Source organism: Trachypithecus francoisi, unplaced genomic scaffold (assembly GCF_009764315.1).
Source record: "Trachypithecus francoisi isolate TF-2019V2 unplaced genomic scaffold, Tfra_2.0 Lachesis_group16, whole genome shotgun sequence".
Taxonomy (NCBI): Eukaryota; Metazoa; Chordata; class Mammalia; order Primates; family Cercopithecidae; genus Trachypithecus; species Trachypithecus francoisi.
The window spans coordinates 62,352,945-62,590,390 of record NW_022681461.1 but is presented as its reverse complement, the minus strand read 5'-3'; the positions used below and the strand labels follow the sequence as shown (position 1 = coordinate 62,590,390).

The 237,446-nt window shown below is 40.9% G+C and overlaps 2 protein-coding genes, 2 long non-coding RNA genes and 1 pseudogene across 6 annotated transcripts; 3 read left to right on the top strand and 2 right to left on the bottom strand.

The window, feature by feature from the left end:
• The first annotated feature begins 10,421 nt into the window (after positions 1-10,421).
• DDX58 (DExD/H-box helicase 58) lies at positions 10,422-85,725 on the top strand. 2 transcript variants are annotated; one of them, XM_033237540.1, is made up of 18 exons: positions 10,422-10,695; positions 39,516-39,650; positions 47,627-47,808; positions 49,051-49,198; positions 50,473-50,592; positions 52,771-52,878; positions 53,281-53,434; positions 53,941-54,199; positions 54,513-54,675; positions 56,829-56,933; positions 59,095-59,252; positions 60,236-60,371; positions 63,439-63,587; positions 67,355-67,445; positions 72,841-73,011; positions 74,495-74,646; positions 81,401-81,544; positions 84,018-85,725. In XM_033237540.1, exons 1-18 carry the CDS (start codon positions 10,590-10,592, stop codon positions 84,312-84,314), a joined length of 2,778 nt encoding a protein of 925 aa, XP_033093431.1. In that variant the 5' UTR covers positions 10,422-10,589; the 3' UTR covers positions 84,315-85,725. The 2 variants fall into 2 exon arrangements, with proteins under 2 accessions (XP_033093431.1, XP_033093432.1); XM_033237541.1 differs by lacking the exons at positions 10,422-10,695; positions 39,516-39,650 and adding an exon at positions 44,489-45,153 and having other exon boundaries at positions 84,018-84,314.
• Positions 59,517-81,406, bottom strand: LOC117098712. The gene is made up of 2 exons (XR_004443556.1): positions 78,736-81,406; positions 59,517-60,418 (listed from the first exon to the last, which is right to left on the bottom strand). It is a non-coding gene; the product is annotated as an uncharacterized LOC117098712 (long non-coding RNA).
• A 723-nt stretch (positions 85,726-86,448) lies between the features above and the next one.
• On the top strand, positions 86,449-110,238 carry LOC117098704. The gene is made up of 3 exons (XR_004443552.1): positions 86,449-87,171; positions 87,786-87,913; positions 109,771-110,238. It is a non-coding gene; the product is annotated as an uncharacterized LOC117098704 (long non-coding RNA).
• On the bottom strand, positions 90,555-159,945 carry ACO1 (aconitase 1). 2 transcript variants are annotated; one of them, XM_033237534.1, is made up of 21 exons: positions 159,811-159,945; positions 137,932-138,050; positions 136,096-136,264; positions 134,564-134,701; positions 124,974-125,043; positions 124,660-124,843; positions 123,981-124,120; positions 122,071-122,242; positions 119,393-119,493; positions 118,159-118,275; positions 116,856-117,015; positions 115,105-115,240; positions 113,345-113,429; positions 112,286-112,442; positions 110,974-111,098; positions 108,770-108,874; positions 107,915-108,057; positions 106,227-106,374; positions 102,058-102,180; positions 92,280-92,465; positions 90,555-91,364 (listed from the first exon to the last, which is right to left on the bottom strand). In XM_033237534.1, the coding sequence occupies exons 2-21, from the start codon at positions 138,026-138,028 to the stop codon at positions 91,251-91,253; spliced, it is 2,670 nt and encodes an 889-aa protein (XP_033093425.1). In that variant the 5' UTR covers positions 138,029-138,050; positions 159,811-159,945; the 3' UTR covers positions 90,555-91,250. The 2 variants fall into 2 exon arrangements, with proteins under 2 accessions (XP_033093425.1, XP_033093427.1); XM_033237536.1 differs by lacking the exons at positions 136,096-136,264; positions 137,932-138,050; positions 159,811-159,945 and adding an exon at positions 135,335-135,408.
• Positions 159,946-218,478: 58,533 nt separating this feature from the next.
• LOC117099369 lies at positions 218,479-219,390 on the top strand (annotated as a pseudogene).
• Positions 219,391-237,446: the final 18,056 nt, after the last annotated feature.

Genomic DNA, 237,446 nt, shown 5'->3' with positions numbered 1-237,446 from the left:
AGAGACGGGGTTTCACCATATTAGCCAGGATGGTCTCGATCTCCTGACCTCGTGATCCGCCCGTCTCGGCCTCCCAAAGTGCTGGGATTACAGGCTTGAGCCACCGCGCCCGGCCCTTTGCTTTTCTATCTGTAAAACTCATTTATTCATCAGGCATTGAGTACATAGAGTCCAAGAGTATTTTAAATGCTAGGGATATAAGGATGAATAGGATGGAACCAACAGGAATCTTAAAGAAGGTAGGAATGGAACAATCAGATTTGTTCTTAAGAAACAACTAGTAGTAATGTAGCATAAGGTTTGGAGTAGGAAAAGCCTCAGAAAAAGACTTTAAGAAGCTCTTGTCTTGACGCAGTGGTTCATGCCTGCAGTCCCAGCACTTTGGGAGGCTGAGGCAGGAGGATCGCTTGAACCCAGGAGTTTGAAGCTGCAGTAGCTTCAAGTAGTAGAGATATATTTCCTATCTCTAAAATATATCTCAATTAACTTCTTACACTCTCTGCCACAATGTCCTTATCTATGCCTCTCATCATCTTACTTGAGAGCCACTGCACTCCAGACAGGGTCTCACACACAAAAAAAGGAAAAAAAAAAAACAAAACTCTGAAAAGTAGCTCAAACCAGATATCAGAAGGGCCTGTACAAGAACAGGGATAATAAGGATCCAGAGAAGGGGCTAGATTGGAGATTTCTGAGGTACATCAGACAATATTTAGGTACAATTTAGATGGAGATGGGCTGTGAAGGAGAGGGAAAAGTCTGGGATGACCAGACCTTTTTTTTTCCAAATGAGAGTTAGATGCATGGTGATACCAGTATCTATGGTGAGAAATATAGGAATAGGAATAGTCTGGGGTGGAAAATGAGTTCAGTTTGAAACTAAGCAGCCTAGAGTTGTGCTATAGTAGCTGCTAGTCCCATGTTGATATCGAGTACTTAAAATGTGGCTGGTAAAACCTAGGAGTTGAACTTTAAATTTTATTTAGTTTTAAGTATTTAAATAGCCACTTGAGGCAAGTGGCTACCGCATTGGTCAGTGGAGGTATACAACATTCCCACCATCACAGATGAAATAAAAGATACTGATCAGGAGGAAAATTTCCAGTGGGAATCTGAAAATTGGAGTGTGAATCTTGGAGGCAAGATTGGGGCTAGAGAAACGATTTAGGAGTTGCTGTGAAACAGTAGTACTGAGGCTGTGGGAGCATGAGATACTCCAGAAAAAGGAGGTAGAGCAAGAGAAGCAGACATAAGTGAGAATACTAGGGAATATAACATGAAAAGTTGCCTGGCAACAGAAAAGAAGCTTTCAAAAGAGGCCAGTAAGTGTTTCCCATATACTTTATTTGCCTCTTCAATTTTATGTTGTGTCTCCTGTATCTAAAACAGTGCCCTCGTCACTATGGAACGTAAACAGATTTTTAGAGAGGTTAATCTTATTTTTAAGTTCTTGGGAGCACCTCACTCTTACCCTCATGTGATCATTATATTAGAAACCATTGCTTTGGTGGAGCAGGTTAGGCTGCCTCCAAGGAAATCTAATAGGATTTTTAGACAGAATATATGACCGGGAAGTAGACCATCTTTAGATTCTACTCTATCAGTCACTCTCCTTTGCTTTCCTTCATGTCCAGTTATGATTTTCCGGACAATGTTTTAATCAGTCTCTTTGCAGTAGCCTGCAACTCGCTTGCCCTTCTTTCTTTCATCGTTTACCTACTTTAGGAGTTGGGAAATGTTTCCTCTAGGGCCATGCACAGGCTGTGTCACATAATCTTTGTTTTTTTCTATACTTTTTTTCAAATTGAGGTGGAGCTTTGCTTTGTTGCCCAGCACGGTCTCAAACTCCTGGGTTCAAGCAGTCCTCCCACCTTGGCCTCCCAAAGTGCTGGGTTTACAGGTGTGAGCCACCGTGCCTGGCCTACAACACTTTTTAAATGTTAAAACAATTTTTAGCTTTTGGTCTGTACAAAAACAAGACATGTGCCAGATTTGGCATGCAAACTGTAGTTGGCTAACACTTCACCCAGCAAGATCTCAGTCTGGATGAACCCATTTCTTCAGTTGTGCCTACACGCATGCTGCTAAGTATCGTGAAGGAAATCAGTAACTGGTAACTGTGCAGATTGGTGTTTATCAGCTTCCTATGCTGTACAACATTAGAGGGCAAGTTTTTGTAGTATTCTTGCTCATTGTATTTCACATAATGGCTGTTTTACACCTTTTTCTCCTGAAGCCTCCTATTTCTACCACCCATATATTTTAGACATAGGATTGAGTGACTGGCTGGGCAGTTATGATCAGCACAGGCTGAAACACAAACCCTGCCTGTTTACCAAAACCAATATCTGCATCATAGTAGTTCTTAGAGATACTGCCTGCCAAGATTGTCTTGACTGGCATTCTTGTGTGTCTTCAGTCAACTTGTGGGTCGGCTGATCTAAGGCTTCAGCTGGGATTACTGGGCTCTTATGTGTTTTCTCATCTTCCAGCACATTGGCCTGAGCTTGTTTACATGGTGATCTGACCAACTCATCTAAAATAAGCAGCCCCATTACTCATTACTCCTTTACTCTACTTTATTTCTCCTCACTGCACTTATTACTATATAACATCTACTTTTCTGTCTGTCTCCCGCACTAGAATGTGGTAAGCTCTAAAGCCATATTCTCCACTTTAGTCATGGTACTACCATTCTCCCAGTTGCTCAAACCAGATACCTAGAATTTATCCTCAATTTTTTTCTTATTCCTTTCCTCTGCCAGCCACTCAATCCTATCTCTAAAATATATCTCAATTAACTACTTACACTCTCTGCCACAATGTCCTTATCTATGCCTCTCATCATCTTACTTGAGTCACATCCCAACTGATCTCATTCTGGAGAGGAGCCAGAGAGGTTTTTAAAAAATGTAATCAGATTATGTTATTTCTTGCTTGAAATCCTGCAGTATGGCCGGGCGTGGTGGCTAACACCCGTAATCCCAGCACTTTGAGAGGCTGAGATGGGCGGATCACGAGATCAGGAGATCAAGACCATGCTGGCTAACACGGTGAAACCCCGTCTCTACTAAAAATACAGAAACAAAATTAGCTGGGCGTGGTGGCGGGCGCCTGTAGTCCCAGCTACTCGGGAAGCTGAGGTGGGAGAATGGTGTGAACCTGGGAGGCAGAGCTTGTAGTGAGCCTAGATCCCACCACTGCACTCCAGCCTGGGCGACAGAGCGAGACTCCATCTCAAAAAAAAAAAAAAATTAAAAAACAAAAACAACAAGAACCCTGCAGTATGTTCTCATTGCACTTCATTCCTTGCATTAAAGATGCTGCTTACTGGTTCAGCTCCACTGCAATACCATTTACCTCTTGCTCACAGAGTTCCAGCTACAAGCATCTTGCATCTTTCACTTTTTTTTTTTTTTAACTCTTTTGTGCATTCTGTCTTCCTGTATGGAATACCCCTTTACTTGCCTTACCTGCCTTTTTTTTTTTTTTTTTTTTTTTTTTTTTGAGACAGAGTCTGGCTCTATTGCCCAGACTGGAGGGCGGTGGCATGATCTCGGTTCACTGCAACCCCTGCCTCCCAGGTTCAAGCAATTCTCCTGCCTCAGACTCCCGAGTAGCTGGGACTACAGGTGCGTGCCACCACACCCAATTTTTTGTATTTTTAGTAGAGATGGGGTTTCACCATGTTGGCTAGGCTGGTCTCGAACTCCTGACTGCAAATGATCCACCCACCTTGGCCTCCCAAAGTGCTGGGATTACAGGTGTGAGTCTCCGTGCCCAGCCTACCTGCTTTTTTTGAATAGCTAATTCCTTCTCAATCTTCAGGATTCAGCTGAAATGTGACTTCCTCAGAAAGGTATTCCCTTACCACTGTATTGAAATAGTTTCCTCCATGTCACTTCACATTTGGCAGTTACTGTTTGTGTTTTTACATCTTTATTGTATCTTCTTCCTCCTTCAATCAGACTCTAAGCTCTTGACAGAGATTCTTTTCCACTTATCTCCATATATTTAGTGTTTTTCACACTACCTGACATACAGTAGATATTCTATAAATGTGCTGAGTAAATTAATGCCCAGGTGAGGAGATGGTCTAAGACTGAGTTTTTTTTAATTTTTAATTTTTATTTTTAAGTTCTGGGTTACATGTTGCAGGATGTGCAGGTTTGGTACATAGGTAAATGTGTGCCATGGTGGTTTGCTGCACCTATCAGTGCATCACCTAGGTATTAAGCCCAGGACTGAGATCTTACCATTCTGTGACACTCCCGTTCTTTCCTGGCCTTAGTCAAATTTTACCTATGAATCTGTCAAATGATTCCATTTCTGGAACTTCAGTTCTTTCAGATATAATCTATATTATAATTGTTGATGTTTTCTAAATCCATTGTTATTCAGGTATACATTATTTCCCACTAGTAGCATAGAAGGAGTCATGTCTTTACCTTTTTAAAGGAATTTTGGATCTGATTTCTTTTTCTCAGCTAAAACCCAAATCCAGGTATTGGCAGAGTAGCTTGCATGAGATAATAATTATAAACATAGACAAAACATAAAGGTATAAAGAACTTGAAGGTACTGGAGGGCAGTCAAAAAGCAGAAACTGGAGGGAATTAGACCCTTGAAAGATGGAGATAACACTGTATGAGAACAGTTTCTTTGGTGTTTCATCTGAGGGTCATCCCCAGTTCATAGGGAGAATAGAATGCAAGCAGAGAGCCACAGTCATTGTTTCAGAAGATGGACCCTGGGGCTGCTGAGTGACTGCATTTTGAGGGAGATATTTCAGGAAGTAGACACAGAAAACAAGTCCTAAAGTTTTTATATAACTTTTACTCAAATCTTTACCTGACCCTGAAATGTACATGTGCGGGGAAGATCCCAAAGAGCCCATGTAAGCAATAGCTGGAAAGCTCAAAGGGCTCAATAGATACATTTCAGCCACCACCACAGGGAATATAGAACTTGGAGGTTGAATCCCACCAACTTAGATGGGCTGAGAAACATGTAGGACTTTTCACTGGAACCCATGCAGGGCCACAGCTTACTGTGGAAGACTATGACTTAGGACTAAGGACTTACCTTGCAATAAGGGCAAAACTTGAAACAGACCTACCACAGTGTGTAAATAATGCCTTTGTAAGTTTAAAGTGATTCACTGGTAATTCAGTGGAATGCTAGAACAAAAAGTAATACTCTTGAAAGTAAAATAATAGAATCCAGAGATTCTATAATACATCTATAGCATCCAGTGTAAAAAAAAAACAAAAAAACTAGACATATGAATGAACCCATAGTCAAGAGAAAAAGCAGTCACCAAAACAGGTTCTGAGATGGAATTAGCAGACAAGGACTTTAAAGACACTATTAGAAATATGTATATGAACTTAAAGGAAAAGATGGTTATAATGAATGAACAGATAGTGGTTCTCAGCTGAGACATGAGAAGTAGAAAAAAGAAACAATGGAAATCCTAGAACTACAAAAATAAAAATAAAAAAAATACCTGAAATGAAAAAGTTACTGGAAGCCTTAACAGATTGGAGAAGACAGAAGTGAAATGACATTAGATGGAAACGAGTGTTTACCAGAGGCAATGAATAGCACCAGAAATAGCAAACAGCATGGAAAAACAAAAACTATTTTTTTTTCCTATTTTACTTAAAAGACAAGCTATAACAAGGTTTATAACATTGTATTATTGTAGTATGTATTTTATAACATATATAAAAGTACAGTTTCAGACAATGATAGCAAAAAGGATGGGGTAGAATTATATGGTTGTGATGATCTTACATTTTACCTAATGTGGTACAATATTAGTTCTAAATAGATTGAGATAAGTTGAGGATACACATTGTAATCCCTACTGCAACCACTAAATACACACACACACACGTATAAAATAATATATAGAGTGTATACAAATATATATGTATATGTGTGTATGGTGAGAGACCTATAGCTAAAAGAATATAAAGAGTTATAGCTAAAAGAAGTTAAAGTTATATTTGATTAATGTACATCAAAGGAGTCCATTTTACTGGATGACACAGCAAAACCCTATCTCTTAAAAAAAAATTACTGAATTAAAAGTTTGTTCTTTGAAAATATGCAATTGGTAAATCCCTGGCAAGACTGAATTTTTTTTTTTTTTTTTTTTTTTTGAGATGGAGTCTCGCTCTGTCGCCATGCTGGAGTGCAGTGGCGCAATCTTGGCTCACTGCAACCTCCACCTCCCAGGTTCAAGTGATTCTTCTGCCTCCGACTTCTGAGTAGCTGGGACTATAGGCACACACCATGACACCCAGTTAATTTTTGTATTTTTAGTAGAGATGGGGTTTCACCGTGTTAGCCAGGACGGTTTCGATCTCTTGACTTCATGATCTGCCTGCCTTGGCCTCCCAAAGTGCTGGGATTACAGGTGTGAGCCACCACGCCTGGCCAAGACTGATTTTTTAAAAAGGCAAAAGATAATAAGGTCTATCATGTACACCATATGCCAATATATTGAACAATTTAAAGGAAATGATCAAATTCTTTGTGTTACAATATAAACTTTTCCACATTAAAATTTTAAGCTGGCCAGTCGTGGTGGCTCACACCTGTAATCCCATCACTTTGGGAGGCTGAGGGGGTTGGATCGCCTGAGCTCAGGAGTTCGAGACCACGCTGGCAACATGGTGAAACCCCATCTCTACTAAACATACAAAAAAATTAACTGGGTATGGTGGTGCTTGCCTCTAGTCCCAGCTACTTGGGGGCTGGGGCAGGAGAATCACTTGAGCCCTAGAGGTGAAGGCTGCAGTGAGCCGAGATAGTGCCACTATGCTCCAGCTTGGGCTACAGAGTGAGACTCTGTCTCAAAAAAAAAAAAAAAAAAAAAAATTTAAGGTATTCCAGCAGTGCTTCATAAATTGAGCAGTTATAAACCAGAAGTGGTTTGGGGCTCTGTTAGAAGGGTTTGCAGAGCAAAGAAATTGTTTCATTGGTTAAAGTTTGAGTGTTTGCCTTATTTGGACTATCCAAATCAGAAATTTATGACAATACAACCAGTGTCCCAGTTAGCCAACTGTGATTGGCTAAACTTAAGTTTCATTTTCCTCATGAGGGTATTAGAGCTACATAAGTCTAATGGCCTATCAATTATTTTAACACTTGAGAAGCACAATTTATCAAAACTGATTAAAGATTAAAAGAATAGCTTTGTATCTAATTGAGAAACTGAGTTCATTATAAAGAATCTTCAAACAAGAAAAATGTCAAGCCCAAATGGTTTTATTGGTGAATTCTGTTAAACATTTAAGGGAAAAATGATACCAACCTGAAACAAACTCTTGTTTTATGAGACTAGCATAACTCTGATATCAAAACCTGATAAAGGCATTACAAGAAAATAAAATTATTGACTAATATTCCTCATGAACACAGACACAAAAGTATTTACGAAAATACTCATTTGGTCATGATATAGCATCCTTTGTATCTAAAACCAAATGAGATTTATCCCAGGAATGGTAGGTTGGGTTAACATTCAAAAATTGATCAATGAAATTTGGTATGTTAACAGAATATATGATCACCTCAATAAATGCAGAAAAAAACATTTGAAAAATTCAACACCCATGCATTATAAAAACTCAGCAAACCAGGAATAAAAGAGAACTTCATCAATCTGATAAAAGGTATCTGAGAAAAATTTACAGCTACCATATTATTTACAGTTATTATTACTACATTGATTATTTCCCCACTGAAATTAGCAATAAAGTAATGGTGTCAACAGTCACCACTTTTATTTTACTTTCTATAGGAGACTCTAGGAGGTACCATAATAAAGAAAGGAAGCAAAAAGCATGAAGACTGGAAAGAAAGAAGTAAAACTGGCTAGGTTTGGTGGCTCATGTCTGTAATCCCAGCACTTTGAGAGGCTGAGATGGACGGATCGCTTGAGTTCAGGAGGTTGAGACCAGCCTGGGCATCAGGGCGAAACTCCATCTCTACAAAAAAATACAAAAAATAGCTGGATGTAGTGGTGTGCACCTGTGGTCCTAGCTACTCAGGAGGCCGCAGTGGGAGGATCCTTGAGCCTGGGAGGTGGAGGCTACAGCAGCCTGGCTGACAAAAGTGAGACCCTGTCTCAAAAAGAAAAAGTAAAACTATAATGAAAGGAAATAAAAGGCATAAAGATTGGAAAGAAAGGAAGAAGTTAAATTATGTATTCACAAATGACATCATTATTTACCTACAAAATTTAAAGGAATTTACAGAACAATTACTAAAACAAATAAGTGAAGTTAGCTATGCTGCCTGTTTTAAGGTCAAAAAACCAAAATCACTTGTATTTCTTTTTTTGTATGTGTGAGATAGAGTCTCACTCTCTTGCCCAGGCTAGAGTGCAGTGGTGTGATCTCAGCTCACCGCACCCTCCAATTCCTGGGTTCAAGCGATTCTCCTGCCTCAGCCTCCCGAGTAGCTGGGATTACAGGCACCTGCCACCATGCCCGGCTAATTTTTATACTTTTAGTAGAGACAAGGTTTCACCATGTTGGCCAGGCTGGTCTTGAACGCCTGACCTCAGGTGATCCACCCACCTCGGCCTCCCATAGTGCTGGGATTACAGGAGTGTGCCACCACGCCTGGCCAATCATTTGTATTTCTATACAGTAGCAACAGACAATTTGAAAATGAAATCTTAAAAACAATTCCATTGACAGTATCATCAAATAACACAAAATAGTTCAGAATAGCCAGGTGTGATGGTCCATGCCTGTAGTCCCAGCTACTCTGGATGGCTGAGGTAGGAGGATTGCTTGAGTCCAGGTGGATTCCTTGAGCCCACAAGTTCAAGGCTGTAGCACACTATAATTGTGCCTGTTTGAATAGCCACTGCACTCCAGCTTGGGCAACATAGTGAGACTCCATCTGTAAAATAAAATGAAACAAAACTAAAATACTGCTGAGAGAAATTATAGACCTTAGTAAACGAAAAGACATACCATGCTTATGGATTAGAAGACTCAATATTGTTAAGATGTCACTTCTCCCCAAGTTTATCTGTAGGTTCAATGCAATCTTGATCAAAATCCCAATAAGCTTTTTTTGCGGGGGATGAAGGGGTAATTGCCAAGTTGATTCTTATTTCATATGGAAATGCACAGGGATTCAAGGTTGCAGTGACCCCTGTTTGCATCACTGTACTCCAGCCTGGGAGAGAGTGAGACCTTGTCTCAAAGAAGAAATTAAAAAAAAAAAAAAAAGGAATGCAAAGAATCTCAAATAGCTAATATCTTCACATTGAAAAAACAAATTTGGAGAACTTAGTAGTACCTAAGTTTGATACTTAGTTGATATCTAAAGTAACCAAGAGACACTGGTATTGTCATAAATAGTAGGAAATAGAATATAACGAGAGTCAGAAATAGACACACCTACATTCAATGGACTTGGTTTTTTTACAAAGGTCCCAAGGCTATCCAATGGCGAAAGGAAAAGTTTTCAACAAATGGTGCTGAAACAATTGGAAATATGGAAAAAGTGAACCTGGACCCTCCCATCTCACACCACAACAAAATTATTTTGAGATAGTAATAGACCCAGAAGTAAAGGCTAAAAATATAAATAATCTAAAAGGAAACAATATTTTCATGACCTTGGGGTAGGCAAAGATTTATTAAAGAGGACACAAAAAACAACAGAAGAAAAACCTGAAAAATTGCATCAATATAAGTGTCTGCTCCTCAAAAGACACCTTTAAGAAAATGAAATGGTAAGCCACAGTCTGGAAGAAGAAACTTCGAATACATATATTTATCAATTTTGTATCCATAATAAATAACTCCTGTCAGTCCATAAAACAAAAAACTCCAAAGTCAGGGAAAAGATTCGAGCAGATGCTTCACGAAAGATATATGAATGACCCAGTGAGCACATGCAAATGTGCCCACCATTAATTATATGGGAAATTAAAATTAAAACCACAATAATATACCATTTCACACCGACCAAGATGGAAGTTAAAAAAAAAAAAAAAGAAAAGGCTGACCAATGTGTCTATCTACTGGAGCTCTCCTACTGCGGGTGGGAATGTAAACTAGATATAATCAATCATTTTGGAAAACAGGTGGCGGTGTCCCAATAAAGCTAAACATCCACTTACCCTAGCACCCAGCCGACGTGGGAGAACTGGGTACACCGGTGTACACTTTACAAAACTCATCGAATTGCACACTCAGATTGTGTGCATTTTACTGTATCTAAACGTTAGCGCTATAAAAGCAAAACAAAATTTAAGATCATAAAAATAAAAGCAGTTCCTAGGGGTCCTCTCCTTTTCCTGGCTTCCTCGGTGCGGAGGGAAACGAAACTAGCGAGAGGCAGCACAGCCTCCACGGCCCCCGCCCACCGCTAGTTGCACTTTCGATTTTCCTTTTAGTTATTAAGATTCCCATGCAGCTCCGCCTCTCGTCCGGTATCATTTCAGCGGAAAATCCCTGCTTTCCCCGCTGGCCACGCCCTCCTCCTATCCGGCTTTAAAGCTAGTGAAGCACAGCCGGGCGGGCACGTAGTTGGAAGCAGAGGCCAGCATGACCACGGAGCAGCGGCGCAGCCTGCTAGCCTTCCAGGATTATATCCGGAAGACCCTGGACCCTACCTATATCCTGAGCTACATGGCCCCCTGGTTTGGGGAGGGTGAGTGTCCCCAGCGGCGCCTTCTCGGCGGAATACATTTGAGGACTTGTTTTTCTCTTGCTTCGTTCCCTTCTTTTAATCAATACAGATAGCCTGCCAGACACCCCAGTTTGTGGTAAGATCTCCGCAGCATTTTAGGCTAGAGGTTGCCAGAGTTTGAGGAGCCCTCCGAGGTCTAGGTGGGGAAACTGAGTTCCAGCGAGGTGAAGCGACTTGCTTAAGGGTGCTCATCTATTTAGTTCAAAGCTGGGGAAGAAATTTTCTGTTTCATGTATTTTCTCTAATATTAAAGTCTACTGTGTGCTTGGCTGGATACTGACAGAGATTGAGAAATGAGATAAGGGCTTTTCCTTAGTATACATTTCCTTAGTATACAGCCCAAGGGATGGGACACAAAGGGCAGATAATTACGGTACTGAGCACAAAATGCGGTCTGAGCTTAAAGGAAGTTGATGCTTGCTTACTCTGCCGAGTCTTATTTGCACGTCCAAAGAACTGGAAGCTGGAGAGGAGCCGGACTTTTCCAGACTTTAAGCTTTAATACAGGTGTTTCCATCTAGCTTCGGAGACAGGTGATCCTGGGTAATGACCATTTTGTAAATTTGTATCGAATTACTTTCTGCTGGACATGAGCAGAGGTTTCTGGAAAAGAGGTGAAAGGAGGTGGTACTTATAAGATATCGATGAGGCCCAGCGCGGTGGCTCACGCTGTAATCCCAGTTGTAGAGCACCCGATGCTGTTGCTGTTCGGGGTGCCACTATGAAACCCGCACGGACCTAGGGGGACTGAACAAAGAGGGGCGAACGCGGGAATAAAAGATAAGAGACAAAAGAGTATATTTGGAAGAAGAGGTCAGGGGGCACCTTGCGTCTAGTGGACAAGGGCCCTGAGCTTTACACAGCCCTCCTTATTTATTAGGCAAAAGAGCGAGAAGGGGGGGTGGTTCACAAGGGGGAGTAGTTGACGGTTGGCAGCTTGATACACAGCAGGTTTGCAAGACTGCATTCTTCGAACAGTAGGTGCCAGATTTCTCAATAAATAATTTCAAGGAGCCCAGCGCCAGGGAGTGAGGGTCTCAGCAAACCTTTTGATGGCAAGGCAGTGTGAGTTTGCCCACCTGCTGCATTCATGATAAGCAGTTTGTTGTTTGATCATATAGCCTCCAGCGGAATGCTGAGTTGGTCACATCCCGAGGGCCTTCAGCTCCCTGCACCCAGCACTTTGGGAGGCCCAGGCAGGCGGATCACAAGGTCAGGAGTTCAAGACCAGCTTGGCCAATATGGTAAAACCCCGTCTCTACTGAAAAATACAAAATTAGCCAGGCGTAGTGGTGCAGGCCTGTAGTCCCAGCTACTCAGGAGGCTGAGGCAGGAAAATCGCTTGAACCAGGGGCGCGGAGGTTGCGGTGAGCCCAGATCATACCACTGCACTCCAGCCTGGACGACAGCGTGAGACTCTTGTCTAAAAAAAAAAAAAAAAAAAAGTCGATGAGAGGGGGCCTGGGAATCCTAAAAGTCTCCAAGTGCCAGTCTTTCCTGATGTTATTGCAGTTTTTGGAAATTGCATTAAGACCGGCAACTAACTTGAGTGCTAATTGCTCTACAAAACTAAAAGAAAGGTCGTGGCATGGCATTCTAGTGACCAGTGTAGCTTGGCACCTGAAGAAGTACTTGCATGAAACACTAACAACTGGTGTGAATTCCATTTTTTCATGCACTCATATATTGATTTGATACACCTTGATGGAATAAAATAAGCAACTCATGTGTCAGCATTATGTTAGCATTGGAGGTAATTTACTGAGCACCTGTTACCTAATAGGGCGTGTCATTGAAAGCTGAGGAAGCAATGATGAGCACAGTAGAAACCGTCCCTGCCCTAATAGTGATTAGTGTGCGTATGTGAATGCAGGTAACAAAATAGTAAATAATAAAGTGCAGCAGTGCTTTGATGGAAAAAAGCTGGGATGTCTACTAGAGTCCAAAGGGCACAGCCAAAGCTTCCCAGATATTTGGCATTTGAACTGAGGTATGAAGGAGAAAAAATTAGCTGGAAGGAGACAATAATAAATTGCAGTTAGAGGGCTCCTTATGTACAAAGGTCCAAGATGAAAGAGAAACCAGAGTGTTCCAGGTATCCAGAAAATATTAGTATGGTGGCATTGTGGATAGAGAGGCAGGAGTTGAGAGAGATGAGACTTGAGAGGCAAGCAGAAGTGGGATATGAACAGGTTTGGACTTTATCCACTGAAATGTGATAAGGAGAGGGGACCCAAATAGAATTTGCATTGTAGAAAAACGACTTTGACTTCAGTTTGAGGAATGACTTGGATAGGTACAAGACAGGGAGAAAGAGAAGGGCAGATGCAATGATGCCAGGACAGCAGAGTGGAAAAACTGGAAGCAGGGAGACCAGTTAGGAAAATAGGAATCCAGAGGAATGGGGAGAAATGGATGGATTCAAGACACATTTGGAAAGTATAATCAATAGGTCTCTTGGTGAGCTGTGGTGAGGAGGTAAGGGTGAGGACAGGGTGGAGAATGACTTCCAGGTCTATAGCTTTGGTCCTTGGGTGAATAAATGGTAGTTTCTGAGATAGCAAATGTGGGAAGAGGGACAGGTTTGCAGGAGGAGAAAAATTCGGATTTAGGTATGCTGGGTTTGTATGCCTTGGATACATCAATGAAGAGATGTTCATCAGACTGTTGGCTGCACAGGTGTGGAGTTCAGGAAAAGGGTCCACAGTTGGGGAGACATTAATGTAGAGATCCTTGCTGAAACAATGAGAGTGGGTGCGATTGTTACTGAAGCACCAGGGATTCAGCCTAGGTTCTGTTGCTGCCTGCACAGAAAGCCAATCACTGAGACGACAAGTATCGCCAAGGCTTTAATTGGACGCTGCAGCAGAGGAGGTAGGAGATGAGTCTCAAATCCATCTCCTTGACCCATTGAAATTAGGGTTATGGATAGAAGAAAAGAAATATAACTAGGTGTTGGAAAATGGACTCTGGAGGGGTTAGGAAGCAATCATGAGAAATGAGGGGCCTGGTGTCTCATTGTCCGGATGTGATGATCTGATGAGTTTCAGTTCTTTTATATCTTTTGAGAGGCCTGGGGGTCCCTTTCCTGGGGAAGGAACTCAGATAAAACAAATATAAGTTTCAGCTTTAAGATCAGAAGGGTCAATTTCTGTGTTTATTCGAAAGAATTGTATATGGGGCTATTGTGTTGGTTTCAGTCCCCCTCTATTTATCAATTCCTGAAACATGGGGAATCTGATCCTCAATCTTTCTGGCAGCTTCATGCTAAGGAATGGTGTGGGGTGCAGTTCCATACTATGGGTGACCACGTGGCCACCCAGGAATCAAAAGTTAATCTACTACTATAGTTTTCTTCTGAGACACAATCTATATCATTACTGTTCCCCACTTCCACCAAAGACATATCACAGCAGGATGAGCCTACCTGCAAAATAAGTCTCAGTTACATACACTTGGCTTATTTACCCACACAAAGTGCAGCAAAAATTATTGTCTATATGGGCTCTCCTAATTGGCTTTGCTGGAACCTCTCACAAGGCCATTTCAGTCAAAGCCCTGGGAAAATAACTTGTTCCTCCAACTGTGTCCCATTATAAAAGAAAACAGATTTTTATTAAATGTATGCAAGAAAACACATTGCCATGAATTAAGAATATTCACAAATAGTTTATAAATTCTGGAGAAATTTGGGAGAGAGAAAATGCCTCAAATTCTGTTTACAAGAGTATACTCTACTTAATATACTGGATTCTTAAAGGTTACGAAGAGCTTAAAAAAATTCTCCAGATTCTGAAAAACAAAAATTCTCCAGACTTTTTCAAACACAACCATAAAAAATTATTTCAGTCTCACATTAGTTCAGTCCATCAATCAACTCCTGCTGTGCTTCATATTGGGTTAGTAATCGTTATAAACATGTTGCTCTTTTAATTAAGAGGGACTCCAGAAGTTTTCTGTAGGACGTTTTCTAGGACTCTAAGAGTCCTAGAAGTTTTCTGTATTCCAGTGGCACAATCTCCAAAGTTATCAGAAATCTGCATTCAAGACTCCTTTTCATGAAGTCCCCTAAATAAACAATCTCTGGACTACATCTGATTATAAGTCACTTTTTGAGAAGAATCAATGCAAAACAACAATTGTGATGACAAAAGTCTTAGGAGAGCCATAAATACACAGTTGGCAAGGAAATTTTTTTTTTCTGTTGGCATACAACACTTTAACATAATAGTCATCATTACTGACACTATATATTAAGACATATCAGAATTTTAGGAATCTCATATAATCCTGCAACACATATTAATAGCACATCTATATAAATATAACCCAAAGCAAGTTAAATACCACCTCACATTTGATAATGCTTCCTGTATAATTCTAACATAGCAAAGAAGCCTAACATGTCTCTCTTGGACTTCAAGGAAGCTAATATACAAAAAAGTTAGTTTGAGGTAAAACAAAACAAAACACCTGAATTTAGAACTTGAAATTTTTGCTGTTGGGAAGTCTGTCAGTTACCAAAGATTTAAGACATTTGATATCACAAAATAGGATCACAGGTCACTATAAAATAGTTATTCATTTAGCCAAAAAGATAAAACAAACACATTTACCCTTTGATAGGTGACTCAGTTTCCCAAACAATACGGCCTAATAAAGATAGCATGAGGGTTAACTAAATGTCTCTCCTTCTCCTTTTTCTTCCCCCTACAGTTTACTCAAAAGGTAAACAAATATTTTATCTCATTAATAATATACAAACATCTTATTCAAAAGAGAACATCAAATTTTACCTTTGGTATATTTTTAATGTTAAAGCTAATTTTAATAAAACCTTGTAAACCTAATTTTAATCAGTTTGACTATAAGGTAGGATTTCTGTAAACTTTTTTTTTTTTTTTTTAGATGGAGTCTCCTGCTCTGTTGCCCAGGCTACAGTGGTGCAATTTTGGCTCACTGCAACCTCCACCTCCTGGGTTTAAGCAGTTCTCCTGCCTCAACCTCCCTAGTAGCTGGGATTACAGGCCATGCCACCACACCTGGCTAATTTTTGTATTTTTAGTAGAGACGGAGTTTCACCATGTTGGCCAGGCTGGTCTCCAACTCCTGACCTCAGCTGCTCCGCCTGCCTTGGCCTCCCAAAGAAGTGAGATTACAGGCGTGACCTACCACACCCAGCCTGAGCCACCACGCCCAGCCTGAACCACCACACCCAGCCATCTTTTTATAGATGTAGAGTATACATCTTTTAAAGAGTAGAGTAATGCTCCAAGAAAACCCTGTTATGACACAGGGGCCCAGACATTGGCCTTGCATCAGTGTGCTTTTGATGTCAATGTTTAATTCATAGAAAAACCCTGAGCTAATTTTATAACTCAAAATCAGCCCTTACAAGTTCACATGCTCACCTTTTCTGCAATAGTTCCTGGGCCTAGAGGGATTGAATGGTTTTAATTTCTAGCCCTATGTCTCATGAAAGCAGTTCATTTTGATTGTCACCTTCTGAGTCTGAAGACGAGGCTTCAATTGGTGTCAATGCTCAAGATTTAGCAGGTGTTGGTGTTTTTTGGACCCAGGAGTTAAAGGCCTTTGAATTATTAAATAATTGTTTCCTAAGAATTATTTAATAGGGTATTTTTACGATAGAAAACCCCATCATTCTCTCTAATATGTCACAAAATAAAACCCTGGGATTTGGTGTCCAGTAGTTACTGTCTGAAACGCTTAAACCCATTATACAATCCATTGTATTAAAGTGGTTAGGTTACTCCTTGCATTTATCTGCTAGCATTCTAGTGACAAAACTGACCTAGAGCCTCAAAAATGTGGTAGGTCCTGTGCCAAACTTACCAAAGTAAGATGGTTAACTTTTCTTTCCATCATTAAAAAAAAAAAAGGTAAATGCAAGTATGAGTTTTGGAAACTCAGTATGAGGATAAATCTTTCATTTAAAAAGTATACAACAAAACAAGGACAAAGTGACAATAAGCACACAGTAATTTCTTTCCAGCTATTTTAAGAGAGCCTCATCATACATTTCCAAGATTGGTTTCTAGAGGCAGTACTGACAACTGATTTAGGTGACTTACAGCACTAGAATCTTCAAACTGGCGCAACACTTGTATGTACATATTTTGTTTTCGAGTATACACGTGAAGGCCCATCAGTGATAAACAGCTTAGGATAAAAAAACACTAGAAAGTCTTATAATTTTTTTTAATGACTTAATCCAAGTAAATGTTATTTAATCTTAATAATGGTAAACACAACTAAATTAGTTTGAGAGAAAGCCCAATCAATATAATTTCCTTAAAGACAAAGCCAATTTTTTTCTGAATCTTAAAACTTTGTACCCATGTAGCAGTTTTGCCTCATTAAAGGAAAAGATCTGAAACCACTCAAATTGTTGATTGAATTGAATTACCTTGGAAATAAACACCATTTAAACATTTCTCTCATCTACTTTTCCAAATAACCAATAATAATGTACTATTTCTATTCAGAACTTATAAGAATAAACCTTTTATTATTTTTTGCCAGGAACTTTAAAGTTCTTATAGCTCTCTAGTTCATTAGAGGTAAGCAAAACCAAACAAATTTTAAAGGCTGATGTCCACTATCAATTTTTGGAGGTTTGAAAAAGGTAGCTTAGGAACTTTAGATAAGTAGAGCACATAATGAGTTACTGGAAATGCATAGGAAACAAAATGACTATTCATGGCACCAAGTAAGAGCCTTCCTTCCATTAGAAACTAAAAACCATCAATGGTTTTATTAATATATATATATAAAAGTAAAACCTAAAGAAGAACAAACAGCAAATAAATGCAAATTAAAAGAAAAAACAGACAGGAAACCAACCTGAAAATTTTCTACTCAGTTTACCTTGGAGGCTGTAGTGTTACCCAGAGTCAAAAAAACACATGATGAATATTTTGTTCCTGATGCACAATTTAATGTCTTTAAGTTCACCAATACCACTATATATATATATATTGTACAATTAAGAAATTCACTTTAGGCTGGGCATAGTGGCTCATGCCTGTAATCTCAGCACTTTGGGAGGCAGAGGTGGGTAGATCACTTGAGGCCAGGAGTTTGAGACCAGCCTGGCCAACATGGTAATACTCCATCTCTACTAAAAATACAAAAATTGGCCAGGCATGATGGCACACATCTATAATCCCAGCTACTCTGGAGGAGGCTGAGGCATGAAAATTGTGTGATCAGGAGGTGGAGCCAAGATCACACCACTGCACTCCGACCTGGATGACAGAGTGAGAGTCTGTGTCAAAAAAACAAAACAAAACAAAATCACTTTAGGTATGTGACCAGTAAGTGATTACACTTTAATAGATAGTATATATACTTTAATAGATAGTGTATCTATGCAGAAGAGCAAATACAGTGTGAAGCAATGCAAGCATGTAGGGAAATTTGGTTGTTGATATATCTGGCTTCTGTCTGGCTTCATGGTTAACTATGTTAAGAAAGAACTGCCAAACTGCCAGTGTGTTTCTTTACAATATTTCTTATTTTACTTTCATCAGGACAAAGAACTTTATGAGCAGTGTTAATTAGCCAAATTTCTCCAATATTCTATCTGGTTTTAAGAGAATATTATTTAAACCTTTTAAATTTTATATTTTCTCTGTAGATACAGATAGACACACAAAGAAATAGGAAATAAGGCCAGGCGCGGTGGCTCAAGCCTGTAATCCCAGCACTTTGGGAGGCCGAGACGGGCGGATCACGAGGTCAGGAGATCGAGACCATCATGGCTAACACGGTGAAACCCCGTCTCTACTAAAAAAATACAAAAAACTAGCCGGGCGAGGTGGCGGGCGCCTGTAGTCCCGGCTACTCGGGAGGCTGAGGCAGGAGAATGGCGTAAACTCGGGAGGCGGAGCTTGCAGTGAGCCGAGATCCGGTCACTGCACTCCAGCCTGGGCACAGAGCGAGACTCCGTCTCAAAAAAAAAAAAAAAAAAGAAATAGGAAATAAGCTATATATGACTTACACCATCTATGATACGCTGATATGCTTGGACTTTCTGATTTGTCCTGGATTTTCCTCCTCCTTCTTTCTTTCTTTTTTTTTTTTTCCCAGTCATTTAACTTTAGGACAAAAAATTTACCATTATAAGATGCTTTGTCATACAAAATTATTTTCTTTATAACCTTCCTTACCAAAAATACATCTTCATACTCATAACTTTCTCCACATCTCTCTCCTCTACTTCTTTTCTACATTGTTTCATAAGTAACTTTTCAATTCCATAATTTGAATTATTAATAGACTTTAGATGACTTCTGAGTTAGATAAAATTATTTTTTTGAATAAAAACACATTGTCTTTTGCACATTTCGTATATAGAATTACATATGAACTAGAATTCTTATCCTTAGTAACAACCTTAAATTTCAGTAAAAACCTAGGAAGCAAGAAATCTTGAGCTGCCTAGTAGATATTAGTATTTTATAGATGAGAACCATCCCACAATTTTTAGAAACATGTTCCCCACATCATAACCTTTTCTTGATTGGAACTGACTGAAACATCCAATGATTATATTTCTGATTATGCCAAAATTCATCTACAGCACTTGACCATTTACATTTTATTTACTTTTAGCAGTTTATCTAGATTATTTCTGTATCATTTCCTTGTTGACCATTTTATAACCTGTGAATGTCAGGTGTTCACCTAAATAAGGACCTTAAAAATAACTGCATGGGCATTGTTATTTATCAATAACTCAGATGATTCAGCTGTTTTCATTAAACTAACTATTAAATTAGTCATAAAGAATTCATACAAATATTCACTGGGTTTATAGCTTTATAACCTTCTGTCAAACTCTGATACCTCACATTATCTAGCTGAGACAAATATAAAACCAAGACAAAAATATATGCTGACAATTCTGAAGACATTTCTATTTTTATTTTATCAAAAATTTAAAAGACAGCTTGTTTAATAAAGATTTACTTAAGTCATGTGAACTTGAAAAACACTTTGGACTTAATTTATGAGCACTCTTTTATTTATAAGCCAATTTGGTAGGTATAGTGTATAACATAGTTAATGTACATCTAGATAAACACATCTAAACATGTATACACATACAAAGATCCAATAGCTTTTACCTTGGAACTCTAGCCATGAGATAGCAATACAAACTCACCAGTCTACAACCAAGTCCCCATATGGCTAAACTTTGTTTGCTCCAATTGGTAATCCAGTGAAGGCTGTGAACCACAATTTTGGGTAAAGCAGTTTCCATGGCAGTTCGATTTTTAGAAGCTAGATTCCAAAGAACCCTGGGGCCAAACAGCACTACAGAAGAACGTCATGTGGCAACTACTCACCAGGCCCAACCCTGCTTAAAACAGCGGCATAAAATACATGGGAAATTTGGCTAATACCCAGAATACATGGGACTCCACCTGGCTTTCCCATTCAACAGCCAACTCCAGATTCCAAAGAATATTGGGGCAAACAGTAGTGCAAAAGAATATTTGTTTATTGAATTCTAATTTCCTATTACTAAATTGACACACACACACACACACACACAATCACCAAAACACAATCCAAACTGCTGTAGCAATAGACAAGCCCTAACAGTGTCCAAACTGAAATAGTCGAGGTGCGTTTCTCTCTCAATTGGGCTTTATTAACCTGCAAACAGAAATTTCTTAGGAGTTTTCCAAATTGAAAGGAGCTGATCCTGCTGTCTGGTACCCAAAAAAGACACTAACTTTGCCAGACACAAACGCAGCAATTACAAACATGCTCCCTAGAGTATCATACTGAAAGAGTCAGGGTGCTTCCCTTTCTTAGTCAGCTGGGCTTGTTTAACCTGCAAATGGAAGCTCCTTTTAAAATTTCCCAAATTGAGAGGAGCACATCTTGCTGTCTGGGCCAACAAAGGACACTCACTTATCCAGATGCCAGTGTCACATTTCAAATGTTGTTCTTCCTAGCAATCAGGAACTCAGCTGGGGCTGGCAGCAGCGGGGCCAGAGAAACCAAAACTCACTTCCAGCCAAAATTGGGTGGGCAGTTGCTTAGGAGGGCTTCTGAGACTCCTGGACCACAGCAACCCAGCCACAAAAATCTGTTACTGAAGCACCAGGGGTTTGGCCTAGGTCCTCCTGCTAGCCACACAGAAAGCCAAACAAGGAGACAATGAGTATTGCCAGGGAAGAAGGCTTTAATTGGGAGCTGCAGCCAAGAATATGAGAGATTAGTCTCAGATCCACATCCCTGACCCACTAAAATTAGGGGTTTATGTAGCAGGGAAGAAATGTAATTGTGTAGGAAAACAGGCACTCAGGAAGCAATCATGATGAATGAGGGGCGTGGCCTCTCATTGTCTGGATGTGATAATCTGGTGAATTTCAGTTTGATACTTTTTGAGAGGCCTGGTGGTCTTTCTCCTGAGAAATGATCTCAGATAAAACTAGTATAAGCTTCAAGCTTAAAGACCAGAAGGGTCAATTTCCGTTTATCTGGAATAAATGTCTATGGGACTGTAGTCAGTTTCAAGATTGCTTTTTGGAGGGTGAGTAGAAAGAGCCTGGGATGGAATCCTGTGCAAGCCCTCATTTAAGAGATGAGCAGAGGAGGAAAAGAGACTGGGAAAGAGGGCCACATAATGTGGGCAAGGAGACATCACGAAAACCAAGGGAGAATGATGTGGTGGATAACATGGCTGAATGATGCTGAGAACCCAAGCTCTGTCAGAACTAAAAAGCTTGCCCTTTACTTTGGCATTATTGACTTCTGGGGCCACCCACAGGACTAGTTTCTGTGGAGTAGGGATGAAGGTACAGGTATAAGATGGTTGGGAAACTAACTGCAAGAGTAGACTGAGGAATAAATAGAGGGCAAGGAAGTGGAGAAGATAAATGTAGGCAGTTCTTTTGAAAATACGATTCACAAATTAAAAATTACAAGGGAGGTAGTGCTTAATAGTATCTTCACACAAATCTAGTCTATACAATTTGGTTACAATGTGGGTTCCAAGAAAGGAGAGAGAAGACAGAAGCAAATATAAATGGAAAAAATAGAAAAGTTCACGTGTCTAAGAAAGAAACAGCACTTTGTATGTGAGTTTAATGAGAAGGGAATACACTAGGATTTTCATATTTCTGAGATGAAGAAATAATCATGTAAGCATTCAGGAAAAACAAATAAGGTTTTTTGGTTTTTTTGTTTGTTTGTTTTTGTTTTGAGATGGAGTCCCGCTCTGTCACCCAGGCTGGAGTGCAGTGGTGTGATCTCGGCTCACTGCAGCATCCACCTCCCGGGTTCAAGTGAGATGGGATTTCACCATGTTTGTCAGACTGTTCTCGAACTCCTGGCCTTGTGATCCGCCTCGGCCTCTCAAAGTGCTGGGATTACAGGCGTGAGCCACCACACTTGGCCACAAATAAGATTACTCAGGTTTCCTCTAATGAAATCAACATCAAATTGGTCTCTGACTTCTCTGCAACTCTAATGTAACTAAAGAGTAACACTGTATACAGAATTTAAAAGGTAAAACAAAGTTGCCCCTATTTTATATTTAGCCAGGTATTTATATATGTAAGCAAGAAGAAAACATTATTATATATGTGGGGTCTCATATATATTTCTTACAGAAATTACTGGAAATGTGATTCCAAACAATGAGAACTGAAAAAAAATAGCTTAAAAAAAGGAATTCTTGTAAGGCAAGGATTGGTCGTGAATGTTGAAACTAGGCATGTAGAGTTGATTTTAAATAACTTTATAAATTTGTCCACAAAAGTAAGTGCAATAGTCAAGCATTTTAAAAAATTATACTTTAAGTTCTGGGACACATGTGCAGAACATGCAGTTTTGTTACATAGGTATAAATGTGCCATGGTGGTTTGCTGCACCCATCAACCCATCATCTCCATTAGGTATTTCTTCTAATGCTATCCCTCCCCTGTCACCTCACCCCCCGACAGGCCCCAGTGTGTGATGTTCCCCTCACTGTGTCTATGTGTTCTTACTGTTCAACTCCCACTTACGAGTAAGAACATACGGTGTTTGGTTTTCTGTTCCTGTGTTAGTTTGCTGAGAATGATGGTTTCCAGCTTCATCCATGTCCCTGCAAAGGACATGAACTCATTGTTTTTTATGGCTGCATAGTATCCGTGGTATATATGTGCCACATTTGCTTTATCCAGTTTATCACTGATGGGCATTTGGGTTGGTTCCAAGTCTTTGCTATTGTAAACAATGCCACAAGACACATACATTTGCATGTGTTTTTATAGGAGGATGATTTACAGTCTTTTGGTATATACCCAGTAATGGGATTGCTGGGTCAAAGGTTATTTCTGGTTCTAGATCCTTGAGGAATCATCACACTGTCTTCCACAATGGTTGAACTAATTTATACTCCCACCCACAGTGTAAAAACTTTCCTGTTTCTCCACATCCTCTCCAGCATCTGTTGTTTCCTAACTTTTTAATGATCGCCATTCTAACTGGCATGAGATGGTATCTCATTGTGGTTTTGATTTGCATTTCTCTAATGACCAGTGATGATGAGCATTTTTTCATGTGTTTTTTGGCAGTATAAATGTCTTCATTTGAGAAGTGTCTGTTCATATCCTTCACCCACTTTTTGATGGGGTTGTTTCTTTAAAATTTGTTTAAGTTCCTTATAGATTCTGGATATTAGCCCTTTGTCAGATGGATAGATTGCAAAAATTTTCTCCCATTCTATAGGTTTCCTGTTCACTCTGATGGTAGTTTCTTTAGCTGTGCAGAAACTTTTTAGTTTAATTAGATTCCATTTGTCAATTTTCACTTTTGTTGCCATTGCTTTTGGTGTTTTAGTCATGAAGTCTTTGCTCGTGCCTATGTCCTGAATGGTATTGCCTAGGTTTTCTTCTAGGGATTTTATGATTTTAGGTCTTACATTTAAGTGTTTAATCCATCTTGAGTTAATTTTTGTATAAGGTGTAAGGAAGTGGTCCAGTTTCAGTTTTCTGCATATGGCTAGTCAGTTTTCCCAACAACATTTATTAAATAGGGAATCCTTTCCCCATTGCTTGTTTTTGTCAGGGTTGTCAAAGACCATATGGTTGTAGATGTGTGGCATTATTTCTGATGCCTGTTCTGTTCCATTGGTCTATATATCTGATAATCTGTTTTGGTACCAGTACCATGCTCTTTTGATTACTGTAGCCTTGCAGTATAGTTTGAAGTCAGCTACCGTGATGCCTTCAGCTTTGTTCTTTTTTGCTTAGGATTGTCTTGGCTATGTGAGTTCTTTTTTGGTTCCATATGAAATTTAAAGTAGTTTTTTCCAATTTTGTGAAGAAAGTGGTAGCTTGATGTGGATACCATTGAATCTATAAATTACCTTGGGCAGTATGGCCATTTTCACAATATTGATTCTTCCTATTCATAAGCATGGAATGTTCTTCCATTTGTTTGTGTCCTCTTTTATTTTGTTGAGCAGTGGTTTGTAGTTCTTGAAGACGTCCTTTATGTCCCTTGTAAGTTGGATTCCTAGGTATTTTATTCTCTTTGTAGTAATTGTGAATGGGAGTTCACTCATGATTTGGCTTTGTGTTTGTTCTTGGTGCATAGGAATGCTTGTGATTTTTGCATATTGATTTTGCATCCTGAGACTTCGCTGAAGTTGCTTATCAGCTTAAGGAGATTTTGGGCTGAGACTATGGGATTTTCTAAATATACCATCATGTCATCTGCAAACAGAGACAATTTGACTTCCTCTTCTCCTAACTGAATACACTTTCTTTCTTTCTCTTGCCTAATTGCTCTGGCCAGAACTTCTAACAGTATGTTGAATAGGAGTGAGGAGAGAGGGCATCCTTGTCCTGTGCCAGTTTGCAAAGGAAATGCTTCCAAGTTTTGCCCATTCACTATGATATTGGCTGTGGGGTTGTCATAAATAGCTCTTTATTATTTTGAGGTATGTTCCATCAATACCTAGTTTATTGAGAGTTTTTAGCATGAAGGGCTGTTGAATTTTGTCAAAGGTATTTTCTGCATCTATTGAGATAATCATATGATTTTTGTCATTAGTTCTGTTTATGTGATGGATTACATTTATCGATTTGTGTATGTTGAACCAGCCTTGCATCCCAGGGATGAAGCAGACTTGATTATGGTGAATAAGCTTTTTGATGTCCTGCTGGATTCAGTTTTCCAGTATTTTATTGAGGATTTTTGCTTTCATGTTCATCAGGGATATTGGCTTGAGATTTTCTTTTTTTGTTCTGTCTCTTCCAGGTTTTGGTATCAGGATGATGCTGGCTTCATAAAATGAGTTAGGGAGGAGTCCCTCTTTTTCTATTGTTGGGAATAGTTTCAGAAGGAATGGTATAAGCTCCTCTTTTTACCTCTGGTAGAGTTCAGCTGTGAATCCATCTGGTCTTGGGCTTTTTTTTTTGGTTGGTAGGCTGTTACTGCCTCAATTTCAGAACTTGTTATTAGTCTATTCAGGGATTTGACTTCTTCCTGGTTTAGTCTTGGGAGGGTGTGTGTATCTAGGAATTTATCCATTTCTTCTAGATTTTCTAGTGTATTTGAGTAGATGTGTTTATAGTATTCTGTGATGGTAGTTTGTATTTCTGTGGGATCACTGGTGATATCCCCTTTATTATTTTCATTGTGTCTATTTGAGCCTTCTCTCTTTTCTTCTATATTAGACTGGCTTGTGGTCTATTTTGTTAATCTTTTCAAAACACCAGCTCCTGGATTCATTGATTTTTTTTTTTGAAGGGTTTTTTGTGTCTCTATCTCCTTCAGTTCTGCTCTGATCTTAGTTATTTCTTGTCTTTTGCTAGCTTTTGAGTTTGTTTGCTCTTGCTTCTCTAGTTCTTTTAATTGTGATGTTACAATGTCAATTTTAGATCTTTCCCACTTTCTCCTGTGGTCATTTAGTGCTATAAATTTCCATCTACACACTCCTTTTTTTTTTTTTCTATTTATTTATTTTATTATACTTTAAGTTCTAGGGTACATGTGCATGATGTTTATATCATGTATAACTCCCCAATGCAATCCCTCCCTCCTCCCCCCTCCCCATGATAGGCCCCAGTGTGTGATGTTCCCCTTCCCGAGTCCAAGTGATCTCATTGTTCAGTTCCCACCTATGAGTGAGAACATGCGGTGCTTGGTTTTCTCTTCTTGTGATAGTTTGCTAAGAATGATGGTTTCCAGCTGCATCCATGTCCCTACAAAGGACGCAAACTCATCCTTTTTGATGGCTGCATAGTATTCCATGGTGTATATGTGCCACATTTTCTTAATCCAGTCTGTCACAGATGGACATTTGGGTTGATTCCAAGTCTTTGCTATTGTGAATAGTGCCGCAATAAACATACGTGTGCATGTGTCTTTGTAGTAATTTATAATCCTTTGGGTATATACCCAGTAGTGGGATGGCTGGGTCATATGGTACATCTAGTTCTAGATCCTTGAGGAATCGCCATACTGTTTTCCATAATGGTTGAACTAGTTTACAATCCCACCAACAGTGTAAAAGTGTTCCTATTTCTCCACATCCTCTCCAACACCTGTTGTTTCCTGACTTCTTAATGATTGCCATTCTAACTGGTGTGAGATGGTATCTCATTGTGGTTTTGATTTGCATTTCTCTGATGGCCAGTGATGATGAGCATTTTTTCATGTGTCTGTTGGCTGTATGGATGTGTTCTTTTGAGAAATGTCTGTTCATATCCTTTCCCCACTTTTTGATGGGGTTGTTTGTTTTTTTCTTGTATATTTGTTTGAGTTCTTTGTAGATTCTGGATATTAGCCCTTTGTCAGATGAGTAGGTTGCAAAAATTTTCTCCCATTCTGTAGGTTGCCTGTTCACTCTGATGGTAGTTTCTTTAGCTGTGCAAAAGCTCTTTAATTTAATGAGATCCCATGTGTCAATTTTTGCTTTTGCTGCCGTTGCTTTTGGTGTGTTAGACATGAAGTCCTTGCCCATGCCTATGTCCTGAATGGTACTACCTAGATTTTCTTCTAGGGTTTTTATGGTATTAGGTCTAACATTTAAGTCTCTAATCCATCTTGAATTAATTTTCGTATAAGGGGTAAGGAAAGGATCCAGTTTCAGCTTTCTACTTATGGCTAGCCAATTTTCCCAGCACCATTTATTAAATAGGAATCCTTTCCCCATTTCTTGTTTCTCTCAGGTTTGTCAAAGATCAGATGGCTGTAGATGTGTGGTATTATTTCTGGGGACTCTGTTCTGTTCCATTGGTCTATATCTCTGTTGTGGTACCAGTACCATGCTGTTTTGGTTACTGTAGCCTTGTAGTATAGTTTGAAGTCAGGTAGCGTGATGCCTCCAGCTTTGTCCTTTTGACTTAGGATTGTCTTGGCAATGCGGGCTCTTTTTTGGTTCCATATGAACTTTAAAGCCGTTTTTTCCAATTCTGTGAAGAAAGTCATTGGTAGCTTGATGGGGATGGCATTGAATCTATAAATCACCTTGGGCAGTATGGCCATTTTCACGATATTGATTCTTCCTATCCATGAGCATGGTATGTTCTTCCATTTGTTTGTGTCCTCTTTGATTTCACTGAGCAGTGGTTTGTAGTTCTCCTTGAAGAGGTCCTTTACATCCCTTGTAAGCTGGATTCCTAGGTATTTTATTCTCTTTGAAGCAATTGTGAATGGAAGTTCATTCCTGATTTGGCTCTCTGCTTGTCTGTTACTGGTGTATAAGAATGCTTGTGATTTTTGCACATTAATTTTGTATCCTGAGACTTTGCTGAAGTTGCTTATCAGCTTAAGGAGATTTTGGGCTGAGACAATGGGGTTTTCTAAATATACAATCATGTCATCTGCAAACAGGGACAATTTGACTTCTTCTTTTCCTAACTGGATACCCTTGATTTCTTTCTCTTGCCTGATTGCCCTAGCCAGAACTTCCAACACTATGTTGAATAGGAGTGGTGAGAGAGGGCATCCCTGTCTTGTGCCAGTTTTCAAAGGGAATTTTTCCAGTTTTTGCCCATTCAGTATGATATTAGCTGTGGGTTTGTCATAAATAGCTCTTATGATTTTGAGGTACGTTCCATCAGTACCGAATTTATTGAGCGTTTTTAGCATAAAGGGCTGTTGAATTTTGTCAAAAGCCTTTTCTGCATCTATTGAGATAATCATGTGGTTCTTGTCTTTGGTTCTGTTTATATGCTGGATTACGTTTATTGATTTGCGAATGTTGAACCAGCCTTGCACACTCCTTTAACTGTGTCACAGAGATTCTGGTACGTTGTGTCTTTGTTCTCATTGGTTTCAAAGAACTTATTTATTTCTGCCTTATTTCGTTATTTACCCAGTAGTCATTCAGGAGCAGGTTGTTCAGTTTCCATGTAGTTGTGCAGATTTGAGTGAGTTTCTTAATCCTTAGTTCTAATTAGATTGCACTGTGTTCTGGCAGACTGTTATGATTTCCACTCTTTTGCGTTTGCTGTGGAGTGTTTTATTTCCTATTATGTGGTCAATTTTAGAATAAATATGATGTGGTGCTGAGAAGAACGTATGTTCTGTTGATCTGGGGTGGAGAGTTCTGTAGATGTCTATTGGGTCAGCTTTGTCCAGAGTTGAGTTCAAGTCCTGAATATTCTTGTTAATTTTCTGTTTTGTTGATCTATTATTGACAGTGGGGTGTTAAAGTCTCCCACTATTATTGTGTGGGGGTCTATGTCTCTTTGTTAGGTCTGTAAGAACTTGCTTTATGAATCTGGGTATTCCTGTATTGGGTGCATATATATTTAGGATAGTTAGCTCTTCTTGTTGCATTGATCCTTTACCATTATATAATGCCCTTCTTTGTCTTTTTTGATCTTTGTTGGTTTTTTTTTTTTTTTTTTTTTTTTTTTTTTTTTTTTTTGAGACGGAGTCTCGCTGTTTCGCCCAGGCTGGAGTGCAGTGGCGCGATCTCGGCTCACTGCAAGCTCCGCCTCCCAGGTTCCCGCCATTCTCCCGCCTCGGCCTCCGAGTAGCTGGGACTACAGGCGCCCGCCACCGCGCCCGGCTAGTTTTTTTTTTTTGTATTTTTAGTAGAGACGGGGTTTCACCGTGTTAGCCAGGATGGTCTCGATCTCCTGACCTCGTGATCCACCCGCCTCGGCCTCCCAAAGTGCTGGGATTACAGGCTTCAGCCACCGTGCCCGGCCGATCTTTGTTGGTTTAAAGTCTGTTTTTATCAGAGACTGGGATTGCAACCCCTGCTTTTTTTTTTTTTTTCTTTCCATTTGCTTGGTAAATCTTCCTCCATCCCTTTATTTTGAGCCTATGTGTATCTTTGCATGTGAGATGGGTCCCCTGAATACAGCACACCAGTAGATCTTGACTCCATCCAATTTGCCAGCCTGTGTCTTTTAATTGGGGCATTTAGCTCATTTACACTTAAGGTTAATATTGTTATGTATGAATTTGATCCTGTCATTATGATACTAACTGGTTATTTTGCCCATTAGTTGGTGCATTTTCTTCATAGCATTGATGGTCTTTATGATTGGTATGTTTTTGCAGTGGCTGGTACTGATTTTCCTTTCCATATTTAGTGCTTCCTTCAGCGGCTCTTGTAAGGCAGGCCTAGTGGAGACAAAATCTCTCAGCATTTGCTTGTCTCTAAAGGATTTTATTTCTTCACTTATGAATCTTAGTTTGGCTGGATATGAAATTTGGGTTGAAAAATCTTTTCTTTAAGAATGTTGAATACTGGCCCCCACTCTCTTCTGGCTTGTAGGGTTTCTGCAGAGAGATCTGTTAGTCTGATGGGCTTCCCTTTGTGAGTAACTCAACCTTTCTCTCTGGCTGCGCCTAACATTTTTTCTTCCATTTCAACCTTGGTGAATCTGACGATTATGTCTTGTGTCTTGTGGTTGCTCTTCTTGAGGAGTATCTTTGTGGTGTTCTCTGTATTTCCTGAATTTGAATGTTGGCATGTATTGCTAGGTTGGGGATGTTCTCCTAGATAACATCCTGATGAGGGTTTTCTAACTTGGTTTCATTCTCCCCGTGATTTTCAGGTACACCAATCAAACATAGATTTGGTCTTTTCACATAGTCCCGTATTTCTTGGAAGCTTTGTTCATTCCTTTTCATTCTTTTTTTCTCTAATTTTGTCTTCACGCTTTATTTCATTAAATTGATCTTTGATCTCCAATATCCTTTCTTCTGCTTGATTGATTCAGCTATTGATAGTTGTGTATGCTTCACAAAGTTCTTGTGCTGTTTTTCGGTTCCATCAGGTCATTTAGGTTCTTCTCTAAATTGGTTATTCTAGTTATCACTCCTCTAACCTTTTTTCAAGGTTTGTGGCTTCCTTGCATTGGGTTAGAACATGCTCCTTTAGCTCAGAGGAGTTATTATCCACCTTCTGAAGCCTACTTCTGTCAATTTGTCAAAGTCATTCTCTGTCCACTTTTGTTCCCTTGCTGGTGAGGAGTTGTGATCCTTCGGAGGAGAAGAGGGGTTCTGGTTTTTTGAATTTTCTGCCTTTTTGTGCTGGCTTTTCCTCATCTTCATGGATTTATCTACCTTTGGTCTTTGATTTTGGTGACCTTCAGATGGGTTATTTGTGTGGATGTCCTTTTTGTTGATATTGATGCTATTCCTTTCTGTTTGTTAGTTTTCCTTCTAATAGGCCCCTCAGCTGCAGGTCTGATGAAGTTTGCTGGATGTCCACTCCAGACCCTGTTTGCCTGGGTATCACAAGCAGTGGCTGCAGAACAGCAAAGATTTCGGCCTGTTTCTTCCTTTGGAAGCTTCATCCCAGAGGGGCACATGCCAGAAGCCAGCTGGAGCCTTCCTGTATGAGGTGTCTGTTGTCCCTGGTAGGAGGTGTCTCCCTGCCAAGAGGCATGGGTGTCAGGGACCCACTTGAGGAGGCAGTCTGTCCATTAGCAGAGCTCAAGCACTGTGCTGGGAGATCCCATGCTCTCTTCAGAGCCAGCAGGCAGCAACATTTAAGTCTGCCGAAGCTGTGCCCACAGCCACCCCTTTCCCCAGGTGCCCTGTCCCAGGAAGATGGGAGTTTTATCTATAAGCCCCTGACTGGGGCTGCTGCCTTTTTTTCAGAGATGCCCTGCCCAGAGTGAAGAATCTAGTGAGGCAGTCTGGGTACAGTGGCTTTGCCAAGCTGCAGTAGGCTCCACCCAGTTCGAACTTCTAGGTGGCTTTGTTTACACTATGAGGAGAATACAGCCTACTGAAGCCTCAGTAATTGTGGATGCCCCTCCCGCAACCAAGCTTGAGTGTCCCAGGTTGACTTCAGACTGCTGTGCTGGCAGCGAGAATTTCAAGCCAGTGGGTTTTAGCTTGCTGGGCTCTGCAGGGTTGAGATGTGCTGAGCTAGACCACTTGGCTCCCTGGCTTCAGCCCGCTTTCCAGGAGACTGAATGGTTCTGTCTTGGTGGCATTACAGGTACCACTGGGGTATGAAAAAACACTCCTGCAGCTAGTTCAGTGGCTGCCCAAATGGCCACCCAGTTTTGTGCTTGAAACGCAGAGCCCTGGTGGTGTAGGCACCAGAGAGAATCTCCTGGTCTGCGGGTTGCGAAGACCGTGGAGAAAAGCATAGTATCTGGGCCAGGGTGCACCATTCCTCATGGCACAGTCCTTCATGGCTTCCCTTGGCTAAGGGAGGGAGTTCCCAGACCCCTTGTGCTTCCTGGGTGAGGTGACACCCTACCCTGCTTCGGCTCGCCGTCTGTGGGCTGCACCCACTCTCTAACCAGTCCCAGTGAGGTGAACCGGGTACCTCTGTTGGAAATGCAGCAATCACCCGCCTTCTGTGTTGATCTCTCTGTGAGTTGCAGACCGGAGCTGCTCCTTTTTGGCCATCTTGCCCTGGTTCCTTGTCAAGCATTTTTTAAGAGAGGATTTTCATATAGTAAAAAAAAAAAAAAAAAAAAATTTAAATAATTTGGTTTAAAATTTTAGATTGAGTCTGTAAGGAGCTAGGGAAAATTATGATAAATAAGAGTTAAATCCCTTGCCTCAAAATGGGGAGACTTAAAATATTACCATTTTCCACTTGCTTCTGTAGTTTTAAAAAGCTATATGAATGGTTACAGATAATGATACAATTTAAATGATGTTATATATGTTTTGTTGTTCTTGAAGGAGATAAAGGGAAATATAAACAAGATAACGCAAGGAAAACTAGTTATATCAGCTATGGCCATGTAATTAGGTCAAACATCTTTTAAATAGGTATAAATGAGTCAGAAAGCCGAATCCAGGTTTTGGTCATCTGCCAGAGACCGTGTAAAGACTAATAACATAAAAAATGAAAACGGGGGCCAGGCTTGGTGGCTCATGCCTGTAATTCCAGCACTTTGGGAGCCTCAGGTGGAAGGATTGCTTGAGCCCCAAAAATTGAGCCTATGGTGAGCTGTGATCATGCTGCTGTACTTCTGCCTGGGCAATGGAGCAAGACCCTGTCTAAAAATAATAAATAAATAAAAAAGAGATAAAGAAGGGACAAAAATATATTAAATAAATGCATACAAAAAGAAAGCAAGAATTATCCTTAAATCGCACTAGTGGAAGGTATTAAGATAAAATGATAAAGGTATTAAGATATCACAGTGAAGAATTGTTACACATAAATCTTTATTAAATATTAGAAAACATCAAGAAATATGGGAATTATATCTTTATTAGTACTGCTAAGTCAGATAAATGATAAGGTATAAATGATCTGTTTAATAAGGTTAATTTAATGTCTGTTTTCCATTTTGTATCACATAAAGAATATATCCTTCTCCAATTCTTAAAAAGCTTTGCCAAAGTGATCCTATATGAGTTACAGATAAATATTTAATAAATTCTTAAAGCATAACTTTTATGAGTTTTATTTTCAAGTTTGTAGGCTCTGTGACTCTGGGCAAATGCCTTAACTCTTGTATGCCTCAGTTTCCTCATTTGTAAAATCAGAATAACAACTACGTTTGGGTGTTTTGGAAATTAAACTGCATGGCATTAAATTACGGTTAGCTATTATTCTATATCCCAGAAATTAATCATAGATTTAAAAAAGTATCAAATAATTTCAAAATAACATTCTTTTGAGTAACTCCTAGCAGGATGAGAAAATCTAAACAAGTATAGCTACTTTCAAAAGTAAGCATGGCAATCAGCCAACACATTATATATTTTAAGGTGTAATACGCTTTTAATCAGAATTTATAACCTAAATGGATTTATTGGTATTTCAAAAGAACAAAAACTTATGAATTAATTAATTTGACAGAAGTAATTGCAAAAAGAACAGTCAGTTAACTCCAAAGACAGCAAACTGGCTAAAATAAATAACAAAAACAAAATTCCCCCAAATTACCGGAACTAACAGAGTTCATTCAGTCTTGTTGCAATAGATACGTAAAATAAAAATGGAGGCCATGCATTTTTATCTACTGGAAAACAAGTGAGATTATACTAGAAAAACAGTATTTTCATATACTGGAAAAACGAGCCAGATTATATAACATTTACCTAAATGCATAAAAGATTCTTACAAATCCAATTTAGAAAAAATATGAATGACCCCTCAAAACTAGCTGTGAGACATGAACAGGAAATTTATTCAGAAAAAAAAAAAAAAGACATTGGCCAAAGGTGGAAGAAATCCCACAAGAAATCATTAAAAACAGTGAAGTTGGTTTGTTTGGTCTGTTTTTTTCTCTCAGTTTTGCAAAAGTTATGAAGATTGAGCAAATTCAGTGCTATGTAGGGAAATATCATTCATACACTATGGATGGAGAGTAAGTTTGGAAGGTAGTTGGGGAAAATGTATTAACATTCATTCATTCCTTCATTGATTCATTCTTTCATTTATGGATTGATTGATTGATTGAGACAGAATCTCACTCTGTCTCCTCTGCTGGAGTACGGTGGCGCAATCTCAGCTCACTGCAATCTCCACCTCCCAGGTTTAAGTGATTCTTCTACCTCAGCCTCCTGAGTAGCTGGGATTACAGGTGCAAGCCACCATGCCTGGCTAATTTTTCTATTTTTAGTAGAGATGGGGGTTTCACCATGTTGGCTAGGCTGGTCTTGAACTCCTGACCTCAAGTGATCCACCTGCCTTGGCCTCCCAAAGTGCGGGATTACAGGCATGAGCCACCGCGCCTGGCCTCGACATTTAAAAGCATATACCATTAAACTGAGGAATTATACTTCTGAGAACTTATTCTAGGGAAAAGTTGGTAAAGCAGGTAAAGACATAGATGTGTCTGTACTAAACACATTTTAGTTACGTATTAATAAGGAATACATTAAATTATACTACATTTATGTGACATAAAACTGTGCAGCCACGCCGGGCGCGGTGGCTCAAGCCTGTAATCCCAGCACTTTGGGAGGCCGAGACGGGCGGATCACGAGGTCAGGAGATCAAGACCATCCTGGCTAACATGGCGAAACCCCGTCTCTACTAAAAAATACAAAAAAAAAAAAAAAAAAAAAACTAGCCGGGCGAGGTGGCAGGCGCCTATAGTCCCAGCTACTTGGGAGGCTGAGGCAGGAGAATGGCGTGAACCCGGGAGGCAGAGCTTGCAGTGAGCTGAGATCCACCCACTGCACTCCAGCCTGGGCGACAGAGCGAGACTCCGTCTCAAAAAAAAAAAAAAAACAAAAAAACTATGCACCCACTAAAAGTTGATGTAGGTACATATTTATTAACAGGAAACAACATCTGTAATCCATTGAGTAGAAAAGAGCAGATTTGTTAAATCTTATTTATTTAAAACTATATATTTATATACATAATCAGATACGTAGAAGGATGGTTTCTAGAGGATGTTACATGTGATCGAAGATAGTCATACATTTAACAAAAATATGCTGAAATGATATGAAGAAAACTATGAAGTCCCTGAGGAGAAATTAGGCTCTGATTTGATTGAGGAAGAGACAGCCTACATTTCTGCATGGGGCTATAGGTTTGTAAACATGTCAGTTCTCCCCATGCTGATTTATAGAGGGCAATCACAATAAATATAACAGAAAGTAAGTTAAAAGAAAAAGCACGCTGAAGAATTTCTTAATTTTTAATGTGAGTATATATTAATGCAGTACAATTTAATGTATTCCTTATTAATAGATAACTAAAATGTGTTTAGTACAGACACATCTATGTCTTTACCTGGTTTACCAACTTTTTCCTGGAATAAGTTCTCAGAAGTATAATGTGAAAGGTACCCTTGAGGTCTTCTTTTGATTCCTTCTGCAGAGGCAACCATTGTTATGAAGTTGATTTACATTTTTCTTATTTATGCCTTTTTACTTTATAATGTGCATCTCTGTCCACATACCTTTTGGGTTCAACTCCTTTTTCTATTTTCTATTAGAGTGATAAAGTTTTTCTCTCTTCCCTATTTTTTTCTAGGCTGCTTTGGAAGCTCTAGATTCTATTGGTTAACTTTAATTGTGACACATATATCTATTATATATAATAGATATATAATATAATATATAATTATATAAAAATATATATGTTATATAACTATATATTATATTATATAACACATATTATATATCATATACTATATATGATACATAGTATATATTATAAATATATATAATTTATTATATAATATATGTAATTATATATAATATATATTAAAAATTATAAATTATAAATTTAATTTATATTTATATAAAATAATAAATTTATTATAAATAAAAATAAATAATTTTAGTTTATATAAAAATATAAATTTAATTATATCTAATTATACAAATATATAATTATTAATATAAATGTTTATATATTTATATATAATTTATAATTTATATATTATATGTTATAGCATATAAATTGTAATAAATTATACATTTAATAATTTAATAAATATATAAAATATATATATATATCACATATTGTATGGTATATATGACATATCATCTATAATATATCAGTATTACATATATATATCATATATAATTATATACTATATATATTTTATATATTTATTAAATGTATTAAATGTATAATACATATATATGTTTTTGAGACGGTCTTGTTCTGTTGCCCAGGCTGGAGTGCAGTGGTGGGATTTTAGCTTTTAGCTCACTGCAGCCTCCGCCTCTGGGATTCAAGTGATTCTCCTGCCTCAGCCTCCTGAGTAGCTGGGATTACAGGCACCAGCCACCATGCCCGGCTAATTTTTTATTTTTAAGTAGCGACAGGGTTTCACCATGTTGGCCAGGCTGGTCTTGAACTTCTGGCCTCAAGTGATCCACCCACCTCAGCCTCCCAAAGTGCTAGGATTACAAGCGTGAGCCACTGTGCCTGGCCGTAACAAGTATATTTTATCAGTGAAGATTTGGTCAGGGATCAGAGACACTAATGAGTGTTATGGCTGGATATAAAACTTTTGATTCATATATTTTGCCGTCCGTGGAAAGCAAAGGGAGCTTATCAACACTCTTCCCATGCCCACATCTAGCATCTCATTTACTATAACCCTCTCTGCAATCAGATATTGTGATTACTGACACTAGTTACATCGTGGAAAAGGAGCACTGAAGCCATGTTTCTCCTAGAGAACTTGCATGGTTCCCTGGAAGCTGCAGGACTTTTCTTACTCACAGGTTGTCCAGGATGTTTCAAGGCAGACCTAGGTGTGTGTGTGTGTGTGTGTGTGTGTGTTTGAGATGGAGTCTTGCTCTATTGCCCAGGCTGGAGTGCAGTGGGACGATCTCAGCTCATGGCAACCTCTGTCTCCTGGGTTCAAGTGATTCTCCTGCCTCAGCCTCCCGAGTAGCTGGAATTATACGCACTAACCACCACGCCTGGCTAATTTTTGTATTTTCAGTAGAGATGGGGTTTCACCATGCTGGCTGGTCTCGAACTCCTGACCTCAAGTGATCCACCCACCTCAGCCTCCCAAAGTGCTGGGATTAGAGGTGCGAGCCACTACGCCCAGCCTCAGGTTTTTTATATTTTGGAGTCAAAGGCCAAGCGTGATTCTGGAGAGGCACCAGGTGGGCAGTATTCTGAGTATCCATTCCTTTGGTAGCACTTTCTGGACACATGCATGAGCCAGGTACTGTGCTGATGATTACAAGACAAATGTTCCAAGTCACAGTCTCAGGTAGAAGACAGGCCCACATTTACTACGTACTATGCAGTGTAAGTGCTTTAGTCAGTAGTCAGTAAAGAGCTTTAGTCAGTAAAGAGACTGAGAAAGCAGAGAAGGGATCAAGAAATTCTACCTTGAGAAGCTGAGGTTGGCATCACAGTGGGCCCTGGGACAGCAAAGGCCATGGGAAATACTGTTAAAGAAGAGGTTTTGTCTGCATTGTCGATGCTTTTGAGAAAATTGTCACTACTCTGTAGCAGCAGATATTGGGGCCAGGTAGTGGGATGGGCCTGACCACAGGCAAAGTAAATGTGAACTGCCCAGGATACTGCAAGACAGTTTATCTGGGAAGGCGGTAGCTGTGGCTGGGATAAATTTGCGTCTCCACGTGGAATATCTGTAATGGCTGGTAGCATATCGAAAGGAAGCTCAAGCAGCAGGGAGGCCTGGGAACAAAAGTACAGCTGTAAGGACTGGGCTTAGGAACAGAATGAACTGACTCAATGGAATACGGTAGGATTGTGGGTCCAGGGAAGCTGGGATAGGTGACAAGATAGGTTGCTGTTATGGGTTGAATTGTGTCCCCCCGACCCAAAAGATATGTTCAAATCCTAATTCCCAGTACTTCAGAATGTGATTTATTTGGAGATTGTGTCTTTACAGAGGTAATTGGTTACGATGATGTCATACTAGAGTAGGGCAGGCCCCTAGTTCAATCTGACTGGTGTCCCTCTAAGAAAACAGCCATGTGAAGTCATAGAGACGAGAATCCTGTGTGAAAACATAGGCAGAGACTGGAGTGATATGGCCACAAGCCAGAGAAACAGAAGGCACAGTTGGAGGGAGCATTGTCACAAGCCAAGCAATGCCAGAGGCTACCAGAAACTAGAAGGGCAAGGAATGCATTCTCCCTTAGAGCCTTCAGAGGAAGCATGACTCTGCTGACACCGTGATTCACAATTCTGGCCTCCAAGAACAGAGAGAATAAGCTTCTATTGTTTAAACCACCTGGTTTGTCCTAATTTGTTATTGCAGCCACAGGAAAGTCATACAGAAGGCTAACATGAAAAAGATGATAAGAAGTATTGGCAAGGATGTGTGGAAATTGGAATCCTCTTAGATTACTGGTGGGAATGTAAGATGGTGCAGCTCCTTTGGAAAATGGCTTGACAATTCCCTACAACGTTAAAAATGGAGTTACCATAAGAACTAGAAATCTCACACCTATGTGTATACTCAAGAGAAATGAATATATACATCTTCACATAAAATAGCTCATGAATGTTCATAGCATGTCTATTTGTAATAGGCAAAATGTGGACACAACTCAAATGGCCACTGAGGAGTGGATAAACAAAATGTGGTGTATCCATACACTGGGATATTATCTGGCAATAAAAAGGAATGAATAATAACATGCTACAACATGGTTAAACCTTAAAAACATTATGCAAAGTAAGACAGGCCAGACACAGACTATGTATTGCATGATTCCGTTAATATGCAATGTGTAAAATAGGCAAATCCATGGAGACTCAATTTGATTAGTGTTTGCCCGGGGCTAAGGAGAGGGAAAGTAGGGAATGACTGCTAATGGATATAGGTTTTCTTTTTATAGTAATGAAAATCTACTAAAATTAGATAGTACTAATGGATTCACTGTTCCAAAAACCACTGAATTTTATTTTTTGAAAGGGTTGATTTTATTGTTGTCAAGACAGAGACCTTGGCAGAGATGCTTTTAAGTAGAGCAAGATTATAAGGCATTCCTTCTTCTCTTCCTTCATTCATTAAACATACCTTTCTTTGTTTATTGTCTATTACGTGCTAGGTCTTCTTCTAATCTATGAGAATATAGTGGTTCACCAGCCTGACAACTTGCTTATTACTCCCTTGGAATTTGCATTCCATCAACAATTGAAAAAACCCCAGAAAATTATCAAGTATTAGGTCATACCAAGGTAGCATTTTTGTTACTACTCCTCAGGTATGAAATTAGTGTACAAAGTTAGAATGACCACCAGCAGTTGGTAGATAGTTTTCTCCCAAAAAGACCATGAAAGTATCCCTTCCTTACTTCCTTCTCCTTTGCTTGTCCTATTTCAAGACAAGTTTTCAGTCTGTTTCCCAGGCTGGAGTGCAGTGATGCCATCATAGCTTACTGGAACCTTGAACTCCTTGGTTCAAGTGATCCCCCCACCTCAGCCTCCAAAGTAGCTGAGACTACAGGTGTGAGCCACCACACCCAACTAATTAAAAAAAAATTTCTTTTCTAGAGGCTGGGTGCTGTGGCTTACACCTCTAATCCCAGTACTTTGAGAGGCTGAGACAGGAGGATAGTTTGAGGCCATCATGACTTCTCCCTTTTTGCGGGGAGATTTTTTTACACATCTTCAAGAAACTCCTTTTCTAGAATGTGTGCTCAGACCTCCACACCAAACTGGAAGTTTCCAGAGAGGATGGGAAGAGTGGCTTGGTGAAGAATGGGCATAGTCAGCCTGGGCAGAGGTTTTGCTGCTTCTCTAAAGATTCTTCCAATGCTGCGACTTGTTACAGTTCCTGTCGCTATTTGGGAAGGTCTTGTGTTCCTTCTCTGGTTTTTCTTCTAATGATGAATAGTTCTGCAATTTGATGAGTCATTTTTGCTTCTGTTTGTAGAAGAGGTGCAGTATATTCAGGCTGAGAAAAACAACAAGGGCCCAGTGGAGGCTGCCACACTTTTTCTCAAGTTCCTGTTGGAGCTCCAGGAGGAAGGCTGGTTCCGTGGCTTTTTGGATGCCCTAGACCATGCAGGTTAGTTCATTCTTTTTAATCACAAATCACAAATCTTTTAAATCACAAATCACAAAACCTTGCTGCCTGACAATACTGTAAAAGTGAAAAGCTATTAATTTTGAAGTATCCACTTAGAGTTCATGCCTCTTAGTCTGAGGCAATGTAAAGACTGTGTTTAGGCAGATGACATAATTGTTTACCTGAAACATCCAGCAAAAGAATCTGCAGAGAGATTATTGTCACTAATGGAAGAGTTTTGCAAGATTATTTGGATATAAAACTAATATACAAAAATTAGTTGCATTTCTGCCCAATGGAAGCAAACAAAAAATGTAATCCAAAATGAAGTATTTCTAATAATAACAATTGTAATATATTTAGGAATAAATCTAACAAAAGATGTATAAGGTCTGAATGGAGAAAATGATAAAAATGTTATTGAAAGATATTAAAGAAGTCCTAAATGGAAAAACATACCCATCACATAGAGAAGGAGGCTTGAGATCATAAAAAATGTCACTTCTCGCTACAACGATCTGTATATTCAATATAATTCTAATAAAAATCCTACATACTTTTTCAAAGAGTGTGGCAAGTTGATTCTACAATGTATATGGAAGAATTATGACCCAACAGTAGTCAAGACACCCCTAAAGAAGACAAGTTTAGTAGATTGGGGCTTTTCTTTCTACCTGTAGGCATTTGTTAGAAAGCTACAGGCATTAAGACAGTGAAATGTTGGTTCTGGCACTGACAAACTGACCATTGAAACCCTTTAATTAGGCCCATGTCTTTATGGAAACCTGATATTATTAGACATCACTGAGAAAGGAGGATTACTGGGAAAGGAGGAGCTATTAAAAAATAGCATTGATAAACAGAATAATATTAAAAACCAAACAAACTCAAGCTGGACATGGTGGCATGCACCTGTAGTCCCAGCTACTCAGGAGACTGAGGCAGGAGGACTGCCCGAGTCCAGAAGTTTGAGGCTGCAGTGAGCTATGATGCAGTGAGCTGCTGCACTCCAGCCTGGGCAACATAGGGAGACCCCTGCATTTAAAAAACAAACCCTGGGCCAGGTGTAGTGGCTCATGCCTGTAATCCCAGCACTTTGGGAGGATGAGGCAGGCAGATTACCTGAGGTCAGGAGTTTGAGACCAGCCTAGCCAACTCGGCAAAACCCTGTCTCTACTAAAAATACAAAAATTAGCTGGGCGTGGTGGTGGGCACCTATAATCCCAGCTACTCTGGAGGCTGAAGCAGGAGAATTGCTTGAACCCAGGAGGCAGAGGTTGCAGTGAGCTGAGATTGCATCATTGCACTCCAGCTTGGGCAATGAGTGAAACTCCTTCTCAAATTAAAATAAATAAATAAATAAACCCTGTATTTAAAAAACAAACCCTAACTTTCATGCCCATGTGGATACAAATACATAAATAAATTTGTATTCCTTACATCAAGTTTATCAAAAACACTATAAAGAAAGTGGAAAAAAAAATCACAAACTCTGGGAGAAGATATTTTCAAAATATATAATCACTAAAGGATTAGTATCTAGAATATATTAAAAAGGTCTTAAAATCAATTGGAAAAAGAAAACATACCTAGAGCAAAAAATTTGGACAAACATTTCAATGAATACAAGGAATGAAAAGTGAATAAATGTATGAAAAGATTCTCAGTCCAATTAGGAATTTGGGAATTGTAGATTAGGAACACAGTGAGATAACATTTTGTAACTACCAGAGAGCAAAACTTAAGTCCAACAGTGCTAAGGTTAAAGAAGATATTTAATGGAAATCTTTTTTTTTTTTTTGAGACAGAGTCTTGCTCTGTTGCCCAGGCTGGAGTGCAGTGGCACGATCTCGGCTCACTGCAACCTCCGCCTCCCAGGTTCAAGCTATTTTCATGTCTCAGCCTCCTGAGCAGCTGGGATTACAAGTGCCCACCACCATACCTGGCTAATTATTGTATTTTTAGTAGGGATGGGTTTTTTTGTTTTTTGTTTTTGAGACGGAGTCTCGCTCTGTCGCCCAGGCTGGAGTGCAGTGGCGCAATCTCGGCTCACTGCAAGCTCCGCCTCCCGGGTTCACACCATTCTCCTGCCTCAGCCTCTGAGTAGCTGGGACTGCATGTGCCCGCCACCATGCCTGGCTAATTTTTTGTATTTTTAGTAGAGACAGGGTTTCACCATGTTAGCCAGGATGGTCTCGATCTCCTGACCTCGTGATCCGCCTGCCTCGGCCTCCCAAAGTGCTGGAATTACAGGCGTGAGCCACCGCGCCTGGCCAGAGATGGGGTTTTGTCATGTTGGTCAGGTTGGCCTCGAACTCCTGACCTCAGGTGATCCACCTGCCTCGGCCTCCCAAAGTGCTGGGATTACAGGCGTGAGCTACCGTGCCTGGCTGGAAATCTTAAATATCACTATATGGAGTGTAAATTGATACAACTATTTTGAAAAATAATTTGGTATCACCTTGTAGAGTTCAGCTGTCATGTATCCTTCTATCCAAAAGTTTCACTTTTAAGTTTGTGCCCTAGAAGAACTTATACATATATTCCAGAATATGCATATAAGAGTGTTCATAGTATAATTGTACTTACAAAAGCAAGTAAACAAAACTGGAAATTACCCTGATGTCTTTTAAGAGGAGAATGTATACATAAATTTTATAGTATTTACACATGGTCCATTAAACTACAATGAAAAGGTGTGAACACATCTATAGATGACAACTCAGGTGAGTTGTAGAAATGTAATGTTAAATTTTAAAGAAAGAGAAACTTACATGGCATAGGATATAATATTTATAAAGCTCCAAAAAGCTAAACTTAACATATTGCTTAGGGAATCAAATATATGCAACTATAAAAAAATTAAGGTATTGATATATTAAATACAGGGAAGCAGTGACTTTGGCAGGGAGACAGGCGTTGGAAAGAGAAGGCACAAAGTATTGGAATATGGTGGGTTTTTTTGTTTGTTTTTTGTTTTTGTTTTTTTGAGGCGGAGTCTCACTCCACAGCCCAGGCTGGAGTGCAGTGTTACAATCTCCGCTCACTGCAACCTCCGCCTCCTGGGTCCCAGTTCAAGCAATTCTTCTTCCTCAGCCTCCCAAGTAGCTGGGATTACAGGTACATGCCACCGTGCCCAGCTAATTTTTGTATTTTTGGTAGACATGGGGTTTCACCATGTTGGTCAGACTGGTCTTGAACTCCTGGCCTCAAGTGATCTGCCTGTCTTGGCCTCCCAAAGTGCTGGGATTACAGGCATGAGCCCCTGCACCCAGCTGGAATATGGTGGTTCTTAAATCGGATAGTGGGTTCACATATGTTCCTTTTCTTGTTATAGTCTTTATTATATACGTTACAAATATTCTGGTACATGCATCAAATATTACATAATATTTACATTTCTGTTTTCAGAGCTATGGTGTTTTCTATCAACAGAAGAATCATGAAGTTCATAAAATTGGAAAGGAGAGCTTTATTTTTCATAAAGGGTTGCAGTCTGTCTGTAGGGTGGCCATTTTGACAGGCTGGGAAGTGTAGCCTCTGGCCAGAAGCAGGAAACAGGCACTTTGAGGGTGGGAAGAGTGAAACAGGGATTTATGCTGAACAGGGTGACCAAATATTCAGTAAGCTGCAGGATGAGTCATGAATATGAAAGTAGAAGCATGCACCTGGGCAGCTGAGCTTCATGCCTTTCCATGGCACCCATGTTCAAAAACTGGCAGTGTTAGCATAATCCATGGGTGGAGTTTTTGGCCCTCTGATGTCAGAAGGTGAAGCAGAGGACATGAAAACTCTCACTGCACATCCTTCATAGACTGGCCAGACCCACTCTGTGGTTGGTGGTCTCTTATCAGGAAGAAATGCTGGTTGGTTGTTGTGTTGAAACTGCTAAAGGGAGGGGCAGTCAGGAGGTTGGTTGAAATCAGCAATGGAGCAAGTCTTTCCAAAGGGCTGGTTTCTGTTTCTCTTCACAGAAAGCACTATTTCTCCACTTTGGGGATATGATTAATCTGGATATTATAAGTTATTTTAACCCTTACCAACCTGTTAGGTAAAAATAGTACTTTTAATTTTTATTTTAAAAATTGAATAAGGTTTAGTATTGGAAGTCCTAGCTGGAGCAGTTAGGCAAGGAAAAGAAAGACAAGGTATCCAAATTGGAAAAGAAGAAGTAAAATAATCTATTTGCAGATGGCAGAATTTTCTTTTTTTTCTTTTTTTTTTTTTTGAGACAGAGTCTCACTCTGTTGCCCGGGTTGGATGGAATGCAGTGGTGCGATCTCGGCTCACTGCAAGCTCTGCCTCCTGGGTTCACACCATTCTCCTGCCTCAGCCTCCCGAGTAGCTGGGACTACAGGTGCTTGCCACCACACCCAGCTAATTTTTTGTATTTTTAGTAGAGATGGGGTTTCACTCTGTTAACCAGGATGATCTCAATCTCCTGACCTCGTGATCTGCCTGCTTTGGCCTCCCAAAGTGCTGGGATTACAGGCGTGAGCCACCATGCCTGGCCAGTGGCAGAATCTTGTATGTAGAAAACCCTAAAGATTTTAGAAAAAACTATTAGAACTAATTCAGAAAAGTTTCAGGACACAAAAGCAACACTTCAATTCCATTTATATAATAGCATCAAAAAGATTAAAATACTTAGGAAGACACCTAACCAAGGAGATAAAAGATTCATACCCTGAAAACAACAAAATATTGCTGAAAGAATGAAAGATAACACAAATAAATGGAAAGACATCCCCATTCATGAATTAAAGACTTAAGATGCCTATACTACCAAAAGTGAACTGCAGATTCAATGCAATCCCTATCAAAATCCCCATGGCTTTTTTTTTTTTTTTTTTGTAGAAATAGAAAAATGTATCCAAAATTTATAGAGAATCTCAAGGTATCTCGAATAGGTAAAATTTTGATCATGAAGAATAAACCAGGAGGCCTCACCTCTCCTGATTTCAAAACACATTAAAAATCTGTAGCAATCAAAATGTTGTGGCACTGGCATAAAGACAGAGAAACAGTCCAAAAGAGCACCCAGAAATAAATTCTCAAGTATGTGGTCAAAGATACCAAGACCACTCAATGGGGAAAGGACAGTCTCCTCAGCAAATGTTGTTGGGAAAACTGGATATCCATATGCAAAATAATGAATTTTGACACTTATACCATGTATTACAGTTCTCCAGAGAAACAAAAGCAATAGGATATATTTGTGTGTATACATGATGAGATATGTATACACATTGTTACTTACATGTATATTTTTGGAATCGGCTCACGTGATTATGGAGGCTGAGATGTCCCATGATCTGCTGTCCACAATCTGGAGAATCAGAAGAGCAGTTGGTGTAATTCAGAGTCTGAAGGCCTGAGAACCAGGACCTCTGATGTCCAAGGGCAAGAGAAATGATGAGCTCAAGAAAAGAGAATTTGCCCTTCTTCTCCCTTTTTGTTCTCTTTTGGTCTTTAATGGATTGAATGATGTCTGCACACATCAGTGAGGGTGAATTTCTTTATTCAGTCTGATTCAAGTGATAATCTGTTCTGAAAACACCGTTACAGACACACCCAAAAATAATGTTTTACCAGCTATCTGGGCATCCCTTTGCCCAGTCAAGCTGACACAGAAAATTAACCATCACACACTTTATACAAAAATCAACTCAAAATGCATTAAAGACCTAAATATAAGACCTAAAACTGTTAAAGCTCCTAGAAGAAAGCATAGGAGAAAAAATTCATGACATTGGAATTGGCAATGATTTCTTGGACATGATATCAGAAGCATAGGCAGCAAAAGTGAAAAAAATAGACAAATGGGACTATATGAAACTTACCTGCCTCAAAGGACATAATAGGGTGAAAAGTCAACCCATGGAATGAGAGAAAATGTTTGCAAATCCTATACCTGATAAGGGGTTAATATGTAGACTATATCAAGGACTCCTGCAACTCAAAGACAAAAAAATCAAATTAAAAAATAGGCAAAGGGACTGGGCGTGGTGGCTCATGCCTGTAATCCCAGCACTTTGGGAGGCTGAGGGAGGTGGATCACCTGAGGTCAGGAGTTCAAGACCAGCCTGGCCAACATGACAAACCCCTGTCTCTAATAAAAATACAAATAGCCGGGTGTGGTGGCATACGCCTGTAGTCCCAGCTACTCAGAAGGCTGAGGCAGGAGAATAACTTGAACCCGGGAGGTGCAAGTTGCAGCGAGCCGAGATCATGCCACTGTGCTCCAGCCTGGGTGACAGAGCGAGACTCCATCTCAAAAAAAAAAAAAAAAAAAAAAGCAAAGGACTTGAATAGACATTTATCCAAATATGGTATGCAAATGGCTAATGAGTATATGGAAAGATACTCAACATCAGTAATCATCAGAGAAATTCAAAGCCATTATGTGATATCACATCACCCCCATTACAATGGTTTCTATAAAAATAAAAACAGAAAATAATGCATATGGTTGAGGATGTGGAGAAACTGCAACCCTGTGCCTGATTGGTAGGATTGTAAAATGGTATAACAGCCATGGAAAATAGTATGGCAGTCCCTCAAAAAATTGAAAATATATAACACCATATGATCCAGCAATTCTGCTTCTGGTGTATTTCCAAAAGAAAGCAGGGTATTGATGAGATATTTGCACATCCATGTTGATAGTAGCGTTATTCATGATCACTTACAAGGTAGAAGCAACTCAAATGTCCATCAGTGATGAATGGATCAACAAAATGTGATATACACATACAATGGAATATTATTCCGCCTTAAAAAAAAAGAAAAGGAAATCCTGGCACATGGCACTGTGCTGAGTGGAGTAAGTCAGTCACAAAAAGACAAATATTGTATTTTGCCACCTATATAAATTATCTAAAGTAGTCGGATTCATAGAAACAGAAAGAGTGGGCCGGGCGCGGTGGCTCAAGCCTGTAATCCCAGCACTTTGGGAGGCCGAGACGCGCGGATCACGAGGTCAGGAGATCGAAACCATCCTGGCTAACACGGTGAAACCCCCGTCTCTACTAAAAAACACAAAAAACTAGCCGGGCGAGGTGGCAGGCGCCTACTGTAGTCCCAGCTACTCGGAGGCTGAGGCAAGAGAATGGCATGAACCCGGGAGGCGGAGCTTGCAGTGAGCTGAGATCTGGCCACTGCACTCCAGCCTGGGCGGAGTCTCAAAAAAAAAAAAAAAGAAAAAAGAAACAGAAAGAGTGGTGGTTACCGGGAGCAGGGGTGAGGAGAAAAAAAGGAATAGTTGTTTTATAGAGTTTTAGATTTGCAAGGTGAAAAAGGTCTGGATTTTTGTTTTATAACAAAATGAATTTAACACTACTGAACTGTATTAAAAATAGTTAAGATGGTAAATGTTTTATCTGCTTTTTACTACAATTTTAAAAAAGAATGAGGTTGAACATCTTATGTATGTTTGTTGGCCATTAGTATTTTTTTCTGAACTTTCTAAATATGATTTTTAAATAAATGTCTTTTAAAGGCATGTGGAATAATATTAAGTACATTTCCCATTTACTTAATATTATCTTAGAAAAATTAGAAAGTTCCTTGGGGTCAGGAATTAAGGTTTATATTTCTTTTTGCCTTCTTTACTGTTTTCCACTGAGAAGATACATAATAAACCTGTTGACTCTTTAAAGACAAATCAGGGATTATAGGTGAAGTCCATGGGGCACTTTGTAAGAAAGATTTTATACTGAGATCAAAATGTAAGACTTCAAAGTTGTCCTTAGTACTTTTTCCCAATAGATAATAAATATTGCTAGAAGGCCTAAAGCGTTGGGTGACTAAAATGAATACTGTTTTCTTTTTGAAAAATCAATGACAATTGGGGGTAATTTACAGATAGTTTTTGAATTCTACCACCATACATTCAAACATGATTTCTATGATACTAATCTCAAAGTATTTTTCAGTTGGTTTCAAAAAGTCCACATTTTTTTCATTCTTTTCAGGTTATTCTGGACTTTATGAAGCCATTGAAAGTTGGGATTTCAAAAAAATTGAAAAGTTGGAGAAGTATAGATTACTTTTAAAACGTTTACAACCAGAATTTAAAACCAGAATTATTCCAACAGATATCCTTTCTGATCTGTCTGAATGTTTAATTAATCAGGAATGTGAAGAAATTCTACAGGTAAGTTAATATAAAGTACTAAAATTGGGGGAAATAATAATAACATGGGAGGTGTCTTCTGTTTTCTATACTGTTTTAGACCTGAGAAAGATCACTGAAACCCACAAAAGTACTCATAGAATAGTACCTTTTTTTTTTTTTTTTGAGATGGAGTCTCGCTCTGTCACCGAGGCTGGAGTGCAATGGCACGATCTCGGTTCACTGCACCCTCTGCCTCCTGGGTTCAAGTGATTCTCCTGCCTCAGCTTCCTGAGTAGCTGGGATTATAGGTGCGCGCTACCACGCCCAGCTAATTTTTGTATTTTTAGTAGAGATGGGGTTTCACCATGTTGATCAGGCTGGTCTCGAACTCCTGACCTCGTGATACACCTGCCTCGGCCTCTCAAAGTGCTGGGATTACAGGTGTGAGCCACCACGCCCAGCCAGAATAGTACTTTTAATGTGAACTGAGTAATTTTTGTGTCACAAAGTTTTTTTGAAGTTTGCCCTATTTTCAGTTAAAATCACCATAGTCTGTGAACAGTGTTTTATGCAAATTTAAATTGAACAGATGAGCAGATGAGAAAGGGCTACAGACTCTAGCAGTTAAGTGTTTAGACTCTGAACACAGATGAATTTCGTTAGAATCATAGCTCAACCACTTACTAGCAGTATGATCTTGGGCAAGTTACTTAGTTTCTCTGAATATCTGTTTCCTTGTGTGTAAAATGGAAATAATAATGGTACCTTATTAATATAGTACTTTTATAAGGGTAATGAGATATGTAAATGAGATAATATATATAAAGTACTCATGTATGTCTTGCACAGAGTATGTGAACAATAAGCTTTAGTTATTATGATTAGTAAAAGTCATACAAATTCCTCAACCCTGAAAAAAAAATTGTTAGTATTTTGTTATCTGTTTCCACATATTGCTATATGCCAATATACCCATGTTGGGAATAGTTGTCAAATGATTCTTTTCCTCATATTGCTGATGAGGAGAGGTGTAAGAACTCAGAGGCGATGAGAAGGCTTGGCTTGACACAGTGACATCTAGTGTAAAGGAAAGGATGAAGGAAAAAGTATCTTAAAAGATGTGTTGGACGGGGAAAAAACTGTCATGAATATGACCCATTGAACCGTAATGTACAATGGCTTTAAATCAGATAGTACGTGAACTGACATTTCTTCAGTCAAAACTGATAGAGGGAAAGCTTTTGAGATAATTGATCAATAAACTACAGTTGCTTTGCTTAGATTTGCTCCACTAAGGGGATGATGGCAGGTGCAGAGAAATTGGTGGAATGCCTTCTCAGATCAGACAAGGAGAACTGGCCCAAAACTTTGAAACTTGCTTTGGAGAGAGAGAGGAACAAGTTCAGTGAACTGTGGACTGTAGAGAACGGTAAGACACTGTACCCTCCTCACAGCTCTACTTAGGGCTTCACTCATTCCAACTGGTCTCTCACATCCCATCAGAGGCGTTTTCCCCTCAGAGAGCCAGAGCTACATCTCTAGTGCGAGACCAGCAGGAAGGTGCATTCTGGGAGGGAGGCAGTTACTTGCCTACAAAATTAGTTTGGTTGCATATGACCCCTAAAAATGGACTGGGGAAAACCACTCTCATCCAGAATTAGCCCATCTGGCCCAAACGATTTGGGGAAGACAGAATCCAAACTCCCAATCTAAGTTTAGATTATCAGAGAAATAGCTTGAGAATTCTAGAGTTAAAGGTTCAAACTCCAGGACTTACCCCCTTTTCAGAGTAGATTTCTTGATAGACATCGCCTCTCTTACTGGAAGCCATCTGGAAGTGAATCCGACGGGTGAAAGAATTGGTTGTGGTTAAGTGTCTGAACCATCATTTGGTTTCTTTTTTTTTTTTTTTTTTTGAGACGGAGTCTTGCTCTGTCGCCCGGGGCTGGAGTGCAGTGGCTGGATCTCAGCTCACTGCAAGCTCCGCCTCCCGGGTTTACGCCATTCTCCTGCCTCAGCCTCCCGAGTAGCTGGGACTACAGACGCCCGCCACCTCACCCGGCTAGTTTTTTGTATTTTTTTAGTAGAGACGGGGTTTCACCGTGTTAGCCAGGATGGTCTCGATCTCCTGACCTCGTGATCCGCCCGTCTCGGCCTCCCAAAGTGTTGGGATTACAGGCTTGAGCCACCGCGCCCGGCCTGGTTCCTTGAAGCTGACACTCAGAGCATTGTTTCAAAGTCTGAGTTTGGTAAACATCTGAATATCTGGTCTTAGCTTTCCTAGGCTTCTTTGGATCGTAAGTTGTTTCAGAAACTGTCTGTATAAATACACGTCTGATTTACTGGGTCAAGAGTCAGTCAGAAATGTCTGCTAAATCATGCTTCTATTGTTTTTTTTTTTTTTTTTTTTGGTGCATACGAATCCCTTGGAGGTCTTGTTAAAATGTGGATTCTGATTCAGTAGGGCAATGCGTTCCACACTTTGAGTAATATAGCTCTAAATTACACTGGAGGCCAACTCCAAATTGAGATTTGAAACTCAAAGTGATTCTTTTAACTGTTTTAAAAGGTGAAGGGGAGTGGTTGTGAGAAATTTTAATAGAAGTTAAAAATCTTAGTGTTATGACCTTTTTGTGGAGCTTTCACCATCAACACTATAATCAGATTATGTGAAGATTCTAAGACTTTTTTGATCTTACAAAGGTATAAAAGATGTTGAAACAGAAGATCTCGAGGATAAGATGGAAACTTCTGACATACAGATTTTCTACCAAGAAGATCCAGAATGCCAGAATCTTAGTGAGAATTCATGTCCACCTTCAGGTACCCGGCATTGTTTGTTCTTTTCCATAATGGTGCTCTTCTGGTGTTTGGTGTGGTACCCAAAGTCACAGCCTTGTGAAAAGGTTTGTAAGGAAAATTAAGAAAGAAAAGAGAATTTATGTTACAATAGATACTTTTTCTATATTTGGAATGCCATTCTCTCCTTCCAGTTCTTCCACTTTTTTTTCTTCTTTTTACTATCTTTTTTTCTTCTTTTACCACTAAGAAAGTATGTGCATGTCTATGGTGGAAATGCGAATAGAGTCTTCACCAAAACCTGATGTCTATGAATTCCTAAATCAGCCTTGCTTTCTAAAGAATACTACTTCTATTTCTTTTTTTTTTTTTTTTTTTTTTTTTTTTTTTGAGACGGAGTCTCGCTCTGCCGCCCAGGCTGGAGTGCAGTGGCCGGGTCTCAGCTCACTGCAAGCTCCGCCTCCTGGGTTTACGCCATTCTCCTGCCTCAGCCTCCCAAGCAGCTGGGACTACAGGCGCCCGCCATGTCGCCCGGCTAGTTTTTTGTATTTTTTAGTAGAGACGGGGTTTCACCATGTTAGCCAGGATGGTCTCGATCTCCTGACCTCGTGATCCGCCCGTCTCGGCCTCCCAAAGTGCTGGGATTACAGGCTTGAGCCACCGCGCCCGGCCAGAAATACTACTTCTATTTCTGAGCCACTTGCTCAATTTCCTTTTAGGACCCCTGGGCTGCCCTGCAAGATGATGAAGTTAGTGTGCTACCCAAATGCACCCAGCTGAGAATTGAGTAGGGGCTGAGATCCAGCCTGTGCATTTGCCACACGGTGCATTGAGGGGCTGTGTCCTCCAGGAGAAGCTCCTTTTTCTCATTTACACAGAGGCACTGTGTAAGTTAGCTGTGGCCCTGTGAGGCCCCCGTATGCTTCTCAAAGCATATTTTCTTGATGGCTTTATGAGACCAGAAAGTTGTATAATATGCCATAATAAAAAATTATTTATAAAAGAGTATCAGGAAGGAAATTAGGATTAATAATGAGTGGTGTTAGAAGAAAAATGATATTAGGATAACATCATAAAGAGAAAATGTGCAGATTGCTTCTGCAACTGAATGTTACAAGTATTTTTGTTCTGTTTTGTTGTTGGTCATTTCAGAATAAAATCTGTTACCCCTTGGAAAAATAAAGAAAAAAAAACAATAAAATCAATGAATATGAGTTGCTTTGAATTTTCTGACATGTGAAGATTCTTGCATGTCTTTTGTTGTTTTTTTGAGATGGAGTCTCTCGCTCTGTTGTTCAGGCTGGAGTGCAGTGGCACAATCTCAGCTCACTGCAACCTTGGCCTCCTGGGTTCAAGTAATTCTCCTGCCTCAGTCTCCCAAGTAGCTGGGACCACAGGCATATGCCACCACATCTGGATAATTTTGTATTTTTTTTGTAGAGATGGGGATTTCACCATATTGGCCAGGCTGTTCTCAAACTCCTGACCTCAAGTGATCCATCCACCTCAGCCTCCCAAGTGCTGGGATTATAGGCATGAGCCACTGCGCCTGGCTCTTACATGTCTTTTGTGTGAGGTTAATTCACTTAACCTTTTAGAAATTCTCCCTTTCTCTAAAATGGGCAGGTTAGACTCAGTAGATAATTTCCAAAGTCTTTGCTAGCTCTTAACATTTTATATGCCTACCTGTTATTGAGATAAAGCCTTTGATTATTTTTTAAAACTTCTGGTTGTGTCGAGAGAAAATATCGTTTGAGAACCTGAAGAACGACAAAGTGTTATTGTGCCTTAATATGAAATTGCTTTGAGAATCCAATGTTGACAGTTTGGTTTTCTTCAAATATCTTGGGAGGATTTGTTGCTTTTTTCCATACAGCATTGCCTTTAGTGGACAGGTTGTCTTACCCTGAATTGAGCCATTCTTGCTTTGGTTTCTCTTTGTTAGCCTTCCATGATTTTATAAAAAATAATTCATGTTTTTGTTTTTCTTTTCCTTCTTGCCTTCAATACTTTGTCATTGAGAGAATTCTGTACTTCAAATCAGTGGAAAAGAAAGAGTGGTTACCAAAAGAAAGGATTCTAAACTTTCTCCAGTGAGGCTTTCCTTGCTGGAGTCAGAATTTGTGGACATTAGACTGTAGCTGTTACCGTGATTCCTCAGAGCAGGAACTATTTGGTAATTTTGCTCCTTTTGTATTCCAGAAGTGTCTGATACAAACTTGTACAGCCCATTTAAGCCAAGAAATTACCAATTAGAGCTTGCTTTACCTGCTAAGAAAGGACAAAACACAATAATATGTGCTCCTACAGGTAAGCCTGTTGCCATTACTTACATCGTTTTTCTGTTTGCTTCCTTTTTTTTTTTTCTTTTGTTGAATACTGGGACAGAATGGGCAAGTTTCAGTTTTTTCCTTATTCCATGTGTCTTTTGAGAAAACTGTCCTACTAATGTCCTTATGTATTTTATGGGACATGAGAAGGTAAGAAAAGTGCCCTCTGTTAGCTTGCTTTTGGGTCTTGGCTGTTTGCATGCACCTAGGAAGTAGCTTGATATTTTTTAGTCATAGTGCAAATCCTGTAACTGTTAACCCATCTAAATTATCAATTAATTAGTCAGCTCAGTGGTATTAGAAGAGCCAAAAATAAATGCCTTTCTAGAGAAATATCTAATATATGAGTTACATGTTTTCTTTTTTCCTTACATGTTAAAAGGTTGTGGAAAAACCCTGGTTTCAGTCCTTATATGTGAACATCATCTTAAAAAATTCCCACAAGGACAAAAGGGGAAAGTTGTCTTTTTTGCAAATCAGATCCCAGTATATGAACAGCAGGAATCTATATTCTCAAAATACTTTGAAAGACTTGGGTAGGTATAATAGTTGCTTCAATTTCTTTTTCTCCAGCTTTGTGTTAATTGATGTGTTCTCTGTTTGGTTTTGAAAAACAATGATAAAAAATTAGATTCAGCTTTTATATAATCCAGATGTAATTCCTTCATGGATTCAAGTCTTTTTTTGTTAGATGTACCAGAAAGCTTAAACTCCCCTGGTTTGCCCTTGTATGGGGAGTAAATAACTTCAGGGATAAATCTGACGTTTATGGGACACGTTTAACTTCTTTAGTGATTTTATAATTTATTTGATATTATTCTTTTACGTACTCTTTTCTCAGTGACTTAACATATGCTACTATAAATTACAACTAGCTTGGATTTATTGATCACTTACTATGTGTCAGGCTCTGTGCTAAGGACTTGCCTACTCCTTTTGGACTCAGAGAATTTAATCAGTTGATGTTCTGAGCTACCGTTTCATATTTGTGGTTCCTTATTCACATCGTGGTTGGTAATATGGAATTTCTGTCATTTCCCAGGTATAGAGTTACAGGTATTTCTGGAGCAACAGCTGAGAACGTACCGGTGGAACAGATTGTTGAGAACAATGACATCATCATTTTAACTCCGCAGATTCTTGTGAACAACCTTAAAAAGGGAACGATTCCATCACTGTCCGTCTTTACTTTGATGATATTTGATGAATGCCACAACACCAGTAAACAACACCCATACAATATGATCATGTTTAATTATCTAGATCAGAAACTTGGAGGATCTTCAGGCCCACTGCCCCAGGTATCTCCAAAGTCAGGCGAATACTTTGGAAGAGCTATAATCTTCCTAACTCCTATTTTCTTACTCTTGTGGCCACATTGAAGATGTCCTTCTCAAGTCCCGAGTCCATATTGTGCAACTCATTATGAATTTTGTTTCCTTTATTCATTTGTTCACTTAGTAAATATGCATTATGTGCCTCCATGTGCCATACACTGTGTGTTAGTAGAAACAAAAAAACAAAAACTGTACTCCAGCAGGAAAGTTGTATGAGGGGTTGTGGAAACATGGTACCATTTCTCAGACATCTCATGATTTTGAATGCTCCTTACAGGTCGTTGGGCTGACTGCCTCGGTTGGTGTTGGGGATGCCAAAGACACAGATGAAGCCTTGGATTATATCTGCAAGCTGTGTGCTTCTCTTGATGCGTCAGTGATAGCAACAGTCAAAGACAACCTGGAGGAACTGGAGCAAGTTGTTTATAAGCCCCAGAAGTGTAAGTTGGATCCAGTAACAAGCCCTTTGAGATTTTGTTACTCTCTGCTACCTCTAGTTCAGAGCCATCGAGACGAACACTGAACTTTGACTCTTTCTCTGTTTAGTAGAAAATATTTAACCCCAAACTTGAGTAATAGTCACATTTTTAGCCTCTCTAACTGAGCTCCGATCCCAAGCAATGGATGAACCTCAGAAGTGGCCTGTAGAGAGCAAACATTCTTCCTCTTTGGTTCCAAAAACCTCTTATAAATGTACTAGCAATGCAAAAGAGGTGATGAGAGAATTTAGACATCAGATAGCCAAGAGCTGGGCTCACTCAGCCTTTTCCCATGCTCTGTCCCTGTGTGGTCATCATGTTTGAATATGTATTTGATCATTTTAGTTGAAATGGAATGATCTGAATTCATTATGTCACTCCTCAAACGATCAGAGATGATTTTTTAATAAGACTAACAACTGTTTATTGATGTTATTATTATGCTAACCCTGCAAGGAAGAGAGGGATACAGAGAATATATATGACTTCACCCTTGCTCTCTGAGTAGTATGTGACTGTATGTCTGAGGTAGAACAAATACACCTGTAATAGGGAGTGGTGTAGATAAGTTCCTTTTTGAAGGCTGCTTGTGAGTAAGGAGTTTGATGTACCCAGTCCCAACTTTTCAGTGTCACATATGAATTTCTTTATAGTCTAGTTCCTCCTGCCCTCTGATCTTCATCACCTTCAAATATTCATAAACCCAACCATGTTGCATTCCTCTGGGCTACTCAATCATGCCATGTGCTTTCTCTCTCCAACCTTTTGTCTGTGCTTCCTTTGTACATCACTGCGCTTTTTTTTTCTTTGCCAAGTTGTGATGGAATATATATGACTACTCTTGCTTTCTTCTTTCTTCTTCCTGTATTTATTCTACAACTCTGACTTCCCTGGAAGAGTTAGGTGTTACTTTCCTTGTGTTTTATGACACTTTGCGTGTACAATTTCTTTTTTTTTTGAGACAGAGTCTTGCGCTGTTGCCTAGGCTGGAGTGCAGTGGTGCGATCTCAGCTCACTGCAAGCTCCACCTCCTGGGTTCAAGTGATTCTCCTGCCTCAGTCTCCTGAGTAGCTGGAATTACAAGCATGTGCCACTACACCTGGCTAATTGTTTGTATTTTTAGTAGAGACAGGGTTTCACCATGTTGGCCAGGCTGGTCTTGAGTTCCTGACCTCAAGTGATCCACCCTCCTCGGCCTCCCAAAGTGTTAAGATTACAGGCATGAGCCACCACACCTGGCCACACTTTACATGTACTTCCGTTAGAGAACTGCTGTGGTTAGTTAGCTATGTATATTTCTCTCCCTTAAGATCACAGCCCTGTATGGAGCATGAAGTGTGTTCTTTCAACTGTCTATAATCAAAGCATGGCACATTGCAGGCAATTAATAATTAGGCTGAAATAATACACTGATAAATGGAGGATCAGTGTGAATACCGCTGGGGGCTGTGGCAGGAGGGAGACTGTCAAAGCACAGAGACAGGGTTAGATTGTGGCACTTGCAGAGACATGAGAGATGCCAGCCTCATCAGAGAAGAGGTAACAGGACAGCCACAGTAAGAAGCTGGTTAGGCCGGGTGCAGTGCCTCACACCTGTAATCCTGGCACTTTGGGAGGCCAAGGCGGGTGGATCACCAGCTCAGGAGTTCGAGACCAACCTGGCCAATATAGTGAAGCCCTGTCTCTACTAAAAATACAAAAATTAGCCAGGCGTGGTGGCAGGTGCCTGTAGTTCCATCTACTTGGGAGGCTGAGGCAGAAGAATCACTTGAACCCGGGAGAGGGAGATTGCAGTGAGCTGAGATCGCACCACTGCACTCCAGCCTGGGTGACAGACTGAGACTTTGTCTCAATCCAAAAAAAAAAAAAAAGAAGTTAGTTAGACCTACACCATGAAAGACAGATGTTAGAATCAGTACAAGAAGCAACAGGGAGCCATTGCATTTTGAGCATTTGTTATATCATCTGGACTACCTGCCAGTGAGCTTGGAACCTTAGGTTTTTCAAAGGAAGTATCAAGGGCAGAAAAAGGTTTTAGAGATATCTACTTTGAAGTACAGTCTGTCCTTCCTGAAAATATACTCACTCTTTTTTCTTTTTTTTAATGTCTCTAGTTTTCAGGAAAGTGGAATCACGGATTAGCGACAAATTTAAATGCATCATAGCTCAGCTGATGAGGGACACAGAGAGTCTGGCGAAGAGAATCTGCAAAGACCTCGGTGAGATAAATCTCATATTTTGTGTTCTCTCTACTTGGGAATAGCCATTTATTGTTCACTGTGGTCTTTTTGCATTCTCCTTAGTTCAGACAATGTCAAGAGCATATGCAGAGATTGTCTTCCTTGATTATAGGTTATTTAGGAGCCTTATATGTCCTCCTTTATTCTTTCTTTTTTTCCTTTTTAAATCCAAAATAAGTTCATCCAGACACACGCACCTGAAAAATAACCATACTTAAGTCAGTTCATTGCTTTCTCTACCTTCTAAATCAGCTTTCCCTCCTGACTTTCCTGTTTACCTGAATGAAACCGCCATTCCTCTGCTGGCTCAGATTTATACCTAGAGGCAATCACCTAGCACATTTCCCAGCGCTAAAGGAGTGCGACTAGAGATGGGCCAGGGGAAGACAGTGAAGGGCCTGGATTTGAATTTTATCCTAAAAACAATGGGGAAAAAAGTGAAGATTTAAAACTGATTAGTGATGTAATAAAGATACCAGTGAATGAGAAGGACCAAAGAGAGGAAGTGGAGATGGACTGGAGAAGGAAGGAGACACATGTGAGATGCTTCTAACTTGAGTGTTATGATTGGATGGCTAACCGAATTCGGGTGGGGATGAGAAAGGGGAGGAAGGGGCTGACTCCCCCCGAGGCGTCTGGCTTAGGCCCTTGTATGAATGCCAGTGGGTGGTCCTGGTATCAGGACTAGAAGCATTGGCAGGTACAGGTGAGTTTTGAGTTTTAGAGACGTTAAATGTGACGTCTGTAAGACACCTCATGGAGTCTCTCCTTCTCTCACACGTATTTTGCTTTTCTCTCCCCTTTTCTTTCACAATTGCTATTATAACTGTTCTAACAGCCTTCTAGCTGATTTTGCCCACTTCCGCTCTCTCTTCCATTCAACCCCTCATGAACTAGTTAGTCTTCATGAATACATTTTATCATGTCCCTGTCCTGCTTAAAAACCCTTTGCCTACAGGATAATCTTCACGCCTCTAACCTGCAGTCTGAGCTCTGCCTGAACAACCAGGTTCTACTTATCTTTCCAGTGTTATATTCTACTACTTCCCTACCTGAATCCTTTTGATTTAGCAATTTCCTGAATGTGTTCATGTGTATGTTCATTCATTTAGTGCTAAGGAATGTGCCAGGTGATGGGAATACAGCATGAACCCAAAGACACAGCCCCGGGCCTCAGGGCATTTCTAGTCTGATGGTAAGGCCAAAATTAGATGAGTAATAATAATACTAAAGCAGCTGCTGTGGTAGGGATAATAAGGTGTGTTTCAGGGACAGGGAATAGCACATGCAAAGGCCAGGACACTAGAAAGAGTATGGGGACTTCCCTTAGCCCTGCAGAATGCGGAAAGGAGAATGGCCGGAAATGAGAAGCAAAAGCAAGCAGAGGCCGGAACATGGGGAGGAGCCTGTGAGCTGGAGCAGGATTTTGGCTGCAGGAACCCACTAAAGGCTTTTAAGCAGTGGAATGGTTTCTCATCTGCAATTTTGCAAACTCCCTCTAACCACTGGGTAGAGAATGGGGTAGAGGGAACAAGGCAAGAGGAAGGGAGACCAGTTTGGAGGTTGTCATAGTATCCAGCAGCACAATGATGTGGTTTGAATTGGGGAAGTAGCAAAGGATGGAGAGATGGTGACGTGAGTTTCTATTTTCTTACTCCTCCCACCTCAGGTACCTTGCCTTTTTGCAAAAGGCTACTTAAGACTATTTCATGGAGGAATACCCTGTTTGCAGAGAGTAAGAAAGAAAATTAGGCCGGGTGCAGTGGCTCACGCCTGTAATCCCAGCACTTTGGGAGACCAAGGCAGGCAGATCACCTGAGGTCAGGAGTTCAAAACCAGCCTGACAACATGGTGAAACCCTGTCTCTACTAAAAATATAAAAATTAGCCAGGCTTGGTGGCACACGCCTGTAGTCTCAGCTGCTTAGCAGGCTGAGGCAGGAGAATCGCTTGAATCCGGGAAGCGGAGGTTGTGGTGAGCCAAGATCGCACCACTGTACTACAGCCTGGGCATCAGAGTGAGACTCTGCCTCAAGAAAAAAAAAAAAGAAAGAAAAGAAAATGAAAGGGTGAGGCCTGTTTATAACCTAAATGACCATATGACACAGTGACAAACTTTTTTTTTTTTTAATTTTTTACAGAAAACTTTTCTCAAATTCAAAATAGGGAATTTGGAACACAGAAATATGAACAATGGATTGTTACAGTTCAGAAAGCATGCATGGTGTTCCAGATGCCAGACAAAGATGAAGAGAGCAGGATTTGTAAAGCCCTGTTTTTATACACTTCACATTTGCGGGTATGTTCCTCCTTTTAAGAGTCATATTCTGGTCGCAGCACCTACTGGGAGTGGCACCCTGGAAGCCAAGATAACAACTTCTTATCCTGTCCTCAAGAGCTCGCTTAGGAACCTTTCCAGAAAGTTCTTATGAATCAAACTCCAGAAGTTTTCCCGTTCAGCAGCATCTCAGTTTACTTTCTGAAATTTCACACTCCAGGCAACAGGACTGAAATAAAGGCTCAGATTCTATGCCTTGCCTCTAGCATTAACTGACATGGTTGGAAAAAATTGGGTGATGATGAGAGAACATTATTCCAGATACAAGATCAGTCCGGTGACAGCCATCTTTAAAGCTCAGCAAGTGGAAAGTTCTGTTGCCATGTCTTGAAGCACACATTTCTTCACCTTTGGTGACTCCCCATGCTCAGAAATCCAGGTTCTCTGGCTAACCAAGAAGTTAACGAACTATAGCGACAGCTATCACCTCTGCTTATCCAGCCATTGAAAATATATTCAAATGCATTCAATTAGCATGCATTTGTAGAATTTCAGTTAGCTTGGTTGAACATTTGATGGAGGTGGTCAGGGCCATCATTTTGGAAGATGCAATGAGAATGTAGTAATGGCTTCAGATGTATATAGAAATTAAGTGAAGTGTCGGAATTATGAGGCAGGTTGATGTAGAAGTTGATTTACTTTCATTATTGTTTTTTAATTTTGATATGTGTTTTTCACGTAGTTTTTCTTTTCTAAGGTAAAATTCAATAATCCAAAGTGATGATAATTAATGTTACTAGCTAATTGAGATTTTTTTTTTAGCACTATTCAAAGATTTTGTTACAGAACTGTTAGAGGCCATTCATTTTTAAAAAGCTAAGTTGGAATAGATTTGAAAAGAAAAGTTTTCTTAAAACTAATTCTTTAAATACAATGAATTGAACTCGAGTACAGTGAACGTGTTGACACTGGAAGCATATTGAGACAGTTTTTACTTTCAACAGAAATATAATGATGCCCTCATTATCAGTGAGCATGCACGAATGAAAGATGCTTTGGATTACTTGAAAGACTTCTTCAGCAATGTCCGAGCAGCAGGATTCGATGAAATTGAGCAAGATCTTACTCAGAGATTTGAAGGTGGGTGGTGTTTTCAGAGGAGGAAGCCACAGTAGCATTCTTGGTGACTGGAATGGCAAAACAAACATGTATTGTATTTAATATACATAAACTTGGGGATACTTAGGGAGTTGTCCTGGATGTAGGAAGATGGAGATAGTAGGACTATTTAGGTTCAATGAAATCTAGTACCTATGGGAAGAGTCTGTTTCTTATACCATTCCCTATTTAGAAGAAGGAGAAACAGGATTTGCAAAGGGTGTTTCCCATATGGTTCACAGACAGTAGCATTCTTTTTGTTTAACGTTCTTTTTTAGTAATTTTATAAAGGTTTAAAAAATATGAAAAAGTGTTTTAATGATATTAAAAAGACTATAATTTATATATACTTTTTTTTTTTTTTTTGAGGTGGAGTCTTGCTCTGTTGCCCAGGGTCAAGTGCACTGGCTCAATCATGGCTCACTGCAACCTCTGCCTCCTGGACTCAGGCAATTCTCATGTCTCAGCCTCCCGAGTAGCCAGGAATGCAGGTGTGTGCCACCACACCCAGCTAATTTTTGTGTTTTTAGTAGAGATGGAGTTTTGCCATCTTGGCAAGATTGGTCTCGAACTCCTGACCTCAAGTGATCCACCCGCCTCTGCCTCCCAAAATGCTGGAATTACAGGCATGAGCCACTGCGCCTGGCCTATATATATTTTTACATAAAGAGGAAACCAAAATGGCACATAATCTCACCCCTGCATATGATTAAAAAATAGATATTAAACAAAAAAAAAAAAAGTTTCCTTCTCCCTGTTTTGAATTCTTTTCCCAAAGGTAATTACTGGTAATTTGGGGTATTTTTTGGCCTATACCTAAGTATTTACTGTACATACATGTAACCAGTGCTTTGCTGGTAAATATTTAACAACCCACTAGAGAAAAAATGTATGCATATATATGTACATAAGCTTATTTTTTTTATATAGAGGAGGTATGCAACCCACAATTTATAAATAATAATAAAAATAGACTATTCTTTATTATAAAATCCACATAGCCAATTAATTCTCACAGAATGCTTTTGGTGGTTTTTGCAGATTTTTTGTATCCATGGCCAACCAAGGGTTGCAATGACAAAGAAGTGTGGTTCTTTCTGATATGGTTGTTACTATATAGTTTCGTTAATGTTAGAAGATGAAAATGAAACAACAAAGGTGTATGTTGGAACTTCACTCATTTGCCAGTGATGCAAGCAATTTTTTGCTGAATTGTATAATAGTTTTTCAAAAACCGGGAGAATGTTTCTCAATATTTTATGCTATTCACAATGTAATTGCTAAATTTAATCTGTATTATCATTTTTTTATCATGTTCATAAGTCTAAACTCTCAACATAAATTAAGCCAGACATGGTGGCTCACATTTGTCACCGTGGCACTTTGGGAGGCTAAGGTGGGTGGATTACTTGAGCTCAGGAGCTGGAGATCAGTCTGGGCAGAATGGCGAAACCCCATCTCTACAAAAAATACAAAATTTAGCTGAGCATGGTGGTATGCTCCTGTGGTCCCAGCTACCTGGGAGGCTGAGGTGGGAGGATCACCTGAGCCTGGAAGGCAGAGGTTGCAGTGAGCCGAGATTACATCACTGGACCCCAGCTTGGGTGATAGAGTGAGTCCTTGTCTCAATCAATCAATTAAGCACTGATTTTTGGTGTTTTCTTGATTTCTATGGTATAACTGCTTCCACTGTAGTGAATTCCAGGCTACCAATAAGATGTCATTGAACTAGTGTTAAAAAGAGATGAGCAGCACATCATTCTATAGTATTTCTACCGTACAGATACAATAGATGTAACTAACCTCAAAAGCATAGATAATTGTAAAAGTAATAAAATTTAACAATTGGCCAGGCATGGTGGCTCACACCTGTAGTGGCAGCACTTTGGGAGGCTGAGATGGGTGGGCCATCTGAGGTCAGGAGTTCAAGACCAGCCTGACCAACATGGTAAAACCCCATCTTTACTAAAAATACAAAATATTAGCCAAATGTGGTGGCACACACCTGTAATCCCAGTTACTTGGGAGGCTGAGGCAGGAGAATCGCTTGAACTCAGAAGGCAGAGGTTGCAGTGAGCCGAGTCGTGCCACTGCATTCCAGCCTGAGTGACAGGAGACTCCATCTCAAGAAAAACAAACCAAAAAAAGAGAAACCACAATTGACTTCCATAGTCCCATAGTCTGGTATGATCTGGCTATAACACCCCCCTGTTTTATAACTATATGTATTTTTTTTCTTTTTTCTTCTTTTTTTGGAGACAGAGTATCATTCTCTTTCCCAGGCTGGAGTGCAGTGGTGAGATCTTGGCTCACTGTAACCCCTGCTTCCCAGGTTCAAGTGATTCTCCTGCCTTATCCTCCTGAGGAGCTGGGATTATAGGCGCCTGCCACCATGCCTGGCTAATTTTTGTATTTTAAGTAGAGACGGGGCTTCACCATGTTGACCAGTCTGGTCTTGAACCCCTGACCTCAGGTGATCCACCCATCTCAACCTCCCAAAGTGCTGGGATTACAAGTGTGAGCCACCCCACCCAGCCTGACTATATTTTTAAAGATGGGACCATACTGAACATACTGTCCTTACCTTGATTTTTTTTAACCTTAAAATATTTTGGTATCATATATATCATGTACATAACTCCCTTATTAATTTTCACAGCCACATTGTATTAACATTAGATGCATAGCCCATGATCTATTGAACTGTTTTCCTATTGTTGGGCACTTAGGTTTTCTGTTTTTCTTTTATACCTTAAACAGTAGTACAGTGAAATCCTTGGAGACCTCTTCCATGATTTTCTAAATATAACTGCGTCTCAAAATTCTTAGATGTAGAACTATTGGATTGAAGGATGTGTGTGTATTATGTTTTGATAGATATTGCCAAGTTGCCTCTTAAAAGGTTGTACCAATTTAAATCAGTAGTTATTACTCAAAACATTCTGGTCAAAGATTTAGAGATTAACTGTTTGAACAATAGCTAAAGGTGACAGTGTGTTCTAAATTTTTAGAATTTATTAGCCATTTATAAAATGTTTCCCATTTGCAGAAAAGCTGCAGGAACTAGAAAGTGTTTCCAGGGATCCTAGCAATGAGAACCCTAAACTTGAAGACCTCCGCTTCATCTTACAAGAAGAGTACCACTTAAACCCAGAGACAATAACAATTCTCTTTGTGAAAACCAGAGCACTTGTGGATGTAAGCTTTTTTTTTCTCCTTGTGGATAACAAATGGACCCAGCACTGTTCATTGGAAAGATTGGGATGGGTATGGTGGCTCACGCCTGTAATCCCAGAAGTCTGGGAAGTCGAGGCAGGAGAATTGCTCGGGCCAAGAGTTCAAGACCAGCCTGGGCAACACAGTGAGATCTCATCTCTTAAAAAAGAAAAATTAGCTGGTGGTGTGCACCTGTAGTTCCAGTTACTTGGGAGGCTAAGGCGAGAAAATTGCTTGAGGCTGCAGTGATCATGACAGTGTACTCCTGCACTCCAGCCCGAGCAACAGAGGTAGAACCTGTGTCAAAAAAAAAAAAAAAAAAAGCTGTTTTCTCTCTACGGTCGGGAAACCATATATGTGTATGTGTGGGTCTGTTTTGGGGTTCTCTCTTCTGTTCTGAATATATGTTTATCCTTACACTAATACTCCTCACTGTGTTGTTTGTTTGTTTTTTGTTTTTGGTTTTTTTTCACTTAGAGACGGTCTCACTCTGTCACCTAGGCTGGAATGCAATGGCACAATTATGGCTGTCTGCACCCTCAACCTCTCAAACTCAAGCGATTCTCCCACCTCAGCCCCCTCTCCCACCATGCCTGGGACTATAGTCATGTGCCACCATGCCCAGCTAATTTATTTATTCAATTTTGTAGAGATGGGGTCTTGCTATGTTGCCTAGACTGGTCTTGAATTCCTGGCCTCACGTAATCCTCCCACCTTGGCCTCCCAAAGTTTTGGAACCTGGCTTCTTGCTGTCACTATGTTAATCACTCTAATTATAAGTATTGATACTTGTAGAGCAAGCATTTCTTCCTTTCTTTACTTTTTAAATTTTAGTCATTTTGTGGGTAGGTAATGATACCTCACTACAGTTTTAATTTGCATTTCACTAATGAGTAATATGGCTGAACATCTTTCTTCTGCTTATTAGCTATCTGTATCTGCCTTGGTGAGGTGTCTGTTCAGATCTTTTGGTTTGAAAAGATTGGTTTATCATCTGATTGAGTTTTTGAGAATTCTTTTTATAGTCTGACAAAAAAGTCCTCTGTCAGAAATGTGATTTGCAAATATTTTCTTCTGGTCTGTGGCTTGTCTGCTTATTCTCTTGACAGTATCTTTTGCAGATTGAAAGTTTTGAGTTTTGACAAAGTTCAGTATATCAGCTTTTTCTTTTATGGGTTTTTGCCTATGGTGGTATTATCTCTAAAAATCCTTTGCTTACCTAAGGTCACAAAGATTTTCACTATGTTGTCATCTGGAAGTGTTACAGCTTTACATTTTACATTTAGGTCTACAGTCAATTTTAAATTAATTTTGTATAAGGCGTGAGGTATTGGTTGAGATGCTTTTTTTTTTTCTTTTTGTGTATGGACATTCAGCTGTTCCAGTTCTGTATGTTGACAAGACTATCCTTTATTGAATTACCTTTGTAACTTCTGAAAACATCAGTTTACTATATTTGCATGGATCTGTTTCTGGATTCTCTATTTTGTTTATTGATCCATACGTATACCTCTTCACCCATTCCACACTGTCTTGATTACCGTAGCTTGATAGTAAGTCTTGAAATGGGTGATGTGAGTCCTCCAATTTTTTTTTAAAGGTTGTTTTTAGCTATGTTCCTTTGCCTTTCTATATACATTTTAGAGGCAACTTGTCCACATCTATGAAAAAGTCTGCTGGGATTTTATTGAATCTGAACATAAAATTGAGGCTGGGCATGGTGGCTCACACCTGTAATCCCACCACTTTGGGAGGCTGAGGCGGGCGGCTCACTTGAAGTCAGGAGTTTGACATCAGCCTGTCCAACATGGTGAAACCCTGTCTCTACTAAAAATACAAAAATTAGCCTAGCGTGGTGGCTTGCCCCTGTAATCATAGATATTTGGGAGACTGAGGCAGGAGAATCACTTGAACCTGGGAGGCGAAGGCTGTGATGAGCTGAAATTGCACCACTGTACTCCAGCCTGGGTGACAGAGTGAGACTTGGTCTTGAAAAAATAAAATTTTTAAAAAAATACATAAAGATAAAATTAGGGGAGAAATGACATCTTGGCAATATTGAGTGTTCTAATCCATGACCATAGTATATCTCTTTATTTATATGGCTTCCATATTAGTTATATAATGCTGAGGAACAATTGCCCCAAAACTGAGTGTCTGGAAACAAGAAACATCTATTATCTTACAATATCTATGAGCCATGAATCTGGAAACAATTTAACTGGGTGTTTCTGGCTGAAGATCTCTCATGAGGCTGTAGTGAAAGTGTTGGCCATGGCTTGACTCAAGGCTTGACTGGGGGAGGTTAACTTCCAAACTCCTCTCATGTGGCTGTTGGCTGAAGAGCCTCTGAGTTCACTCATGTGGGCCTCTCCACAGGTCCACCTCACAGACCAGTAGATGGCTTCTCCTAGAGAGAGTGATCCCAGAGATTGAGATAGAGGGTATCTAATTTGGAAGCCACAGTCATAACTTCATCTGGGAAATGATGCCGCATTGCATCTGTTGTATTTTATTCATTAGAAGCAAGTCAGTAAGTCCCCTTCACACTCGGGGGAGGGGATTACACGAGGATCTGAATACAGAAGGTGGAGGTCATTGAGGGCTACCTTAAAGGTGGACTAACCAGATGTTCTTTGGTTTCTTTTATCAGTGTTTTGTCATTTTCAGCAGATTCCGCACATATTTTGTTAGACTTATACCTAGGTATCAATTTTTTGATGCTATTATAAATGGTACTTTAAAAACTTTTTTTTAAAAATTTTTTTTTGAGACAGGGTCTCACTCTCATTGCCCAGGCGGGAGTACACTAGTGTGATCACAGCTCACTGCAGCCTCAACTTCCCTGGCTTACATGATTCTCCCATCTCAGCCTCTCCAGTAGCTGGGACTGCAGTTGTATACCACCACACCCAGCTAATTTTTATTTTTATTTATTTATTTAATTTTGAGATGGAGCCTCGCTCTGTCACCCAGGTCGGAGTGCAGTGGCACAACCTCGGCTCACTGCAACCTACACCTCCCGGGTTCAAGTGATTCTCTTGCCTCAGCTTCCTGAGTAGCTGAGACCACAGGCGTGTGCCACCATGCCCAGCTAATTTTTGTATTTTTAGTAGAGATAGGCTTTTGCCATGTTGCCCAGGTTGGTCTTGAATTCCTGACCTCGTGATCCACCCACCTCAGCCTCCCAAAGTGCTGGGATTACAGGCATGAGCTACCGCACCTGGCCATCTCTAAGACATTTTTAAGAGAAAAAACAAAAGTTCAAAATAGTGGATATATAGAATAAGTGAGTTTAGCGTGATTGCAGGACATGAGATCAATATACATAATTCAACTGTATTTCTACATACTAGCAACAAACCATTGGAATTTCGAAAGTTTTAAGTACTGGACACAGTGGCTTACACTTATAATCCCAGCATTTTGGGAGGCTAAGGCAGGAGAGTCACTTGAGCCCAGGAGTTCACTTGAGCCCAGGCAATAGACCAAGATTCCATCTCAAAAAAAAAAAAGAAAAAAAAAAAAGTCTTAGAGATTACACCATATCAGGTCACAGAGATCTATGCCATTTTAGTTAATTATTACATAGAGTTCAATTCCAAAATGCTTTTTTTCTCAGGTTTGTCAGTCTGAAAACTGTACATATACTAACTTTAAATGTTTTTCTTTTTGCATGTATTTCAATATTGAATTAGTACAAATGATTTATAAGGAGTGTCTAATTGATAATTGCTTTTCATTTTCAGGCTTTAAAAAATTGGATTGAAGGAAATCCTAAACTTAGTTTTCTAAAACCTGGCATATTGACTGGACGTGGCAAAACAAATCAGAACACAGGTATTTATATATAGTGAATTAGATTTAGTGGATTATGCATTTAAGAATATGTGTGTGTGTATGTCTATGTGTGTGTGTGTATATATTTCAAATTCTGTTTTAATATATTTCAATATTAAATATTGAATATTTAATAAATATAAATTTTAATATAAATTTAATATATATTTCAAATTCTGTTTTAATGCTTGTATCAGTCAAGGTTTAACCAGAGAAGCAAAAGCAGTAGGTGATTATACATATATATGAGAGGCATGTGTCTCACATATGCACACATACAGAGATTTCTTGCAAGGAATTATTTTACACAATTGGGCTGGCAAAGCAAGTCTGAAGTCTGTAGGGCAGGTAGTCAGGAAGGGGACTATCAGGAACAGACTGGAACCCCATAGGCATGAGCTGTCTGGGGTCTCTGAGCTCGGAGAAGGCCTAAGCTGTCTTTTAAAAGGCTCACCTGATTAGGCAGGCCCACCTGGAATGAACTCTCTATTTGACTTAAAGTCAACTGATTAGGGACTTGAATCACATCCGTAAAATCTCTTCAGAGCAGTAGCTAGATGAATTACTGGGAACTGTTATTTGGCCTAGCCAAGTTAATGCATCAAAAAGCCATCACAATGCTCAAACGCCAAAAACCACTCCAGTCTCTTTCCTTGTAGACATTGCCTCCTCTCATATGTCCTACAGACAAAGCCAGGATTGTTTTCTAAGTCATGCTTGAGTGCATTATTATCCTGCTCAAAGTTTCAGCCAACAGATTAAGATTAACTGGAAATAGAAATGTTCTGTTTCTGTTTTATTGTTATTCTCTAAGCAGTAGATATGCATAGCTTTTGTGTGTATTATGTGTTTTACAATGTTAAAAAGTCCAAGCAGACAATTCTGAAATCCAGCTAGAGTGATCAAATGATAAAAGGTTGCCTGTGTTATTATCTGGGAGGATCCTAGGTGGCCTGCCCTCATCCTGACCACCTCATAGCTGTGCCCCCCACCCCTCAGTGACTGGCGCTGACAAGTCTTCCTATTTAGTGTTGTTTATAATAAGCACCCTCCCATGCCCACCTTGTCAGTCTCCAGTTATCACCCTCGCACTTTCACTTCGTGTAATTTTTAAATTTCACAAATATGAAAAGTAGATTTGGGTCTTAAAAAGTGGCTCACCAGGCCGGGCACGGTGGCTCACGCCTGTAATCCTAGAACTTTGGAAGGCCGAGGCGGGCAGATCACAAAGTCAGGAGATCAAGACCATCCTGGCTAACACAGTCAAACCCTGTCTCTACTAAAAAAATACAAAAAAATTAGCTGGGGCTGGTGGCGGGCGCCTGTAGTCCCAGCTACTTAGGAGGCTGAGGCAGGAGAATGGCGTGAACCTGGGAGGCGGAGCTTGCAGTGAGCCGAGATCGTGCCACTGCACTCCAGCCTGGGCCACTGAGAGAGACTCTGTCTCAAAAAAAAAAAAAAAAGTGGCTCACCAAATGAAGTCTAACACCATATTCTTGTGGTTGGGATTCAAAGTTCTCTGCGATCTGACTCCAACATGAGTCCTACTTGATTTTCAAACTTTGTTGTTTCTCCACACATAGACACTCAGGAAATATTTTCTTATTGGTTTGTTCATTTATTCATCCATTCATTCAACAACATTTATTTATAACTTATGCTGTGCCAGGCATTGTGCTTCTGCCATGTAGCCTTCCCCAACCTCCAAAAACTGGTAGAGATCTCCTTCTTCCACATTCCTGTGTAGCATCCTTTCTGTGCTCATCACACTCAATTATAGCTTCCTATTTATATTTTTCTTCCACAAAATATGAGCTCCTTGTGGATAAAAATTGACCTTTTAATCATTATTTTTATCTGACAAGCCATAATTACTGAATAAATGTTTGGCTGAATAGATGAATAAATTAAGAAATTAATCACGTATGATGTCTGTTCCAGAGATGCTCATTGTTTAGTAGATGATGATGGTGAAAATAAATTGTTTTGGCCATAGAAAAATATATCTCAAGATTTGGGCTGGAAATACATTAGGAAAAAACTGGAACTTTTATTTATTTTATTTTTGAGACAGAGTCTTGCTCTGTTTTCCAGGCTAGAGTGCAGTGGCACGAACTCAGCTCACTGCAACCTTCCAGTTTCAAGCGATTCTCATGCCTTGGCCTCCCAAGTAGCTGGGATTACAGGTGCATGCCGCCATGCCCAGCTAATTTTTGTATTTTTAGTAGGGAAAGGATTTCGCCATGTTGGCCAGGCTGGTCTTGAACTCCTGGCCTCAAGCAATCTGCTACCTTGGCCTCCAAAATGCTGGGATTACAGGTGTGAAACACCATGCCTAGCCAGTTGGAGCTTTTATAAATTCTGTTAACTGTGAGGTGGAGATCACTGAAGTATTTTCTTCACTCAGTTTATCAGTGTGAACTCCATAGCTTTTATCAAATGGGTTAAACTTGATTTACCAGGTAATTAAGACAATTTTAGCTGAATTTGTTTCTGGTCTGATCCTCTTCCTTGCACAGTTAAGCTAGAAGAATTGTGAACAGCTTTTTTACAAAAAGCTGCATGTAAATAAGCAAAAGTTCAGTTTGCTAAATTTGTATATTTCCAAATTTCCATTTCTTAATTTCCTGTTGTGTGAAGAAGCAGGTTATGTAACCTCTTCATGACTTACTTTCTTCATCTGTCAAATGGAAAAATAATAAGAGTACCTAGCTGAGAGGGTTAATGTCATTAGCAAAATCTGGCTCACTGCCTGCTTATGAATGACTCTTGAGCTAAGAATGATTTTTGTTTGAAAAAGAATATTTTATGACATGTGAAAGGCTTGTGCAATTCAAATTTCATTGTCTATAAAATAATTTTTGGGGTGAACACAGTCATGACCATTCATGTATGTGTTGTCTGTGGCTGCTTTCACACTAGAATGGCAGTGTCAAGTAGCTGAGACAGCATGGCCTACAACGCCTAAAGTATTTACTATACATCTAGCCCTTTATGGAAAAAGTTTGCCAACTCCTGGTTTAGAACAATGCCTGGCATATGGTGAGTGCTCAATATATGTTAAATGTTAGCTATTATTCACATCCAGAACTTTTATGTAATGGCCCACAATGTTCATCATTTGTTTGGTTTTGGTTTTACCGAGAATACGTGGATTCAAAAATAACAGAAAGTACGTATCTTTAAAAAAAGTATTCTGGATAAAGAAAGCTCAAAAGTAAAATCAAAATAATGTTTAGAGATTGATTTTTAAGCACCTCTCTGAAAATAAAGCTGCCTGCATTTGAATTTTCATGACTTTGAATAGTAAGTAATTCAAAAATCACAAGGGATCTTTTCCCACAAACTCTGAGTCCACTGCCAGCTAGGTAATGGAAAGTAAAACATATTACCTTCCTCTACCTGCCTGAGGTGGGTCCGCCCTGTGAGCAGTGAGTGGAGATCAGGTGATTCTACTAATAGACAAACGTAGATGTCTTTAGGATCCACACAGTTTGAAGTGTGCATATTGTTTGAGCCACCATTTTGGGTGTCCGCCATGATCACACAAACTGGGTAATTATCACATCTGAACTTCACACTGTATTCAGACAATTTAAATTTAGCCTCCACTATCATAGGATATTAGAAGGCAGTATGTGGTTGTTTTAGTCAAGATGCTTTCTTTTCCCCGATTAACAGAAACCCACTTAGGCTAGTCTAAGCACAAGGGGGTGTGGCTGCTACAGGGATAATTGGGTCTCCCATAGAACCCACAGTCCGGAAGTGCACTCGGGCTTTGTGGACAATTGCAACTGGGACTGGAAATTTTTCTGAATCCTGCACATCTGCTTCGTAGTTTCCTTTTACAGATTGCTCTCTCTGCTTCTCCATTCATGACTGCCCCACACCTTCCTGATTTACTACCTGTCTCCAATCCCAATTTCAGATTCCAAGAGGGAAGAATTGCATTGGCCCAACATAGTTCAAATGTTTATTTCAGTCCAGTAGCTGCAGCCAGGAATAGGCTGTGTGTAAATCAGGGTAATCTGATTGCTCTAACAGACAACCCCCACGATCTCAGGGGCAGGGCAAAATAAAAGTTATACCTCACACTCAGAGGTGTAGGTAGGTAGGGGTGGGGGCTCTGCTCACTTACGCTCCCAAGTATAGATAGGTAGGGGTGGGGGCTCTGCTCCATCCTCTTCCACTTATTGTAGGGACCCAGGCTCTTTCCTTGTTATGGCTCTGTCATCACAGGGGGTCTCCAAATCCTCTACTGTGACCTTATCATCCATTGATGAGAAATAACAAGAACATGGACAATTTTTAGGGGTCTGATTTGGAAGATAACACACATGACCTCTGTCTACATGCCATTAGTGATAGTTTAGATTGCAAAGTATAATTCAGCTGTGTGCCCCCAGCAGGAGAAAGAAACAGGATTGGTGAGCAGATAGCATTGCCTCTTTCATAGAGAAACATAATACAACTATATTGTGGGTGGGTGTGGCAGAAAATGATTCTTAGTTTGTGTATGGGGAGGCCGACACCCCAACAGTGCACACTATTAGGGTCTTAAACTAAAGTTCAAGGCCCAACACTGCTGATAGCTAGCTTGTCAGCTTACCTCACTTCTGGAACCTCAAGCCCCTTCATTTGTGTCTTTTTTTATTTTATTTTTTAAGATAATTTCATTCTGTTGCCCAGGCTGGAGTGTAGTAGCGCCATCATGGCTCACTGCAGCCTCAACTTTCCTGGGTCAGGTGATTCTCTTACCTAAGCCTCCTGAGTAGCTGGGACTACAGGTGTGTGCCACCATGCCCAGCTAATTCTTAAATTTTTTTGTAGAGATGGGTTCTCCCTGTGTTAACCAGGCTGATTTCAAACTCCTAGGCTCCAGTGATTCACCTGCCTTGGCCTCCCAAAGTGTTATGACTACAGGCATGAGCCACGCCTGGCACGGCCCTCATTTGTTAAGGGGAATCGGAACACTTACCCGTTGACCTACAGGGCTTTATGATGATATCACTCTGGTGAGAAGATGTGAAAATGTTTTGTCAGCTATAAATTCTTACACACATGTAAAGGTGTTACAATTAGCTGTTGATATTTCTGCAAACAAGTGTGTTTCTTGGATAATATGGCTAAAGCCATACAACTAATAAGTCCCCCAGAGCTGGGATTTGAACTCAGTCTTGTAGCAGAGTCTAAGCGTTAGATGCCACCCTAAATGTCCTTTCTGAAACAGGCATAGAAACAGACCCCACTGCATAGGTATGTTGTGAGATCATGGATATAAAGTACTTATCACAGTACTTGGCGTGTAATAAGCATTCCATAATTAGTAACTGTTTTTTCAAGGGGGAAGTTCCCTCTTTGGTGAGTTGTATAATGCCCTCTTACTCTGACACAGGAATGACCCTCCCAGCACAGAAGTGTATATTGGATGCATTCAAAGTCAATGGAGATCACAATATTCTGATTGCCACCTCAGTTGCTGATGAAGGCATTGACATTGCACAGTGCAATCTTGTCATCCTGTATGAGTATGTGGGCAATGTCATCAAAATGATCCAAACCAGAGGTAAGAGAAGCTTTGAGACCATTCCTACATGGATTCTGTTTTGACTGATTTGTAAGTGTATGTGTCATTCTGGCCTTTCTCTTTACTGAGCCATGGTTGAGTATGTAAACAATGGCACAGTGCACTTTGGTATCATTGGCCTTCAAGGTGGCTACAGTTTTGTTCACTAACATAAACTCTACTTTGATTCTTACAATGATGCTGCTGACTTGCCTGGCATTGACTGATATATTTATGGAAGAATAATTCCAACTTGCATTGAAGCTTTGCCAGTCAACATGTAGACCTTTCATGGTGGTGCTGGTGGGGTGAAGGGCCCCCCTGTATTCAAGAAGGGATACTCCACAGTTCTTCTGCCCCACCTGGACTAGTCTCCTAACTAGTCTTTCCTCCTTTTTCCTTTTCTTCTTCCAATTTCCATAAGTACAGCTATCATATTACTTTTCCTGAAAAACAGCTCTCATCATGTCACTTCCTTGTATTGAAATGCCAGGCCGGGCGCGGTGGCTCAAGCCTGTAATCCCAGCACTTTGGGAGGCCGAGACGGGCGGATCACGAGGTCAGGAGATCGAGACCATCCTGGCTAACCCGGTGAAACCCCGTCTCTACTAAAAAATACAAAAAACTAGCCAGGCGAGGTGGTGGGCGCCTGTGGTCCCAGCTACTCGGGAGGCTGAGGCAGGAGAATGGGGAGGCTGAGGCAGGAGAATGGCGGGAACCCGGGAGGCGGAGCTTGCAGTGAGCTGAGATCCGGCCACTGCACTCCAGCCTGGGTGACAGAGCTAGACTCTGTCTCCAAAAAAAAAAAAAAAAAAAGAAATGCCAGTGGTTTCCCAATTTACTTGATGCTAAAGAGTTTCCAAAATCCAGCACCCATTTCATTCCAACTTTATTACCCATTCTTCCCTTTTGTTCATTATCCACTTCCGCCAACCTGACTTCCTCATTTATTGCTTGTTGAAGGAACTGCTCAGGTACTGCTACTCTTCATTTTACCTCTTCCCCTGCCTCCATATCATCTGACCCTAATCCTCCCAGCTGGCAAAAGTCTCTCTTTGGAATATATAAAGCCTATAACCCTTTATATCTATCTTTGTAATAGCACTTACAATTTTCCACCTATGTTTTGCTGGTTATGAAGAGATCTTATTTCCTCACTGTCTAGAAAGTTCTCGAAGGAGGGCCTGTTTATTGCTCATCTTGGAGCTATCACAGTGTCATACTGGGGGTTCATGTAGAGAGGTCTTGCTCTGTCACCCAGGTTAGAGTGCAGTGGTGTAATTCTAGCTCACTGCAACTTCAAACTCCTGGGTTCAAGCAGTGCTCCTCATGAGTTCACTCTTTAACAGCTCAACTTTCCTGGGAAGTGGGATTCAGTGAACCAAAATTGAATTTTAGGACTACCTCTATCTGTTTACCTATTTGCAGATTATATCAGAGCTTTAAGTCAAAAACACCAACTAAAATATTTATTTTCTCATAGGCAGAGGAAGAGCAAGAGGTAGCAAGTGCTTCCTTCTGACTAGTAATGCTGGTGTAATTGAAAAAGAACAAATAAACATGTACAAAGAAAAAATGATGAATGACTCTATTTTACGCCTTCAGACATGGGACAAAGCAGTATTTAGGGAAAAGGTAAGTCTATGTTATTCTTTCAGCATCTGACTATAAATAACTATCAGGGAAGGTGAGAATGGTTGGTACCTTTTATCATATTGCTTAGAGTGTTACAACAAAAGTTTATACTTAGCGAATATTAAATTCATTCTGTTTTTAAGTGTCAATGAAGTTAGATTATATTTAATAGTGCTAATAACTGAAGTTATGGTTTCAGATCTAAAAGGCAAATTGAGCTAGGATTTCTCTAGTTGACAGTTCATGTCAAGGACTATATCCTAATACTGGAAACAACAGCTCTTCTTAGTCTCTTCCTTAAATCTCTCTCCAAAGAGTCCTCAGAGAAAAGCTCCTAGGTCATGATGCAGGTATTGGAATGTCTTTTGATAGCTGTGGACAATCATATATACCTTGGAGTGGCATACCTATTCAGATCAACCTCTTAGTGTAATGACCTTCATTCCATTGTAATTTCCGTAACACAGAAGCATGAAATCAGATTGGAGAAAGTCAAGAAACACATACCTACACTTTCTCCAGACCCATTGCAGAGATTTACATCTCAGAATCTCTGGAAGCATGGTCACTGCAGGGCTAGGGGAGAGCTTTAACACTAGAATCCATGGTTCAAATCCCAGTTCTGTCACTTGCAAGGTGTGTGACCTCAGGCAGTTGCTCTTTTAAATAATCGATCTCATGTAAAAAGTGGGGGACATAATAGTATTTAATTCCCAGGGTGGTCATGAGGATAAATGAGATGTATGCATTGTATCTCTTAGCGCCTGGCATAAAATACATGCCCAAGAAATGAGAGCTGTTATTGGATAGACGTGTGAGACATACTTTAACTTCATGAAGATGAACCTTACAGTTTAATAGACCAACTCCATAGTGTCTATAATTTTAAAAAGTCATAATCTCTGTGCTCCAAAAAGTATTGACAATCAATTATCAAAAGCAGACTTAACACTTACTTTAGGACACAAATCACAATTTTGTCAGTGTTTACTAATCTAAAAAACATTTTTCTTCCTAAGGCTGGGAGATTAAGTTATCTAGAACCACCTCTTCCACATTTTCAGTGAGGAGAATTGCAGGGAAATTAGGTAGTTCCTCCCTTAGTATTACTGGGGATGGGATTCTCTTTTCACTGAGCCACCTTTCCATTTTGTAAAATATATTGCCAATACATGTTTTAAAACCACGAGTTTTAATAACCATGGCATAATTTTTATCTCTTCTCCTAGGTGACAGGCTACAGAAGCAATAGAGTAAAAGTCTGTTGAGGAAGAGAGAGGCTAGACCAGATGTGACATGTGACAGAAGCAATAGAGTAAAAGTCTGTTGAGGAAGAGAGAGGCTAGACCAGATGTAGGCATTCTTTTGTAGACAGCACAGCAGGATAAGGAGTGGGGTGAGGAGGAATTGGGTTACATATCTGTTGAATCAGGCTGTGTAATAGCATTTGGGGTTCCCCTAACACCTACAGATAGATAAGCAGAGATGGTAGGGAACAAGAAGCCCTATAACCAGTGTAGCTGGGAGTTACTGGCAGCCAGGAGGCCTGAGTTGTGTTGGTATCCCTGTCCTATCATACATGACCAGCCCCAGCTGCACTGTTCAAAGGGGAAGGATTAGCTTTCAAAGGCTTAGTAAAGGCCGGGTGCGGTGGCTCACACCTGTAATCCCAGCACTTTGGGAGCCCGATGCGGGTGGATCATGAGGTCAGGAGATTGAGACCACGGTGAAACCCCGTCTCTACTAAAAATACAAAAAATTAGCCAGGTGCAGTGGCGGACGCCTGTAGTCCCAGCTGCTCGGGAGGCTGAGGCAGGAAAATGGCATGAACCCGGGAGGTGGAGCTTGCAGTGAGCCGAGATTGCACCACTGCACTCCAGCCTGGGCAACAGAGTGAGACTCCATCTAAAAACAAAAAACAAAAAACAAAGGCTTAGTAAAAGTATAACGAGTTAGGGAAAATCTTATATTCTTAAAACTAAAGGGAATTATGGTTCTAGGGGTGAGCTCCCCTTTTGTGGGGTTTGGGTTTGAGCATCCTGGTCCCTATATATGGGTTTTAATGGAAGGAAGGAACTCTGCAGAAGAGAGGGCAAAAGCTTGGAGCTCTTTAGGGCAATCTGCAAGAACAGGAAAGGGAGACGGAGGAGCAGAGAGTACTGGGAGACCGCTTTCTTCCACAGTGCCCCAGCTGCACTGTCCATTGTCTGCGTGTGGCCTGCTGTCACTAGAGCACTCCCCATCCCCCGCCCCAGAATTCTCTGGTCACTCTGCAGCCATCTTAACATGTAGACAGCCCAGAGGTATCCAATAACTGATTTCCATCGTGGACGCTTCAGGATTTGGTGGCGTTTCATTCTGGAGGAATAAGGATGAAGGGTCTGACAGTTGTGGTTGTGAAGGTTTATTTGAAATCAAAATGAGGAAGCTGCTTTTCTTTCCTTAAATAGCAGAGAACAAAGATGGGGTGAAAGAAAGTTCATTTTGAACAAAGAACTTCCAACATGCGTACCCATGACTACACATAATTAAGATAGTTTGCTTTTCTCCACCTCCGTGTGGAGCTAGGCTTCTTTTTTAGCCACAGGTTGTATGGGTGAAGGTCAGTATGCCATAGACTTATGATTGGTTGAGCCTCTTTACCCAGTTACTGATTTTTACTTAGTTTTAAGTATAGCTGTAATAGTTTTAGCTTATTAGAATTTATACCTATTGCCTAGAGTAACACTTAAAATATTTGAGATTATTAGTATTTAATTGAATTTCAGTATATAATTGAATACCATTATAAGTGAATTTTTAAAAAACTTGGATGCCTGAAAGGCAAGGTTATATTTTCACCTTCTTTCCTGGTAACCTCTATTCTGCTTAAGTAGTGATTAGAACCATATCTGAAAAAAGAAATTAAAAAAGAAAATTAAAATTGCTCATAGGAAGATGTGTATCATATAACCCAGGGATTTCAATTCTAGAAATTTGTCCAAAGGGAAATAATGGGATATAATGTAGCAGTTTTACAACAGTGAAAAATTGGATTAAAAACAGGAGGCCTGAACACCCTTTATTTTTACAAAAATAATGAAGATAATTGCGGGTGGGATGGGGCAAGAAGTGGGGAAGGGGAAATTACGTTTGGTTTTTAATTTTTAAATTATTTATTTCTTATTTACTTTTTTGAGACAGGGTCTCTCTCTGTCACCCAGGCTGGAGTGCAGTGGTGTGATCTTGGCTCACTGCAATCTCAGCCTCCCAAGTAGCTAGGACTACAGGTGTATGCCACCACGCATCACTAATTTTTGTTTTTTTAGTAGAGATGGGGCTTTGCTATGTCGCTCAGGCTGGTCTTGAACTCTGGACTCAAGTGATATGCCAGCCTCGGCCTCCCAAAGTGTCAGGATTACAGGCTGGGATTATAGGGATGAGCTACTGTGTCCAGCCAGTATATTTGGTTTTTTAAATCAAAACATTCTAGGTCTAGCTGGGCATGATGGCTCACGCCTAGAGTCCCAGCTACATGGGAGGATCATTTAAGCCCAAGAGTTCAAGTCCAGCTGGGGCAACATAGTAGGAATCTATCTCAAAAAAGGGGGGGTGGGGGAAAGGAAGCCGGGTGTGGTGGCTTACACCTGTAATACCAGCACTTTGGGAGGCCGAGGTGGGTGGATAACCTGAGGTCAGGAGTTCAAGACCAGCCTGGCCAACACGGTGAAACCCCATCTCTACTAAAGATACAAAAATTAGCTGGATGTGGTGACACCTGCCTGTAATCCCAGCTACTTGGGAGGCTGAGGCAGGGGAATCACTTGAACCCAGGAGTCGGAGGTTGCAGTGAGCTGAGATTGTGCCACTGTACTCCAACCTGGGTGACAGTGAGACTCTGTCTCAAAAAAAAAAAAAAAAAAAATTTTTTTTTTTTATATAAAGCAAATTTGAATTTGAAGTGGTATGGGAATCAGATTATCTATGTATGATCAGTAACCAATTAAAAGATATAAGGGGGAGGGAGATTTCCATTCACAGTGACAATAACTGCAGCTAATGCATGTAGAACACTGACTCTCCACCAGTCCCTGCAAATGCTTTACTTACATCAATAGGCTTTACAGCAATCCATATAGTAGTGCCTCCTACGTCATTTTATAGGCAGGAAACTGAGACTTGAATAGCTTCAGTGCCAGTAGATCACACAGCTAGTTCATGGCAGAGTTGGTAGAGCCCATCTGTTTAACCATTACATCTACCAGCCTAATCAGAAAAGTTTGAAGCAGAAATGAAGACAAATAAATTTTACTGGGAGATATTAAGATAAAAGAAATGCCATGCTCTTGAATGGAATGACTGAATATTTTAAACATGTGCATTCATCCCAAATTCACTTATTCACATATCACAAACCATATTGAAAGCAGAAATATACTTTTCATTTGATAAAATGGTTCTAGAGTTTATATAAAATAATAAATAGATGAAAATAGCTATATTTCTAGAAAAATTAAAAAGGGGGTAGCTAGTAGTTTCGTATTGATAAGGCAATCCCTAATGAATGGAGACTGCCTTATCAATACAAAACTACAAGCCACCTCATTATAACATTTTCATGGCTCTTAGCATAAGACTAGCCTAACAGAGGGAGGCAACGCTGATGGGCATTTACCCTGTGCTGGGCAGGCCTGAGCAGTCATAAACTCACGTTATCTCCTGACAGTCCATGAAGCAGATGCTGTTGTCCCATTTTGTATGTAAAGAAATGAGGCACTTGCCCAAAATGACGTAGCTGCTAAGTGACAGGGACACTATTTGCATCTAGGCTGTCTGGATCCACCTGGGACACTTGAAAGCATAGTCTGATATAGAGAGGCGCCACCATAAACCAGTGGGACGGACAGAATCTTCATAGAAGACCCATGGAGGAAATCTGTGTTCTTCCTTCATGATGTTTCAGGGTTCCTTTTATCATTTCCTCTGTTTAGAAAACTTCCTTTAGCCATTCTTTTAGGGTAAATCTGCTGATGACAGATTTTCAGTGTTCCTTCATCTGAGAATGTCTTCATTTCTTCTTTATTTTTGAAGGTGGCATTTTCCTGAGTCTAGGGTTCTGGGATGGACTGTTCTTTTCTTTCAGCATTTAAAAAATATTTTGCCACTTCCAGGTAGCCTCCATTGTTTCTAATGACAAATCTGTTATTCAGACTGATTTCCCCCTATGGGTAAGGTGTCTTTTTTTTTTTTTTTCCTCTGACTGCTTTCAAGATTTTTTTCTTCAGCTTTCATAAGTTTAATTATAACATGTCTCAGAGTGTTTTTTGAAGGCGTTTATCCTGTTTGGAGCTTGTTCAGCTTCTTGAATCTTGGTTGATGTAGCTTGTTAAATTTGGGATATATTTGGCTGTTATTTCTTTGAATACTTTTTGAGCCATGTTCTTTCTTCTCTCCTTGCAGAACTCCAGTGCCATGACATCATTTTTTACAGTCCTACGGGTCCTTGAGACTTTGCTTTTTTTTTTTTCCCCCAGTGTATTTTGTTGTTGTTCAGATTGGGTAGTTTCTGTTGTTCTTTCAGATCACTGACTCTTTTCTTTGTCCCTTCCATTCTGCCACGGAAAAGCCCATCCATTGAACTTTTTATTTTGGTTGTATCTTTCAGTTCTAAACTTTACGTCTTCCATTTCATTGTTGAGCCTTTATGTTTTCTCTTTATGTTTCAAAAGTATTTATAATTGTCCATCGAAGCATCTTTATTAGGTGCTTTAAAATCTTTCTCATCTCAGTTTTGGCATCTATGATTGTGTTTTTTTCATTCAGTTTGAGATCTGTTTATTGGTATGAAGAGTTTTATACTATCATGTCCATGGTTCTAAGTTGGACCATGTTCTTAGCCAAGGACTAGATTTTGAATTCGAATACAATCATACTATACATATGCAACGATATTCCCTGTGGCTGAAGGGGAGAGAGAAAAAAGGTTTTAGATGTTGAGGGCTGTATTAGTCTGTTTTCATGCCACTGACAAAGACATACCTGAGATTGGGAAAACAAAGAGGTTTAATTGGACTTACAGTTCCACATGGCTGGGGAGGCCTCAAAATCATGGTGCGAGGCAGAAGGCACTTCTTACGTGGCAGCGGCAGGAGAAAAATGAGGAAGAAGCAAAAGTTGAAACCCCTGATAAACCCATCAGATCTCGTGAGACGTATTCACTATCATAAGAATAGCACAGGAAAGACCGGCCCCCATGATTCAGTGACCTCCCCCTGGGTCCCTCCCACAACACACGGGAATTCTGGAAGATGAAAACAATTCAAGTTGAGATTTGGGTGAGGATACAGACAAACTGTATCAGGGGCTCTTCTGCCTGCTGTATCACTCATTGGGTTTGTGCCTGCAAATGGATATAATTATGCTCGAAACTGCATATTGTATATCTCGTACAGGTTTTGCTTTTTTTCAAGTTTTGCCAGCACTAAAGTAGAAAGCATAGTTCATATGACTATTCTATGGACATCTTTAGTGCTTTTATGAGCATTTTTGATGAAGAAATTAAAAGACTAGTTGGGGCCACAATTAAACATTGACTAATATTAAGTTAGGAGAACCAATAAAATCTGTGATTTTACCAAGTCAGGCACCATATGTTCATGGAAGTTGTATATGAATGATTGTATATGTGCATGTATATGAATGTATCTATCTGTGCCTGTTTCTCTCTATATGTGTTATACTCAAATTACATTTGAGGTCTTTATTTCTGCATTAGATTCTGCATATACAGACTCATGAAAAATTAATCAGAGATAGTCAAGAAAAACCAAAACCTGTACCTGATAAGGAAAATAAAAAACTGCTATGCGGAAAGTGCAAAGCCTTGGTATGTTACACAGCTGACATAAGAGTGATAGAGGTAAGCTGCCTTTTTACAAAGTGCCTGGTCATGTTTTAGCACTAGCTAAAGCTTACTGTCGGTGAAATATTTATAGTAAAACTCTATTAATAATTTCCATTGTTATTGTGGCCATGATCTGTGTATTTGAAAAAAAGCTAAGAAGTGAAAAAGAAATACTAAATGTTCAATAATAAATAGTTTTTGGCCAGGCATAGTGGCTCACGCCTATAATCCAAACACTTTGGGAGGCTGAGGTGGGTGAATCACAAGGTCAGGAGTTCGAGACCAGCCCGGCCAACATGATGAAACCCTGTCTCTACTAAAAATACAAAAATTAGCTGGGCGTAGTGGCAGGCGGCTATAATCTTAGCTACTTGGGAGGCTGAGGCAGGAGAATTGCTTGAACCCGGGAGGCAGAGGTTGCAGTGAGCTGAAATCGTGCCACTGCACTCCAGCCCAGGTGACAGAGAGACTCCGTCTCAAAAAAAAAAAAAAAAAAAAAAAGCTGGGCATGGTAGCAAGAGCCTGTAGTTCCAGCTACTCAGGAGGCTAAGGTGGGCTGATTGTTTGAACCGGAGAGATCAAGGCTGCAGTAAGCCATGATTGCAGCACTGCACTCTAGTCTGGATGACAGAGTAAGACCTTGGCTCAAAAAAAGAAAAAAATTGTTTTAAAACATTGCTGTACAGCCACTTAATATTACACAGCCATTTTTAAAAAGCCATTAAAGTGGTCAGGCCGAGCATGGTGGCTCATGCCTGTAATCTCAGTACTTGTGAGAGACCAAGGCAGGTGGATCACCTGAGGTCAGGAGTTCGAGACCAGCCTGGCCAACATGCCAAAACCCTGTCTCTACTAAAAATACAAAAATAAGCTGGGCATGGTGGTGGGCACCTGTAATCCCAGCTACTCAGGAGGCTGAGGCAGGAGAATCACTTGAACCCAGGAGGCAGAGGTTGCAGTGAGCTGATATCGGGCCACTGCACTCTAGCCTGGGTGACAGAGCAAGACTCTGTCTCAAAAAAAAATCATGCTAAATGCAATGAAGTGTCCTGGATTAGCTCCTGGAACAGACAAAGGATATGACTAGAGAAAGAGTGGTAAAATCTGTAGTTTAGATAATAGTAATGTACTCATGTTAATATCTTGGTTTTGACGAATGTACTGTGGTATATGAAATGTTAGCATTTGGGGAAACTGGGCAAAGGGTACGCAGAAATTTTCTGGGATATCTTTGCAATTTTTCTGTAAATCTAAAATTGTTCCAAAGTAAAGTTTATTTTAAAAAAAGACTATGAAGTTTATGTAGTATAATGAAAAACTGCTTACAAACTAATGTGGAAAAAAGTAACCAGAACACAAAATTATAAAGATGCTACTTTATAGCTGTGTGAAACAGCAGCAAATACCATTGTCACTGTCAAGAGAAAAAGTCAAAAAACTTACCTTTCTACAGAAAAACAAAGGCTAGGGGAACTATACCAAAATGTATTAATATTTTGGTGGTGAGATTCCATGATTTTTTTCTCTTTTCCTAGTACTTTATGTTTTCCAAACATTCCTTTTGGGCTATGGATCACTTCTATAATGAAGAAAATATATCCTTATTTGTAAAATGTGACATCTGAAGGTTAGCCTTCTATTGCAGCCTTATATTTTGTTCTTAAAACTTTCAGAAAAAGGGTTAGAGAAATCTCCAAAGAGAAATGTGGGGTATAACTCTCTTGCATGTGGGGTTACGGTGGAGGGGCTGGGCTGGCTCAGATGAGGAGTTATTACTTTAGGGTGTTCCGTTTATCTTCAGAAAGCAGAAATCTCTCATCAGCTCAGCTGTTTGGGCAAAAAGCATATTAGGAGTCATATTGCTAAGTTCCCTTACCTTTCCAAGTCTGCTTCTTTAGCTGTAAAAGGTCCTTTCAGCTCCAATTTGGGTGATTATTCTACTAAAAATGGCCCTTTTAGACCCTATGTTTTCCTGAGGGACTAGTATGTTGGATCTGCATTTGTTTCTGAGCCGTTCACTCTAAAGTTGACTCTAGGTGGGGCCTGTGGACACGTTAGTCCCTGACCTTCTTCAATTGCACCTTGACCTTGATCATTTTCCCTGTATCCTTTGGATTGTGCCTGCTAGGGCCACTGGTGAACTTCAGCTTCACAGATTTTCAACAAACATCGCTTGTGTTTTTGAATAATAAGTATCTACCTTCAGAAGCTGGGTTACCTGGGTCCTTCTTAATCTTCCTCTCTATGAGGTGCCCAGTGTCCTCACTTGCAACCTTACCCTGCCTGTAGAAGGCAGTCAGGTGCATGGATCGTCCTCTGGACTTTAGGTGAATCCATATTTTTTTTTCCTCCAATTGTAAAATAAGTAAGACCCACCTGTTCTTCATCTCAGATTATTGTGGAGTTTTCTTTTTTTTTTTCTTAAATCACAATTATGTACTGGTTCTAATGTTCTCTTTTGTGTGTTATTCCATCCCTTTATCTGTAGGAATGCCATTACACTGTGCTTGGAGATGCTTTTAAGGAATGCTTTGTGAGTAGACCACATCCCAAGCCAAAGAAGTTTTCAAATTTTGAAAAAAGAGCAAAGATATTCTGTGCCCGACAGAACTGCAGCCATGACTGGGGAATCCATGTGAAGTACAAGACATTTGAGATTCCAGTTATAAAAATTGAAAGTTTTGTGGTGGAGGATATTGCAACTGGAGTTCAGACACTGTACTCGAAGTGGAAGGACTTTCATTTTGAGAAGATACCATTTGATCCAGCAGAAATGTCCAAATGATATCAGGGCCTCAATCTTCAGCTACAGGGAATGAGTAACTTTGAGTGGAGAAGAAACAAATGTAGTAGGTATAATCATGGATCGCTTGTACGCCTGTGAAGACATTTTTTAAAAAATATCTTTAACAGTTTGTAATATATTATATATGCAAAGCACACGAGTGAATCACAGCACTGAATATTTTGTAGGCCAACAGAGCTCTTAGTACTTGGGAAAAATTAAAAAGCCTCATTTCTAGCCTTCTTTTTAGAGTCCACTGCCAACAAACACACAGTAATCACTCTGTACACACCAGGATAGATGAATGAATGGAATGTTGGGAATTTTTATCTCCTTTTTTCTCCTTAACCTACTGTAAACTGGCTTTTGCCATTAACAATCTACTGAAATTGTTCTTTTGAAGGTTACCAGTGACTCTGGTTGCCAAATCAGAGTGACTGGGCACTTCTTGACCTTCTATTTGACCTCTGCACATTTGGCCCTGTTGAGCACTCTTCTTGAAACTGTCCCTGGGCTTTTCTCTCTTCTGGTTCTATTCTAGTCTTTTTTATTGAGTCCTCCTCTTTGCTGATCCCTTAAGGGTTGATAATTCCAAGAGTTCAATATATATACATGTATATACTGTACATATTTATATATAACTATTATACATACATACAGGTATGTATATGTAATGGTTATATGTACTCATGTTCCCTGTGTAGCAACGTGTGGTACGGCTACACAGAGAACATGAGTACCTAAAGCCATTTTTATGCTCACTACTAAAAGCTGTTCACTCTAGAGTTGCTGTAGGTAGCAATGTGTGTCCACTCTACAGTGGACAGCTTTTAGTAGTGAGCATAAAAATGACAAAATACTTCTTGAAAACTTAGTTTACTATATATGTTGCCCTATTAATATGTGTCATTGTTCTCTTTGACAATTTTCCTTTAATGGTTGATGTTCAACACCTGGACTGAATGTCTGTTCTCAGATCCCTTGGATGTTACAGGTGAGGCAGTCTGACTGTCCTTTCTACTTGAAAGATTAGAATATGTATCCAAATGGCATTCATGTGTCACTTAGCAAGGTTTGCTCATGCTTCAAAGAGCTTAGTTTGTGGTTTTTCTAGACATGTAAGCAAGTGCCTGAGTTCCCTGGAGATCAACAGGATGAGGTGTTCCAGCCGCTTCCCTCTCCATGCAATCTAGTGAGCAATGGTGCAGGCAGGGAGCCAGAGAAACTTGCCAGTTATATAACTTCTCTTTGGCTTTTCTTCATCTATAAAACAAAGATAATACTGAACTGTAAGGGTTAGTGGAGAGTTTTTAATTAAAAGAATGTGTGAAATGTACATGACACAGTAGTTGCTTGATAATTACTAGTAGCAGTATTCTTACTAAGATTCAATACAAATTATTTAAACCAAGTTTATGAGTTGATTTTTTTTTTCATTTTCCATTTGTATTTTATTAAGAGTGTCTTTTCTTATGTGATTTTTTAAAATTGCTATTTGACATGGTTTGGCTCTGTGTCCCCACCCAAATCTCATCTTGAATTATAATCCCCATGTGTCAAGGGAGGGACCTGATGGGAGGTGATTAGATCATGAGGGCAGTTGTCCCCATGCTGTTCTTGGGATAGTGAGTTCTCATAAGAGCTGATGGTTTTATAAGTGTTTGACAATTCCTCCTTTACGCACACACCTTCTCTCTCATTTGCTGCCATGTAATATGTGCCTACTTCCCCTTCTGCCATGATTGTAAGTTTCCTGAGGCCTCCTCAGCCATGTGTAAATGTGAGTCTATTAAACCTCTTTTCTTTATAAATTACCCAGTCTCAGGCAGTTCTTTATAGCAGTGTGAAAATGGACTAATACACTACTGTTTAAGAACTCCAATAGGAGGTGTAAAACATCTACCAGAAATAGATTTAATAAGAGAAAAAAAAAATTTTTTTTGAGATGGAGTCTCACTCTGTTGCCCAGGTTGGAGTATAGTGGTGTGACCTTGGCTCACTGCAATCTCTGCCTTCTGGGTTCAAGTGATTCTCCTGCCTCAGCCTCCCAAGTAGCTGGGTACAGGCACCTGCCACCACACCCGGCTAATTTTTATTACTTTTAGTGGAGTCAGGGCTTCACCATGTTGGCCAGGCTGATCTTGAACTCCTGACCTCAAGTGATCCACTTGCCTCGGCCTCCCACGGTGTTGGGATTACAGGCATAAGCCACCATGCCTGGCCAAGAAAAGTGCTTTTAAGTGTGTAACTGATTCAATTTGGATGAAGGTGAATAGCCCCCTTCAGCCAACTGAGGTAGGCAGACTGAAGTGAAATAAGGAAAACTTAGCATTTCCTTGTTTGACTTTTAATGGAATAATGTCATTGCCAGGCATGGACTCAAAGTAGGCACTTGGTTAATATGTATTGAATGAAAGAGATGAGTAGGTAGGCTTTTAGGAAGTGGATCTCTTGACTGACTCCCAAATGCTGGTCATTGCATTTCTAGACCAAAGGCCACATTTTAGAAACAACTGGGGAGTCTTCTTCATGGACACATGCCCAGCCCCATTAGAGCATCCTGGCAGGGTGTCCAGCCATGTACATGTTTTGGAGCTCCTGTGGTTGAGACACCACCTGTTATACAACCAGCACCTTGTTATCTCTGCGGTCCGGGCCTGTGCTGATCCTGTGATATTTTCACCCTGAAATGAAGACTCATCTCAACATCAAGGTCAGTAAAACAATTCCTGTCCTTAAAATTGATTCATTATTATTTGAATTTCAAACAGCAGACCAACCATAGCTCAGTGTTTCTCAAGAGCATCCTGTGGAGCCCAGTGTGTGAGACGCCCAGAAGAAAGCACTCTGTGGTCAGGTGGGTTTCTGTGCCATTTGCTGCCACCTTCCCTGCAAACGGTGATTTACAGCACACATTGTTCTTGTGTCTGTTCTGCAGTGATAAAACCCATTGAACTCAGTGGTTCCCAAATGTACTGACCCTGGGTCTGTTTTACTCAGGGGACACTGTTAACATCCTGTAGAAGCACAGTAGCAGGTATCCAGCCTACATACGAAAAGACAACCAGAACCAAATTTGGCAGGTACATGCCTGGAACTCTGTTTCATTATAATATAAAACTATGAATTTCATTCAATAAATCTATATTGAATAGGATTCACTCTTGGGATGTCAACTTTTAAAAATAAGAATATCAGCTACCATTATGTAATCTTTTTTCATGATAATTATGCCGTCTGGTTGAACACAAACTGGCTGGGTGTTAAAATCCACTTGTGTTTATGACATTTAATAATGTCCTAAGAAGGCAGCCAGAAGAACCTTGGTTACTATTTTTCAAAAGTGGCTCTGCATTGCTCCTATATAACCCCGTGCATTACTCCAGTCCTGAAAGGGAAACTGAAAGGGAAACTGCCAAAAATAAAGTTCTTCATTTAGGTGACTAGGCACTCCCAATATTTTTGCCCTAGGGAATACTGAGAGACAAATCTCCAAGATCACAAATTATTAATAGTTGCCCCAGAACTGCTGGTGGCCATATCCCCTGGCATATGGAAGGGCCCAGAAGAGGCCACTTTACTGCAGAGGCCAATAGAAGGTATGATTGGTGGAGGGATGGGGGGTGGTTGGAGGGGCAAATGGAAGGGAGCTTGAGTCACTAGATCCAATCGAGCCCACAGTCATGGCCACCACTGTTCCTCAAGTTCTATGAGCCAGCTGTTTTTTTTTTTTTTTGCTTTAGCTAATTTCAGTTGTGCTTCTACCACAGCTAAGATTCATGCCTAATGTATCTTTCCCCTAGATTACTCCCTACGTACCGTAAAAATCTGGTGTGTAAATACACATGAAGGGCATCCCTTGTCCTTATTTGCTATGTTAAAAATATTAACTCTTAGCTTGCTGTGGATGCCAGGAATGCCTTTTTCCCTAGGAGGGATCAGGCAGTAATGAATTTGGAAAACTATCAGAACATGGGAATCTTCATTCCCAAAGAATATGGGAGGGAGAACAGCATATTTTTAATTTGGACAGTAAGATGACCAGCCATTAAAGAACCAGGTAAAAGAAGTTCGTTTATTTAGGCTTGTTAGTGGGCAAGGTTGAGACACTGGCCAAGATACTTTTTTTTTTTTTTCTGGGGGGGTGATAGGGTCTCAGTTTGTTGCCCAGGCTGGAGTGCAGTGGAACAATCATGGCCTCGACCTCCCAGGCTCAAGTGGTCCTCCCACCTCAGCCTCCTCAAAAGCTGGGACCACAGGTGCACACCTGGCTGATTTAATTAATTAATTTCTTTTTGTAAAGTGTTGCCCAGGTTGGTCTCAAACTTCTGGGCTCAAGCAACCCTCTAGCCTCGGCCTCCCAAAGTGTTGGGATTATAGGCATGTGCCACTGTGTCTGGCAAAGATATTTTTACTGAAAAGGACAGAGGGTATACTTGGAGGTAAGGGACCCAATTCCATTAGTCTAGCCACAAGCATCTGTTTCCTTATAACCACGGTCTTTGGTTGGGCTGCTGTAACTAAGTATGAACTGGGTGCCTTATAAACAATAGACATTCCTCACAGTTCTGGCCGAAAGTCTAGGTTCAAAGCACTGGCAGATTCAGTATCTGGTGAGAACCCACTTTCTGGTTCACAGATTTTCTGGTTCACAGATGGTACCTTCTTGCTGTGTTCTCCCATGGTAGAAGAAATGAGGGGGGTCTCTATCTTGAGCCTCTTTTAAGGCACTACCCCCATCCATGAGGGCCTCACCACCATGATCTAATCACCTTCCAAAGGCCCCAGCTTCTATTACCATCACCACGGGGGGGGGGTGGTTAAGGTTTCACCACGTGAATTTTGGGGAGGATACAAACATTCAGACCACAGGAGCCACTGAATGTGGGGAGCAAGACAGCTCCCCAGCTGCTCAGTGATGGAGAGCTAAGAGGGTGGAGGTCTGTTTTCTCAGCCATTCTTAGTGTTTTTATTCTAGGACTGATCCTAACATGAGGATCACAGGCTTTTTGTACAATGGAGTTCTGTTTGTATTTTTTTTTTTTTTTTTGAGATGATGATGGAGTTTTGCTCTTGTAGCCAGGCTGGAGTACAATGGCATGATCTCGGCTCACTGCAGCCTCTGCCTCCCAGGTTCAAGCAATTCTCCTGCCTCAGCCTCCCATGTAGCTGGGTTTACAGGCGCCCAACACCATACCTGGCTAATTTTTGTATTTTTAGTAGAGAGGGTTTTACCATGTTGGCCAGGCTGGTCTAGAACTCCTGACCTCAGATGATCTACCCGCCTCGGCCTCCCAAAGTGCTGGAATTATAGGTGTGAGCCACCGTGCCTGACTGTTCGTAATTTTTTTTATGAATATAAATAAGATCCCCAGGACCGCAAGTGTAGGGATGCTAAATAACCTGTCTTGATCCCTCATCTGGTGAGAAGTAGAAAAAGGATTAGATTCCGGACGTTCTGATGACCAGGCCATATCCCCTGAGTGCTAAGTTTGACATAAAAAATTCGTTACAAAGATCCTGCCCTCCTGTCCCTGGACATCACAGCTCTTGCTGGTTCTTGGGCATTCTGACTCTGGGACTTACACCAGCATTCCCCATGCCCCTCCAGGTTCTTAGGCATTTGGACTTGAACCAAGTTATACCACCAGTTTTCCTGGGTCTCCCTAAGAGTGGAACCCTGATCCAATACAATAAGTGTTGCTGTAAGAAGAGAGCCCATTTTCTCTCTTTCCCACCAGGCACAAACCAAAGAAATGCAACAAGCAAGAAGGTGGCCATCTGTAAGCCAGGAAGAGTGTCCTTACCAGAAAATGAAGTGGCTAGAACTTTGATCTCAGAATTCCAGCCTCCATAACTGTGAGAAAATACATTTCTATTCTTTCAGCCATTCAGTCTATGGTATTACATTATAGCAGCCCAAGCAAACTAAGACGACTACAGGGGTAAAAATGAGCAGATAAACTTCAGGGCACTAAAAACCAATCATCTGCTTTTCCTTACATACTCACATCATTGCTACTGCTACCAGGCTACTCTTCCCTCTTGTCTGCTCCCAAACAGGGTAGAGCGTAATGGTTCCTAAACATTTCCATTATACCTGTACAATTCTGATAGAGTTGTAAAAATGGGAGAATATGAAGGTTGTTCAGGCTTCCTAATGACATAGTCTGAGATTCACTCTGCACTAAATGTCCCAAAATTCCAGCCACAAACACAGCAAAACTCAAAGTCAACATGTTTTCATTGAAAATAGATTTCATTTCATTCAAATTAGAAATGTGTTCTGCCAAAACCGCCTCCCAACAAAGGTCTCTGCTTGATAAATGAAAAGATAGTAAAAGAAAACTTCACATTTCTTTTTATGTGGATCTATCAAAAGGTACATAATCAAAAAAACTTCAACACCCAACCTGTCCATGAGGAGTCTGGATGATTCACTCTGAAGGAAAAGGGGAGAGAAGAGAGAATCACTGCTCTGATTTGGTATCTATCCATGTCAGTTAACACTATAGAAAGGAAAATGACCCTCAAGAGAAAGGTTTCATTGAACAGAGGGTAAGAGGAACAATAAGAGGATAGGAGACACCTCCTGAGAAGGTTTGCTTGTGCTCAGCTGAAGATTAATAAGAAACAGTGAAAAATCAACGTCCTGTGATCCGTAACTTTAAAGACAAGCTTGGCTCTTTCTGGCACTACTGACATTCCCACCATTCTAGCTTCCAAATTCTGGAAAAAGAGAAGATTAACAAAAATAGAGAATGTAGAAAGTTCTGGTTTTGTGCCTGCAGGATTGGCACCAAAACCCTGGTGCTCACTTGCTCCATCTACAAGGCAGCACCCCTCCCAGAGGCAGCCGGGGAGGCCTCTCCACCAGGGCCTGGGCTGGCTGGTGGTGCGACTTCCTCCCTGGGCGCAGCACCAAGTGCAGGTCTCCTACTTGGCCATCTTGCGGATCATGTAGTTGAGGATGCCCCCATTGAGGAAATAAGTGAGCTCCACGTCAGTGTCGAACCTCATGACAACCTGGAAAGTCTTTCCAGTATCCAGCTGCGGCATAAAGAAACAGAAGAATCATTGAGGGAGGCGGCGAGACAGCTCTGTTCAGAGGAGATTCTGCCCAGCCTGCCCCTCGGGTGTGGTCCACATGTCAGCAACACCAGCAGCACATGGGGACATGTAAGGCTGCTGGCCCCAGCCCAGACCCACTAAATCAGAAGATGCATTTCAGCAAGATCCCTGGGAGGCTGCTTTGCCCATTCAAGTTTGAGAATCACTGCAGACTAAATGATTGGAGGGGAGAGGCATCTAAGAACTAGAAATAGCTTCTCAGGGCAGTAGCTATTAATGTCATTGGGGTGATATTTTCTAAACCTCTGGGGGCTCCCTGTGGACGGAGTATCCAATCAGCAGAGATTTCATTAAGGTTGTCCCTTAGGCAGCTGGCCCACCTGCTTATCTGAGACACAGACACCAAATCCCCCCTGGGACCTGGTGCTGGGCACTTTATCTTTACCTTGCCTAGGGATCTGTCAGTTTTACTCTTGGGCTAATCAAAGCCTGGTGCCTATGGGCAGGCTTAGGAAGGGGTGAGTATATCTGTTGGTCACATTTTTATAGTGAAATGTTTTAGGGAATGTGAAATGTAACATCCCTGAGCTCTCATCATGATCTTCTGCCTCTGGGCTGAGTGAGACCGGGAACAGGGTACAGCCAGGGGGTGGGAGGTAAGAATGGAACTGAAGATAACTCTATGAATAAACAGAGAAATTAATAAATCCATAGGCATCATCCTGTGTGGTGAAGGCAGGTAGAAAAGGTGCTAGTAGGCCTCCTAAGTCTAATGCAGTCCTACTGAGTGATTTTTTTTACCTTCCAAACCTCACTAATTTCCTTCTAACAAGACTGGTTACAAACAAGGGGACCCCTTTTGATGGGGCCTGGCATAGAGAGGCTCCAGCTTACCTTGACCTGAACTTTCATTTGTGGTTTGAGGTTTTCTGGAATAATGATAGTGTATCGTTCCCACCCTGTGAGCCCCAGGGCATCCGCATTCTCACCAGGGAGATACTCAAGTGGGATCACCCCCATGCCAACCAGGTTACTGCGGTGAATGCGCTCATAGCTCTCGGCCAGGACAGCTTTGATTCCCTGATGAATAAAGACAGTAGTTTAGACACAGTTCCAACCTTTTCTTTGGATATACAGATTTACAAAAGGCTCTGTGAGAGAGCTGGCATCATGGCCGAATAGGAACAGCTCCGGTCTGCAGCTCCCAATGAGATCAACACAGAAGGCAGGTGATTTCTGCATTTCCAACTGAGGTACCCAGTTCATCTCACTGGGACTGGTTGGACAGTGGGTGCAGCCCACAGAGGGTGAGCCCAAGTGGGTTGGGGCGTTGCCTCACCCGGGAAGCACAAAAGGTCAGGAAACTCCCTCTCCTAGCCAAGGGAAGCCATGCGAGGCTGTACTGGGAGGAATGGTGCAGTCCGGCCCGATACTGCACTTTTCCCATGGCCTTTGCAACTGGCAGACCAGGAGATTCCCTCCAGTGCCTGGCTTGGCGGGTCCCACACTTGCAAGGAGCCCAGAAAGCTAAGATCCACTGGCTTGAAATTCTTGCTGCTAGCACAGCAGTCTGAGGTCAACCTGGGATGCTTGAGCTTGGTGGGGGGAGGGGCATCGGACATTGCTGAGGCTTGAGTAGGTGGTTTTACCCTCACAGTGTAAAAACTGGGTGGAGCCCACCACAGCTCAGCATCGCCGATTGCCTCTCTAGATTCCTCCTCCCTGGGCAGGGTATCTCTGAAAAAAAGGCAGCAGCCCCAGTCAGACACTTATAGATAACACCCCCATCTCCCTGGGATAGAGCACCTAGGGGAAGGGGTGGCTGTGGGCGCAGCTTCAGCACACTTAAATATCCCTGCCTGACAGCTCTGAAGAGAGTAGCGGTTCTCCCAGCCCAGCGTTCGAGCTCTGATAAGGCCAGATTGCCTTCTCAAGTGGGTCCCTGACCCCCGTGTATCCTGACTGGAAGAGCTGTGGCTGGCAGGAGAGCTCTGGCTGGCAGCTGGTGGGTGCCCCTTTGGGATGAAGCTTCCAGAGGAAGGAACAGGCAGCAATTGTTGCTGTTCTGCAGCCTCCGCTGGTGATATCCAGGCAAACAGGGTCTGGAGTGGACCTCTAGCAAACTCCAGCAGACCTGCAGCAGAGGGGTCTGTTAGAAGGAAAACTAACAAACAGAAAGGAATAGCATCAACATCAACAAAAATGACGTCCACTCAGAGACCCCATCCGACGGTTACCAACATCAAAGGCCAAAGGTAAATAAATCCACAAAGATGGGGAGAAACCAGTGCAAAAAGGCTGAACATTCCAAAACCCAGAATGGCTCTTCTCCAAAGGATCACAACTCCTTGCCAACAAGGGAACAAAACTAGACAGTGAGTGAGATTGACAAATTGACAGAAGTAGCCTTCAGAAGGTGGGTACTAATAAACTCCTCCAAGCTAAAGGAGCATGTTCTAACCCAATGCAAGGAAGCCAGGAACCTTGAAAAAAGGTTAGATGAATTGCTAACTAGAATAACCAGTTTAGAGAAGAATATAAATGACCTAATGGAGCTGAAAAACACAGCATGAGAACTTTGTGAAGCATATACAAGTATCAATAGCTGAATCGATCAAGTGGAAGACAATATATCAGAGATTAGAGAAAAAAGAGTGATAAGAAATGAACAAAGCCTCCAAGAAATATGGGACTATGTGAAAAGACCAAATTATGTTTGATTGGTGTACCTGAAAGTGACAGGGAGAATGAAACCAAGTTGGAAAACATTCTTCAGGACATTATCCAGGAGAACTTCCCCAACCTAGCAAGGCAGGCCAACATTCAAATTCAGGAAATACACAGAACACCACAATGATACTCAACAGGACACATAATTGTCAGATTCACCAAGGTTGAAACGAAGGAAAAAATGTTAAGGGCAGCCAGAGAGAAAGGTCGGGTTACCCACAAAGGGAAGCCCATCAGACTAACAGCAGATCTCTCTACAGAAACCCTACAAGTCAGAGGAGAATGGGGGCCAATATTCAACATTCTTAAAGAATTTTCAACCCAGAATTTCATATCCAGCCAAACTAAGCTTCATAAGTGAAGGAGACATAAAATCCTTTACAGACAAGCAAATGCTGAGAGATGTTGTCACCACCAGGCCTGCCTCACAAGAGCTCCTGAAGAAAGCAATAAACATGGAAAGGAACAACCGATACCAGTCACTGCAAAAACATACCAAATTGTAAAGACCATCAATGCTATGAAGAAACTGCATCAACGGGCAAAATAACCAGCTAACATCATGACAGGATCAGATTCACACATAATGGTATTAACCTTAAATGTAAATGGACTAAATGCCCCAATTAAAAGACACAGACTGGAAAATTGGATAAAGAGTCAAGACCCATCAGTGTGCTGTATTCAGAAGACCCATCTTAAGTGCAAAGACACACATAGACTCCAAATAAAGGGATGGAGGAAGATTTACCAACCAAATGGAAAGCAAAGGAAAGCAGGGGTTGCAATCCTAGTCTCTGATAAAACAGACTTTAAACCAACATAGATCAAAAGAGACAAGGCCATTACATAATGGTAAAGGGATCAATGCGACAAGAAGAGCTAACTATCCTAAATATATATGCACCCAATACACAAAGCAAGTTCTTTTTTTTTTTTTTTTTTTTTTGAGACGGAGTCTTGCTCTGTCGCCGGGGCTGGAGTGCAGTGGCCGGATCTCAGCTCACTGCAAGCTCCGCCTCCCGGGTTCACGCCATTCTCCTGCCTCAGCCTCCCGAGTAGCTGGGACTACAGACGCCCGCCACCTCGCCCGGCTAGTTTTTTGTATTTTTTAGTAGAGACGGGGTTTCACAGTGTTCGCCAGGATGGTCTCGATCTCCTGACCTCGTGATCCGCCCGTCTCGGCCTCCCAAAGTGCTGGGATTACAGGCTTGAGCCACCGCGCCCGGCCAAAGCAAGTTCTTAGAGACCTACAAAGAGACTTAAACAGACTCCCACACAATAATAGTGGGAGACTTTAACACCCCACTGGCAATATTAGATCAAGACAGAAAATTAACAAGGATATTCAGGACTTGAAGTCACCTCTGGACAAAGCTGACCTAATAGACATCTACAGAACTCTCTACCCCAAATCAACAGAATATACATTCTTCTCAGCACCACATCGCACTTTTTCTAAAACTGACTACATAATTGGAAGTAAAACACTCCTGAGCATATGCAAAAGAATGGAAATCATAACAAACTGTCTCTCAGACCACAGTGCAATCAAATTAGAACTCAGGACTAAGAAACTTGCTCAAAACCACACAGAAACTGAACAACCTGCTCCTGAATGACTGGTAAAAAATGAAATGAAGGCAGAAATAAAGATGTTCTTTGAAACCAATGAGAACAAAGACACAATGTACCAGAATCTCTGGGACACACTTAAAGCAGTGTGTAGAGGGAAATTTATAGCACTAAATGCCCGTAAGAGAAAGAGGAAAGTTCTAAAATCAACATCCTAACATCACAGTTAAGAGAACTAGAGATGCAAGAGCAAACAAACTCAAAAGCTAGCAGAAGGCAAGAAATAATTAAGATCAAAGCAGAACTGAAGGAGATAAAGACACCAGAAACTTATAAAAATTAATGAATCCAGGAGCTGTTGTTTTGAAAAGATCAACAAAACAGACTGCTAGCCAGACTAATAAAGAAGAAAAGAGAGAATAATCAAATAGATGCAGTAAAAAATGATAAAGGGGTATCACCACCGACCCCACAGAAATACAAACTACCATCAGAGAATACTATAAACACCTCTATGCAAATAAACTAGAAAATCTAGAAGAAATGGATAAATTCCTGGACATATACACCCTCCCAAGACTAAACCAGGAAGAAGTTGAATCCCTGAATAGACCAATAAGTTCTGAAATTGAGGCTGTAATAAATAGCCTACCAACCAGAAAAAGCCCAGGACCAGATGGATTCACAGCCGAATTCTGTCACAGGTACAAAGAGGAGCTGGTACCATTCCTTCTTAACAATAGAAAAAGAGGGACTCCTCCCTAACTCATTTTATGAGGCCAGCATCATCCTGATACCAAAACCTGGCAGACACACAACAACAAAAAAAATTTCAGGCCAATATCCCTGATGAACATCGATGCAAAAATCCTCAAAATACTGGCAAACCGAATCCAGCAGCACATCAAAAAGCTTATCAACCATGATCAAGTTGGCTTCATCCCAGGAATGCAAGGCTGGTTCAACATACGCAATTCAATAAATGTAATCCATCACATAAACAGAACCAAAGACAAAAACCACATAATTATCTCAATAGATACAGAAAAGGCCTTCGGCAAAATTCAACGGCCCTTCATGTTAAAAACTCTCAATAAACCAGGTATTGATGGAACATATCTCAAAATAGTAAGAGCTATTTATGACAAACCCACAGTCAATATCATACTGAATGGGCAAAAACTGGAAGCATTCCCTTTGAAAACTGGTACAAGACAAGGATGCCCTCTCTCACTACTACTATTCAACACAGTATTGGAAGTTCTGGCCAGGGAAATAGGCAAGAGAAAGAAATACAGGGTATTCAAATAGGAATGTCTCTGTTTGCAGATGACATGATTGTATATTTAGAAAACCCCATTGTCTCAGTCCAAAATCTCCTTAAGCTGATAAGCAACTTCAGCAAAGTCTCAGGATACAAAACCAATCTGCAAAAATCACAAGCATTCTTACACACTGATAATAGACAAACAGCCAAATCATGAGTGAACTCCCATTCACAACTGCTACAAAGAGAATAAAATACTCAGGAGTACAACTCATAAGGGATGTGAAGGACCTCTTCAGGAACTACAAACCACTGCTCAAGGAAATAAGACAGGACACAAACAAATGGAAAAACATTCCATGCTTATGGATAGGAAGAATAAATATTGTGAAAATGGCCATACTGCCCAAAGTAATTTACAGATTCAATGCTATCCCCATCAAGCTACCATTGACTTTCTTCACAGAATTGGAAACAACTACTTTAAATTTCATATGGAACCAAAAAAGAGCCCATGTCGCCAAGACAATCCTAAGCAAAATGAACAAAGCTGGAGGCATCATGCTACCTGCTTTCTGACTTCAAACTATACTACAAGGCTACAGTAACAAAACAGCATAGTACTGGTACCAAAACAATTATATAGACCAGTGGAACAGAACACAGGCCTCTGAAATAACACCACACATCTACAACCATCTGATCTTTGACAAACCTGACAAAAACAAGCAATGGGGAAATGATTCCCTATTTAATGAATGGTGTTGGAAAAACTGGCTAGCCATATGCAGAAAGCTGAAACTGGATCCCATCCTTACACGTTACACAAAAATTAACTCAAGATGGATTAAAGACTTAAACTTAAGACCTGAAACCATAAAAACCCTAGAAGAAAACCTAGGCACCATTCAGGACACAGGCATGGGCAAAGACTTCATGACTAAAACACCAAAACCAATGGCAACAAAAGCCAAAATTGACAAATGGGATCTAATTAAAACTAAAGAGCTTCTGCACGGCTAAAGAAACTATCATCAGAGTGAACAGGCAACCTACAGAATGGGAGAAAATTTTTGCAATCTATCCATCTGACAAAGGGCTAATATCCAGAATCTACAAAGAACTTAAATTTACAAGTACAAAGCAACCCCATCAAAAAGTGGGCAAAGGATATGAACAGACACTTCTCAAAAGACATTTATGCAGCCAACATACATATGAAAAAATGCTCATCCTCACTGGTCATTAGAGAAATGCGAATCAAAACCACAATGAGATACCATCTCATGCCAGTTAGAATGGCGATCATTAAAAAGTCAGGAAACAACAGATGCTGGAAAGGATGGGAAGAAACAGAAACGTTTTTACACTGTTGGTGGGAGTGTAAATTAGTTCAACCATTGTGGAAGACAGTGTGGTGATTCCTCAAGCATGTAGAACCAGAGGTACCATTTGACCCAGCCATCCCATTCCTGGGTATATACCCAAAGGCTTATAAATCATTGTACTATAAGGACACATGCACATGTATGTTTACTGTGGCACTGTTCCCAATAGCAAAGACGTGGAACCAACCCAAATGCCCATCAATGATAGACTGGATTAAGAAAATGTGACACATATATACCATGGAATACTATGCAGTCATAAAAAAGGATGAGTTCATGTCCTTTGCAGGGACAGGGATGAAGCTGGAAACCATCCTTCTCAGCAAACTAACACAAGAACAGAAAACCAAACATCGCAGGTTCTCACCCAGAAGTGGGAGTTGAACAATGAGAACCCATAGACACAGGGAGGGGAACGAACATCACACACCAGGGCCTGTTGGCAGGTGGGGGGCTATGGGAGGAACAGCATTAGGAGGATAATGTAGATGACGGGTTGATGGGTGCAGCAAACCACCATGGCACATGTATCCCAGAACTTAAAGTATAATAATAAAAAGTAAACACAACAATGAAATACAGCATACAAATAAAATAAAATGTTTGCATATATTTTGTAACCTGTGCCTTGCTACCTCTATAATTCACCATTTACACCACGTTTTTAGTTAATGTCAGAGTAAAAAAAGTCACTACAATCATACTACATTCTATCAATGTATAAGAAACCCACTTCCGTTATAAAATGAAGGATGATAAACCTAAAAATCAGTCAGCATATGCAAATCTGGAAATACTCTTAGAGTTCTATTTCTGAAATATTAGTATTAAATACCAAAGAATTAATTATCTGATGCTTTAAGCTTTTTATTATTTTACTTCCAAGTCTAGAATATTGATAATGAGATGGTTCATAGACAGTGATGACAGTAACTTTTACCTTTGTTATATCTTGAAAAGTCACTTGGTTTTATGGACTTTTATAGGCCCTCATTTCCAGTAATTGTATACTATATTTCAGTGAAATCAGATGTCTAATATCACAGGAGAAAAAGATGCTCTAGCCTAATTTTGCCGTACATCTTCTAGACTGAAGGTCACAATGATGAGTTTTTTTTTTACATTAACTTTGTACTCTAAGGGAATTACATCTTGAATACATGTAGGATGACAGAAAATGGCATAATTAATCTTCAGTTAGTGGTCCTTATGTTTGCCTCATAACACCGTGTTTTCTTCTATTATATTGCTTTGTAATTGTCTGTTTACTGGTCTGTGCCCTACCCCACATTATAAGCTTCTTTGTAAGTTAGAACTGTTCTCACACCTAAATTATTTGTAAGTACCTATTAATATTTTACATAAAATGTTATCCTCTAGTGATAAATAACACAACAGCTAGTCTTCACTGATTACTCACAACGTAAAGGCACTATGTAAGCACTTAAATAATTCCTCTCATTCCACCCTCCACTAACCCGGGGATGTAGATGCCCTTATTGTCCCCCTTTACCCAGGGAGTCGTGCTGGTATCTGGTAATTGGACCCTGGAGTCTGACAAGTGATGTAACATGTTTGAGCAAACTTACATCGTATCTGGAATCCACATCGCAAAACAACATAACATTTTTCCCTTGATTTTTTCCCACTATTTTAGCTGTATCAGCAGGCACAGAAAGTTCAATCAAAAAACCAACTTTCAGAACATACCACAGATAAACGATTACCTCTTGTGTACTGCTTTTACACTTTCTGCTTCAAAGACCAAACTGTGTTGAATATAGTCTTGATACTAAGCTTAAAGTATGTTTTACTGGGAATCTATAATCGGCAATATACAGCAATAAAGGATGGTACTCCATTAACTAGAACTCCTCATTAGTTTATTATTAACTGTCATATAATATTAAAATACCCTAAGAGGTCTCTTGATATCTAGGGCACACTTTTCATTGCCCAACACCAAGGTCACTTTAGGAGCTTGTTGAAAACATAGATACTTGGGTACTACCCCAGATCTGCTGCATCAGAATGTCTTGCAGGGAGCATGGGTGGGAGGGGACTAGTGATTCTTATACTTTTGAGAACCGTGAACTATAGCGCAATGGTTCTCAACCACTGCTGCATACCAGAATCAGCAGGGGAGGCTTTTAAAATCCCAATGTCCAGGCCTTTCTCCTTACCAATTAAACCAGAATCTCTGGAGATGAGATCCAAGCACAGGTATTACAATAATAATCCCATAAGTGTTTCCAAACTTGCAAAGCACTGCTACAGGGAGAGGGCAGATTCTTTGGGGCTGTAGATATTTTCTAGGGTTTTAGGGATAGGCGGATGTACTCTGGGGAAGTAGAAAGCTTTCTGAACACACCCTATTCATGTCACTAGCTCTGTGCAAAGGCCATGCTGCTGTGCTTCAGAAGCTGTAAATCATAGCTGTCCACTGCTCTCTGGGAAGTACAGTCCAGCACCGCTGAGTGGCCCCGCCTGGACAGCTACAGAAGAGCGTATGGCTTCCTGGGCAGCCAGAACTCAGCAGTTCTATAGAAAAGTCTGCACTCCAGAGAACCCCTGGGGACCAGTTCTCTTATCCTCTATCAGATCTTAGAGTTCCCTACCTGAGTGCTGACTGCTTGGGTCGCATTTTGGCTACCAGCTCCCAACCCATTTCCTAAAATCCTTTTTCTTCTGCAATTATCTGGATCTTTTCAGTAGTTTCCAGAAAAGACAGGCCTTTGACCTACTACTAACTAATCAGAGAACATTTCTATTTTCCTCAGAGCAAAATAACCAATGAAAATAATAGGTGTGATGTTCAAAGACATTTTCAGAAGCCTGGATGTCTGGAGAACTGCCTGCCAGATGGCCACATTTTTTTTACTGCACTTCTGGATATGGACTTAGTGTTTCCCAAGTGCATTAATTTGTGAGCCATAAATGATTTAAATTGACATCAGGTAAGCCATGTTTACCCCACCCTGAAGATTCAGGCTGGGTGGCACGATTCTTCTCTGCTTTTAGGGCAAGCAAATGCTCAAGAGGTAAAAGCTCTCTGCTCCTTGCATGGCCCTATGGGGACACCTCAAGAGGTGGAGCCCCGAGATGGTGGACGGTTCTAAAGAGCTGCCTGGGTGAGTTTCCCTCTCTCATGGAGAGCCCATAAACAGATATTCATAGGCAGTGAAGAGCAATTGTAAAAAGTGATTCTCCCAATTTTCCAGAAGACTTAGAACCCATTCTTGCCGAAGAAACTACTGAAAAAGTTCAGGCTCCTCTTCTCTTCTGTGAACCTGACAGACAATACAATAGCCCTGGCTTATTCCTGACATCCACCTGGAACAAGGTACTTGAATAAATTTGGGGTCCTCAGCCTCTGAGAATGTTATAAAAGCCATGACACTGCTCCCCAAGAAAGACATCTATGTACACTTCTGGATATGTTTCAGAGACTTCACAGACCCTACCCCAAAACCATTCTACAGACACGCCCCCAAGGTTCATTAATCAATGACAGATCCAGTTCAACTCTGCACTGCCCTTCACCAAGTAAAATAAATCCAGAGGCACTAAGAAGCAGGCCAGGAATAAACGCTACATGCTTTTTTGAGCTTGCTCTTCCTTGACATCTTCTTGGAAAGTAAAGCAATAGGATTTGTGCCTGGGGACCCTCACAGTTCAGAGGGCAGCTGCCTCCTGGCTGCTTCATACTCACCAGCAGGAAAGGGCCCTTAGCTGCCCAGTCTCGGGAGCTGCCTGCACCGTACTCTTTGCCAGCCAGAACGATCAGGGGAAGGCCTGCCTGCTGGTACCGCTCAGCAGCATCAAACACATCAAGCTGTGGAAGAGAAAAGGAAGTTTTACAGATGCAGGAAAGGCAAAGAGTGGACACAAGTCCCCTGAGCCCTGGTGAGGGCGGGGCCAGAAGGGTCTGCAGATGACCAAATCTGTGCAATCAGACATCTGGTCTACAAATTCCCAATTATCTTGATCTTTTTACTTCAACCAAATTTTGTATTTTTTTTTTTTTTGAGATAGAGTCTTGCTCTATTGTCCAGGCTGGAGTACGATGGCACGATTTCAGCTCACTGTAACCTCTGCCTCCTGGGTTCAGGTGATTCTCCTGCTTCAGTTTCCCAAGTAGCTGGGATTACAGGCGCACACCACCACACCCGGCTAATTTTTGTATTTTTAGTAGAGGTGGGGTTTCACCATGTTGGCCAGACTGGTCTTGAACTCCTGACCTCAAATGATCCTCCCACCTTGGCTTCCCAAAGTGCTGGGATTACAGGCACTTAAGCCACTGCACCTGGCCTTAAATTTTGTATTCTTAAGAACCATTTTATATTCTTTTGACAGAAATGCCTAATTGTTGTTGGTTTTATAAAAACATTGGAATCCTAAGGCATCAGGGGACAGAAGGAAACTAGATCAGATTTTTTCTTTTCCATTGATTAAATTATTTTAAAACTCAAAAAACAGAATCCGACCCAAACATTAATTTTGACTCAATATCAGAAACTCAGTAAGGTCAGTTGTAAAAGGTAGGAAAACACAAAGAAGGTAACATGTTCTGAAATTATATAAAATGCAAACTTTTATTAGTCACCTTTCTTCCTGGAGGTCAAGGGAAGAGATGCTACAAATGCAAATAGAAGCCCAAGTAAATAAAAGGTAGAAAAAGATTAATATTTTAGTACATGAGAAACATCTTACACAAATAGATTTGTTTCTCATAGGAAATCTGAATATCTCACTGAACTGAGACTTTACTCTGCTGATTGAGCAGTACCATTATTTTTCCTGGCTATGTAAGTCCTAAGATAAAATTCCTCAAAGGAGAGACAGGAGCTAAAGAAAACTCTCAAACAGATTTTCACAAATTCGTATTTTGGTGTACTGATGGAACCTGTGGTTAATTTCACATGGCATTACCTAAATGTGGATAGGATTCTGTATGTCTTCAGTTAGACAGAACTCATAAATATAGAAACTGTCACAGAAATGGTGAAAACCTTCTTCTAACTGAATTGTCTGGATCCTTTCAAAGACCAGAAAGAAACAACTTATCTGATATTTTCAGAGATTATAGCTTTGGGTATTAAAAATGTGAGTGTGTGTGCTTTAAAAAGGACTGCAAAGTTGACAATCTCATGGCAAAGCATGTCATGTTACCCAAGATCAGAAGGACTAAGCAGGTCTAGAACTCAGGTCTCCTGACTTTTCTATTAAACGCGCCATGCTGAGAGCCATCAACAGCTTAGAAAGAAACAGCTCCCTGCACTCTTATGCTCATCTAAAGAGAACACAGCATTTAGCTATTTCTTCTGTTACTGTGCCTGTGTATCTCTAGGTATTATGTTTAAACTACTAGTTCTTGATTTCTCCATTTTTTAAAAATTATCTGTCAATTTCCTACTTTGAGGATTTACTTCTCTTAACGATCTCTCCTCTTTCACACATTTCCCTTCTCCCCAACCTCCCAATACAGTTATTTTGGTAAGTCAGCATTTGGTGTTTGCATGATTATGATGATGTAAATACTATTTACAGCTGAGCCAGGTAATGTACTACGATTTCCTTTTCTTGGTGATTTAAGACATGTTTCACTGGAGTCAGTAATTTTCATTTTTTCTATGTTTTTCCTGTTTCTATGTCCTTACCCATTCATTAAGCCCTGCAGTACAAATCACCTTTAAAGACATTCAAACACATCAGGCAATTTACCACTTTAAAATCTCTGTCATGGAGCTATCATTCCTGGAGCTCTCAGTCCTGTTCCAACTTGGGCTGACTGCTTGCTCTCTGGGCTTGGTACATTCCTGTTACAGAGTACTCTTCCCTCACCAGCATCCTGGGGATTCCCTTCATCTGGATCCTATGTCTTCCCCTTTAATTTACTCCCTCATGTTGGTGAAACACGTTGCCAAGTAGCTTCCTAAGGAAGGTATTGAGGACTAGTTTTTAAGCTTTTGAATATCTGAATGTGTCATGACTTTAAGTGCACTTGACTGGTGATCTGATGGGCGTAGATTTTAGGATGCAAATCATTTTCCTCAGTCTAAGTTTCTAGCATCAAGAAGTCCGGAACACGTCTTATTTCCTGTTATTTCATGTAAGCTGTTTTTCTCTGGAAACGTTTTCTCCTTTTGTTGCTCTTAATTTCACAATGATATAACTTGGAGTGAGTCTTTTAAAATTATTTAGGTGGGCCTTCAGTTGGCCTTTTCAATCTGGATTCTCAGACCATTCAGTTGGAGAAATTTTACGTGTAGTTTTCCGTTTTGTTTTGAAATAATTTCCTCTCTTGCATTTTTTTGGCTCTCTTTTCAACACTTCTATTTAGGCAGGTGTTAGGGCCTCCTGAGTTCAGTTCTTACATTTTTTTCTCTTATCTTTCTGTTACATATTCTAGGAAATGTTCTCAACCAATTAACTTCTCCTTTGAATATTCTTTTTAAATTTAAAACATTCTTTCTTGTCTTCTGATTGTTATTTCATAGCAACAGAAAATGAACTCTTCTCTAAGGATATAATTTTTTTTCTTTTACTTTTTGCACCCCCCCCCATCCCCCTGTTCAAGTATTGGCTCAAATATCTATTCATCCTTGATTCTGTCTCATTTAAGATGAGACTCTAGACATCTGACTAGAAGTTCTATGTCAAGCAGGGCTGGTAAATGAGTGTGGTACACTGTGACGTTTATTAGGGGTCCCCCTAAGTCTATAACTACAAGTCTTTCCCCTTGGTCTCTCGGGTATTCCATCATTCAACATGTATCTTTTTTCATTTAATATTCTGTAACCTCTGCTATTCATTGAACAAGCATCTGCTGTGCTAGGTCCTGGTTATCAATGCTTATCTCTAAAGAACGCGTTTGTGTTACAAAAATACAATCAGTTACAAGTGAGGCAGTATGTGTGGTGGTAAAGGGCACTGACTTGAGCCAGACTTGTTGGGTTTTAATTTCAGCTTTTCCACTGTGTGACCTAAACGGGTAATACGACTTCTTTATGCTTCAGTTCTCAATTTAAAGCACAGATAATCATGGTACCTACTTCAAGGGGTTGTTATGAGCATTATATAAATCAATATATGCAAAAAGCTTAGGAGAACACCTGGAATGTGGTTAAGTGCTGCAGACATATTAGCTATTATTATTTTAAAATAAGTCGGCAGGGTTATTTCTCAAATAAGTTAAACAGTTTACAGGCAATTTCACAGCATTCACTGGGAAGGGAAGTGACACTAAGGACCTATGACATGTACCAGACTCTATGCTAGGTTTTATATTTCATTCCATTTCATTTTAAGCCTCACAGCTTTCTTCCAAGGTAGGTAGTATTTTTACTTCACAGGTGAGAAAAACGAGGCTCAGAGATGGAAATAACTTCAAGGCCCCACAGCTACTATAACGCAGAGCTGGGAACAAACAGTCCCTGCTGCAACACACTGACCATGGTGCTCCCATTAGCACCAAAACATACCTCCAAGCGCCTCTCTACTCCTTTTCATGTGGATTAGACGAATTAAATTACATGCCAATAAGGTCATACAATAACACTTCTTGATAAACACCCTTTAATTTAACCCGGTATTTCCCCTTCAAATACTTTAAATGAAATTTCACTCAAAGCTCAATTCCTAAGAAACAAGACTCGGTGAAACCACGGTTTAGAATCTTTAAGCAACAAGAAAAGGTTTGAATTTGTCAGTGATAGATTCTATGCATATAGACACCTGGCAAGGAGGACTGTAGTTAGTCTGAGGTAGGATGGAGCTGTGAAGAAAACCTAAAACCAAAAGACAAGTAACTGTAAATATCCAACCTCCACCAAGGCTGACAAATGCTAGTGTCTGCAGGAAGCAGAAAACAATACTCACGATTTCCCCAGAAGGCAGATGGATAGTCTGTGGTGCCTGCTTGTTCAAAAATCTGTTTAACAAGCGAATGTTGGCAAATGTTCCCCGTGCCATGACAGCGTCATTACCTCGGCGGGAGCCATAGGAGTTAAATTCTCGTGGAGTTAGGCTAAGGAGGCAAGCAAGAAAGGAGCTGGCTTAGTGAAGCAAGCAAAGATTAACTTTAGCTTACACCAAGAAAAGAAAAACAAACAAACAAACAAACAAAAAACATAGACCTGGCTATTTCTCTAAATCTCCTAAGCATTGTTCTCCATGGCAGAAAAGCTGTCCCCAAAGCTTCAACGGAGAACAGAGAGAGGTGAGAAGGGGTGGTGAGAGGCATAACTCAGTATTCTCCTGGGTTAACTGTCTTTCAAATCTGGTTAGGAAAATAAGAATGAAATCTAAAAAAGAATATTTTATTTGTTAGTAGGGTAGCCTATAAAGCTTCATATAAGATAAAGAGCTAAATTAAAAATAAGTGAGAAAATGAAAGCAAAGAGAAGAATTACGGTAGGCAAATCAGATGGAGCCACAAATAGGGGGAAACACAAAATACATTCCATAAAGTAACCAGAAATAGTTTCAAATTTGTCCCTGAGTTATCAGGAACTCAATGCAAAGGAAAGACACACAACTGGCACCATAACTTACAACTTCCCTGAGAGAAAAATCAAAAGCAGTGCCAAAGAGGCAGAACAGTTATTTCTGGTCCCCAAACCAGAGGAAATCTTGTCTATGAGCCCTCAGTGAAAGGAAACTTTGCAGTGTCAGGAAACATACCTTACAATTAACACAGTGATCAGTTCACTGAGCTGTTCCTTAAAATACTAGGGGGTGGATGTGTTAATATGATTTAATTAATGGTTAGATCAAATTTAAGGACTGAGAGAGTTTAATGGGCTTCAGGAGCAGGTGAGTATGTCTTGGAATCCCTGAAACTATCCAAAATGTTGTGGGTATGTGCATTTTTCTGAGAAGGCATTAGATTTGCTTTCATTCAATTCTCTGAAGTGTTCATGCCTCAAAAGGGGTCAAAAATCAATCGAAAAAAGGCATTTGGATTCTGTTCCTCAAATTTGCTCTGGGGAATCGCTGAAAGAGCTGATTCAGGAGATAGGAATAAGAACCAGGAATTTTTATCTCCTCACATGATTCTCATGGAAACTCAGACTGGGGAACCACTGACCTCGAGTAATATTAATAGATAGTAGTTGATAATATTGGTATACCTATGAATATCAGCACACTACTGAAGAACTGATAAACAGATAAGTAAGCTGCAAATCCTCCAAGCAGTGCTCTATAAACATTAGGTTTCTCAACCAGGACCTGGCAATGCATGTCAGGTTCTGCCTGTGCCCCAGGTTAAGAGCAGAGCCTTGTACTTTAAAGATCAGCCAACCTGGGGGCAGGGATGACAGCTGGGCCTAATGTATACACTAGGTCCCTCTCCCCTTCCCCTTGTTGGGATTCACATGTTGATCGTTTCTTCCATGGAAGCTGTTAAGGAGCAAACAGAAAACGCAATTGGTTTTTAAGCCCCAGGGTTAAGCCTCAGTGAACACTGAGAGTCTGATTCTAAAGGGTGAAAAGAGAAATGCTGGCCTCATTTACTCCATTACACCATTTTTGCCTTTAGTACTTCATGCCTCACTCATACTTACCCTCTGTTAGTTAAGTAGCGAGCAGCAGGACTGTTTCTTGCAATATTTCCAGCTGGAGAGATGTGGTCAGTCGTTACCGAATCTCCCAAATTTAGCAGCACATAGGCATCCACTATAGATTTAGGGGGCTGAAGATCCAAAGTCTAGCAAAGAATACAAAAAGTCAGCATTGGCCCAGGTTTTCTCAAGCAAGTTACCAGATCAGTCTCAATGATGGTGGCCCATGGACCTGAACCAGATGACAGTTCCACAGCAATGCACAGAAAATTCTAGTGTTCTAGTTTTTATCAAAGATGCTAAGAAAAGGTGAATTTACTCAAAACATTCATATCTCAATCTTGAAGAAAAGGTAAAGTACTGGCAATGTCCCCTCAAAAGCAACAGTAATGCAGGTGCACATGACATTCTCTCTCTTCACATCCCTAGAATGCCTCAGATGCTGAGGACAACTGGAATCCTGACTTCTACTGCATCCCCTTCCCACAGTGACCCACCCAGGAAAGCATAAACTTCTAGATCATCAGTTTCAGGGACAATGTCCCTGGTTTTTATGGGTATAAGGTTCACTATGGTGGGCAGTGGGGATGTTCTCCTGGAACAGTCCCTCAGACTCTACTAGGTTTAAGTCCAGGTGATCACCAGGGTGCCTGCGTACATCCACATGGACCCCCTGCATACAGAAACTGTAGGCCTACGGCAGCCAAGTATCCCCGCCTCCCTGGCAATATCTGCTTGGATTTGCAAAGGTTTTAATAAAATGGGTAGTCAAAGCAAGAGTATGGGGTAATAAAGTAGATATGATTAGGAAAGAAATCCTTCAAAGAATTCATTTTGTTAAAAAATAAAAAGCCATACCAGGTTTTCAAAGAATGGTGGTGATTTGATATATGTAGATTTGGAATTCCAGAAAAACATCTTATCTGATGGGGTTGCTAAGGCATTCCAGCTTTCATTCACAGTCTTAAAAAAGAAAAGAAAGGCAGATCTAATCACATCCCATTCTAGAGAAAATTTAATATGCAAGCACAAAACATACATTCAAGCTAAAAGGTACACTAAAAACCTTTTTTTTTTTTTTTTTTTTTTGAGGCGGAGTCTCGCTCTGTCGCCCGGACTGGAGTGCAGTGGCCGGATCTCAGCTCACTGCAAGCTCCGCCTCCCGGGTTTACGCCATTCTCCTGCCTCAGCCTCCCGAGTAGCTGGGACTACAGGCACCTGCCACCTCGCCCAGCTAGTTTTTGTATTTTTAGTAGAGACGGGGTTTCACTGTGTTAGCCAGGATGGTAAAAACCATTTTTATTCTTAATAGCCACACACAAGAGTTCCTTTATACTACTAGTGTGTCATGCTAAGTAACTTAAAAATCCATAGATACTGTGGGCTGGGCGTGGTAGCTCACATCTATTAATCCTAGTACTTAGGGAGGCTGAGGTGGGAGGATGGCTTGAGCCCAGGAGTTCAAGACCAGCCTGGGCAAGATGGCAAAACCATGTCTCTACAAAAATTTAAAAAAAAATTGGGTGTGATGGCATGTGCCTCTAGTCCGAGCTGCTTGGGAGGCTGAGATGGGAGGATTGCTTGAGCTCAGGAATTTGAGGCGGCAGTGAGCTATGATCACACTACTGCACTCCAGCCTGGGTGACAAAGTGAGACGTGGTCTCTGAAAAACAAACAACAACATACATATGCACTGTGATAGGCAGCCTCTGGGATGGCAGGAGGCATCCTGCCTCCCGGGATTCATATCTCTTGTTGACCCCCTCCTGTTGAGTGTAGACTGAAGCTAGTGACTACCTCCTAGATTAGGTTATTGAGACCTGCCTTCTGTCTCTCTTGCTCTCTTGCTCTGATGGAAGCCAGCTACCATGTGAGCTGTGAAGAGACCCTCATAGCAAGGTGCTGAGGGAGGCTTCTAGCGAACAGCCAGTGAGAAATGGAGGACCTCAGTGCAACAGCCCTTGAGGAACTTAATCCTGCCAACAGCCACATAAGTGAGCCTAAGAGGACCCTTCTCCAGAGACTGCAGCCCCAGATGACAACTGCTGGAACCCTGTGAGAGTACACAGTGAAGCTGTGCCTGGATTCTTGACGCACAGAAACTGGGAGACAATATATGTTTGTTGTTTCAGCTCTATATTTTGGGGTAATCTGTTGCATAGCAATAGATAACTAACGCATATGCTTATCAATAACTTATGAAATAATAATCCAGATTGTACCAAAGGGGAAATTACTCTGAGTGTTTTGGGAAGTGGCCTTCCAGGTCACACAGACACTGGGTAGCAAATGACAGCTGCTATGCATTAAAATTGGTTTGAATTCTGTCCACAGGTCCATTAACTCGGCCTCTGGAGGAATGCATTTAACACAATGCCTGCCAAGCTCCCTAACACCATCTCCCATGGAGCACCTTGTGGAGGGTGCAGTGTGTGAACATCACACCCACATCACTCTTTCCTACAGACAGTTCCACTCTCATTTAAACCACCAGCCGCAGTCAGAAGCCCTTGGGTCAGCTGAATGCAGAAGGCGGGAAAAGGAATAATATCCAAGACTCTCAGAATATAATGCTGAGCCCCATACATCTCCTCCTATTTGTAAAATGTACGGAAAGTTTGATTTTAGTAGCTTGGTACTTCCTACTGAGTGGCCTTAATTTTTTTTAAGTGTGCAAAAATGCATTCTGAGAGGTGCATTCAACCAATGGACTCCGCTTAGTGACACAATATAGTGACCACCAGGGGTCCTCGCCACAGCTGACACACACCCCAGGGTGTCCGACACAGGGGTGGGGTTTTGGAGAGCTGAACCTGAGAGGCCTTTCTTCTCTAGGCTGTCACTGACTTGTCCAAATCCGGGAACATTCTGGGGAGGTGGAGTTTGTAAAAATGCGAGTCACAGAAGAAAAATGACGGAGAACCCCCTCCCCAGTTATCTGAAGAAATAGATGTTACTTTATATAGTTGATACTCCCATTAGCCTTGAGGTCTGCAGACAGGACACAAAGGGAGCAGCTTTCCCTTAGATCCTCGGGTGGGGAGGGCAGTGTAGGAACTCACCTCTATTTTCTGATAGACTTCCTTAAACATCCCCGGGATGACATACTGACGCTCCACTGCCTGGATCTCATCTCTAGTCGGCCAGATATCTTTCAGAAATACCTGCTGTCCCTTTGCATTTACTCCTGGGGAAAAATTGTTTATTAATGAGAAGACTTTCTAATATGCAATTTTCATGATTATACACAGTCAAGCCTCGTTCTCCTTGGTAGTTATGTTCTATAAAGCCTGTGTGAATGCTGAATGACTGGATACGGAATCATTGCCACTAGACGAAATACAGGATTAGGTTCCTGGGAGCCTCTGGTCAGCAATCAATACATAACCTTGCTTCATGTGAGGTTTATTATTCACCTTATTTATTCACCTTATTTAATAGAAATTGTTGACTCACTGACATTAAACTTGCAGCCAAAAGCACTATAACTCTTCTGAATGAAGCCTATCTAAACACAATGCACATCACAGTCGGCTTGTGCTTAAGAACGCCAGACAGCACTTCAGGGCTATGCTCAAGGACCATTTTGAACAGCGAAATCACCACAAAAAGCACAAAAATGCAAACAGCACGGCATCAAGTAGACCGAGCAAAGGATCCTTATATATCACATGAGAGCTGAAACAAGAAGTCAGAGTGGCGCCTTATCAGATCTCAGCATAGAACATGTATGTTGAGTGATATAAAGTTTTCACCCCTTTGTGCTGATCTGTGAATGACCGTGAACATACTACAAGTATTGATTTGGGGGTTAAAATACATTTTAGTGATTAGGCAAATCTGCAAGTATAGAACTCACAAATAATGAGGATCAACTGTACGTCTAAAGTTATGATTTCCAAAAAGTAAATTTCAGGGACATTGTTTTCATATTATCTATTCGGCTTAGAACAGATTGAGGCTGGCAGAGCAAGCAAGCTGATCTGAGGAAAGGAGATATTGTATCATTTCTTTGGAATTCTGAGGAGTTGAAATATCTGCAGTATGTTTCTACAGAGTATATATTAAAACAACGCCTATCATTAAAGTGAGAGCTAGAAAGGGAGGAACTACAGAAGAAACCAGAATAGCAAGATGTCTATTCCTTTTGGCACCTACTTTCCTTTCGTCATCCCTGACCCTCAGTAGATTCTTGTTTTAACTACTGCAGTTAAGTCTTAGCTGTATACTGGGGAATAAAGAAACAATTCTCTTCTTTGTCTTCTCCCTGGAGGTTCTATGCTTCATTTCCTATTAAGGAAAGTGGCAACTTTCTTCCAGTAATATTTCTGAATTCACTGGAAAAAAATTATGGCTGCACAAACAAAATCTTACCCAGTGGTTCTTTCTCAAAGTCGATTCTGATGGTCCCAGCAATTGCGTATGCTATTACTAAGGGGGGAGAAGCTAAATAGTTGGCCCGGGTGTTGGGGTGCACTCGACCTTCAAAATTCCTGTTCCCAGATAGTACTCCAACAGCTACAAGGTCTCCCTGTGTAAGGCAAGAGAAAAATCAGGTCATTAAAAGAGACTCACTAGGCTTCTTGTCTCAGACCATTTGCAAGAGTTTCCACATCGCAAGGATAGTCCTTTAAGTTGCCCTTTCACTTGGTTCTCTCCCACTAGAGGGGAAAAGGGTACATCGGGTGTCCCCGTGGGAGATAGTCTGGGTCAAAGGAAGCAGAGACATGTTTAGTGATTTCTGCTCACGAGAAAATATCAGGTAGTTAGAAGGCAACATACTAGTTATTGCTGTCTGGGGCCCAAGAACAGGTGGGAAAGACCTAACAGTTGATAGCTAAAGGAAGTCACAATGACTTACGTAGATTCTGTAATTAATGCAAAGCAAACCAAATAATATTTTTCAAGGTTCAGCATTTTTGGGACAAAAATCAAGCCAAAACAATTTAGTTTAGATTCATTTGTGTGGAGACTTGTCTCACTTTGAACCAATTTTCAAATTATCCAGGTTGGTGCAAAAGTAATTGTGGTCTTCATCACTGAAATGGCAAAATCACAGTGACTGTTGCACTAACTCAATACCTATAACAAACAGCTGTAGAGCTCTTTGTAGTCAAAACCAGCAAGTACTGAGCACTTACTGGAGTGCCAGACACTGCACTAAGTGACTTGTTTATCATCATCTTACTTCTCACAACTCTATAAAACAGAGACCATTATCAGATCCAATATACAGTTGTGAAAACCCAGGCACAGATAGGCTAATCAACTTGCCCAAGGTTACCCAGCTAGTAATTTTAGCTAAACTCAAAAGACCATACTCTAAACCACATCCCCTGCTTCCATGGACCTTCTTGAAAATACCAGCATTTTTGTCAAATTACATGAAAAGAAACAACTGCTCTGAAGACCTACAGGCACCTCTGCAATTACCTGTGTGATGGCTTCTACCACAGGTTCAGGTAGAGGCCCACTGTTGCCAATGCAGGTCATGCAGCCATAGCCCACCACGTCAAATCTAGGCACCAAGAGAGAAGCACAAAAAAAAAGAGTAACTTTCAGTGAGCCTTTCTGCTGGCCACAGTTTCCAGAGACCACTGTTCAAAAAGGAATTGCAGTGCATGAACTAAGTTCAGTATAGTGCTATTTCTAAAAGTTTCATTCTTGAGAGCATTCTGATATATCATACAGCATAAGAATACTATTCATATTTTTTACTTATAAAAAGGAATCAAATTGAATAAGCAACAATTTTAAAAGTTGAAATCATATATGCCATTTAATATCTTCATTAACTACTGTTATTGTATAATCCCAAGGAGATTTGAATTTTATGAGGCACATGAATAAAATGTAAGTCAGGAATAATATGGAAATTGGAGAAAGCGTATTTGGCAATGAATACGTTCATGCACTGCCCAATGATGCTTCAGTTAGTGACAGACCACATATACACAACGGAGCTGACAAATTCCTATCACCTAGTGATGCTGTAGCCATCGTGATGTCACAGCGCAAGGCATTTCTTGTTTATGATGATGCTGGTATAAACAAACTCATGCTGATGTTTTATAGTTCTTTTACAGTGTACTCTTTTTAAAAAACAAAACAAAACAAAAAAAAACCAGTTAAGTGTAAAACAGCCTCAGGAAGGTTCTTCAGGAAGTATTCCAGAAGGCATTATTATCACAGGAGATGACAGCTCCATGGATGCTATTGCCCCTGAAGACCTTCCAGTGGGACAGATGTGGAGGTAGAAGACAGTAATACTGACGATCCTGACCCGGCGTAGGCCTAAAGTGTGTGTTTATCTCTTAGGTTTTTTTTTTGTTGTGGTGGTTTTTTTTTTTTTTGAGACAGGGTCTTGCTGTCACCCAAACTGGAGTACAGTGGCATGATCATAGCTCACTGAAACCTCAAACTCTGGACTCAACCCATCCTGCAGCCTCAGCCTCCTGAGTAGCTAGGACTACAGGCATGCACCACCATGCCTGGCTAATGGTTTACATTTTTTTTTTTGTAGAAACAGGGGTCTCACTATGTTGTCCCGGCTGGTTTCAAACTCCTGGCTTGAAGCAGTCCTCTTGCCTTGGCCTCTCAAAGCACTGATATTACAGGTGTGAGCTACTGGGTCCAGCCTGTCTTGGTTTTTAACAAAAAAGTTTAAAAAGTAAAAAAGTAAAAACTTCAAAAATAGAAAAAACCTTATGAAATAAAGATATAAAGAAAATATTGTGGAATAGCTATACAATATGTTTATTTGAAGCTAAGTGTTATGAGTCAAGAGTTTCAATAAACTTAAAAGTTTGTAAAATAAAAGTAAGCAACGGTTAACACTATTGAAGAAAGAAACTTTTTTTAAAAATTAAGTTAGTGTAGCCTAAGTGTCCAGTGTTTATAAAGTCAACAGTAGTGTGCAGTCATGTCCTAGGCCTTCACGTCCACTCTCCACTCATTCACTGACTCACCCAAAGCAACTTCCAGTCCTGCAAAGTCCATCCATGGTAAGTGCCCTCTAGGGCACTCACCTCTTTAGATGGAATGTAAGGGTTTAAGTCTAAGTACCATCTGATAAACAACTATGCAATTAGATATCATCAGATAATCTCACATCTGTTACAAGGTGACATAGCAAGATACATGAGGGATACAATTCAACAAAAGCAATGGTGCAAAAGAAAACTCTCCCTCACCCAAGCTGAGACAGATAAGGCATGACGCCGCTTTCTTGTAGGTAGTAGGTGACCACGCCACTCCCAGGAGACAGGCTAGTTTTGATGTAAGGCATCACGTTCAGGCCAGCATCCACAGCTTTCTTTGCTAACAATCCTGTGAAATGGTAAACACAGATGCAGTGTGGGTGGCTGCCTGCTCTAGGTGCCAGGCACACTTCAGAAAAGAGCCTGATTTTCTTCAGTCTGCATTTCCTGCCACCACCTGACCATGCTCCCTTCCTGTTGGCACTATCTGCTGTTTTTGCTGCCAAACAGAAATCTAAAGGCTCCCTGGCCAACGGTCATTTAGATGTATGCAGTAAACTCAAAACTAGGCAAGGAAATGAAGAAAGAGATTTGCTTACTTTTTTTTTTAAAGAGATAAATCTAAAACCATTTAGGAATATATTACAAAATGAGTTTTTAATTCTTTAGAGGGAAAATGATCTTTCTAATTATGTTTGATTTGGATGAAAATCATAATTGAAGGAGCCCTTTCTGTAACTACATCAACTGTGTGCTGGCTGGCAAGGAACAGTCAGCAGAGAAGTAAAAATCCAATGTTCAGATGTATCTTGAAGTGGAAGATCTGCTGGACTTTGGCAGATACAGAGACTGCTACTGGAACACTGGGTGCTCTGCCTTAGGAAGTATCACAGAAGTAACAAAAACATGAGCAGTGGGGGTGCGGGCATGAGGGGACAAAAAGCCACAGACAAGCTGGTGACTTGTCCACAGAAGAGTGGTTTGTGGCCGGGCGCGGTGGCTCAAGCCTGTAATCCCAGCACTTTGGGAGGCCGAGACGGGCAGATCACGAGGTCAGGAGATCGAGACCATCCTAGCTAACACAGTGAAACCCCGTCTCTACTAAAAAATACAAAAAAACGAGCCGGGCGAGGTGGCGGGTGCCTGTAGTCCCAGCTACTCGGGAGGCTGAGGCAGGAGAATGGCGTGAACCCGGGAGGCGGAGCTTGCAGTGAGCTGAGATCCGGCCACTGCACTCCAGCCTGGGCGACAGAGCAAGACTCCGTCTCAAAAAAAAGAAAAAAAAAAGAGTGGTTTGCTCCAGACCAGACAGGGAAAGCTTAGGTGGCAATATATGGGCTCAGGCAAAGAAGGTTTTCCTAATGCCTGTGTCTGCTTCATAGAAAGGAACTGTTGACACTGTCTGGTCTGTGGACGGATATAAGAGAAGCTTGGGGGATGACTAAAAACTTCGAAACTAAAGAGACCTTATAGTAAGGAAACCGTGTATGTAAATATTAACAACTTAACCAGAATTGTAGAACAGGTCAGCTGCCCCAGGTTTTATCAGCCAGTGCCCTGTGCCTCATTCAGAAACACCTCCCAGCATTCAAGTCAGAACTCAATCCTGCTGCTCAGGGCTTTCACGAAGAACAAAGTCTGTGATAACGCTTTATTTTTCTTCCAAAGTCTGACATGAGAATGTAGGCTTTCTCAGAAATCCAGCTTCCTTTGCTTTCCTATATTTATTTTCTGTGTTAATTCTCAAGACAGACTATTATGCAGTGTGCTTTCTATTTTAGAAACTTTGCTTTGGATACTATTTATTGTGTAGATATTTATAGGCCAATAAATATCGGTATCTGGAAAAGATGAGGTTCAGGGAACTACACCTAGAACTCTGCTAAGGCCCTGGGCCCTGTCTCAGGCTATTTCCACCTACACACGTGTATGATGACCATGAGGATGGAGTCAAATGCACTTACCTGCCCCTAACATCACAGACGGATTACTGGTGTTTGTGCAGCTCGTAATGGCAGCAATGACCACAGAACCATGAGCAAGGGTGAATTCAGTGTTATCATAGGTAAAGGTCTTATGGTCATTATGATGTTCGGGAGCAACTTGGAATCCTTTAAATCCTTGCTAAAAGAAGAAAAAATATGTATTATATAGGAATATGTTTATATAAGATATACATATATCTGGCTAGAGGAAAAAACATACATATCGTCAGTGGTTCTCACTTTAGAAGAAGGAATACTTTGGTAAGTATAATTTTAAAGGCCAATTCTGCAAGTAAACTCTGAAATACTACAGAAAAATTACTCGTTTTAAATCTTTAGGAAAAGCAGTCATGATATCTGAGTCTTACTCTGCACTGAAATTAGTAACAATTACTTCCTTCCCACCTCAAAAATGTAAATGCTAAAACTACAAATTTAAAGTTAGTCTAAATTGAACTCAATGACTTTATTGTACAGTTTAATGGATAGGGACTGATTAAGACTATGGATTCTAACCTTACGGAAATTTAGAAAAAGGTGCTATGTTGACCAGATTCAACTAATCGTGATCAACAGTGCAAACAAAGTACAACGGAATATTTGGCATAATACTGGTGTCTCACAGATAAAATCCATCATACATCTTAATCATTCCTTTGGGAAATGTTCATTGAAAATCTACTGCATATCAGATACTGTGCTAGGTACCTTGTGGGCTCCCAAGGTGATTCAGACACAAATCCTGTTCTCAAAGGTACAGTCTAGTAACAGAAATCATACATGCAAATAAAATACCAACAATGTAAGTTAAAGAATATGGAACGCTATCAAAGTATTTCAGACCAAGCACCATGAAGTGTCCAATAAGGAAAGGTGACTTTCTGCTATGAGATTCTGAGAACCCAGCGCAGAGTAGCTGATATCTGAACAAAGTTTTATGGAGTTCACAGAACAGAATATGATGAGTTGGAGAAGAGACTTTCAGGCAGGGAGGGGCATGCACAAAGGTACAACAGTTAGAAAACCTTGGGTGAGTAAACAGTGTGGTGAGGGCCCTGCGAAAAGCAGACGTGCTCAAAAAGGTGGATTGAGTTGTGTTTATGATGGCTCTTGCTGCTTGGCTCGTGGCTAATGGAGGAAGTCATTAAGGACTTCAGAAGGGAGAATAAACACCCTCAAGCATCAGGCTGTAGGAAGATTCATGTCAAGTGGGATGAAAGCCTGGACACTGAGTCACCGGGGTAGAGTCCAGAGGATTCAACCTCTTCCCACAGGCCCCTACCTTGGCTCCAAGGCAGCTCTCAAAATCCTTTTTCATGTCAGACACAGCAACTTTGTCCTGAGGCCTTTTGGGTCCACTACAGCAAGGCACTACTGTTTTCAAATCTAATTCCACAACCTGTTGACCCCAAAGAAAAGAAATTACAGAATTTATATTATACCCACAAAGAGGAAATTCAAAGCATGCCAGAAAATTTAAAACATCACAACCATAAAAATAAGCAAATAAACTACCACATTCAAAAACAAGGAAGCCAATGTTTCTCTTAATTCTCTCAATTAATCTTAAGCGATTAATTTCACAAGATCATGATGGGCACTTAAGTAGCAGGAGACAGGCAGGCAGCCTTGGCATCTCTCAGAAAGAACAGGGTGGGTCCTGCAGAGGCCCAGTGTCCTCCACTCACCCATCCTTGGAGGCAGCTCATCGCGCTTTGTATGGCTAAGTTAGGTTGAAGGTGGGTTATCTATTGAAATCATACATAAACCATTACACTTCTAAGGTGATTTGGGAGGGATGCAGCCATTAAGTTATCAACGCCAGGAAATGGGCCTTAGTCTAATTGAATATTTCCTTTCCTCAGTGTAATAAGAAACCAAACAAGGGTCGCAGGTCTAGTTTACCTTGTGGTCTAGAAAAATGTGGATTCAGTTTACTGACATGTTTGTACCTTCACTTCTTTCTAGGTCTATAATAATGATGGTTTAGCCTTTAAACAGCTCTTGTTCCACTAGTGAAGTCTTTTTAGTTTTCTTTATATTTCAATAGATTTTTGAGGAACAGGTGGTGTTTGGTTACATGAATAAGTTCTTTAGTGGTGATTTCTGAGATTTTGGTGTATCCATCACCTGAGCAGTATACATCGTACCCCATGTGTAATCTTTTATCCTTCACCTCCCTCCCACCCTTTCCCCTGAGTCCCCAAAGTCCATTGTATCATTTTTATTCCTTTAGCAGTCTTTCAGTGGTCTTCCACATTAAGAGGCATGAATCAGTAGTTCAAATGGGGGGGACACTTAACTTACAATGATTAAGCCAGTAGGAATGTAAGAAATTATATTATTCTGTTATGTTTACAATTTCCTTATCCTTTTGGTTTTTCAACCTTTTAACAGTCCGTTCTTTTCTAATGCCTTGGCAGTGACTAATTTCCTACCAGTGCATTCCCCCAAGAAAAAACACAACTAAAATCGCAGGCTTGCAGAAGAGGAAATACATGCACAGTGGAAGGCACCTGGGTGAAGTCTGGGTCTTGAGAAGGGTCACTGAAATCTCGAAACATTCCTACAGCCTGAAGATATTTTTTAATGTACTGTACTTTTTCTTCATCACGACCTAAAAGGCATTTTAAGGAATAACAAATAACATAGGTTAGTATTTCCTGGTTGAAGTTTATAAACTGATACTTCCATCAGCAATTATGTAAGTACGCAACATACGCTGCACTTACACACACACCAACGGCTCTGTCGATTTTTCGGCTTCCACGCTAATGGTTTAACTCTCCCCCTGATGCTGCTTTTTATTAGGGGCCATTGATGAATGTGCTGTTCCTATCAAAGTGACTGTTTTCTGAAAAAGATTCTGGTTCTATCTACAGATAACCCCCCTCTTTTTGGGTATAGCCTTTAATTAAGAGAATCTTGCGCCTGAGCTAATTGTGAAAGCATGCCTATGCATTTGCCTTCAACTGGCCACAAAGACTCAGCATTCCACATGATTTTACTGTTAAAATTAAAACCCATCCCAACCCCACCCGAAACCATTGGCTACTGAGCACTTTCTGGGCACTGTGCCCTAAACCCTTTAAATGTATTACCTCAATCTCTAATCCTTTATCACAGTCTTATGATACAATTATTATTCCCATTTATAGATGAGGAAATGGTGGCTCAAGAAGACTAAGTAACTTTCTCATGTAACACAGCCAGTAAATGGCAGAACCAAAATCCAAACCTGAGCTTGACCCAGAAGTTCAAAGTCTTAACTCAGGATGCTGCATCACCAGGAATATGACCTTGAGCCCTTTGCTATTTAACTCTTATCAAGATTCCGGTGTAGGAGATAATACTCATGAAGTATGACCAACGGACATGCCGTCCACAGTTTCTCTGATGGTTAGAAACAGAAGGTTTGATCCTTTGGCCTACCACTGATCAGAATTTTTTGTTTGTCTGCTTGTTTTAGCTGAATTGTAAACGTCATTAGCTCTCAGCACAGACCTCATAAAAGACAGCTGTATGAGCTTCACTAATGTATGTGTATCCTGACCTGTTGTTGAGCCCGCTGTTTACTACACCCCATGCCATGCTCTTCATGAAGATGAACAGGAGAAATGTCTCTCAGGGTTTATTGTGAGAAAGGGCTACACTCTTCTGAACCAATATGTTTGTTTCAATTTAATAGATGTTACAAATTTGGCACTGGATCACCAAGAAGTATAATGGCCACCTGCAGCACCACGGGAACTAACCAGTTAACCTTCCCTCTAGATCCATCTCAAAGCTTTTGCCCCTCTATCCAGCAGCACACTATCCCTTCTCTTCTTTAGGTTGATTCCCTCAATTATTTATTCTGTTCTTTTAGTTCTTTATCTTTTTCACTTAAAATCCTTTGGGGGGGAAAAAAGATGTATTAATCAATTTCAATATGCTTATATTTAATAAAAACTTTTTTTAAATAAACTTTTTCATCACAATCTTTGCTATTTCTAGAGGAATTTCCTCAGGCTATGGGAGAAGACTAAGATTTATTTGGAGTCTGTAAGATTCTCATGAAACCCTTCCCGTGGCTATCCCTTCACTTCATCCAGACATCTGCACAAGCACCTCTGGGGTACTTCAGCCACCTCCCCTTTCTTTTTCATTATATCACACTTACACATTTGTTCACTTGTTCACTGTCCTCCCTCGTCACTAGAAAGTAAGCTACCTGATGGCAGGGACTTTATGTTATAATCTTGTTCACTGCCATATCTTTGGGAACTAGACCAGATGTTGATAATTTGCTAAATGAATGACTGAATGAAGAGTTAATGTTTTTAAATTGAGAAACACATTTTATAGCTTTCTCAAAGTTAAAAGTCAAATTTCTAAAAATACAGAGTTAAAGATCTGTCAATGATTTAAAATGCCTTCATATGCAGCCTCTCATTTCTTTTCTTTTCTTTTCTTTTTTTTTTTTTTTTGAGACAGTCTTTCTCTGTTGCCTAGGCTGGAGTGCAGTGGTGCGAGATCAGCTCACCACAACCTCCGCCTCCCGGGAGTTTCACCATGTTGGCCAGGCTGGTCTCGAACTCCTTACCTCAGGTGATCTGCCTGTCTTGGCCTCTGAAAGTGGTGGGATTACAGGAGTGAGCTACCGTGCCTGGCCTCATTTCATTTTTTGGACATCCCTGAGAGGAGTGTTGCAGAGTGCCGTTCCTGTTTGGAGCCAGGCAGTTGTAGGGTTGGCTTCTGACTCTGCTATTTATTAGCCTTGGGTATGAACACTTCTCTGATCCTCAGTTTTCTCTAATGTTAATTAACTAGTCAATCAACCTACCCTACAGATTTGTAAAGAGGTTGACAGCAAATACATACCAGGTACCTGGTACACAGCAAGTACCCAACAGACAGCAGTAACCATTACTAAGATCACTTGTTTAATGTCAAAAAAGCTAGTAGTAGAGGACCAGTATAAATATCCAGGCTTCTGTAATCTCTGAGCTCTTTCTATTGGCCATACCATCTCTATCTCATATTAACTCCTTAAATCCCAAAAACCCATTTTGACTCCATGGAGGAAAAAAAAAAATTGTGTAACTGTAATCCAGTGCCTTCTGTTGGGCAGAGGCAGAAGGCAGTGCTCAGATTCTCAGTGTTTCATTGAACTTTTACAAAGAGCCCTGTGCTTTCAGGGCCCTTCACTTACCTGTTTGTACCAGGTATGTGATACTAACTTCGTCAACTGGGAAAAAGGCAGCAGTTGCTCCGTACTCTGGACACATGTTAGCAATTGTAGCTCGGTCAGCAATGGACAACTGGGCTACTCCTGGCCCGAAGAACTCGACAAATCTGCCCACCACCCCGACCTGGCGGAGGTGCTAAGCAGCAGAAACAACAGAAAAGTTGGAGATCTGATGGCCTACATTCAAAATGCAGAACTACCATCTTGCACTTCTTATAAACTAGTCTTGTCAGTAAACCCAAATAATACATTAGCCCAACACATTTGTGATCACTTTCAAAACTTAAAAAGCAATGCCAACTAAATGCATCATGGTATCCTGGATTGAATTCTGGAGCAGAAAAGGGGACATTACTGAAAAAACTGGTAAAGCCTGTAGTTAAGAGTACCACACCAATGTTAACTTCTTAGTTTTGATAAACGTGCCATGGTTATTTAAGATGTTAACATTATGGGAAGCTGGGAGAAAGATAACAGGAATTCTCTGTACTCTTTATACTAACTCTCCTATAAATCTAAGATGATGTCAAATAGTTCTTATTTATAAAAAGACAGACAAAGTGTGCCCAAAATACAAATGATATTAAGAAAAATATTTCAAAATGAGAAACATTCTCTTTCCCTCTCTAATGAGATCATTGGAATCATCTGGAAGTGTTACATATTAAATTCTTTCAACCTAAATATCTACTTGCACTAGTTAAGAAAATAACTTTTCAAAGGCATAATGAACAAAATTCATGCTACAAGTATAAGTCAAATGTAACCAAAAGATCCCCATATCTTTTCCACACAAGGCACCAGCCGGGAGTGAGGCCACAGTGACTGACTTAGCTCCGCATAAAGCCAGTTTCTAGCCACAACCACATAGATGGGCTCTTTTGGTTATATGGGATTCTGCCAAATTTTGTGAGGAAGTCCTGTAGTATTCCACATCTGAAGAACAGTGCACAGACATCTGTGATAAGCTATGGCATTCAAATAAATCCAATTCCAAATTTCACAAAAATTAAATCAAACGGAAATGTGTTTTGCACTTTAACAATAGTGTGTCCGTGCAAAAGACCCCAGCCTCGAAACTATAAAAGCAGAAAAAATTATGTTGGTGATCATTCAAAACCATTGCTTTTCCAAGCGTCTTCCAAAATGAAATGGCCTTCTTTTTACAAAACAAATAAATCACAGAAAAAGATGATCTCCTTTAACAGCTACAGAAAAAGCCTAATACTTTCCAGCTTGGTGACATGTGTTACAATAATGTAACTTATAATACAGAGAAGAGAATTTAAAAAGTAAAACTCTATTTATGGAACTACCTTGCTATTTGCATAAAAGGAAGAACCATGTGGAAAACATGTAGTGAAAGCATAAACACAAACACGGGAATGATTCTTACAACCTCAGGATAGTGATTATTTCTAGAAATGGGGAATGTGGCTTTAGCCACATTTCTTTCTTATTTAGCCACATTTCTTTCTTTATTACATAAAGAAATATGTAATAAAGAAATATTACATATTTCTTTAAAAACAGAGAGCTTTGAAGCAACTATGACAAAATGGTACCCTCTGTTAAATTTAGGTGGTGGGCATATGAATGCCATCTTAATTTCTGTATCATTGAACTATTTCACAGTTTAAAAATTTTCCTTTAAGAAAAAGATCAATGCAGCAATACTAGAAGAAAATAAACATAATTATCTAAACTTAACAAAGAATACTCCCCTTACCTCATCTCCTTTTAAAATCATCAACCTGGTTTCCTAGCATTGCTAGAGCACTTGGAAACCAAAAAAGATTCCATTATTTATTCCCTCCATTGGAAAGCTATAATTGCGACTTTCCAAGACCACAGAAGAGGTTGCATATTGTTACCTTGGTAATGGTGAGCACGATGTCAGTGGATGTTACCAGAGGGTGGGGCTTCCCCATCAGCCTATAGCCAATCACCTGAGGAAGCACCATACTGATTGGCTGACCCAGCATGACAGCTTCTGCTTCAATACCACCAACACCTGCAATGAACGGCATGACCGGAAAAATGCTTTCATCACTCCTTACTCTATCTCTCAGGTATAAATTGAGTGACATTAACAGGTAATAAACCCAGTTACAATGTTTAATTGGTACAGAGTTATGTTTCTATAAAGAACAGCTGTTTTTTCTCCATTTTCCTTTATAGGCTTCTTAAACAAGTGTTTCTCAAAGCATGGTCCCCCAAACACCTGTATCAAAATCCCCTTGGTGCCACATGCAAAGAAGAGTAAGCTTTGGGAGTCGCTGTTGTTAACATCCCAGGTGATTTTCATGTATGCTAAATGTCCCTAACTCCTTGCTCCTGTTCATTCTTCCAAGTATAATTACTGAGTGCCTGCTAGGTGCAAAGTGATTCTCTTGGCACTGGAAAAACACCAGTGACAAAACTGACAAAAATACCTCTCGGAAACTTGTGGTCATGTAAATTCATGTTACTGAGATGTAATAGAATCAAAGTGAATTAAAGTGCATGCCCCAAAACAGCATATATGGAATAGAAACCTGGAAGAACACTCACCCCAACCAAGAATGCCCAAGCCATCAATCATGGTAGTGTGCGAGTCTGTGCCCACGAGGCTGTCTGGGTAATAATATCCATCCTGATCAAATACCACTCTGGCCAAATATTCCAAATTCACCTGGTGGATGATTCCTGAGCCAGGGGGAATAATCCTCATGTTGTGAAAAGCCTGGGAACCCCACTGGGATTGACACATGGAAAGAACACTATGAACACGTGAAGTACTTCTACTCAGCCCATCTTCTTGGCATCTCTCCCTCGTACCCCACATACAAAGAAAACCAAACGATGGAACCAGACCCTGCCCATACCTTTAAAAATTCAAATCGCTCTCTATTTCTTTCAAATTCCAGGTCTTGATTCTTCTGTAAACTGTCTGCCCTGTCAGAGAGAAAAATTAAATGTATACAATTTGAGGCTTAACATGTTCGTGGTCAAATTTATTGGTGGTGAAGAAACAAAATGGAATTGCATCTCCTTGCTTGCTGAGTGATAGTTTCACTCGTGACTACTTACAGTGTGGAATAGGAGAGGTAACTAGTGAAAGTAAAAAGAGTAATTATTGTTTGATATTGTAGTGATTCCTACAAGGCCTTTAAATATGGTAGGCAGAAAACATGGAACTGAATTCAAGTTAAAACTAATCTAAACATAGTCTGACTCTTAGGAACAGACTCAAGACATTATATGACAACAGCAGCTTGGACATTTAAAGCACTCTTGTTTCTATACTCCTCATTCATGACCTCATTATAACACCTCTCTGACCTGGGCTGTGTTTGGGTTGGCATTTTCATCTCTATGTCGGGAGACGGAAAACTAGCAATGCTGACAGGATCAGTACCTTATAGAATCACAATCTCCTGTGTGTAGGACCACGGTTTATGAGGAAGATGGTGTCACCTGATAACGTCTGTGAACCACAGATTATACACTAAGATTTACTCAAGGTCATTCAGTCCATCAGGACAATATAGGGCACCAAGATGATTTTCTAGGATTTTAAAAATCAAATTGCATTGTTTTGAGTCAAGGTAGAGTAAGTCATAGTCACAAGATCGCAGATTCAGCACACAAAATGTGCTTGTAAAGTATGTATCATAGGATTGAGTGAACACAGGAAAGGCTAGTAAAATTCACAGCTAAGACCAAAGTCAGGCTTCATTAATTAATGAAGTACTGGATAACTACTTTCTAGTACCCAGTAGTTAACACTTATTGACACTACTAGGAGCCAGCAACTATTCTAAATGCTTTATGTTAATTTTCTCATTCAGTCTCCATAATATCCCTTTGAGTCAGGTGCAACTAATAGCCACATTTTTCAAGTGGGGAAACTGAGACACGGAGAGGTTAAGAAACTTGCTCAGGACCACAGAAACTAGTAAATGGTGGAACTGGGATTGAAACCCAGGCTGTCTGACTCCCGAGTTGACACAATCCTTTAATCCCTATACCACATAGCCTTCCTGTCATAGTTACAGAGACTGTGGCAGTAATGGTGGCAGTGGTAGTAACACCACCACAGTAACAGCAAGAGCTAAAAGGCAACATTACGTTATGGGCGCTCAGAGCTTTACTCATGTGAACTCATCATCACAACCCCTCACGTAAATACTACTGTCATCCTCAGTGTCTGGAAGCAGCAGCTGATACTACTGTCTTCCTCAGTGTCTGGAAGCAGCAGCTGAGGCACAGAAAGGTTAAAGTTGTCCGAAGTTAGATGATAACACAGTACTGTTATCTGAGCCGAGGTCTGACTTGCCCTGGGGCTTTCTGCTTTGACCATGATACTCTGCTTCTCACCCACTCTGATCATCCATCCTCCCAGAGCCTGCCATGTGCTACATGCTGAAAATGCAATGGTGCGAAAGCTGCGTGCTCACTGCCCACTGTTGCACTGAGTTTGGTGAGAGGGCAACTGCAAAAGAACGTAATCATCACTGCCTGGTATGGGAAGCAAAGGGTGCCATGGGAGCACTTGGAATGGGCCATGAACTCAGCCAGGGGTGGGGGTTGAGGGGACTGGAATGCTTTCCAGAAGGACATGGTATCAATGTAGTCTGAAGGATGACGGTAAGTCAGCCTGAGCAAGATGGTCAGGCACTCCTTGGGGAAAAAAAGGACTGGAAGCACGTGTTATTTACCTCATAGAAAACACATCTGGAGCCGGGCACAGTGGCTCATGCCTGTAATCCCAGCACTTTGGGAGGCTGAGGTGGGCAGATCACGAGGTAAGGAGTTCAAGACCAGGTTGGCCAACATGGTGAAACTCCGTCTCTACTAAAAATAGAAAAATTAGCCAGGCGTGGTGGCGTGCGTCTGCAATCCCAGTTACTCAGGAGGCTGAGGCAGGAGAATCACTTGAACCCGGGAGGCGGAGGATGCAGTGAGCTGAGATCACGCCACTGCACTCCAGCCTGGGCGAAAGAGCGAGACTCTGTCTCAAAAAAAAAAAAAAAAGAAAAAAGAAAAAGGAAACATAGTTGGCTACCACACTGAATTTTTTTTCTCTTGATATCAGTATTCTCCAAGACAAGTGTTGGTTGCTTTAATAGGATCATTTCCAGAGACTGCCTTACAGGGGTCTACAAACTAGCCCATGGGCCAAATGTGGCCCAATGCCCATATATGCGTGGCCCTCAAATGAAGGATGATTTTTACATTTTTAAAGGCTGGGGTGTTGCGGGGGAAGAATATGTGACAGAGACAGCATGTGGCCAGCAAAGCCTAAAGTATTTGCTATTGCCCCTTTCTAGAAAAAGTCTGCAGATCCCTGCCTGAGTGAATGAGTGTCTGTGAATGTGTGTACATGTTCGAGAAGAGCAAAAGAAAGAGAGAAAGGAGGGACCCCAGGATAGCAGAACAAGGCAGGACACCTGCACTGACACCAGCATCAGCAGACTCTGTGGACCCTCTGGACAAGACACAGCTACTCCTCAAGGCCCTCATCTCGACCTTCTCAATAGAATGCTGAGTGCTGCGTCCCTCCAGTTCCCACCTGTCTCTACATCCAGATCTATGTTTCCAGTGTGTTTTGGGCATGCGCGTCAAGAATACTTCAGGCACCACAAACTCAACGGGTCAAACCCTGATGCTGGGCTTTCTTTCCTAAATCTGTTCCTCTTCCCTGTCTGTCCATATCTAATGAGCTCTTTTCCCACCACTTAGTACCTATAGCTATCAAGGTATTTATTCCAGAAATAGCCTCCCAACTAGCTGCCCTGTGAGGCCATGCAATCTACCTTTGGTATGGTCACCTGAATCATTTCTAAAATATAAATCATCACAAACCAGTTTGAAACTACCAATGGCTTCCCATTTTCTAATAAAGTAAAAATTCCTTGTCTTAAAAACCCAAGTCCTTCAACCTGACCTCAGCCATCCTTTATAAGCTCTCTCCTAGCCTCCAGTCCAAGCTCTCAGCTTCAGCCGCACTGTAGTCAGCATGCTCTTCCCACCCCCACTTTCCTCATGCCTTTGCATGCTCTATTTGTGCTGAGTGGAAGGTCTTTTCCAGCTCTTCTCTCCTTGGTAAATAGGCTTCAGGATCCAGATCAGGTGACACTCCTTGAAAAACCTGCAGACTCTCCAGATCAGGATGATTTGCCCCTTCTCCGTGGTGACTACACTTACCAACTGCATGAAAGCTGTGTGTTCACTAATTTCTCTCCCCTTCTAAACTATAACCTGTTTCTGGAATAAATACTGGCACGTAATAGATCTGCTAAATGGATTTAATTTTTTTTAAAAAAGGAAAGCATCTCTGACATTGATTTCTAGCACTACAGATGAGATCATAACCACATGTGGCCCCTGCCTCTCCTCCCCATCTCTTTTGCTATACTGTGAGCACTTATGGACTGCTAGTCATTGTCCCTGATCTTCCACCCTCCAGCACCTGGAGGATGACAGAGCTTCTCACAGCAGAAGCATGACTGATGACTGATGCGAGAACGTTTACCCCAGAAAATGCTGGGGGTATCAGTTTGATGGAAGTAACATGTTCATAGGACGTGCAGAAGCCAGAAATGCTTAGACTGTTTCATGATACAGTAATTCCAGGTAAAACCCTATTTACTCAGGAAGACAAAACATCTATTATATGGAGCTTGGCTCAATTAGCCTAGTTCTAGTTACTGGAATGAATAAATAGACCTAGCATTCAGAATTTTCTACCACTCAGAACTTTCCTAAATTAGTCTAATCTAGTGAGCTTCTAATAAGGTCTCTAAACATGAATGGCCTCATAGACTAAAGAGGAAATTTCTTAGTTACTTAATTTGAATTCAGAATTGAATGTAGTTCAGTTTCTGAGAATTACATTTAATGGAGCTCCAGAAATTCACAGACAGTATTAACATGGAGATAGTTTTCACATTAATGAAATCTGGTCAGAAACTGTTATGAAATTCTTTTTTTTGAGACTAAGTCTTGGTGTGTCGCCCAGACTGGAGTGCAGTGGCGCAATCTCGGCTCACTGCAAGCTCCGCCTCCCGGGTTCACACCATTCCCTAGCCTCAGCCTCCCAAGTAGCTGGACTACAGGCGCCCGGTACCACGCCGGCTAATTTTTGTATTTTTAGTAGAGACGCGGGGCTTCACCATGTTAGCCAGGATGGTCTCAATCTCCTGACCTCGTGATCCTCTCGCGTCAGCTTCCCAAAGTGCTGGGATTACAGGCGTGAGCCACTGCGCCCGGCCACTGTTATGAAATTCTTGTTGAAGGAACAACAACAAAAAAAAGGTGAGGTAACTTTGTAAAATATCACAATAATGTGTTAAAACTTCAACTTCTAAAGAGGGTGTGAAGCTAATTAGTATTATTCAAACTAGGCAAAGGGCTTATAAACATTTAACTGAGATATTTACCACTCTACCACACTGTGCCCAGTTTTCCTCACTCATTTCTTGAAACAGAGCTGGAAATTAGCCCACAGCACACAGTTTCACAGAGTTGAGACATCACATTTAATTCCTTACAAAAATGAGGAGAGAGATCATGAGGTTAAACTGCAAAAAAAAACTCAAGAAATAAAAACAAAATACCACCAATAAAAAGACTTCTAAAAGAAATTTTTTTTTTTTTTGAGATGGAATCTCACTCTGTCACCAGGCTGGAGTGCAGTGGCACAATCTCGGTTCACTGCAACCTCCACCTCCTGGATTCAAGTGATTCCCCTGCCTCAGCCTCCTGAGTAGCTGGGACTACAGGCACACACCACCATGCCCGGCTAATTTTTTGTATTTTAGTAGAGACATGGTTTTACCATGTTGGACAGGATGGTCTTGATCTCCTGACTTCATGATCTGCCTGCCTCAGCCTCCCAAAGTGCTGAGAATACAGGCGTGAGCCACCATGCCCGGCCAGTATTCGCTCTAATTTTATATATATATGTGGGTTTGCTAGATTTAGTTATCAATCTATGTCAAAGCTCACCCTTGGATTTTGCTGTTTTTGTTTTCAGTATATGATGTAAATGAAAAAGGTCTACAAAAAATTGAAACCACAGTTGATTAGAGTCAAGGTCAAAAAAAAAAAAAATTACAGTGAACTTGGTGATGACCCAAGTTTAAGATGTATTAACAGTAATGAGCTCTTTGAATTTTGAGTCAATAGAGTTTAGACATGAAAACTGTATTACAATTCTGTCTCTACCTGTACTTTCACCTTCTAGGCGAGCGAAATGAAGGTAAACTCATCAACATTAATGAAAGTCTCCAAGAAAGATGAAATTAGGAATGAATTTATGGCTACTTTCATAACTTCTGAAGTGGGTCTTTATCCTATCTCAAACAGGGTAACATTTTACGCATATATTTTAAACTCTTCCATTTGAAACCAAAACATTAAATGAGTTCACGTGATTTAGAAAAAAAGGAAGGTGGGGGAAGACATATTGCCTTAGGAGAGGTTCAGAGTCCAAAGGAAAGGGAAGAGCTGGTGAGTACATGGTCTGTTCCAAGAACCACCAATCAATTTAGGGGACAAAGTAGATTTCTCTTCATCCTGAATTTATCTGGTTTGGATGTTAGCAATATTAACTGGAGAAAGACCATTTTCTAAATTTATTTTGAGGCTGCCTGGAACTCAGTTACATCCCCAGAGAAGCAAATAAAGGTGTTTTTGTTTCCCTTTGAGTGATTTCATATTCTTAAATGACTTAATTATAAAAATAATAGCTTCTTATTAGGAAAATGAAGACAGTTACAATGCCGGAGATAACTGCTTTGCAACTTGGCACCCTTTCCAATCTTTTAATTCCTGCATCATTTTCCATGTAGCTTATGTCACTCTACATATGCACTGTAGCATCTGGCTCATTCAGCTACAATGTGATCACGTTCCAAGTGTTATTAAAGACTTCATAAAACTCTAAAGGTTACCTAATGATTCACTTCAGGGGTATACCATAATTTAATAAGCCATTTTTTGTTGGACATTTAGAATGTTTCTAGGCTTCATTTATAAATAATACTTTAATAAACATTATTGGCCATTAAGTTTTCTCTGAAGTCAGCTATTCAGAGTAGCTAGATGTAGTGGCACATGCCTGTGATCACAGCTACTCAGAAGGCTGAAGTGTGAGGATTGCTTAAGCCCAGGAGGCAAGACTGCACTGAACTGTGATCACGTCACCCTGGTCTAGGGAACAGAGTGAGACCCTGTCTCAAAAAATAGATAAATAAATAAATGATATAAAAGGTATGCTTGGAAGTAGAAATTCCAGGACAAACGATACAGAAATTTCTAAGGTCTTAACATATATTGCTTTAATCCTCATTTCTAATTTATAGTGCTATCAGCAGTGTATAAAACTGTCTCCCTTATAACACCTTCATAATTAATGTTTATTTTCTAATGTCAACTATATCGGTAAGAAAATGACATCTCAAATATTTACTTTTTTATTACTTGTGAGATTGAAAAGCCTTTATTTACTGTTTACTACCATCTGCCTTTCCTTTTATTATGAAATGTCCACTTCCCTTTGCCCATTTATCTTCAGGGACGTATTATTTTCCTAAATGGATTACGGATACTCCATTTATTAAGTATATTAACAGTTTGCCATATTTTTCAAGTTATTTTCTCTTAATTTTGAAGTAACTAAATCTATAGCTGTTTTCCTTTTTTGTTTCATTCGTTGCTTCTAAATTTAGTCTCATCAAGACATCTGATACACATAGATTTCCTTCTAAAACTTTTAAACATTCATAAGAACTGCTCCCTCCACTAATCAGTTTCTAGCCCTGTATATGGAAAAGTTATTTCTTTTCCCACTGATGGTTGTTTTGACAACTTTAGGTAGTCATACTTCTAGGTTAAGATAATAGCCTCTTAAAAATACCTGATTGCCCTCCCTGTATCAAAACCCTTGCTCTGTTATCTTGCAGTTGCTTCCACTGAAGATGGGTGAACTATATTTCCCCATCCCAGCTTTGGGCTCAACCCTGTGATTTGCTTTGATCAGTGGCACCGTGAACAGAAGTGATGCTGTGCTGGTCCTTAGTTACGCCTTAGAGATATTGTGTGTTTCTACTTGCCCACTTGAGTCTCTGTGATCACAAGACAGCAGCTTTCTCCTTTAGCCTGGACCCCAAAAGAAACACACATGGAACAGAGTTGTCCCGGCTGCCCCGCAGATGTATGGTTCAGTGTAAGCTGCCAACCTGACTACTGCAGCGCAAAGCAGAGCTGCCCAACTGTGCTCACCTAGGTCAGCTGACCTCCCAGAAAACTAGAAGACGTGTAAGAAATAAATTCTGATTGTTGCCTGCTGCTGAGATTCTGGGGTTATACAGCAATAGCTGATTTTTTTACACCTATCTCTACATTGAAATCTTCATGGTTTTGGCTGGTATAAATTCTGCCTTTTGGAGAAAAGGACAAATGGTAGAGTTTCTTCTGACTTCAATCCCATCTGTCGATTACCATTTTGATCCAAAGGGCAAAGATGACTAGATTGTTGTTTTTTTTTTCAAGTTTAACTTCATCAGGTACTCTTTGTTTTTTGAGATGGAGTCTCGCTGTGTTGCCCAGGCTGGAGTGCAGTCACGCTATCTCTGCTCACTGCAAGCTCCGCCTCCCGGGTTCATGCCATTCTCCTGCCTCAGCCTCCCAAGTAGCTGGGACTACAGGCGCCCACCACCATACCCGGCTAATTTTTTTGTATTTTCAGTAGAGATGGGGTTTCACCTTGTTCGCCAGGATGGTCTTGATCTGACCGCGCGATCCACCTGCCTTGGCCTCCCAAAGTGATGGGATTACAGGCGTGAGTCACCGTGTCCGGCCATCAGGTACTTTTATAGGCCCTATCAAATCACTAAGTGCTTCTCTTAGATTCTATTTTCTATGCCTTTTTGTATATCTTACAAAAGACTGGGGCTATATAACAATGTTTAACATCCTGATGCCATTTTAACCCAAAGACTCACTCCCAACATGTCCAACTTAAAGCAAAGGCTTTTAGAGAGTGAGATTTAGGGATTAAAGCTCATTAAAATAAACTGAGTCAGGAAAATTGACCATTACTACTTGGCTCCTAATCTCACAAAACTTAGTCATCTCTTCAATGGGCTAGGATTATAAATGGTACATATATTTTGATTAAGAAGTATTCACTTTTAAAGTTTGTTAAGAGGCCAGGCCTAAGTTGCTAGTTCACTACATATTCACATGTTCAGTTCTCTTCTTTGTAAAACATTTTCTTTATTAAGTTTTTTTTTTTTTTTTTAAGACAAGGTCTTGCTCTGTCACCCAACTGGTATGCACGGCCTAACCTCCTGGGCTCAGGTGATCCTCCTGCCTCAGCCTCCTAAGTTTAGCTGGGACCACACAGGCACACACCACCACACATGGCTAATTTTTAAAAAGTTATTTGTAGAGATGTGGTCTTCCTAAGTTGCCCAGGCTGGTATCAAACTCCTAGGCTCAAGCGATCCTCCTGCCTCAGCCTTCCAAAGTGCTGGGATTACAGGCATGAGCCACTGCACGTGGCCAATGAAGACATTTTAATATGCACACCTTTGGATGCCAAGGATGTGGGGATGGATTTAAAAAAACAAAAACCTATCCTCAGAGTTGTTTAGTTTTTCCCCACCTAAAGGTGTTATAGACCATTAGGTGTCTATATTCAAGCTTACTAACATTTTCACTAAATTGAAGAATAATGTCAAGGTCACTCAGTTTAGGATATTAAATGCCTACTTATCTGCTCAGCTCTTGCATTCAGGGAGCTGAGAGTCTATTTACCAAGGCAACTCAAGTGACAATTTCCCTTCAAGGACTATAGGCCCACTCAGGACACTAAATCATCTGGCAAACTGAAGAACAGGGAGCTTCGTAGGCTGGAAAGTAAAGGATTCTTAACAGAATAAGATATAAGCTGGCCTTAAAGGACAGGTAAGATTTGGCAGGAAGAGAGAAGAGGATATCCCAAACAAAAGAAGAAACACAGAGAAAGAAAGGGATAGGCATTATGGAAACCCATGTGGAGAGGCAGAGATTGCCAGATATGCAACAGTTACTTGCGATCAAAAAAGGAATAAGGTTCCAGTGGATGAAAAGCTCAAACATATACTTGCATTGACATATACTTGTGTTGACAAGCTCTCAAGGCAGAACTTCATGTGGGTGTGTTTTCACCCCGACTTCAAGCCAGATTCAAATGCAGGCTGCTCCCACCCAAGAAGTAAAAACAAATTAAAAGATTAAAAAAAAATCCACCCACTCTTCCCCCTAAAACATCTTTACTGCAAAATCCATATGAAGTTTAAGTTTTTCAGAAGATATCTTTTAAAGATTTTCTTCTTTAACTACATATACACATTTTAAAAAGATTCGTATTCAAAGACTTTGCACAAAGCAGAACACTCAGGTATTCGTTTTAATCGCTCACCTTCTGTTGAAATCAACCTGGATGGAATGATCTATTACAAGATCAGCAGGACAGACAGGGTTTATTTTCTCTGGATCTCCTCCTAACTTTTTCACAGCATCACGCATTGCAGCAAAGTCAACCACAGCGGGCACACCCCTAAGAGAAGAAAGAGAATAATGCAGAAAATAAGCCTTAAATGTGTGTAACTGGATTTTTCACCTTTTGCCTCCATTGATAATATTGACAAGGCCTTCCCTCATCAGAGGAGCTAACAATCGGTGAGACTTAGAGAAGTGAAAGTTTCTAAGCATATTTCCTCAGGCAGAAATCACATAGATAGTAAGTACCATGACTGGGTGGTCTCTCTATGTACAATGTTATCACTGTATTAAATGTAATAACAGCTATGGTCTAAATAGAGCAACGATGGGAAAGCTGGCACTTAACAACTCTGGAACTCTTACTGCTATGAGTGCTTCCCATTCACATGGTGGCTAGACAAAGGCCTGGAGAAGACATTCAGATCACACCTTCAACTTCGACCAGATTTCAAGGAATGGATATAATTCAGAAAAGTTGGCTGTGAATCAAATTCATGTTAAATGAATCTTTCTCTCTTTTTTGCTTAAAAGTATAACGCTTTGGTGCTCTTCCTCTAGAAAAATGAAATTGGGTCTCTAGAAGTAATGAAACAACATCACTTAAAAATGGAAATATAGTATCTCAACAAAGATGCTGCAATGGGGAGCAAGGATACCTAAAAATAGCAGGATGAGAACTCAGGCTTACCAGTTATAGTCAAGATTTGTGATGTGAGCTACAACATCTCCCCTTGGCAGACAGCACATCAGTGTTTCAAGTACAAGTGTCTGACACCTGGTTTCCTGGGCAATACAATGCGGGAGAGAAAAGATTCCAAGATGGCTCTATTCCATGCTATTTCTTTCTTTCTTTTTTTTTTTTCTGAGACGGAGTCTCGCTCTGTCGCCCAGGCTGGAGTGCAGTGGCGCGATCTCGGCTCACTGCAAGCTCCGCCTCCTGGGTTCACACCATTCTCCTGCCTCAGCCTCCTGAGTGGCTGGGACTACAGGTGCCCGCCACCACGCCCGGCTAATTTTTTTGTATTTTTAGTAGAGATGGGGTTTCACTGTGTTAGGCAGGATGGTGTCGATCTCCTGACCTTGTGATCCGCCTGCCTCAGCCTCCCAAAGCGCTGGGATTACAGGTGTGAGCTACCACGCCTGGCCCTCCATGCTATTTCTTTGACCTTTCTCTAGAATACGCAGGACTAGGATCTTTAAGAGCAAGGATAATGACCCTTGCCATTAGAAAATGTGGGGTGTCTCAGTTTGTCTGAGACAATCCTGGTTTCCTCTTGCTGCTGGGGGCAATGACCCCCCCCCTTAGCTTTCAAAAGTATCTGGATATGGGTATATGGGTAATAAATTATATAAGTCATTGCACAGTGTTTTCGTTGTTTAAAAGAAAACTTTTTTGAAAGGCTAACGAGCGAGGCAGAGAAGAGGAGAGCGAAGTGACATTGGGCTCACGTAAAGTCCTGCAGGATGACACGAGCAGGCTTAAATGGCACTTCTATGTTCTCATGCTGCATGACATTCCAGTGTAGAATATTTTCAATATCGTGCTTCTTCACCAAAAACTCATCACAATTCCGAATGGCTGCTTCCAGAAGAACTCTGATGGAAAATGGTAAGCGCCCTAAGAGTTAAGGAGAAAGCATGACAAAATAAACAAAACCCGTGAGACAACTTAAGAGCGCTCTTTAAGGCCGATCTCTATATAAAGTTGATACGAGGCATCAGACTATTCTTCCACAAGTAAAGAGGGTAAAGTGACCAACTGTTTAAAATACATGGATATTTAATGGGTTGAAGAGATATTCAGGGCTGGGCATGGTGGCTCATGCCTGTAATCCCAGCACTGTGGGAGGCTGGGGTGGGCAGATCACGGGGTCAAGAGATCAAGACCATCCTGGCCAACATGGTGAAACTCCATCTCTACTGAAAGTACAAAACTTAGCTGGGCATAGTGGCGTGTGCCTGTAGTCCCGGCTACTGGGAAGGCTGAGGCAAGAGAATTGCTTGAACCCAGGAGGCAGAGGTTGCAGTGAGCCGAGATCCACGCCACTGCACTCCAGCCTGGTGACAGAGCGAGACTCTGTTTCAAAAAAAAAAGAGATATTCAGTGGTAGAAGACACCACAGACAAGGCCAAAATAAAACATTATTCTTTGGTATTAAATGGTTGTCTTATCTTGGATTCCAACAACAGAAAGTTTCCCTTAAGTCATCCCATCTCACCATCAGTCTAGATTTTTATTGTATTACGTATTTTGTTTGTTTTTGAGACAGGGTCTTACTCTATCACCCAGACTGGAGTGTAGTGGTGTGATCACAGTTCACTGCAGCCTCAAACTCCCTGGCTCAAGTGATTCTCCCACCTCAGCCTCCTAAATACCTGGGACTATAGGTAAGCACCACCACACCCAGCTAAATTTTTTTGTATTTTTTATGGAGACAGGGTTTCACTGTGTTGCCCAGGCTAGTCTTGAGCTCCTGGACTCAAGGGATTGCCTGCTTTGGCCTCCTGAAGTGCAGGGATTACAGGCATGAGCCACCACACCCAGCCTATGTTAAATGTTAACAAGTAACGTATATTTATACATGTACATATACACAGAGTAATAGTTCTTATGAAAACTAATGCTCAAGAAATGAGAAAATAACCCCTTTACAATTGCTGTATTTAAGACCAAAGTATATGCACATACATCTTTCAAAGGAAACAAAACCCTAAACCCTATGCAGCATAGCCAGTGGTAACTGGAGTTCCTACAATAAAACAATATTAATTCATGAGAAAAATGGTTTTGTTTACTTATAAAAGTTCCATTTTGATATGTGAAAATTGCTAAGCAATACTATCTGGAAATGTTATCTGGAAAAGACAGTGCAAAGGCAGAAAAAGGACGGAATTTGGAAGAAAAAAGACTGTGTTCTTGTCCTGCTTGTCTACAACCCACATACTTGTGATCTGAACATGCGTCATTGATTCTTGGGCCTTAGCTTCCTCAGGACCTCTTATATTTTATAAACATGACCCCAAAGGGTTGTTATTCAGATTAAACGATATGATACAAATGTATACTCTATAAAGTGTTATATAAATGTTAAATGTATGTAATCATTATTACCTACTTAAATTTGACTAATGTAGGAAAGGCATGTGTGTGCTTGTGCACTTAACCCAAGAGCATTCAACCATTCTCTGCTATTCCCTCTTCAAACTCTCCTGAAGTATAATTAATTACATAGCCTAATCATTGTGCAAATGAGATTCCAATTGCTATCATAGCCATGTACCTACCATATCTTGGATCCTCCAATTTATTCAAATTGAAGAATTTCTTTCCTGGTTGTACAGGATCCAGTGGCTCAGCAAGGTGTGCAAATGGGTTGCTCATGATGACTGATGGCCACGTATTCCTGAAAAGAAAAGAGAACATTTAAACTCTTCTTTTGAAGCTGGACCTCGTTTATACTGACAAGCATTTACCTTTTTCAACAATTTCAGTACACGTTCACTTAAAGAAATCATTTATTATCTTTTTGAAGTAGGAGGATAGTGGAAGGTAAATGAATACAAGAATGATATTCTTAGCAAGTAAAATGGGCTTGTGTAAAGTTACTGTGAAAGCTAGCCTTCACCTCTCAAGACAGCATAAAAACCCAAACTTCTTTTGTCTTATTTCTACAACTTTCCAACATTCTTCCACTGGCAGGAAAAAGTGAAATGAAGGACACATCTCATGGTCAATCTTGAATATATGAACAGACCTCTAAGGTGGTCTCATGTCCTGCATGGCAAGAGGTTACAAGCCCATAGCAGGTGACATTATGCAATTGTATAAAACTTGAACTTTGGAAGTGGGGAATTAAGAGCAGTTGTTTTCTGGTACTGTCCTGTGAATTTCCTGTTGTAACAATCTCTGCAGCATTTTGAATATACTTGAATGTCATAGTTAGCAAGTCTTCCCAACTCATTTTTGCAGATGGTGGCAATGGTGCATTGACATTGGGGAATGTTTAAAGCAAGGGTCCCCAAGTCCCAGGCGGCAGACCAGTATCAGTCCGTGACCTGTTAGGAGCCAGGCCATATAGTAGGAGGTGAGCAGCGAGCAGGTGATGTAGCATTAAGGCCTGAGCTCACCTCCCATCAGATCACTAGATTCTCATCGGAGCGCAAACCCTATTGTGAACTGCGCATGCGAATCTAACTAATGCCCAACAATCTGAGGTGAGGTGGAACAGAACAGTTTCACCCCGAAACCATCCCCTACCCACAATCCATGGAAAACTTGTCTTCTATGAAACCGGTTCCTGGTGCCAAAAGGTTGGGGACTGCTGGTGCCACTTGTGTCCGTGTGAAGAGACCACCAAACAGGCTTTGTGTGAGCAACAAGGCTGTTTATTTCACCTGGGTGCAGGGGGGCTGAGTCCGAAAAGAGAGTCAGCATACATCCAGATGTGTATGTGCAGGTAACAGGGGATATGATGGCTTAGCTTTGGCTCAGAGGCCTGACAGTTGGTTTAAAGTACACTATGATGGCATAAAGGCCCCAACTCCCCAGATGGGTTTGGAGGGGGACCCTCTACCCCAGCTCTGGGCAGAAGTTCTCATGTATCTTTTTATAAACAAGGGAAGATGCCATTCTTTTCACCATATGGAAAAATGGCTATTTCAAATCATTTAACTATCCATCTTAGAGCAAAACACACTGGGGCGGGAGTCAGAAGGCTTGCTTTCTGGTCCTACCTCTTGGGCAAAAAATTCTTGTATCAATCGATTCCTCAACATTCTTAATTTTAGGATACATTAGAATAGCTAACATTTCCCTGTTTAATCCCAGGGTTTTTATAAGTAAATATTTAAATATTCAACATGTTCATGAACTGACTGATATAAAATAATATATAACTGTAAAATGAAAAAAAAAAAAAACCCACCATGGATAAAGGAAAGGACTGAGAGGATAAAAGGTTGGAAGTGTGCTTTGTCTCTATAGACAGGCCCCTATCCTCACAGGACACAAAAGGGACTGGGCTTCTTTTAAGAGGCCTGGGACCTAGAAATCAGGACTGGGAGGAAAGCTTAGTTTTTACTATGTTTCTTTTAGTATTGTTTGCATTTTTAACTATGTACACACTCAACTTTAAAAAAAAAATAGCTAAAAATTTAAAAGAAATAGACATTTGCACATCTCCTTTGGCCAAAGTCTGGTAGGTAGTAGGTAGTTCTGGGGAGAAGCAGTTGATTGAGAAGCAGCCTGTGTCTTCCTGGATTGCTAGTGCAGGAGGTGAGAGGACATGCCACAGCTAACGGTAATGGGCGCAAGACACTGAAGAGGAGACAGCCAGGCTGTTTGCCCAGCACCTCTTTCCTGGGAACTGCTTCTCCCACCTAGTCTCACATGCTGTATGCAGCAGCTGCCATTTGGTGGGAGAGAGGAAAGGTGTCTGACCCAATCTGGCCCAATCAACTTCCTTCTCTGGGCGTTCTGGAACTGAAACTAAAGAATGGACAGCAAAGGCTACTGGAATACACTGTAACTGTGTTTATAAAAGTATGTACCTTAGGCCATCTGCATTAGAATTATCCAGGAATCTTTCTTGTTAAAAATATAGATTCCTGAGTATCCCCTCCCCACCCACTGAACCTGTTCAAGCGTCTAGGTGATTCCAACACACGTTCAGCTTGAGAATCATTGGTTGGCACTGTGGAGTGTTACCAGGTGAGGCACTTAACACTTAATTCAAGAAGCAGAGAGGCAGCACAGAAGATACCGAAAAAGGGAGGGCACATTCTAAAACAGGAGTCACAATCAAAATGCCTCCAGGGCTCAGGAAGAGACCTGTGCACGTGAGGCAGGCTGCACAGGGACTAAAGAGCCTGGGTGATCTGTGCCCATCTAAGGGGGCAGAGGCCACCTGGCTCCAGCCGAGAGGGTATGAAGGAATGCTTGCCCAGTGTTGAGAGATCATCTAATTTTCCAAGTCAGACTGGTAATCTAGATTTTTATATGAACTCTTGACTTACAAAAGTTGGCAACTAATTTTTTCTAAACTGTGTGGGTCTGTGGCATGATGGCAAAACCAAACACACCTGTGGGCCCTGTTCTACCAGCGGTGACAGGTAAGGAGGCGAGCAAGTGCATGGCAGAAACTGAAATGGATAAAAGGGGTGGATGGATTAAAAGCTGAAGAGGCAAAATTTAGAGAAAATGGCTGCTGGGTGAATGGGAGAAAACCTATGCGGAGAAGAAATAAGGCTGAACTCCAGGCATGGAGGATTGACGGCTATTAGGACTGTTTTGGGAGGGAAGATGGTGGCTTTAGTTTTTGAGGTGAGAGTGCATGTAAGATAAAGTGCCACACAAATTCAAGAGATTTGTGACTAATCCTCACTCAACGAGCAGCCAATCGGGGGTGGTGGGGGGGAAAGCCCTGTAAACAAGAAACCTGCTAGCCTGTCCGCAGAAGGAGAAGTCTACAAATCTGTGGGCTCAGAAAATGAAACTAGTAATTCCACTGATTGAAATTCTGAATATATTTAAAAAGGCAACAGTGCTACTCTACCTTTCATTTGTCACCCATGCTATACTCCCCAGACTTACCTTTTCCATCCTCAAACAGTAGCAACGGCAACAATAAAACTGCTATTTTCCTGCCTGGAAAAACAGAAGACTATCTCCACAGAAGCCAGAGTCTCTGCAGGCAGGGGAAGCTGTGGGAAACGCACACGGGACTGAGCAAGATGGGTCAATCACCTCTTTAAATGGCCTTAAGTGTCTGAATCATCCTATCTCTGTGTCGAGTCTTAAAGGAGCCAGATGTCCCAAGTCTGCCAAAATTTTTGGCAGTTGTTTATTTGTACCCATATTTGCCATTATGCAGTGGGGACCAAATGTGTCAACTTAATTCCCTGTAGCTACAAATGTCTGGGCCATAACACAAGAAGCCTCACATGATTCCTGCTACTCCCACCACCTACAAAGTCAGCTGGTATTTTTCGATGGATATAGTGACCGATATGTTGGCTCTTGGAGAAAATGGCTTGTTTTAAAGTGTACTACCATCTGCCTCCCTTTATCCTTGGAAGCTAGATAACTGTCTAGTTTCACTATATTAAGGAAGTAAATTCTATCTGCGGAAGGGAAGAGAAGCACCAGTTAGTTATACCAGCACATGCCAAGTGCTTTACACCGTCTTCTCTACCTGGCAACATCTCCATAAATGAAATCATATCATTATTCCCATTTTACAGATGAGGATACTGCAGCTCAGAGGGATGGAAAACCTTGCCTAACAGCATACACCAAGTAAGAGGCAGAGCTAGGTTTCAAACCCTGGCTCTTTCTGCCACCCTACACCACCTCACTACATGCAGCCACCCTGCTCTGACGATGCCGCTGTTGGAGGTCACCCGCCAGCCCCTAAAGCTGGGAAAGTCATGGCAATCCTCGCACAAGAGACTCAGTTTCGAATGCTGCAGTTGCCTTTACTTCTTTCCAGGGGACCCCCTTGCAATCAGGTCTGAGCCAGGCACTGTCACCTGTCTCCTGCCACTTTGTGCTGAGCCACAGGTCAGTAGAAAGTAACAGCAGCTCCATTTGGGCAACCCAAGACTAACTTTGTTTGGAAAACAGGCCCTCCATACAAGCCTAGAGGACTCTGGAATTTGGAGCCACTTTAAGGTTCCACCCATACTATCACTCGTCTCAAATCTCCTGGTTTAGTAACTCCAAGAGAAAGCCAAAAACAATCATGTTTCAAAGAGGTGTGAGAAGAAAGATCTTTGGCTGGGTAATGGGTCTAGATCCAGAGAAGAATCCAGGCACCATGCCTCCTATGCCTGCCTTTCCCTGGCCAGTCACTCATCCCATCCCTAACCCTTGAGTATTATCACTGATCCTTCAGGCTCCAAAAATAACCCCAACATCTGGGGTTTCATCTAGGAACCCCCCCACTGGCCAGGAAGCCCTCCCTATGTCCCACATCCACATAAAGCACAGGTCCCACTGCTTCAATTCCTTTCTTATCTCCCCCTCTCTCCTCCTGCTGCTTTGTTCTTGGCTCTTTTCTGTTTTATCTGATCTTCATTTAACAATAAAGGATAAGAATGAACAAACGAAGACAGTTAATGTGGATTTTTTTGGAGGTGGCAGAGTATCTAGATATATACAGTGTTTTTCGAAAGAGGGAAGAGTTAGCATATATCACACCATTTGGGGTTGCTGCTTTCTTTGTTCTATAGAATGAGATGATATTGCATGGTGGCAAGAAGAAAAAAGAAAAAAAAAAGGAAGGAAGGAATGGGAAATAGTATCTTTTAAGGTACAAGGTGGGAGCAATTATTGAGAACTTCTCCCTCCGGGACGCTTGTCAGAATGCTGAGGATGGTGAACACTTGTCCCTGGCCACCGAATCAAGTAAGACAGATGAACAGTTCTTATACAAAAGGAATAAAAACGGAGCTACTGTATCTGAAACCCTTGACTGCATGTAGTTCACATTCTGAAAGTCAAGATAATTATTTGGTAGAGAAACAGTGTCTTTCAAAGCTAACCCATCCTGAAATACTAGCTGGGTGACTTGTACAGGGTCATGATTAGCACAGGTACACTCTATGCATGCAAGAGTAGGGGTAGGCGTGGACGGTCTGAACACCAGATTTTTAAAGTAGGTCACTAAAAAAAAAACAAATATTAGGCAAAGGCAGGCAGAACTAGGGTAAGACATTTAATAAATAAGTCATGCTCCCAGTAAAAGGGTGGGAGGAGTGAAGAGCTGGGGTTCTTCCCCAACCCCAGTCTTGCTACCAACTGACCTCTGGCTCAATTGAGGACACTTGCAGGTGCCTTGGTGTGACGCCTTTTGTGCATACATGGCATGGCACTAAGGCATGGCACCAACCTGTCACCATTCCCTAGGGACACCTTAACCTTAGGTGCTAAGGAGGTAATGAGACAGAGAATGTTGAGTTTTTGGTAAAGAACCTTAGTAATCATATAGCATTCCCCCGAGGAAGACAGAGAGGTCCTGAAAAGCAACTGACTGCCTAGGGTCACAGGACTCATTAGTGGGAAAACTAGGGAAAAAAAAAAATACAACTGAGTTTCCCTCCAATAAAATGCAAATTTCCCTCAGGGGAGAAAAAAAAAAAAAGCTTAAAATCTTTCATAGGTAGAGTTGAAAAAAGTACTACTTAGGTGTATCACAGTCTTTTGGTGCTTCTGTGATGTTAGTTCTATCATCACTCACTAAAACTTTCATGTGTTTCAGAATTGCAGAGAACTGACAGCTAAACTTTGGAAAAACAACTTAAGTTTAGGTTTTTGATGATCTGCCCTGGGTGCCACTTTTTTCCAAAAGACACAGTAAGGGCAAATCAGTTTTACTGACACAATATTGAATATACAATCCCTTACTCAGATTCAAGATAAAAAACGTTAGTAAAGGTTCACATTAAAGGATATGAGAATTTTAAAGTTGCAAAATAATATATATATGTATATACTAGGATCTGATTTAAGTGAAAAAAAAAAATTCAAGACCATTAGTGTATAGTCATTCATACACACACACCATTGCATATGCAAATGTGCAAAAAAGAAAGACATAAAGTTAACATGGATTACAAACAGAATAACACATTGTATATAAGGGAGACTTTAGCTTTCTATGTTTTATACCCCTGTATTATTCAAATTCTATTTTTGATAAGCATGCATTCATTTACTACTTCTTAAAAAACTGGAGCAGTCATTTAAACTTTGTACATAAATACCTATATTAGCATCTCTATAAAATGAGAACTTGACTTCAGCAATAACCTTTGAAAGAAAGATAGAATTGTTCATAAAGTTCCTGGAACTACAAATGCAGGTCTTTCTTTAATAATGACTGGTGAAGATGTATTTAAATTTATGACTATAACTCCAGACAAAGTCCACTTTGCTCCCCTCAATATGTTCTTTGATATCTACCAACAGAGAGAAAGAGCTGTGAAGAGAATCCCTGAATGGCTCAAATTTAGCCTTAGATGAACAGTGCCACACCTCATTTCAGTCAAACAGGCTAATCCAAGTGGGGCCTTCCCTTCCCACCCCATCCCCAGCTCCCTTTCCAATCTCAGCAGGATACCAAATTGGTTACTGAACCACATCTTCTTGGGTAGTGACAACTTTAAAAAATATTACACTAAGAAATAGATATGGCCAGGCACAGTGGCTCACGCCTGTAATCGCAGCACTTTAGGAGGTCGAGATGGGCGGATCACCTCAGGTCAGGAGTTCGAGACCAGCCTGGCCAATGTGGTGAAACTCTCTCTCTACTAAAAGTACAAAAATTAGCTGGGTATGGTAGCATACACCTGTAGTCCCAGCTACTCGGGAGGCTGAGGCAGAAGAATTATTCAAACCCGGCAGGCGGAGGTTGGAGTGAGCCAAGATCACGCCATTGCACTCCAGCCTGGGTGACAGAGTGAGACTCCATCTCAAGAAAAAAAAAAGAAAAAGAAAGAAAGAAAAAAAGAAATTGATGCTCACTGTAGAAACAACAGAAAATGCAGGTGAGCAAAAAGAACAAAATCAAATCCTTTGTAATATCATGATTTAGAGTTTCATTTACCATAACTTTTAAATGCATTTGAATTTTTCAAAAAAAAAATGGACTAGACCTCACATTGTTTTGCAAATTGCTTTTTTTCCACTCAACAATAAACCTCAAATATCTTAATAGGACAATCGTGTGATTTTTACAGCACTTTTAACTATACCATAAACATCTACCCTTTAGATATATAACAATTTCCCTATTATTAAAATACTTAGGTTGTTTCCAAGTACTAGCATTCAAACAATGATGCCTTGTATACTCACATCGTTAGTAGGTCCTTAAATCACTTCTTTTAAACAAATTTCTAGCTTTCAGTTCCTAGGAGAGAGCTGAGTGAAAGGATCTGCACATCACCAGGATGCCTGGAAAAGGCTGTACCAATTTTACGACCCTTCTCTGAGGCAGTAAGCGGAGGTACTCAAACCAGGCAACCAAATTCATATTTACCGTTTGCTAAGTTGAGACATTAAAAAGCCAATCTTGGCATTTCTTTAATAGTTAGTTAAATTGAGTAATTTTCCATCTGTCTGTTAGACATCTAAATTTCTTCTTTTGTAAACTGCCTGTCTGCCAAACAGGTCAAACTGAGTAACACTAAGATGACCTCTGCTGATCAAATGTTCTCATCTCCAAGGGGACTTAACTGAGCTATTAATGTGGATGCCTCAGTTCTGTAACTCTGGAGAGACCGAAACTGTCTTTGGCCTCTACTTGGTCTTGAGATATGGTCTACAACATTTCCCTTTATGTGAATGACAAACAGCCCTAAAATCTGTCGACAATTTGACCCCATGCTTGGGTGCACTGTGAGCCTAGTGAACTATAGAAAAGAAAGGGGATGATTATCTTAAATCATGGACAAAATCCTATTTGGGGCAGTACATTTTGCTCATGAGTAACTCTACATTAAAATTTAAATATTAGGTTGGCAGCTATTTTCTTTCAGCATTTAGAAATATCAATCTGGGTTGACGCAGTGGCTCATGCCTGTAATCCCAGCAATTTGGGAGGCCAGCATGGGTGGATTGCTTGAGCCCAGGAGTTTGAGACCAGCCTGGGCAATATAGCAAGACCATGTCTCTACAAAAAAGTGAAAAAACTAGCCAGTCATGGTGTCCCACACCTGTAGTCCCAGCTACTTGGGAGGCTGAGGTGGGAGGATCGCTGGAGCCTGGAAGATTGAGGCTGCAGTGAGCTGTGATTGTGCCACTCCACTGCATTCCAGTCTAGGTAACAGAGCAAGACTCTGTCAAAAAAGAAAAAAGAAAAGAAAAGAAAAAAGAAAAAAAGAAAAAAAAGAAATTCCGAACCCTGGCAGCAATCCTTGCAAACAGGTTTTGTGAGGGAGACTGCACGTAGCATATGGATAGATGCTAAACCATCACTCTTGCTAGAAAACCATGTCAGACCATACACCCACCCAGCTGACAGGGAGTGATTCAACAGTAGCATTCAAGAGGAGTGCTATGTGATGATGTTTATCTATCATAGCCAGATTTGTAGAGATGTTTGGAACAGTCGACTTACTTTAAGCTAAATGCCAAGGATCAGAAAAAATAAGATTCTCCTTTTAGGGTCGCCATCCCATCTTTGGAATATATAAGTCTATGAATTTGCTACTTGTGTTATCAAAGTTTAATTTTCCTAAGATAATTAAATATTATACTTAATTACCTTATGTTATAGACAGAGGCATAGATATTAATGGGCCCTACAAGCAAGCACAGGATTTCCACACAGCAGCAGGAGAAGCACAGGAGACGAATAAACCCAGGCAGCAGAACTGTCAGTAGTGGGCTGGAGAGGATGAGGGTTTTTGTTTGTTTGTTTGTTTGTTTGTTTGGGGGGTACATATCAGTTTTCAGGGGAGCTTGTATAGTTTGAAAGAGCCTTCAGACAATCAACTGAGAATCATCTTTCTAACTCTAATCATCTAGTCTAAAGTACTGGCAGCACATCCCCCGATCCTTTTTTTGGGCTATCTAAAGACACATAAGAGTGGATTTAAAAAAATCTACGCAAACAAGAGAAAAAGATTTCTCCTGTATTTTATGTGGTTTGCCCATCTGTTTTCCTCTCTTCCCACACCTTCTGAAATATACCGGTCTTGAAATGCCATGGCTTCCAACTCTAAAGTCAAAGTACTATCACTGCATCTCTAAGGTTCACTGCAGTTCATTAAAAAGGTTAGCTATATTTCATTTCTGTTTAAACAGAAATTAATTGGCCCCACTCCCAAACTAACTTTTGTGTATCTAAACATCATGCTACTTATAAACAATATTTTTGTCAAAAGTAAAATTCCAAGGATATCTATGTGAATATAAACAACACTGAGCTCAGAATCATCATGGCCAGCAATATCACCAAGGCTTGTTAACTGGGTTCTTTCATAAGAGAGCTAGAAATATTAATTCTTTGTTTTATTTAATGTGGATGCATCTGGGAAACTGCACTGAGTATCTCTGAATTTTCCAAGAAACCAGGTCATCTCTTCAATTATTTTAGCTGGTCATAAAACAAAAACCTCTTAAATGTGATACTTGTAACTAGAAAAACTTTGAAGGAGAAGTCATATGAGCAATTATCTATTTTTTGGAGAGAAACTGGGGGGAAAAGAGTGGTGCAGAAAGAATGGATTTAACAATATAACCACATATGTCAACACGTTTTTCTTTCTTTCTTTTTTTTTTTTTTTTGAGACGGAGTCTTGCTCTGTCGCCGGGGCTGGAGTGCAGTGGCCGGATCTCAGCTCACTGCAAGCTCCGCCTCCCGGGTTCACGCCATTCTCCTGCCTCAGCCTCCGAGTAGCTGGGACTACAGGCGCCCGCCACCTCGCCCGGCTAGTTTTTTGTATTTTTTTAGTAGAGACGGGGTTTCACCGTGTTAGCCAGGATGGTCTCGATATCCTGACCTCGTGATCCGCCCGTCTCGGCCTCCCAAAGTGCTGGGATTACAGGCTTGAGCCACCGCGCCCGGCTCAACACGTTTTTCTTGAGCACTAAGTATGTGCGTCTATTTTCATTCAGTCTTGTCTCATCCTGGATAACTAACCAGAATGTGCTATGTACATGTCAAGATTAAAAAAAAAAAAAATTAAATGGTCTTTAAATGATGGTTTTATTTTGAATTAGCCATAAAACTTTTCTGTGCCTCAGTTTCCCAATCTATAAATAAGGTTGGTTAATGATCTAAAAAGTCCGTTCTAAGTGAAAAAAATTCAATGATTCATTCATTCACATTTATGTTAACTGTCTTTTATGTGCCAGGAACTATTTTAGGTCCTGGAGATACATCAGGGAACAACAGAGACAGAGTCCCTGCCCTCATAGTACTTCCGTTTTAATGGAAGGAGACAGACTAAACAAATAAATAAATATACAAACAGAATGTCAGATGGTGACCCATTCTATGGATAAAACAGGGCAAGAACAATAGAAAGTACAGGGGCTGTGGGGAGTGTCAGTGATCAAAAAAGGCCTCACTGCTGTTCAGCCACTGTGCCATCCAGGGAGGGGTAAGCTCACGTGCAAAGGTCCTGAGGTGGGGGCATGCCTGGTGGGTCTAAGGAAGGCCAAGGAGACCAGGGTGAGTGAAGGCAAATAAGGGGAAGACAGAAAAGGCAAAAGGTAGCAGGAGCCAGACCACATGAGGCTCTTCAGCCAATTCTGATGTTGGAAATCTACACTTTAAGCCAGGTGTACAGCTAGATGTTTGTAGTGTATCAAAGTCCCTACTGTGAGGACTTTGATAAAGACAGTAATAAAGTGGCCACAGTAGGGACTTTGATAAAGACTAACTACAAAGCCCTAACTGTATATCTGGTTTTGACTGTAGATTTCCAACATTAAAAATTCATTAAAGTTTGATATGAAATTAACTCATATATGAAAATATTAGATTGCACTTAAAAAGTAGTTACTTCCTCAAGTCTAACCCTGTTTCCCTGAATTTCATTATTAAGTAACAGTGGAAATTCTCAGGATGTATCACAAAAATGATCATGACTCACTTGGCAGATGTGCACAGCCACTGCCAAAAACAACAGGACTTGGGGAACCAGGGCCATGCTATAACAACGCCTGACCAGGCAGCCCCTGCCTCTTGAGAACTTCCCCAGTTCTGGGCTCACTGACCAAGAGGGGGCAGAGCATCACATGCAACTCTTAAAGAGAAAGACTTAACACATCCTGTAAGCTCGTTTTAAATTAGTTGCAGCAGCACAAACTCAATGGAAATATTCACTTTTACTTTTTAGTGTCACTGTGGGCCAATATAAGCAGAGTTTCATAAAAAGTCTTGGTGAACTTCGACATTTATAAATTCCAGAGACAGGCTGAGAAAGAAAGTCACCAAGGGGTCATGAAACATTTGGCAAGAAAGTAAAGGAAGAAGTGGGGACATTGTCCTGAGAACCCGGCATCTGACCCTGCCCTGAGCCTGACCTCATCCTCTCCTCCTTGAGGTCTTCCTCAGCCCCTTCTCAGAATGTGGGGCCCCTACCCTGCAGCTCCCCATGGTCACCAGTGGGGTGTAGTACATGACACCTGCAGAGACCCCAACTAAGCCCTACTGCATCTAAGTTTTTTGGTTTGTTTTTTTGAGATACGGTCTCACTTTGTCACCCAGCCTGGAGTGCAGTGGCACAATCTTGGCTCACTGCAACCTCTGCCTCCCAGGTTCAAGTGATTCTCTGGCCTCAGCCTCTGGAGTTGCTGGGATTACAGGTGCCCACTGCCACGCCTGGCTAATTTTTGTATTTTTAGTAGAGACGGGGTTTCACCATGTTGGCCAGCTGGTCTCAAACTTCTGACCTCAAGCGATCCATCCATCTCCACCACCCAAAGTGCTGGGGTTATAGGTATGAGCCACCACATGCAGCCTGCATTTATGTTTTAAGAGGAGCAGAAGTAGTGGGTGGAGACAGCTGTACTTTCAAAAAAAAGTATTACAAAGCAGGTCCAGTTGAGATCCAATCTTTAAGAAAGCTGCATGATTTCCTCAGGCTCCTGAACTCATTTCACAGATTGTGGCAGTGAACTTTTCTAACTCGAACTTTAGGAATTAGGAATTAGAAAAAAAGGATGTCACCACAAGAGACTGGGTGTCTGGCTGCCAGAGGTCTTATAGGGCCATCTTTACCTCTGTGAATTCACCACGTGTCTGAGGCCAACTATCCCCACCCCCTCACCAACCTGCTCTCATCACAGCTGACTGAACTCAGGGATTACGACTCACGCTAATAAAACTCTCAGAGCTCAATATATAAACCCATATATTTACTGATTTTACTTAAGAAAGGCAACTGTCAGGAGGACCTGAGGCTCCTATTTCTGACCAGCACATTCCTTCCCCGCAGCAGGATAGAAGGACATTGGGAGCTGCAAATCTGAAGCCAGATGCAGGCGTGCTGAGAGAGGGAACTGGAACACAAACCCAAGTCCATCAGACTGCAGAGCCCAACTCTAAAGCAGCTGCTTCCATCCCAGTGACTCCCACAACGGCATGGCTGCTCTATTCCATTGGGTTGAAGGAGTGACAAATACTAAAGCAGCATTAGACCTTGATACTTCTGAGACCTGGGCCTTTCTACGTTGTCTGTGGGAAGGGACTGGTGTGGATTCATACATACACATGACATTTACAGACCTGGAATGAAGGGATAAAGTCCCCATCCTCCTTCAGATGCTCAGACTGAGAACGGAGACTGTGCAGGACAAATCAGAACATCATGCAGCCCATGCTACAGGTGTGGTGGATGAGAGCTGATAAAGAACCGTCAGGGGAAAGCACCTAATCCAACATCAGAGCATCGGAGGGGGAGAGAAAGGCTTCCAGGGAGAGAGGTGACACCATGCATAAACCTCCCAGAATTACACAGAGGTAGGGAGTCACTGAAAGAGGAAGCTGGCAGATGAAACAATACATTAAAGGCAAAAAAGTGTGACACTGCGGGAATCATGCAGTTATTGCACATGGATAAGGTACAAGGTACATGTTGGGGAGAGCTAAGAAACAAGGGATGGAGCAAGGTCCAGGTTGCTGCAAGGTTTGAATTTTTACCAAAGGTAAAGAGGCACCATTAAAGGATTCTGAGCTGCAATCTTTAAGACCAGATTTGATTTTCAGAGATCATTCTGGTAGGGGTGTAGACTGACTCCGGGAAAGGATGCCAGACTGGTGTCAGGGAGGCAGGTTACGGTGCTATTACAGTCAGTAAGACAAGGCAATGAGGAGGTACAGGAGGGAACAAATCCAGGGAGAGTTATGAAAGCAGGACAGGCTGGGGTAGGTGAGGAAAAAAGAGAGGTCTCGAATAGCTTCTATGTTTCTCATTTGGGCAAACTGGCAGAGCAAATGAACAAGATGGGAACTGGGATGTTGGTTTTAGACATGGTGGATCTGGGATAAGATGTCCAGTGGGCAGGGGCATATATGGGCCTGGAACTTAGCAGGTTGGACTGGGACAGAAGCTGGGAAGAACAGCAGCAATGTTCAGGCATTATCCCATGCATGCCAGATCATTTTAGAAGCTCAGCAGCCTGGAGACACGCAATGAGTACCTGTGGGGTGCCACGCATCTAATCCAATTCCTCTAATGCAGACCCTTGGCAATTCTGTAACAAGGGCATCACCATCCCATTTTACATGAGAGAAGACAGGATCTGAGAGGTTAAGTATCTTGCATGGTCTCATGGCTGGTAAGTGACCAAACTGGGAGTCAAACTCAGGCTCCTGAATGTCAGAACCAACTCTCTTGCAACGTGCCCCTCCCAACAGGCTGCACAAATGATATCATTTTACAGTCATTTAACATATTGAGATCCAAAAAAGCAAATGCATTTAAAAAAATAAATCTAATTTTAAAACAATCTCCAAGCTCTAAAGCACATATACGGGGACAAGATGGTAAACTTCATGTTCCCTAAAACATCCTTGATTTTGGCAAAATTTGTATGATAGATAACTTTTAAAGAAAGGGTTGATGTAAATAATACAGGCATTATCCGCACTTAGGAAGAGACTGATTTCTTATCTAAGAAAATAAGGGTTCATGAAACATAACATCCTTAAAACCAATCCTGAGGCTAGTTTTGATTCTACCATTAATACAAAATTGTACCTTTCAAATGTCTGCCCAGCATAGCTCTTGTACATAGCAGATTCTTGGCAATGGCTTATATGTCGTATCTGTTCTAAACCAAAAATTCAAACCTGGTGATCATGTAGGAGGATACTTTCCTAGACTGACACCTCTTCTTTATGAACTATGCCACAAATTGCAACTTGCTTTGTAATTCCACAATAGCAGTTATAGAAAGGATGATGAGGATGTTGAATAATTAAGTGCTCCATACATGTCTATTTCGTTAGCAGTGGCCCAGGCAAATTATGCTATCCCAAGATGGGCTTGCCCAGGATTCTCCTTAGATCAAGACAAGAGAATGAGAGAGAACCACACCAGCACTCATGTACAGACAGCTTTACTAATTCTTCCAAGGTGGATTAATTTTTGACACCAAAGGTAACAGAACATGAGGAATCTGAGGAACAACTGGCTCCGAGAGTGGGATATTGTTTCAGTAGGCCTATGGCATTAAGGGGCACAAGAACCTGTTCTGTCTCCCAAAGACAGGCTTAGATGCTTCTGCATTTTCACATATTTGCAACATCTAATCCCAAAGACTCTTGGTTTCCAATTGATTCTTAAAGTCAGTCTTTGCCACTTGCTGCTGAGGGTAAGATTTCCTCTATATTCTTAAACCTCAGTTTACTTCTTTGCAGATTTTAGGTAACAATGTCTGTCTGCACTGCTCTGCCCAGATGACAAGGGCTGCTGGGATAATTAAACAAGGTAACACACGAAAGCACTGCATATTCTGGGAACTATATCCCCATGAGTCACCATAATTCATGAGATTGCTATTGACTTACCTATGGTAAGTGCTAAATGTAGCCTGTTTCTTTTACTGAAGATTTAAATATACATTTTAAAACAAGTATTTAAAATACAGTCAAGAATCACTCTTATCCATACACGTGACCCAGTATTATTCAGTTTTATTTTTTCAGGTCTTTCTCCTGGTGGGGGCAGGGGGTGCGAGGGGATGCAGTCTACGATTAGAGAAGACCCAAAGGCTCCAGATATATTTGTAAAAAAATGACAAAAGATCATTGAAAACATTTTCTTTTTAGAAAGCTACCTTTTTATATTGGCTCGAATTTAAGACTCAAAAATGGCTCAAATTTAAGACTCTTTTCACCATGATTCTTTAAAATCTTTGAAAATCCAAACTAGTGAAAGAAAATTTTCTCAGTCCAGGTCATATTTGAACATTTTTCTTTTAATGTGAAATAGATTTCTTTTATTCTCAAAATTTTTCTCCAGTGAACTTAATCAACTCAAATTATTTTAGCATGTATTTCCTGAGTATCTTCTTTGCATTATGCATTGCCAAACACCATAGAAGAAAAAAAGATAGGCACACATTCCTTCTCTTATTTGAAGACGGCAATCTAACAAGGAGACTAAGATAGGCACACAAATACAATAGGATAAGGGGCATAAGAAAAGTCAAAGGAAAGAGACAACTACAACTGGGAGTCAAGAAAGGCTTTACAGAGAACTAGGAAGTGGAAGATGAATTTAGATGCATAGGCAGAGTAAAGAGCAAATAACAAAGCAGAGAAACAGGATAGCAGAGCAAGTGTTCAGGGACTGCTCAGCAGTTCAGTATGGCTGACAGCAGGGCAGAACAGTTTTAAGATTTTTGCTACAGCAGTCAATACATGCTTATTCCTAAAAGACCTAATAAGTGATTCTCATTAATTTATGTAGTCGCAGATAAGATGCCAACTCTTGCCAGAGGGAGAAAGAGATGATGTTGAAGAAAAGTATAGGAGAGGGGCCAGGCGCAGTGGCTCATGCCTGTAATCCCAGCACTTCAGGAGGCCGAGGCAGGCGGATCACCTGAAGTAAGGAGTTCGAGACCAGCCTGGCCAACATGGTGAAACCCCCATCTCTACTAAAAACACAAAAATTAGCTGGGCGTGGTGGTGCACGTGTGTAATTCCAGCTACTTCGAGGTTGAGGCAGAAGAATTGCTTGAACCCGGGAGGTGGAGGTTGGAGTGAGCTGAGGTTGTGACACTGCACTCCAGCTTGGATGACAGTGAGACACTGTCTCAAAGAAAAAAAAAAGGTATAGAGGAAACAAAATCGGCCAATTATCACTGTCCACAGTCATTGAGACTGAGGGTTTATAGTCTCCTCTCCACTTTGCATGTCTGAGATTTTCCATTAAAAATAGAGAAAAGGAAAAAAAAAAAGAAATGAAGGCCAGTTGATTTAGGGAGACGGTCAGCTGATAGGGCCAGTCAACTGAAGTGAGAGGGCAGGCCGAGGTCAGACAGACTCTACAGGGGAAGCAGACACAGCACAATGTGACTGTGGTCAATGTGCCTGTTTTTCGGTTCCCCGGGCCTCACACTCCTCACATTTCTCACTGCGAGAGAGTAGCTGGGGTCTGCCACCAGGTAAGCTGGTGGTAAGACTGTCTAAGAAAGATGGAAGAACTGTCCTCAACATACCAGGTGTAAACATACTGTAGAGGTTGATTTTGGTAATGTCAAATGTAATATTTATTCATGCTTGAAAACCCCGACAAGCTAAAGTGAAGAAAATCTAAAAAGCAACTGTGCTCTATCACCAAGAGAAAAGCACTCAATGTTTTGGCGTATCTGCTGCCTTTGTACATGCAGGGAGGGGCACACGTGTACATATATGCACATGCTTTCTCTACTCAGAAATACAGAATCACAGGGAAATACTGCTGTGTAACATGCTTTTTTAGTTTAAAAACTATACAATAGCATTTTGTAACACCAGTGTAAAGGCTGCATAATAGCTTGCTAAGGAACACTTTGACCTAGTATTTCTAACCCTGGACAAAAGTCAAACGTTAATACTGTTAAACAAGATGTTTTGACTTGAGAGGCTCTCTCTTATTTTGTTAATATATACTAATATTATGTATACAAGTTCAGAGCTACGACAAAGTAATTTTTTTTTAATTGGGGGAAGACGATGGTGGCGACATTCCTATCAAATAACTCTATTTTCCTTCCAAAAGTACAGGTTGTTGAGATTTTAGGTTTTTTAGGTTGTAAAAGCAATATATGAATGCTACAGGCTATTCTCCCTTATAAGATAGGCACATATCTGGTATTATGAAAAGTAACAAAAGTCCTCTGGCTTCCTGCTACCTCATTCCACTGCCCAGAACTGGCTACTGGTCTGTCTTCTAAACATTCCTGACGCTACTTTAAATACATGGAATGGAATATGTAATGACACATGCACACAACTTATGTACACTTAGATGTATAAATATGCATACATACACACAGGTATACACACACCGTGTACTCTACAATGTATCATATACATATACAGCGAGGATTTTTTTTTTTTTTTTTTTTTTTGAGATAGGGTCTTACTCTATTGCCCAGGCTGGAGTGCCGTGACACAATCATGGCTCACTGCAGCCTGGACCTCCCAGGTGATCTTCCTGCCTCTGCCTCCCAAGTAGCTGGGACTACAGATATGTGCCACCATACCTGGCTATTCTTTTTTTTCTGTATTTTTGGTAGAGACGGGGTTTCGCCATGTTGCCCAGGTGGGTCTTGAACTCCTGGGCTCAAGCAATCTGGCTTCTCTGAAAGTGCTGAGATTATAGGCGTGAGTCACCATGCCTAGGCCTTTCCATCCTTTTTTAACATTTCCTTTGTCTCTGCCCCTGGAATCAAGATAGCTCTTAGAGACACTACTAGTTTTTGCATAATGATACGCAAAATTCACACAATGGGTTAGACTGCAGGTCCATCCATCCCAGCATAATATCTAAGACGGCTTCAGGGAGGGAGTTGGGAATAAGACCCACATGTGGCTCTGTCCTCCAAACTTGACCACACTCGGCCTTTCTTTAAACAACCTACTATGGAGTCTTCTATGATTGATTCCAAATCCTCTACAGTTACTACTGCCTGCTACATCCATCTTGGAGACTCAAGTTTCTGGTATTCATGCATAAAGTCCTGAAGAATCTCCTTTTCCATAAAACTATCTCTTTGAAACATGGTTCTTGTTCTGATAGGCTAGGTCAGGAGTCTGCAAATTAAGGCCAGCACTTGTTTTTGTAAATCAAGTTTGACTGGAACACAGCCATGCTCATTTGTTTGCATATTGTCTATTGCTGCTTTCATGCTTCAACAGCAGAGCTGAGTAGCTGCAATAGAAACTGTATAACCATAACCCAAAAAGCCTAAAATATTTCACTACCTGTCCCTTTACATAAAAAGGTTGCTGATCAGAATATGATGAAAACATATTTTTTTAATCAAAAATTTTAGAGGACTTGAATCATACACCCTATATCTAGGATCTTTGTCTAGACTAAAGAGTCTGTTTTCTAAGAAAACAAACAAACCAAAAGCACCTTGGCTCAGACAATAGCAGTGTCAGCTGGCAAAGGTTTAACAACTTGAATTCCAGGAGGAAAAAAAAGCTCTGATGTAGTATTTGCTGATTTCCATGGTGTAATTATTCCCACCATGGCTTATTTCAATCTAAAAAAAGGTGTTGCCACTGAACACGGAATTAGGAAGAGATATGCACAAATGCTAGTATAAGTGCCTTGGGACACTTACTATCAATGGCCTAACTCCTCATTTTAAAGTTAAAGACATTGAGACCCAGAGAAGGCGTCTTAACCTGAGGCTGGCCCAGTGACTGGCACCAGGTTGGAGGTAATTTCCCTATGAGTCTGGCTGCCTCCCAGGAAATTACTTCCTGGGAAGTAACGTAGAAGGAAGAGTTGGGGAAAGAAGGAAAAGGAAGTTCTTTGCCAGGTACGTGGTGATACGCGTTGGTTTTTATCATCATCTCCACGGTGTGGGACTCTGGTTTCTTTAGCACATGGCTCTGAAGCACACTTTAGGTAGGGGGTACTGCTCTTCACACAGGACCAGCTTTCATGTACACTCTCTGACAAACAGACTATCTCAATTAACCAGCAGTTATCTAAGCTATCAGACCATAATTGCCAGAAAGACAGGGACTGACTGCATCTTTTGTGCTCACTACTTTCCTGGCATCCAGCACATAACTGGACACATGAGAAAGAGGTGGCCAACAAAAATTTACTGAAAGAATGAAGGAATGAGACCCCATCACCAAAGTGGAATTTTTTAATACAAAGAACACAGCAGGTGCTCAGAGTTTAGATCCCATTTCCTTCTCCTGTGGACTTCTCCTTCTCACCTGTGGACTCTGCCACACACAACATGCTCATGTGCATGCAACACTTCTCAAGTATTGGCCGTAGCATTTAAACTAATCTATCAGAGCACAAGAGGCTCTATGGATGAAGGAACAAAAGGGAGGATGGAGTTAGAAAATTTCTTCGTCCCATATATATACACGTAACATCTGTCTTGAACTTGTTCTGACAAGGCACAAAGCTAAGGAAAGAGTCCCATGAAGGACCTCACCTACCACACTGCAGGATGGTGGAAACTGCTTTTTGACAGGGGCTGAGGAAGCATCACTCAGAGTGATACACCTCTGAAAGCAGAAAGTGAAAGAACATCAAGACAGGGAATCATTATTCCAATAAACTCAAGGCTAATAACCATGTAACTGCAAACAACAATGAACACGTGCAAGGGAAGGCAAAAGCATGCCTCCCTGTTCTTTGGGAAATAACTTCCTGACTACTTGGTAACTGTCACACGAACCCCTACACACTTGGCACGGTCTCCCCATTGGTACTTTTCTGAGCCCACAGGTCCTGTTTGCCACATCACTGTTGTAATCCTGATGAACAGACAGGTCAGTTCTGCAGCCACAGAAACAACCAAAGGCATGTATGAGGCCGTGCTGACTTTTCAGGAGGCTGGCAAGGTTCATCACAGCCTCACAGGGGACCTAGTACATGGTTTCCAAAGTGAGTCAAACTTGGTTCCAGATACCAGAAGTTAACTGTCCACGGCATGGGGTGGTGAGTGTTCCCATTCAGAGGAAGGATCATAAACAAGAAGCAGGCCCAATGAATGAAGCCTCTGAAGCATCCTCAAAGTGTGGTGCAGAGAACTCCTAGGGATCTCCAAGGTCAAAAACCACTTTCATAGTAATAAAACGTTACTCGCTTTTTTTCACTCATGCATTTTCAGGAGTATACAATGGAGGTCTCAAGAGGCTACATGATATGCGATACTGCAACAGACTGCAGAAGCAGCTATCAGAATCCAGCTGTCTTCAATTATGCTTGACATCAAAGAGATTTGCAAAAATGTAAAACAATGCCATTCTTCTCAATAATTTTCTGTTTTGGAAAATATAGTTCTTTTTCATAAAAATAGGCAATATTAAGATATAATTAGCTCATTATTCTTTTTTTTTTTTTTTTTTTTTGAGACGGAGTCTTGCTCTGTTGCCCGGTCTGGAGTGCAGTGGCCGGATCTCAGCTCACTGCAAGCTCCGCCTCCCGGGTTCACGCCATTCTCCTGCCTCAGCCTCCCGAGTAGCTGGGACCACAGGCGCCCGCCACCTCGCCCGGCTAGTTTTTTGTATTTTTAGTAGAGACGGGGTTTCACCGTGTTAGCCAGGATGGTCTCGATCTCCTGACCTCGTGATCCGCCCGTCTCGGCCTCCCAAAGTGCTGGGATTACAGGCTTGAGCCACCGCGCCCGGCCTCATTATTCTTTTTAAATGAATTATTAAATATAGTACAAATTTCTGTCTTACACATTATAAATATGGATAGATATAATTCACATAAAAGCTCCTTAAGATACTAATTTTTAGGAGTGTAAAGGGGTACTAATTTCTAGGAGTGTAAAGGGGTACTGAGTCCCAAAAAAGTTTGGGGACTTCTGTCCTAGAGGTTGTCCCTCAGGGAAGAGAGTTATGCGTGTTGGCAAGAAGATGCCATTACGACGTGCTAGCTAAATGTGGAAAAAAATGACTTGGTCATAACTGCAGCCCAAGCTCCTTTCTGGATCTCTGAATCTATCTGGGTGGGCTCTGTGTTCAAGCCTCCCACGTAAGGGTCTCTTCCCCCTCATCCCATTTTCCCTTTACCCCTTGGAGTGCATTCCCGGATCTGCCCGCAGAACTTTAGCAAGCGTTTCCCTACCCAGCTAGCCGGGCCTCAGCGATGACTCCCAGTGCGGGCCTCACAGCCTCGGGGTTAGGACTCCCAGGATCAGCCGCACACCCTAGGCAAGGACTTTCAGGACAGCATGCACAGTCAAGGCTAAGAGAGTCTAGGAAAGCCATTTTCAATCCCTGGTCCCTCTCTTCTACATGACATAGACTGGGGACTGGGGGGACGTCAGTCGCCAGAAACACGTCCCCGATTCTCCTCTCAGCCTCCATAAGCTCGCCTCCGAGTCCCCCGGGCCGCACTGCCTCGGGCACCTCGGTAAAGGCCCGCACCGACTCCCGAGGGATACAAGGTGGATGGCGCTCCCGTCTGGGGAGGTGGTCGGGCAACGCTGGTACTCACCTCCGACTGCACGGTGGGGCTCCCGCGACCGGCGTACCAGACCCAAGGAGCGGGACGCGTTCCCGTGCGCTGCGCGGTTTCAGCTGCCGCCTCCACGCTCCGCCCCCTCTCGCCCCCGGGGCCGCCGCGCGATGGGCGGAGCAGGGGCGGGACTGGCGGGCAGCGAGCCGAGGAAGGGGCGGAGCCTGCGGGCGCTCCCGCGGGCCCGGAGGACTTCGCCCGGGGCAGGAGTCGAGGGTTGCGAAAGGCTCCTCCGTAGGATGTGGGAGGGCTGATCCCTCCGCCCGGTCCGCTTCTGCCAGCCTGAGACCTGGGACCAGGGTGTCTGTTGCTCACTTTGGGGCTTAGTATGTGACTGTCCAGCCGGCGTTAGGAAGTGACCAAAGGGTGGGGACGAAATGGAATTATTTAAGAAACATGATTTGGCCATAACTGCAGAGGTTTCATGTACATGTGGTCACTTCGCCCGCCTCCCTTCTCACTTTGTCCGTCCCTACCCTACCCACCCTCTCCACCCTCGCCTTAATTCTTTGCGCAAAGCCTGCCAAGTGGGCATCGGAGTCACGCTGTCAGAGTAGGACTTCAGCATTTCCGTGGCAAAAGTTCTATGTGTAGATTTCCTTGGACATGTAACAACACTTTCTAATACACGATGTTCCCCGATCTGAAGTCAGAAAAATGGCTGGGAGATGGCACCAAGTGGACTTTCACAAGACCTGCTTTTCATGTTGGTTGGAGTTTTGCCCTTTCGGGTGAATGTGAGTTCAAAGAAGTGATTAGATCTTTCTTTTTTTTTTTTTTTTTTTTTTTTGAGGCGGAGTCTCGCTCTGTGGCCCGGACTGGAGTGCAGTGGCCGGATCTCAGCTCACTGCAAGCTCCGCCCCCCGGGTTTACGCCATTCTCCCGCCTCAGCCTCCCGAGTAGCTGGGACTACAGGCGCCCGCCACCTCGCCCGGCTAGTTTTTTTGTATTTTTAGTAGAGACGGGGTTTCACCGTGTTAGCCAGGATGGTCTCGAACTCCTGACCTCGTGATCCGCCCGTCTCGGCCTCCCAAAGTGCTGGGATTACAGGCTTGAGCCACCGCGCCCGGCCCGTGATTAGATCTTTCTAGATAAAAGGTGGTGAGTTTTTCCCGCCCAAATTATTTGGAAAGTTACTGTAGTTTTCTGAATAAGCAGCTTATAGGATGAGTAAACAATAGCCAGTACTAATAGCCCCCCTGCTACCTTATACCGCCCTTCTACTCTGCACAAAGCCCTGTGATTGACTCCACGTTACTCAGTTCAGCCCTTCCAACCACCCTACGGGTAAAGAATATTACCGTCTTTGCAATTGTGCAATGTGCAACAGCTGAGACTCAGTCCTTAGGTTGATTTGACGCCAAAGCCTACACCTTCCCTGTCATGCCGTACTATAGGGTACATCTATCATCTAGTTATATTTAACTTTGAAATATAAATACTTATATTTATTTTGAAAGAGGAAGTAACTATTTCCAATATGAGAGGTGACTTTCTTCCCACCCACTTCCTAAATCCTTTCCATTCACATTAGTAATTAAATTTTCTTTGAGTCTCCACCATATGGCAGAGGTGCACCACAATCTCTGAAAAATCATGCTCCAGTCCCCTTCGGAGGTAGGGAGAGTAGGGGCAAGGTGAGAGCGAGTAGAAGGCTGGGGAAGTCCGATGAGGACACATCCAGCTAGATTTCAATTCTTAATGAGGCAGCCATTCGGAAAGCAAAGTATCTAATGTTCAATGATAACATCCGTGTAACTGAGAATCCTTCGCAGAAAACAATCAAATCAGAGCTATGAAGGGAATTGAGATTTATTAGTAAGCACGCTGGCCAAAACCGTGAAGCAAATAGTTCCACATCCCCCCAGTCTGTTGCTCTTGGACACTGTCACCAGTGACATGCAGATCGTGAATCCCAGGGCCTGTCCTCAGTTCCTGTCCTTACTCACTGCTCTGTGGTATTTGACACGGGCGATTCATTTTCCTTGAAATGTTAACCTCCTTCTGGCTTTTTAGCCCTCCGCTCTTAGGGGCCACCTCTTCTCTCTTTAGCCCCTCTTTTTTAGGGTCTTTCATTACACTCTCCCCTCTTGCTTTGTATGTTTCTCCATTTGCTGAGTTTTTCTTCATCTATTTTCTCACTATGCAGACTGCCTGCCACTTCTAGCTGAAGCCTGCTATATGTCTGTCATTGGTCTTACTTAACCTTCTGACCTTCATACTTTTGATTTGCAGCCATATGTGGCAACCCCACCTGGATATTCCAAAGGCGCCTGTATTAGACTGTTCTCACGCTGCTGTAAAAACTGCCTGAGACTGGGTAATTCATAGGGAAAGAGGTTTAATTGGCTTACAGTTCTGCATGCTGGGGAGGCTTCAGGAAGCTTAGAATTATGGCAGAAGGAGAAATAGGCACGTCTTACATGGCAGCAGGCGAGAGAGTGTCCTCTGAATGTACAGTGGTCCTCCTGAATGCTTTGAGGGGATTTTAGAATCCCTACATTTTTCACTGAATATATGTCTTCATACCAGAGAAATTTTGAAACAAATGTTTTGTTCCTCTTTTTAAAAAAGTTATATTCATTACAAGGAGAGGCAGTTCTTAGCCTCATCTTGGCTTCCAGTAAATATCCAACTGCTCTCCCCCATGCCCTCTTCCTGCTACATCTGCTATACACTTAATTTTCATGCTCTCTTAATTACTGCCTAAGGGCCTGATCCCTGAGCTGCCTTCCCAGGGAAAAAGAATCCTCTGGGCAGCTACTTACAGTTAAGCACCATTTCTCTCAATATAGCTAATAATAAAAATCACCCCCATGATCCAATCACCTCCTTCCCTCCACATGTGGGGATTACAATTTGCATGGGTACACAAAGCCAAACCATATCAGTGAAAATGGGAATTTAGTGTCTTCTCTAACCATCCTATCTCCAACCTGTCCCCTCCTATCCATCCAGTTTCTGTTTCTTCTTCATCCTAATCCTGCATCCTGAAAATGTATTTCATGATCTGTTGGGAAAGCTAAATGTTTAAAGGGTATATTGCTATGGCATATTACTATGCTCTCACAGGGTCCACCTAACGAATATTTCTGTCACGATATAAAAGGTTCTGCTAATGGCCCAGCTGAGGGCATATACTCTAGGGACCTTCAGAGAGGATGCCACCCAAGTATGTAACTGCTCAGGCACCACAGCTGTGCTCCGGGGGCTAGAGGCAAAAGGACCTTCATTTGAAGGAACAGCACTGATTTAGGAGCTTTACCTGCTAGAAGGCTCTGCTGCTATAAGAAGAACCATGAAGATTCTGTCGGAGACCTGTTGAGCTCTGAGGAATGCCTCGTTATATTCCACACTGACTTCAGTTGCTTATGTATGCTGGACTTCCTCCATTTATTGAAAGGTCCTAGGAACTATCCCCAACTAACTTTGTATAATGCTTTGCAATTTATACTGCACTTTCACATACATATTTAATAGGAAGGAAGAGGTGTAAGAGAAAGACAGTCTAGCATAACGCTTCTCAGACCTTGGGGTACATTGAAAACACATGTGCCTGTGTTGTGCTCTTAGGAGGCTGAGTTTGATGCAGGTGGTCAAAAGACCATCCTTTGAGAAACACCAATGGTAGTTCTCTGAATGTGCGTGTTTCTCAGATTCACCAGAGGGCACTGATTAAAAATATAGCCTCCTGTATCCTCTAACTCCTAAAATGTCTGATTCATTAGGTCAGGGTGGGGGGTCTGTGTTCAGATTCTGAATACGCTACATTTTTACCACAGGTAATTCTGCTGTAGCATGTCCCCAGGTTGGCACCAAGGACCTGTTACCTAGAAATATACACTCCATGAGGGCAGGGGCCCATGTCAGTTTGTTCGTCATCCCTAACATGGAGTCTAGTGCATAGTAGGTGCTCAATACAAGTTTGTTGACTGACTTACTGTCAGTGTGTTTCTATTGCTTAGCCTTTGCTCTCTGTTGGCCTTTGTACTGTTCAGAGTCCTCTAGCATGGCACCGAGTGAAGACATGTGTTTGGCAATGACTGAAGTATAAAATGGTCCTCCTGAATGCTTTGAGGGGACTTTAGAATCCCTACATTTTTCACTGAATGTATGTCTTCATACCAGAGAAAATTTGAAATAAATGTTTTGTTCCTCTTAAAAACAAAGTTATATTCATAGCAAGGAGGGGCAGGTCTTAGCCTCATCTTGGCTCCCGGTAAATATCCAACTGCTCTCTCCTGATGCCCTCTTCCCACCACACCTGTTATACGCTTAATTTTCATGCTTTCTTAATTACTGCCTAAGGGCCGGATCCCTGAGCTGCCTTCCCAGGGAACAAGAATCCTCTGGGCAGCTGCTTACAGTTAAGCACCATTTCTCTCAACATAGCTAATAATAAAAATCTTCACAACCACCTGTTGATGCTGGTAACATTATTATTGCCATAGTTTCACAGATGAGGAAACTGAGATTCAGAGTAGTTAGACAGCATGCTTCAGTCACGAAACTTAAATGGTGATCCCGGGGTTTTAATGAAGGCTGGCCTCACTCCAGAGCTTGTGCTTTTAAGTGTTGTGCAACAAAATCATCAGATACCCTGAAGTTGTAAATTATTTGTTCTTTGCAGAAAAGAAGAGGGACTTAAATGTTCTAGGGAAAAGATTTGTTCTATCACCCTATAGTCTGGAATTCCTTATTCACGTATTTCCAGGGCTTGTTCTCCCTGATGATAGCACAGAGATCTCTGCTGCAGCCATGTAATGTAGGGACACCTAGGTAAAGAGACTCCTCATTCTGGGGGATGGAGGTGTTGGAAATCCAGGGCAGCTTGAGTATGAATTCCAGGATTGGTACATAATTCCTGGGGGTCTAGTACCATCTTTCACATGTGTTAATTTGCTGGTTACTTTTTGAGTACTTTGTGCTATACATTTTTCAGAATGGAGAGGGAAGTACTCTGCAGGATTGGTCCATTAAATTATTTAGGTATGCACAAAATAAAACTTTTTTTTTGAGAAAATAATTTGGTAACATTGAGAGATGAGAGTAAAAATAAAAATTTGTCATTAATATGACTCATTTATAATTCCAGTTTATGATGAGATTACTTTCACATGTCAGTTTAAGTGCTTTTTTTATTTTCTTCTTGAGATAGGATTTTGCTGTGTTGCCCAGGATGGAGTGCAGTGGCAGGATCACGGCTTGGTGCGGCCTCGACCTCCTGGGCTCAAGCAATCCTCCTACCTCAGCCTCCTGAGTAGCTGGGACAAAGGTGTGTACCACCACACTAAGCTAATTTTAAAATTTTATATAGAGATGGGATCTCCTCATGTTGCCCAGGCTGGTCTCAAACTCCCAGGCTCAAGCAATCCTCCTCCCTCAGCCTCCCAAAGTGCTGGGATTACAGGTGTGAGCCACTGTGCCTGGCTTTAAATGCTTTTTAAGATGGAAAATCCTCTTTCTCTCCTCCCTTCCCCCATACTTGGCGGGAGGAAACAACAAACATCTGGTCTGTTCCAAGTTCATCCTTGAAAGTACCATGCAGATTAACTTAACCAGATGATGGTGAGCTACTGCCCTCTGTTGATGAGTGTGTGGTGAACACACTGTCAAACAGAAAAAGCTGAGAGGATGGTTAGCATTAAGAGGAAAAACAATTGGGCGACAGAGTGAGGACTTGTCTCTAAGAGAGACAAAGAATAAGTATTAAGAAGACATAAATGGATTAAGAAAGCTACCTTTTGTTCCTTAATTTCACATTTACTGAATGTTCTAGAAGTTGAGTAGAGAGCAGAAACTTAATCAGTCCACAAACTGGCTCCACTAAGAACTTGGTGTGATGAGTCCAAAAATGACTATGATTAATTCTTACTCTGAGGGACCTGAGAACTTACTGTTTTATTATTTTCCCACAGCTTTACTGATATTATTTTAATGTTTGCCCACGATAGTACAGTATTCATCTTTCACATATAAAAATCTAATGTTAATTGTTATTTTTTAATCTTTTTTTCCCAGATAATTCCAGGTTCTTACAACCTTCTAACTACATGTACCCTCCTTTTGATTTCTATGCCATTGTTATCTTGTATTTTATAGTCATAGATTGTAACTCTTGAAGGCATTATTATTCCTGTTTTATAGAGTCAATACTTGTTTAGAGTTAAGCACACTTTTACCAATTTTGTTGACTACTTCTTACTACTTCCTCTCCTCACTTCTCCCATACTTGGTGGGAGGAAACAACAACAGACAACACAGAAAGATACATTTTGTCTGTTCCAAGTTCATCCTTGAAAGTACCATGCCCGCTAACTAAATCCAATGATGGTGAGCTACTGCCCTCTGTTGATGGGTATGTGGTAAACACATTGTTAGCCGTAAAAAGCTGAGAGGATGGTTAGCATTAGGAGAATCAATAATTGGGTGACAGAGAGTGAGACCCTGTCTCAAAAAAAGAGAGAATAAGTATTAAGAAGAAAACATTGTCTACTGGTGATAAATTTTCTCAGACTTTATTTGTTGTAAAATGTCTTTCTTTTACTGTCTTTTTAAAAATATTTATTTATTTATTTATTTTTTCAGACAGAGTCTCGCTGTGTTGCCCAGGTGACAGAGTGCAATCTTGGCTAACTGCAACCTCTGCCTCTGAGTTCAAGTGACTCTCGTGCCTCAGCCTCCTGAGTAGCTGGGACCATAGGCACCCACCACCAGGCCCAGCTAATTTTTGTATTTTTAGTGGAGACGGGGTTTCGCCATGTTGGCCAGGCTGTCTTGAACTCCTGACCTCAGGTGATCTACTTGCCTTGGCCTCCCAAAGTGCTGGGGCTCTCACTCTGTCACCCAGGCTGTAAGGCAGTGGCACGAACATAGTTCATTGCAACCTTGACTTCCCAGGCTCAGGCAATCCTTCTACCTCGGCCTCCTGAATAGCTGGGACTGCAGGTGTGCACTACAATGCCTAACTAATTTTACATTTTTTTTCTAGAAACAGGGTCTCACTATATTGTCCAGGCTGGTCTGGAATTCCTGAGCTCAAGCGATCCTCCCACCTCAGCCTCCCAAAGTGCTGGGATTATAGCATGAGCTACCATGCCCAGCCTACTGTCTTTGTTGAATAACATTTTTTCTGGATATTAAATATTAGATTGGCAGTTACTTTTTTTCCAACATTTAAAAGCATCAACCCAGGCCAGGCATGGTGGCTCATGTGTATAATCCCAGCACTTTGGGAGGCTGAGGTGGGAAGATCACTTGAGCCCAGGAGTTCCAGGCAAGCCTGGGCAACACGGTGAGACTCTATTTCTAAAACAAATTTTTTTAAAATTAGCCAGGTGTGGTGGGATGTGCATAGTCCCTGCTACTCAGGAGGCTGAGGTGAGAGAATTGCTTGAACCTAGGAGATCAAGGCTGCAGTGATCCCTGTTCTTGCTTGCCACTTGCACTCCACCTGAGTGACAGAGTGAGACTCTATCTGAAAAAAACAAAAAACAAAAAAATCAAGCCATGTCTTCTGGCTTTGCTAGCTTTTGTTGAGAAGTTTGTTGTCAGTCTAAATCTTCCTGTTCTGAAAGTAATGTTTCTTTTTCTCTGGCTACTTTTATAATCTTCTATTGTCTTTTGTTTTCACCAGTTTGAATTTTCTATATGTTTCTTTTATTTTTTTTTTTCTGAGATTCAGAGTGCTTTCTGAATGTGTGGCTTAATGTATTTCAGCATTACTGGGAAAAATTAATTATTGTCTTTTAAATGTTGCTTCTGTCCTATTCTCTGCCTCTTTTCCTTTTGGGATTATAATTCCACGTATGCTAGACTGTCTTACTATAACCTTTATGTCTCTTATGTTTTCCATTCTTTAGTCTCTGTCATTCATTCTGGGTATTTCCTGCTGACATGTCTTTTTGTACTATAAAAGCAGTGGCTTCTCCAATCTCACTTTTCCTCACCTACAAAGCAGATTCACTATATGCTAAGCATTCCACCTGGGCCCCTACCTATCTCGTCTGTGGGATTTGGTGGCGAGGGGAACTAATGCAGCCTTATTTTCATGCTACTTGTTATGCATGTAATCAAGTACTTTATCTCTGACACAAGAGTCTCATGTCTTCTGCCAACATCCAAGAAACAATAACAGGTTAAGTTACTAGCTTGTATATAGGGTAAAATCCCAGACCCTGACAGTTTGGGTGACAAGATAGGGTGCTGGCTGAGGTGTGCCTTTCTGGAAGACCCCATGAGCTGTGTTAATAGGACGCAGTAGCAAATGCCCTCACCAAAGTGGGGAGCAAGGGGGAAAGTACATTTATCTCACTCTCCTGCCTGTTAATGAATGTTTAGAGGCTAAGCAAGAGGCAAGGTTGAAACAGTTTACCTAAATGGTACTTTGATTGTGCTCACTCTCCTCAGGAACAGGAAGAAGGCACTTTATGTGACAATTAGGCAGCAAAAGTGGGGAAGCCAAAAGTGGCTGCATCTGATTGGTCAAGGAGTCCCCGCAAAGCTTAAATAATGATGTCGTCTATAAGTAGATAAAGCTTTAGGTGGACCAAAGCCAGAGGTTCACTTGAATGAGCCCAAGCTGCTGGTACCTGCTTAAAATGGAAAGCTGATATAAACTGGCTTACTGGCCTGAAACTGCTCTTTCCCTCTGCACTTCCTGACCCTTCCCTTCCCCTGTACCCCAGCCTCAACTGCTTTAAGGAAAATGCTGAGTATGTGGGGGAACTGGAAAGAGGGGAGGAACTCAAATATTTTTACCTCTGTCGAATATAGGTGCCCAAGTCACAATCCTTCCCAGTGTCATGAATGGAGAGGGTGCTGTGCACAAGGATATTAAAGGCACTGAGGATTGTAGGATGCAAGGGAATTTACACTGAGCCTGGTTGGGAGAAACAAAGGATAAGAAAATCCATCTTCTCCCTGCATCTGCATCCCCCTTCCAGCAGCTATTGCTACAGCCCTGTTATGCCTGTTAGACTTCTTGGTCCATATTTTCATAGGGCAGTGTTTTTCAACCAGGGTCATTTTGTCCTCTCCTCCCACCCAGCGGACATGTGACAATGTCTGGAGACTTTTTTTTTTTTTTGAGACAGAGTTTTGCTGTTGTTGCCCAGGCTGGACTGCAATGGCATGATCTTGGCACACTGCAACCTCCGCCTCCTGGGTTCAAGTGATTCTCCTGCCTCAGCCTCCCGAGTAGCTGGGATTACAGGCACACGCCACCATGCCCAGGTAATTTTTGTATTATTTATTTATTTATTTATTTTAGTAGAGATGGGGTTTCTCCATGTTGGCCAGGCTGTTCTCAAACTCCTGATCTCAGGCGATCGGCCTGCCTCGGCCTCCCAAAGTGTTGAGATTACAGGTATGAGCCATTGTACCCAGCCTGGAGACATTTTTGATCATCACAACTGAGCCAGGGGACAATGTGGGGGTGTGTTCTACTGGCATCTAGTGGGTAAGGCAGGGATACTGCTAAGTTTCTTACAGTGCTTGGGAAAGCCCCCGACAAAGAATTAACCACTCCTCAATGGCAAGAATGAACCTCTGCCGTGGGGGAAAAATGTGCTCCAAATTCAACTGATGGGGTTTGGGCAACGTTTAGGACCTTTAGGGCCAATCCAATGTACTGTTTGCTGTGTCTTTCACTGATGAGTGTATAATTGGTGTTCATGTTGCACGTGCTTGTGTTGTGAATGCTCATGAAGCCCAGAGGAATCTTTCCATTCAAGGACCATGGCATGTGGAGGGGTAATCTCTGTCTCTTTCCCAGTAGTATAGCAAAGAGAATATAAAACCTGATAAGAAATGGAAATTACAGCATTAAAGACTTAGTGGCTGCAGTATTCAGGAGGCTATTTCCTAGTAACAGCTGATGCAAGGACCACGTACACCTCTTTTAAAAGCAGGGGCTGCTATTGTCCTCGTTGCTGAGCTATTGACCCATATAGACTTTGGGTCAAGAAGCTGAACTGCTGACCCATAGAAGCTTTGTGACTCTGCAGCCCGATGTCTCCATTTTGGAATGGGTTATCTCGCATTTGACAACCTATAAGGAAAAGGCCCCATATATCTCAGTTGTCAAATGGAAATTAATATTCAAGGATAGATTTGGTCTGTCCCCAGTAGCATCTCAATTTACATGAAAGAGCGGCAGCTATCATTTTAGGGAAACTATTTTCATTACGCTGCTTGAAGTAAGGCCACCAGATCAATGAGGACCTTCATTCACAGTGTTCCTCTCAATGCCTGGGCCTGGTTTACTGATGGTTTGGCTAAGTTGAAACCTGTTGGTGTCCATTAGGCTGCTATAGCAGTCAACTGCTGCTCTATATATGGCACCCTGAGAACTGATGTGCTTGTCCACTCAGTGGGAAGAATTTAAGACCATTCTTGTAATTCTGCCCAATACTTCCCACAAAAACTTATATTTTTACTAACTCTTGGGATATTGCCAATGATCAAGCCATTTGGTCTGCTATACGGCCTGTCACTTACAAGCCTATACACTGAAAGATTAAAGATACTTCTCTCTCAGGAAATGAACTGTGGAAATAAGCCATCGCTGACGATAAAATACTTAGGCCATTCGTGTTAGATGATGTTTGTATTAAGAACTCATTCTCCAGTGAGACCTACAGAAATCAAGCTGTTGGTGCAGCCTGAAATGTCCAGCTCATTTCTGCTGCCACCTTGATCTATCACTGTATTAGACATGGCCACATATATATCATCACTGACCTGGCACAAGATAAAGGGTTATATACTTCTAATGTGGAAGCTACCAGTGTGTGCCAGACTTGAAACACCTGTCAAGGAATGGCTGGCTGGTCTTGTGGTGAAGAAGGTTACATTGCACAGGTATGAACTCTGTCCATTCCTGGCACATTGACAATATCAGACCTTTGACCTCCTTTTGTATCTATTGGTGGTGTCTCACTGTTCTTGATACTTTTCCCCAGTCCAATCAGCCAACTCTGGCTATACTCCTATGGCTCTTGAGACTAGTCTGTGTTATATGTTTGGTTTTCTGGACCATTTGCAGCCTGTCAATGGTACCACTTTTGTGACAAAGGTAACCCAATGATAAGCCAATAATCAAGAATTCAATTCCATGCTCCATCTGCAGGCATCTGATATTGTTGAGCCAATATTCAACAATATCAGATGATATTGAATCTGAAATGGATTTCTCAAAATTTGACTTAAAAAGATTTCAACTCTACTTTTCTCACCTCCTGCTGTAAAGAGTAGTAAGACAATATGTTCACTAAACGTGGTTGTCTCCAGAACCATAATGGAGACAAGAAGTGGCCAAGGGGTTATTTTCTGGATACTAATGAAAATGAAAGGACAAGAGTTTATATAGGCCTATTTTGAAAATTTGGAATTCTGTACTAACCATTCTTGGACACAGTGGATCTTTCTTTACCCTAGAGCAACCCTAGACCAGTGGTTTGTACATCCTCCTGTCTTTAGCAGTGTAGCCAAAGGGGATACTAACGAATTAAAATGAATTCTGATTCAGCCCATCTGGATCCTCTTTTTGGATTGACATGGTCTAATAAATATGAAGACAATAGTTACCTGGTTGGGTACACTGCTTGCTGAATTCCCCTACGAAAAACGTAGTGGCTTAAAAGAATACAAACTTATTATTTTACACTTCTGGAGGTCAGAAATCTGAAATGGGTTCCATTGGCTAACATCAAGGTATTGGTAAGGCTGCATTCCTTCTAGAGTCTCCAGGGGAGAATTTCTCTGTCTTTTCTAGCTTCTAGACACCACATGCATTCCTTGGCTGTGGCCCCTTCCTCCATCTGCAAAGCAATGAACATGGCATCTTCACATCTCCGCCTCTGCTCAGTTGTCACATCACCTTTTCTGACTCTGATCCTCTTGCCTCTCTCTTACAAGGACCTTTATTATTACATTGGGTTTATTCCAATAATCCAGGATCTCTTTCCTTCTCAAGATCCTTAATTTAATCACATATGTCATCCCTTTTGCCATGTTAAGTATGGCATCTTTGCCATCTTTGAAGGCTCATTATTCTGCCTTCCACATCCTTTTTGCTCCTAAAATTTCCAGAGAAAAGGTTTGTAAGTAGATGATTGAAAAAAGGTGAAGTTACAATTACTTGAATGGGACCTACGGATTTCATGGCACAGAAGAAGAGCAACAACCGTGGCACCTGGGGCAGGAACACGTTTGACTCTGGAGGTACAGGGGTGGGGGCACTTAATAATATCTTTGTCTCCTAGATCCAACACTGGGGTCTGAGTTAAACAGCAGGTACAGCTGACAATCTGTAGACATGGTTTCTCGTGAATTATTTTGCCATGCCCGATGCCATGAATAGCAGCTCTCAACATGGGCCTCTTTTACACACATATAAACACCAGTACAACATTGTTTCATTCTGTTACAAATTCACATGCTTCTTTGATGCTGAGAGGTCTTAGGTTATGCCTTGTATATAGTAAAGGAGGCTACAACCACTCAGTGATACTGCCCACGTGACTTAACTAAACCAAACCAATGTAATGCTGATCTAAATAACATTTAAAGACAGATCCTAATAGGAGTTACCTGTGCCTGTTTGGGTTATACATTTTATGTGGCTGAGAATGGGCCATAGAATGTCTCTCTACTGGGGATGGTGTTGGATTTTTGTTCATTTAATGCCCCTTGTAATTATTGGCAATGACATCAAAGATCAGGAGGTCAGTGTAAATTCCCTTGCATTGGTTGCAATGGATAACAGACTGGCCATAGGCCAGATTACATCCTGACTGTCCAAAATAAAGTCTCCTGTTCTCCCCTGGGACAGCTGTCTGAGGGCAGAGCCCTGGAGGGAATGATTGAGGCTAATACTGCAGGTTAATTTTATCCTATTGTTTGGAGTCCCTTTGATAGTAACCTTAATTAAATGCTATATAAGACAAATTGAACAAGTTTAGTTCTAGCCCTGATGGTCAAATTAATCCGAGTGACCAAAAGAGTGACATACTTATGTGAAAGTTTATGAGAAGCCAGTACATACAGGGACAGAGGGGAGATTGAAGGGAAAGGCAATCTTTCATGGGTCCTGAGTATCTCTGCGCATTTTTGCTGGGTGTGTCAAGAATGCGAGGCCCTGACTGCTCTTTACTCAGACCATTTCTCAGGGCTGTGTTTTAGTGAGCAACCATGAGGGTTTAAATTTTATAAAGTCAGGTATTTGCTTGAAAATTATTGCATTTGAGAGGGGGCAAGAAGTGAATGAGTATATAGATGAAACAATATTGTCCAAAATTTTGTAATTGTTGAGTCTGGATCATGACATAATTGTGGATCATGGGTATGTGTGGGTTTAAGGAGCAGGCTTTCTTACCCCTAACTGTGAAAACAGTGAATCTCCAAGCTCAGTGTTCCTGGCTGCAACACAAATCCATTGTATGTATTGCATCCTTCTAGGTCCCTCTGCATCATCCTGGTGGGACTTTGAACAAGAACACCTGATGCAATATGATGCTTATGCTACTTGCTGTGTTATGAGTAGTGACGGGACTCCTATGAGCCAGGAGGCTTGTGTCTTCTGTCAATATCCATAAAATAGTACAGGCTCTTATTAGATTATAAGTAGAGTAAAATTCCAAACTCTGACAGGTATCTGTGTTTTGGTGTTGGCTATGGTGTTTGGTTGAAATCACAAGGCACAAATTTGGCCTTGTAGTTTTGTTATTACGTTGAGAAAAAAATCAGCTTATCATGTATCTGCACCAAATTTTACCAACCTGGAAATTTAGAACTTTTCTATTTAGTGAATTAAAAATTTTATTATTATTAATAATCTCAACCATTTACAAAAGTAAAGAGAATATTATAATGAACTATAAGACTATAATAATGAATGATAAGGAGAATATAATAATGATGTCTATAATAGTTTAAATATTACCGATTTTCAACAATTATCAACTCATGGCCAATTTTGCTAGTTTTATATATGCCTTCCATATCCTGATTGAAGCACATTTATAGTAATATAGTTTTATTTGTTATATATTATGTTTTAAAAATCATTGACTAGAGTCTTCTTTGTTGTACAGTATCTGTATTCTTCATGTTTTTCAAGACCTATAATGTGAATAGAATGTGTAACTTCATTAATAACACAAAAAAGCATTACAATTCTCCACCTGAAATATTTTGTAGGCAACCAAAGCTGTACATAGCGGCAAATGTATAGCCTTAAGTTCTGTAGCTATTTAAAAAAACAGAAACTAATTAAGTTAGAAAAAAATCTAAGGTAAATATAAATTAGTATCACAAAATATCAATGAAGTAGAAAATATATAGAATTGACACTAATTCTGAGAACAATATCTTTGGAAAAAACATTGAAATACACAAATCTCTGACAAGTTAAATAAAAATGGGTTAAAATATGCAAACATTTATTGAGGTATATAACTACAAAAATGACTTTAAAAACTTAATATAATACCGTGAAATACTCCATGCAAATAATTTTGAGACTTACAAGGAGACAGACAATTTCCACAAATATATATAAAACTTATATCCATGGTAGATTCTACTCCTCAGAGATTCAGTTGATTTTGTTTCAAGTGTTGGCTTCTGTTCTTTGTTACAATCCAAAATTCTCCTCATGCTTAGGGATTTTGTGTCCTCTTCATATTTTTCTGAGCAACCACATTCCTGCATCCATGTAGACTGTCATTATTGTCCCAGCAATATCCAACATGGGTCAATCTGTCCCCTTTCCAGGTTCTACCTGGAAACCACTTGTATTAGGCCATTCTTGCATTGCTATAAAGGAAAATCTGAGATTGGGTAATTTATAAATAGGTTTAATTGGCTCATGGTTCCACAAGCTGTACAGTAAGCATCTTCTTGGCTTCTGAAGGAGGCCTCAGGGAGCTTTTACTCACGGCAGGAGGCTAAGCAGGGGCAGGCATGTCACATGGCAAGAATGGGAGCAAGAGAGAGAAGAGGGAGATGCCACACACTTTTAAACAGCCAGACCTCACAAGAACTCAGTATCATGAGGACAGTATCAAGCAGATGGCTCTAAGCCATTCACGAGTAAACCATCCTCTTGTTCCAATCACCTCCTACCTGGCCCTAGGACAGTGGAGATTACAGTTCCACATGAGATTTAGAGGGAACAACATCCAAATGATATCACCACTCATATCACAGTAAGGCACTAGAGCAGGGACTGGAAAACTTTTTCTGTAATGGACCAGATAGCAAATATTTTACTCTTTGTTGGCATTACCACTTCTCTTCCTCCTCCCTTCTCCTGCTCCTCTTCCTTTTCCTCTTCTTATTTTTACAACCATTAAAAATAGAAAAACCTCTTTTAGCTCTCATGATATATAAAACAGGTCACTGGCTGTATTTGACCTATGGGCAGTAGTTCCTGATTCCTGCACTAGAATATAATGGCTAAAATAAAAAGGCCCTAGAGCCATGTTGTCTTTAAATCCTGGGTTTGAATCTAGGATTTGTAGTTGTATAGTAATTGTGTCATAGGTAAAAAATATTTAACATCTCTGTGCCTTAATTTCCTCATCTAGAAAACAGTGGTAATAATAATTTTTACCTCATAGAGTTGTAATGGAGATTAAACAGGCTAATATGCATACTATGTTTAGAAGAGCAACTGGCACATAGTAAGTGCTCATTAGATGTCAGTTATTATTGTGGAGACTTTTATTTCTTATAGACTATTTCTCTTCTTTACAAGAGTAATGGAAAGGGTCTAATCTTGTACTACATAGCTGTCTACCATCTTTTTCTTTCTCATTTCTACTCTCTTTCTCCCTCTTCATTTTCTTGCAGGTGTAACAAAGAAATTCCTGTTTGTTTGTTTGTTTGTTTGTTCTGTTTTGTTTTGTTTTGTCAGGTATGATTGTTCTTTCTGCAGTCAGGCTTGCTTACAGTCTTACATTCTATACAGAGCAGGCCTATTGATTTCATTCTCTCTCTAAGAAAAATTCATTTGAATGCATTTCTTTCCTTCACAGGATTACATATAAACTACCAAAAGATAACTGTAGAAGAAATGGAAAACCTGGCTAGTACAAAAATCATGCAAGAAATAGGAAGAATTATCAAAGAGTTACATCCAAAAATGTTTTTAGCTCAGATGATTGAGACTTTTAAATTGACTTATTATTGGAAAATGTCAAACATATAAAAATAATAATTGTATAATAAAGTCCCGTGTATCCATGACTCAGACTCCACAGTTATAAACTCTTGGACAGTACTGTTTCATCTATACTCTTACACAATTTTTTCCCCCCACCTGATAATTTTAAATGAAATATCTGACTTTTTTTTTTTGTTTTTTTGAGATGGCATCTTGTTCTGTTGCCTAGGCTGGAGTGCAGTGGTGTAATTTCAGCTCACTGCAACCTCCGCCTCCTGGGTTCGAGTGATTCTCCTGCCTCAGCCTCCTGAGTAGCTGGGATTACAGGCACCTGCCACCATACCCAGCTAATTTTTATATTTTTAGTAGACATGGGGTTTCACCATGTTGGCCAGGGTGGTCTCGAACTCCTGACCTGAGATGATCCACCCAACTCAGTCTCCCAAAGTGCTAGGATTACATGTGTGAACCACTGTGCCTGGCCTTGACCGAATATTTGTATCTACGAAAAATTCATATGTTGAAGTCTAACCCCCAATGTGATGGAATTTGGAAGTGGGGCCTGTTGGAGGTAATTAGGTCATGAGGGTGGAGCACTCATGAATGGGCTTAGTGCTTTTAAGATGAGGCAGAGGGAGAGCTTGTCCTTTTTCTATCATGTGAGGATACAAGGAAAGGCTAGTTATCTCCAACCCAGAAGATGACCCTTTGCAGAACCCAACCAGGCTGACACTGTGATCTTGGACTTTTAGTCTCCAGTAATGTGAGAGATAAATGTTTGTTGTTTAAGCCACCCAGTCTATGGTAATTTGTTATGAGAGCCAGAACTGGCTAAGATAATGTACAATAAACAGTAGGCCCTGGCCCTCTGTATTCATGGGTTCTTACCCATGGATTTTGCATCTGTGGGTTCAACCAATCATACGCTGGAAATATTTAGAAAAAAAATGAGTGGTTTTGTAGGTACTGAACAGGACAGATTCTTTTTCTTGTCATTATTCCTAAATAATACAGCATAACAACTATTTATATAGCATTTACATTACATTAGGTGTAAGCAATCTAGAGATGATTTAAGGTATATGGGAGGATGTGTGTAGGTTATATGAAAATACTGTAACTTTTTACATAAGTCTCATTTTTATATTAGAGACTTAAACATTCATAAAATTTGGTATCCAAGGAGTGTTCCTGGAACCAATCTCCCACAGATATTTACTGATGACTATATTTTATTTTTTAAAATTAAAAAATTTGTTAAAGCCATAATGCTTGTATTTTTATTATTTATTTATTTATTTATTCACTTATTTATTTTAAAGACAGGGTCTTGCTGTGTCACCCAGGCTGGACTGCACAGTGGCACAATCATGGTTTGTTGTAATCTTGAACTCCTGGACTCAAGTGATCTCCCATCTTAGCCTCTGGAGTGGCTAGGACTACAGGTGCATGCCACCATGTCCAGGTAATGTTTTTGTGGAGATGGGGTCTTGCCATTTTGTCTCAGCTGCTCTCAAACTCCTGGCCTTAAGCGACTCTCCTGCCTCAGCCTCCTGAAGCACTGGGATTATAGGCGTGAGCCACACTGTGCCTGGCTTGTATTTTGTTTTAAAAATATACCCACAATATCGTCACATTAACAAAGTTAAAAAAAATTCTAAAATATCACCAAATACCTTATATGAGTTCAAATTTTTCCAGTTATTTTATAAATTTTAATACTTTTTTTGTTTAAATCAGTATTGAAAAAGATCTATAACCTTTTCTCTGTTAATTTACAGGTTTACATTCTCTTTTTCTTGTTGAATCAATATTTGTTAAGGAAATAAATATTTGTAGTATAGTGTTCTACCATTTGTATTTTGCTAATTGTGCCTTTATAATGTTATTTAATATGTTCTTCTGTCCCCTGTAAATCAGTGCATGTATTTTGAGACTTGATTAGATTCAGGTTTAATATTTTTCACAAGAATGCTTTACAGATAATGTTGTATACTTACATCAGGAGACACATAATATCTGGTTGTCTTTTTTTGTGATCTGAACAAACATTGACGAGCATTGCCTAGACTCATTAATCATTAGGGTCACATTGGAAGATATTCTAATTTTACAATTTCTCATTTATTTCTTCTATAATTGAAAAGTTTTTCTTCGTTAACTACGTGGTTGCCCTTAGGTTTAACTCCCACAGAAAAAGCAAGATAAATGCTTGATTCTACCCCTATTTCTTATTTATTTATTTATTTATTTATTTATTTATTACTAGGTTTCAAAATGAGTTGGGTCTCTATCATTCTCCAAAAAGACCAATTATTTGTTTTTTCTTAATATCATTACGAACTCATAGATTTAGACATTTTCTTTGTCTAAAATTCTTGCATTATATTTATTTATGCTTAAATTAGTCTATCTTTGGTCAGTGGGACTCTCTTCAAGTTGGCTCCTGAGTTATTCTGGCATAACCTAGTTGTCCTTGATAACTTTCTACCTTTTTGGTATAGCAAGAGCTTCCTCACTCATTTTGTATTAATACATTTTCTGCTTTAGACCTAAGACCTGCCACTTCTCAAAGAATCCCTGGTTCTTTTTAGCAATGAATGCTATTTAGAGACTGTGATCCAGGCACTAGGGGTGCTGAGTGCTATTGTGTTAGTCTCTAAAGAAATAATGCCTTTTCAGTGAATTGCTTTTGCTTGTTGATTTCTTTGTTTATAAAATGTAAGATTTCATACCAACACACCTGATCAAATTTAGGATTTATTTAATTTCAACTTCTTATTACTATACCTCCTTTCTCCTATTTTGAAAATCCTGCTCCCCAATGGTCTTGACATAAATAATCACTACTTTGTACCATATTATGTGCATAACAGTCTAAGAATAGAATTACCATCAATAATGGTGGAATCCCTAATAAGTTACAAGTACAGTAAAACAAATCACATAGTGGTATCACATTGTGATTTTTATTTGCATTTCTCTGATCGTTAGTGATGTTGAGCATTTTTCCATATATGACCATATATGACCAACAATAAAATTATTCTTAAAATGCTCTCTATATATTTTTTGTAGTTCTTTTTGTACTTAGGGTATATCCTTGTAAGAATGTACAGCCATAGCTTTTTTATCTTCCATTTTTTTTGAGACAGAGTCTCACTCTGTTGCTCAGCCTGAAGTGCAGTGGCAATCTTGGCTCACTGAAACCTCCGCCTCCCAGGTTCAAGAAACTCTCCTGCCTCAGTCTCCTAACCATCTGGTATTACAGGCATGCGCCACCATACATAGCTAATTTTTGTATTTTTAGTAGAGAAAGGGTTTTGCCATGTTGGCCAGGCTGGTCTTGAATTCCTGGCCTCAAGTGATCCACCCACCTTGGCCTCCCAAAGTGTTGGGATTACAGGTGTGAGCCACTGTGCCTGGCCAGCTGTTTTTTAATGTACTGGAAATAGTTTCTCTCTGTATGGTTATGCCACTAACTCAATATGTAGTTAGATTAATTTGTTTTATTATACTTGTAACTTATTAGGGTTTCCACTTTTAAAAAATTAATTTTATTTACGATTATATAAATTATTTTTATGGTTTCAAAGTCAAATCGATGAAACAAGGTATATTCAGAGAAGTATGGCTTCTATCCCAATCTTCTTCAACCTGTTCTTTCCTACCTATAATGGATGTCTTTTTTTTTAATCCTTCCATTTAAGTTAACAATAGCAAATATGTGAATACACTCATATTCTTCCCTTTCATAGACAAACAGCAGCATACTACACACATTCTCGCTCCCTTTTTTTGCCTAATCACCTATCATGGAGATCACTCCTTAGAAGTATATAGAGTCATTTCTATGTTCTCTATTATGTGTATTTACCATTGATAAACATTTTGTTTCCAACCTTTGCTATTATAAATAATGCTTCAAAGAAAATCTGAGAGCATTTTTTTGCATTAAGTTTTAGAAATGGTACTGATGAGTCAAAGGGTAAAGTCATATCAATTTTGCCAGATATTGCCAAATTCTTCTCTGCATCAGTTAGGGTCAAATTCAGAAACAGAAACTGTCCTGGTTATTAGAACCAATAGAATTTTTAAATTAATTTATTTTTTAATTTTAATAAGTTTTTGGGGAACAGGTGGTGTTTGGTTACATGAGTAAGCTCTTTACTGGTGACTTATGAGATTTCGGTGCATCTATCACCCAACCAGTGTACACTGTACCCAATACATAGCTTTTTTATCCCTCATCCCCCCCACCCTTACCCCTGAGTCCCCAAAGTCTATTATACCATTCTTATGCCTTTGCATCCTTATAACTTAGCTTCCAATTATGAGTGAGAACATAAAATGTTTAGTTTTCCATTCCTGAGTTACTTCACTTAGAATAATAGTCTCCAATTCCATCCAGCTTACTGCAAATGCCATTATTTCATTCCTTTTTATGGCTGGGTAGTATTCCATGGTATATATACATATCTATATCTATATCTATATATCACATTTTCTTTATCCACTTGCTGATTGATGGGCATTTGGGTTGATTCCATATTCCTGCAATTGCAAATTGTGCTGCTATAAACATGCATGTGCAAATATCTTTTTTGTATAATGACTTCTTTTTATTTTTTGAGACAAAATTTCACTCTTGTCACCCAGGCTGGAGTGCAGTGGCACAATCTTGGCTCACTGCAACCTCTGCCTCCTGGATTGAAGAGATTCTCCTGCCTCAGCCTCCTGAATAGCTGGGATTACAGGCACGCACCACCATGCCTGGCTAATTTTTGTATTTTTGTTAGAGACAGGGTTTCACCATGTTGGCCAGGCTGCTCTTGAACTCCCGACCTTAAGGGATCCGCCTGCCTCGGCCTCCCAAAGTGCTGGGATTACAGGCGTGAGTCACTGCACTCTACCAATGACTTATTTTCCTCTGGGTAGATACCTGGTAGTAGCATTGCTGGATCAAATGGTAGATCTACTTTTAGTTGTTTAAAGAATTTCCACACTGTTTACCATAGTGATTGTATTAGTTTACATTACCACCAACGCCGTAAAAGTGTTCCCTCTTCACCACATCTATGCCAACATCTAATATTTTTCAATTTTTGATTACGTCCATTCTTGCAGGAGTGAGGTGGTATCACATTGTGATTTTGATTTGCATTTCTCTGATCATTAGTGATATTGAGCATTTTTCTATATGCTTCTTGGCCATTTGTACATCTTCTTTTGAGAATTGTCTATTCATGCCTTTTGCCTACTTTTTAAATGGGATTGTTTGTTTGTTTTTTGTTGATTTGTTCGAGTTCTTTGTAGATTCTGGATATTAGTCCTTTGTTAGATATATAGATTGTGAAGATATTCTCCCACTCTGTGGGTTGTCTATTAATCTGCTGATTATTTCTTTTGCTGTGCAGAAATTTTTGAGTTTAATTAAGTCCCATCTATTTATTATATTTTATTTTATTTTTTGAGATAGAGTCTCTCTCTATCCCCCAGGCTGGGTGCAGTGGTGCAATCTTGTCTCACTGCAACCTCTGCCTCCTGGGTTCAAGCGATTCTCCTGTCTTAGTCTCTCGAGTAGCTGAGATTACAGATGTGTGCCACCTTGCCTGGCTAGTTTTTTATATTTTCTACTAAGAGACAGGGTTTCACCATGTTGGTCAGGCTGGTCTTGAACTCCTGACCTCAAATGATCTGCCTGCCTCAGCTTCCCAAAGTGCTAGGATTACAGGCAAGAGCCACCATGCCCAGTGTATTTATTTTTGTTTTTGTTATATTTGCTTTTGGGTTCTTGTTCATGAAGTCTTTGCCTAAGCCAATGTCTAGAAGGGTTTGTCTTATGTTATCTTCTAGAATTTTTATGGTTTCAGGTCTTAGATTTAAGTCTTTGATCCATCTTGAACTGATTTTTGTATAAGGTGAGAGACAAGGATCCAGTTTCATTCTTCTACATGTGGCTTGCCAATTATCCCAGCACTGTTTATTGAGTTGGTTGTCCTTTCTCCACTTTCATGCTTTTGTTTGCTTTGTTGAAGATCAGTTGGCTATAAGTATTTGGCTTTATTTCTGGGTTCTCTCTTCTGTTCACATCTGAGATTGACATGGGGAGCCCTGTGCACTGGGGACCCAGACCTTGAAGAGGAAAGGTGGTCAGCTGATACTAATCTCTCTCTGGGGGATAGGGATTTACAGGTGTAAGAAAAACTAAAAACTGGATATTGTTTTGAATATCTGCTGTGGGCAGATATTGCTGCTGTCAGGGTGAAAAGCATTGCAGGGCTCACTCATGGAAATTGCAAGCAGACATAAAGTCCAAAGGAAACAGAGCGGGAAGAGTAAGTCCCTTTGTCTTCCTCTAGCCTCTCAGGCTCCCTCTGATGCTTCTATAGAAGGAGCCTAACTCAGAGCCATGTGACAAAGCAGAAAGGTAGTTTGAGAGTCCTGGTCCTTACATCAAAAGCAAGAGTATAAAAGGATAGATTTGGAACTGCGAGGCAGCAATTTAATAATCTCCACGGGTATGTTCTCCAGGGGTGTGGTAGCATTATTTTTTTCAAGCGACAAGTAAAAATTGTATACATTTATTGTGTACAAATGATGTTTTCATATATGTATACATTGTGGAATGGCTAAATCAAGCTATTTAGGCATTACTACACATACTTGTTTTTTGTGGTAAGAGTGTTTAACGTCACTCTCTTAGAAATTATCATATGTACAATACATCGTCATTACCTGTACTCACCATGATGTGTAATAGGTCTCTTGAACTTATTCTTTCTAACTGAAATTTGGCATCCTTTGACCAATATCCTCCCAGCCCCCTGGTAACCATCATTATACTCTATTTCCATGAGTTCCACTTTTTTGGATTCCACATATAACTGAGATTATGCAGCATTTATCTTTCTGTGCCTGGCTTATTTCACGTAATGTAATATCCTCAAGGTTTATCCATGTTGTTGCAAGTGACAGCATTTTCTTCTTTTTTTAAGACTGAATACTATTCCATGGTGTATATATACCACATTTTCTTTATCGGTTTTTCCACTAATGAGCACTTAAGTTGATTCTTTATCTTTGAGATCCTGATTTCATTTCCTTTGGATGTATAATAGTGGGATTGCTGGATCATGGGGTAGTTCTATTTTTAGTTGTCTGAGAAACCATCATACCATTTTCCATAGTGGCTATATTGATTTACATTTCCACCAGCAGTGTACGAAGGTTTTCTTTTCTCCATGATGTGGTGGTATAATCATGCATGCCCATCACTAAGTGTGAGACTGCCTGTTTCACTACATCCTTAGCAACAGAATGTTTTGTTAAGCATTTAGATTTTTGCCATTAGATGTTTCCTTTAAATAACAGTTATGTATCATGCCTTGTAAACGGTTCCACAGAACAGAAAAAGATAGAAATTATAATAGCGCTCACTGCTTTTATGCTTATCATATATAATGGCATTAATAATGCTTGTAAACCACTTCACAACTATACAGAAATACAACCGACACAGACTAATGAACAACTCTATGACCAAGGATAAGTGTTGGTGTAAGGCAGCTTAAACCATCTGTTAGCAACAGTGGTATACTTCCAGGGGAGCCTTTCACTGTTCCCAACAATTAAAATGGAGAAACTTCTGTATTTTTATCTTCTTGAATTTTATAGTTTGTTTCACTCAGATTTAAGCCTAGAACAGTTTTTGGTATAAAATGAGGCTCCTTGTTAAAAAGTTCTTATTCTTTGCTTATTTTAACTACATAAAAATCAATATGTAGAAAATACCCCCATAGGTTGTTTTCATGTCATATGTATTTTTTCACATTCAAAAATATTTTTTACAAAAGTTGGTTTGTCATTTCCAGTTTTTATACCTTCACTAATGAGGTAATTATTTCTTATCTCTAGTTTCCTGAATCTGATATCCTTTTTAGAAAATATTTACTTTTCTAATTTTTATTTATATTAGAATTTTAAAGAATTGATTAAGTTGATTCTTTATCTTGGCTATTGTGAATAATGTTACAATGAATGAAGGGGTGTGGATATCTCTTTGAGATTCTGATTTCATTTCCTTTAGATATATAGTAGTGGGATTGCTGGATCATGGGGTATATAAAAATATAAATAATAATTATTATTATTATTTTTGCAGTTGCAAGATTTAATAGAGTGAAATAAAGTGAAAATAGAGCTGCCATACAAAAGGAGGAGACCCAAAGAGGGTAGCCATTGCTGGCTCAAATGCCTGGGTTTATATCCCCATCGTTGTCCCTCCGGCTGTGCTCTCAGGCAACAGTTGATTGGCTATTTCTTTACCTCCTGTTTTTGCCTAATTAGCATTTTAGTGAGCTCTCTTTACTATCTGATTGGCCGGGTGTGAGCTAAGTGGCAAGCCCCGTGTTTAAAAGTGGAAGTGGTCACCTTCCCAGCTAGGCTTAGGGATTCTGAGTCGGCCTAGGAAATCCAGCTAGTCCTGTCTCTCAGTGCCCCCCTCAACAGGAAAACCCAAGTGCTTTTGGGGAGGTTGGCCGAGGACCTCTCTAACTGCTTCCTGCTGAATTGGGGCGTAGTAGGGGTTGTGCAGTTGAGATTTCCTCAGGAGGGGTGCCTTCCATGTCATTAACAACGGAGCATGGGCTAGCAGGCCGGTCCAGGGGTCCGCAATAGATCTTAGTCATGGACTGCATCTGGGGCTCCATGTGAAGAACCATTTGTAGTTTTACAGCTTTGATTCTGGAAGAGACAAACTTAACAAGGAGGTTAAAGATACAGGGATTGAAATGTATGGCCTGCAGCGCAGGGGATTATTTCTTTGGCACACTTTACAGGCCCTGACTATCTGCTTGATAGTTTTGAAAAGGCCTGTTACAGTAAATTATAATTTGGCCTCTGATGGGTGCTATCAATGCCTAAGTGGAAGGTTTGGTGAAGGGTTTTAAGTAATTTCTGTTGGTTAGCTGCAGGCAAAAGTATTTTCCTTCTTTGGTGGCTAGCCATCCTGAGGGGAGGAAAGTATGTCCTCGTGAGGTTCCCCATTCGATTTCTCCTGCTGAGCACTGGGGCCTGGTTTCCCAGAGGGGATAACCCCATACTAGGGGTCCTTCTATAAACATTTCTAATGGAGGGTCCTGCCTTGCAGTTCTTTTAGCTTCAGTATCCGCTTGGCAGTTCCCTTCTATTTCCCTTTCCTTTCCTTTTTGATGACCCCAGCAGTGTAAGACTGCCACCTCTTTAGGTTTCTGTACAGCCAATAATAATTTCCTAATGGCTTCCTGATGTTTGATAGGTGTTCCTTCGGAAGTTAGGAATTCCCTTTCTCTCCGTATTGCTGCATGGACATGGAGGACTAGGGAAGCATACTTAGAGTCTGTATACATTTACCCTTTTTCCTTCTCCTAATTCTAGTGCCCGAGTGAGGGCTATTAGTTCTGCCAGCTGAACACTAGTTCCTGGAGTGAGAGGATTACTTTCAAGTATTCCATTATCACTGACACTGCATACCCCACTTTTCTTTTCTTTTTTTTTTGAGACGGAGTTTCGCTCTGTCGCCCAGGCTGGAGTGCAGTGGCCGGATCTCAGCTCACTGCAAGCTCTGCCTCCCGGGTTTATGCCATTCTCCTGCCTCAGCCTCCCGAGTAGCTGGGACTGCAGGTGCCCGCCACCTCGCCCAGCTAGCTTTTTGTATGTTTTAGTAGAGACGGGGTTTCACCGTGTTAGCCAGGATGGTCTGGATCTCCTGACCTCGTGATCCGCCCGTCTCGGCCTCCCAAAGTGCTGGGATTACAGGCTTGCCCACTTTTCAAAGTCTTTTTTCTACAAAGGAGCTTCCATCAGTATACAAGTTGAGGTCGGGATCAGTCAAGGAAACCTCTAGAAGGTCCCCTCGAGTGGCGTAGGTTTGAGCAATTACTTGTTGACAGTTATGTTCTATCTTTTCTTCATTGTCTGGAAGAAATGTGGCTGGGTTAAGAGTTGCACAAGTGTGCAGTCACAGCACTGGCCCTCCAAGTAATAGAGCCTGATATTTAAGTAAACGGTTGTCTGACAGCCACAAGTCTGCTTTAGCAGTGAGTATGCCGTTCACATCATGAGACGTCCACACAGTAAGATCTCTTCCCTGCATTATTTTAATCGCTTCAGATACTAAGCCTGCTACTGCTGCCACTATCTGTAAACAATAAGGCCAGCCCTTTGCCACTACATCAATTTTCTTACTCAGATATGCCACGGGTTGCAAGCTCATCCCTTGGACCTGTGTAAGGACTCCTAGAGCTATTCCTGTTTTTTTTCTGTGACACATAAAGAAAAGTCTTGCCCCGTTGGCAAGCTTAACAGGGGGGCTTGGGTTAGGGCCTTCTTTAGGACCTGGAAAGCCGCTTCTGCTTCAGGTATCCATCTTACTAAATGGGTACTGGCTTTCTGAGTTTCCTTAATGAATGTATATAATGGCCTGGCTATTTCCCCGTACCTTGGAATCCATATTCGGCAGAAACCTGTTATGCCAGGAACCCTCTTAGTTGCTTTAGGGTTTTGGGATGAGGATAAGCCAGTATAGGCTGAATACATTCCTCACTGAGGGCCCTGGTGCCTTTGAATAATTTTAGCCCTAAGTATTTAACCTGCTGTGAGCAGAGCTAAGCCTTTGGTTTGGAGACCTTGTAGCCACAGGTGGTGAGGAAATTAAAGAGCGCTTGGGTGGCTTGATGGCACAAGGTTTCTGAACGAGTGGCTAAAAGTAAATCATCCACATACCAAAGGACAAGAGTGTCCAGGTATGTGAACTGGCTCAAGTCTTGGGCTAATGCCTGGCCAAGTAGATGGGGGCTATCCCTGAACCCTTGGGGTAAAACAGTCCAGGTGAGTTGAGATGTTGGGTTTGAAGGATCTTCAAAGGCAAACAAGAATTGAGAGTCAGGATGTATAGGGATGCAGAAAAAGGCATCCTTAAGATTCAGGACTGTAAACTACTCTGCTTCCTCTGGTATTTGGGAAAGCAGAGTGTAAGGATTAGGTACAGCTGGGTATAGAGGAACAACATCCTCACTGATAATTCTGAGATCTTGCACTAACCTCCACTGTCCATTGGGTTTCGGTACTCCTAAAATTGGAGTATTGCAGGGGCTACTGCATGGTTTTACTAGGCTTTGGGCTTTTAGGTCCTTAACAATCTTTTGGAGTCCTTGTTGGGCCTCGGGTCTAAGGGGGTACCTTCTTTGGTAGGGAAAGAAGGTGGAATCCTTTAGTTTAACTTGAACAGGACGGGCATTCTTTGCTCGTCCATTTTGTCCTTCTGTTGCCTAGACTTCAGGATTAATTCCTTCCTCAAGCAGGGGACAACAAAGGGGTGTTCCTTATCTTATGTTCAGGTGCACAATGGCTCCCACTTTGGCTGGAATGTCTCTCCCTAACAAGGGAGTGGCGCTTTCAGGCATAATTAGAAAGGCATGTGAAAAGAGTAAAGTTCCCCAGTCACAACTTAGTGGCTGGGAGAAGTATCTAGTGACTGGCAGTCCTAGGACCCCTCAGATAGTGACAGATCTGGAGGACAGTCGTCCGGGACAGGAGAGTAACACTGAGAAGACCGTGCCAGTGTCCAGGAGACAGTTAACCTCCTGGCCCTCAATGGTAAAGCATACCTGGGGCTCTGTGAGGGTGATGGCGTGGGCTGGCACTTGCCCCGGGCACCCTCAGTCCTCCTCAGTCCTGCTGCTGGATCATCTGGTTAGTGGCTTCTGACTCACAGGACCTTCATCCCTTGGGGCAGTGGGCCTTCCAGTGATTCCCTTGACATAAGGGGCATGGATGAGGGGGCGGCTTATTTCTAATTGGACAATCGTTTTTATAGTGTCCTTGTAGACTGCACTGGAAGCAAGCCCCATTAGGCATTCAATTTGCCCAGCTTTTCCCTTTTCCAGAACCTCCAAAGTCTGCTTGCCTGAGGGCCATGACTAAAGCGGTGGCCTTTTTTAATCCTGTTTGTCCCGTTCTGCCTGCTCCTCCTGATCTCTGTTATAAAAAACCGAGGTTGCCAAGTTCAATAGGGTTTTTAAATTTTGCTCTGGGCCTAAGGTGGACTTTGAAGTTTTTTCCTAATGTCTGCAGCTGATTGAGTGATAAACTTATCCTTTAAGATTAGTCGGCCTTCAGTAGAGTCAGGTGACAGGGAGGTATGCTTCCTCAATGCCTCCCTTAGTCTCTCCAGAAAGGCAGGAGGATTTTCTTCCTTTCCCTGTGTTATAGTGGACATCATTGAATAATTCATAGGCTTCTTCCTAGTTTTCCTTAGTCCTTCTAGCACACAAGTTTGCAAATGTCTGTGGCACCAATCTCCATGTTCTGATTCTGTGTCCCAGTGAGGGTCTACATTGGGAACTCCCTGCTGGCCTGTGGGGAATCATTCTCTTTCCTCTGTTGTCATCCTGTCATTGACCTGACTGAGATGCCAGAGATCGCCAAACTCTCGGGCTGCAGTTATGGCGGCACTTCTCTCATTTGGGGTGTCTGATTTAGCAGTAACATTGTATCTCTCCATGTCAGATCAAAGGATTGTCCTAACCCTTATAAAACATCAATATAGCCATCATAGTTATCTGAGAATTTACCTAGGTCTATTTTGATTTAAGCCTGAGAAAGAAAAAGGTACACACACTCTGGCTGGGCGGAATTCTCCTCCTCCCACTGCTTGGAGAGGGCATAATCAGGGAATACTGGCACTCTTTGGTTCATTGTTTACCCCTTTGTCTATCTCCTTTTGGACCGTTTGGGTTGAAGAGGGGGTCCTTATTAGCTGGGGAAGGAGTCCAGGGGGATGCTGGGGTAGGGAGGTAGACTCTGAGGGCTTCCTGTAGGGCATAAACCACGCTTTTTACATAATTGCGAGTTGTCTCTTATTGAAAAGAAAGTTTGTACATATGGCATTTCACTCCATTTGCCTTCTTTTCTACAAAAGAGGTCTAGCTGTAAGATGGTGTTATAATTTATACTTCCCTCAGGAGGCCAGGTTTCTCCCCCTTGAAGAGGATGTCATGGCCAGGCAGTACTGCAGAAGAATATAAGATGTTTCTTAGCATCTGAGGGTCAAATTGGTTCTGATTCTCCAGAATACATCTTAGGGGCGTTTTTATCCTTAGAGGGAATGTTTCCCATCTGAAAAAAGAACATAGGGATGGCAGCACCCCTAGTCATTTTCTGATGAGCATTAGTCCTAGAGCATCCTCTACGCTTCTAATGCTTATTCCTTTCCAGGGACCTCTGCTTATCGGATTAGTTACGCTCACCGATGTAGCAGTTCTGCACCGCTTTTCCTGCCTTTCTTGACCACAAAGAAAGGGGCCTGGGCTGCTGGATTCTAGTGGTCTTTTACCAGCGTGCTCAACATTGCCTTTGCACTCAGAGGTGAGTTCCTTTCCAGGGTGCGTAACCACCCATGGACCTCTGCTTATCGGATTAGTTACACTCACCAAATGTAGCTAGCAGTCCTGCACCTGTTTTCCCGCCTTTCTTGACCACAAAGAAAGGGGTCCGGGCTGCTGGATTCTAGTAGTCCTTTACCAGCGTGCCCAACATTGCTTTTGCACTCGGGGGTGAGTCCTAGAGCTGGGCTGGGTTTCTGAGTATTTCATAACAACCCAGCTGCCTCATCAAGATGCATTCCCATAAACAACAGTTCTTATGCAAATTTGTTTCAGAGGGGGTATAGGTAACCTTTTGTCAGGATTGAGATAGTCTTCTTGATTCTGTAAGTACTTTAAGGCTTGGCTGAGTGCAAACAGCTCGCACATTTGAGCAGACCAATTATTAGGCAATTTTTCAAACTCTGCTTCCATAAGCGTCTCCCTATCAATTACTGAATACCCATTGTGGCTTTTTCCTGAATCACCTGGGAGGCGAACCATCTATTGTCCTGTCCCGAAGAGAGTTCCTCCTAGGTCTGGTCGGACCTTTGTATGGTAATTAAGATTTAAATCCCCTGTTAGGAAATCTTCTGGGTTAAGGGAATTATCAATGGTTGGTGTTAAATTACCTTTTTTCTAACAGAATAGCCACATACTTTACGATTTTTGAGTTAGTAAGCTATCTTTTTGCTTTTTTGACTTAGAATAATTCTGAACTGGTGAGGTGTGCTCACAGTGAGGTTTCCTCTAAAAGTTACTTTTCTACTTTCTTCTGTTAACAAAGCAGTTGCCGCTACAGATTGAATGCATCCGCGGGTTACTGGGTTAAGGATTTTTGATAGGAAGGCTAGGGGTGTCAGTAGTCTCAGTGTTCTCTGGCTACGCCCTTGTTTACACTGACAACAGGGTGGTATTGGAGTGTTATAGGGTCACCGAGAAGACCTTCAATTATCAATTACAGGTTTTAAACTTACCCTGGCTTTTAAAGGAAAAAGGCACACTGTTTTTTCTTTACTACTTCTATCTTTTTCTTTGTCTCTTTGACTCCCTCTTTCTCCTCTCTACCTCACTCTCCTCTCTGCCTCTCCCTCCTCTCTGCCTCTCTCTCCTCTCTCTCCCTCTCTCTGTCTCCCTCTCCCTCTCTCTGCCCCTCTCTCCTCTCTCTGCCTCTCTTAACTATTACAAACTTGGAGCCTTGGCAAGGGTGATGGGGAATGGGTCCCACATAACTGCCCATGTTGAGAGTTGTAAACCTAAATTGGGAGGGACACCAGGGATAAGTCTCCCTAGGTTTATAGCCTAGATGCCTAAGGATGCAGCCTAGAGCGTCCTTAGATCCCTTTGGAGATACAGCTTGCTGGAGGAAATGAAAGTCTGAACCATTAGTACCTAGGAGGCAGGGATCAGAGGAAGTAGATTCAGAGATAAGGAGAATTTTGGGGCTATGCTTTCAAGAAAGTCGTGCTCGGGACCCAGGAGGTGTGGGTCAGAAGGAAAGGTAGGGGCGCACGCGTGGGCGACTGTTGAGTAGAGACTTCTGGCTGCACCATGATCTCAAGCGGCTACTGCCGGGAGTTAGGGACGACAGCTTTCTGCCTCTAGTCGGCCCTGGGTTTCCCCAAGAAAATTGAAAGTGGAAGCTGGCTCCGGGCAGACCAACATCCCCAACCCTGGGTTATTAGAAAGCCCTTCCCTGGATAGCCTCACACCTGAGTCTTAAGTCCGGTGGCCACGCTAATTGTTTTTAACCGGCCTACAGGTGCCTGGTATTTTCCTCCAATTCTAAGGAAGGATAGTACAGAATAGCAAGAGAAAGTGGTCCAATATTACTCACTGCTTTGAAGGTCCCTTCGTGGTCGCCAAAATGTTACTGGGGGGGCCCTTGCTTCCAGAGCTCCCAACATGGCCGCGGGCCACTTCCAAGATGGTGGCAAGTCTCGTATTCTCTGACCTGGGGTTCTTGGCCTCACGGATTCCAAGGAATGGAATCTCGGGCCATGCAGTGAGTGTTATAGCTCTATCAGAAGTCATGGGTCATGGAAGAGAACCGTGGAACCCAGTGACTAGTGTTCAGCTCGATTAGGACGAACCCAGGCATTTAGCCATGCAGGAACAATGGCAAGCCTTTGGCCCGATCGGGAGTGGCAATGGGTGCCTCACTGGATCAGGAGCGTGGCGGACATCCTGCTGGATCTGGACGGATGGAAGTCAGGGGTGGGTCTGCGACAGCACCAAGCAGCAGTGGTGGACGGCGAGTGAAAGCTCAGCTCGAGCCGTAACAAACATGGAACAGAAGACTGCAGTTGCAAGATTTAATAGAGTGAAATAGAGTGAAAACAGAGCTCCCATACAAAGGGAGGGGACCCAAAGAGGGTAGCCCTGTACATAATTATTTATATTATTCTAATATAAATAAAATATTGGCTAGGCATCACAGTATTTAAAATATATTGAATATCAAAGTATGTTCCCTGCTGGGGAACACCACTCAGAGACACATCTCTTTACATTCTAGACACATTCTTTATTGAATTTAGAAATGTTTGATTGAAATATGTAAAGGTTAAGTCATCATATTAATAGCAGTGCTATTAACAATCACAAAATTAATGAGAATAATAATGAGCCCTAGTGTGTAAAATGCCATAGTTAGCATAAACACCATAATGCCTCTGCATATGACATTTTTGTATTGCCACAGGGAAAAGTTCTGTGAGCTAGTTCCCTAAGTAGAGCCAATACATTATTACCGCAAATAAACTGCTCATTATATAAGATGTTTTGCAACTTTTGGAGAAAGCAAAATGAGGTATTCTTGAAGGAAATACTTGTTGTTGTGTTGTAACACATAAAAGTGATTTTTAAAGAGGTGAAATTAAGGACAGTTGTATACATCAAATTCATTATCATTTTAAAGTAAAAGATGTTCACTGCAAAAACTTTGAAAATACACACGTGCACACATACCACATCCACCACTGAAAACTACCCATAGTCCTACCACCCAGGGATGACCTATCACTGTATAAATTTAGTTCTATCAGTCTCTGTCCTATCTCAGTAAGTGGGGAACACACAGTCGGTAGTTTTATATATTGCATTTTCAAAATACAACATCAAACACTTTTCTTAGGTCACCGAAAGTTAATTAAAAACATGATTTCAGTATTATTGCATTGTCTTTATTTAACCACTGATAGCCCCTGATTTTTGCTATTCAAATTGCCCTCCAGAAAACTTTTATCAGTTTAAATTTTCACCAGCTGGGACAGAGTAGCTGTCTTTCAGAATCCTTCACAACTCTGGACATTATCATTTTCTTTGTTAACTTGATGGGATAAATCGATAATTGATACTCATTAAATACTGATATTTTTTGAAAACTAATTTGTAAATAAAATTATAAGACCGAAATATGCTTGATGTAGTCATAATTGAAATTATAGTTGAAACCAGACAAATGCAAACGTATGCCCATACAAACATTTGGACATGAATGTTAATACCAGCATTATTTATAATGGCCCAAAAGTAGAAACAACTCAAATTCCCACCAACTGATGAATGGATAAATGTGGCATATCCATATAATGAATATTTTTTGGCAATAAAAAGGAATAAAGTACTGATACATGCCATACCATGTATGCACCTTGAAAACATCATGTTAAGTGAAACAAGCCAGTCACAAAGGACTATATATTTTATGATTCCATTTATGAAATATCCAGAACAGTTAAGTCCTGTACAAAATATTAGCCAATTGAATCTTCAATATAGTACAGTATATAAAGAACAAAGAAGTTTATCTCAGGAAAGCAAGGCCAACTCAGCATTTGAAAAATCAACCAGCATTTCACTATATCAACAGACTAACAAAGACCAACTATAGGCTGGGCACGGTGGCTCACGCCTGTAATTCCAACACTTTGGGAGGCCGAGGAGGACAGATTGCTTGAGCCCAAGAGTTTGAGACCAGCCTGGGCAACATTTGCCTCTACAACAAACCACAAATTAGCTAGGTGTGGTGGTGTGTGCCTGTAGCCCCAACTACTTGGGAGGCTGAGGTGGGAGGATTGCTTAAGCCCCAGAGGTCAAGGCTGCAGTGAGCCCTGATTGTACCACCACACTCCACCTGGGCGACAGAGTGAGACTATGTCTCAAAAAAAAAAAAAAACACAAACTAATTACTTCAATAAATGCAGAAAAATAATCTGACTAAACTCAACTTCCATTCTAATAAAAGCTTTAGCAAACTAGGAACAACAGGAAACATCCTCAATCTGAAAAAGGGCTTCTACAATAAACTTAGAGCTAATAACATACTTAATGATGAAAGACTGAAACTAGGCAAGGATGTCCACTGTCATCACTCCTATTCAACTTTCTTCTAGGTTCAACACAGTAAAATAAGCCAAGAAAAAGGATCAAAATTGGAAAGAAAGAAATAAAACTGTATTCTTTTTGCACATAACATAAACAATAATGTAAAAAAATCTCTAATAATTTACAAAAAGGTTAGTGGAACTAACAACTAAACTAAGCAGGGTTGCAGGATGCAAAGTTCACGTATAAAATTAAATTAGGCTGGGCGCAGTGACTCATGCCTGTAATCCTAGCACTTTTAGAGGCTGAGGCTGGCAGATCACTTGAGGCCAGGAGTTAGAGACCAGTCTGATCCAACATGGCGAAACGCTGTCTCAACTAAAAATACAAAAATTAGCTGGGCATGGTGGCACGCACCTGTAATCCCAGCTACTAAGGAGGCTGAGGCAGTAATATTACTTGAACTCAGGAGGAAGAGGTTGCAGTGATCCAAGATCACACTACCGCACTCCAGCCTGGGCAACAGAGCAAGACTCCATCTCAATATATAAAAATGCATTCTTATATATTGAATGAACAATTGGAAACTGAAATTAAAGACCAGTATGATTTATACAAATTACACAATACTTAAGGTAAATCTCAAAAAAGTGTGGTATTTATATACTGAAAACTGTAAAACAGTAATGAAAGAAATCAAAAAGAGCTAAATAATGGAGACATTTATTTATTTATTGAGGGAGAGTGTTATGAATTTGAAGTCTCAACATTGTCAATTCTTTCCAATTTGAACTATAGAATCAGTGCAATTTCAATCAAAATCCTAGGAAAATTTTTGTAGAAACTGACAACTTGTTCTAAAATGTATATGGAAAGGCAAATGAAATAGAATAGCTATAACAATTTTGAAAAAGAACCAAGCTGAAGCATCCATTCTGCCTGATATCAAAACTTACTGATATGATTTGGTTCTGTTCCCACCCAAGTCTCATCTTGAATTGTAGCTCGCAAAATTCCCATGTGTTGTGGGAGGGACCCGGTGGGAGATAATTGAGTCATAGGATGGGTTTTTCCCATGCTGTTCTCCTGCTGGTAAGTCTCATGAGATCTGACGGTTTTATAAAGGGGAGTTTCCTGCACATGCTTTCTTGCTTGCCACCATGTGAGATGTGCCTTTGCTCCTCCTTCACCTTACACCATTGTGAGGCCTCCCCAGCCATGTGGAACTGTGAGTGAATTAAACATTTTTCCTTTATAAATTACCCAGTCTCAGATATTTCTTTATTGGCAGTGTTAGAACAGACTAATACACTTACTGTAAAACTATATTAAGACAGTGTGGTATTGGCAAAAGAAAAAACACATAGATCAATACAGGAGAATAGACAGTGTGGAAATAAACATATATATATACAGTCAGTTGATTTTCATCAAAGGTACAATTGCAATTCAGTGGAAAAAAAGGAAAAACTAGATATCCATATATAAGAAAATCAACTTTGACCCATACCTTGCAACATAGTAAAATATTAACTCAAAATAGATCATATCCCTAAATCTAAAATAAAAAACTACAAGACATCTAGAAGAAGACATGGGAGAAAATATGTTGGGTATATAATTCTTAGATTCAACTAAAAGCATAAATCATAAAAGAAAAAAATTGATAAATTGAATTTCATCAAAAGTAAAACTTTTACCCAGTTATAAAAATAAAATGGCAAGCCACAGGTTATGAGAAAATATTTGCAAAACTTGTATCTGACAAGGGACGTGTATCTAGAATACATTAAGAACTCTTTCAACTCAATAATGAGACAAACAAGTCAATTAAAAAATGGGCAGATTTGAATACACTTTTCACTAAAGAAGACAGATAGATGACAAATAATTACATAAGAAATATATGAGACAAATAATCACATGACAACATTATTAATCATTGGGAAAGTGCAAATTAAAACTATGAGTGTCACAACACAGTCACTAGAATGACTGATATTTAACAAACTAACCATACCATGTTTTGGTGAGCATGAAGTGAAAGTGGTTTGTGATACACTCCTGGGGGGAATGTATAAAGGTACAGCACTTTGGAAAATTGGCACCTCTTAAATATACAGCCATACAACCCAGCCATTCCACTTCTAGATATTTACCTAACATAAATGAAAGCATAAAAAGCTTGTGCATAAAAAGCTTGTACATGAATGTTCATAGCAGCTTTATTTGTAATATCCAAAAGCTGTAAGAAACCTAAGTGCCCATTAATAGATGAATGGATTGAGAATTGTGATATGATCATGCAATGGAATAGTACTCAGCAATGAAAAGGAATGAACTATTGATACATGCAACAATGTGGATGGATTTCAAAATAATTATGTCGAATGAAAAAAGCTAGATTAAAAATGAATACCTACTATATGATATCATTTATCTAGAATTCTGGGAAATGCAAACAAAGCTGTAGTTAACAGATCAGTGGCTGTCTTGGTAATTGGGGGACAAGAGTGTGACAGGATAAATTACAAGGGGACATGAGGAAACTTTTAGGGTGATGGATACTCCCATTACCTCATTACCTTTGTTGTGATGATGCTTTCATGGGTATATGCTTTTTTTTTTTTTTTTTTTTTTGGAGGCAGAGTCTCACTCTGCCACCCAGGCTAGAGTGCAGTGGTGCAATCTTGGCTACTGCAACATTCGCCTCCTGGGTTCAAGTGATTCTCCTGTCTCAGCCTCCTAAGTAGCCGGAATTACAAGTGCACACTATAAAACCTGTTTAATTTTTGTATTTTTAGTAGAGGTGGGATTCAACATGTTGGCCAGCCTGGTCTCGAACTCCTGGCCTCAAGTGATACACCTGACTCGGCCTCCCAAACTGTTAGGATTACAGGCGTGAGCAATTACGCCTGGCCACATGCTGAAACTCATACAATTATACTTTCAATGTATATAGCATATTGTGCATTAATTGTCAGCCAATACAACTGTTAAAAACAGAATCTCAAAATTTTTTTAGTATCTATGAAGCAAAAAATTCTTTTACATGCTTATTAGTCATTAAGATTTCTTCTTATGTAAAATTTCTGATGACTTTTTAAGTGGATAGCTGCAGCACTACAGCCCCTCTCTAAGATATCCGTGAAGGACAGCAGTAAAGGGAAATCCTCCCAGTGGGTGGAACTTGAGCAGTGCACTTGGTTATGCACTTTGCATGGAAAGAGAAATGGCCAGATGTGTGATTATATACTGATTCATGAGCTGTAGCCAATGGTTTGGCTGGATGGTCAGGGACTTGGAAGAAGCAGGATTGGAAAATTGGTGACAAAAAAATTTGGGGAAGAGGTATGTGCATGGACCTCTCTGAGTGGTCAGAAACCGTGAAGATATTTGTATCCCATGTGAGTGCTCACCAATGGGTGACCTCAGCAGAGGAGGAGTTTAATAATCAAGTGGATAGGATGACCCATTCTGTGGACACCACTCAGCCTCTTTCCCCAGTCACCTCTGTCATCGCTTAATGGGCCCATGAACAAAGTGGCCATGGTGGTAGGGATGGAGGTTACACATGAGCTCAGCAACATGGACTTCCACTCACTAAGGCTGACCTGGCTACAGCCACTGCTGAGTGACCAATTTGCCAGCTGGGGAGATCAACACTGAGCCCTCGATATGACACCATTCCTCAGGGTGATCAGCCAGCTATCTGGTGGCAGGTGATGTTGGACTTCTTCCATCATGGAAAGGGTAGAGATTTGTCCTCAGTGGAATAGACACTTACTTCATATATGTGTTTGCCTATCCTGCATGCAATGGTTCTGCCAAGACTACCATCCATGGACTCATGAAATGCCTTACCCACCATCATGGTATTTCATACAGCATTGTTTCTCACCAAGGCACTCACCTTAAGGCTAAAGAAGTGTGGCAGTGGGCTCATGCTCGTGGAATTCACTGGTCTTACCATGTTCTCCATCATCTTGAAGAAGCTGGATTGATAGAATGGTGGAAAGGCCTTTTGAAGTCACAATTAAAATGCTAACTAGGTGACAATACTTTACAGGGTGGGGACAAAGTTCTCCAGAAGGCCATGTATGCTCTGAATCGGCGTCCAATACATGGTATTGTTTCTCCCACAGCCAGGGTTCATAGGTTCAGGAATCAAGGGGTGGAAGTGGAAGTGGAATTAGCACCACTCACTGTCACCCTTAGTGATCCACTAGCAAAAATTTTGCTTTCTGTTCCTGTGGCATTACGTTCTTCAGGCCTAGAGGTCTTAGTTCCAGAGGGAGGAACACTGCCACCAGGAGACACAACAACGATTCAATTAAATTGGAAGTTAAGATTGCCACCTGGACACTTTGGGCTCCTCCTAAGTCAACAGGCTAAGAAGGGAGTTACAGTGTTGGCTGGAGTGATTGACCTGGACTATCAAGATGAAATCAGTCTACTACTCCACAATGGAGGTAAAAAAGAGTATGCATGGAATACAGGAGATCCATTAGGATGTCTCTTAGTATTACCATGCCCTGTGATTAAAGTCAATGGGAAACTACATCAGCCCAATCCAGCCAGGACTACAAATGGCTCAGACACTTCAGAAATGAAGGTTTGGGTCACTCCACCAGGAAAAAAACCACAACCAGCTGAGGTAGTTGCTGAAGGCCAAGGGAATACAGAACGAGTAGCAGAAGAAGGTGGTCATCACTACCGGTTATGACTACGTGACCAGCCGCAGAAATGGGGACTGTAATTGTCATGAGTATTTCCTCCTTCTTTCGCTAAAAACATGTTTGTGCATGTATACTCTTGTACTAAGAAAATATCTTTATTTTATTTCCTTTTCGTTTATATGTGACATAAGATTTATTGACTTCATATCAGCATTTAAGTATTGTTAATTTTATGTAATAGTATTTGGTTTGGGGATTGGTGCATTTCTGGTTGTATGAAGGATAGTTGTATTACGTTAGGCGTAATTATGACCTTAGTATTATCTTTATTTGAAGATTATGTATGATCTCAGGAGATGTGTATGGGTTCAAGCTGATAAGGGGCAGATTTGTGATGGTTAATACTGAGTGTCAACTTGATTGGATTGAAGGATACAAAGTATTGATCCTACATATGTTTGTGAGGGTGTTGCCAAAAGAGATTAACATTTGAGTCAGTACTCTGGGGAAGGCAGATCCACCTTTAATCTGGGGGCACAATCTAATTAGCTGCCAGTGAATATAAAGCAGGCAGGAAAACATGAAAACATGAGACTGGCCTAATCTCCTGGCCTACGTCTTTCTCCTGTGCTGAATGCTTCCTGCCCTCAATTATCAGACTCCAAGTTCTTCAGTTTTGAGACTTGGACTGGCTCTCCTCGCTCCTCAAGCTTGCAGACAGACTACTGTGTGTCCTGTGATAATGTTAGTTAATACTTTAATAAACACACACACACACACACACACACACACACATGACTAGAGGGGGCTGGAGTTTGGCATTTCCTTTCCCCAAGGAGATTAGGTGTTGATAGACCCACAGCAGGTCAGGCTGTGGTAAAACAGTTTCTTCTGAAGGCAGGTTTGCTCAGAACAGATGCTCTGGTCTATTTCAAGTGTTAACTTTCCCCCTCCTCCTGCAGGAAGCAAGAGGAGATTTTTCTCCCATATTTACTGTGAGGATCTGCCAAGGCTCTTGGAGGTAAAACCCATAAAAGTATGAGACCCCTCTTGACTGGTTTCCACTGAAGTTTTTAATTCTCGGACTTGCCCAAACTGAGCCTCCAGCAATTTATCAATTCCAGTTCAGTTTCTCTGCCCTGGCACTGCTTCCCATGGAGGTTGCAGCTGGCAGGTTTCTGCTCTAGTGACATGTGATTCTCTGTATCTGCCTGCCTGTCCCTCCAATTTTTGAGGCAATGGTCAGCCCTGTGACTTAATTCCTCTGACAGATCTAAGAAGAGTTGTTAGCTTTTTTACTCTTTAGGAGACAGTGGTGACTTCTAAGACTTGTGAGACCCAAAACCAGACTCCAGGAACTTTTTACTGGTCCTTCCATTCAGTGAAAAGCTGTTATTGCTCAGCTCGAAGGCGGTCCTTTTATCATCCGCCTTGTGTTGCAGTGGCTGGGACTCAGCCCTCTTCATTTCTGCTTCGCTGACTGCTCCTTGCAAGGCTTTCTCAGTCGGGGGCACTAGAGGGAGACTGGGAGACTGGAGGAGGAAGAGGGGATCTGCTCCTTCCTCTTCCTGTCAGAAGCTTCATAGTCTTCATCAAGATCCTTATTATTTCTTGCTGTTTGCGAACCTCCCTGCTTTCAGGTCCTCTTCAATTGTTTCTTAAGGCCAGACATTCCATATGAGAAGGACTGAGAGTTCAAGGTACTTATGGGGAAGTATGACAAAGTTTTTTCTTCGTTTTACAAGTACAATTACTATTAAAATCTGCCATTTATTGTCTACAAAGTGCTAGGTACTTCAAAAAATATTACCTTATTTAATCCTCACCACAATCCTACAAAAGAATTACTGTTATTTTCATTTACACATGAAGTCATGAAGCTAAAGGTAACTTGAGTTGGGTTTTAAGTGTAGGTTAGGGTAATAACACAAGAGGTGCATATATTAGTGAATTTACTATGGATGTGTAAAGTCATACAGAAATTGGAACATCATGGGGATTTTGAGAACATTTTATGGTTTGAAAGATGTCAAGGATGATGTGTTTTGTTTAAGAGAAGGTAGGACTACCTTGTCAGATGAAGAGAATTAGTTCCTCTAAATTAGAGATTTGTTGTTGGGTGAGGAATGGCAAGACTGGTTCAGTCTCAATTTTCAGTATTAGTCGAATAGATACTTATAAAGTTGAATGGCCCTTTTGTGTACTCATATGTTTTGTTACTTGTAAGCTATTCCAAAATGAGGATTGAAATGTTGGTGTTTCTAATGTTTCACTCAGCCCTTAATCATGATTTAAAATGATTATCATATTCTAAGCTGTTTTAGATTAAGTCCTTGCACAGTATTGCTTCATACCTTTATATTTTATTTTGGAAAATTTGGCCTGGCTTCCCTTGGGAGGTGGAGATAGTGATCCAGGAAGCTTCTGGAAAGGGTGATATGCATGAATTTAATATCTATAAGTTTATTAAATCCCAAAGGCAAAGGGATTAAGGCAACGGAGATGTATTTAATTATTACAGTGGAAACTTTTTGAGAGGCTTAAAACATCTCCATAGAGTAACAAGAAAACATTTGATTTCAAGATATTTCTTATTTGCAATATTAAATCGTGCCAATAGATGGAGAAGTTGTTCCACGTAAATCAGAATTGCCTCCTCTTATGAGGAATAAAGAAATGCAGGTTTCTGGCAAGTTGAAAATGAATTTCCTTAATAAAAATGTGAAGCAGGAAAACTGGGTTACTTATAAATTTTAACAAGACATAATGTTAACAAGGGACAAGAATTTCACTAATTTCAATTAAGTGTACATGAAACTCTTACTGCCTGTACTGTTTTTGAAATTTGGCCATAGCACTTTTAGATAATGTACATTTGTATTTATCTCTGTATTTATACATGGCCTGTACAAAAAGTGCTTTAAATAATGCACAGAACTTTATAAGATAAAAGAGATAAAACACGACTAAATTTAAAACAGTAGAGAAAAAAAGAATGGGATGAAGTTGAGCTACAAATCTGGCCTGGAGCTTCCCAGCAGTCAACGCAAGTAGAGAAACAGGACCAATTGCATAACCCAACGTCCATAACAGAAAAACAAGCCAGGTGTTAGGAAAGGTACCATAAAGTATGAAGACTAGGAATTATACCCTTTAGGAAATTATGAAGGAGATATTGTGTAAGGTGATAAGTAACTTCCTTACACTACACACAATGATACTTTTCACATGACTGCTTCCTACAGCTTCAGCTGATAGGTAACACTGCAATGCTATTCTGTCAAATGAGTTTAAGGTGGAGGGGGCAGAGTGAGCACTATGCATCCCAAAATACTTTCTTGGAGTGTAGCTTTCTGACTGTCTAGTTTAATTGAAGGATACAATTTAGAATCCATCAACTCTCCATAAATACTATTTTCCTTTTTTTTTTTTTTGAGACGGAGTCTGGCTCTGTCGCCCAGGCTGGAGTGCAGTGGCCGGATCTCAGCTCACTGCAAGCTCCGCCTCCCGGGTTTACGCCATTCTCCTGCCTCAGCCTCCCGAGTAGCTGGGACTACAGGCGCCCGCCACCTCGCCCGGCTAGTTTTTTTTGTATTTTTAGTAGAGACAGGGTTTCACCGCGTTAGCCAGGATGGTCTCGATCTCCTGACCTCTTGATCCGCCCGTCTCGGCCTCCCAAAGTGCTGGGATTACAGGCTTGAGCCACCGCGCCCCGCCCATAAATACTATTTTTCTAACTGAGGGTTTGATAAAGATGGAAGGTTGCTGTGAAGATTAAGTAACATGTTGCATGCAGAACACTTGGCCTGAACTTTGCAGGTTGTGAAGCCTTATGAAAGCTGTCCATGACCAGCCTGAACTATCTACTACCCTTGGATGAAGGACATATGATACCTCCTCTGGCTACTCTTGGATATCTGTGCGATGTCTTACATACGTGGTGTATTTTTCGAGTCATTTAAACTGGGCTCACCTTGCCATCCCCCTCTAGTAGGATTCCCTTCAGCCTCATGTTCACTCCTTCTTCCTGTTCCAGACCTCCAACGCTCCTTTGTCCTGTTGGTGAATTTGGGCTCTCTCTTGTCATCTTTTCTTGCTTAGTCCTCTGCCTGCTTTGTTGGGATCCTCACTGTCTCTGATGTTCCAGAGAATATGGCTGCTCTAGACCCTGAAACCCAAACCAGGCTCCGACTGTCTCAACCTTTCTAGAATACTGCTGCCCAGATGGAGTTTCCCTCTCTTTGCAAGAAGGAAGATCTGACCACAGCCATCACATTTTATGGCTTCATTCTTGATCAATTTTCTCTAATTCTAGTGAGTCAGTGACACACGTGTAAATTTCTCATAGCCGCTTCTGGGGCTGGAGGTTTATCTGAGAACATTTCTCTGGCCCTATCCAGCCACCACTTGGTTTATTCACATCCATATTCTTTGCCTTCAAACATGGAATCATTGCACATTCAGGCTGGAAGTGGCAGAGGTCATTGAGTCCATCTGCCCAACCACACGGACAAATGTGCACCTTCCCCACACCCACGCCATCTAACCTCCCTTTGTTCTCCATTGTATTGATTGCAAACTCTATCAAAAAGAATGTTGCGATAATTTTGCATTCTATAGCCTGAGGATATGCTAAGGGTGTATTTTTGCCTATATTTCTGCACACTGGTTGAGAAAATGTGTCCTGAATTCTGTTTTGTTTCCATTAACCTTTTTCTGAGAAATTACTGACCCTGAATATTGGAGCCGCAAATGGATTCTCTTAACAAGTATCCTGTCAGGATGCAACCTCTGTGTATTATGTGGCTTTTAGTCAGCAAATGCTTCCTTTCAATGCATCGACTCCCTTAAGAAGTATTTGTTTGAGTGACTTTCTCTGTATGAGGATTTTAGGAATATTTTTATCTCTGCTGTTTTAGGAAACCTACATTCAGAAGAATTTATAGTTCACCTAGTTTTATAGCTGGCCATAGCTATTTAAAAACCTTGCTTGAGATTTTTACTTCTACCTGCTTGAGATTTTCCCAAATCAATAATTTTTCTGATTTCTCCATAGACTCTGTCTTAACCCTGTGCACCCATTCTTTTTTTTTTTCTTTTTTTATTATTATACTTTAAGTTCTAGGGTACATGTGCATAACGTGCAGGTTTGTTACATACGTATATTTGTGTGCACCCATTCTTAAGTGAGATGTTTGTATCCTGACATATTTTGCACATTTCTATCATCCTTGAGAAAATCATGCAAAATTCTTTCCTAGCTCAGTGCAAAGCAGAGTTGTACCACTATCATTTAGCCTCAACTTAGAGACTGTATGTTGAGACAAAGCAACACAATTTTGATCTTATATTATTCAAATGGGACCTGCATGGCCCATTGCAACACTGTCCTGCCCAAAGTTACCATCAGAAAACAGGCCAGGATTGGATATACTTCTAGAGAGCAAACTCCATGGGTAGCCACAACACATAGTCTTGGATCATTCATCATTTTCAGGCGATGCTGCCAACAACTCAGAACCCTAAAGCAGCAAGTATGTAAAGACTGGTCTCATGCGGGCTGTTCAGTCCTCCCTTCTCTTCTCTTCTTTATTTTCTATTGTAGCAATTTTTTTTTTTTTAGAAGACCCATTATAAACAGTGCTTTGTTTCTGTCAGTGAATACATTTGGAAAATCTTTGGAATCCCGGGCCTACATTTTTTATGTATGTGCATATGCATGAATGTGTGTTTGTGTGTGTGAGCATTTGTGTGTGAAACTGGGGGTCAGCGGAGAGACAGTTGAAGTTGGAGACACTGGCAATATAATCAAACTGAAAAGCAAGTGCTCCCTAAAGCCTTGCTGGAGAGTCAGCCCAGAAAGCAAAAGGAATTGCATTTCAGACCACCCCATCTCACTCTCTAAAATGCTGGCAATGCCCTGAGTTCTAAAGCTCAGTTATTTATTCATTTATTTATTTATTTTGAGATGGAGTTTTGCTGTTTTTGCCCAGGCTGGAGTGCTATGGCGCTATCTAGGCTCATACAACCTCTGCCTCCCGGCAAAACCTCAGTTATTGGTGACAAGTGAAATAAGGCAGCCTGGTTTCCAGGCCTAGCAGATCGGCCTGCAGTGAAATGTCTTAGGAGTACCTTGATTTTTGTCAGAAAGCTAAGCACAGCTGACTCCAGATGGTACCTGTAGAATAATTGTCATGTTTTCGCACACATTACTTGTATTTGCATTTGTGGGGTATAATCCAAGTTGTGAAGCAATAAGCTAACAGAGGGGCTATAGGAAAGACGTTTTAGCACAACAATATCACATTGGTTTTGGCAGCACTGGGAACAGATGAGAGCTGGAAGTCACCGAGGAAGGACGCAGACTGAAAGTCACGTGATGACTTTCACATGGCCAAGGGGATGCAGATTGGGTACAGCAATAGCTGGCAGTTTCTTCCAGATGGGATAGTTTTCTACCATCCTTCATTACATGGAGTAGAGATTTGTCAGTTCATGGTGCCATTGGCTCCTCCATATACCAGGAGCGACTTTAAATGAGCACGTTAGACAGAGGGAAAAAGCAGAGGACCTATTATATCAGGGTGATGTCTACAGAAAATGAAACTGAGAAAGCATTCATTGGTTTGCGGGAGGGGGGAGGAACAGGGTGAGATGGGAAAGAGGTGCAGTGAACAAAGAGAACCAAAGAAGAAGGGAGAACAAACAGTGTCTCACAAAGACAAGCAGAAATGAAGATAGAATGAGAGAGATGAGAGATGGGAGAAAAATAATTTCAGACAAGAGACAGAGGGCAGGAAAGAACAAAATTAAACACCTGCAAATAAAGAGATGATATGGCGAATGTGATTTTTTTGTCTTAGCAAGACTGAGATAGTAGCCATGCACCATTACTTAAAAATGATGCGTAGTAAGCACTGCATAGAAAATGGACTAGTTAATACAAAACTAGTCCAGGCCCAGCACTGGGTGTAGCAGGGTAGCAAAGTGTCTGGAGTTGTTGCTGGGAACCCAAAGGCTGCAGTATGGGCACATTTGCTCTGCCCTGTAGAGCTGGTCCCGAGAGCTGCCTGGGGACTGTTTTCATGGGGCCATAGTTAGCCTGGTTTGTGGAGATCTGAGAAGGTAACTAGAGCCGTGTTCTATCTGCTTGGTAGGAGGATGGTGTAGGGGAGAAGAAAAAGAAAAGAAGCAGAAGAGAGGCATCATTTAGCTGATCTTATGTCTTTGTATCCTCACTTATAATATGGTAAAATCTAATAGTATCTAACCCAGACAGTTATTGTGAAGAGTAAGAGAGATAATACAGCAAGGTTGCGGGCTCAATAAATGTTAGCTTTATTTTTTTGCACCCACACATATTATTTTTTAAAAATGTGTAAGATGGCCGGGCACGGTGGCTCATGCCTGTAATCCCAGCACTTCGGGAGGTCAAGGTGGGTGGATCACGAGGTCAGGAGATCAAGACCATCCTGGCCAACGTGGTGAAACCCTGTCTCTACTAAAAATACACACAAAAAATTAGCCAGGCGTGGTGGTGTGCACCTGTAGTCCCAGCTACTCGGGAGGCTGTGGCAGGACTGCTTGAACCTGGGAGACGGAGGCTGCAATGAGCCGAGATCACGCCACTGCACTCCAGCCTGGGTGACAGAGCAAGACTTCATCTCAAAAAAAAAAATGTACAAAATATTATTAATATAGTAGTTTTTATTAAGTAAAAATACCAGTTTCTCATAACTGGTATTTTTCTCATAATCTAAAACACACAGTACACACGCATTGGGAAAGGAGGAATTACACTAAAATCTTAACAGTGATTACTTTGGGAAAGTGAATCAGCACTACTTTATTTTTTTTCCTATGCTTGTCTGTATTTTGACAGTGAACATAAGCCAATTTTGTAATAAGAAATACATTATTCTTTAAAAAACTGAAAGAATCAGTCCCAACAAGGTCCATCTTCTGTCCTCTTTCCCAAACCTCCCAAAATGTAGATGCAACAAGATTCGACATTGGTTATTGTTCTCATCCTCTGTAAATGTAGATTTATTCTAGGTGGGGGCTTTGATGGTCATCCTACTGGTGTCTTCCTGCCCAGAGAGAGGAGTGCTTGCATTCTGGGTGAAAGGCCAAGGGAAGTTATTCTATCCTGGTTTGTCACTGTGCTTTAAGAAAGGCACCTGAAGCTTATAACAAAAGACTTTATTTGCTTGTAACTGTGCTGAATAAAGGAGCCAGAATTTCAGGCACACCTGGATCTGTCATGACTTTACAAGATCTGCAATAGGAAGCTTAATTATTTGGAAGGCTGTCTTTTTGCATATGGTTTATTAATCTGTGGACATCATCATAAAAATCTGGTGTTTAGCTGAGGCAACCGGAGGCTGGCTCAGTGGAGCAGCTGGTCTAGACTGGAAAGAGTCCCTCTCCAACTGGGTATGCATATGAGCCACCTGGGGGTAGCTGGGAGTGCCTGAAAGCAAGCATTTGTCAGTGGAGCAGTGCTTTCCCTGGGCTCTGTTTGGAAACGGGAAATGTCACGTTGTGTTGCCATTGCCTCTCTGCTAGAATCCAATGATTAGCATTGTAGGATGTACTGGGATCTGGGTAGTTTCTGGTGGTGATAACGGTTTTAAGGAGCAGGAATGAAGATGGGGTTTGAGAAGGAGGAGGGTAGTGATGGGGTATCCAGTTAGGTTGCCACAGTCCAGTTGGAAATTGATAGAAACAAAGAAAGAGTTTAGATGTCAGTGCCTATGAATTGCTGTCCACATCAACTTAAGCACTACTTCATATTTTGATCTACTTTGGCACATTTAGATTTTGGGCAGGGATTTAGCTTTGCCCATGTTACCAGAGGCTATGTATGTAATAGAGGCATCACATGCAGTGACAGGTTTGCAGAAAAAGCAACCTTCACCGATACAGATCAAATGAGAGCATTTCCATTGAAAAGTGCAGCACTGGTTGTCTTCCCCTCCCCCTCCACCCCTCCACCCCCCGACAATGGTAACATTGCTACTCAGAGGCATGTTCAGTGGCTGTCCAAGTGTGAACAATACCTGTGATGCCGATGGGTGTTGGACCCAATGTCCCAGGATATCCCTGTTCTTAGGTTGAGAGGCAGCCTGTGGGAGGAAGCTTGTGGAGCAGAGGGCCTTCAAGACTCGGATGCAGAATGCTGACTATTCCCTGAATACAGAGCTTGAATGGAGGCTCCCCAGGTTGTTTTAGCCTTGGGCAAGACTCTGATCCTTTGTCAGAAAGTGGCAACCGAAAGCTGAAGCTCAGGGGTTATTCACACCCTTTATTCTTCATTCTTCGGGCTATTGCCAGCTCATCTGAAGGCTTCCAGAAGGCAGAAGGAAGAAGAGGCAGGAGAGGAAAGTCAGTGCATGATTTCCCCTCCTTTTATGTTAGTGACTCTGTTAAAAGGTATTGTGGTGAAGAAACAAAAGGTGGGAATAAAAAAAAGTTTAATAATTTGGGGTTTTGAATGATCTCTCTACTTACATTTCTTCTATGATTTATTGCCCTTACCAATGAACCCCTTTGCATATGTGAGGGACAGGGCCTTTGCATTGAGTTGCATATTTGGTGTGGGAAATTTGAATTAATCTATTTTCATGTTCAATTAGATTGATGAGCAGTATGGCCACTCAATGTTATTCCATCTTGACTGTTGCTGAGGCCCTTTAAATGTGCCATGAGTCAATTGATTGATAAATCCACATAAAACATTCTGTGTGCCTGCTATGCACCAAACCTGGAGCAGAGATTCAGGTGACCCAGCCAAGTGCAGTTCTGCTTTCATGGAATTTAATCTAATTTTAGGGACAGAAAATTAAGCAAACAATTAGGATACAATGTAGTAAGTGCTCTGATAAGGAAAGTCCCATGTAGAGCACGTAGCAGGGTCCTTGAGAGGATCAAGGAAGATATTCTGGAGAAACTCACTTCTGAATCAAGACCTGAAGATAACGTGACGGTAACAAGGAGAAAGGGTGGGGAGAGACTCATGTTCTAAGTAGGGTGACCAGCCTGAGCAACACCCCATAATCCTCTTCTACTGTGCATATATATTTAGAAAGTCATAAGTGACAATTCACTTATGAATTATAGAAATCAAGTTAGAAGATAGTTATTAATAGGTCTCTTATCAAGTAGAACTTCATTTTTCTCCCTCTTACGACACCTCCCCATTGGACTTTGCGTTGTTGCTACTTGTGTGCATCTCCAGAGGATCTCTGCAGGCTCTGGAAGTTCTTAGTTTTTTGCATCTCTCAGGTAGTGGTTTTGCACATGGGCCTGTTGAATGTTGAATCAAAGAATAAACTAATTCAGGGCACACTGGAAATATAGTCTATGTCCTGAAGCCAACAGGGAAGGCAGCTAATCTTAATGTGTAGTCTCAACCCTTCAGGGCCACCTGGATTGGCCAGTGGCCTCGGTGCAGGTGACCTTTCTGAAGGTTCTGCTTCTTGACTACACTCCTTGCATCTTCTCTCCCTTTTTCCATCAGACTGACTAGGCTTAGCCTGGGCTGAGCACACTGACCTATTCCCTCAAATATCTTTCCTTAACTACATTCAAGTTGTTCTGATTGCAGGCCCATGCATATCCTTTAAGAAAAGTGAATTTTCATACTCCTCTTTTTCCTCTAGTTTTTGCTAGCTGAACTTACTGGTTTATGCTCAGTTGGTCAGAAGAACGATGGCTGAATCAGCTCTTGATAGTCACCAGGAATTGATATTGCTGTCATCTACGAGTTTCTTTCGTCTCTCTTTTCGCTGTTTGCTTCTTTCAAGTCCTTATTTCTAGGTTCAACGTGCTTTTCAGTTACAAATCCTGAACATTTTTTTTCTTTTTTAGACGGAGTCTTGCTCTGTTGCCAGGCTGGAGCGCAGTGGCGCTGTCTCGGCTCACTGCAACCTCTGCCTTCCGAGTTCAAGCGATTCTCCTGCCTCAGCCTCCCAAGTAGCTGGGATTACAGGCACGTGCCACCATGCCTAGCTAATTTTTGTATTTTTAGTAGAGACGGGGTTTCACCATGTTGGCCAGGATGGTCTCGATCTTCTGAGCTCGTGATTTGCCCGCCTCGGCCTCCCAAAGTGCTGGGAGAAAGAATTGTTTTTAATCACAATTTATGTTGGAAATGTGATTTCCTCCATAATTATCCCTCCTCATACAAAATTGAATAGAACTCAAAAAGTTTAAAATAACCTCTTTGCTCCTAACCTAATTAGACCTTTTAAACTCTCCACGATTACTAGTCACAGGCAAACTAAGGATGGTATATAGTTATGATTCATCCAACACATATAAAAGTTCCATTTATTTCAACACATTTGAAAGCTTTGTATGCCCAGACTCTGTGGTAGGTGCTGATGATACAAAGATGAATAAGCAGAACCTCTGCCCTCTGCAGGGGTACAAGTGAGTTAAAGAGGGTGGTGGTGGTGGTGATGGTGGAGTGGGGGTGGGGGTGGGGGTGTGTGAATGAGAAGGTCCCAGCATGAAGATTTTTGTGCAGCAGTTCTCTGTGACACCGAAAGGGAATAGGGCCTTTATTCAGAAATTTCTAAGATGATTTAGATAGAAAATAGGACCCAGTCTTTTGGGAGATTATAAACTGTTTTCCAACTTCCTTTTTTGCAAGTGGTTATGAAGCTACTTATATTCTTGCAGATTGGGTTCTCTTTGGGCCCTGGACTGGGTGAGGCTGATGTTAGAGGTTAAACCGGGGTAGGCCTGAGGTATTTGGGGATACTCAAACCTTCCAGATTTTAGACTGGTTCTCAGTGACTTGAAAGAGTTGATATGCCTCCAAAGAGAACACCTGGATAATTTTGCCACTTTCAAGTGGATTTTCAAAATCCTCAATGACTTGGGGTCTATCACTTTGGAATTTGTGGTATTTGGGAACAATTTAGGCTAGTTTTTATTGTTACATTCTCTGTGAAATAAGACACTCATACACAGATAATATTGGAAGTGTATAAATGATTAATAAAATCAACTGTATTTAGCACTTTCAAAAGCATGTACAATTGACATACTAATTAGAAATAATACCTACCTTTTCATGAAGTCAGCTTCCTAACTAGAATTCATGTTATAATATATAACATAACTCTCTCACTCTCTCTCTCTATATAGAGTGCCAGCTTTTCACCACGGAAGACTTAGGGTAACTTGTGCTGATTTTCAGGCTACAAATCACCTCTGTGTTGTGCAAAGGGACAAATTAACCATGACATAAATCTAATGGGTTGTTTATTTCCAGACGTGGCAAACGCTAAAAAACCATGGCAACCAATGTAGTCAGAGATATGTGAAAGGGACTTATATTCTTGGCAAAAATGAATTTTAAAAAAAGGTGCAGAAAGTCCTGAAACACCCACTAACAGTTGTAGGCAATTTAACTTTTCCTTTTTCACTCTGGTGTGGTAGGTTATTTGTTGCTTCCACTGCAACACTTATTTTAAAGTTCTAAGCTCAGTGGCAGAGGCTCAGTCAAAAAGCCCATGGAATGTTTTATAGAGAAGGCTGTGGTAATGATAGCATATCAAGAAACTACAAAGAACTCAATGTGTACTGTGTGCCTTAAGCCACATTCTTTCTTTATGAAAGTCATCTCTTAAGATCTACACGAACTCCATTAGGCCACGAGAAAAATTACAGCATCAATTCCATTATTGGCGAAAAACTTAGCTGCTAAAGCTGAGTTTATGGATGGTGAAATTGCTACTTGACTGTTGTACTGTTTTCAGTTATTTTATAAACCCATTGATGATTAATCAACCAGAGCAATCTGCATCTATTTGGTCAACAAATAATGATGCAAACTTTCTAATTCAAAACAGCCGGAATCATAAAATGTAAAGTATAGAAGTAACTATTTTGCTGTCTGGTTATTGCTATTGAGACCAGGTGGTTCAATCAATGGCAGGAGGAAAGGGCTTACCTGTCTCCTTTTTTTCCAGAATTTCCCAGCTCTAATTCATTTCTGGGATAGGGTGTTTGTTTCCAAAAAACTCCATTTAAAATGTACCCAAATTCTTGAGCTGAAGTAAACTTATACTTTAAACTATGAGCCACAGAACTCCTGGGCTTCCACCTCTGGAGGAGTGGCCACAGGTCAAAAGGAACACAGAAAGGTGAATGTGGAGGGAAGGTGCAGTGACACAGTAAGCAGTGGTGGGGAAGAGAGCATTGGGAAAGGATTTTGAGGTGAGGGCCAGGCACCCTGGGTGGGTAGGTGTGACTGAGGCAGCTTAGGGCAGCCTGGGAGCCTCAAAGACCCTTTGATGGGATCTAAGGGTATTAAGGTGTTAGCTTTCATGGTTTTGTGGAGGACTGATATGGCTACAGCACTTAATTTGTGGGCCCCATTGAGGTGTGGAAGAAGGAAAGGAGCTGTTCCAGCTCCTATAGCTGACTAACAAACTTTCTAAAATGCACTGGCTTAGAACAATGACATTTATTTAACTCACGGATCTACAGGTGGAGCAGGACACAGGTGCTATTGTAACTCATGCAAATGCTGATCAACTGTCACTATAGATTAGTTTGTATTTTCTAGAATCTAAAATAAACGGAATTATACAATACTCCTTTTTGTCTGGTTTATTCTACTCGTATAAATATTTTGATATTGATCCATATTGCTGTGTGTATCAAGTGCTCATTCCTGTTTATTGCTGAGTAGTATCCCATTGTATGGATAGACCACAGATTGTTTATTCCCTTGTGGATAGACATTTGGGCTATTGTCAGGTTTTGACTATTATAAATAAAGTTGCTATAAATAGTTGTACACAAATCTTTGTGTAAACATGTATTTTAATTTTCGGAGAGGAATGGCTGGGTTATATGGTAGGTATATGTTTAACTTTTTAAGAAATTTCCAAACGGTTTTCTATAGACTAGTTTGCATTTTCCAGAGTTTTATATAAATGTGATCATCCAGTATGTGCTTTTTCTGTTTGGCTCTTTTTACTCAGCAGAATTACTTTGAGATTCATCCATGTTGTTGCATATATTAGTAGTTAGTTATTTTATTGCTGAGTAGTATTCTAATGTATTGATACACCACAGTTTATCCATTTACCTGCTGATGGACCTTTGGCATGCTTCCTGTTTTGGGCTATTACAAATAAAGCTACCATGAACACTTGTGTGCAGGTTTTTGTATGGACACATATTTCCTGTTCTGTGTGCAGCTGAATCATCTGTGGAAAAGGTGAATTCTTCTGCTTTAAACATCAGGACTCCATCTGCCAGGTGCTTGCCACTATTTCTGTCAGCAGCAGGCTGTTAATGATGATCTTTGTGTTAGGGCTCTCTAGAGAGACAGAATATGGATATAGATAGAGATACAGATAGATAGACACATGATGGGATTTGTTAAGGGAACTGGCTTATGTAATTTTGGAGGCTGAGAAGTCCCACAATAAGCTATCTGCAAGCTGGAGAACCAGGGAAGCTGGTGGTGTAATTCTCAGTCTGATGCCAAAGGCCTGAGAATGCAGGGGCCTCTGGTATGAATCCCAGGGGCCAAGAGCCAGAGACCCTGGAGTTCTGATGTTCAAGGACAGGGTACAGAGAGAGGGAAAGAGGGTGAGAGAGAGAGAAAGAGAGAGAGAGAGAGAGAGGGAGAAAGAGAGAGAGGGAGAAAGAGAGAGAGGGAGATAGAGCAGGCAAATTCACCTTTCTTCTTCCTGTTTGCTCTATCTGGGGCCCCAGCTGATTGGTTGGTGCTGCCCACACTGAAGGCCTATCTCCACTCAGCCAATATCCCTCAGGAACACCCTCACGGGCATGCCTGGAAATAATGTTTCATTTTCTATCTATCCTTTAATCCAGTCAAGATGATGCCTATTAATAAAATAACCATCATGACCTTCCAAGCGTTTTGCAGGCTCAACTTAACGATTAAAATTTTGTAGATGGAGTGAGGTAAGGTCCACTTTCTTCTTTTGCCTGTGACTGGCTATCCAGTTGTCCCTGTACCATTTGTCGAAAATAATGTTCTTTTAAAAATATATTTCATGAGCTAATTATGTATACTCTGTTTACTTTTATGTGGTGCTGAAGTTTCTGCTTGATTAGCTTAGTGGCCAGCTATAGGACTGAATGAAGATTTTCTTAAATTCTTTGAGCAATCAATCTTCCACCCTTCTGTGTATGCTTTGGGGCACACTTTCAGTGCTTAGCAGTTTGCAACCCTACCTTAGCTTTCACTGCCTGCTTGCTCAGAGCCTCCCACTCAGCTAGAGGCGGAAGGTTAGGGTTTTCTCAGGTATTTCCTGGGGATGTGCCTGGCCCTGCCTATGTGTGTAGCCTTCTAGATCCCCAGGAATATTTTGTAGCTTTTAAAAGCTCCTTATGGACATTTTATTCCCAGATTTTTGTTTCAAGGTTTTTGGCCATCTTTTTTTTTTTTTTTAATTCAATTAGTTTCACAGCCTCTGGCAGCTATGATGTTAAGCAATTGTGGCTGCTTTTGACAAATGCCCTGAGAATAGAATTTTTCTTATTGAGTGACTCTGAGTCAGGTCAAATAAAGAGAAACCCTATGAATGGGGCTTTTCATTTCTTTTTCTTAACTTTTATTTTAGGTTCAGGGGTACATGTGCAAGTTTGTTATACAGGTAAACTCATGTCACAGGGGTTTGTTGTACAGATTATTTTGTCACCCAGGTACTAAGCCCAGTACCCAACAATTATTCTTTCTGATCTTTTCCCTCCTTCCACCCTCCACCCTCAAGTAGGCCTCAGTGTCTGTCATTCCCTTCTTTGTGTCCATGAGTTCTCATCACTTAGTTACCAAAGTTAGAACATGCAGTATTTGGTGTTCAGTTCTTCCATTCGTTTTTTAAGGATAATGGTCTCCAGCTCCATCCATGTGTCTGCAAAAGACATGATCTCATACTTTTTTATGGCTTCATAGTATTCCTTGGTGTATATGTACCACATTTTCTTTATCCAATCTGTTACTGATGGGCACTTAGGTTGATTCCATATCTTTGCTATTGTAAATAGTTCTGCAGTGAACATATGCGTGCGTGTGTATTTAAGATATTCCTTTGGGCTGGGCGCGGTGGCTCACGCCTGTAATCCCAGCACTTTGGGAGGCCGAGGCGGGCGGATCACGAGGTCAGGAGATCGAGACCATCCTGGCTAACATGGTGAAACCCCATCTCTGCTAAAAATACAAAACGTAGCCAGGCGTGGTGGCGGTTGCCTGTAGTCCCAGCTACTCCGAGGCAGAGGCAGGAGAATGGCGTGAACCCGGGAGGCAGAGCTTGCAGTGAGCCGAGATCGCGCCACTGCACTCCCGCCTGGTCGACAAAATGAGACTCCGTCTCAAAAAAAAAAAAAAAAAGATATTCCTTTGTGTATATACTCAGTAATGGGATTGCTGGGTCGAATGGTAGTTCTGTTTTTAGCTCTTTGAGAAATCACCACTGCTTCCACAATGATTGAACTAATTTACACTCCCACCAACAGTGTATAAGCATTCCCCTTTCTCTGCAACCTTGTCAGCATCTGTTATTTTTTGACTTTTTAGTAATAGCAGTTCTGATTGGTGTGAGGTGGTATCTCATTGTTTTTTTGATTTGCATTTCTGTAATGATCAGTGATATTGAGCGTTTCTTCATATGCTTGCCGGCTGCATGGAGTCTTCTTTTGAAAAGTGTCTGTTCATGTTCTTTGCCCACTTTTTAAAGGAGTTGTTAGTTTTTTGCTTGTTAATTTGTTTAAGTTTCTTACAGATATTGGATATTAAACCTTTGTCAGATGCATAGTTTGTAAATATTTTCTCCCATTCTGTATGTTGTGTATTTACTCTGTTGATAGTTTCTTTTGCTGTGCAGAAGTTCTTAAGTTTAATTAGATGTGAATGAGGCTTTTCCAGAGAGCTTTCAGATAGGTTAAATAGTAGCAATTCTTTATGGCATTTTAGGAAGCTCTAAACCTGTTCTTTCCTCCCCAGTGGCTGCTAAGCTGCTGGTGTTTATAGTTTCTGAGGCTGCCTATTTTCAAGGCTACTACAGAGCTGGGGAGAGTAGACTAGACAAATTCAAACACCACAAAGCTTGCTCTTTCTAAGTGAGATTCAGCCACTTTTCTTGAATAAATGCTTATTGGATCCTTGTAAGCCTTTAGTTAATTTGTAGAGCTCTAAGAAAATTGATTTTAATTTTAACTATATTTTTGGACTAGTGTTCTTATTGTTTTTATGGAGGAACGAATTTTTAGAGGTTCTTACTCTACCATACTAGAATTACTTCTCTCCAGTCCCTTCATTCTTACTTTGTATGTTTTTTTTTTTTTTTTTTTTTTTTTTGAGGCGGAGTCTCGCTCTGTCGCCCGGGCTGGAGTGCAGTGGCCGGATCTCAGCTCACTGCAAGCTCCGCCTCCCGGGTTTACGCCATTCTCCTGCCTCAGCCTCCCGAGTAGCTGGGACTACAGGCGCCCGCCACCTCGCCCGGCTAGTTTTTTTGTATTTTTAGTAGAGACGGGGTTTCACTGTGTTAGCCAGGATGGTCTCGATCTCCTGACCTCGTGATCCGCCCGTCTCGGCCTCCCAAAGTGCTGGGATTACAGGCTTGAACCACCGCGCCCGGCCACTTTGTATGTTTATCAGTATTCAAAGTCAATGAGAAATAAATGGGCTCCTGGGTGCCTACACGCCTCTGCAGAGATAGGGCAATGACAGTGTGTGGTTGTGTGGCATGACTGGTCTGCAGCAGTGAGTGTCTGAGAACCTGTTGTTTCAGCTGGAACTTTTCTTAACCTGGAGAGGAGCAAACAGTTAAGACCTGGAGAACAAAGGAAACAACACTGGTCAACAGCAGTGGTTGCAGGTATAGGGCTTCTGAGTAAGTGTTGAATGCAGTAGCCTAAACTAATGAAATACCAAAAACTCAATTGTTACAGCTCACTTTTTTCTCATTTCACAGTAGAAAAAGATATCAGACTGTGAAAGTTCTTGTCCAGACTTTTGTTTTTAATGTAAAAATGGATGCTTCTGCTTAGAGATAGAGGATACTGTTCATATGTTTCCAGTGCTTGCTGTCCCTTCTTTGACCTCCTCTTCATTGACAGTGGCTGAAGCTCACTCATTTATCTCTTCCCTTATTCTTCTCTCCTTTAAGACCAGGGTCCATAGCAGTAAATTCAGACAGTATCATGTGAGCTGGGAAATACTTGTGTAGAGGGTTGGTTTTTCCATTTATTAACTTCAAAGAATCAAATGAGAAAGTCTAAACCAAGACCGGGAATAACTCCTTATTTTGAACTCAAATTTGCATTCTTACACAACTATTATCTAAAACTAACACACAATTTTTAACCAAAGCCTAGACCAAGAGATAATAGTTATGTAAGAAGGCTAATTTGAGTTCAAAATAAGGAATTATTTTCAAAAACAACAGCTCTAAATCTAGCTCAGTTGCCATTTCCTCTGTGAAGTCTTCCTCATTTTCCTCGGCGGAGCGAGTTTTTCCTTTTGTAGCACTTGATACATCTCATCTTTTACCACCTTCTCATTGTATTATAGGTATTCACTTACATGTCTATCTAGTTTAGTGGTTTTCAGCCAGGGGCAATTTTGCTCCCCTTTGGATGTTTGGCAATGTTTGGAAATATTTTTGTTTGGCACATGCGATTAGAGGGTGGTGCTGGCAGCTAGTGGGTAGAGGCTATGGAGTTGCCAAACATCCTACAATGCACAGATGGCTCTCCACAACAAAGAATTCTCCCTCTCTGAATGTCAGGATTGCTGAGATTCAGAAACTCTGCTCTGTTCATGAGATTTGAGGGAAGGGAGCTTGCAGCTACACATATAAGACACAATAAATGGTAAATATATCAATCGGTTAAAGAAGAGAGTAAAAAGTCTGTTTGCTTATCAGTCTTGCAGTTACAACTAGTGGTTTGAGGGCTTAAAATGATGCATTTACATTTTTCTTTCCTTGGTTGGTCACTGAGAAGGAAATCCAGAAAGATCAAACAATCCATTTATTCATATGAATAAATGTCAAAAACACATGAAAGATGTCAACCTGAGATGCACGAGGGGCAAGCTAGAAAATGAAATCCTGACATTTCTTCAGAAAGGCATCACTCAGCCTTACCTTAGCTGAGGGGGCTGGCACTCCTTATTTGTCGGGATAGGCATGGCCTTTTATCTGAGTTTGCTTCACTCCTCTGTGTGGCTTTGGGATGTGGATTTGATTTGCCATTCTCTGTTATGCACAGAGTCTCAAGATAACACCATGTAGAGAGATGCAGAGAACTGGGCAGCCTGTGCACAGATGACAGAGAGATGGGAGGCAAAACGTGAAGGAGAAACTTTCTGCTTCTATTTATTGCCATGTGAAAAGAAACCATGATCTTGCTTGTTGGAGAGAAAAGATAAAGAACATGGAGGAAGAGACAGCTTGGCTCTCCAGACTTTGGGGCTCACTTATAGTAGGCATCACTGTGCAAACTGCACTAGGTGGAGTGGCATCTTCCAGACATTGCTCTTGCAGGGAAAGTGAGCCCAGGTCTAACGACATATACACATATCCTCTGTCTGTCAGTGTCCCTGTCAGGATACGTGTACACAAAGCAAAAGCACAGAACTTGGAAAAGTTTGTCAAAGGGACTTATGTAAAAAGAATTAATGAATAAATGATTTAGGAAGAGACGAGGGTTTTTGTAAAAATTCAAGTAGTTGCTGTTCATTGAGTATTTACTCTGCCAGGACTTTTGCTAAATGTTTTCATTTACTCTTCGTTCCTGTGAGTTAAGAATGTTCATCTTTTTATAGATTAACCTCCTCCCCGCAAAACACCACCACCACCACCAACAACAAGAACAACAGCTAGCTTGCCTGAGGTTGCGGAGCTTGTGTGGTAGAGTTAGGATTTGAACCTAGGCCAATGATGCATTACTTTCAGGGAAAGGCTTTAGTTCCTTTGAAATCTGCAAAAAGCAAGATAGGCCCCACAGCCTCGGAATCAAAGCCAGTTCCCAGCCCATTAAAGTCCCTTAGCCACCTGCCTCCTCTTTCCTTTCAACATGACGGATACCACTCTGTCCTTTGCCGAGGACTTCCTGGCAGGTGGTGTCGCTGTGGCCATCCCCAAGATGGCAGTAGTGTCCATCGAGGGGGGTCAAGCTGCTGCTGCAGGTGCAGCATGCCAGCAAGCACATCACTGCAGATAAGCAATACAAAGGCATTATAGACTGTGTGGTCTGTATTCCCCAGGAGCAGGGAGTCCTGTCCTTCTGGCACCGTAACCTGGCCAATGTCATCAGATAATTCCCCACCCAGGCTCTCAACTTCACCTTCAAAGATGAATACAAGCAGATCTTCCTGGCTGGTGTGGACAAGAGGACCCAGTTTTGGCGCGACTTTGCAAGGAATCTGGCATTGGGCAGTGCCACTGGGGCCACATCCTTATGTTTTGTGCGCCCTCTTGGTTTTGCCCATACCTTTCTAGCAGCTGATGTGGGTAAACCTGGAGCTGAAAGGGAATTCAAAGGTCTTGACGACTGCCTGGTTAAGATCTACAAATCGGATGGGATTGAGGGCCTGTACCAAGGCTTTAACATGTCTGTGCAGGGTATTGTCATCTACCGAACTGTCTACTTCAGTATCTATGACGCTGTAAAGGGAATGCTTCCAGATCCCAAGAACACTCACATCATCATCAGCTGGATGATGGCACAGTCCATCACTGCTGTTGCTGGGTTGACTTCCTATCCATTTGACACTCTTTGCCGCTGCATGATGATGCAGTCAGAACTCAAAGCAACTGACATTATGTACACAGGCACACTTGACTGCTGGAGGAAGATTGCTCATGATGAAGGAGACAATGCTTTTTTCAAGGGTGCTTGGTCCAATGTTCTCAGAGGCATGGGTGGTGCTTTTGTGCTTGTCTTGTAGGATGAAATCAAAAAGTACACATAAGTTATTTCCTAGGATTATTTTACCCCTGTGAGCAGGCATGTTGTATTATGTAACATATCTCGAGCATTCTTGACAGACTCCTGGCTGTCAGTTGATCAGTGGAAACTATTTACTGGTTGAAGATGGGAAGCAATAATATTTATCTAACCAGTTTTCTCTTAAAGCCATTTCCATGATGATGATGATGGGACTCAATTATATTTTGTATTTCAGTCACTCCTGATAAATAACAAATTGGGAGAAATAAAAATATCTAAAATAAAAAACAAAAGCAAGACAGTTGAGAGGTAGAATTCAGTCGGCAAGCACCCAGAGTCCACTCTGTCCAGTAGAAGCCCTCGGAAGTGTTCTTTTACTTGGGTTTTAATGAAGACAACAAAAGAATAAGATGGCACCGACAGAATCCATCCACTATAATAAGAACCGTAGCCACTTAATTATACACATATGGCTTACAACTTTTCAGGCCACAAACTGTGGGTGGGGTCACAGACACTGCAACCATCCATATGTCACAGACTAGTCCCCAGGAGCTAATGAGGAAACCCAGCCCTGTGTGAAACGTTGCAAGATTTTCTGAGTCTCGGGGTTTCTTCCAGGTCCTTATGCATGTGTCAGACAGCTTGCTGCAGCACCTTTCATTTCCCTCCTCTATCTTTGACCTGACCACTGGCAGGCACCATCAGTGTGGTGCAGAACTTCAGAGTATAGACTCTGGAGTCAGACTCTCACCGATTATGTTCTGCTTCTGCCACTAACTTGCTGAGAACTTGGGTAATTAGCTTACACCTACTTTCCTTACTTACAGAATGAGAATAATGATGATTCCTCCATCAACATGTTGTAAGGATTAACTGAAAGATCCATTCAAAGTGCTTAGCATGGTGTCTTGCAAATAGGCCTTCTTAAAGGTTAGCTATTATTATTTTTAATTGCACTATATCTTCCATGAATGATAAGAAGCAGCAGCATTTAGAAGCTGCCTGGGTAGAGTACTCTTTAGAGAACTACCTGGGGACAAACTCCCTTGGAGCCAGGAAGTTTTTGAATACGGAGAGAAAATGGGAGAAGATGGTGACTCCCGGCCAAATAGACTGGGCTCCTCTCAACTCTTTCTCACGTCTCCAAGGCACTGTGGAGAGTTTTATTTTTAATCCAAAACCATAGGTTAAAACTTTTTATTAAACATGCCATAATAATATTATGTCTGGCATGGCTAAATATGTAATTTGTGTTATATAGCTATGATTTTCTGTGTGTGTATATATAAACATATATATATACACACACAGAATTTTCTATATATAGAAATTTCTGTATATGTAGATTATATAAAATTCCATATATCTACACCATGTAGAATAAAAATTTCTGTATATACCTATACACCTGTATATATACCAGATTTTCTGTATGTTTGCATTTATATATAAATATATACTTATATATACTTAAACATATATTTAATTTGTGTGTGCATATATATAAAATGTGTGTGTGTGTGTATATGTGTTTGGGCGTGCTGGGGGGTAGAGAGCTCTTTTCTGTGATATTATAAAGAAGCTTGATTCTTAAAAAATTTAAGCACAAGTTGAAATGTATATTCCTTGACTCTGGATATTATGACTCAGGAGGCTGGGCAAGGCAGAAATAATTTTAAACAAGCATTTCAGGTATCTTAGAGGCAGGTGGTCCAGAAACTGCTGGAACAATATCTAAGCTAAAGTTCGTGGAACTAACTTTTTGGGAGAGGTTATCAAAGTGTCCATGATGGATGCCCTTCCTGGTCCCTCTGTTGTCTTCAGAGTTTTTCAGCCTCTTTAGTGAGTGTGAGAGCTGGCACCACTGAAATGGAGGGAATTACTCCCCACTCTTTCCAAGTCTTTTGAGACTCTTATTAGATGCTTCATTACACAGTAAAGCCACACCCTTCATATATCTTGAGTTGCAGAGAAATCTGAGTATGAGGTTGTTTTTGCCTAACACTGCTATCAATGGGGAACACGTGGGATTGGATGAAACCTGAATTCACGCTCGTGGGGAAATCCTAAACTTTAAAGGCAGGCTCAGTGGAGGCAATACTTAATTCTGCTTACAAGTACCTATCTCTGCCTGAAACAGAAAGATCCTCATTATAATTGACCAGGGTTCTTCACAAATAAGATCATCCACACTACTAAGTCAAAGCATAAGAGGCATTTGTTAAAAAAAAAAAAAAAAAGTTACAAAACCTCCAGGTAGGCCAGGAGGCTCTGAGATCAGGAACAATGCCCAAACACGTCTCAGGCCTGTTTCAGGGACAACCTTTCTGCATTGCTGTGGGAAGTTCCATTATAGGTTCATCTGATTGTAGAATCTAAGTCACATGTCTGTCCAGCTGTATATTGAAGCTGGCTCAGACCAGGTCATGAGAGTTGATTAAGTTTCATATACTTTATTTTTTTAATTTTAATTTTTTGTTTATGTTTTTATTGATACATAAAAGATGTACATATTTTAGGGGTACATGTGGTAATTTGTACATTCATTTGGTACATTCATATAATCAAATCAGGGTAATTGGGATATCTATTACCTTAAATATTTATCTTTTCTTTAGGAAGATTGGAATTATTCTCTTTTAGCTACTGAAATGTACAACAGATTAATGTTAACTATAGTCACGCTGATGATCCATCGAACACCAGATCTTATTTCTTCTAGCTACTGTATATCTGTCCTCACAAACCAACTTCTCTTCATTCCCTCCTTCCCTATACTATCTCAGCTTCTGGAAAACACCAATCTACTCTGTATCTACATGAGATCCACTATTTTTTAGCTCCCACATATGGGTGAGAACATGTGATATTTGTCTTTCTGTGCTTGGCTTAGTTCACGTAACATAATGACCTTGAGTTTCATCCATGCTGCTGCAAATTACAGAATTTCATTCTTTTTTATGTCTGAATAATATTCCATTGTATATATACACATTTCTTTAACCATTTATCCATTGATGGACACCTTGGTTGAATTCATATTTTGGCTATTGTGAATAGTGCTGCAATAAATATGGGAATGCAGATATCTTTTTAACATATTGATTTACTTTCTTTTGGATGTATACCTAGGAGTAGAGTTGCTGGCTTATGTCATAACTCTATATTTAGATTTTTGAGGAATTTCCATACTGTTTTCTATAGTGGCTGTACTAATTTACATTCCCACCAACATTGTATGAGAGTTCCCTTTTCTCTACATCCTTGCCAGCACCTATTATTTCCTGTCTTTTTGTCAAAAGCTATTCTAATTGTGGTGAGGTGATATCTCTCTGTAGTTTTGTTTTGAATTTTTCTGATGATTAGTGATGTTGAACATTTTTTCATATATCTGTAGGCCATTTGTGTGTCTTTTGAGAAATGTCTATTCAGATATTTTGCCTATTTTTGAATCAAGTTATCATTTTTTGCTATTGAATTGTTTGAGTTCCTTATATATTCTAGTTTTTAATCTTTTGCCAGATGGATAGTTTGAAGGTGTTTTTATTCATTTTGTGGATTGTCTCTTCACTTTGTCAATTATTTTCTTTGCTGTACAGAAGCTCTTTTGCTTGATGTAATCCTGTTTTTCTATTTTTGCTTTGGTTGCCTGTGCTTTTGAGGTCTTACTCAAAAAATCTTTATCAAGAGCAATGTTCTGGAGCATTTCTCAAACATTTTCTTATAGTAGTTTCACATTTGAGGTCTTAGATATAGATGTTTAATTCATTTTGATTTGATATTTGCATGTGGTGAGAGATAGGGTCTAATTTTATTCTTCTGCGTATCATATTGGTTTTCCCGGTACCATTTATTGAAGAGATTCTGCCTTCCCTATTGTATGTTTTTGGTGCCTTTGTTGAAATGAGTTGGCTATAAATTTGTGGATTTATATCTGAGTACTTTATCCTGTTCCATTGGTCTATGTGTTGTTCTTGTGCCAGTACCATGCTGATTTGATTACTATAGCTTTGTAGGATATTTTGAAGTCAGATAGTGTGATGCCTGTGGCTTGATTCTTTTTGCTCAGAATTTTTTTTTTTTTTTGGCTATTCGGGGTCCTTTATGGTTCCATATAAATATTAGGATTGTTTTTCTATTTCTGCAAATAATGTTATTGGTATTTTGCTAGAGATTGCATTGAATCTGTAAATTGCTTTGAGTGGTATTGTCATTTTAACAATTTTAATTATTTCAGTCCATGAGCATGGAATATTTTTCCATTTTTTCATGTCTTCTTCAATTTCTTTCATCAGTGTTTTATAATTTTTCTCATATAAATCTTTCACTTCTTTGGTTTACTTGATTCCTAGGTGTTTTATATTTGTAGCTATCGGAAGTAACATTGCTTTCTGGATTTCTTTTTCAGATCATTTGCTGTTGGTGTGTACAAATGCTACACATTGGTGATCATTTGCTGTTGGTGTGTCAATTTTGTCTCGGCTCAAACAACAGATTAGTGCCTGCCTGTCCCAAACTGGGGAGGTCCCAAAGGTGATAGCTCAGCCCTGTGGAAAAGCTGTCTGGGGGTTCATGCCCAGGGGGCCTGCAGAACATGCCTCCTATAGCTTGGTGCTGCTGAACAGCCAGTCTGATTTGGCATCTTCTTTGGTTGAGTTACAGAGGAGAGTTTCCAGGGCTGGAAACGGTAGTTCCATCTCTACTCTTTCTCTCTGGCTTTCCTCAGGGATATTTTTCCCTTTAGTCACTCATGATGTTTCCCATGGGTTGAGTCAGGAACGGGTCTCTTGCCAGGGAACCCAAGATGGTGGTGAAGCTGGTTCTCCACTTTAATCTCAGTTTTTTCAGTGTATAAACTGTGTAAAAGGAAATTTTCTACACACTTGATGCCAGGCAGATTGGGGTGAGTGATGTTGAGGATATGGAAATCTGATTCTCTTACTGTCTGCTTGGAGTTTTTTTGCTACTTTGTGGCCCTGGGAACCAATTCATCCTCATATTTTAGTTCTGGGCTATTGTTGATGATAATTTCAGTGCTGTATATTTATTTTGGGTTTTCTGTGTGTGTGTGTTGGGGTTGCATTTATGATGACATTTTGGAATTGGAAGACCCCAGTTTCAGGAATTTTAAAAGCCAGTTTTAAACTGTTGGAAACTTGAAATAGGCCATGGTAGGAGTGTAGGTGTACCTTATTTTATTGTCTTTTACTTTATTGTGTTTTGGAGATACTGTATTTTTTACAAATTGAAGATTTGTGGCAACCCTATATCCAGCAAGACTGTTGGTGTTATTTTTCCAACAGTGTGTGCTTACTTCATATCTGTGTCACATTTTGATCATTCTCATAATATTTCAAACTTTTTCATTATCATATTTGCTGTAGTGATCTGTGTTCAGTGATCTTTAATGCTACCATTGTAATTATTTTAAGGGCACCACGAACTGTGCCTTTGTATTCCCTGAGACAGAACAATATTAAAATTAGGCTAATGAGTAACCTTACAATGGCCTCTAACTGTTCAAGTGAAAGGAAGAGTCTCATGTCTCTCACTTTAAATCAAAAGCTAGAAGTGATTAAGCTTAGTGAGGAAGGCATGTCAAAAGCCAAGGCAGGCTGAAAGCTATGCCTCTTGCACCACACAGCAAAGTTGTGAATGCAAATGAAACATTATTGAAAGAATTTAAAAGTGCTACTCCAATGAACACACGACTGATCAGAAAGCAAAACAGCCTTATTGCTGATATGGAGAAAGTTTGAGTGGCTGGAATAGAAGATCAAGCCAGCCATAATGTTCCTTAAGCCAAAGCCTAATCTGGAGAAAGACTCTAACTCTCTTCAATTTAATGAGTCTGAGAGGGGTGAGGAAGCTGCACAAGAAAAGTTTGAGGCTAACAGAGATAAGTTGATGAGTTGTCTCCAGAACATGAAAGTGCAAGATAAAGCAGCAAATGCTAATGTAGAAGCTGCAGCAAGTTATCCAGAAGATCTGGCTAAGATCATTGGTAAAGGTGGCTTCACCAAAAAACAGATTTTCAATATAAACCAAACAGCCCTCTATTGGAAGAAGATGCTCTCTAGAAATTTTACAGTTAGAGGGGAGAAGTCAATGTCTGACTTCAAAGCTTCAAAAAATAGGCTGATTCTCTTGTTAAGGTATAATGCAGCTGGTGACCTTAAGTAGATGCTTCAATGCTTATTTATCATTCTGAATATCCTAGGGCCCTTAATAATTATGCTAAATCTACTCTGCCTATGCTGTATAGATGGAACAACAAAACCTGGATCATAGCATATCTGTTTATAGTATGGTTTATTGCATATTTTAATCCCACTGTTGATACCTACTGCTCAGAAAAAAAGATGCTTTATGAAATGTTGCTGCTCATTGATAATATACCTGTCCACTCAAGAGCTCCGATGGAGATGCACAGGAGATTAATGTTTTCATGCCTGCAAAAACGACATTCATTATGTAGTCTATGGATCAAGGAGAAATTTTGACTTTCAAATGTTATTATTTTAGAAATACATTTTGTAAGGCTAGGGCTGCCATAGTGATTCATCTGATGAATCTGGGCAAACTAAATGGAAAAGCTTCTGGAAAGGATTCACCATTCCAGGTGCCATTGAGAACATTCATAATCGAGGATAGGAGGTCAAAATATCAATATTAACATGAATTTGGAAGAAGTTAACTCCAATCTTTATGGATGAGTTTGAGGGGTTCAAGACTTCATTGGGAGAAGTCACCACAGAGTGGAAATAGCAAGAGAACTAGAAGGGTGGCCTAAAGATATGATTGAATTGCTGCAATCTCGTGGTTAAACTGTAATGGGTGAGGAGTTGCTTCTTACATATGAGCAAAGAAAGTGGTTTCTTGAGATGGAATCTATTCCTGGTGAAGATTCTGTGAACAATGTTGAAATAATGGCAAAGTATTTAGAATATTACATAAACTTAGTTGATAAAGCAGTGGCAGGATTTGAGAGGATTGACTCCAGTTTAAAAAGAAGTAAAAGAAGTTGTGGGGGCGGAGCAAGATGGCCGAATAGGAACAGCTCCAGTCTCCAACTCCCAGCGCGAGTAACACAGAAGACCGGTGATTTCTGCATTTTCAACTGAGGTACTGGGGTCATCTCTCTAGGGAGTGCCGGACAATCGGTGCTGGTCAGCTGCTGCAGCCTGACCAGCGTGAGCTGAAGCAGGGTGAGGCATCGCCTCACCTGGAAGCGCAAGGGGGAAGGAAATCCGTTTTCCTAGCCAGGGAACTGAGACACATACACCTGGAAAATCGCGTAACTCCCACCCCAATACTGCGCTTTAAGGAAACAGGCACACCAGGAGAATATATCCCACACCTGGCCGGGAGGGTCCCACGCCCACGGAGCCTCCCTCACTGCTAACACAGCAGTCTGCGGTGATCTATCCTCAAGGCAGCAGCGAGGCTGGGGGAGGGGCGCCCGCCATTGCTGAGGCTTAAGTAGGTAAACAAAGCCGCTGGGAAGCTCGAACTGGGTGGAGCTCACAGCAGCTCAAGGAAACCTGCCTGTCTCTGTAGACTCCACCTCTGGGGACAGCCCACAGCTGAGGTCCAATAGGGAAAGCAGCGGGGGCGGTGCAGAGGCGAACGACTCTGTCTGACAGCTTTGGGGAGAGCCGTGGATCTCCCAACGCGGAGGTTGAGATCCGAGAACGGACAGACTGCCTGCTCAGGTGGGTCCCTGACCCCTGAGTAGCCTAGCTGGGAGACATCCCCCACTAGGGGCAGTCTGACACCCCACACCTCACAGGGTGGAGTCATCCCTGAGAGGAAACTTCCAAAGGAAGAATCAGACAGGTACACTCGCTGCTCAGCAATATTCTATCTTTGGCAACCTCTGCTGCTGATACCCAGGCAAACAGGGTCTGGAGTGGACCTCAAGCAATCTCCAACAGACCAACAGACAGTCCTTCTGACTGTCAGACGGAAAACTATCAACAGGAAAGACACCTATACCAAAACCCCATCAGTACGTCACCATCATCAAAGACCAGAGACAGATAAAACCACAAAGATGGGGAAAAAGCAGGGCAGAAAAGCTGGAAATTCAAAAAATAAGAGCGCATCTCCCCCTGCAAAGGAGCGCAGTCCATCGCCAGCAACGGATCAAAGCTGGTCAGAGAATGACTTTGACGAGATGAGAGAAGAAGGCTTCAGTCCATCAAACTTCTCAGAGCTAAAGGAGGAATTACGTACCCAGCGCAAAGAAACTAAAAATCTTGAAAAAAAAGTGGAAGAATTGACAGCTAGACTAATTAATGCAGAGAAGATCATAAACGAAATGACAGAGATGAAAACCATGACACGAGAAATACGTGACAAATGCACAAGCTTCAGTAACCGACTCGATCAACTGGAAGAAAGAGTATCAGCGATTGAGGATCAAATGAATGAAATGAAGCGAGAAGAGAAACCAAAAGAAAAAAGAAGAAAAAGAAATGAACAAAGCCTGCAAGAAGTATGGGATTATGTAAAAAGACCAAATCTACGTCTGATTGGGGTGCCTGAAAGTGAGGGGGAAAATGGAACCAAGTTGGAAAACACTCTTCAGGATATCATCCAGGAGAACTTCCCCAACCTAGTAGGGCAGGCCAACATTCAAATTCAGGAAATACAGAGAACGCCACAAAGATACTCCTCCAGAAGAGCAACTCCAAGACACATAATTGCCAGATTCACCAAAGTTGAAATGAAGGAAAAAATCTTAAGGGCAGCCAGAGAGAAAGGTCGGGTTACCCACAAAGGGAAGCCCATCAGACTAACAGCAGATCTCTCGGCAGAAACTCTACAAGCCAGAAGAGAGTGGGGGCCAATATTCAACGTTCTTAAAGAAAAGAATTTTCAACCCAGAATTTCATATCCAGCCAAACTAAGTTTCATCAGTGAAGGAGAAATAAAATCCTTTACAGATAAGCAAATGCTTAGAGATTTTGTCACCACCAGGCCTGCCTTACAAGAGACCTGAAGGAAGCCCTAAACATGGAAAGGAACAACCGGTACCAGCCATTGCAAAAACATGCCAAAATGTAAAGACCATCAAGGCTAGGAAGAAACTGCATCAACTAATGAGCAAAATAACCAGTTAATATCATAATGACAGGATCAAGTTCACACATAATAATATTAACCTTAAATGTAAATGGACTAAATGCTCCAATGAAAAGACACAGACTGGCAAACTGGATAAAGAGTCAAGACCCATCAGTCTGCTGTATTCAGGAGACCCATCTCACATGCAGAGACATACATAGGCTCAAAATAAAGGGATGGAGAAAGATCTACCAAGCAAATGGAGAACAAAAAAAAGCAGGGGTTGCAATCCTAGTCTCTGATAAAACAGACTTTAAACCATCAAAGATCAAAAGAGACAAAGAAGGCCATTACATAATGGTAAAGGGATCAATTCAACAGGAAGAGCTAACTCTCCTAAATATATATGCACCCAATACAGGAGCACCCAGATTCATAAAGCAAGTCCTTAGAGACTACAAAGAGACTTAGACTCCCATACAATAATAATGGGAGATTTCAACACTCCACTGTCAACATTAGACAGATCAACGAGACAGAAAGTTAACAAGGATATCCAGGAATTGAACTCATCTCTGCACCAAGCGGACCTAATAGACATCTATAGAACTCTCCACCCCAAATCAACAGAATATACATTCTTCTCAGCACCACATCGCACTTATTCCAAAATGACCACATAATTGGAAGTAAAGCACTCCTCAGCAAATGTACAAGAACAGAAATTATAACAAACTGTCTCTCAGACCACAGTGCAATCAAACTAGAACTCAGGACTAAGAAACTCAATCAAAACCGCTCAACTACATGGAAACTGAATAACCTGCTCCTGAATGACTACTGGGTACATAACGAAATGAAAGCAGAAATAAAGATGTTCTTTGAAACCAATGAGAACAAAGATACAACATACCAGAATCTCTGGGACACATTTAAAGCAGTGTGTAGAGGGAAATTTATAGCACTAAATGCCCACAAGAGAAAGCAGGAAAGATCTAAAATTGACACTTAACATCACAATTAAAAGAACTAGAGAGGCAAGAGCAAACACATTCAAAAGCTAGCAGAAGGCAAGAAATAACTAAGATCAGAGCAGAACTGAAGGAGATAGAGTCACAAAAACCCTCCAAAAAATCAATGAATCCAGGAGTTGGTTTTTTGAAAAGATCAACAAAATTGACAGACCGCTAGCAAGACTAATAAAGAAGAAAAGAGAGAGGAATCAAATAGACGCAATAAAAAATGATAAAGGGGATATCACCACCGACCCCACAGAAATACAAACAACCATCAGAGAATACTATAAATGCCTCTACGCAAATCGACTAGAAAATCTAGAAGAAATGGATAATTTCCTGGACACTTACACTCTCCCAAGACTGAACCAGGAAGAAGTTGAATCCCTGAATAGACCAATAACAGGCTCTGAAATTGAGGCAACAATTAATAGCCTACCCACGAAAAAAAGTCCAGGACCAGATGGATTCACAGCTGAATTCTACCAGAGGTACAAGGAGGAGCTGGTACCATTCCTTCTGAAACTATTCCAATCAATAGAAAAAGAGGGAATCCTCCCTAACTCATTTTATGAGGCCAACATCATCCTGATACCAAAGCCTGGCAGAGACACAACAAAAAAAGAGAATTTTAGACCAATATCCCTGATGAACATCGATGCAAAAATCTCAATAAAATACTGGCAAACCGGATTCAGCAGCACATCAAAAAGCTTATCCACCATGATCAAGTGGGCTTCATCCCTGGGATGCAAGGCTGGTTCAACATTCGCAAATCAATAAACGTAATCCAGCATATAAACAGAACCAAAGACAAGAACCACATGATTATCTCAATAGATGCAGAAAAGGCTTTTGACAAAATTCAACAGCCCTTTATGCTAAAAACGCTCAATAAATTCGGTATTGATGGAACGTACCTCAAAATAATAAGAGCTATTTATGACAAACCCACAGCTAATATCATACTGAATGGGCAAAAACTGGAAAAATTCCCTTGAAAACTGGCACAAGACAGGGATGCCCTCTCTCACCACTCCTATTCAACATAGTGTTGGAAGTTCTGGCTAGGGCAATCAGGCAAGAGAAAGAAATCAAGGGTATCCAGTTAGGAAAAGAAGAAGTCAAATTGTCCCTGTTTGCAGATGACATGATTGTATATTTAGAAAACCCCATCGTCTCAGCCCAAAATCTCCTTAAGCTGATAAGCAACTTCAGCAAAGTCTCAGGATACAAAATAATGTGCAAAAATCCCAAGCATTCTTATACACCAGTAACAGACAAGCAGAGAGCCAAATCAGGATGAACTTCCATTCACAATTGCTTCAAAGAGAATAAAATACCTAGGAATCCAGCTTACAAGGGATGTAAAGGACCTCTTCAAGGAGAACTACAAACCACTGCTCAGTGAAATCAAAGAGGACACAAACAAATGGAAGAACATACCATGCTCATGGATAGGAAGAATCAATATCGTGAAAATGGCCATACTGCCCAAGGTGATTTATAGATTCAATGCCATCCCCATCAAGCTACCAATGAGTTTCTTCACAGAATTGGAAAAAACTGCTTTAAAGTTCATATGGAACCAAAAAAGAGCCCGCATTGCCAAGACAATCCTAGGTCAAAAGGACAAAGCTGGAGGCGTCACGCTACCTGACTTCAAACTATACTACAAGGCTACAGTAACCAAAACAGCATGGTACTGGTACCACAACAGAGAAATAGACCAATGGAACAGAACAGAGTCCTCAGAAATAATACCACACATCTACAGCCATCTGATCTTTGACAAACCTGACAAAAACAAGAAATGGGGAAAGGATTCCCTATTTAATAAATGGTGCTGGGAAAATTGGCTAGCCATAAGTAGAAAGCTGAAACTGGATCCTTTCCTTACCCCTTATACGAAAATTAATTCAAGATGGATTAGAGACTTAAATGTTAGACCTAATACCATAAAAACCCTAGAAGAAAATCTAGGTAGTACCATTCAGGACATAGGCATGGGCAAGGACTTCATGTCTAAAACACCAAAAGCAACGGCAGCAAAAGCCAAAATTGACAAATGGGATCTCATTAAACTAAAGAGCTTTTGCACAGCAAAAGAAACTACCATCAGAGTGAACAGGCAACCTACAGAATGGGAGAAAATTTTTGCAACCTACTCATCTGACAAAGGGCTAATATCCAGAATCTACAAAGAACTCAAACAAATATACAAGAAAAAAACAAACAACCCCATCAAAAAGTGGGGAAAGGATATGAACAGACATTTCTCAAAAGAAGACATCCATACAGCCAACAGACACATGAAAAAATGCTCATCATCACTCGCCATCAGAGAAATGCAAATCAAAACCACAATGAGATACCATCTCACACCAGTTAGAATGGCAATCATTAAGAAGTCAGGAAACAACAGGTGTTGGAGAGGATGTGGAGAAATAGGAACACTTTTACACTGTTGGTGGGATTGTAAACTAGTTCAACCATTATGGAAAACAGTATGGCGATTCCTCAAGGATCTAGAACTAGATGTACCATATGACCCAGCCATCCCACTACTGGGTATATACCCAAAGGATTATAATTACTCTACTACAAGACACATGCACACGTATGTTTATTGCGGCACTATTCACAATAGCAAAGACTTGGAATCAACCCAAATGTCCATCTGTGACAGACTGGATTAAGAAAATGTGGCACATATACACCATGGAATACTATGCAGCCATCAAAAAGGATGAGTTTGTGTCCTTTGTAGGGACATGGATGCAGCTGGAAACCATCATTCTTAGCAAACTATCACAAGAAGAGAAACCAAACACCGCATGTTCTCACTCATAGGTGGGAACTGAACAATGAGATCACTTGGACTCGGGAAGGGGAACATCACACACTGGGGCCTATCATGGGGAGGGGGGAGGAGGGAGGGATTGCATTGGGGAGTTATACATGATATAAACGTTATGCACATGTACCCTAGAACTTAAAGTATAATAAAAAATAAAAAATAAAAAAAAAAAAAAAAAAAAACCAGCAAAAAAAAAAAAAAAAAAAAAAAAAGAAGTTGTGCTGTAAGTAAAATGCAATTAAACAGCATTGCATACCACAGATAAATCTTTCATGAAAGGATGAGTTAATTGATGCCTCAAACTTCATAGTTGTCTTATTGCAAGAAATTGCCATAGCCTTCCCAACCTTCAGCAACCACCAGCCTGATCAGTTAGCAGGCATTAACCATGAGGCAAGACCCTCCACCAGCAAAAGGTTATGACTTGCTGAAGGCTCTGATGATCATTACCATTTTTCAGCAATAAAGTAATTTTAAATTAAGGTATACACATTGTTTTTTAAAGACATAATGCTATTGCACACTTAACAGACTATAGTGTAAACATAACTTTTATATATACTGCAAAATCAAAAAATTCATGTGACTTGCTTGGTTACAATATTTGTTTTACTGTGGTGGTCTGGAACCAAACCTGCAATATGCCTGAGGTACAGCTATATTTACACCATGGAAACTGGCAAATGCAATTTCCAAACTAGAGCTTTTTACTTCCCTGGGAAAGGTGATTGTGAAATATTTAGCAACATATCACTGCAAACGATAATTCAGTCTCATATCTACTTTGGGAAGGAGGAGGTCTAATAGTGTATGAAATTTTCTAACCATAGGAATTTTGTTTAAAATATTCTGTGTAGCTACCAACAGCCATTGATTGTAAGGTTTCCTCCACTTAACTCTCTTGTCTAAGTATCTTGTGGTGGCTGATAATGCAGAGTGAGATAGAACTGCAAATGTGCTTCAGGTTATAGTCAGAATTTACAGCCTTGTTTTCCCTCTATTGGACATTCTTCCAAGCAACTCTGTTTTCCCGGAAATACTGCAGATTGTTTATTTAAGGACAAAAGGGAACCATGTGGCTTTTTGAAGTGTCACTGTCAATCACTGGGTCATGACAATTTTGACCAAGTATGGCAGTGTTCTAGTATTAGGTCTCCAGGAATTATCCCCAGGAGGCGAGTAGTCTTCAAAGATAAAATGATGGTACAGATGGTCACACAGCAAATATGAGAGAGATATACCAAGAGAGACACTCCATCTCTACAAAAAAATAATAAGGAGAAGGTTGGGCATGGAGGCTCATGCCTGTAATCCCAGCACTTTGGGAGGCTGAGGTGAGTGGATCACCTGAGGTCGGAAGTTCGAGACCAGCCTGACCAACATGGAGAAACCCCGTCTCTACTAAAAATACAAAATTAGCCGGGCGTGGTGGTACAGGCCTGTAATCCCAGCTACTTGGGAGGCTGAGGCAGGAGAATCACTTGAACCCGGGAGGCAGAGGTTGCCGTGAGCCAAGGTCACGCCATTGCACTCCAGCCTGGGCAACAAGAGCAAAACTCCATTTCAAAATAATAATAATAATTGTTATTATTATTATAGTAAGGAGAAACTAACTTGGCAAATTCAGAGATGGGAAATCTTGATATAAGAGTCTCTCAATTGGAAATGAAGGAAATTGGGCAGCATTTTCTTCTTCACTTCTTACCTTCTCCTCTAGGCACCAGGCAGACTCCTGGGATGTCAGGGAAGTCAGGAGAAAAAGTTTCAGTCTTGCCCAGGACAGATAGGACAGAAAGGTCATGTTGACAAGCCAGAGCTGAGGGGGCTGCCACCAGTTAAGATCTTCTCAAGCACAAGCATTCCAGTACTATTAGTCCTCCCTTGGACACAAAGAGTAGTGACCAGACTGGGGTCATGCTCAGCTTGGGGTAGCAGGGATGTTTGTGGTGCCCAGAAGCAGAGAAACAGCTCCAGGCTCCAAGTACAGTGTTTTGAAAAAGACTTTTTTTTGGCGAAGTGTCATGAAGCTCTCTCTCAGCTGCAAAGGACTCTTTATCAGTGACAGCAGTGCCTGCAGTGACTACAGTGATGCGTGCAGGGGATAGACCATTCAACCCAGCTGAAAAGTGTTCTAGGGCACTAGTGAGGAGCCCCAGTGAGTAACAGTCACTGCACCCCATGGCCCATTAAAATAAAATAACAAATGTCTCTAATTATAAAAGTAATACATATTTTTGTAGAAAATTTAGGCCATATTGAGAAATATAAAGAAAAAAATTTAAATGTTACTATTATCTTGCCACCACCTAAACATTTCTTTTTCTTTCAGTCATTTTTTTCTATGTGAGATCATACTGTATATTCTGTAGGCTATATTTTTCTTAACCTCATGTCACAAGTACTAATCTATATTATTATATTAGTAATTATAACCATTTAAAATAATTGTACAATATTCCATTATACATATGTATATGTGCCCACACACATGTATCTTATCTATTATCTATCTATCTATCATCTATCTAGCTATCTATCATCTATCATCTATCTATCATCTGTCAATCTATCATCTATCATCTATCATCTATCTAATTCATTATTAAAAAGGCTGGAGTCTGGGTGTAGTGGTGCACATCTGTAATTCTGACTATCGCTGAGAGGATTATTTGAACCTGAATTTGAGGTGAACCAGGGCAGGGCAACCTAGTGAGATCCTGGCTCTTAAAAAGAAGACTGTAATAGACATCAATATTTATGTGTATTTCTGGTTATTTCCTTAAGTTAGATATCCAGCATAGAAATAAAATTACTAGGCACTTAAAGTCTGTTAATATGGCTTCCTAAAAAGACTTTCCAAATTATTATCTAGTTTCTTGTGTTGGATACGGTTTAATATTATGTGAAGCATGGGCTTTGAGTCCAGAAAGAAGTGGATTTAAGTTTTAACCCTGCCACTTCTAAGCTGTCTCATTTTGGTCCTCTAACCCTCATTTCCTCTTCTGCAGGTTGGGGATAGCAACACCTGCTTTGTAGGGCTATTGTATGGATTATGTGGAAGAATGTATGTAAAAGTCTTAGCCTAGGAACTGGCCCATAGCAAGTGCACTGGACACCTCATGTACCATCACACATTCTTGTGGCAGCCTCACCTGCAGTGCCACATGGTATCACCTGTTCCATACAGGCCTGGCCTGCTTTGTACAGGTGCAACCTGACAGCTCCCTGACATTCTCACTTTCTTCACAGGGCTGTTCTGACACCTGTAGCGGGCACTCCTGTGTGTGCAACTCAGAAATGCAAGAGATCTAATATCTTTCTGGGCAGCCCATGACCAGTGGGGAAGGCAACCAATGGTTGAACCCCGTCCCATTTCTTTCCTGGATGGATGATTCTGAGAAGCGTCTCATAAGGTCCTGCCTTTCCCTGCTTTGCTAAGCTCCTTTCCTGTTCTGCATTCCTGCTCCCTCAGGTTCCATTCTCAAATAAGTCACCAGCATGTGAGCCTTTGTCTCAGGCTCTGCTTCTGAGGAACCCAGGCTGAAATAGGAAGCATCAATAAGTGTTCGTTTTTATGAACATTATTGCTGATCCTATAAATGCCCCTCATCTAGAATACTGCTGCAGGAAATTCAATCACCTACCAGCTATTTCTAGGGCTTCCTAGAATCCTTATTCCGTCCTTGCAGGGGCACAGGCTTTGTTGTTTCTGCCCCTCCTCTTGCCCTCTCTATATTCTTTCCCTATGCTACTCCAGCCTTCCTGGTCTGCTTCTCCCAGAGCTGTGAACACGCAGGCTTCCCCCAACCTACCCCTTTCTTTCACCGGGCATGCTTAATCACAGAGATGCATATGGGAAACCCATGGACACACTCCTGCTTCACCAAATAAGGATATTTCCCTTTTCCTTGGAAAAAAGAATGAACAAATGGTGGTTGTTAAGTAAACATTACTAAAATCAGTGCCCTTTCCCAGAAGTATATCATGCATATTTTTTTTTTTTTTTTTGAGACGGAGTCTCGCTCTGTCACCCAGGCTGGAGTGCAGTGGCCGGATCTCAGCTCACTGCAAGCTCCGCCTCCCGGGTTTACGCCATTCTCCTGCCTCAGCCTCCCGAGTAGCTGGGACTACAGGCACCCGCCACCTCGCCCGGCTAGTTTTTTGTAGTTTTTTTTTTTTAGTAGAGATGGGGTTTCACCGTGTTAGCCAGGATGGTCTCGATCTCCTGACCTCGTGATCCGCCCGTCTCGGCCTCCCAAAGTGCTGGGATTACAGGCTTGAGCCACCGCGCCCGGCCTATCATGCATATTTTAATAAGGCAAGAGAACAAATAACAGTTTCTAGAGGCAAGGGAAACAGCTGATTTATTGTCCTCCTTTCAGAACATAGCTCAAGAGACTGGGTTTTGTTCTTGTTTTTGCATAAGTGATCTTAGATCCATCCTCTACATTTCTACTGCTCTCCTGGGCCTTTGTTCTGACTTCATCATTTCCTGAGTGGCTGACTAGTACTGTGCTATAACCACCCTTTCCCTCTACACTTCCATCAGAGTTGCCCTCCTATACATAACTCACATGTGATTATTGCACTCTACTGCTTAGAACCTGTCAGTGGGTTCCACTGTCCAGAAAACAGTCTCGACATAGACCCAGAGTCCCTTATGATCAGCCCTTACATTTTCTCAGAGTATCTTTCTCCACTACTCTTCCTCACACTGCACCGAAGCCAGCAGCTCTCAGCTTCAGCATCACCTGCCAACTTGTTAGAAATGCAGATTTGGGGGCCCACTTCAGACCTATTCAATATGAAACTCTGGGGATGAGGTCCAGTAATCTGTGCTTTGATAAACTCTCCAAGTGACTTTGACACATGCTAAATTTGAGGGCCACTCACCAAAGTGAAGCAAGTGCAGTGTACGCAGTTTGAAATGCCCTTAACCCCCGAATGCATCTGGAATTTCCTACTCATCCTTCGAAAGTCATTTCAATCATTACCTCTTTCATGAAGCCTTCTCTGCCTTCATCTAACAGTGTTTACCATTCCCTGCTTGACATCTCCAGGACACTTCCATTGTGAAGTGTAAAACACTTTTGCAATTCTTGCAAACTTACTTGTCCATCTCCCTGA

Excerpts from the sequence above, each read along its gene's own strand:
- DDX58 (XM_033237540.1), top strand. The coding sequence starts at position 10,590 with ATGACCACGGAGCAGCGGCGCAGCCTGCTAGCCTTCCAGGATTATATC. Across the intron at positions 39,651-47,626 it reads GGATGCCCTAGACCATGCAG|GTTATTCTGGACTTTATGAA; the intron begins GTTAGTTCATTC and ends CATTCTTTTCAG. Across the intron at positions 81,545-84,017 it reads CTGACATAAGAGTGATAGAG|GAATGCCATTACACTGTGCT; the intron begins GTAAGCTGCCTT and ends CTTTATCTGTAG.
- ACO1 (XM_033237534.1), bottom strand. The coding sequence starts at position 138,028 with ATGAGCAACCCATTTGCACACCTTGCTGAGCCACTGGATCCTGTACAA. Across the intron at positions 118,276-119,392 it reads AAGACCCAGACTTCACCCAG|GTTGTGGAATTAGATTTGAA; the intron begins GTGCCTTCCACT and ends TGGGGTCAACAG. Across the intron at positions 113,430-115,104 it reads CCTTATCTGTCTCAGCTTGG|ATTTGACGTGGTGGGCTATG; the intron begins GTGAGGGAGAGT and ends CTTGGTGCCTAG.